Source organism: Meriones unguiculatus, chromosome 6 (genome assembly GCF_030254825.1).
Source record: "Meriones unguiculatus strain TT.TT164.6M chromosome 6, Bangor_MerUng_6.1, whole genome shotgun sequence".
In the NCBI taxonomy this organism is placed as follows: Eukaryota; Metazoa; Chordata; class Mammalia; order Rodentia; family Muridae; genus Meriones; species Meriones unguiculatus.
In genome coordinates, this window is record NC_083354.1 from 108,004,614 (window position 1) to 108,292,971 (window position 288,358).

Genomic DNA, 288,358 nt, shown 5'->3' on the forward strand with positions numbered 1-288,358 from the left:
GGAACAGGGGCGGGAGGCTTGTTTTTCTGGTGTGAAGGGCATGTAGTCATTGGGATCATCGAAAAATTGAAGGAGGCTTAAGTAGCTAGAAGTCATTAATCAAGAAGTGGTGCCCATTTAGGGAGAAATCCACAAATTTAAGAAAGCTAGTGGAAGTGCAAAGTGAGAAAGGAGCATGGGGAACGTGAAGAGATGGCCCACGTATAGCAGAAGACCTGCCACGTGCCAGGGTCTATTTAGAGAGCCTCACCGGTATTGTCCTTATACATCTATTATCACATTTTGTCTCTTTAAAAATTGTGAATCAGTGGATGAGGTAATGGACCCACAACGCTGCCTCATTTGTAGAATTGGTTTTAAAATATGACTGAAATCACAGGGTTCACAGATATTCCCCAAGCAGACAAGGGACACTAGAGAAGTAACCCCGAGAAATAATAATGCCAGTGGGTAACTCTGTCAGAACACATTAATAGTTCTATTTCTAGACTTCTATTCTCGTATTATTTTTGGTGCCATTTATTTAAAGTGCTGACTTCATTGGTCTTAACTGGGTTGATGTTATCTGGCCATACCTAACCCACATCAAAAACCAGGACGAATGAACAAGTAATTTGAGTTTTCTAGCACTGTTCAAAAAAACCAAGGATCTAGGACATCGTTTTTAAGACGACCCTCATTTCTGGCTCCAAGAATTTCTCCTTCTAATGGTCACACAATATTCATTATTTGTCTTTTCTGCTGGAGAATGATGCCTGGGCACCCCGCCAACGCCGAGGAGCAGGTGATGAGGGCTGGCTAGTGTTTTCAGGTGGAGACAGCCAGCCAGCCTCCTCCCCCTCCTCCAGTCTAGAAAGGTGCAGGATCCGCCGAAGCGTGCGTCGCACCGCAGCGGAACGGAAGCGGGATGGTCGCGCGTCCCCAGCTCGGCAGCTGCGGGGAGTCGGCGAGCCGGGGAAGGTAGGAGCGGACAGCCGAGGGCCAGCGGGTGCGGGCAGGGACCGGCGGGAGGACCGGTGCTGGAGCACCTCTGCAGCCGCTGGGCGGGCACCGTGCCCCGCCGGGCGCTCTCAGCGCGCTCCCGCAGCGGCTCCCGGGAGGGGAGCCCCCCGGCGCGGCCCGGAGACCGCGAGGCCGGGCCCTCGGACTCCGCGTCCCGCAGCGCCCCGGGGACTGCGGGGGGCCCGGGCGGCCAGCAGGGGGCGGGAGCGGCGCGGCGAACAATAGCCGTTCGGCGGCCCGCGGCGGGGAGGCGGGGCGGGGTGTCGGGGGCGCGCGGCGCGGGCGCGGGCGGGGGGCGCGCGGCGCGGGCCCGGGAGGGCGCGGCGGGAGCGCAGGGGCGGCGGGCGGAGGCGGGGGGCGGGAGCCGAGGTGGGAGCCGGCGGCGGCGGCGGCCTAGCGGGGTCAGTCCTCGGGAGCGCTCGCCAATGTGGAGCCGTCTGCCGGGCGTCCGCGGCCCGCAGGTAAAAAGCCCGGGGCGAGCGGCGCCGCCGCCAGGCCCGACTTCCGTCGGGAGCCGGCCGGGCCGCCCCTCGCGGCCTTGCTCCGGCGCCGCCCTCGGCCGCGGGGGGGGAGGGGGGGAAGGGAGCGAGCCGGGGCGCGGGGGGGCGGGGGAGGGCGTGTGCGGCGGCGGCGGCGGCGGCGGCGGCGGCACAGGTGTCCCGAGGGGCGGGGCGGGCGGGGCGGGGGCCCCCGGCGTGGTGGCGGCGGGGGACCCTGCAGGGGCGGCAGGGTGGCGAGGCCGGGTCGGCGGCGGCGGCTATTTCTGTATAATGGGCAAGTGGCGAAGACGTAACTCTCCGGAATGGGGCAGGGAGGTGGGGCCGATGGGGGGGGACAAAATATAGCCTATGACAGGCGAGTTCCGCCGAGCCTCCCGTGGACTGGGACCGTGACGGCTCGGCTTAAAGGGGTAGTTGGGGGTAGTGACCTTGCCGGGGCGTGGGGGAGTTGGGTGAGACACAAAGCTTGGCCGCAGGAGCCACCGTTGAGGGCAGGGACTCTGGGGGAGGGGGGTCTCTGTGGGGCTGGTGTGGGTTGTGGGGCAGGGCGAGGGGCCAGTTTCGCAGAGGCAATTTGGGGCGATTGAACTAGCAGACCTGGGTAGGGGGTGGGAAGGAGAGCCTGCCTGGGCGCCTGCGCCGAGGGGCGGGGATGGGGGTGGGGGCCAAGTCTGGAAGTCCTTGCATTATTTGGGTACAGAATCTTGCGTGGTGGGCGCTTTCCAGGATAGATCCCCTATGCCACCCACCCCTCAGAAGCTTAGAACTACTTGAGTGGAGACGGACCACCCAACTAGGGTGCACTAGGCAGCGATGCACTGTGCAATTTAGAAGGGGATGCAGCCTGCAGTAAGGATAGAGATGATTCTTTACGCGAATTCCGGTTACCTGAAAGTCTTCATTTTTGGGCGCTTGATCTCACAGTGCTGGGGAACTTCGTTGATCCCTACTTGGATTCTGATGTATTCTTGTATTTTCTGAGGGGTTAACGCTTTCTGTTGGGCAGGCAAGCAGCCACACAGTCAAATTCTTCAGTAGGGATATTTCTTCCCTATCCTTTCTAAATCGATTCAACTGTACTGTCGTGGATAGAGTCATAGTGGGAAAGTATAATTCAATAATAAAAAAAGAAAAACTAAATCTCTGCTAGATTGTTTTTTTAACGTAGTCTTTGTCTCTTTATTTTACCGAAACCTGAACTATCACTTGATTGTGGATTTGCCGCAGACCTGTGTTAAATGTGTACATCTGTTAATGCCAAGTTGAGTGCGTGGTGTGTGTGTGGCCTCGGTGTCAGTCCTGGGCACCTCTGTGTCATGGCATGACATGGCAGTGATATTTTAAACTTCTAAGTGATGTTTAGTTGTTTGTTATTAGTTGGTGAGATACAGTGTATTCTTCCTCACAAATTACTGTTTTGTTTTTTTTTTCCTTATGAAACAGTATTTTGTATTTGAAAATGTTGCCATACAACCAAGGAGGTAAATTTCAAGTATAGTTTCTAATTTTCAACTTCCTGATTGGAAACAGTTTCAGCTTTCAGGAAAGTTGTAAGAGCACCCTCCTAACTTCTCTCCAGATTTACCTGTTAGTTACCATTGTACCCATTTATCGTTTATTCTCTCCTCCCCTCACAGAAATGTTTCCTCTGCATTTTTCATGGGTGAGATAGGTATGATATAGCCCTTGGCTTCTAGGTCCTTCAGCATGGAAACAGTTGACTTTTTAATCTGACTCGGCTTGCCTGGGATGAATTTCTACAAAATTACAAAAATAGACCGATAGGACTGTCCTATGGCTCAGTGGGTAAAGCCTATACAAGCTTGTGGAGGTCAGAGGACAACTTGTGTGAGTTGGCTCTTGTCTTCTACCACGTGGGTCCTGGGGATCATCGCAGGTCGTCAGCGCGGTGGCACGTGACTGGGACCGTAAGGACAACTGAGGCTGTCCAGTAAGAGTCAGTTCTCTCCGTGCACTCTGTGGGGCTCTGGGATGAAAGTCTTGCAAGTTGTCCTCAGACCTCCACATACCCAGTTTAATGTCCCACTTATCTGTATATATGCACATGCAAATACATAATACATTAGAAAATAAAAAGGACAGTGACTGAAGTTTTAAATACAAAAATAACAGAAAGTACCCTAGAATGAGTAATTGGTGAAAATACTGGAATTATTTTTGTACTTAACTGCTTTAGTATTTTTTAAATTAAAAGTTATTTTATGTGTGTGTGTATATTTTCCTACGTGTATTTTGTGCACCATGTGCTCCTGTGTTCTCTTCTGCCTTGCATGTCTGCTCATGGAAGCCAGAAGAGAGTGTTGGATCCCCTGGAACTGGAGTTAGAGACAGCTGTGAGCTGCCATGTGAGTTCTGGAAATCAAACCTGAGGCCTTTGGAAGAGCACTTAGTCACTGAGCCATCTCTCCAGCCCCATCTTTAATATTTCTAATTCTTGTAGTGCTGGAAGACTGACGTTGGCCCAGAAAAAAATGAAAGAAGGCAAATCTTTCATAATTTAGTGTGTAGTGAGAAGAGGACTTTGAACCTGTCCAGCTGGGTGTTAATCAAAACAGCGTGCATGTGGCTGTTTGTAGATAACCCAACCTCCATCTCAAGCTGATGGGGATTAAATGAGTATAAAAATGGCAAGAATGTGGCGCATATTATAAACTTGCGTTTGGTAATTGTTTTCCCTTCTTTCTTGGTTGGTAGTGTGCCTCTGAATGGCGCAGTTGAGTAACTTGTGTGCTTTGAAACTCTCACTGGTTTTCTAGGAAGTACTGACATTTATAATTGGATTTTCCTTAACAGTTTTTTGAAGGTACCTACTTAAAAAATTAAAATGAAAAAGTGTTTTTAAAAACTTAAAAGTTTAAGAGATTTAGAAAATGTGTTTTGTCTGCATGTGTGTGTACCATGTTCATGGTGCCTGAGGAGACCAGCAGAAGGCATCCCCCCACACACACACACTGCCCCTAACTAGAGTTATGGGCAGGTCTGAGAAATCATGGGCATGCTGGGACCCAGGTCTTCTGCAAGAGCAAGTATTCTTAACCAGGGAACCATTGGTTAGGATGAATTCCACAAATTCTTTAGAGTAAGAAGCTTTGGGTTGGTCTTCGTTTTGTATTGTAGACGTTTTGGTGTATGATATGTAAACATGGTTTTGTTTTAATCCCAGGTTGTGGGGTGTGGGGCTGATTCAGATTGTGTACAGCAGTTTTGTGTAGTTTGTAGCCTGTCAGTGAGGATAGTCCATGTGGCTAGAGTGCCTGTCGTTTGTAGGATGGGTCCTGACGGAAACTGTTTATTAATATCTATGCCATTTCTTAAAACTGCACTTAGTGAGGGTTATATGCAATTAGCCTTACAGCTTTTAGTATACCATGGGCAAAATGTAATTCGTGATAAAAGTGGACTGTTAAGTCACAGGCAGAGTTTGGACCTTTCATTTCTCATGAGCTGCAAGTTTTCCCTCACCTGTATGCCACCGTCAGCTGCCTCGCCTGTTTTCCTTTGGTAGCCTGGCGTCTGGAACTTCATGCCCTCATGTGCCTGGATATCATTGCAATAATGATTTATTTTAAATCATTATTGTAGGACAGTAAACTGGGCATCCTTTAAAGAAGAAACAAAGTCTTGAAGATATATGCCACTTTGGAATTCTTAATTGCTCATGCTATAGTTACAAATTTTATATTGATGTAAATCTAATATGTATATACTTTGCTTGATGGAAAAATTAATAATTTTAGAATGGTATCCAGTTAACAGTTATTGTAGACACAGTAGCTACATTTCAGTTTTGTAGCTCACTATAATTGTAAAAGGCTTAATATAATCTATGATATTAAATCATTAGATGTTTTCAGTTTTGAAAAATCTATTTTTGTATTTATGTTTGTGGGTGTTTTGTTTGCAAGTGTATTTGTGTACCAGAAGAGGGCATTGGATCATTGAGACGAGTTATAGTTGGTTGTGAGCCACCATGTGACTGCTGGGAATTGAACGCAGGGTCTCTGGAAGAGCAGCCAGTGCTCCTAGCCACTGAGCCATCTCTTCACCCCACCTCCTAAATTTTTTTATTTTTTTACACTCACACACACAGACACATGTGATTTGATTATATCACCTCCAAATTCCTCTTCCCATTTCCTTGGCCCCTTCCCACTTTCATGGTGTTTTCCTTCTTCCTGTTTTTCTTTTGGTAACCCACAGAGTCCAATTATTGCTTCCTGCATGAGCATAGGCAGCCAGACTTCCAAAGAAAAAAAGACTCTTCCATCCCCAGCAGCCATCAGTTGTGCTAGCTCCTCAGGGAGAGGTGCCCCATGCACGCTGGAATTTTTGCTGGCTTGGCCTTGTGCAGGTAACCCTAGCTGCTCTTAGTCCAGGAGTGCAATGGCAGCGTCATCTCAGAAGGCAGCCCTTCATAGCACTCCTCCTCGACCTCCGGCTCTTACCTTCTTCCTGTCCTCTGCTCTGTGATGGTCCCTGAACCTGGTCAGAGTCCTGAGCGCCCCAGTGGTCAGTTCTTCTCAGAACTTTGATCAGTTATGAGTCTCTGTATTGGTACACTTTTAAATTAATTTTGGAATAAAAAATGTAAATTAGAATTTACAACTTTTGAGTCCTAATATTTTTCATTTTCTTATCCTGAACAGAGATTTTATTTTAGGTTGATGTCCAAAGCCCCAAAGCAGTGTTCAGTTGCAGGGATGTCTTATTTATTGTTGCATAATAAATTATCCCAGACCATAAGGGCTTAAAACAATACACATTATCTTGCAGTTTCTATGGCTAAGCTGCCTCTGATCTCTCTCTCTCTTTTTTTTCTGACACACAGTTTCTCTGTAGCCTTGACTGTCCCTGAACCAGCTTTGTAGACTAGACTAGTCTTGAACTCAGAGATGCCTCTGGCTCCCAGTGCTGAGGTTAAAGGTGCGCACCACCATCCCCTGCACCCTCGTCTCTTATGTATGACTTTGCTGGCAGGCTTTCCCGTGGGCATACTTTCCCATGTGACTCTTGGCCTTTGTGGATCGAAGGCCTCAGTCTTCGCTGCTGTTTGCCTTCCCCTCTATCATGTCATTGCTGCCTCATCTGAGACTTGTACCACCTCATCTGAGAAGTGGCACCTCATCATTTCACACTTGCTTCTTAAAGGTTAAGGGGTACTAGGCTTCAAGTAGTTTGACCAGGGCTCAGAAGGTTATCTGACTGGAACTAAAAATCACCAGTAGCCGGGTCCTCTGTGACATATCATTCCCTTACAAAGTTTGAAAAGCGCTTGGAAAAAAATACAGATGCTGAGAACACTGTGAGAAAGGTTTTCAAGTTTTGAAGTAATTGTGAGTGTTTGCTCCATGCGTATGTGTGCACGAGGGTCCGTGTGAAGTGTGGTGCCCACCCTCGGGTGGTGGCCAGAGAAGGACATCGGATAGCCTGCCGTATTACGTGCCCTCTGTCTTCCTGAGGCAGGGTCTCTCACTGCACCTGCTGGCTGGTGTGTCTGGCCAGGCTGGCTGTGAGAGCACCAGTCATCTTCTGTCTGTATCCTTTCCTCACGGGGCTTACAGGCTCGGAGGGCTGCACCCAGCTTTTTACCTGGGTGCTGAACTCAGATCACTGTGTGAGCACCCTTACCCACTGAGCCATGTCTCCAACTTAGCAGTCATTTTGGATTGACCTCAGTGTTCATCTGGAGAAAGGGGTAGACCAGTATGTGTGTATGTGTGAGTATATGCACCTCTACTTCTGAGGGGGAGGTCAACTTCACAATTTCAAAACAAAAATTTCTGCTTAAGTCATGGCATTTGACCCTTTTGCTGATTTGTTTGGTAATTTTTGTAATGGGAGGTACTGCTACATTATATATATATTTTTGCAAATTTTCTTAAAGAGCAATGCTTTATTTATTTATACATTTGTGTTTTCCTTCCTTCCTTCAGCATCTATTTAAAAATTAAATGTAGAGGAGATTTACCACATGAAAGGAATCAGAACTAAAGTGTTAGGCCCCAGAGGAGGGTAAATCCAGACTTAGCAATGGGATAGGCATAGCATACTGTAACCTAAGATATTATTTTTAATTATTCGATGGATATGTGCACACAGTGTAGGTGCCATTGGAGGCTATGGGGTCCCTCCGGAGCTGTTGTTAGAAATGTTTGTGAGCTGCCCTATGTGGGTGCTGATAACTTAACCCCAGTTTTTAACCCCAGTTTTAAACCCCAGCTTTTAACTGCTGTGCTCCCCGTCTCCTTGCCAGTGATTTTTTTTTTTCTTTTTGGTTAAAGCATACTTTATGTGCACACTCTCTTTATATTGGTAATAATAAAAGCAAATGCTCACCTAGGTAATTGTACATATTATTTTCATAACATTAAAGAGAATACTCGTGTGTGTTGCATCTTCCTGGAGGGGATGGGTTCAGAGTCGTTCCAAACCCGACTGGAGGAAGTGGGTTACATGTTAAGTGTTGACCTGACAACAAAAAGGAAGCGTTATAGACAGCTTCCCTTTTGCTTGGATTGCCTTACAACTTCAGAACAAGAAGGTACTCAAGGTCTAACAGTTACAGTTGGCGCTGCTAGTATAGGTGTCTACTGAAGGGAAGATTAACACTCGGAAACTTAAGCATTGTCTTTCTTTGTTGCATTTTATATACTCGCTAGCATACATGGCTAGTGGGTCTGGATCAGATTGTACAAATTGAGGACATTTTTATCATGATATGAGTTCTATAATAATCTGAATGACTCCACTTATTACTGATTCTGGTAAAGAGCACATGCTTAAAAATATTTAGTAGTCACTGAAATTAGTAAGCTGAACTTTATTTTTTCATTTTTCAGTTTTTTGGAGCCGTGAGGGATACAGAAGTTTGATCAATATTGTCTTAACATGCTTCAAATAAATCAGGTGAGTTTGTATTAAGGCATGTCTTATTTACATGGTGCCTTGGCCATAAACTGTGGGACGTTGTATCTCAGCTCTTCCCCGTAACCCCACTGCTGCTTTCTGGAGAATACATACTGGAGGATGGGAAGAGCAGGCTGCTTGAGGAAAACGGTCCTGAACGCTGCTAACTCCCGACAGTGGAGGACCAAGGTTGATCTGTTCTTCCTGACGTCACGTCCCTCCAGGATGTGTCGATATGTTCAGAACGTCCATCATCACGAGGAAGTACCACTTGCTGGCAGTTCTGTAGGCTTAAAGCATTTTCAGTGATGTATCTGTGAAGAGGTTATATCAGCGTATTTTAAAAAAAGGATTTCTTTTCTAGGGCATGTACATGGGCCGTAGGAAGCTTACTACTCAACAAACTGTAGTGTGTGATCTTGTCAACTCAGTGGAAGAAGCAGGTTTCCTTAGGCCTTTGCACCCCTCCAAGAACTGTGTACATTCAATTTTACCTTCCTTGAGCAAACAGTACAATATTGTAGCTGCAGTATCACAAAATATTTTCTAGCTGGTTTTCTAAGTTAAAATAGAAGTGATTACTGCTTTCTGTGACCCAAGAAGGTAATCCCAATGTTCCCCTCCCATAAGAGCTATGGTTCCTCTACCCTGAACACTAGATCTGGTGACTTCTAAGCCTATCTGTTCAGGCTTTCTGAGCTAGAGTCAAACTATAGTTGTCAGATTTCTCTCTTAACTTGGGTGTCTTTACACATCACAGACTGTATTTGCACTTGAGAAAGAATACGAATACCTCACCTCTGGGTTGGGCAAGCTCGCTCCAGCTTGTGGCATTTTTTCCACAGACTGTCATGGACTGTGCTGTCTACCACTGGCTTATTTGGGTTCACTTGATCCTAGTCTAGCTTATGTCACGGTGCTCTGCCTTTTTATTTATTTGCCTCATGGCATTTGCAGTTACCAAACTGACAAAAGTCTTACTTACGCATCTTTGGTAGCACAGCTGCAGTTTCAGTCAGCCACAGGTTGGAAATACTAAGAAGCAAATTCCCTTTATTAGACCTGTTTTCTAAGCAATGGTGTACAGCACCACACGAGGTATCATAAGTAACTTGTAGGTGATTTAAAGTATACTGGGTAATTTGTATAAATCTGTGCATATGCATTTAAGGGACTTGAGCATCAGGCTTTGGTATCTAAGGGATACAGAGGGATGAATGGATAATGTGACATTTTTCTTCGTCATGATAATGGTGGCTTTGCTTGTTTATTCTCCTAGTTCTAGATTTAAATAATTTATTTTCTTAAAAATATATTTATTATACGAGTGAAGAGTAGTGTTGTTACAAAGCAAACAGATCGCCATTCTTTTCCACAATATCTACAGAATTGTGTTCACTCAGGAATTTCATAATCTTGCATTATACAAGTGCCATTCATACAAAAGCATTGGTGTTATTCTTTGATCTCCCTCCTCCCCCTCTGCCACACACACACACTAGGAAATCTTCTTGTGAAACAAAATTGCTTTTATCAGAGACATTTAATGTGGAGGCTTAAAGAGCTCTTAGCGTGTCCTCTGCTTAGAAGCACTGGAAAATAGCAGCGGGACTTGTAGGAACTGTCTTAGGGCTGTTGTAGGTGCAAAGCTGTCATTCAGTGATTTTTCAGCCGCTCTTTGTTGCCACACTGGGTACAATTAGAACAATTTGTTTCTTTCTTTCTTTTTGCATAGACAGGTGAAAATGACTACTCATTTTTATGATCATATTTATTGAAAGTTAGTGAAAGGATCAATACTAATGAGTATTTCTCACTTCCTGCTTTGCACATTACTGAACTAGGCATTGTGTACAATTCCTTGGGATTTGCCTAGAAAATTTAATTAGTGATCTGAGATAGATGGAATTAGCTATTAAAGACATGGATTCCTAGGATCAATTAGGGATTCCTTATTATTATTGACTAAGTTTCATCCATCAAAATGTTCAAATCAGACAGGAATAGTTGCCGTAATTGAGAATAATAAAAGCTGTAAAGACTTTCTCATTAGCAAAGCTCAACTTGAATTACTAAACTTAGGAGAGACTTTTGTTTTTTAATATTTTCATGGTGATTGCTTTCTCCTGAGAACGAGTGTTTGCAAAACAAAAGAAGGATGAAAAAGGATTTAAGCTGACCCCCGTGAAGCAACATATATTTTAATATATTGGTTTTAAACATTCTCTCTAGGATTAGTTCTAATTATTTGGAAGAATTTTCCCCCCTTAATCACTCTTGAATAATTGCATTTTTCTCTTGTCCTAACAGATTCTTCTGTATTATCCACCAAAACTGACTAAAATTGAGCACATATACATACCTGCATTATGCCATATCACACAATAGTTTCATATTAGATATAACACTATTATTATTGTGAAATAAAGGAATGCTTTATGTTCTATTATAGTGGTGACATTTTCTTCCTTTAAATTGCCATCTTCATTTTCTCTTTTTCTTTTGCCTTTTAAGAAAGTGGTGGTGCAGGCTCTTAATCACAGTACTACAGAGCAAGTTCCAGGACAGCCAGGGCTACACAGAGAAACCGTGTCTTGACAAATCAAAAAAAGCATGTTATTCTAAAAAAAGACAAACCTTCTAGGAAGATGCTTTTTAAAAAGTAGTTTTATGGTATTAGAAAAACAAACAAAAAAGATGGTAGAATAGAGAGACTTGGGTTGTCCTCGCCCTCCCCCCTCCCCCTCCCCTGCCATCCATCCCCCCCATCAGCTAGGCTGTAGGGGCAGCATGGAGCTGCTCTGCTGTTATCTTGTTGTCTTCACCACTTATGTTCCTTGCCCTGCTGGGGGGATGTGCTGCAAGCTCAGAGGAGGGTTGATGAGGGTAGGGAGGTGTGCAGCAGCTGGGAGTATTTAAGGTGCTTCAGATATATTTGGTCCTTGTGGAGCTCCTGTCCTCTCCAGGTCATACTAGCTCCCCCTTTTTTCTTATGATTCCCTGCACTCTGCCAAAGGTTTGGTTATGAGTCTCAGCATCTGTTTTTGATACACTGCTAGGTAGAGTCTTTCAGAGGCCCTCTGTGGTCGGCTCCTGTCCTGTTACTTGTTTTCTCCTATTTCCAATGTCCATCCCCTTTGTCTTTCTAAGTGAGGATTGATCATCTTACCTTGGGTCCTCTTTCTTGTTTAGCTTCTTTAGGTGTACAGATTTTAGTATGCTTATCCTATTTTATAGGTCTAGTACCCACTTATAAGTGAGTATATACCATGTGTGTCTTTCTGCTTCTGGGATACCTCACTCAGGATCTTTTCTAGGTCCCACCATTTGCCTGCAAAGTTCATGATTTCCTTGTTTTTAATTGCTGAGGCCCAGGGGTCTTTTCTGAGACTGTTTGTCCAACCAAGGACCATGAATGGATATAACCTAGAACCCCTGCCCAGATATAGCCCATCGCAGCTCAGTATCCAAGTGGGTTCCCTAGTTAGGGGAACACGACATGAATTTGATGGCTGGCTCTTTGACCTCCCTCCATCTGAGGGAGGAGCAGCCTTGTTAGGCCACAGAGAAGGACATTGCATCCAGCCCTGAAGAGACCTGATAAGCTAGGATCAGATGGAAGGGGAGAAGGACCTCCCCCATCAGTGGACTTAGAGAGGGGCAGGAAGGAGATGAGGGAGGGAGGGAGGGTAGGGCTGGAAGGAAATGAGGGGAGGGGGCTACTGCTGGGATACAAAATAAATAAACTGTAATTAGTATTAAATAATAATAATAAAAAAAAACAAAAAAAAAAAAAAAAAAAGAAAAGTGCTTCAGATGAACCAGAACAATGACTTGTTGTAGTACGTATTTGCGTGTAAAGCTGTTTGGACAAAATAATATCCTGTGTGACAGAACACATTGCCAACACCACTTTAATAAATGAATACACGTTAGAGAGATGGGAAAGATACCAGATCAGTGGTGGAGCTGCAGACCTGGCGGTGGCTGTGGCAGTAGGCTTTTGGCTGCTGGGAGGCTCAGACCACCATGGGACCACCTTGCCCCATTGCCAACCTCTGGACCGGTGCTGGTGCTTGGCCTGCAGGCCTGGCGCACTGCTTGGAGCCCCAACTGCTGCCACCACTTGAACTGCCGTCTGTTGGGGGCTGGGGAGCACCAGGCCAGGGTGCTGACCGAAGGCTGTGAACACGATGGAGCTCTCGAAGGTCCTGCCCCTGGACACACTGCCCAGCTGCATGATAACCCTGGCTCTGAGCAGTAGCAGGATGTCAGAGATGAAGAACATTTCTAGATTGAATCTCCTTGAGGGACTACCACTAGCTGGAGGTGATGCTAATGTCTGTAATCTACTGCTGCCACAGGCCATGTTGATGTCTGTGGTCTGGGGTTGCCACTGGAAGCCGTGCTGATGTCTGTGGTCTGTGCTGCCGCCAGAGGCCGTGTTGATGTCCATGATCCTTGCTGCCTACAGAAACCACATTGATGTCAGTGATCCCTGTTAGCTGCTGGAAGCCATAGTTAAGTCCATTGTCCATGCTGCCACTGGAAGACATGTGGATGTCGGTGGTCTCTGCTGCTACTGAAAACCATGTTGACGTCCATGCTCTGGGCTGCTAATGGAGACTGTATTGATGACCGTGATCTGTGCTGCATCTGGAATACATGTGAAAGTCCATGTTCCATGCTGCCTCCTGCTGCTCTGGGCAAGAAAGCTTCTTTTACGGTGGTATTTATGACTACAGATTCATAACTGAGAATGAGAGACGTTGAAGACTTCCATGATACCCCACAAGCCTCATCCGCTCAAAAGAAATAGTCCAGACATGAAGCTATTGAAGCAAGTCCTTTAAAATGTGATATAAAGATGTGATATAAAGGTGTAGCTCTTCACAGTTGAAGGCTTGGGGAGATGGGGACAGGATGGGGATACACAAGTCTCAGTTCTCTTTAATAGGCTGGCCGCTTGGAGTTTGGCCATGTTTCAGTGAGTATATTGGGCAACATAAATTGGACTTGGTGGGTTTTCTTGGGGGGTGGCACAAGGATAGAAGGGTGGGCCTGAGAGGAATGGGAAGTGAGTGTGATCAGGGTGTATTGTTGAAATTCCCAAATAATAAAAATATGCTGGGGAAAAAGTATGTTATATATGTGCAACTTATACTATAGAGAAAGGGATGGTGTGAATAAGAAACAGCCATGGAAAGTTCCACATCCTGTCACAGAGATAATTATTGGGGCGTATACTTGAGAAGTTTCTTCTATGAAGGTATGTTTCCTTGTGAATATGTTGTTTTTACAGACTGGCATTATACCATATATAAAATTCTGGAGTATTTAATCATCATCTTTAGAAGTCCTAAGACTTATTTAACTGAGCCCTTATTGTTGGGCAGATTTTTATGACATTAGTGCCACAGTAAATTTTTTCATGTCTCTTTTTCTAGTTATTATAACTTACTAGAAATTAAGTGCTAGTCAAAGGTTATTAGAGATATTTGTTGAAGTATGAAAATACACAATTATATTTAATAATAGACTAGGGGATGCCCATTTCCTTCCTTGTCTGTCACATCTTCCACTTTCACCAGTCTGTCTGACCAAAGTGGCATTTACTTTGTGTTTCCATGATCTGCTCCCATTGACGCTTCCTTGTTGTGTTTTTGCCTTTTATGATTGCTTCTTTTTGTCTACTGTCATCGCTTCCTTTTTGTTTGTAAATGACAGCCCTTGAATTATAATCACTATTTTTAAAATGAATTGTTCAACAAGCAAGTAAAGAGAATTGACCAGCTTTCAGAATATAGCAGAGCAGGCATGGTATATTATGACATTTTCTTTCTGATTATAAGTTCATAGGGAAAGAAAGTTACTTTACATTGAGCTGTAGCACTGCAGATATCGAGGTGCCTGTCCTGAGTACTGTTAAAGGAGTGGCTGAAATAGCAACTTTTTTGGGGGTGATGATGGGTGGTTGGTAGGCCAGGGTATCCTGGGGTTAGAGAAGTCCGTCGTAGCCAGTTGTAGCACTCTGAGAGTTTGCAGGCATCTGTGCTTGGGAATAGATGCTGGAATGTGAAAGCGAAGAGGAAGCTCTAAGGCCTGCATAAAGGAGCGGGAAAATAGGTAGGGCAACGCAGAATTTGAGTGCACGTGAGTCCTGGAACTCTTCGGGCAAGAGCGAGCCAAGTTTTGTTACAATGATAGTTATTTCGTGTCTAGTACTAAGGTAGCATGTGACTACCAAGAAAGAAGAGGCCTGGAGTTGAAAGGATGATGACGCCTGTCTCAGAGACTTGCAGTGAGGGACTACTGTGTTAGTGGAACATACTGCGTGGCACTGGCCCTCTTGCGACTACTACCATTAATTTTACGAACAATATTGCTGTTGCTGCCAGACTCTGGACATTGGTAAAAGGAGAGTAGAGGACAAGTCTTCAGGTGAATCATTTAGTGTTTGGAGACGTGAGCCACTTTAGGCCAGACTGGCTTCAGGGGCCCTCATTTTCCATGTCTGAAACTCCAAGAAATTGTCTTTGTTTTCCCTTAAATAGTATTGCTACTTAAATAGTTTTTGTGGAAAGATTCAGCCTAACAGTGGGTGGCACTAGAGTGTATAAGATTATAGAAAAGAGCCAGCACTCGTGTTCTCATTTTCTTTTGCTCTCGACAGTGGATGTGAGGTGACCAACTACGTTTCTTCTGCCTTGGTTTCCTGCTGTACTGAACTGTAAACTGGAATTGTGATGCAAAATAAGTCTCTCCCCTGAGGGTTTTTTTTTTATCTTAGAATTTTTTATAACATCCACAGAAATGAAACTAGGACAGTGACTTATTAATAGTGAAAGTGATGATCAGAGGGTAGTTAATAGCAGTGAACACCACATTAAGAAGAGATCACAAATAAATATTTCCTCAATGTTCAGCATTTATGAAAGCCCAAAGCTGATATTCAGCTCTGTCTTGTTTACTGTTCCGTTGCTGGGAAGAGACTCCATGACCACGACAATCCTTACAAAGGAAAGCGGTTAAGCTTCCAGTTTCAGAGGTTGAGTTCATGATCATCATGGCAGGGAACACAGAAGCACACAGACAGACATGGAACTGGAGAGGTAGCTGAGAGTTCTACCCCTGGTTCCTCAGGCAGCAGAAAGAGCCACTGGGCCTGGCATGGGCTTCTGAGACATCAGAGGACCCTCCTGTGATACACTTCCTTCAGCAAGGCTACCTCCCATTACTTTTCAAGTAGTGCCATTCCCTAATGACTAAGCATTCCCATTGTGAGCCTCTATAGGATATTCTTATTCAAACCACCACAAGCTCTATAGGAGAGACTGAAACTCTTCAGTTGTTAAGAAGACAAAAGGATACCAATTTTTAGCACTCTCAGTCAGCTATAGGAGCGGTTACATAAGAAAAAGAGGCACAGGTGCACCTGGAAGAAATAAAACCATTTGCAGATGACAGTGATTCCCTGTTTAGAAAATCTCCATGAATCATGTACACAGAGCCCACAAAGTCAATAACAAAATTGGACATGCATTTAGGTACATAAAAACCATATAAAATAGTTGTGTTTCTGAATGCCACCAATAAACAGTCTCAATTAAAATTTTGTTTATGAGCCACTGAGATGGATTAGCTGGTAAAGGCACATGTTGCCACACCTGGGGACTTGAGTTCAATTTCTAGGGCCTACCTGGCAGAAAGAGATCTCCGTTTTCCCACATTTGCCATGGTGATTTGCCACGGGTGATTTTCCCCAACACAAATAAAAGTTTAAAAAATTATTTTCAGTAATACTTATAAAGGAGTAGACTTATTTATGAAGGTCTTGTACACTGAAAACTATAAAACATTGTTGAAGTTGAAACCTAGGTGGGTAGAAAAACATACCACATTTGTGAATAGCAAAGCTTGATATGAGTAAGGTGACACTACTATCTCTTACAGTTTATTGATTCAGGGTAAGCTTTATCAGCACTATAATGAAATGGAAAAGGTTATCTTGAAACACATGGTAAACAGGCTCAAATCCTAACAGTGTTGAAAGTTAACAAAGCCGAGGAGAACCCTTATTTTCTGTTTGAAATTTTACTACAATAATCCCACCAGGATGATATTGGCAGTATAGATGATTTATGGACAAATAGAATGAAATTGAGGGTATAGGGATAAACAATATGCATTTTTGTTAACAAGAATGCCAAGATTTAAGTAGGCAAAGAACAATTTCTTCAGGCTGGAGAGTTAGATGGCTCAGTGGTTAAGAGCACTGTCTGCTCTTCTTAGAGGTCCTGAGTTCAGTTCCCAGCATTGCATGGTGGCTCACAACTATCTATACTGGGATCTGATGCCCTCTTCTGGCATGCAGGTGTACATGCAGATAGAGCACTCATATACATAAAAATAAATAATTTTTTTAAAAGAATAATTTCTTCAGCAGGTTATTCTGGGACAGTTGAAAATAAACATGTAAAACAATGAAGTTAGACCCTTACTTATGCACTATACAAAGCTCAAAGTGAACGTGTGTTCTAAGTTTAAGAACTGGGTTCTAGGAGTGCCTGCCTGTCACTCCCTGCTCAGGGCGGTGATGTGGTTCTGCAGTAGAGGATATTTGAGGCTCAGTCTGGGTACCATAGCAAGGATGTATGTCTAAAGCCTTCTCCCCAAACTCCATAAACTAAAATTCACAACTCAACAAGTGAAAAGTGTGTGTGCATGGGGATCATGGACCTAAATACTAAATAGCACTATAGAGAAGGTATACAAGTCACGACGAAAAATTATGGTCTTCCTATGGCTGCCCTAGGTCTTAAGTGATGACACAGAGACTTTTTTTCTCTTTTTTTTAATAAAAAGCTTCAGGCACTATAGCTGGGCAGCTACTGAGGCATTTTAACCTGACTGTGCTGGCCTGGCCTTCTTTGCAGCCATGGGGCCTGTTCCCTGCCATCCTAGTTTCACTCTGGCACCTCCTTGTTCATCATGGCCTCATGGTGACTCCTCATAATGTCTCCTTTGTCTCTGGTCCCCAACCTGAGACCCTTTCTGTCTCAGGAAGTCTCACCTTAACCTCTCCTGCCTAGCTATTGGCTATTCACCTCTTTATTAACTAATCAGAGGGTGATGGAGAACAGGTTTTATACAGCAGTGAGACAGGAGATGCTTCATACAATGCCAGTGTCCCCGGATCTCTCCAGGTACAGAAATCAGCACTGTATACACAGTACACAAAACATCCTCCAGCACCGAGATGCCACCAAGAAAAATACTGAACTGTGTACATGACCAGACAAATCCAAATTCCCATGAGATACTACATGCATGTTTGGATAGCTAGAATCAAAACACCAACATACCAAGTTTGCCGGGACTGGAAAAATTTGAACTTTCACATACTGCTAGTGGGAGTTTTAAATGATGAATCCTCCGTGGAAAAGTTGGAGTATTCCTCCAACTGAAGCATAGAATTGCCACAATCCAGTGATTTTCATCTGAATACATGTCCCAGGGGGTTGAAAACAGGTACTCAAGTTTGTGTACATTTATAGTAGTCTTCAGGAAGTAGATGAGAAACAGACCAAATATCCATTGATGGAGGAGTGAGTAAGCAAATTGTGATAGTTATATTTCAGAAAATAGTTCCTAGATATAAAATTGTACTGGTACATGTCATACTGTGGGTGAGTCTTAAAAATGTTAAAGAATCAAGTACACAAAGTCACATATGCTATGATTCCATTTATTTGAAATGTCCAGAATACGTAATCTAGAGAAGCAGGATAAAGATCAGTAGTTGCCAGAGTCTAGAAGGTTCTCAACCTTCCTAATGTTTTAACCCTTTAATATAGTTCCTCTTGTTGTAGCATCTCCAACCACAACGTTATTTTTGTTTCTACTTTATAACTGTAATTTTGCTATTGTTGTGAATTGTAATGTAAAACATCCGATATGCAGGCTATCTGATACGAGACTGCCAAATGGGTTTTGACCCACAGGTTGAGAACCATTGTTGGGGAGAAAAAATATTTAGCAATTAGATACAGGTAGTGATTATAAAGTGCTGTGGATTAGTGTCAGTGTATTGCTTGCTTCTAGTAGATTAATTTGATATTAATGTCACTTTCACTTTAAAATGTCTGCAAAAAAAGAAAAAATACAATTCCTAGCCAAGATTTAAAAAGCCACTGACTAGAAAGATTGATTTTGTAGAATAAGGTATAAAAGTGTGGCAATCAGTGTGCTCTAATATTTAAGAAAGGAAAGGAAGATGATGTGAAAATAAGTGTAAAATATAAAATACATACCGATGAAACTCCTATAAACAAAGAGTATAATACCTGAAGTTAAAATACTGAGTAGGGTTGATTGTAGATAAGACAATAGAAGGAAAGAGAGAACTTGAATCTGTAGAAATTCTTGAGTGTTCAGAATGAAGCAGTGATTGGAAAGTCATCTCAGATACAGGTGGGTATAGGGTTCAGAGAAGGAAAGACAAAATATTAGCACTATGGATTTACTTTTTCAATAACATTTAGTCATTTAAGAAAAAATTCAGTGAACCCAAAGTGGTAGAAATGTTAAAGGAACCACATGTAATTAATAGCTGAGAACTAGTGATACTTACTGGAAATCTTAAAAACAGCTTGAGACAAATGGATGCATTCTGAAACACTTCCCCACTCTCCAATCCATTGTGACACTGGGAAAACCCTCTGCCATTAAGATCTATCTTCAGCCTTGAACAAACAATAAAAATATGAATAGATATGAGATGTTTATGGAAATTTCCAGCCAGAAGAGTGGAGCATTGTCTTTAATGAAAGACATCTATTAACTCAGCATTCTAGTCTAATTGAAAATTCTTTAAAAAAAAAAAGAAGTGACTTTTTAATCATGATTTTTAAAAAAATTATTGATTGAAATTTATCTAATAAAATTGATTCTTGACCTGTACAGTTTTGTGGCATTAGTCACATGCATATTGTTCCACATATATTGCTGTCATTCATCTGCAGAAATTTGTAGTTTTCCCAAACTGGAACTGTAATTAAATGCTAACTTCTCCCATTGCTCTTCCCTAAACCCCTGGCAATCACCATTTTACCTTCCGACTCTGCATTTGACTACTATTAAGTACCTTCATTTAAATATAATCGTATATGTTTGTCCTTTTGTTAGTGGGTTAATTTAGTACAGTGTTTTTAAAGTTTATGTTATAGTATATATCAGAATTTTCTTCTTTTTGAAAGTTGAATAGGAAATACTCCTTTGTGTGTGTATGTGTGTGTGTGTGTGTGTGTGCGTACATATTGTTTGTCCATTCGTCTACTGATAAATATTTGAGTTGTTTTCACCTGTTGACTAGTGTGAATCTGAGTGTATATGTTGTATGTATATACCATATTTTGTTTTTCATTCATCCTTTGGTGAACACTTGGGTTACTGGTCCTGTTTGGCTGTTGTGAATAATACTGCTATGAACATGATGTAGAAACATTGAGTCCATAATTTGAGTCCTTTTTGTATATGTCCAGAAGTGAAATTGTCATGCAGTAATTCTGTTGTTAATGCTTCCAAGAACTGCTACATTGTTTCCCATAGAGAATACACACAACAATGAACAGGAGTTCCAGTTTCCCCACATTTTCATGAATATAATTTTCTATTAAAAAAATACTATTAGCCACCCTAATGGACACAATAAGGTACTCATTGTTTTAGAAGGTAGTTTTTCCGCACTTCCCCAAGTTCCCAGCATAACAACAACTCAGGAGACTCAAATATATTTACAAATTCCTAGGCCATGGACCTAGGCTCTTCTTTGACTAGGTCATAATGTAAAATAACCCATTTATACTAATTTATATTCTGCTACATGGCTGGTTACCTGGGCTCAGGTGCCATGTGTCTATCCTCTTCACATTGCCTGCTGAATCTCCCCATCTGGTTCTCTCCCAGAATCCTCTCTGTCTACTCAATGTCTCAATGTTCCACCTACTATTTCCTGCCTAAGCTATAGGCCATCAGATTTATTATTGGCAGGTGCTCATCCAGACGATAGACAATAGACCACTACACATTGTGGTTTGGATTTTTATTTCTGATAGGAACATTAAAGCTTTGTTGTGTGCTGACCAGCTTGAGCGTCTCTGGAGGACTGCTCCAGTCCTTTGTCCATTTTATAATTTACCTAATGACTTTTTGTTAAGAGATAATTCTTTATTATATCCTGGCTACTAATTCCTTATCATGTATAGTATTAACAAAGATATATTATTATCAAAAACTACGTTCTTCATTTGTTTTTATTTTTTCCATTAATTTATTTGTTTAATCACTTTACAGCCTGATGAAAAATGTCTTAAAAAAAATAAAAAGTAGACTCTGAAGGAGTCCATTTTTAGTTGTCCAGCTCTATAAATAAAGTCATAAAGGAAGTTCTTAGGCTAAAGGGAAAATATTAACACGAGGAAATTTGGATCTTTGAAAGAAATGATTAAATAGTTGGTAAAGACAAGACATTTATTTTTTTTAAGCTTTGCAGACAATAATGGACTATGGCTTACAGTGTGGGTCAGTGGTGAAGTGTTAGCTTATGAGCAAGACCTGGATTTACTAGCATGTGGAAAGAAGAGATAATGGGTCAGACCTAAAATGTTAGTAATGTGTTAGGGTTTCTATCATACACAGAAAGAGATTGATATCAGTGGCATAAGAATTGAAGAAAGGGAAAGGCAACTGTAGAATTGTTAATACACATCAATGGTATAATGTTTATTTTAATGAAACCGTCAGATATGTTATAGCAGTTGCTATAAAACAAAATGAGCCAAATGTTGTGGATGAGGCTTGTGATCTCAGCACATGAAAGGAGAGGCAGTTAGAGGAAGGATTCTGTAAGTTCACAGCCAGCCTGGTCTATACACCCAAGTTCCAGACCATCATGGGTTACAAGTGAGACCTTGCCACAAAACCAAACCAAACTATGGTTGAGAAGATGTCTAAAGTAAGTGTTGGCCATGCAAACATGAGGAAGGACCTGAGCTTCCATTCCTCAAAACCTACATAAAAAGCTAGGCATGCCAGGCAGGAGCACAGACCCTGGTGCCACACAGCACGAGCAGGGCATAGAACTCTTGAGATTATCACAGATACCCAGAGGATCTGGGCGCCACTAAGGTGTGTAGTGGAGAGATGGGAGAGAAAGAGAAGCAGAAGGGTGTGTGCACAATGAAGTCAGGCAGAACTGGAGACTTGAGGGTCGTGAGGAACAGCTTGGTGTGAGTAGCTGGAGATGCCACCCGAGTCCATGATGAGGCCCTGGCCCATGCTGCCACTGAGGGCCGTGTCTGGTCCGTGATATGCAGCAGCAGAGTTTTGTTGCCACCTAAGGCCACATGGAAATCTGGGCTGCCACGTGGGGCCATGTTGATGTCTTGAGGACTGCACAGAGCTTGCTCCACCCCTCACTGGCTGCAGCATTCTGGAGAACTGGCTCTCCCCTCCTCGGAGCATCTCTGGAGAGCTGGTCCCACGCCTCGCTTGTTACAGTGAACCCCACACCTCTCCCAGGAAGACCTAACCCTGCTTGCTGGGTGGGGTTGGAGGGTAGGGGTGAAGGGGTTGAGCCGTGTTACAGGTGACCCTGCTCCAGGGGTGTGAGCTTGGGAGAGCTGGTCCCACCTCTTGCTGGCCATGCAGAGCAGTGGTATTGCACGAAAGGTCCTGGCCCCTCACACCCCTTGCTGCTTGTGGTAGGCTGGAGAGCTGGCCCCTAGCCTGGGCACCGTGGGAGAGCTGGCCTGGCCTCTCCCCTGCTGTAGCACTCAGGAAAGCAGGCTCTGCGTCTCCCCTAGGAAGCACAGTAGAGCTGTTCCTGGCAGCATGGGCACCAATGAGCTGGCCCCGAGGGCATGAGAGTGGGAGAGCTGGCCCTACTCATTGCCAGCTGCAGCAATGGGTGAATGAGCCAGGGTAGTGCTGGAGAGCTTGCTCTGTGATGTAGGTGCAGGGGAGCTGGCTGGCTGACCAGCACAGCTACCACCCAGGCCCAGATCCAGGGGCCTTTGAATTGGGCTACCCCAGCATCTACTCTATTGGTGGAGCTCAGGAAGGGGATAGTCCTGCAGATCCAAAGCTGCAGGATCTCCATGACACAGGGCAAGAACAGGATGTGTGAGAGGAGTTCTGGTGAGGATCCAGTGTTGCCAGTGTATCAGAAGTCAGAGGCTTCAAACTAGACCAATGACTCATAATGAACGTTTCAAGTAAAGATGTACGGACAAAAGCGTATACTTGGGGGACACACTGACACGACAACTCCCACAATGAGTTTTTGTTTTGTTTTGTTTTTTTCTTTTGTGGGGAAGGTTTGAAGGGCAGAGAGTGGATATGAAGGGATGGGGAGATGAGTGGGATTGGGTGGCGCATGATGTGAAATTCACAGAGAATCAGCACAAAGGTTTTTTGTTTTCTGTTTTGTTTTGGGTTTTTTGTTTGTTTGTTTGTTTGTTTTAGCTAGGCACAATGGTGTGCCTGGGTAATCTCTGTTCTGTGAGGGAAGAGGCAAGGTACTGGTGCTTGCTAGTCCAGTTCAATTGCTAAGTCCAGGTTCAGTGAGAGACCCTCTTCAAAAAAACCAAGGCGGAGAGTAACAGATAACCAACATTGTCATTTTGTCCCCAGTGCTCACGTGCATGCACGAGGAAGTGTGCCTTCACGTAGACACGCACACACATGCTTTAAGTATCACCCATAAAAATATAAAAAGATGTAGAAACATAGTGGAAGAGTGGATAGAGGCGGCAGCAGTGCTACTACATCTGGAGTAAACAGAAATGATCTGAACATGCCAGTGAAACTGTGAAAGGAGACTGGCGTGAGGAGCAAAGACGCATTACATTTACAAGAAACTTCAAATACAAAGGTAGCTAGAGTAAACCCACAGTGGACTTACAGGGACTTCTGCTTCTCCTCCATCTATGGTAATGGAATCATACCTTCTTACAACAGGCCTTATCACTCTAAAAGAAAGGATCCTACACAGTTCGTGAAAAAAATACTTCTTAGGACTTTGGACATCAGCTGATGAAGATCACTGGCTCCTGGGTGATGAGAAACAAATGAGGTGCTGTGGTCTGAATTTTCTCTCAGAATGAATGTTTTGGAAACATCAGCTCTTTGCAGCGGTGAAAAGAGTTGAGACCATTAGTGGGGATCTTCGATGGATTTATGAGTGGGTTTGATGTTAAAGACTGAATTTGGCTTGCTCTTGCTCTTTTCTTTGTTCTTGCCTCTCAGCCTTAGAATTCCTAGACGTAAGTATAAGGCATCAGTGTCTGGTTTTGGTGAATTAGCTAGCCTTGGTGCTCAGCTATAGCTGTGTAACATGAGTACTAGACAGTGTGAGCAATGTGATTGCCCTTCCGGCTCGAGAGACTTCCTAGATGTGGCATAAGGACTAAAAAGGGGAAGAGCCTATGTATTCCCCCACTCAAGGAGATGGTACTGTTCTGGAACCAGCCAACCAAAGGCACACTGGAACAGACTGCTTTGTGTGCTTAGCTGCAGCCTAGACCACAGTTGAGGAAGAGGTGGAGGCATGAAAAATATCCAACACAGCAGGGTAAAGTTCATAGTGTTTGTTGCTCAGTAAAAATTATGTATGTAAAGAAAATTGAAAATGTTACTTACCCATAAGGAAGTAAATAACCAAAGCATATTCTGAGCTGACATAAAGTGATATAATTGAATAGAGGACATTGTAAACAATTACATACTTATAAGGGTGGCTTATTTCTGTACTCATAACCACTCCAGTGGGCTAAGACACGAGGATAGTGAATTTGAGGTCAGCCAACACTACACAGTAGGACCCAGTCAATAAAATAAAATTGGTGTGGAGAGGTGGGTCGCTTAAGAGCACATACTGCTCTTCCAGAGGACCCGCGTTCTGTTCCCCCCACATGCATCAGCTTCTAACAATTGCCGTTAAAACTCCAGCTCCAGGGGAATCTGACACCTCCGGTTTCTGAGGGTACCTGCACTCACATACACAGACATGCACATGTGTGCATAATTAAAGTTGTCATAAAAATAAACGGGCTGGGAAATAGCTAAGTTGAGTGTTTGCCTAATGTAAGGTCTTGGATTCAGTCTCTAGTTCTGTAGAAAACAAAAGAAAAATCCACAAACCAACCAATCAAACAACTTCCACCCGAATCATGTCTGCCCCATAGATACAAACATAAAGGCAGTTCTTAATGGTAGTAACTGCACTGTGGGTCCCTGTGGAAAACAAAATGGCCTGGGATGATACAGCTTAGCTGTACCCTGTTTGTCTAGTGTGTGTCAGACTAGTGAGTTTAGTCCCTAGTACTGTAGAAAGTAAGCAAAATCTCCCCAAACCAACTAAACAACCAAACCCCAAACAGCCCAGACAACTCTCACAGAATTCTCTGTTCTCTGTAGGGAAAAATGTGAAGGCAGTTTGTAATGGTTGACCTACATTGTCAACTTCATAGGATTTAGGATCAACATGAAAATGAATCTCTAGGCAAGCCTGTGAGAGATTATTTTGATTAGGGCTTGATTAGATTTGTAATTTAATGTATAGTCTTGCTTATGTTTTCTGACTAATTGTCTACGTGTGTAATCAGTAAACATGAATAAAGTGAAATGTTCTGTTTCAGAACAAAAAGATGATTGGCTTGATTTCTTGATAAGAACCGTTAGCCAAGATTTAAAGTTTCGTCTGTTCAAATACCACGTGTAATAATATGCACATACATGGTTTAACTCAGGATCTTTTTTTGTTGAGATGGGGTCTCTCTATGTAGCTCAGGCACTTGTAGAGCTCACTGTGGGGTCCAGGCTAGTCTCAAACTCAGACCCATCTGCTTGTTTGCTCCTTCCTTCCATTGCATGTGCTATTATGACCAGCTTACCTCAGCATCTTAAGCATGAGTGTGGGTGCAGTTTCACCATTTAAATTGTAAATGGAATGTGCTTATTTTAATTTTGTTCCTATGATCAACAAGAGGAGCTAAATGTGATTTTTCTTGGTCTTCATTAAGACAGGGCCTTACTGTGTACAACCTGGCTGGCCTGGAACTCACAGTGTGTAGATCAGGTTGGCTTTGAACTTGCTGCTTGCCTCCTTGCTTAGTACTGAGCCATGGTTGTGTGCCATCAGGCCTGTCTGTGTGAGACTTAATAAGGCTGCATTAAGCTCTTGGGTGTTGATGGTGACTTAGCCTCTGCCATTGAAGTTGGTTATCTCTAAGACAGGAACACTGAAACATGACTTCTTTGCTTTTTACTCTGAAATAAAGAGCTCTTCATATGGAAAATATGTTTTTTTTTTCTAGTAGAAGGAGCCTTCTCTTTGGCTTTGAGGTACAGAATTAAAAAGTGACTCAGGTCTTTAGCAAAAGAGAGACAAAGATTTATATATATATATGTAAACAAAAAGTTTTCAATATATAATTTGATTATAAGTTAGGAGTTTTGCTGCGTGGGTGCCCTATGAAATATTTTTATTTTATGCTAATTATATTTAAGCATCTTGATAATGCATTACAATTTAATATTAAACTCAATTTAAACTGTAAAAACAAAATTATCTGTTCTTGATAACGGTCTTCAGCAAACTAGGAATAGAAGTGAACTTCCTTGATCTGATAATGAAGAGTTTATACTTAGGATTATATGCACACACACACTCACACACATACAAATGTGTACATGCAAAAATAGTGAAAAAAGATGCCAGATTGGAAGGAGAGCAGGGAGGGGTATAATGGATGGTTTGGAGTAAGGAAGGGAAAAAAGAAAATGGTATAAATGGTATGATTATACCATAATCTCAAAAATAAGATTGAAAAAAGGAAAAAGAAAAATGTTATTGGCGTAAATTATATTTACTGGTGGAAAATTGAACTCTTTAAAAATAAACCAAGAACAGGACAGAGATACTTACTTTTACCAGTCCTGTGTAGAATTTTATTTGCATAATGGTTCTAGCCAGTGCACTTAAGCAAGACAGGCACTCAGACTGGGAAAGAAGGAATACAATCGTCTTTATTCATAAGTGACCTAATTGTAGAAAATCTGGCAGGATGCGACAACAGCTAATGAGTGAGTGTATGGGGTTGAAGGATATGAGAGCAATAGAAAGCCAGTCATTTCTAAAGGGCTTCTAAAATGGAATAAAAAGAACACTTTCAGGATCACTAACATATGAAAGAGCTGGTTTTGGTGGTACACCTGCAATCCCAGAACTTGTGAGGCAGAGACAGGAGGATCAGTACAAGTTTGAGGCCAGCCTGGTCTATATAGCAAGTCTCAATTCAGAAAACCAAAACTAAAACAAAAACCAAACAAACCAAAAAAACCCTCAAACTTTTGTAGTGATGTTAGAATCTGGGAAAATATGTTAACACTGAAAAATATAAATTAAGCCTGAGAGAAATGAAAGAGCACCTGTATAAAATTGAGAAACTCGATCTTCACTGTTTACTATTTTTTTGAGTTGAATTTTTGTGAAATTACCCTAGTCACTAGAATTACTTGTAAGCTCCAAGTCAATGTTACTTTTATGCTTATTTGTAGACTTGTAGAATTTTGAAAATTCTGAGTCCCTCCATGTACATACCCCTACCTGAGATGGAACAAGACTACACTCTGCATTTTTTCACCTTTTACATTGTCAACAAATGGTTTTCTCATAGGTTTTCATGTTGTCACACTGGCTGCACGTCTGTGCAGTTAAAATAGAGCTGAGGTATAGTATTGAAGTCTGTGGAGTATTCCTACTTAAAAAGACTCTGATGTGCTTTATAGAAAAAAACAAAAAACAATCAATTAGATAAGCTCCGATTGGGCAGAATAACAGTGCTCTTGCCCCTGAGTTCAATGTTAGTGAGTCAACACTACGCTTATCTTTTAAAAAATTACATTTATTTAATGTGTGTGTCAGCATGCATATGCCATGATGCATGTATGGAGGTCAGAGGAAAACTTCCAGGAGTCAGTTCTTCCGTCATGTGGTCATCAGGCTCAGTGGCAAGCACCTTTGCCCACTGAACCATCTCCCCAGCCCAGAGTACATCGTTCAAGCAGTGTCTTTGAGCGGAAACATAGGAACAGATTGTGAGTTGATACATTGACAAACTGTGACTAGAGGCCTGCAGGAGCATAATCCTGTTCCTTCCCCTTCAGGCAGCGGCCCAGCGTTCACTAGTCTGGCAGGGGCTGTATAGATTAGATCTGTCAGTGACACACTGTCACAGTTAGCAATGAGCATGAACAATGTATCATTTTCACGAATTGCAAAGCACCTTTTCTCATTTTCACCAAATCTGTAGATCTGAGATAATCATGTTCCAGTTCTTCTATACTTTATTGTTGAAACGACAAAACACTAAAAGTTCATCCATCTCCTGTGCTATCCATGTATGTGTTACTGCCTTCTTAGAGAGAGGTACAATTGAGATTTTAATCAACACTGTACCCCTAAATACCAGTATTATCTGTTGGCACTCTGTCTCAGTTACTTTTCTCTTCCTTCCTTCTTCCCTGTCTTTTTTCTACCTCCTCCTTCCCTCCCTCCACCTCTCTCTCTCTCTTTCTTATTTCTCCACCCCCGTTTGGAGACAGGTTTCCTCTCTGTAGCCTTAGCTGTCCTGGGCTCACTTTGTAGACCAGGCTGGCTTCGAAGTCACAGAGATCTGCCTCTCTCTGCCTCTTTGAGTGCTGAGATTACAGGTGTGTGCCACCATGCCTGGCTCAGTTACTTTTTTATTCCTGTGAAGAGATGCCATGACCAAGGCAACTTATAAAAACGCAGCATGCGACATTTCATTGGGTTTTTTTATTACAGCTTCAGAGGGTTAGTCTATGACCATCATGGCAGGAAGCATGGAGGTAAACAGGTATGGTGCTGTAGCCTGTATCTTACTGGCAGCAAAGAGAAAGTGACCCAGGGCCTGGCTTGGGCTTTTGAAACCTTAAAGCCCACCCCCTTCAGTGACATACTTATTCCAATAAGGCCACACCTGCTCATCCTCCCCAGACAGTTCACTCCCTGGGGACTAAGCGTTCAAACATATTAGCCTATATGGCTGTTCTCATGCAAACCACCATACACCCATCTCTCCGTGTCCTTCCCTGGTACTTACATGTAATCAACAAATATCTTCACAGTGATAGGCATTTTAACAAGCTAGAAGTAAGGATTTTGGTAGTATTTTAACCATGAAGAAGTGATAAATTTTGAATAGATAGATATATTTATCATAGTTTAAGCATTGTACAGTGCATAGCTTACTCCCTTGCTATTGGCTTTAAACTGATATATATTTCTTCGTATTTTACTGAAGTGGCACATTTTTATGTTGTTAGATATCAGTTTTTGCTTGGTGGTCTCTAGATAAAAAAAAAAGTTTTGTGTTACAGGATTACAACAAATATTTAGTCAAAATGCCTTGTGCTTTTTTGTTATTTTTATCTTTTGTATTTCAATTATTTTAGAATTTATGTTTAAGTCATGAACTTACTGTTTTTCCTAGTAAGTAGATTAATGAAGTTCAGTACCTGAGCAGCCCAGTGGTCTTTGCTTGGGCAGCATTAAGTGTAAGGTCCACTTTGAGCTTTAAACTTCACTTTTGCAGCCCTGGACAAATAGCTATATTTTCCCTAGAAGATAAAACTCTGTGAGAGGCAAATTCCTTTGTTCTTTGATTTTATTCATTTATTTTCTTAATTTTTGTTTTTAAAAGTTTTATTTGCAAACTGTGATGAGTTCCCTCCAAAAGTAGCAAATGGGAAGAGGGGATTTGGGAGAGAGACAGAGACAGCCTGTGCCCTCTACGAAACAAAGGATGGAAGGGGACTGCAGCAGGGGTAGGTGCTCTACTACCTCATTAGCAAAGCTCTGACTGGCAGAGAGTCGGTAGGGCCTCTGCTACTCTGAGTTCCTACCTAGGAAATGTCTGGTGCTTTAGTGGCCTCTGGTTCCACCTCTTTCTTATTTCAAATCTCCCATTCATTCTTAAAGAAAAAAAAAATAAATTTTATTTCGTGTGTATGCCTGTTTTGCCTGTGTGCCATATGTGCGCAGTGCTGGGGAGGCCAGAAGAGGACGTTGGATTTCCAGGGACTGAATTTACAGCCAGTTGTGAGCCATCATGTGGGTGTTGGGCATTAACCCTGGTCCTCTGGAAGAGCAGCCAGTGCTTTAACCACCGAGTCGTCTCTCCAGCCCCATCCAGTCTTCCTTCTGCTCATGACTCACTCGATTTGTTTCATGTACTGGCATCGAACACAAGACCATATGCAAGTGATCTCCTACTGAACTGGATCTCCAGCCTTTTTGAGGCCAGGTCTCACTGTGTAGCTAAGCCTGGATGTGAACTTGTCACCCCTCAGCCTCATCTTCCCAAGTGCCGGATTACAGTGTCCAGCGTGAGCTGTGAGGTTTATATGTGCTTTCGTATGTCTCTTTGAAAAGCTTCAGCTGTCTTTTTCTTGTCTTCTGACCTTGATGAAACCTTGTTTTCTTTAACTAATGTAATTACAGTCTTTTAAAACCTATCTTTCCACATCCCCTGGGCCTCAGGAGTCCTTGTAACAGCCTTGCTATAGTACCCAGCACACTATAATTTGTAGAACTTGTTGATCGCTTACTTTATGAAAACATTTTTTATTTTTTTTAGTTTGAAGAGTAAAGATTCAAAAAGCTTAGCATTTTTGTGAAAATATAGTATATCTAAAAATAGAATAAATTTATATTTTTGTTTGCTATATATTTACTCTTGTAATAGTTTATACTTATATGTTATGAATATTTCAAGTATAATCTAGTTTTATCCAAGTTATTTGTAAACTAATTTCATATCAACTAAGGTAGAATATTCCCTTATGTAGATAGGAGAAACTCAGTAAGTATAATTTATATGGTATTTGGCGATTTTTCAGTGGAGAGGAATTTAAGGTGTTCCAGTGACCTAAGGGGGAAAATAGTAATGTGTATGAAGGGTTTAATGAGTATAAAAGGATACTAAATGAATGTATTTGTATGAGTAAAATCAGTCTGTCCTGACAGAACAGTTTGGTTTAGAATGCATGCATTTAGAAAGCCATGAAAAATTTTTACAAAACTATGATCAATAGTTTTCATAAATACTTACAAATAATTTATAATTATTGGTAATAGATTATTAATTATTGTTAATAGTGTCTTGTAACTTACGGGCAACCATCTAGTGAAAAAAAAAGTGTATTTTACTATATGGAAAGTAAGGCTTTATTACTTTCTCAAAGTGAGTGACTGCAGTGGCTCTCTCCAAATCACAGTCTTATATCATGTTGCTGATAACTTTATAAAAGGATTATTACTACTCTAGCCACCACCCTCTTTAAAAATATCTATGCTGCAGTGGGAAATAGTGGTGCACAGCTTTGATTGCAGCACTTGGGAGGCAGAGGCAGGAAATCTCTGTAAATTCAAGGCCAGCCTGGTGTATGTAATGCGTTCTAGGCCGGCTGTTTCCAGCAATGGGGTCTGACCTTCTTTTTCTGGGAAGTAACACAGGGCTACAGAAATAGCCTATGTTGCTTTGAGGGTGTCTTGGACTTCTTTGACCAACAACTCGAAAGGAAGTTTCCGTGCTGAGCATTGAGGTTTGTGTTAGGTAGTCTGTGGTTTTGGTGGGAGCCTGTCACCTCAAGTTATGTAACTTTAATTAAACTTTATGTGTATATCTTATACATATCATATATTATTTTAAGAAACATAAAGTAATATGAACTCCTGTGGCCCCCTCAAGCATTCTTAGTGTTACATATCCTTCCTCCTCTCGCTGTTCTGCTTGCCTCCTCCCTATTATTTAATGATGTGTCTTTAGTTCCTTGAAAATGTATAGCTATGTATCATTTATATATTTTGCAGTCTGTGCACAGTTAAGTTATACCTGCGTTTGTCTGTCTGCTTTCCCTGTCCGTTGCTGGGGATTAAACCCAGGGGGACTCGTGCCTGCTGTGCAAGCTGTACCTCTGAGTTACAGCCTAGCAAAAGCAAGGCTGTAATTCTTGACTTTTTATTAAGGTGCTTTGTTATATTTTGTAGCTATTTTATCAAAAAATTTGGTACTGTTTGAAAGTTATTATTTTAACTCTGAGCTATGTGAAGTAGTTAATAGTAGTAAGGTTTCTGATTTAATAGCAAAACAAGCCCAGTGTGGTGGAAGATGACTGGAATTTCAGTTCCTAGGAGGCTGAAGTGGGAGAGTTAGAAATTTAGGAGTAATTTGGGTTAAGTAACAAGTTCCAGGCCAGGCTGCTCTACATACTGAGACCCTGTCCTAAACCAAAAAAGATAAACTGTTTAAAGTTGTGAACAAAACCATTAACTGTAATTATTTTCTAATCTACCATAGTTAAACATTTTAATTTTAGTTACGAATATTTATCAAATAGGATCTTGGACCACACTTGTCATACATTAAGGTGCTTTATTGGATTCCTATTAATTTTATGAAGGAAAAGTCAAAATAAATGAAATAAAAGTTTTATACCACATTTTACTACCTAGTACTTCCTGGAAAGGATTTAAATCAAGTTTTATTACCAAACAAGATTTACATAAATATAAATTATATTTAAAAATTACAGAGCTAAACATTTTCATCTATAAAATGTTCATGTTATGCTAGGCATGCTTTTAATATTTTTTGCATTATAATGTAAGTCCATAGTATTACAAAATGAAAATTGCACATTTAATGTAAGTGCTACTTTGGATTAGGCAACATTTTACCAAACTAGTCCTTATTTATTTATTTGTTATCATTGCTTTATTTATTTATTTAGTTATTTTGAGATAGGGTATTCTACCTAGTCCAGGTTGGTCTTCAAATCATGACCCTCTGTTGCAGCCTCCTGAGTGCTGGGGTTTCAGACTTGCATCACCATATCTGTCTGCTTTTACTTTTTAAAAAATTCAGTAGCCTGGTCTGTTTCTTGTGGTTGGAATATTTTATGTCATGGTAATGAGAACTGTAATTGATCATAACATCAGATCATCGAATTTTCTATAGTGGGCTGAGTTGAAGATGTATTTTTAAAAGCGCTTCTTCACATGATACATAGTAAATTATGCAGAAGGCAGGTTTTCCTAAATCTATCAGGACTTTTATCTATTTTCACTCTCTTCCAAAATAATATTGGCTAGGTTTGTTTTAGTTTGCAAGACACTTAGGGTGACTTACTACTCATCAGACCCAGCCATTAGCTGTATCAGCTCTATAGTTTGTTTGCTTAGATTCATCTTATTGCTTGTGCTTTGCTGGATATTTATGTAGCTTTCTTAAGAAGCCATTTCTTAGTGTTCATGATCAAAGCACTGCACCATTATTGTCCTGTTGAAAGCTTTACAAATTTAAAAGAAACTCTTGTTTTCTATAGAAAAACCTTACTATCAGTTTGTCGATGAAGTTCCTAAGTTGGTTTCCTTCTTTATGTATTCTCCATACATTATTACTGCTTTAGCAGAACGTAACACACTTACATGTTTTATGCCCAGATCCTGAAGTGTTTTTGGGTGTGACTAATGGGAGATGAAATAAAAACTGAAAACATAGTGTAAAATCATTTACTTCCGCAGTGAGAAAACATTATAAAAGTGTAGCAATAGCTCATATGTGCACTGTAATAAAACATCACGTTTTAAAAACTAGACCTTACAATGTCTTATGAACTAAGTAGAGCTCTTCCTCTTTCATTCTTCTATTTATATTTTATTATTATTATTTTATTGTGACAGGGTCTTCTTGTGTTGCTCAGACTGTCTCTGAAGTTCTGGGCTCAAGAGATGCTTCTGCCTCATGTTTTCCAAGTAGCCAGGACTACAGGCACATGTTACCTAGCCTCAGGATAGAATTCAGGCTTTCATCTTATAGAAGGAACAGAGCATTCATGAGCTTAAGCCTTACGACCTTGAGGTTAGGAAAGAATTTATTTTTTTGGTTTTTCAAGCCAGGGTGTTGTAGGTGGTTATTAATATTTACTATTGGTTTATCTTCTAGTAAAGCTTGCTGTTAATCTTAAACAGCTGTATAACCAAATCACCACACAGAGACTGGGTTTTTAGTTAACCTAGAACACAATGCTGGGCAATATTTAATCCCTCTTAAATCTCCAAGCCCTCAGTTTCCTAACATTTAGATTTCCCACATTATTCTTGCTTTTTGTGAAATCTTAGGTCTGGTTGATGCTCCACGTCCTCCAAGATCACTCCTCCAGCTCTGCTCTCCTAGCTCTCCTCTTGTCCCTTCTCCTCCCACTCCTCTCCTGCCTTCTGGCTCCTCCCCTCTTTCCTGTCCTCTGGCTCCTCCCTTCTCAACATTGTGTCTAGTTGCTTTATTTTGTCCTGTTTACACAAGAGTTGAGACAGGATGCTTAGAATGAGTATCACAATGCAATATCCGGATTGAAACCAGAGAGTTGGGGGTGGGAGGGGTAGAAATCAGTATTTGAATGAACAAGGGTAAGGTGTATACATTAAAAAAAAAAGCACATTATACCAACACCAGGGTTTCTCTGTGTAGACTTGGCTGTTCTGGACTCACTTTGTAGGCCAGGCTGGCCTCGAACTCACATCCATCCACCTGCCTCTGCCTCCCAGAGTGCTGGGATTACAGGGTATGCACCATCATGCCTGGCTAGGAAAGAATTTCTTAAGACATAAAAATATAAACCATAAAGGAAAAGATTGACAGCTATAATATATAAAATAATCAATAAACACGAGCAGAGACCCTTCACAGTGAGCCATAATGTGAAATGGTTAACTCTACTAATAACTTAGGAATGTAGATAAATGTCCAAACACTAGTGGGCTATGACTAGGTAAATATCAAATTGTAAATAAAGATACATGGCTATCGTCCATGTTTTCACATTTGAAGCATGGGAAGGTTATTTGGCACAGTCATTCTGAGAGCCATCTGGCTCTTAAGAGAGTGAAGAATTAATCTACTGAATGTCTCAGTATCAGGGTAGATAAAAACCTAATACATCAGTACCAGGGAATTCTGTATTAGTTAAAAGATAACACAGAAATCAATGCCATTTAAAATTCCAACATACTGAAGAGAGACAGTATTGAGAAAACTAAAGTTATTATGATGCTGAAAATGTGAATTAAAAGCCAAATATATCAAGACTACTTCCTTATGACTACATATATATCTACAAATATATTTTACATTCTCCTGGAAGAGTACATTCTAAATTCATCTTAGTAATTTTTAGAGAAGATTAAAGGAACTTTATGAAAATGCAGCACTGTTTGTTTTTTTTTTAAAAATACTCAAAACTATAAAATAATGTTCAAAGCAAATGTAGAAAATGTTAGCAGCTTTAATGCTGGGTGTTAGATGTGAGCGTTCATTTTTTCTTCTTCTTTTACCTCTTTTGTTGTTTTTGAGACAGGATCTTATGATGTAGCCTCTCTGGCCTAGAACTTGAAATCCTACTTTTTCTACAAAAGTGGAAAAAGACAAAAAGACTGCTACTCTTTCTACTGGTTGCTTTTAAAATTTCCCTACAAAATTAGAAGAAAATGTTTAATTTGCTTGGGGTTAGAAATATTTTGAAGTCCTAATATTTACCCTTAGGTCTTGATCCCCAGGTTTGGAACGTTTCCTCCTCCAAATGAAAAAGTATTGTCTGTTTGGAAAGGTGGACAGAGTTGGGCTAGGGAGCTAGCTTAGCTGCCAGAGGGTTTGCCTGGCCTGCAGGAAGCCCTGAGTTCCATCACTACATGAGGCTAGGTGTGGTGCTCATACCTGTAATCCCAGCGCTGGTCATCCTTGTCTGCCTCATGAGCTTGAGTTTGGGGTTAGCCAGGGATACGTGAGAGCAGACCCTAAAAAGAAAAGAAAAGACAATTTACTTTTGTAGTAATAAGAATCAAACTTACCTGATGATGGTAAAAGTTGGTTGAGAGAAAATGAAAAGTTATAATATAAACTAAAAGCTATTTGATAATCTTCAACTATGGTGGTGGTGTTGTATGTATATAGAGAATAACTTAGGTAAGAAAAAAGGTAACTTTGTTTATTCAAGATTTGTTACATTTTTCTATTGCATGTGATGGAAGGCATTATATGATATAAAAATTTAAATACAAATTAATGAAAATAATTTAGCTGAACAATATGACTTTAGTATTAAAAAATCAAAACTAGTTTTTCTTCCATTTTTACAAGTCATTCTTGACAAAAACTTTACAGCCTTTTTATTTACAGCTTTTCTCCACGATAAAATGGCAAACCCCAAAGAGAAAACTCCAATGTGTCTGGTAAATGAGTTAGCCCGTTTCCATAGCATCCAACCCCAGTATAAACTCCTGAATGAAAGCGGGCCCGCTCATTCGAAGGTAAGGTTATAAAGAGAGGTGGTGAACGTGCTAATCAATCATGTCAGACTTAATTTGTTAGGTGTTAATTATGCTCTGTTTGGGGGGTGGTGGTGGATGGCCAGAGGACATTTAAGTCTTAAACATTTTGTAATGTGTTATATTTTGTAAAGCTTTCAGATATAGTACCTCATAAGAAAACCTTGAAGCCATTAGATTTTTAACATTTTGTAATTGGAGGATCTCAGTTATAGAAATGCTAAGTGCCTTACTTGGGAGCTCATACATGCCAGCACCAGCACATGCGTATGGAGGAGAGTGTTTTCCTGATAAATCAAAGCTGGCAAAAGTAGGATGGACAGAGCAGGTACTGCAGTGATTAAATACTGATAAATCTTTTCCAGTGTGATATTTAATATTAAGATTCATCATTTATAAAAGAAATTATAAGTTGTTTGTACCATGATTATCTGTGCATTTATTTATAATGTTCTTTTAAAAACCAAGGTAGTTTATATTAGCTACATATGCATATATTTTACATATACATTTCCTTGTAATATATCTACATACATATGGATATTAATCACAGGGAAATCTACAACTGGTACATCCATGTTTGAGCTCTGTTCATCTCTTGGAAAACATTTCAATTGTGCGTGGTTTTCCCTGACACATTTTAAATTGGGTTTTTGGTTTTGGTTTGGTTTGGTTTTGGTTTTTTGAGACAGATTTTCTCTGTGCAGCCTTGGCGGTCCTGGACTTGCTTTGTAGACCAGGCTGGCCTCAAACTAACAGTGATCCACGTGCTTTTGCCTCCTGAGTGCTGGGATTACAGGTGTGCGTCACCACACCTGGCTTTAAATTGGGTATTTTGACAGTCATGGACTTTTGCAGATAATATGGAAACAGTTGGTTCTGTAAGAGTTGGTTAGTCTATAAAGTGGGTGGCAGGTGGGTCATTTGGATGGTTTCTGTTTTCTACAAAGCAAGGAAAATACGTGTAACTGTAGTGTGTCAGGTTTATTTGCTCTTAGCTTTTCTGGAGGTGTTGTGGTCAGTATTGGAGTTCACATCACCTCTTTTCCCCGTGATAGCAGAGAAGGCAGCTGTGGTCTTGTTCTGTCTGCCTGACAGTATATCCAGCATCTTTCCTGCCTATTCTGCTCTTAATTGTGTCAGGCTTTACTTTCGCAATATTTCAAGGGGTTTTCACATCTCTTTGCTTCCTCCTAAATTACAGTCTTAACGTTTTTCACCTTGTTGCCCCCACCTCCCTAGTTCCTTTTTTCTTTTTATGGCTGTCCCCCCAGCTTCACTTTGCTTCTGCCCTTTCTCTGCCAACAATTTCTCCTTCCAGTAGATCATTCTCATGAGAGTATAGGCATGATATTAAGTTTTTCTATCTTAAAAATCATCAGACAGTCTGTCTTGCTGTGGTTACAGTGGTCGCCTCTGTCTTGTATAGCAGGACTCCAGGAGAGATCCATACTGGCTGTTGCTGTTCCTTCCTAATCAGTTTTGTTTCTACTACCCCCACTATTCAAAATCAGCCTCCAAAGGACACCAGCAGCTTCTGTGGTAAACACTGCCTTAGTCATCAGGCCTGTGTTCCCAGACCTGCCAGCTGTACTTGGGACAGGGGAAATGTGTTCACCTCCTTGTTGAAAAAGGTTTCCTTTGGCTTTCTCATTCTTTCTTTCTTCTTTGTTTCTTTGTGTCTTTCTTTCTTTCTTTTTTTTTTTTTTTTTTTCGAGACAAGGTTTCTCTTTGTAGCCTTGGCACACTCTCTGAGCTAGAGACACACATTTGACAATTGATACCATGCTTATGTCATTCACAGGCACAGGGCATGCCTGAAAAGGCAGGAAAGGAGACACCCACGTCTGAAAATGGGACCCTACAAACTGAAAAGCTCTAGGAGATCAGGACAAAATGAGATCAAAGAACACTTAAAATGTGGCCAGTGAGCTAGGCATGGTGGTATAAGCATGCCATTGTTGTGCCTGATTCACAATACCCCAAAAGAGTCAATACCCCATCAGGAGTCAAGTCTGTTGCAAAACACATGGGGAAAGTTTATTACAAGGTGCAGCTTGGGCTCACACACCCTCACCACAGAAATGGTGAGAGCCCTGTGCTCAGGTTAGTTGGGTGATTTAAAGAGTCTGGTCCCTCCCAGCATGCCCAAAGCAGGGGTATTCCTGCCCGGCAAGTGTCTGTTGGTCGAAACACAAAAGGGAATGTTGCATTTTGAATTGATTGGCTATAGGAAAGCCCCCAAACCATTAATTGTCTAGCTTCCCTTGTTTTGGCTGCCCTAGGGTAGAGGGGCTGGTTTCCTAGCAACTGTATATCTAGTGAGCAGGAAAGAATGCAGTAAGGCTAGTTCTTCCTGTCAGGGCATTAAGGCTAGTTCTTCCTGAAGGTGGCTGGACATATCTCCATTTGCTGACCCCTGTTCAGGCTTGTGCTTTAAACTTTAAAACAATACCCACTGATTTTTAATTCTTTGGTCTCTCACCATCCTGCCTCAGGAAGATGAGGCAGGAGGACAATGAGCCTGAAGCCAGCCTAGACTACAATATAGCAAGACATCTCAAAAACAAAATTTTAAGGTCGAAAAAACAACAACAAAAAACTAAGCTGGACACAGTGGCACACACCTTTAGTCCCAGCACTCAGGGAGGCAGAGGCAGGCAGATCTCTGTGAGTTCAAGGTCAGCATGGTCTACAGAGCAAGTTCCAGGACATCCATGGCTATATAGAAAAACCTTGTCTTCAAAAACAAGCAACAGGGCTGCTGGAGAGATGGTTCAGTGGTTAAGAGCACTGACTGACTGCTCTTCCAGAGGACCCAGGTTCAATTCCCAGCACCACATGGCAGCTCCCAACTGTCAGTGCTTGTTGAATGAGTGAATGCATGAGCAGTTTGTGAATGATTGGTTTAGTTCCGTGTGTAGACATAAGTGAGCTAGCTTTTCTCAGAGACAGAGATGGGATCATCATCATTTTTCTCTGTAAATTTGGAAGGAATGGATAAATGTTAAATATTGCCTATAAAACTGGAATCTAGCTTATTTTCTAACCAGACTTTAAAATAATGAGCAAATGGACTGGCCGTTTAGCTGACTAGCTTATGTGAGTCTGCATTCAGTGTTCAGTGCTACAGGAAGTAAAAACAAAACTAAAAATAATAAGGAAAAATTATTTAAGCAGTCTTGTTTGGATTTTTTCAAAGTCTAAGTCTAAGTCTATTTTTTTTTTTTTTAGATTTTTATTTATTTATTTATTTAATGCATATTAGGGCTCTAAGAAGGCAGTGGAGGGTATAGATGGTTGTGAGCCACCATGTGGTTGCTGGGAATTGAACTCAGGACCTCTGGAAGAGCAGACAGTGCTCTTAACCACTGAGCCATTTCTCCAGCCCCTGTTCTAAGTCTATTAATGGAAGACAAATTAAGGAAGAAAAATATTTGACAGTTTTATTATTAATCTTCTAACATTTAAAATTTTTTTCTAACATTTAAAAAATTTATTCATTTATTTGGGGTTATAAATTTACTAATTCTACTTTGTTAATAATTTACCTTGGGCACATTAAATCATATCTTCTTTTCCTTTAAAAAAATTAATTAATTAATTAATTAATTACAATATATTCACTTTGAAATTTGGGGTGGTGATATCTCCAGAAGTTCTGTTATTGTTCAGGATTGTTTTAGCTATCCTGGGTTTTTGTTTTTCCATATAAAATTGAGTATCATCTTTTCATGGTCTTTAATGAATTTGGTTGGAATTTTAATGGGGATTGCATTGAATCTGTAGATTACTTTTGGCATTTTTACTCTGTTAATCTTACCAATTTATGGACATGGGAGATCTTTCCATCTTCTGATATCTTCTTCCAATTTTTTTTCTTCAAATCCTTGAAGTTTTTGTCATATAAGTCTTTCACTTGCTTGGTTAGAATTACCCCAATATTTTATATATTATTTGTGGCTATCGTGAAGGATTTTGTGTTATAGTAATTTTCGAAGTATAGTCTAATAATGTTTATTGTTAGCCCTGTAATTATAACGGTGGTATTATCTAACCCACTATATAATCAATAAAGGACACAGTCACCTGCTTGATTTTGTAATTGCCTTGTATCACCTTCGGCTGGGCGGATAATTCCACCTCCTCTATCTCTCTCCCAGCCCCATCCCATTCCATCTGCTTTAATCCTTCCTAGTTGTGCTACTTCCCATCCATAATTGCAAATGCTTTGCTAATGTTCTTCATCTGGACCAATCCTTTCTACACCATTCTTGGAGTTCTTTCTCTCTGCCCACATAGTTCCTCTACACTAACCCACTGTTGCTTCCTCCTTCCTTTTCCTCTTCCTGTTTTATCTCCTTCCCAAGATCCTGTCGCCCAAAGCCCAGGAACTTTGGCTAAACCTCCCCATCCACCAGGCGTGTTGGCATTTTATTGGATAACAGAGAGGCAAAGTTTACAATGTCATTTGGGGTACATGAGTGTCTGCTTGTAGCAAGCAGGCCTCAGGGGGAAAGCTATTAAAATTAGGATACCACCAGACCAACCCCCAACAGTGTTGTTTCTCCAATTTCTTTCTCAGCCCATTTGTCGTTTGTATATGAGGAAGACTAACCCCCCCCTTTTATCTATCTATCTATCTATCTATCTATCTATCTATCTATCTATCTATTGTTAATCCTCTATCCATTCACTTTGCTGAAGGTGTTTATCAGCTGTAGAAGCTCCCTGATAGAATTTTTGGAATCACTTATATATGTATCTTATCGTTCGAAAGTAGTGATACTTTCACTTTTTTCTTTCTAATTTGAATCCCCTTGATCTCTTTCACCTGTCTTATTGCTCTAGCTAGAACTTCAGGTACTATTTTGAATAGATATGGAGAGAGTGCACAGCCTTGTTTTGTTCCTGGTTCTAGTGGAATTGCTTTAAGGTAATTTTTTTCCATTTAATTTGATGTTGACTCTTGGCTTGCTGTATATTGCCTTTATTGTGTTTAGGTATGTACTTTGTATCCCTAATCTCTAATAAAGGGGTGTTGGATTTTTGTCAGAGGCTTTTTCAGCATCTAATGAGATGGTCATATGGTTTTTTCTTTAGGTTTTTTTATATGGTAGATTACATTGGTTGATGTTTATATGTTGAACTATCCTTGCATTTATGGGATAAAGCCTACTTGATCATGGTGGATGATCTTTTTGATGTGTTCTTGGATTCAGTTTGCAAGTATTTTATTGAGAGTATTTTCACATCTGTGTTCATGAGGGAAGTTGCTCTGTAATTATCTTTTTTTGTTAAATCTTTGTGTGGTTTTGGGTATCAGGGTGACTATGGCCTCATAAAATGAATCTGATAATGTTTCTTCTGTTTCTATTTTGGTGAATAACCTCTGTATTGATATTAAGTTTTCATTGAAAGTCTGGTAAGAATCTGTTCTAAAACTGTCTGTCCTGGGCTTCTTTTGGCTGGGGGACTTTTAATGACTGCTTTTATTTCCTTAGGGATTATAAGTGTATTTAAATTGTTTATTTGAAATAAAACTTTCAAAGCTTTAAAAACATTTTGTCTATTATTCATTAAAAATTAACTTAAATTAAAAAATCAACACTTAACTTCGGTAAGTAGTATGTATTGAGAAAATTACATCTTTTAGACTTTCTAATTTTTTGGTATATAGGTTTTTAAAGTCTGCTGTCATATCCCTCTTTTTATTTTTAATTTTGTTAATTTGTATATTCTTTCTCTGCCTTTTAGTTAGACTGGATAAGGATTTGTTTATAGTTTTGATTTTTCTCAAAGAACTAGTTCATTGTTTCATTGATTCTTTGTATTGTTCTCTTTGTTTCTATTTGATTGATTTCAGCCTGGAGTTTGATTATTTCTTACTGTCTACTCCTCTTGGGTGTGCTTGCTTCTTTTTGTTCCAGGGCTTTCACATGTTGTTATGTAGCTGGTATAAAATCTGTTTAATTTTTTTAAACGTAAGCACTTAGTGCTATGAACTTTCCTCTTAGCACCACTTTCATTGTGCCCCATAAGTTTGAATATCTTGGTCTCAAATATAATTTTTTGTTTGTTCGTTTGTTTTAAGACAGGGTTTCTCTCTGTAGCCTTGGCTGTCCTAGACTCACTTTATAGAACAGGCTGACCTTGAACTCATAGAGATCTGCTTGCCTCTGCCTCCCCAAGTGCTGAGATTACAGGTGTGTGCAACCTTGCCCAGCTTTGAATATATTTTTTTTAATGAATAATAGACAAAATGTTTTTAAAACTTTAAAAGTTTTATTTCAAAATTTATTTTTATTTATAGAGAATGCAATATAATAATTCATGGTGGCTTTGTAATCCATTGCCACCTTAACTGAGATCTTTTCTTGTAAATAAATCCCCTACTTGCTGGGCAGAGTGGCACATGCCTGTAATCCCAGCACTCAGGAATGCAGAGGCAAGTGTATCTCTGTGAGTTCAAGGCCAGCCTGGTCAACAAAGTGAGTTCAGGACTGCCAAGGCTACACAGAGAAACCCTGTCTTGAAAAATCTAAAACAAACAAACGAAAATCCCCTTCTCTTCGCTCATTGGTATTTTCACTTTCCTTCCAACCCCAGAATAGCAAATGAATTAATCATCTATGATTACTAACTGGATCCCAATGCCCCTTAAGCTCTGGCCTCTTCCAGTTCCCTTATTTATCTCACAAACATTTGTGAGCACTTTTCCATGTCAACTCTCTTCAAGATAAAAATCAAAGTGGAAGCTCACCAGAAGCTTAGAGGCATAAATTAACACTACATGTATTTTGGAGATCATGGCCATAACAATATGCACAGGGCAGGGGAAGCAGACAAAAACGACAACAATACTTTGATATACTTGGTCACTGCAGGGATGGAATCCATAAAAAACATCTGAATGATGTCTGTTCTTCATGAAAGAAACACGTAGGATTTCTGAGCCCTCTTTATGCAAACAGGTGACACGTACTGCTTTCTCCTGTCTCCTGTTGATTCCATGCTCATTCACCTTGCCTTTAGGCAAAGCCTGCCCCAATGTATTAACTCTTTCCATAACCAGTTACTTAGCTTATGACAGAGAAACGTGGGGGTGGGAGCACCACGAGATTTGGAGAGGGCAGTCTACTTAGAGTTTTGGCAGCCAGCATGGCTTCTGGTAGAGCGGGGGCGTTCTGCTCGAGTTGGGGCTGAGACACAGTGAGAGGAGGAGAGGAGGTATTGGGTATCAGGTGGGGGGTCACTGAGAGAGTGGGGGAGTTTGGCAGGTGGGTGTTCTACTTTTTTGACTGTGGGTCTTTAAAGTTTATTAACTGCTCTGTAGGCTAAAAGTAAAAACACTGAAGTACAAAATACTTTTTATGTATTCATACACAATTGGAAATCTGTAAAGTAAGGCGTTTTGGAATAATTCAGCACATTTGTTAAACTACAGAATAAAGTTGATGCTATTTCTTATGTGATGGTTAGTTAACTGAGATCTCATCTTTCTTTTTCCTTGTTTTGTCTTTCCTTTCCTCCCTCCCTGTCTCCCTTTCTCCCTCTTTCTTCCTTTCCTCCCTCCCTCATTCATTCATTCATTCATTCATTCATTCGTTCGTTTTTTCCAAGACAGGGTTTCTCTCTATAGCATTGGCTCTCTTAGAACTCATTTTGTAGACCAGGTTGGCCTCAAACTCACAGAGATCTGCCTGCCTCTGGCTCCTGAGTACACTGGGATTAAAGGTGTGTATCACCATGCCTGACATTTCATTTTTCTTTTTAGATGAAAAAAAATCCTCGATTGTGTATGTGTGTGTGTGTGTGTGTGTGTGTGTGTGTATGCATATATATCACATTTTTATTATTCATTAGTCAATTGATGGACATCTAGGCTGCTTCTGTTTCTTGGATACTGTGACCAGAGCAGGAGTGTGGATGGGTGAGCAGTTAGCTCTGTAGCAGGATACAGAGTCCTTTGGGAGTACGCCTAGGACTGATGATGTAGTTGGAGCACATGCATGTCTATTTCTAGGTTGTTACAGAGTCTCCGCACTGGTTTCCATAGTGGCTGCACCAGTATGCACTCCCGCCAACTGTGACTATGTGGTTTATTCCCTTCTCCACAGTCCCATCAGTGTCTGTAGCCTTTCTTCGAGTTGGCTTTTTTAATCATTCTGACTGGGGAAGACAAAATCCTAAAGTAGTTTTAATTTGCATTTCCATGATGGCAAAGGATGTTGAACATTGAAAAAAGTTTTCAGCCACTTGTATTTCTTCTTTTGAGAGCCCTGGATGGTCCATGGCCCAGTTTTCGATTGAGTTGTTTCTTCTCTTGGTTTTAGCTTTTGAGTTCTTTGTGTGTTCTAGACACTAACGCTCTGTCAGCTCTATAGCTGGGAAAGTTTTTTCCATTCAGTAGACTGCCTCTTCACAGATGATGATGTCCCTTGCTGTACAGAAGCAGTTGTTTTAGTGAGGACCCACTTGTGAGTGGTTGGTCTTAATGCCTGCCCGGTGGAGGTCCTGTTTAGATGTTCTTTTCTGTGCCTGTCAGTTGAAGTGTGTATGTCTTACTTTCTCCTCTAAGAGATTTGTGGCATCAGGTATTTTTAATTTTTATTAAACATTTTAATAATTTATAAAATATTAAATAATTAATTTAATAAAAATTTATGTGTATGGGTGTTTTGCCTGCATGTACATCTGCATACCACTTATATACCTGGTTCCCATGGAAGCCAGAAAAGGACATTGGAATTGCCTGGAACTAGAGTGACAGAAAGTTGTGACACTCCTGCTCTGGTCACAGTATCCAAGAAACAGAAGCAGCCTAGATGTCCATCAATTGACTAATGAATAATAAAAATGTGATATATATGCATACACACACACACACACACACACACACACACACACACAATGGAGGATTTTTTCATCTAAAAAGAAAAATGAAATGTCAGGCATGGTGATACACACCTTTAATCCCAGTTGTGAGCTTCCTTGTAGCCATTGGAAATAAAACCTGGATCTTTTGGAAGAGCAGCCAGTGCGCTTAACTCCTGAGCCATCTCTTGATCCTTAGGATTGATCCTTAGGATATCGGGTCTTATATTGAAGTCCTTGATCAATGGTTTGTTCTTGAATGATGCATGTTTTTAATGGATTTAAGTTATATTAACTAATTGACTGTTTGGATTTCTTTATAGTCATTTACACATGTCTACAAGTCACTGTAAGACATAAAAAAATGTTTTAATAAAAATGACTATCTCTATTAAGAAACATTTAAACCCAGTCCCAACTCTTAGTTTTCTTGGGACATTAACTAATGATATGTCAATTCTCTTGCATATGTGTATGTTCCTATGCAAAATAGAATTTCTGGTTTAATTGGTCTTAGTTAGTACCATCCTCAGGGTTTTGTTTCCTAGGGCTTTGAAATGATCAGTTTTGTAGAGTGGAGGCACACTGTCTCTAACGAGATTTCTAGTCAAGATCCCCAGGGGCACGTGGTCGCTTTGTTCATTTTGATGAGACGTAGTGCCCTACCTGATTGCTTCATGCTTTCTCCTGTCCTCCGTTGAGTCTTATAGGATCTGAACAATTTAGTTTTTTGTCTGTGAGAGTATTTGGTTACGTGTATGTACCACATGTGTGCGTGGTGACCATGGAGATGAGAGGCCTGGCGCCGAAGCCTGGCTCTTGGGAAGAGCGTTAAGCACCCTTACCTGTTGAACCCCCATCTTAAGCCAACCTCTAATATATGACTGCTACGTAGAAGCTCCTCACGTTAGTGTTCACCTCATCCGCTCTCTGGGTTCCACTCCTTATGGTAGTTGAGCTGACATGATCTAGTGTGCCTTACCTGGGCTAAGTTGTTACTGCACTGTCAACCATCATTGTACCCGGCCAGCTCTCCAAGTTTCCGTGGTGTTCTCTCAAACCCGGGAAGAAAGCTATCTGCTGGAGCAGAGGCCTGTCGATTGTCAGAAGAGGGTATCTTCTTTCTCCTGTGTGCCCATCTTGGTAGTTGTTAGGGTGACAAGAGCTGCATTGCCTCTGCAAGGCATGAGCTCTGGAGTGGATGTCAGGGAGACAGCTCATCGGCAGCTTGGCCTCCCTGCCTGCCTCTCTTTCTATCTTTTAAAGAAGATTTATTTATTTTATATGCATGCCTGTTTGGTCTGGATGCATGTCTGCACCACCACATGCATTCATGGTGCCTAAACAGATCAGAAGAGTGTGTCATAGCCCCTGGAGCTGCTGTGGGGGAACTGGGACCTGAGCCCAGGTCCCCTGTCAGAGCATCTCATGCTTGTAACAGCCGAGCAACATGTCCAGCCCCCTCCGCCAGTGGCTTTAAAAATCTAGTCATCATCCTCATTTAAAAAATTTTGGTTACATTTGCCAGCATGATCCTAATCCTACATTGGCAGCATGTAGCATTGAATAATTAGGTAAAGTCTCCACTCTTAAATCTGTTAGCTGAGAAATATGTGGCATGTTGGACTGACCATAGTTACCTAATATGCATGGTGTGTGCATGTCTGCATGTGGTGGGCAGGTGTGTTCACAGTGCATGTGCTTACGGAGGCTAGAGCATGGCATCTTCCTTCAAGTTGTCTTCCTTGCTTGCTCTTCACCTAGTCTCAGGCTGGGTCTCTCACTGAAGCTGGAATTTGCTGTTTACTGTGAGCCAAGTTCATCTGTCTCTGCCCTTATCGCTGGGGCCGTGCTGCTGCACTTAGCTTTACATACTGTTCTGGGGCTCAGAGTGCAGGTCCTGATGCATGTGCAGCAAACATTTTGCACACCGATTCCTCACCCAACCCGAAATTCTTGAGGATTATGTTAATACTGAAGCCTCCAGGTAATTTTAGTTATTTGCTAGTGGTTTATAGCACTGAACAACTTTGGAAAAAGGTCCATTGAGAACCCATTATTAGTGAACGCTGTTAACCGCTATTAAAATAGAAATGAAATAAGATACATTTTATACCATTAGAAACTCAGTTTTATGGCATTATGAACCTTTTCTCAAGAATTTTATTATCTTATAATCTCAAAAAATAAAAGAAATAATAAGAAATTTAAATTATAAAACATTCAAGACAGATACATAGAAGCATGCCTACATTACCAATATTTTGCCCAGATTTCTTAACTCTTTCCAGTGAGGGTTTTAATTTTAATTTCATTTTTTAAAAATACTGAACCGGGAACTCATTGTATAGCATCGGCTGGCCTCAGACTCAAAGATCATTCTGCCCTTGGCTGTCCAGTGCTGGATTACAGGGAGTGCTCCACTGCCCCTGGCTCCATTAGGGATCAGTGCATAGCTGCTGATTAGTGCTTTGAAATCCATCTGGTAAAGAGCTAAAAAGATCATACTGTTACTGCACTCAGTGGATGAATAACATTAACGGATACTGTGTGATCCGTGTTTGCCTTTTCTCTATTGACTCGCGTATCTGTTAACATTTGGTCTGTTTAAATAGGATCCAATCAAGGATCCCATTAGATTTTGCCTAATATTAATTAATATTACCTTTCCTTTCTATTTATCCACTGATATTGGTTAGTTGAAGATAAAGGTATTTGTCTTGTAAAATATTGCATAGTTTGCGTAAGGTTTTTGTGTTTGCTTTTTGTTGTTTCAAATGGGGTCTCACAGACTGGCCTTGACCTTAGGATTCTCTTGCCTCAGCCCCCCACTAAGTGCTAGAGTCACAGACATGTAGCACTTCCCAGGCCTAGACTTGATACATAGGAGTTTTGTATTTCATCCTTTGGGAAAATACAGCTAGGATACACTGAGTAATTTGGACTGTAGACTGTGTCTTTCGAGTTCATATTCTCAGGTAAGGTTGAAATAATTATTTTGTATGGACAATTGATATGGAAATACAGGAGAAGGAATGAGGATAATGGTAGAGAGCTCTAGGGTAGAGAGACCAAAAAGAAGGGAGACACTTTGTTTTTCTGATTCAATGCAATCCTGATTTCTTTTGTAATTTAAACTAGGTCAGAAATATTCATGCTCAATATTATGCCTATGTTAAAAAACCAAACACTTCCAGTGACCCATAAAAGTTTCTCACACACCTTTATGGTTTATCTCTCCCTACACTCATGACCCTAGATAGCTAGTGATCTGTTTTCTGTAGCCAACAATAATAATTCCTTTTCTAGAATTTATATGCATACCTATTGTATTAATTACATTTTAGTAAGACTTGACAGGTATGCTGGCTCAGGCCTGCATCCTCGCACTCAAAGGACTGAAGCCAGGAGGATTGTCAACACTGTGAGGCCAGAGAGAGAAATTCTGTTTTAAAAGAAAAGAAAAACAATACGAGATTGGTCATTTATAGATGTAATCATTTATATATGCTTTACTTCTTCCACGTAGCATAGTTATTTTGAATTTATGTTTTATATATATCAATATTTCTTTTTAATTCCTTGTGTGGTTATAGCCCTCTTTAAAATTTACCAGTTGATGGATATTTTGGTTTCATCTTTTTGCTATTATAATGATACTTTGAACATTTGTATATAAGGCTTAGTAGGAATGTGTATGTGAAAGCAGGGACTTTCTGTGTCTGCGCATCCTCTGAATAATGGCCTGGAGACCTTTATGTTCATTAAAAGCTCCAGGCACGGTAGCTGGGCAGATGGCTATTCTAACCTGGCAACAGAGTGACCTGGCCTACTTCCCAGCTATGTGGCCTGTTACCTGCCATCTTAGCCTTGCCCTGGCACTTCCTTCTTCATCTGTGTTGCCATGGTGACTCCTCTCCTCTGGTCCCCACCTGAGACCCTCTCACTGGGATTGGAAGTCTGACCTCAACTCTCCAGCCCAGCTATTGCCCATTCAGCTCTTTATTTGACCAATCAAAAGGTGATGGAGAACAGTGTTTACAAGCTACTGAGACATAATAATGACAATGCCAAAGTCCCAGACTGTAATCAGATCTCTGCTGGACTAGAAGTCAGTAATTGACTAACACAAGGATAATCTTTACACAGTACACAAAAACATCCTCTAACATGTATGTTCTTCTCTCTTTATCTTTGGCAATAATTTGGGATTAGCGGGGTGTGCCTGATTTAAGTTTAACTTGCTAAGAAGCTTCTTTTGATGAGAGTTTGACATTTTACATCCCTGTCACATTTTATACAAGATTTTTTTTCCTTTTTTTTTTTTTTTTTTTCTCCCCGAGATAGGTTTCTCTGTGTAGCCATGGCTGTCCTGGAACTCACTTCGTAGACCAGGCTAGCCTAGAACTCAGATCTGTCTGCTTCTGCTTCCCAAGTACCGTACAATCTCGTATTATTTTTCTTTTCTTTTAAAACAGAATTTCTCTCTCTGGCCTCACAGCATTGGCAGTCCTCCCGGCTTCAGCCTTCTGAGTGCTGGGATGCAGGCCTGAGCCAGTGTACCTGGCAACTCTTACTAAACGTAATTAATACAGTAGGTATGCAGTCATACCTCTCTGTAGTTTCATTTTGTGTCTCTATAATTGCTGTTAATTTCGGTCACTTTTTGTGTGTTGTCATCAGTGTATTTTATTTTTATTTTTGAGACAGTCTCTCTATGTAGTGTTGGCTGTCCTGGAACTCTCTCTATAGACCAGGCTGGCCTTGAACTCACAGATATCCATTTGCCTCTGCCTCCTAAGGGCTGGGATTAAAAGCTTGCACCTGGTTATAATGTGAATGGATATTTTTAATCAGATGTCTTTTCAAATATTTCACTTGTTCTTATTAGGTTATTTAATTTGAAGGTTTGTTATTTCTTGGTGTGTTTATAATTTTAAGCAGTTGTGTATTGTATCATAGAAAAAGTGGAGTTACAAAGTAGCAGTACAGTACACTAGTTTTTATACTTATGTACTGTTTGCCTCATTAGAAATCATGTATTTCTTTGTATGCATTTGAGTTACCAAGTAGCGTTCTTTTATTCCAGCAATGAAGGACTTTCTTCATCTTGTCTTGTCAGCTACTAGCAACAGATTTCCTTGGCTTTCTGATTATTTTTAAAATTTCTTCTCCATTTTTGAAGTGTGGCTTGTTGGCTATAGAATTCCTGGTTGACGGTGTGTGTGTGTGTGTGTGTGTGTATGTTTAGCCTGCTAAACATCTCCTTCTTCCTTCCTTTCTAGTTGCCATATTGTCTGCTGAGACTCTGTCCATCTCACTGATGATCACTTCTGGAAGACCTCAGTTATCTGAGTAGTTGCTCCTTTTCCACACATGGGAAAGGATCTTGCTAAGCATGCCAGGCTGGCCTTGGAATCATGATCCCCCTGCCTGACCCTCCTGCATGCTAAGGTGTTACTTGTATGCCAACATGTCTTGTTTTGCTTCTTTCATGATGCTTCCATTGTTCTTAATTTGTCTTTCACTGCATTGCATATATTGTGTTTTAGTGTAGATCTTTGAATTTATTCCAGTTGGAATTTGTTGAGATTTTATATATATAGGTTCATAATTCATTCATCAAATTCAGAAACTTTTTATCCATAATAAGTTAGTGCTTTTTGTTCCCTTTTTCTTCTGTAATATTTTTTATGTGTATGTTGTTATAAGTTCCATAGATTCTGTCTACTTCTTTATTTCTGGTTCTTTTCCCCTTCCCACCCCCTGCCCCATACTTTTCTTCTTTGAAAAGACAGACTCTTAGGCCCTCACTGGCCTCTGAGCACACTCATTTCCCTGCATCTCTCCCTGGAAGGGTTGCAGATACATGCCACCATATCCAGCTTCATTTTTCTTCATTTTTTTTTTTTGCTTCTCAAACTATGTAATTTTAATTTTCTCATTTTTAAATTAACCCATTCTTCTTCCTATTCAAGTATGTTATTGAATTTTTCTAAGAAATTATTTCCTTATTGGTTTTTTTTTTTTGTATGTAATTTTCTTTATCTTTGGAGCATACATCAGATAGTAACTTTAAATCTTTCTTTGGTCTGTCCAGTATCTTCATTTTTTCAGGGGTGTTTTTGTTAATTGTCTTTCCTGTTAATTGGCTGTATGGCACACAAGTGTATGAGTACCTTGAAATTTTTGTTGAGAACTGGAGATTTTTAATATTGTAAGGTAATAATTCTGGAAATCAAGGTCTCCTCTGCAAGGTTGCCTGTCTGGTTGATGAGAGTTACAGTTCATTGTTTCGTGTTTTATACTGTGTATTTGTATGGGTTTCTTTTAGCTTCTCTTGTTTGGAATTTGTTGAGATCCTTAATATTTATTGTCTTAATTATTTTTTGTCACTGCAACAAAACACCATGACCTAAGCAACTTAGAAAAGAAGACATTTAATGGTGAGGAGGGGCTCAGGGTTCCGGAAGACTAGTCCTCCATCATCTTGGTAGGCGTCATGACCTCAGGCATATCCCTGGAGCAGCAGCTGAGAGCTCCCCAAGCAAGATGCAGAAAGAGCTAACTGGGGATTTAAATATATGAGTCTATAGAGGCCATTTCATTCAAGCCACCATATTTAATTCTTTGGCCTCCTAGGCTTATAGCCACATCATAATGCAAAATGCATTTGGTCGAAATTCAGAAGTCTCTATAGTGTTTCAAAGTCTTAAGTTTAAAAATCCAGAGTTTATGAAGTGTCCTTCTGAGATTCAAGGCAGTCTTACTTGTAACCCTCTGTAAAAGCAAAAAACAAATTACATGCTTACAGCATACATTGATACTGAATATATATTATCATTTCAAAAGGGAGGAATGAGGCCTGGTGAACTGGACAAACGCAAGACAGAAGCACAGCAGGACAGACTCTAAATCCCGAATCTCTGTGTGTGCTACTAAAGTGCTTAGGTAACTCTCTTGGGCTGCTTGCATTTGCTGTTAGCAGCTTTCCTCGGTGGCCCAAGGCTTTGATACCTCCCTCACCTTGGAGTTTCCTGTGTGCCAAGCTTCACACAATGGCCTCTGTAAGCCTCCCTGCAGGGACTCCCTGCCACCTCTGGCCTCTGTACCTTCTTTACCTCAGACTTTTACTCCTGAGTCCTTTTTAACTCTGAAGCCAGAACCACAGAGCTAAGGTCTGCTGCCACGCTCTGCTGCTTCCTTAGGGTGGAGATACCCCTCCTAGAATTACATTTGCATAAGTTTTGATTTGTTGTTGCTCTTTAGGAACAGATAACTCTGTCTGCCTTTTCACAGGTTGCAGAATTAGTTGGTTGGGGCTTCCTGGAGGGCACCGATTCCTTTATTACATTTTTCTTATTTCTTCCAGCATAAACCAAGAGGTCAACATTAAATTTCTTGATGCTCTTTTTCTTCTTAAATGGTACATTTTGTATTTCTATTCTTCCTGCTTGCTATTTCTTTTAATAGTAGATTTTCATGAGTGATTACTAATAACCATGCAACAGAATTGATATTACGCTGTCTTCAAATCTCCTCTATCAGTGAAATTAATTCAAAGCTCTTCAGTTTAGCTTCAGTCAGATTATTAGACAAGGTCAAAAACCAGACATGTTCTTTGGCAAAATATCACAAGAATGATTTCCAGCCCATTTGCTAATATTGTCCTCTGAAACCTCTTGAGCTTCCATAGTCCACCTTGCTCTCAGCACTGTTGTCTTTCGGGCTCCTTTTAGATTGGCCCATTAAGCCCCACTTAGAGTGTTTAACCTCTTTCTTTGTCTTCCACAAAACCCAGCATGGTCAGGATTTCACAGCTGTACCCCACTTCTGGTACCAGCTTTGTCTTAGTAACTTTTCTATTGTCGCAACAAAATACCAGGACCAAGGCAATTTATAAAAGGAAGCATTTAATTTGGGGGTTTGGGGTTACAGAGGGTTATAAGTCTAAGATCATAGTGGGGGCCTGGCAGCAGGCAGGCCCTGGAGCAGTAGCTGTAGTAGTTTACATGTGATCCACAGACAGGGGCCACAGAGAGAGTTAACTGGGAATGGCCTGAGCTTTTGAAACCTCAAAGCCCACCTCCAGTGACATACCTGCTCCAACAAGGCCACACCTCCCAATCCTTCCCAAACATTTCTACCAACCAGGACCAAGCATTCAAATATATGAGCTTATGGGGGTTTTCTCATTTAAAATACCACATATATTTTGTATCTTCCAGCAAAGTAATATTTCTAGTCATATTTCTTTAAGTGATTTTTGTTCTCTTTTCTGGCTCTGTTTAGTAAGTTTTCCAAACTGTTTTCACTTAGCCTGCCTTAACAGAGAACCAGTGACTACATAGGTTAAGTGAGAGTCCTATTTTTCATGGTTCTAGACTCTGGGAAGTAATTTGATTTGGGTGCCAGTAATTATTTTCCTGATCAGGGCCTATTTCTGGCTCAAAGATGTTGCCTTCTTGCCATATCCTCACACAGTTCAGGTTCTTTTATAAAACTAGTTCTGTAATGGAGACCACAACTCTATGGCTTTATTTATCTCCCAGAATCCTCCCTGGTACTATTTTGTCCAGTGTTAGGGTTTCAATATAGGAATGAGAGGAGGGAACATAAATATCCAGTCCGTAGAAGATATATTTTTGTATGTGCTTTTCAAAGTCTCTGTTTTATTTCCATAGATACCACTGACTTGGTAGATTTCTTCTTGAATAGCTGGATATATAAGGAAAGATAAAGAAGCTACTTAATTTTTGAACTGGAATTACTGGGAGAATAATGGAAGGGACATTCTAGAATATGAAATGGTGAGGGGGATAGAATGGAAAAAATAATGTTTTGTTTGATTCCTCTTCAGTTTGTGGAGATGCCCAGTGGGTCGTTGAATGATTATGGGTGTAGTCTGGAGAGTTCATGTTGGAGACAGAATTTCAGGGTCTGATATTCACCTGTGTACCTCTGTTTCTAAGCCTTTGAGACATGTATCTGAATATCATATGTAAATATATAATACATATGACATACATGTGGTACATAAACTTACTTTCATGTCACCATTTTTTGTTACATATCAAAATTTGGAAAAGAAGCAAATCATTGATGAATCTTATTTTAAAATCAGGCTGAACGTAATAAAGATAATGTTTTAAGTATAAATTTTAAATACAGATTTAGTTAATTACTTAATTTTGTTTTTCAAGACAGGGTTTCTGTATGTAGTCCTGGCTGTCCTGGAACTCACTCTGTATACCAGGCTGGTCTTGAAGAAATCAGAAATCTGCCTGCTTCTGCTTCTCAAGCGCTGGGACTAAAGGCGTGCGCAGCTGCTGCCACCACCCGGCTGAGATTTATTTTTAATTTATGCGCATCAGTGTTTGGCCTACATCAATGAAAATAAACTGTGTACATATGCTTGGTGCTCTCAGAGGTCAGAAGAGAATGTCAGATCTGCCGGAAGTGGAGTTAGAGACGGTTGAAAGCTGCCACATGGTTGCTGGGTACCAAACCTGAGTTCTCTGCAGGAGGCAAGAGGAGATAGCCTAACTGTTTGAAACATCTCTCCAGCCTCACAAACATTAAATTGAATCATAATGAAAGAAAGATAATCACTTTAAGCAAATATGTACACATATTTATTTATTTTAAACGGGGTCTCACTATGTATCCCTGGCTGTCCTGGAACTCAGTTTGTAGACCAGGATGGCCTCAAATTTACAGAGACTGCTTACCTCTTCCTCCCAGTGCTGGGATTAAAGGTTTGTGCATTTTCAATGACTGTGTTTTCAATTTCTATTTTTAAACATAGAAGCTACAGAATACCACAAAGAGCAGTAGGGTGACCCTCATGTATGTCTTATTACTTTATTTCTTGCTTCATGTGAATATACCTTTGCTTTTTCCTTAGAGAGTTTGAAAGTAAAGTTCAGTTATAACCTTGCATACCTGAACAGTTATGTGCATCTGTCTTTTAAGCTTAAATAACCTTTTATGTATAGCTGCAATGCTGCCGTGATTTAATCTATTTAATACAGTCTTTATTAGTCTGCTTGCTCAGCTACTATAACTGAAAGCCAGAGACTGGGTGATAAACAGATCAAGAGACTGTGTATTGAGAACCTTCTTTTCCATCACTCTGTGTTTAGAGCCAGGTGGACAAGAGAATGCAAAGAGCAGGAGGGGATAAGTTACTCTTATTACAAGTCCACTCTCCGTAAGGACTACTCTGGCAGAGGTAGTGCTTCTGTGAGATGGTCTAGACTCCTTATGACGTGATCCTCTTTAAGGCCTGATTTCCAAACTGCTGCTTTGGGCATTAAATTCTTGGCACATAAACTGTTGGGGATACATTTAAGCTATAGCACAGTCCGTGGGCAAATGTCTTCAATTGTTCTGTAAATGCTTTTTCTTTTAAAATTTCTAACAAGAATCTAACTAAGGATCACATTTCTTATGTCCCTATGCCTTTTAATATGTAATAATGTCCTTGCATTTTTTTTAAAGTGAAATTGACCTTTTTGAAATCTCAGCTAGTTGTCTTATTGCATGTCCTATAATTAAGACTTGGTTCTTTCTTGCAGGAGTGGATGCAGGTTAAAATATTTTGGCCAAGCGTAGAATACTGTTGATGTGTGTTTTTCAATGAGTTTTCCCTAGAGGCATATGATGTTGGGTGGTATTGATATTGATCACAGTAACTTTAATAACTTAGGGTATTTTCTAGGGCTGGAGAGATGGCTCAGTGGTTAAGAGCATTTGCTATTCTTGCAGAGGACCCAGGTTCAGTTCCTAGCCCCTAGTGGTGGCTCACACACGTTAGCTATCTTTACTTTGAGAGGATCTAACACTGTCTTCTGACCTCTGCAGGCATCTGTAAAATACCCGTATAAATAAAATACATTTTGGGGAAAAATATTTTTTCTAAGAGATCACCTTGCTACAGAGATACATTTTATGATTAATAAATAGTTTTCAATTAGTAGTACAAAGTAGTAAGTGGTCTGTGATTTTTTTGTGTAACTTGATACGGACATTTAAAGATAAAAAGATTTTGTACGCAATGGAAATATAATGTGGGTGCAATGTCAGATGCAGAAGGAGAAGATATATGTGAGCATATGTGTGAGCATGCAGAATGTTTGTCATGCTAAAATGGAGACAGTTGAAGGTTGAATAGGATGAGGTGCTTAGCTTTTTAATTTTAGAGAGTTTCCTTTTTATTTCCTTTTAAACTTATGTTTAGAAATTGTGTGTTGTGCATGCATGTGTGTGTGTGTATGTGTGTGTTGTGCGTGCATGTGTGTGTGTCTGTGTGTGTGTCTGTGTGTGCTTGTATATGTGTGTCATGTAAAGAGCAGAGGCTCACACTGGTTATCTCTCTCTATCGTCTTTCTCTATCCACTTTACTTTTTGAGACATGTTTTCTCTCTGCACCTGGAAGTCACTGGCCAGCAGCCCTGTGTCTGTCAGGCATGAGCCGCCACACCTAGCCCGTTATGTGGCTCCTGGGGATCTGACTCATGTGCTTACACTTGCCTGGAAAATCCTTTACAGAGTAAGCCATTTACCCTTGCCACCTCAGTTTTCTATTTTGAGGTAGTGTTTCACTGTGTCCCTCCGGCTGGACTTGAACTTTACATCCTCCTGTGTTAGCTCTCTGAGTGCTGGGATATACGTGTGTAACAGATCTCCTGGCAGAAAGGTCGTGTATTAGTTACTTTTCTATTGCTATGATGGAGTACTACAATCAATGCTATAATCAATATCACAATCAAGAAGAGCTTATGCTTCCAGAGAGACAATAGTCCATGGTGGTGGTGTAGAGTTAGCAGGCTGCAAGAAGCCGGAGCAGCAGCTGAGAACTCACATCTCAAACCAGAAACTGAAGGCAGAGATACTTTGGAAACCTCAGAGACTGTTCCCAGTGACATCGTTTTTGTAGCACAATCACATCTCCTAATCTTTCCCAAACAGTTCCCAAACAGTTTCACCAACTGGGGACCAGTTATTCACTGGAGGTCATTTTTTATTCAAACCATCACAGGTCGTTTTAGCAGCAGTGAGTTTAGGTGAAACAGTGAGTCTAAGTGAAGCATGAGGAGTGGGTGGGTCCAGTGCAGGGTCCTTGTCACAAAGATGAGGAAGATTTGAGAAATGTTTATGAAGCTAGCCTGGATAGATTTCATGCTGGCTGAATGTACATTGTGGGAACTGAGTGTTGATAGGACACCCGAGTCATTGATTACATTCAAGACACCAGGTTTATGAGAGTGTTAGGGCGTCATGGCCTTTTTGACTTCTCTTTAGTTTTTCTTATTTGTATTACTTTCTAAGGACTGTTTGAATGACATTCACAATGTGGTTCTATTTTGGAAAGAGTTCTGTGTTGGTCTTGTCAATTTAAAATATATATATAGAGAGAGCTGTTGTTACATCTTTGGATGAGATCAGATAGTTTGGTATAATCTGACATCCTTTCACTAGGTATAGAATATGATTTTTGTTGTTGTTATTGTTACCAACAATCTCTAATATACTTCTGCTCTGATTTTGGTTCTATGGAGAGAGAGAGAGAGATATTGAGAATGTATGTGTGTGTGCGCTTGTTCTTAGACCACCAGTTTTGGTACCTGAAAAAATTGATGTTTTTCTCTGTCTATCTGATTTTTCCAAGATGTTTTCGGTGCAGCTGAGTCTTGGTGAGCAGACATGGGAATCCGAAGGAAGCAGTATAAAGAAGGCCCAACAGGCTGTTGCAAATAAAGCTTTGACTGAATCTACGCTTCCCAAACCAGTTCAGAAACCACCCAAAAGTAATGTCAATAATAACCCAGGTATGGTGTTGATTTGTTTCCTTTCTGTTGTGAACTGATGTGTTACTCTTCTTTGCGTGTTACGTTTGTATAGCAGGAAAGTCATAGAGGCACAAAATTAATAGTATGTGCATACACACACACATGCATGCACACACATGACAGTGAAGATAGCAGCAAAAAAGAGAATTACAGTTGTTTTTAAAGTCCATCTAGTACATGCTGTAAAAATCCATTTTTTTGAATGTTGGCAAAAGCACATGTGGATGTAAGTGCAGGAAATATGTTTCTGCTGAAGTAAAGAAATTGTTTCTCTCTTGTTAAAAGTGTATGTAATGAATTTTAATAATTAAGTTACTTCTTTTTAGTTTAAAACAAAATATAAAGGCATTTAATTAAATATTTTGATTGTTTGTGTAAAAATTGAAAAACAGCTGGTAATTTAGAACATTCATATGAAGTGTATTAAGAACCCCCCAAATCTGTAAAGCCATCCATGTTCTTAAATCAATGACAGTTCTGAATTTGAGATTCTAATAGCAGTTTTGTAAGCTGTTTGATTGTATCACTACCAACAACACGACATGTCCAATTATCTTTTGGGAAGAGGCAAACCTGTTTTAGTCATAGTGCATTAATTGATTACATCAACTTAATAAAGTTCATATAAGTTCATTTCAGCCATGTGTCTATTTATTCATTCATTTTTTTTTTTTTTAGCCCATCAATATAAATTCTTACCTTAAAATTAGTGCTGGTAGTGTTTTAGGCCTTTTCATAATTAAATGGGGCCCACACACCAGCTAATGGAGACTCTGCTCTATTTAATTAGCCCAGGCTTGTTCTCATAGTCAGGTCACAGAGGCACTTCCTTCCTGACTGTGCTTGGTAGATAGTCTCCTATTTCAAGACTTTCTCCTGACTTCATGATTTTCTCATAGTGGACCCTTTGCCCCTGTTCAAGGATCTTTCCCAGATTTCATAGCTTTTCTATACTAGACCCTTTGCCTCTGTTAGCTCGTTGCAACATTCATTGAGAAAATTTGTGTAAGTCTACATGTTGCTACAACTGTGAAGAAGTCCAACCTGTTCAGGTTGAGGCTGGTAAAGACCTACTTTGGTGATTTGTAAAAACGTTGTGATTGTGTATAATAGATCAGCATGTTGTTACATATGTAAGAGGATCTTATAGTACTATTATACAGAAATACATAATTTAAGGGTAGACATTAAGTGACAAGTAAATAATAGCAGATATTCCTATTAAAAGTAATGATCATATTGACTGAAGTAAGATGTAGACTTTGGATGAAGACTAGCCAGGTGCAGGGAAAAGGAGAGAACATTCTAGACTGAAGGAATACTATTACAGAGAAGGGCTCAGGAGTAAGGATCAAGTTAATGGGTTTAGTAAAAACAGTTTGTATGTGTGGTGATGACTTTAGTTACTGCGGGCAAGTACTGAGGAGGAAGAGTAAAGATGGGAGTGGGAGTGGATGCAAACACCAGCGTGTAGGGCATTTATGTCTGTGGTGGTTTAAAAGAGCCTGTTAGCGTATTGCATTTGACATGTGAATTGGATGTGGAAAATAAGAAAGCAAGGTGAAAAGGAAGAAAGCAAGGTGGTCAGCTAGGCAGTCAGCACCATTAGTTTTGTTTGTTTGTTTGTTTTGAGAGAGGTTTCTCAGTGCAACCTTGGCTGTCCTTGAGCTTGCTCTGTAGACCAGGCTGGCCTCGAACTCAGAGATCTGCCTGCCTCAGCCTTCCAAGTGCTGGAATTAAAGTTGCATGTCACCAGTGCCCAGCCACCATAGTTTTGAGCAAACAGATTTTAAAAAGCCTGTTGAGTATTGAGTAATGTGTGTGCCACCCTACAAGGGCTTAGGGAGTGGGCCTTGGTCTGGAAGAGAAGGAGCTCTCCAGTGCTTCTAGTGTAGGGCAGATGGCTGTGGGTCAGCTGTTCCCTAAAGGACAGTGCTTTATAACACGGAGTACCTCAGTAAGACTCCAAGCAAGACAAAAAAAATCTCAGAGCGCAGTGGGCATGCCCTTCTATTGTGGAGTGTTGGAGTAAGCTGGAGAAAGGAAAAGAATATTTGCCCAAACTTTTAAATATGTGAAGACAAAAAAAAAAAAAAACAAACGTGCAGACATGTGCACAGAGCTGGATAAAGGTATTCTGTGTGATACTACCTCAGGCTCTGCCATTGCCTTAGCAACTTCCTTGTCTGGTGGATCAACTGTAGGAAACACCATCCTGAGTCTGTCTCATGAGTTGACTGCTTGTTGGAATCACACCTTACTCTTTGCTGATAGCTTCTTTTTACATTGGTATTTGTGAGAGTCATTCCTGTTGTGTTTAAAGTGATACTGTTTCATGGCTGTGTAACATTCCGTTGCATGAATAGACAGTAACTGCTATCTCAGATGGGATCCACAGCACCTGACTCCACGTGTATTTTCTAAGTGCATAGGCTGTCTCTCATCAAAAGTAAGATGGTAGTGTTATTTACTCCACAGACTGCTCATATTTTGACTACTGTCTTTTAAAGATCTAGTGTAACTGACATCATGTGCTTAGGGTACTTACCATCTTCCCTACCTCTGTTTTCATCTGGCACATCCAGTCTTCCCATCTTTTAGGACCTTGGCCTTTGTGGTAAGTGTGGGTACCACATATTTTGTATAGTGTTCCTTGGTAGAATGTGTCTGGTGTTTCCTCATGGTTTTTACATTTTTAACATGGATGTCTCCAAAGTAAAACCGGACTCAGTACTTACAGCTACTGATCTCTCTTGGTAATGATGACTTTGGCCACCTGGTGAAAGGCATGCCTGCTATATTTCTCTACTATGAAGCTAGTCAGCAATTGTATTTATAAATAGTAAGTAAATTAGCATTTGAAGTGATATTTTTGAGACTATATAGAAATATATGTAAATATCCTGTTCCTCATCAAAATTTCATTTGTCTACTGAATTTAGCATCCATTGTTAATTCTGTCTGAATCTATGATAACTCTTAAGTCTGGTAGAGTGGTTTATTTTGAATTTACATTCCTTTTAATTCATTAGCTGGCATTAGCTCCAAAAGAAGAAAATTTCTCTTCCCTCATTTCCTTGTTCATTTTTGTCATTGTAGACCCTTGTATTAAAACCTATGACTTCATCTGCTTTTTGTGCCTGGTATTGGACCCAGAGCCTCACACATGCTAAACGTGTTTTCTACCACCTGGCTACATAGGGATTTTATTGCTGTGATTGTTTTTAAAGAAATGGGTCTTACTATGTTGCTGGGATGGCACAAAACTGGGCTCAGGTGCTCTTCCCCCTCTTCTTCTCCACTCCTAGAGTAGTTAAGAGTGCAGATGTGTGCCAACACACCTGCCTTCTTATGTATTTTGATCCTAAACTTATCTCAGGTTTTGCCAGTGACAGTATGTCTCCTTCAGTTGACTCTTAGCTTCTGGTATTTTCTCATTCTTTGGGTGCTTCTGGCTTTCCAGTATAAAAAGGAGCTCCTAGTCCATCTTGTACTTTCCTTGTCCTGGCTGTGTGCCAGTCATTTCTGCAAGGAGCCTTGGTTGGTCAGTTAATCAGTTCATCTTCCAGCAAGTAATTGTTGGGTGAGTCTATTCAGAACTTTTCTAACTGTCTCTAAAGCTGCTCTAGTGTTAGTAGCTTGTTATTCCTTAAAAACTAGTAGTGGGAAGCACCTGCCCCTATAGCTGCTTGGCCCCTGTGGCTCCAGGAGACAGAAGAGAAATACCCAAGCACCTGGCACCACTATGAAGAAGTATATCTATGATGGAGAGAAGGGAATGAGGGAGTATATGGTGGAAAGATGGGAGCGAAAGCAAGCTGAGTGGTTTGTGTGCTATGGAGAAAAGTGGAACTTGGAGACACAATGGCAGTGAGGAACAGGTAGATATGAGGAGCCTGCACAAGCACCTGGGGCCATGCTGATGTCTGGGTTTGGGCTGCTGCCAAGGGCCATATTGGGTTTTGTGGTTCTGAAATATCTGAGGTCTGTGCTCATGTCTGTGGCCTTGAGGGAGCACTAAAGGTCATGTAGATGTCATTGGTCTGGGCTGCCACGTAAGACCATGTGAGTGTCTGAAGGTTTTTGCTGCTGCCAGGGTACATACTGATCTGAGTGGCCTGCACTGCCACAGACCTGAGGCCATGGTGAAGTCTTGGCCTGGGCTGCTGCTGAGAGCCATGCTTGGGTCTGTGGTCCTGCTGCAGCTGGGCTCTGTGTGACCACTAAAGGACATGGAGATGTCACTGGTCTGGGCTGCTGTCTGAGGCCATGTATGTCCAAGCACTGTGCCAAGCTGGCACCACTCCTCACCTGCAGCGAGAGAGCTGGGCCTGTCCCTCAGCAACCACCACATTCAGAAGTGCTGGTCCTCCCCCTCACCTAGGCAGCATGGGAGAGCTGGCTCTGGTGGCGTGGATGCCAGAGACCTGCCTTCGAGAAAGTAAGTGTGGAAGAGCTGTCCCCACCCTTCACCAGCTGCAGTATTCAGGAGAGCCCTCCTTGCACATCCCCTGGGCAGCACAGTTGAGCTGACCCTGATAGCAGGGGTGGTGGGAAAGCTGCTGAGCACATGAGAGCAGGAGAGCTGTCCCTTCCCCTCACCTGGGCAAAGTGGAAGAGCTGGTCCTGGTGGCACAGGCATGGGAGAGCTGGCAGGCTAACCAACTCAGCTTCTACCCAGGCCCAGATACAGGGCTCTGACTTGGTCCACCCCATCTATGAACTGCTGGAGTACATGAAGGGGCCAGTTCTGCAGATCCAAAGCTATGGGATCTCCATGACACAGGGCAACAACAGGATATCAAAGAGGAGTCCCAGTGAGGATCTACTATTGCTAGTGTAGCAGAAGCCAAAGGACTCAGCCAGACCAATGACGTGACTGATGTCAGTCAACATTTGCAAGTAAAGATATGTGGACAAAAGGGTACACTTGTGGGACACACTGCAGCTCCCACAATGAGGTTTCTTCTTCTCTTTTCTTTTGAGGGGGAGGCTGCAAGGGTGAATATGAAGGGATGGGGAAATGAGTGGAATTGTGTGGTGCGTGATGTGAAAATCACAGTCAATAAAAAAATTTTAATTAAAAAAAAAACTAGTAGTGGCCTTTTCTCTTTCACTTGCTATATATAGAAATTCAAAATTATTACGTATAACTGTGTACTTAGTTATACTTGAATTTTTTTATATTTAGCACTGATAATTAGAGTGTCCCTTTAATAGAGCTAAAAACAATATCAGAATATCACAAGATACCCCTAAGTAAGTATAATTTTGCATCAATTAAAATGTTTGAACACATCTGGGCCTGTGAGATGGTACGGTGGGTAAAAGGCACTTGTCACCAACCCTGACAACTTGAGTTAAATTCTTGGGATCCACCCGGAAGAAGGAGATAACTAGTCTGTGTGTGTTGTCCTCTGATCCCTGTGTGGTGCCATGGCTCTCACCCACCACTCACTCACCTACACACAGGATAAATAATGTAACGGATATCTTATAGTGACTAATTTGAAAAGTAATTTTAAAAAGTAAGTTAACCAACTCAGTTCACAGATTCAGTTTTCTTTGTATTTAAGTGGTTCCCCCCCCCATTTTGATGGAAAATTTTCTGTAATTATGTAAAAAAAATTTTAAGCTTTGCCTTTATCCTTAAAAAAGCAAATAAATATTTATATTACATTTTCTTAGATGAAAGGTAGGGTGGAATACAAACTGGCTTTGTTAAGTTAAAAAGCAAACAAGCAAACAAAGTAAAAGCAAGCTGTCCCACTTTCTGTTTTTGTTGTTATGGTTTGATTTTTTAGTATTTCCTGGGAATAGATGACATTTTAGGTTTTGAAAATATCACCCATGGATTATCACTTATATTTACTAAATTTCATTGAGTATAGAGAAAACAATGTGTTTTTTATCAGATAAGTCCAAGCATTACATTATTGCTAGTCCAGCCCTATATTATTGCTAATGTTCATTTGCTTGATTAACAAAGAATAAATAAAAAATATTAACAGGTGATATTTTTAGTGATTAAATACACATGTTTTCTGGGATAACTATTTATAAAAGTGATATACAAACTCGTTACCTAAAATCTTGTATTTATTTTGTTTTAAATAATATGACTACACAGTTGAATTTTTCATTTTAATGTACAGAAAATGCTGCAACTTACAAGGGATTCCATCATAAACTATTTCTTTTAACTTTGTTTATACTTCATTAGAGAATTATGTAGCGGGGCCTTCTACTCTTCTTCAGTGGTTACTAAATGAAATCTCTTGTACGATTTATTGTGGAAGTGTTTCACTTGTGTGCCTTTACTATTTTTTTTTTTTAAACAGGTAGTATAACCCCTACTGTGGAGCTGAATGGGCTGGCTATGAAAAGGGGAGAGCCTGCCATCTACAGGCCGTTAGATCCAAAGCCATTCCCAAATTATAGAGCCAATTACAACTTCCGGGGCATGTACAACCAGAGGTTTGTATGTCTTCTTTGGTTTGTTCTGACTGTTTTATGCGTGTGGTAGAAGCTTCTGACCTTCTAAGACTATTTTCATTGTGAACACAATTGCCCTTGGACATCCGGGGGAATTTAGAGAAACCAAATTCACCAAGCGTATTGGAAGTTAAAAACAGAACGAAAACGAAGCCCCCTAACTTCAGAAACCTGCCCTACCCATCCATGCCGGCCTCAGGGTTGTGCAGCAGGGCCCCTTCAAGTCTGCGCAGCTGACAGTGCTGGTTTGCCGTGTGACTTGCTCACTCCCCCACCTCACTCACACGAGTCTGTCCCCATTTGTTTGACGACATTAATGGCCTTGAGTGTTTGTGATTTCTAGCAGCTTTCTTGGAGAAAAGGATTCACTAAATCTTTGTTGCACGTAGCACAGTTGTGATAGTTCAAGTGTAACTGTGTAAGCATGGTAGAAATTTCAAAATAAAAATGAGGCCCCTGTTTCAGTTACGGTTTCTTTTGGTATGAAGAGACACCACTACCACAGCGACTGTTATAAAGGAAAACAGCTCACAGCTCAGAGGCTGAGTTCGTTACCGTCGTGGTGGGAAGCATGGCAGTGTGCAGGCAGGCGTGGCGCTGGAGAGGTGGCTGAGAGGTCTGCATGTTGGTCCACAGTCAGCAGGAAGAGACAGTGGCACGTCCACCACCACCACACCTACTCCAACAAAGACACACCTCCTAATAGTGCCTGTGAGCCCATAGGGACCATCTTTATTCAAAACATCATAAGGCCTATTGCAAAAGTTATGCAAAACCCCTTATAGGGAGTGTGGAAATGCCAAAAGGTAAAGAAATACAAGTGTCCTGCCATTCTGTAACTGACCACTGGAAATGTTTTGACTTACATTAAATCATTCTTTGTGTGTGAATGTATTTAGCTGAAATGGAGTTGTTCTGCAACACTTACACGTACAATGAATACACAGACCTTTATTGTATTCTCGATGACCTTATGGAGGTATGCATCTGTCCGCCTCACTGGCTTTTAACACCACTCAGATCAGAACACAGACATTTAATGTGTTTAATCTGTGAGTGTAGTATGGTGCTTTTTTTCACCCATTTTATTATATATATAATATATATATATATATTATAGTGACCATTTATTATATTATTAGTTTTTGACAAACATTTTTTTCTGGCTATAAGATGCCTCATATGGCCAAGGTATATTTTATAATTGTATCTCTCATGTTGATCATCAAAGCTCTTTTCTACCCTCCTCCCTTGGATTATGGATAAACACTGCAGGTAAACAGCATTATGAAATCTTTGTTACATTTATGTACAAATATTGTTTATATTTCTATTCATTTTCTGAATGTAGATTATCATAGGAGGAGCATTACAATTAAGAATAATACATTACTTAGCTACATAAAAAGTTTGTTCTAATTTTTTTTATTAAAAGCCAGGTCATAAAGATATTTACTAATTTTAATTGTTACCTCTGAAGAAAAAAAATATCTAGAAAGGTATTTTATTTGGATTTGGCAGTTTTCATTTTTTAAAGAAATGTTCTAAAATCATTCTGTAAATATAAATATTTTTGGATTGTTGCAGTGAGCATTTTTTAATATTCTGTGCACTTTTCTTCATGTTTGAAATGTCTAAGACATAAGTGAAAGCCAAGTAAAGAGGGCTAAAATATGAAATAAGGTTTGCTTTAAATTTTTTATAGCATATGAGAACATGGTTTCTGTTTTCACTGTTCTGCATCTGAAATACATTGCTCTGCGTGATAGTTAAAAGATGGAATTTAAAGCTTCTGAGGTGTTGACTGCTGTCAGATGTTCGCCAGTTATCTTTTTAGTTGTCAGTTTTAACTTGTTTATTTTTATTGCGTTTCCTGAATAGTTTTCAAATGTTTGTTTAACATTATTAACATTCAGTCTATTTTGTAATTTTTCTTCCTATAGTTTATCTTTTAATTTTGTCTTGCTATAGTTTTATTAGCTTTTGATGCTGATATTCAAAAAAGAAATTTTCTTTCTTTCTTTCTTTCTTTCTTTCTTTCTCTTTCTTTCTTTCTTTCTTTCTCTCTCTTTCTCTTTCTTTTGTTTAGCTTTTTGAGACATGGTTTCTCTGTGTAGTTGTGGCTCTCCTAGATCAAGCTGTCCTTGAATTCACAGAGATCTACCTGCTTCTGCCTCCTGAGTGCTAGAGTTAAAGGCCTGAGCCACCACCACCAACTGACCTACAAATTCATTATTGTGTGTAAGAAATTAATTTTGATATGTGATCAGGTATTTGCTAACGCTTTGTTAGGGTTTTACATATTCACTGATAGTCTGATTTATATGTGTAGAGAATATGAGTACTTAGTCTATATGTAACTTACTTTGTAGCATCTTGTTTGCTAGTAGAAAATGAATGGTTTCCACTTAAAACAGTCCTCTTCCAGTTCTGATTAGCTTTTACAGGATTGACTGTGCAGGGTGTTTGAGGTTCCCCCCGCTCGCCCCTCTCGTGTATCTTATTTTATACTAGGAAGGACATACTTCTGCATGGAAGGTTCCCTGCTGTCCTTTGATATCTGCTCCGTGTGGGCTCCTCACCCTCCTGAAGGCGGCCTGTATGGGATGGTTTCTAACTCAGTCCCTACTTGGACAATACTTCCCGAGCACTTCCCATCGCCCTTCCCTACTTGGCTTAAACCCTCAGCTCTTCTGCTTCCCTGTCATTTTCTCTCACTCTAGGCCTGGCCTTCTCTCAGCATCTCTGTTTCTCACTGCAACATCCCACGCAGGCTTCCTGGCTTTCAGCTCAGTGTGCAGTACAATTGCTCTATCTCCACCCTCTTTTTCATGATAGGTATCTGTTGATCTTTCTTTAGTCTGTGGTTCCCTTATATACTTAAAGCTTGTCTACTTCAGTACAGTAGAGATGAGCAAGGAACACTCAGTCCATTTTATATGGGTAATATATTTCATTTTTAATTTCCCCACTTTTTTATTTATCTAGATTTGGGGAGAAGGTTGAGACAGTTCTGCAATATTATATAATTTGACCTTGTACTCTGCATGTAGTGTAGGGTGGCTTTCTAATCTGCCAAGATTATAGGCATGTGACACCATGTGATGCTTATATTTTTCCCTTTTTATACACTATTTTAATAGTGAATGCTAATTGTACAAAATAGCAGATTTCATTGTGATATTTTTATAGCTGTATATAATTTAATTTAATCACTACTCTTTCTTATCCCTCTTGCACCTCCTACTGACCTCATTTCTTTTCCCAAAGAGTATCCTGCCTATGTTATGGCCTAAGAGATGACAGATTCTGCATGTGAGAGTAAACATGTCATATGTATTTCCAATTCTAGCTTATTTTGTATAGCACGATGATCTCCTGTTCCTTCCATTTTCCTGTGAGAGATGTAAATGTGTTCTTTTTTATAGACACATAAAACTCCATTGTGTATACACACCTCATTTTCTCATCAGGCTGGCTCAGTAGCTTGGTTATTGTGCATCATGGATGTGCAGGAGTGTGCTTTGTTGACTTACATGTCTTTGGGTATATATGCAGGAATGGTATTGACAATTGTGTGTTTGTCTTTTGAAGAACTTCTGTGCATGTTTCCATAGTGGCCAGCCTAAGACATTTTCTTTTTATTGAAATGTAATGAGTAGGTTCATGATCGTCTTGTCTTGTTTTAACTTTTTTTTTTTTTTTTTTTTGGTATTTTGATATCTTTGGTTATTTACTAAGATTTTGACTAGTGAATTTTTTTATTTTCAAATGAAGCAGCCTGGCACCAAAGCTAAATTATCATGATAATCCTGGTGCTTGGCAGTCAGAAAGAGGGGTCTAGTCCCTGAGGAGGTGCCACTTGACAAAGATCTAAAGAAGCGGGCTGGGGATGGGTTGGGGAGACAGGGACAAACACACGACCATGTGAATGGAAGCAGGGAGGCAGATGCCTGGCTTGTGGCTACCTTGACCAGCAGAGTGTCTGTAGCAGAGGAGGTGAGGAGGAGGGGCAGGAGGTGCCAGGAGGGGCAAGGGTCATATGACATGGTTTCGTTTACTTTCTTTTCTAGATGTTAGCATTCTCCCTTTTTAATTCTGAGATCTGATTTGTGTAAGCCAGAGGGCACAGGAATTGTACCTACATATTCTCTGAAGGGCTCCTTGTGTCCGGAGTCCTTTCCTTCAGATGTCTGCAGTCTTCATGGTTTTCTGCTTACAACAAAGATCATAGCCGAGAGCCCAAGCTGCCAAGCCATTTTCAGCTGGAACGCTTCCTCAAAAAGGCATCATTGCTCAATACGCTCTGAAAACTGATTTCACAGGTGACCTTAATTTGCTGAGGACAACTAAAGCTGGAAGCTGCTCTGGGAAGTGTGGAGCACAAAGTGAGAGGCAGCTCAGTGTTGGCAGATGCCGGACTAACTGGTAGCTGTTTAAAACAGGGACTGTGGTTAACCAAGAAACAGATCCTTTAGGGGCACATTTGAAAACTTTTCTCAGTTACTACTTAAGGTAACATTAATAATGATTAGCTGTTGGCCATACTATGATTTTCTTTGTTCTTTGCTCATGAACTTTCTCCACTTGAGTCTAGAGATGTGAGCAGAATGTTATTTCATCTGTTTACTCCTGTACTACTCTGTGATTCAGGCTGGGTTCTGGAACGCCTGTCTCCTGTAAACACCCAAGATGCTTGGCAGTGGCTGTGTCTTGTGTTGTGCTTTTGCTTGTCTGAGGCCCTAATTGCTATGCTACAACTAGAAAGCATTTAACATATAAGTGACAAACTGAGTAGGGATGCCCAGCCTCCACCCCATATGTGTGTGTGTCCTGGGATAGTGATGAATTTGGCTCAACATGTTTGTAGATAAAAACGTCCTATTGTAGTGTCAAAAGACTGTACACCTAAGGGAAGGTTAAAGAACAGCACAGACATTCTCTCTCTCTCTCTCTCTCTTTCTCTCGTGTGTGTGTGTGTGTAGTGCAGTTATGCCATCATGCATGTGTGGAGGTCAAAGGACGACAACAACAGGAGTCAGTGCTTTTTTCCTTTTATCATGTGGATGTTTGGAATCAGGCTTGTTTGGCAGTAGGCACCTTTACTTGCTGATCAGTCTACCTGGCTCTGTTGCCATCTTTTTATCAATAGATTATGTGGAAAGAATAGAATGACTTAAATTAGATGTCCTGTCAATAGTTGATGGTATTGTCTGTTTACACATGAACAGGTATTATTGTTTGGCAGATGGCCTCTCAGCCCCCTTGCTCCTCTGTCACAGATTTTGAAAGGGCCACTACTCAGACTGAATGAGGATCAAATGTTTGCCCTATGTAACTGGGACATTTATTGGGCAGGCTTCAGGCAAGTTGGATACAGGGCTTGACTTTTGATTGTTTTTATTTCTCTTTTCTTGCTCTTGTGTTTTTTCTTTGCCTGAATTTTTTTTTTTTTTTTTTTTTTTTTTAAAAAGCTCATCCTTGCTGTGCTTCCTAAGTGACGTAAAGTCTGTAGAGCAGAACAGTTGTGGTTTCAGCCACTAGGTGGTGCTTGTGTACTGCTAACACGTGGAGACTAGTGTTCTCTTTAGTCACTATTCCAAGGTCAGTGGCTGACTTATGAATGAAAGGTTGAACTATATGAAACTACCAGCGTTCAAACAGTTTTGGCTTATTGATATGTTGGTTTCGTATGATTTAATCTTATAGAAAAATTCAAGTAAACAGCTTTAAACTCTTTGGATAAATGGAATAAGCATTTTCAGAATACCTGAAAAGCAGGCAGTGTTCTAATGGTTAAGGATGACTGCATTTGCTGTACTGTAGCCCTTGGTTTGGGGAACATATTCCCTTTATATAGCATGTCTTACACATAACACTCATGACCACTATCAAAGTCATGTTTCTTCATAAGGACCGCACCCAATAGGATGTATCTAGAAGTGAGAGGAAACTGAAAAGTGCATTAAGAAGCATTTTTCTCACGCCTTTATGTAGGTCTGCAGTGTTCAACTCTTAGTGAGGAGAAATAAATCTAAATAACCGAGACCCATTAAAATATGGAAAAATATTGGTAAGCCAGAGAAGAGAATCATTGCCAAAGCAAGAATGAAGAAGAATGACTTTAATAACCTATATGGCCAAAGATATTAAAAAGGTCTTTAAGAAATATTAGCAAGGTAAATTTAGCTAAAATTTAATGCAATATACCGCAATTAAGTGAAGCTCGTTCCAGGAAAACAAGATTAGTTTAGTATAGTAATAAGAATAATCAGCCGTATTAATTAAATGGAGGAAAACTATATGAGCATTTCATTAGATGAGGGAAAAGCACTTGAGAAGGCAGCACTTATCCATGGTATAGATGTAGCAGACTGGGAATAGAAGGTAGGGGCTTCTCTACACTGTCTCTAGCTGCCATTGTGCTTTATGCCAGTAGACTAGAGCAGTGGGTCTCAACCTTCCTGATGATAGGACCCTTTAGTACAGTTCCTTATGTTGTGGTGACCCCCAACCACAAACTTGGTACTTCATATCTATAATTTTGCTACTGTTATGAATCATAATGTAAATATCTATGTTTTCTGATGGTCTTGAGGTGGCTCCTATGAAAGGGTCCTTTGACCCCCAAAGGGGTCATGACCCACAGATTGAAAAGTACTGGACGAGATACATTCTTTGTGTGATCAGGACCAAGATGGTGTTGTATGCTGTTAATCACTTCAATTTCTTTTACACTTGAACTCTTGAACATACAATAAGAAATAAGAGGGGAGAAAAATTAGGGGAAAAGAAGAAAGCTGTTTTTATATGTAAACACTGATTCTGTGTGTAGAAAGTTCTAAGACATTAAAACCAAGAGCTATTAGAATGAGGGAGTTTAGTAAGGTCAGAGGATATAAGAGCAGGACACCAAAACCCTCAATGGTAGCTCTGTTTAGTAGTCATGAGCAAAAGGGCAGTTCCAAGCATGTAAAGCGTTTATTTAGACGTAAAACTAACGAAATATGTGCATAACCTGTGCATTGAAAGCTGTAACGTAATTGCTCCTACTAAAAAAGAGCGTAAAGAGTACATATTATAGTCTCTAAGGAAAAAAGAGGATCATTTGCAATATCTGTTTTGAACCATAACTTGTGTCCAGAATGTATAAAGAAATGTTGAACTCTATGACAGGAAATTAGCAAAAATGGACAAATACTGGATTAGATTGTCTTGAAGGAAAAGACAGGAATGACTGATAAGAACAAGGAAACATGTTCAAAATTATTAGTTATCAGAGGAATTTAGATGGCCGTTCCCATTTATCAGACATCATTGCCCGCAGCTACGCCCCCTGCTCTAGGCGTCTGCCTCTGTGCTCCTCAGCTCTAACGCACTGTTGGAGAAGTATCATCCAAGTCACTCCGTGCAGAGCTAAAAGTGTTTGCTTCTGGGTCTTCTCAGGAGCTTTGATGACCCTGGTTGGTCAGTTGGTAAAAGGCTTTTTTGGTGTGCATGAGGAGTTGGATCCCCACTACAGAAGTTGCAGCCAGGCTTGGTGGGTGTATCTAACCCAGCGCTGGCAAGGTGGAGAGACAGGTGGATTCCAGCTTGGGGCTCAATGAGACACCCTACCTCAATTACTGAGGTGGAGAAGGATCCGCAAAGACACCCACTGTCAGCCCAGATGGCCTTTGCCTCCTTCCACACACATGCACATCTGCATATCCGTGTGTGCACACACAACGCATACCGTACATACACAACATGGAAAAGAACGTGTGTGGTTTTCTAAAGTCTTGATGTAGCCTGAACATCTGAGTTTGAGTGCTGTTGCCAAACATTTAGTTGGACAGATGAGTTGGAAAAGCTGCCGCAACCTACACAGCCATGTTGTGTACTTTTGTGTTGAGTTAAGCGCTCATGGACACATGTGGTTGGAAGTCTGCCATAAAAAAGAACCTTGACACGGAGAGAGCAGTCAGAGCTAATCTTGTGAGCTTTTCTCTGGCGTTTAATACGGCGTTTCTATTTACCACCTTCCGGGAACGGTTCAGATGCAACTATTTGCCCTGAGCCATTAGAGGGCAGCATGACTTTATCTTTGGACTCGGCTTCCACAGTGTTTGCATGCTTTGAGTTACTGGCTTAATATTCGTGTCATTTAGGTAAATTGAATGTTTTTAGGTAAAATTAAACCTTTCATTAGAAAGTTTTCAGTAAAAGCTGGGCAGCATTATTATGGCCCTTTTGCTTTCTTCTGCCAGCTCACCTCCAGACACAGTAGGGCTTGGTAAAGCTGGGGAAGGTTCATTCCAGGTCTGTACTGTAAGTTGTTTACTGGCATAACGAATTAGAAGACAAATTTAGAGAATGTTACAAAGCTTTTCCTTCCTACAGATATCTGTAAGAGCACACAGTAGGTAAGCTTCATCAAAAAGCTCATCTTATGGGTTAGGAAAAGAAAGACAGAAAATTGTTATTTCACTGTATATTCATGTCATAAGTCTTACACAGAATTAAACTCACTCTCTGCAGCTTTACTTATCGAAGTTATTTTGTTACTTTTATGCCAAACTTAGAACTCCCTTAACCTTCAGTGTGAAATCCCACTGAATGTTAGTGGAGAGATGGAATAGTAGTTAAAACCACATACTATACCTGAGGGATGTTGCATGTCAGTCAGCTCACAATTGTCAGTAAGTCCAGCTCCAGGGGACTTTGACAGCTCTGAGCTCTCTGGGCACCTGCATCCATATGTACACACCTACATACACACACACACACACACCTACATACACACACATGCATAACTAAAACATGAATATTTTAAAACTTTATATTGTGAAAACAAAATCTCAAGCCCAACCCTATTTAGAGACTTAGAATATAACCAATTACATGTAAGAAAACATAAATGTAAAGAAATATGATAATCTTAAAAGCACAGGTAAAAAGCTCAAAGAAAATTGTATATTGGGTATTTATTGAATACATCAACCATGCTGAGAACAAAGATGAAGAAAGGTATTAATTTCCTTTCCTCTCACTTATATAGTCTAGTTGTAATCATCTCTCAGCTCTCTGAGTACCATATCATTTTTCCCTCTTGACTCCTTGTTTTCTCTGCTTTGGGGACAGGCTGATATGAACTTTTGGATTAAGTAATTATCTACAGTCTTACCTACTAAAGGAGCAGATACTGAAATATCTATCTATCTATCTATCTATCTATCTATCTATAATTATCTACAGTCTTACCTACTAAAGGAGCAGATACTGAAATATCTATCTATCTATCTATCTATCCATCCATCCATCCATCCATCCATCCATGTATCTTGAGATACTGTTTCTCTGTATAGCTGTCCAGGAACTTACTCTGTAGAACAGGCTTGTCTGGAACTTGGAGACCCTCCTGCCTTTGTCTCCTGAGTGCTGGACTAAAGGCATGCACCAACATGCCTGGCTCTATCTACATACTCAGTGTGTGAGTATGTAGATATGTGAAACTCATATAATTTCCTTTTCAATTCAAAATGTATTATAATAATTTCCATGTCAGTAATACACATTCCTTTGATAAATTTATATGATACTCCACTGTGGTGATATACTGTAATTTTTGTTATTTTTATTATGGATTTTGTTGTTAGTCATTAGTCATGAAATAAATATTAGCACAGATATCAAACCTATGGAAGATTTCAAACACAAAAAAGTTCACAGAACATAAAAATAAAGCTATTTGGGAATTGGTCCTGCTTGGTAGGATTCCGTGGTTCCCCTGCTTCAATCAGTACATACTGCTGGAGACTACATAGACTTTTTTTTTTTTAAAATCTGTACCTGCTGTCTCTTAGGTACTGTTTTCTTTCCATGACAAAATACCATGGCCAAGGCAACTTACAGGAAGAAGGCATTTAATTTGGTGGCTCGTGGTCCCAGGGGATTAGAGTCCATGACCAGCATGGCAAGGAGCATGGCAGCAGGCAGGAGGGCATGGCTCTGGAGCAGTCGCTGAGAAACTGAGGCAGGAGGCAGAGACTCAGGGAGGCTAACTGGGAACAGCATGAGCTATTCAAACCTCACCATCTACCCGCAGTGTGCGGGGTTGGCCTCGTGGGAGAGTGATTAGGTGGAATCGCACAGCTTTCAGGTCTCTAGCTTTTGGTAGTGGGTAGAGGATGCCATTTGCTGGGGTGGAAAATCTAGCTTGTAAAACGTCCGGGAGGAAATGTCAAGTGTGTGTTTGACATAAGGGACTACCCCAGGGCTGATACAGCGTATGGAGGTAAGGATGGGAGCTGACTACATGAACAGTATCCTACAAGGCTGTCTACCCCTCCAGATCTCGTTCTCTATCTAACCCACCATTTCACCGTAGCAGATGTCAGGGTGATCTGTCACCCCACTGACTGCCAGCACCTATTTGGCTTATCCAGCACTAGGCTGGTATACCCTTACTGGTTCACTGCAGTTCTTGGGTCAAGGCTATAGCAGCTGGATTCAACCTTTCCAAGGTTGTTTCACTCTAGCTACATCATGGCATTTTCCAAAAAAGTCAGTGGCACTCCCATTTTAGTAGTATTTTTTTTTTGTCTGACCTAATGTAACCATTTCAGACTTGCTTTTCATGATAACCTCTTTCAAATGGCATTCCACTATCTCCTACCCTGACATCGTCCCTCCCCCATACCGCCTAGTGTCACCTCTGCTTACCCCTGTTGCTGAAGTAGGTAAACAAAGAGGAGCAGGAGTGTCAGAAGATTGCTGGAGAGGGGGTGCACGCCGTGGCTAGATCCTGCAGGCCTGTCCTACAGAAGTTAGTTACTCTCTTCAGAGCATGGGGAGGGGAGAGGAGAAATCAATGTTTTTATGTGGGAGGAGACTTGGCCACATTCACATAGGGAAGCAATAGAAGTGTCATAGTGATTATGGCTGCATCAGTGCATGCCTGTAATCCCAGCACTTGGGAGGCAGAGGCAGGCAGAGCTCTTTGAGTTCGAGGCCAGCCTGGTCTACAGAGCAAGTCCAGGCCAGTCAGGGCTACACAGAGAAACCCTGTCTCAAAAATGAAACCAAAACAAAACATAATGAGATTTTTGTGAGAGATTAGAAGCAAAATTAAAAACAACAACAACAATATATTGGTTTAGGTGCTGTGGTAGGTATCTGATTCTGTCTCTCTGGAGGAGTGTTTATCTGAAAGTTTATTAGAAGTTCCCTATGTTCCTGAAGAGATGTTTATCTAACCTGTATTAGAGATAAGAAGAAATTTCAGATTGTGTTTCAAAGATTTTGAGCTTTTTTGAATGTTATTAAGTGTTGTACCAGAGAAAGTAACTGCGTAATTCTGATCAGTGGTAAAGTAAACCAGTGGGCATAGCTTGGTGATGGAATGAGCACAGATGATGGATGATGAGGAGCAGGCTTGGGGATGCTTGAGCCTGTAATTTGCTTAACACCTGCTTGAAGGCAAGAGTCAGGATGGCTTTTTTGCCTGTATAGAAGTTCTTGAGATGTACAGGCTTTGGGTCTGGTTTATTTTGGGCTATAACATATTTTTATTTGCAAGGTATTTTTCATAATAAATTTTGCTTAAAAAGCAGAAAAAATAAGCTACAACTAATGAAAGGTAAGATATAACTAAACACAGTTTTCTGATTCTGCCCTTCGGCAGTCTTGATGTTTTGGTATTACCATATGGAGCATGATTAACTGCGAAAAAGCCAGTACTCCTGTGGCCACATTTTAATATTAAATCACACTGAAGGTTAATGGAGTTCTGAGTTTGGCATAAAAGTAACTAATAACTTCAATTAGCAAAGTTACATAGAGTGAGTTTAATTCTGTGTAAGATTTATGACATCGAAATGTATAATGAAATAAGTTTTCTGTCTTTCTGTTGCCTCCCATTTTCTAATTACTAAGGATATACCACCTTAGAATTCATAGCTTCGGTTCAGTTGTTATTTTGCAGATGACAGTGTCTTAAGAGTTTATTATGTAGGAAATAGTGGCACCGTGAAAAGAAGAATCGCTTCAGTTATGGCATGAACCGACTCCTGGGCGAGGGTTTCCAGTAACCACATTTTTAAGTTGGGTTTTGGCAAACTGCTGCTCAAAAGACAACCAAGCACTGCTCCTTTCCCTGTCACCCCATAATTTAAGTTTCCACATCTTAAAATAATACAAAAAACAGAATCATATTTTGTGATGTGTGGCAATTATACGACATTTAGATGGCAGTTTCCATTCATCAGACGTCATGGTCCATAGCCACACCCACTGGTCTAGGCAAGGTTCGTCCGAGTCGTTTGGCTTGCAGAGCTGAAATACTGGCTCTCTGGGTCTAGTCAGGAAGTTTGATGACCTTGGCTTATCTTAGTGAGTGGTCTAACTTAGAGTTTTTTCATGCTTCTATGAAAGGGAGGGAGCTGTTTTATGTAGAACCAAGACTTCCCGTCAGTGTCCTGTCATAATTTTCACCTTGCATTTATCCAGGACAATTGTGTGTTTTGTTGTTTTCTGGTAGATGGTAAGTGTTTATCTTAACTTTAATTTTCTCCCTTTCTTCCTGTAGACTGGTAAGCAGTGTGTGATGTTGCATTTAAGAGACATTTGTGTTTGAGAAATATTTCTATGAAGAAAAAACAACACTTGAATACTTTTGTAGATTCCCCATATATTTGGTTTATAGGGAAATTATTTGATACCGATTTAAATATAGTGAAAATACATTTTAACTATTTTAAAATAGAGTTAAAACACATTGTAGCATTTTCTTAGGGAATTGGTTGTACAACAACCAATTTTTTTTTTTTTTAGAAATACTCTCCTTCAGTTTGGTCAGCAATGTCAGAAGTTTACTTTTGAGATTAGGTTTATTTATGTGTAAAGGTGTGGTGCACACACAGCACAGCACACAGGTAGAGGTAAGAGGACCCTTCGTGGGAGTTGGTTCTCTCCTCCTATGCTATGGTTCTTGGGGGTTGGGTTCAGGTCACTGGGCTGGGTGTTAAGTGCCTCGACCCTCTGAACCGTCTTTCTGCCCTCTAGAGAGTTTCGAAAAAGAACTAAACTGGGGTGAGATACTGGTACTCCAAGAACACCTAGGAAAATATGAAGTCTAGAACTTTATTGTACAGTTCTATCCAAGTGTCGGTGAAGTGAGGTTACTCTGGTCGTCCATGTCTCCAGAAGAGCGTTTCCAATGACCCAAGTAGTATGCTTGATAGCTTTAGTTGGTCCAGTTAGTTAGAAAGTGTGCTCTAAGATCGCAAGCATTTCTTCTCCTTAAAAAAGCACTCTTATTTATTTGTTTACTATTTTCTGGGCATGTGCATGAGTGTGCAACAGAGTGTACGTGGAGGTCAGAGGACAAATTGTGGGACAACTGGTTCTCTCTGTCCACTACGTAGTTTCTAGGGATTGAATTCAGGCCTCAGCTTACACATAAAGAGCCTGTACCTGCTGGGCGATTTCTCCAGCCTGCAGGAGTACAGCCCTTCATTCTAAGACAGAGGTAACATCCTTAGCCCAAAAGCAGGAAGTAGGAAGTGCTCCAGATTTTGAAACTTTTGAAAGGCCTCTTAAAAACCATCCAAGCAGGCCATTCGTTTGTCCACAGCCTAATAGCAAAGCTCGTTTTCTTCTCCTTGGACAGCAGCTCACACCTCAGTGTCTCTACTGAGTTGTCCCTCTACCCTGTGCGTGTGTAGTTCATGGGTCAGCCAGAGACTGGGCAGAGTTTCTTACGTAGAATGTGGGGCTCTCCTACGACTCCCCCCTCCATGTCTTATCAGGTTTCTAGAAGTTAATTCTGCCCCCAGACTTTTTTTTTTTTTCACTCTTTAGGGATTTGAAGCAAGTTTGTTTTTTTGCATTCTGTTCAGAGTTTATAGTGTCCTGTAGGAGAATTTATCCAATGAGAACTTAACTTGGTCAGACTAGAAAGAATTTTTGCTTCATTTACTTAAGAGCTGTTTAGTATCCCACTGTGTGATTACTCCATAATTTATTTAACCCAGCTTGTAGTTTGGACATTCATTGTTTCATGTTTGCTGTAACAATGTGTGTGTGTGTGTGTGTGTGTGTGTGTGTGTGTGTACACTTGGAAGCTCACATGCACAGTTGGGAGCCAGAGACACACACCATTGTGTGGTTTCCACAGGCATCATCTACCTTTTCTTTTTTTGAAACAGTCCCTCACTGGGCTAGAGCTTGCCAAATAAAATAGTTTGGCTGGTCAGGAAACCCCAGGGATGTCTGTCTCCCATTTCCCAACCCCTGGGGTAGAAGCATGTGTGCCACACTCGATTTGTCTTCCCTTTCAGTACAGGGTTTCTGTGTGCAGCCCTGGATGTCCTGGAACTCACTCTGTAGACAGGCTGCCTCTGACCTCAAAGATCCACCTGCATTTGCCTCACAAGTGCTGGGATTAAAGGCGTGCTCCACCATTGCCTGATGGTTTTTTTTAATGTGGGTTTTGGAGATCCAGTTTAGGTTCTTTTGCTGTTTGACCCATGCCCTGGCCTCAGTCTGTAGGTTGGTTGTTTATTTTTTGGCAAATTCACATGTGTTTATTTATAGTGCATATTGATTGCTGTCACCTCCCACCTTTTCGCATCTCCCTACTCTTCCTACCTATCCCCACTTTTTCCGCAAATCTTTCTCACATTCATGTCCAGTTGTTTCCCTTTGTTACCGGCTGAGTTTTAGCAGGGCAGAGTGTGCGACCTTGAGTTTGGAGCTGTCTGTTGGGGACTAGTGGGCTCAACAGTGAGTAGTCCACTTAAGACAGTGTTTCCCAGTCTCCCAGAATCCATCAGTTACAATAGTTCACCACGGAGGCTAGGGGCCTGTGCTCTCCCTCCATGTCAGCCACCGTGTTTAGATCTCATGTGCCTCCTGAGTTCAAGTACTGTTGCAGGCGTGTTTCAGAGATTACACTCAGAGTTTACGAGGTGCATGTTGATTCCATCCTCCTCTACAAGGTCCCTCGTGGTTCTCTTTCTCTGAGTGGGCCGTTCTCTAAGACCTGATTTGCATCACTCTAGCTGAGAACATGGCTGTTTACGAGCCTGCTTTTTCCTTCTTGCTATCATCCATCCACTTCTCTCAAGAGGAAGGCAGTAGTGTAAAGTGATTAGTCAAGGCTATGGAACCATTGCGCCTTCAGCTGAAAGCTAGCTCCAGATTATGCCAAGATACTCAGAGCCTGCTTTAGTGACTGTGACTGAAAATGGAAACAGCACTAGCGTTTACCGCTGAGGGCTTTTGGAAGTGTTAAGTGGGTTACTAAATGTCCAGTGCTGACATCTCATACGCCACTTAGCATTAGCTATTACCCCTCTCCCCCATTTAACATATCCTGGGCTTCTCCTGAGTGCTAGACACCACACTAGATGCCAGACCCTGGGGCTGCAGTGAATGAGGCCCCCACTTCCCTTGTGTGACCAGAGATTGCCCCCCCCACATCTGTCTCCCTTGGAATAGCATGTGAGACATTCACGCTAGACTTTTCCCTTGGGTGAAGAGTCACATGGTGTCATACAAGGTTTTCGGGTATTCGCAAGAGTACTGGGCTGCCTAAATTTGAGACGTAAAAGGGAATGCTGATTTGATTTTTACTAGCATTACATTTTGATAAATCAAGAGAGCAGTGACAAATAAGATTAAGAGTACAGCCCGTCACCCACTTGACATTATCACGAGTTCATCAGCTCTGAAGTGTTCGGTTTCTGCCTGGAATTCCTTGCACATAACTGGGGTGATTGTGCTTCCTGAGTGAGAGCTGTGGCCGTGCTCCTGTCAGTCCTGATCACCGTCCTGGAGGGTGTTCTCAGAGGCCTGATGCTCAGGTTGTGAGCAGAGGTTCCTCCAACGGTCTCACAGGATGTTTCATCTGTTGTAAGCACTGTTATTTACAAATCTTCCTTTTGTTCTGTTGAGGGACTTTCTTAAAGGATAATGACAAAAACAATCAGTAAAACTGGTTGAAGACTCATTCTGCATTCCCACATATGTCTCGGGTTTCCCAAACGCTATATGCTTTCTCCTATAGTGAAGGAACTGTATATTCCCTGGTTCTGAATGACTTATTGGTTTTGCTTAGCACCCTATTTTTTTAAAGACCATATGGAAGGCTTTCTCCAAATCAATACAGACATCTTGATAGTGTTGGACTCATTAGTCGTTTATACAGTCCACTTTAAAACAAAAATAAGTTATTTTGTCTTCTAATCCTGCCAAAGTCCAAATCAGCAGGTCTTGTTGGTTTCCCAGAGTCTGTGTTTCTAAAGCAGTCGAGAAGCGATCTTCCCACCATACCTGTTACTGACAGCTTGCTTTGTCCTTTTCCTTGCATGCTTTTTCTCTTCACCTCTTTTGCTGCAGTGAAAATGAGCAGCTTCGGCATCCAGCTTTCCCTTCACTTCAGCTAAGATTTAGGTTCTTAGGAAGTAATGCGAGTGCCATGTATTTAATCATCTTAGGTATTATTCTCATCAGGACTTGCTGGTTTTTGCTCAGTTTGAGTTTCTTGAGAGCTTATTACCCATCAGTTTCCCAGGCCTTTTCTTGACTTCAGTTACCAAAAACCTCGACTTATTTACCTCAATACGATTTACTGACATTCTCACATTCTCTGTTCAAGATGCACCTCTGCAAAGATAAATGAGTTGATTGACTGCTACAGTGTGGAGGACAGGCCACCGCATAACCCATACAGAACATAACTCCAAACATGTAAATAAATGCTCTTATGACACAGAACAAAGAATTCCAAACTTTTTAGTTGCATTCATTGGAAGTGTCTGGAGACATGTTTGGTCATATCTGTGTTTAGTAACAGTACTGTCCGAGCTTCTGTGGGCATCTGCTCACTGACTGCTACTTTAAAGTGTGCTGACATGGTTGACCAACCCTTGTTTCCTGCAGTGTTCTGAAACTGTGTTTTCCTTGCTGTGGGAGCACACTGCTGGCGGTAGTCAGCAGACAAGCTCAAGGCTTTACATAAGTCTGACTCAGTCACATCTCGGACTTCATTAACAGCATTTATCACTTCATTGACTCCACTCCAACCACACTTCCTGTTCCTCAGACTCACTAGGCATTTTGTCCTGTGTGTGGCATGGAAGGTTGGAGTTTTTGCCTCCAGGATTGCCCTCTTTCCTGGATTTCTTCCAAGTAGATAGTGTGGTATTAGTACCTTGGTCCCTTGGTTCTTCTTGGAGCTGGTGGCTAATCACAGAAAACACAGGAGGGGCTGAAGCACCATGGAAACACTGTGCCGTATCTCAGAGGGCTAATGAGTTGTCCAGAAGGACTGAGTGAGAGCCTTTGACGTCTGAGCCTTTGCTGTTGTGGGACCGTGTGTCACCTGCTGCTAGAGACCTGAACGGGCTCTCCGCTGTCCTCTGCTCACTCCTGTAAATAGCTGTCTTGGATATTAAGATAGTTTGAGAGACTTGTTCAGAATATCCTAAAAGCTGTTATCTGTGTAGGTGAGAATGTAACACACTCAGTTTTATCCCTATTCTAAGATTCAACTGTGGTAATCAAAGGCATGAGCCATTAGCCTTTCAAGACTCTAAGTGGTCCTTCAGCCTCTTCTGCGCAGGAGGCCCCTGCCAGACTGGAAGTATCCTGACCAGAGGTGTTTCTCTTACCTGGTGCTGTGTTTTACTCCAGGGCATGTGACCAAAATCAAGAGGACTTGGTGTTTTTTTAGCTCAGCGTTTGTTTTGATATAAAAGACCCGCTTCACATCTACTTGTTAGAAAAGCATACCGTGATTACCTGTGTAATACAGAAAAGGAGAATTGATGACTGTAGCCCCTGTGACACTCTGCAGAGGATTTGTATAGAAACAATTCCAGTTTATGATGCTTGAAAATTATAAGTTAGAACATTAACCCTGAGTCCTAATTAAAAATAGGACTGTATAGGAGAGTATTGAAAGGTTCCAGTTCATCATCTGTTACAGCAAAATTTTCCTTTTATGTTTTTCAATACAGGATCCAGGTAGCTATGAACATCTTTGCATTAGTTTAAAAACAGATCTTTGAATCAGAAAATGCATTAGCTCTGAAGGAGACCTGTGATTCTAGTAAACAAGTATGGATGTTAGAGCCCTAAAATGTATTACCAGTAGCAGAAGAAATTCAGAAGGTCTGAGGGTGATTACTGTCATTGATCTGATAATACTGTACTACTTCAATTTGACAGCCAGACTCTGTGATAGAATTCAGTTTATAAATTGTTGTTGTTGTTGCTGCTGCTGCTGTTGTTTTCTTCGTCTCCTTCTGCCTCTCCCTCTCCCTCTCCTCTTCTTTTTGAGACAGGGTTTCTTTGTGTAGTCTTGGCTGTCCTGGACTTGCCTTGTAGACCAGGGTGTCCTCAAACTCACAGAGATCCACCTGCCCCTGCCTCCATGAGTACTGGGATTACGGGTGTGTGCCACCATGTCCAGCTGCTGTACTTCTATATTTACTTTAGTTTTGTTTGTTTTGATTTTTGAGACAGAGCTTCACTTGTAGACCAGGATGGCTTGAACTCACTGTCCCCCTTCCTCTGCCTCTCTAGTGCTGGGATTAAAGGCACGCTCCACTAGGCCTGGCTCTGTAAAAGCTACTCTAAAAGCCCTACAGTTGCTTTTTAAAGTACACATTTCCTTCTAGTGCTTGTAAGAATATGAAACAAAATAAGTATCCATTAGGCTAATTTTATTGCAGGTGAAAAGATAAAATGTTTTATAAAATAATTGATTAAATATACCTGTTCCTGGGCATATGCATTTTAATTATAATTTTTATGATGTGTTAGAGCCAACATTTTCTTACAGAAATATAACTCAAGATTAAATATTGGGCAACAGTGGGAAAATGGAATTTAGTATGAAAATATTTGCTTCATGTTAACTTTTTTATGAATGCAGCTAATGCATAAAGTGAACTCAAGCTGTAAAAACAATTAGCTGGGAAAATGCCAAGTAAATTTTTTATATTCCAGTGAATATCTACTGACTTACAAGTTATTGTTATCATTAAACTATATGCAGATGTACAACCAGATTCACTTAGATTTCAGTGAAAGAAAAAAATAGTACAAGTGTGCAGTAAGTCTAATTACTGTTCACATCTCCACTAAAGCACATTGATCTTGCTGTAACACCGCTGATGTAATGTCTCTGTGTTTCTTTTGGGAGTATTTGCCATGGGCAAACATCCAAAGTTGATAGTTAATTTTGATCAGCAAAAACATTGGAGGAGATGTCTGGGTCGGACATTGTAGCAAAGCAATTTCTGAAGCTCGTGTAAGCTTTAGAGGAGGCGGTCCACTTTCCTACTGTGCATTGGAGTCTTGTATTCTAGCCATCCTGAGGTAATTTATCCATGAAAAGATTAAAAGAACCTTTAAAATATTGTCTGATCATATTTTTACATTTCTCTGCTGAATAAATTTTTTTAAAACTCAAAATAATTATTTATGGGTTTAACATTGTGGGGAAAACAGTTTTTCAATTATTTTCTAGAAATAGTTTCATTAATCATTTTGTTAGTGGAGAGGACTTGAAAGATTTTCTACACATGTAGTGCACAGAAAACATTTTCAGAGAAGCCTTAACCAAAGGTGAAATTGAGTTATGGAAGAATTCATGTCATGCATGAGTCATATCTTAGTGCATTTCTTTCTCATAGGAATATTTTATATTTTTGAGCATGTCATATTTAGTAAATATATGGCAAAATTTTAAGATTGTATTTCTCTGAAACGTTTTACAAAAGATTTTAAAGTGTATAGTATGTGTATGTACATTTATTTATTTATTTATATGAGAAGTTGTCCTGAAATAAATGTACAGCTATGCTATTACATGAAAAATGAAATAATTTCTACCTAGATTGCCTCTTGCATAAAGCTGAAAAAGTTGATGCAAGCAAAGTTCTCTGAAAGGGGCTTCATCACAGACATTTAGAGAACACTGTAGTTAGTATGTTTCTTTTTTAGTACATTATAGCTTGAGCAACAGAAGGTATTTAGGCAGACACGTTCATTAGGCTTATGCTTTTGTTATAAATGATACCATGTAGGTAAATTGAGTACCCAACACAAGAACTTAGAAAAGAAATAACAAATGAGAAAGGAAAAATATAAAATGGCTACATAAAAAGAAGAAAAAGATAGAAAAGATACTTGAAGCACAACATTTTGTTTTTAGTAAGACTTATTAGCATGTGTAAATATGTAACACAGTAAGGTGAGAAAATATGGACTTTAAGTACACATAGGCAAAGCATGGATTGCTGGTGAGATGTGGACACAATAGCTATAAAGAAGTAAAATGTTCATTAGGACCACATTAACTCATAGCGAAGATAACCACGGAACCTGGATGAATGGGATGATTTTCACAGGGAAATAGAAATTTGCCAGACCTACTTTGTAAGATGATATGATTTGGATTTTTGTCAAGTTTCCAGAATAACCAGTTAGACAAGTAGCCACTCTGTATCACCCACAATCCTGTAGAAAAGCAGTTGGCCTAGATGGTTCCACATCTTTGTAAAACAAGAAACATTTTTTTTTTAAGACACTGAAAATAATCTTGGCAGCTGATCATGCAGCGCTAGTTTAAAAGGCTGAAGTATATGACTTTAGATGATTATTATTTATGGAATATTAGTGGAAAATCCTAATTATAATATTGTTAAACAGAAACCTTGATTTCTTCTAGGAATGTGAACTTGTTTGCTGCTGGAAACTAGGCAGCAAAGCTTACCTGATTGCACGTGGAGAATAAAGGCAGTGTGGCAGGCACTGCGAATAAAGGCATTGCCTACACAGACAATGGGACTTCTCTGAGTTCATTCTTGGCTTTGAAAGCATAACACTCTAGAAGTAACCGGATAGTCTCTTGCTATTTTAAAATATATACGCAATAGATGTACATTTGTACAAACTCTCTTGCATGTTCTCTCTTCCCTCCCTTCTTCCCCTTCATCTAGCCAGTGCTATACTTACTGGAGACACAGCAGCTGTGTTTCAGTTAGTGAGAAACAAGTCAAGCATGCCCTCTGCCTACTGCTATTAGTATTCTTTTGGAGGTAGAGGCCAGTACAACTAAACTGTAGAAATGGAACAAGTTACAGTTTATAAGCTCAGACTTCAGAAAGATGGACCAAGAGAGATGAGGAAGGAATGGTGTGCGTGTGTGGGCGGGGGGTAGGGAAGTGGGGGGAGCCATCGCAGTCAACTTTCCACTTAGAATCTCCTCAGCATTCCCTTTGGTGAAGGGTGTCTTGCATATGATAGTAGCTCAGAGAGATATTCTGAATCTTCCAGATCTCCTAAGTCTAGGTAGATTTGAGTGGTCTTGACATTCACATGTAACAGGATTTCAGAGTTTATGGCTCATGCTTGTGCAGTTAATTCTGGAGCAGCACACAGTCCAGAGGTTGATCGTGGGCTCCCAATGAGACTGGCTGGGCGTAAATGCCAACTCACATTAGGTGGTATTGGGAAGGTTAGTTGCCATCTCTGTTCCTTGTTTTCCTCATCATCTGTAAATGGGATTGAGGTTGTGGGGTGCATGATCTAAATGCTAATGTCTCCTTGTGCCATATTTGTGAAAAATGATGTGGCAGTGATGGTTTATGCAGGTACAGTTTAGGGAAGGAGCAAGAACAGGTTCATGGAGGTATCCGTGATTGTGAGGGTGGCTGTAGTGTGCTTTCAACAGCTGGCCTCTGAGAACATCCATCCTCTGCCCTCCACAGTCCTGAGTGTGGAGGCTTCTCAGTGACACAGGCTGAATGCTGATGTCCCCCCCATCCTAAATTCATGCTCTTCTATTAATTTACTGGATTTAATTTGAACACAGGTTTACCTTTGTTGAGTTGATTCTGCTGAACATGTTCTTCTGTTTAACATCAGTGCAGCTAAGAGCTCAAAACTGATTGCTGTCATGCTGTTTTAACTCTGCTTTGAAACACCCTATTGCAGAATTCCTGTGCACGCCCTTTCTGTATTTTCTCCTAGGCGTCTAAGACATAATTAGAGGAGTTCCACAAACAGCAGAATCACTGTCCTTACACCTCTTCTAAAACTTCTTTTCAGCTTGTTTGTGGGCCTTTTCAGATCAGTCCTAATATTTGAAATTCCTTAAGAATTAAAACTCAGAACCCATAAAAGACATATTTTCAAATTTTATAGATGTGAAGAAAGAACTATCTAGACGTTTTATATATGTACAAGTTTGAAAATGTGCCAACACTACTTTACAGCTTTATGATAAAACTTGTTATTTTTCTGTTGTAAGAAAAAGAATTTGGGTTAGTGCTGCCAAAGTGTACAAAGAGTAAAAATAATCACATGTCATTTGGATTCTTAGTTTGGCTTATAGAATTTTTAATTATAGATTCTACAAATATTTTACAGATAAGTAAACTGAGATAGAAAGCTTAAGTGACATTCTGTTTTCAGTCTGAATTAGAAATAAACAGAACCGAAGCCTCTTCCCATTAGATCAGAAGATAGCATTTTCATGTGCTTTGGACATAAACCTGTAGAGGAGATATGAATGTCTAAGCGGTATTGAAATTTATGAGTAACACCATCAAATGAAATGAGGTAATTATTTTTCGATTTTTTTTTTAAGTCCTAATGTTGTTTGGAATGTGTCTTTCTCACCTTGTAAAAGTGATATTTAGGAAAGTGAGATGCTGGAAAATAGAGCAATGGCTGGATGATAGGGAGGACATATGGGCCTTAGTTGTTTAGAAAGAGAACAGTTGAGAAAGGAGGCTTTGAATAAAGTCACTTTAGGCGGACAGTAAGATAGTGTGGGTTAGAAGATTGTCATAGCAATGAAGGTAGTTTTCCTTTGCTTAAAAACTCCATTAGGCATGTTAAGTACTAACTCAAAAGACTCACCTATCTTTTCTTGACTTGTATTGTCTCATATGTCTTGAAGATGGGCATATCTGAAAACTTCTTGTGCATCTGAGGAAAAGGAACCTTTTTTATTTAGTGTTTTGTGTTTGTTCTCCCCACCCCACAACACACACACCAATTAGGGAGCAAGAAAGCATGGGAAGAAGCCTTGTAAGTGGCTTTTGTCCAGCCCAGGTTGTTAGCAGTCGGCTCTGGCTGCCAGCGTTGTGGCCTCCCGTGTTGCACCACTTGATCATCCAGTTGAACTTCTTGCTGTGGAGGCACAGGGCGTCACTGTGGAGTGTTATTTGCTGCAGCATTAACTTCTCTGGTCACTAATAAGATGGTTGAATAAACACAAATGGTCAGAGCTAGAAGATAATAAGGCAGAATTTTAGGCACTGTTTGTTTGTTTGGTGTGTGTGCATGCATGTGTGCTCACAGGAGCTCATATCACAACACACGTGAAGCCAAAAGTTTTTCCTCTTTCAGCATTCAGGTCCTGAGGAATGACCTAAGTCCTTAAGGCTTGGTGGCAAGCACCTTTACTCATCGGGCCATCTTGCTGGCCATAGGAAATGCTTTAAGCCTTTCTTGAACCTCTCAAGTTGGACTTGAATTTGACTCGCAACAACGCTCTCCAAGTGAGCTTCAGGAGTCTTCCTGTCACACTCGGCTTCTGTAAGGACTAGGCTGATACAAAGGACATAGGTAGTATGCACTAAGGAGTGGTCATGTCGCCTCATTGGATGCCGCAGTGGCCCTGAGACAGTAGGCAGACTGACCAAGGCCACCTAGGAGTCCACTGCAGAGGCTGATTCGGAAAAGTAGTGTTGAAGCGTGGACTGCAACTGGGGCAGGAAACGGACGAAAGTGGAGCCGCCCTCTGGAGGCTGTGGGCTCAGGGCGCCCACTCAGTTGTTTAATTGCACGGTAGGGGTTTTCACGGCTCTTAACAACAGTAACAACATGGGAGTATAAGCTTTGAACACAAAATTCTAGCTGCTTAGTTAAATATACTCTTAATTTGTAGAAAGGAGTGTTTCATGTGTTGAATGTTCTTTATCAAAACTGAGCTTGTTATTTGAAAAATACAGACAGGAAAAGGAACTTCATTAACTCGAATGTTCCACCTTTGAAAGTTAATAAACTTTGAGTGTTTCTTCACCGAAGGGAGTAGGTATCTGGAGGCAAGGGCCTCGGCACACAGTGTTGTGTTGGCTGAAGCGTTCTGCGTCAGCTGCCCCTAGTGCAGTCTGGATGCCATTAATCAGAGTGCTCTGGCTAGTCTTAATTGTCATGGTGCTCTGAGGAGATGTGATGTGTAAGATATTCAAACCATGTGGGGTATATTACTGAGAATCATTGTTAAACCAGAGGATGAAGTGCAACTGGAATGAAACAAGTCAGGCATCAGGTCTTGGTATTTCCTGTTGTTACTACTAGAATATTTTGCTTTTTATGTAAAAATGCAATATACTTAATTTTTCCTCTGATATTTATATGATATGATTTATATATGCATATATATCAAATGCATACCTATATGCATACATAAAGCCATATTTGATGGCCCAAAAGGAAGAGGCCCCAAGGGCTCTTTAGTGTGCAATTAATATTTTGGTCAGAAAAATCAGCAGATTGTTTCAGTATGGTTATGTGTTATGACATCATATTCCAGTAAAGTTATAATGAACAGAAATTTTGTTTGTCTCTGTGGCAAACCAAAATGAGATTTGTAATTGTCAGCAGACCTTAGTGATTATAGTGGCGCCCACTCCCTCTACTGTAGTTAAAGGTCTCAGCATTCCAGTGTGGACCTCTATTTTCAGGAGTTTATAATTAATTGTAAGCATTTGCTCTACAGGGAAAGCTTGCCATGTAAGATCAGCTCAGGAGTCGGTTTCTGACTTCAAGTAGTGTATCTTGAAGTTTTTATAGAAGGAATTAAAATATGTATAGTCTGTGAAGGTGGGAAAGTAAACTCTGTGGGTGACAAAGTATATACATTATCTATACTAGTCTGTGATAAGTAGTAAGTTGTAGGGAATTGTCATGTCAGAACACTTTTTAGTTATTGTAATCAGTGGACCAAAAGGTCGCATTTTGAAATTAATTTTAGTCTTTGGATGTTAAAAATAGTATTTTACTGTCATTTTTTTTCTTTAACTTTTTAATGTTTCCTATTTAAAAATAAGGATACTTACTCACTTTATATTCATTTAAAACACCTTAAAAACTTAATAGAAAATTATGAGCCATCAAAATTGATGTTTAGAGTTTAAAACAGTGACGGTTTCTGCTGCCACGCTCCAGCTTTCTCCAGTCCCTTAGACACTGCGATCCCTCTCCCTGACATGATGTTGTCATTTCTTCTCTGGCCCTGACCCTCGTTTATCCCGTCCTCTGCCATCCGTTGTTTCCCCTGCACTTTGATCATAGGCATTAATCAGATTCCAGCCTTAGGCTCTCCCTCTGTACCGTTTTCACGTGTTTACCCACGCACATGGTCTTCATTGTTGCCTCACTAATCTGTGTCTTCAGTACTGATCTTCATCTTTAGGAAGCCTTCATTGATTCAGTCCCATTTGCCCAGTAGCATTTGACATTGTGGGCTCTCTCCAGTTTATCTCAGGTTGTCTGAAGAATGCTACTAGTTGGCTGTTTAATAACCATTTAAAGCACATTGTAACCTCAAGTTGGCGTGTAACTTGGTGGTAGAGTACTTGTCTACCGTATGCAAGCCCTTTCAGTCCCTAGCATGGCAAATTAAAAAACGCAGGACCTCAGTTGGACTTTGGTTTGGAAACATTTTCAGCACAGGAATAATTTTTTAATCTAATTTCTAGCATTACAATTAAAAATCCTTCATTCCGTCAAAATTGGTCCTCTTCAGATAGCACTGAGTTACTCAGCTCAGTGGTCACATTGCTCAGTCCTAGTTTTCCTTTATGATCTGTCCCTTGGTTAATGCACCCTTTCCTCATTATGGACCTATGCTTACTGCTCTGTCTGTTATCTCTGAATCCCGCAGGGTGTTCTTATTTTTCTTATATGTTTAAATATAATCTCTATATTGATTATCCCCCAAATTTATCTTTGCCTTAGACCTTTTTCTTAGAACCCAGATTCATAAATATGATTGCCCTTGATGCGTCTGCTTGGAGGTTTGATCTAATAGTTTTGCATTTCTCAAGCAAAGCTGCTGATGTCCACGCCAGCACATGTTCCTTGTGTAGTCTGTATTCTTCTAAAGCTTTAAGGTGATTCTTGAGCCATGCCTGAGTGTTGCTAGACAGTGCTTAGGTAATCCCATCTCTGTTTTCAAAAATTTAGGGGCTTTTGTTTCTTTTACTGTTACTAATGCTACCCAGGTCAGTCCCGTTCTAAGGCTTATCTTATAGTTGCTGTTAGAGCTACCTGGCTTCTACCAACCTTCCCCTTCAGTCTGTCCTCAGCATAGGAGATAGTGTTCCAAAATATGGTTTAGATGATGTTCTTTCCTGCTCAGAATGGCTGTCTGTTTCTCTTAGGCTGGAAATGAGATCCTTAAAATGATTTTTAAGGAAGGCCTACAGAATCTGGTTACCTCTTAACCCTGGACTTTCCTCTCTCATCCCCACAGCTCTACACAGATGGGCCTCCTTAGTTACTTGAGCATGTCTCTGGGCCTCTGTACTCAGTATTCTGGGTACCTCAAGTGCACTGTCCCAGATTCCTGCCTGGTTTGGTTCCTCACTTATTTAAGATCTTTACAAAGTTGTCATTTTCTGTGAAACCTTCTTGACATTTTCTTGACCACCTTTTCTAGACAGCTGCACAATACTTCTAATTCCTTCCCTCTCTTTTTTTTTTAACAGATATTTCTAATACACTACATATTCTACATTATTGGTTTTTTTCTTTTTTAAAATATTATTTATTCACTTTACATCCTGATTTCAGCCTCCCTCTTCTTCTCCCAGTCTCCCCCTCCCAAACACATTGATATCCGCACTCACCCCTCTCCTTCTCCTCAGATAAGGAGAAGGTCTCCCGTAGGTACCAACCCTCCCTGGCACATCAAGTTCAGTAGGACTAGGTGCATCCTCTCCTACTGAGCCCAGACAGGCCCCAGTTAGGGGAACAGTATCCAAAGGCAGGCATCAGAGTCAGAGAGGTCCCCCACAACTGTGTGACCTGAGTGGGCCTTGAACTTGTTGAGTCAGTCCATCATCGAGGTCCTGGTGGGAGACAAAAGCCTACAGAGCCTTTGTTTTCAAAGCCAGGCTTTTGTCTCAAGTCAAGATGTTGAGGAAAAAGTTGGTCATCTTGAAAATTAGCCACCTTTATTACCTAGCCATTGCCCCCTCCCTAGCTGCCAGTCTAACTCCCAGTCTCTAACTTCCCACGCAAGAAGTTACTTAAATACTGCTCAGTACATCAGAGAAATGTGCATCAAAATGCAGTGAGAAACAAGGATACAAGGAGGAGAACAGGGAGCACTCATCCCGTTATTGAGAATGTAGGTTAGTACATTCATCATGGAAAATAGCCTAGAGATTTCTCAAAAGCAGCAATGTGAAAACCAGCAAAGCATGCCAAACCTGTAAACAGAACTACTAGTATGATCTAGCAATCTCCCCTGTGGAACTGATTTTGAAGAGATGTCTACAGTCACATGCTCATGGCAATATTGATGGTAGCCAAGATTTGGAATCAACCTAGGTATCATCAATGGAAGAATAGCTAAAGAAAGTATGAATAACAATGGAATATTACTCAGCCATAGAAAGAATGAAATTGTTTCACATGCAGCAACAGGGATGGAGCTGAAAGACAGTGTGTTAAGTGAAATGAATCAGGCACAGAAAGAAAAGCACTGCACATTCTTACATATATTTGGAAGTTACCAGATTCTGAAAAGGGTGTTGGGGATGAGAAAAGGGGGAGAATATATCTAATGGGGCTCAGCTGGGTTGAAGGAATGATGTATATATTTTATGTAGTATAGCAGAATAAGTGTGTAACAAAAGTCAAGTCAGTGTTTCAAACGGAGCATTTTGAATGTTCCTAGCACAAAGAAATGGAACATCTCTGAGGTAATCTACATGTCAGTTATCCTAATCTGGTCACTGTGCCTTGTGTACATGATAAAATGTCACTGTCTTCTGTAATATGCACAGCAGCTGTGGACAGCTTAAAGTCTGAAGATAATTGGCATAGAGTCTTTAGTTTTTGTTAATGTCAATGTGATGTCCTTATTATTTTATCTCATACTGAGATGTCTGTCTGCCCTTAGCTCTAGTAGAGCCATTTTTTACTACAAGCCCAGTGCTGTGCATGCAACCACCTAAATGGGTTTACCTAGCTCCAGCTTCGCCAGTGGCTCCCTGTTGTCAGTAGCAAACTGTTCAGTTCTCATCTATCAAAACTGACTAAAACTTCATTAGAAAAACTTCTATGATATAGTTAGATAATCTGTACTGTATTACTTTTTGTTTAATGTTATATTTTTTCATGGAAGTCAGTGTACACTATTATGTATAGATATATTGACTCAAATTTTACCTTAAAATATATTCATGAGGTTAAAATTTATTGGAGTTGGTAAGAGACTATGCAGTCCACCACACAGTTGCTAACATTTTAAGTGAAATACTCTTACGGTTATAGGTGGTTGTAGACTAATTCTGAGTTACCACTGATGCTTGTGTTTTCTTTTTATAGGTATCATTGCCCAATGCCCAAGATTTTTTATGTCCAGTTGACTGTAGGAAATAATGAATTCTTTGGCGAAGGGAAGACGCGACAAGCTGCCAGACACAATGCTGCGATGAAAGCCCTCCAAGCACTGCAGAATGAGCCGATTCCAGAAAAGTCTCCTCAGGTGTGGTACCGCTGAGTGTGACAGGCTTTCCTGGGCTACTCCAGGGAGGTTACTGAGCAGACAAATAAACTAGTTGTGTAATTAAAAAAATGATCTGTTCAGCTAGGGGAGGATCCTGACAGTCTGCGCTCAGGTCCCTTTTACTATACTAGACTCATACATTCCTGCTGGGAAGACCTCGGTTCACCTGTGGGAGTCACTTGGCAAGCAACATGGAATGTAGGAACGTGTCTATAAAGATGCTTCCATTTACTGCACCTGGTATTGGGTATAGATTACACTGAGTTAATCTGAGATCAAGGGATATAGTCAGACACCACAACAGAGTCCAGCAGTGCAGCAAGTTGAATCTAGAGCCTTGTGCTTTGAAGACACTCTGCCAGCCTGAGGTCAAGGAATGTAAGGAGGAGGCTGATGGTTTGAGAATTCGGAGTCCTATTTTAGTTTGCAAATGAAAATCTAAAGGTTATTGGGTAATTTTACTCATTCTTATGATTTCATCTGCTTTCTCCATAGAACTTCAGTGATATCTCTAGTTCAGGTGTTTCTTGTAGGATAGCCAGTTATTCACACCTTACAGTTCAGCCTTCTAAATTATCCTTTCTCCAAACATGGGAGTCTTTCATCCTTTGAAGTTTATTATAATGGTGGACGTATGTGTTTTTCTGCTGATGCATTTTTCATTGCTACTATTAAATTATAAGCTTCTTGGTAGCAAGAATTGCCCCTTTCTTTTCCTATCTCAAACATGCTTTGTTCAGCACAGATGAGATCCTCCAGAAGTATGTATTAAAGAAGCGAGTAAGCAAATGATGCTAGTCCAAACACACTTCCAGTTTATTGGCTTTCTGTCTGTTATGTAAGCCCATGGGTCATATTAGAGCACCAGTTGGGGAGTGAGGCAGGTGCACAACTCTATAGTAAAAGAATTGGGTCTGAAGAATGTGTGCTTGAGTAGAATGTTTTCAAACTCAGCGTTAGCGGCTTCTACTTCAGGTAAAACAAAACAAAATCCAAAATCCTGACAGCACAGCCCTTGACTCTAATACTTCCATGAGGCTCCACCGTGAATGTCCATGTCTGCTGTTCAGACTTTTTAGCTAGACCCACTTGCTAGCAGAAGAATGTGAAAGCTGTTGTGATGTCTAGCCTCAACACTGCCCTGTTTTCTGTGACAGAATGGTGAATCAGGAAAAGAAATGGATGATGACAAAGATGCAAATAAATCTGAAATAAGCTTAGTTTTTGAAATTGCTCTGAAGAGAAATATGCCTGTCAGTTTTGAGGTAAGTGTTCATGTGCTTGTCTTTGATTATTTGAACAAGTTCTATGGTTGGTGTACTAGATTCTTGCAGGAGTGCCTATGTTTCCTGTGTAGAGATCCATTATCATGAAATGATTTATGCCTCGGAGAGATAGAAATTACTGTAATGTTGTGAGCATTGTGGAGCTCCTTGTCTTTTCTGTATTAGGGCTGCTTTGTACATGACATTTCAGTTTTGTCTGAAGGTTTCTGTTAACATAGGATTTGGTGTTCTATCTATCTATTTATTGTTAATTTGTTCCTATTTAATTCAAGTTATGAGTCAACCTAGTATTTAGTGATGCTATGCTAATATTCAATTCATTTTAATTGTATGGAGGTCAAAACATGTTTGGCCTGTTTTGGGGTAGATGCTGGAAATCATACCAGGGACTTTGCTACATGCTAATAAGTATATACTCCAGGACTGAGCCACTCCTGCTGCACAGGTTATGTTTTAACGTCAACTTCAAATCACTAAAGGGGAATGAAATAGCTTTTGACAACTGAGTATGCATGAAGCAAATATTTATAGAAGTGTATGAAGTTTTTAAAAAGAGAAAACCTTAAAAATAATTATATATATATATATATATATATATATATATATATATATATATATACACACACAGAGCACAGCTCTGGCAGGTCAGATGACCTGGCTTCTTTCCCTTAGCAGGTTGAAAGGAGCCAGACGAGGAAGGCAGGGAGCGAGATTCCTACAGAACTCACTGGGGAAACTTGTGAAGCCTGTCACACACTCGAAACTCATAGATGTGGGGTCTTTAGAGACTAAATGAATAGAAAGGGAATTTTAGAAGTCAGAGAGGGACTTTGCATACCTATATGTTATGTTAGAGAATTTCACGTTCACACTGTTGATCTGATGTGAGCTACAAGGTTAAACATCTAGTGTTTCCTGTTGAGTCAATAAATCACTTTTTGTATGTGTGCATGAATGCACACGTGTTCTCAGCCTAGAGGTTGGCGTAGGGTAGATCAGTGTATTCCTTTTCAAGTGCTGTGGGGGCAGGGGTGCCAAAACTTAGAAATGAGCCAGGAGCCTTTTTCTACCTTGTTTTTTTGAGAAAAGGCCTCTCACTGAACCCAGAGCTAGGCTAGGCTGGCTGGCCAGTCTCCATCTCACCCAGGGTGGGGTTTACAGATGTGAGCCTCAGTGCCTGACTTTTACATGGATGCTGGAAATCTGAGCTCAGGTCCACATGCCTGCAGAACAGGCACCCTACTAACTAGGCCATCTCCTTAGCCAGTAAATTACCTTTTCAATTGATAAGCATATGCATCAGAGTGATGAAAATGAACAGTTGATAAATTTAAGTTACATGGAAAGTATACTTAAACTAATTCCTTATTCCATTATTGTTGAGTTATTGGGATACTGTGCACTTTTTAAAATTATTTTTCCTAATTGGAGTTTAATGTTAGAAGATAAAATTCCAATATAGTATTAAGTGGTAAACCAAATACTGTATATTCCTTAGGTCAGAATTTTAAAGGAAACTAGTAGTTTGAGTATTTAGAACTTGGCATCCCTCTTTCCTCTACAAGCTGACATAGTTTAAATGTAAGAAGAGATTGAATGGTTTGGGAATATTTCTGGTTTAAAGTTCCATAATTCTTTATACTGAAAACCTACACATCTTTATGGTCTATCAGTGTACCATAAAAGATCACACACATCACCAAAATTTCTAAGAGTTTGAATCCCCTTGTGAAAACAGCTATTCAGGTCTTTAATGGGAGGTTAATTTTCATCCTTTTTCTGTTTTTGAAAATCTGCCATGGGAAGATGCTTCATAACTCAATGATGTTTGAAATATTTAAATGTATGTAAACATAGACTAAAAATACTACATATTTTCTGCTCTGTTATGATCGTATAGAATCTTAATCATACACATTGTCCTATAAGATTGATCATCGTATGATAAGACTTCATCTTTGAAATGATAAATTATCTTTGAATTCCGGTGTCATTGCCCTTATAAAGGACATCAGGTATATGTCACAAGGTTATTTTCACTCCACATGACTTATCTAGCATGGGATCATAGCTAATATGGCATGTTCTGTGCTCTTAGCTTTGTGTTCTGTAAGACATGGGGAACTCTGACTGTAAATTACGTGTTTGTCAAGATTCCTTTCACCTTTGGTTAATTTAGAATTAGAAATGTTTACATGAACATTGCTGATCTCATACCTTCAGAATAGCTATCTTAAAGAGATACTGGAATTTTGGCATGGTACTCCAGATTAGTTGGAGAGACTATTAAAAAGGATTCATGCTGTTAAACACAAATGCTGCTGTGTTGATTGATATTTTGCTTGCATTTAATAGGTTATTAAAGAAAGCGGACCACCACACATGAAGAGTTTTGTGACCCGGGTATCAGTGGGAGAATTTTCTGCAGAAGGAGAGGGAAATAGCAAAAAACTCTCCAAGAAGCGAGCAGCAACCACTGTCTTACAGGAGCTGAAAAAGCTCCCACCTCTTCCTGTGGTAGAGAAGCCAAAACTATTTTTTAAAAAGCGCCCTAAAACCATAGTAAAGGTAAGCATATACTTGTGAATATCCACTTATTTTACTTAATTAATGTAGTGACAGGCCACAGCATGATATTTTTGGTCAGTATAGACCACATACGTGGTTGTTGCCCTATAAGATCATAAGAGAGCAGAAAAATTATATAACATTTTAATACACTTGTCCACATATATTTATATAGTTTAACTATTGCAAACTCTACTCAGAGTTTTCTCAGGTTCCTAGTAAGTGATGTGCCATAAAGCTTTGCAGCTTAGGAACAGTTGTGCACCACATAGCTTAAGTGAGTAGCAGACTCTGTCATCTAGGTTTGTTTGAGCCCTGGGATGTTTCCACAGAAACAAAAATTATGTAACGGCATTTTCTCAGAGTGTCTCCATTATTAAGCAACATGTGATTGTGATATACTGGCTACAGGCTGCTGTACAGGTTTCTTAAGGTAGATCTCTGAACAAGTGGGAAAAATAACCTCAATCTTTCTTTTCTCTCCTTTCCGTCCCCCTTTTTATCTCTGACTCCCATTCCCCCCACTGCCTTTCATCCCTGCTTGCTATTTTAAATCAAGATGTAGATCATGTGATGATAACTTAATGACAATTTTATTCCTTTATATATTTGTGCTTCTTAGCATTCATTTGTGTCTCCTTTAGTATAATTCTCATCATGAGCGTGTAAAGTAGCTGATGTTATCCCTCACTTTATTTTATTTCGTGTGTGCACACGTGTGTATGTGTTTGCGTGTGTATGCATATGTGTGTCTGTGTTCAGGCCTGAGGTTAACATTAGGTATCTTTCTTGATTGTTTTCCATCTATTTGAATCCAGAGTTCACCAATTCAGCTAGTCATACCGCTCTGGGAATACCCAGTCTCTGTGCATCACATACTAGAATTGTTGGCAAGCCACCATGCCACTAGGTATTTTTGTGGGTGCCAGGGACCTGAACTGTGGGCCTCATACATGGGCAACAAGCATTTTACCCTCTGAGCTATCTCCCGGTCCCTCTTCCTTATTTTCGAAATCAGGCTCTACAGAGCATCCTCAGGTAAATTTGCTCATTTTTCCTTGGCCTGATCGGCTCTGGTCCAGTGTTTCACAGTAGCAGCGGCAATGCTGCACCAGAACTTCTTAGGGAACCGTGGACTTTGACAGGACACTGGGTGATAGTCCCACTGTAATACTAGCGGATGTCGACAGCATCGAGTGCAGATTGGAAAGCACCCTGTGTGCCTGACTTTGTCCCATGCTGTGTGTGCTCTGTCAGGCGTAATCTTCAGGACAGACCTCTGAGATCAATGTATTTTTACTTATCTTGTTTCCATTCATTTTCTCAATCTTGCCAAGAAAGAATGCAGAACATACAGCTTTTCAAGGTGTTGTAACCATTTCTTTTATTGTGTCACATTTTATTTATGTTAAAAAGGTTTTTTTAAAAAGGCCAAGTTGGGAGTGGATGACTTAGAATTTCATACAGTGTGAGATGCTCAGCGTAGACAACACGAATAGAACTGGAGTTTTGTAAACCAGAGAATACCTCAAATTGCTAGCATTTTAGTTCCTGACTCAGCTCATTTGTCACACACAGGCACATGGCTCCTATGAATCGAGGACTGCACAAAAGAGCTAATAATCACTGATGAGTTTCTGTTGTTTAAATTGTGCAGCGGTAAACTTTTGTATATTTTTACAGATTTTTCTCCGTTGCACCTCTGCTTCACTTGAAAATACACACATGTATACAGAAAGGAATAACTACTTGTTCTTTTTAATGAAAACTGACTTTGTTTTACTTAGAATAAAATGTAAATTGTTCATTCCCTGAAATAGCATTCCATGTTGTATGTAACGTAGACATAGATGGTAGGAATAAAAGGACATGGCTCCTCTGATCATGTGCTTCATTCAGTGCTTCTAAAGAAGAGTGGTTCTCATGTGCTGTAAGCACCTGGCTAGAGAGCTGATATGGGTGTAGTCAGTTTTGTGTGTTTTCCAAGCCTAAGCAAGGTGCATAGTGTTTCTAGCCAAGTGTGGATAATACTTGTACATGCTTTATCAGATTAAGTCTTTACTGAAGCATGCACAGAATGTATGAGTAACTACAAAATATTTTAAAATTGTCCATGTGTTAATTATTCAAAATTAAGATGTTGTATTACCTTGTACTGTCTAGGACATGAATGTACCCATGATCCATCAAAAATCCTCTAATAAATAATGTCACTAGCTTTTCTGTGGTAGAAGAGCAGTGCTTTATGTCAAAATGGTCACATAAGATTGATTACAATAACTACTAATAATCTTAAACTTAATCTTAATAGACAGAATATTAAGTTGTTAACTAGATAAAGATATGTACAGCTCTAAAATAGTATATAAATCTAATTCCTATGTTAGCTATAGCCACTGAAAAACAGTTGTTAAAATATTATCTTCTAGACCTAGGGATAGGGGAAGCTTTAAGTATTTAAGTATGTTATTCTGGAATGTTCTATCCTTCATTCACATCTCTATTTAAACTTGACTTCTTCAGAAAAGCCTTCTTCGAGCCTCTCCTACTCCTGAGCTGGGTAACTACCCCTGCATTTTTTCTTGCATATGTCACACTTGGAATTACTTTTGCTATGTCTATCTTATGTAAAATAAAACTTGGAGATTTTCTGAAATGTAGGCTATTTTGAGAAAAAAACGTTCATATAATGAGCTGGACTCTAGATGGTTTTAAATATAATTATATTGTAGGTCAATAAGTAGAGTTGTTTAGAATATATATTATCTTGAGTTTTTATTATTTTCCTCATGTGTTTATACATCTTACTCATCTGGGCATGTATGATTCCTTATGCTCAATGGAAGTAAAGATGATGTCGGTGATGAGCTGCCTTCATTTTACTTAAAATAATAAAACCCATCACTTTGTCTCATTACCCCTAGCGTTTCTGTGTTGAGTTGTTCTGTTTGTCATACAGGAAAGGCCACTTGTATTCAAGGAACACACGTTTCCACCCCACAGTTGGGTTTCAGATCCAGTTATTTCTGCCTGTAGTACTCACTGGAAAGTGGTTACCTGTGAGCTCCTGTTGAAGATGACTTATGGAGTAGGCCTCTTAAGAGATGGCTTTGGGCTGTATCTCTTCTTTAATATAGTAGTCTTCTATAAAGTGAGATTTCAAAGGAGGCTCTCTCCGGTGTTGTAGGTAAACTTGTCTGGACACAGCTCTTTATAAGACCGTCCTTACTGGCTTTTAGGATAATCTGAGACTTGACATCAAGAAAAACTTAACTGGCAAGGCCATTGTTGTTAATTTCAATCAAGGAATGAAATCAAGCCACTAATAGTGTTCTCAGATTTCTAGTTCTTTGGAACATAGAGACGTTCTTAAAAGAGATTCAACAGAAATAACGATTACAGACAGCTCCATTGACAATACAGATTTATTTGAGCATCTTCACGTGTATAGTGGCAACTTCTAAGTGCTGGGTTTATCCATAGCTTCTTATTGATCTTTTTATCAGAATCCCACTCAGGCTTTTTAGGTATAGTCTGCACTTGGCATTTTCATCATCTCTTTTTCATAGTGACCTTTTTTTCAAAATTTTTCTTTTATTTTGAGTTTATAATATACCATTTCTGTCTTTCCTTTTGTCCCTCTATACCCTCCCTTTTTTCTTGCTCTCTTTCAAGGTCACGGTCTCTTTTTTTCATTAATTGTTGTCACGTGCATGCATGTGTCCATGTATACATGTATGTGTACATATATATTCCTTAGTATAACTCACTCAGTCTATATAATATTACCTTCATGTATATGGTTTCAGGACTGGCCACTTGGTATTGGATATCCAGTCAGTGTGCTCTTCTCTGGGTAGGACTGTGTCCCCCACTCTCAGCATTCCCTAGTTGCCGGTAGTTCTTTGTGTAGGCTTGAGGCCTTGTGGTCTTTCTCCCACCCACTTTGGCCTGTCTATTGTTGTCCTTGTTCAGCTCATGTTTAGGCGGGGCTGGGCTCCACAACTCTGCATTTTGTTTGGTTGTGGTTTTCTGTAATGGTCTACATCTGTTGCAAAGAGATGTTTCCTGGATGAAGGGTGAGAACCACCCTTTATTTATCTGTGAGTATAAGGACAAATATTTAGAATGCAGTCAGAGATTATGCTGATTTATTAAAGCTATGGTTATAGTTTGTCCTGCAAGATCCATGATCCCCTAACCGTGGGTAGCTGGTTGGCTGTCCAGTAACAGGCATGATTTCCCTCTTGTTGAGCAGGCGTTGAGTCCAGCTACAGAGCTGTTGGTTACCTCCAAGCTACCAACGTACCCTTCGGGTTACCGTGCTGTTCTGGTATTTGATGTCTCTCATAGGTTTTAAAGCTGGGTAGGACTGCTTGTTGACACCCTCCTTTGGAAGTCTGCGTGGTTGGTCCCTCTGGTACCATGGGAACTAGTCCTTAGGGAGGAGGCATTCAGCTCAGTTCCAGTTCAGGGGCCCCTAACCCCTGTGTCTGCAAAGCAAGGTGGGGTCTTCAGCAAGAGACTTCCTGTCCACCTCTGGTTGGCAGCCAAGGGCAAGAGCAAGAGTCTGTAACATTTTGGGAGTCTCTTCGAGAACCCTAACTAACAAGTCAAAAAAGGACCCCTCGTGGCTGATAGTGCGGGTTTTGTTAGGAAGGAACATCGTCAGCCCACATGTGAAAATTTCATTTCATATGTATATTTATACAGATTTAATGGTATGATTCCTTATGACTTTTTAAGAATTCTGTTATTTTACCCTTCCCTCTTTCTTTTGTATTTAACTCCCTCCACACTTACCATTTCTCCAATCTGGTCACTTGTCCTTTGCAAGTGACCCTTCATAATTAATTTGCACTGTAGTTTTCTTCATGGTAGTACTTTAGCAAGGCCTAACCATCTCCATTGCTCTCTCATGTCCAGCCTAACCTTATTGCAGCTGTGAGGTTTACAGTCTTTTTGAAAAACGTATTTTGTATTTGTGTGTGTACACCATGGCATATATGTGGAGGTCAGAGGAGAACTTGAAGGATTTGGTGTCATTCCCCACCCCCCCCGCCCCCGCCTCTGGCCCATGTGTTTTGGTGATTCAACTCAGGGCATCTGGCTTGTTTAGTAAGTGCAGTACCACTGAGCCATCTCACTAGCTCCAAGGTTTGCGGTCTTTTACTTTTTTCCCAGTTTGTCCTTTACACCTAGTGGTTCAGTTTAGTCTTCAGAGAAAAGACAAATGGTTCCCAAGTGTGCGTCTGTATTCTGCCTCATGTGTTCCACATTACTGCTTAATAATTCACAGGCACCTCCAATTCAGGATCCAAAGTTTGTCATGTTCTACGGTAAATCTTTCCTAGCGCTCTTCATCTAGTGCCTGGCAGGACCAGCTATCTAATGCTGAGATTCCTTTTTATCATGAAAGTCATCAAATCCTCTTGATATCTCACCTAAATATTTCTCTAGTTATCTCCATTCCTTCTGCTGTGCTTCTTGCTGGTTCAGTGAAATGTGCTTTATAGTTTGGCCTGTTTTCAGTTCAGGAGTTCAAGGCCAGCCTGGGCAACATAGTGAGCTACCCGCTTAAGCCCTCCTCCTGTCTCAAACAAGCTTCTGTTATTCCCCTTCTGTCTTAGTTGGGGTTTCTATTGCTGTGATGAAACACTATGATCAAAAGTAGCTTGGGGAAGAAAGGGTTTATTTGGCTCACACTTCCACATCACAGTTCATCATCAAACGAAGTCAGGACAGGAACTCAAGCAGGTCAGGAGCCTGGCGTCAGGAGTTGATACAGAGCCATGGAGGGGTGCTGCTTACTGGCTTGCTCATCATGGCTTGCTCAGCCTGCTTTCTTACAGAACCTAGGACCACCAGCCCATTGGATGGCATCACCACAATGGGCTGGGCCTCCCACATCAATCACTAATGAAGAAAATGCCCTACAGGCTTGCCTACAGCCAGATTTTATGGAGGCATTTTCTTTATTGAGGTTCCCTCCTCTCAGATGACTTTGACTTGTGTCAGTTGACATAAAACTACCCAGCACACCTTCTTACCTGTTGGGGCTGTTGGACTTCTCAAATTTCCCAAGCTGGTGGGTGTATAATCATACATCAGCATGGTTTTACTATGCATTTGCCAAGTTCTTTTTTTTTTTTAACAGTAAGTTAGACTTTATTAAAAAGTTCTCCAAAAATGACACTATCAAGAGAATGAGGAGACAAGCCCCAGATTTAAGAGAAAATACTTGCATGCCAAGTTCTAATGAAGCTGATTCGTCTTTTTTTCACTTTCTTGTGGTACATCTATCCATCACTTTTTATCTATCTTCTTTTTCTTAGTATTTTTTAGGAGTTTCTAAAAGTATGTTTTGGAGACTGGATCCATCTTTTTAAAATATGTTGCAAGTATCTGCTCACAGTTCATGTCTTACCCGGCCTGTTCTTTTTTTCTGTTGTTGTTTGTGAACAGAGGTTGTGGAGCAACCCTCCCACACTGAAGGGATCACCCAGTTCTTAAAGCATAAGCTATCCACGTTATCTCTACTGTCTCTGAACCCCAATCCAATGAAGCCTAAATATCTGGTCCATTTTACAAATTTCTCTTATCAATCTTTCTAATGACTCTGATTTATCTTTTTTGGTGGGCTGGGGATGCAGCAGAGAACCACTGCTTTTTTCCAGCATCTAATAAGTTTTGCAATCAAGATTCTGAGATTGTTCTTATTTTTTAGGCTGGACCCGAGTATGGTCAAGGAATGAACCCTATCAGCCGCCTGGCTCAGATCCAACAGGCCAGAAAGGAAAAGGAGCCTGATTATGTTTTACTTTCAGAACGAGGAATGCCTCGGCGTCGAGAGTTTGTGATGCAGGTATTCTTAACCTTCATAGTAAGTTTTCTGAAATCAGTGAAAAGACCGAGGAATTCCCAGGGTAATAAAGTGATGGAGTGAAAACGGGCAGGAACTTGGAAAGTAGTGTAACTGTTTACACTGTAAAGTATTCATTCCTTTTAGACTCACCTATCTACTCGCTGGAAACATGCTGGTGTCAAGGACGAGTTAGATAGACAACATAAGATTTGAAAGGGCCTGTGAGTTCACATGGGTTATTTACCCCAGAGTTTATCATTTAATGTCTGTCTCTTAACTTTTCATGTTGCATTTTACAGCCAGGGTAATTAACTATTATGATCAGAGACAAAGGGAATTAGACACAAAATAAGAAGGATGGATATAGGGATGGAAATGGGCCAAGGGCATAAGGTTATGGGCTCTCTGGAAAATCAGAGTGTCTGGCATGGCCAACTGACCCTGGTGGGGACTGAGGGAATGACCTCATTCTGTTCTGCAGCCAAGAAACTTGAAGACTGGTTGCTCTGTATGAGCTAGGAGTGAGATGAAGTACCCACCTTGGCTTGTTCTTTGCAGCCTGGCTGGACCCATCTATGTTTGTCAGTTCAATAATTAGTCTTGGGGCAACCTTGGTTCTAATTTTTTATTAAGGAACATATCCAGGGCTGGTGAAATAACTTAAGTGATTAAGAGAGTATACTTTTCTTGCAGAGGACTTAAGTTTAGTTCTTAATACTTCACCAAGTAGTTCATAACATTGCAACAGGCTGTTCATATTTGCCTGTAACTCCAACTCTGGAGGGAGGGGGTCAGATACCACTTGTCTCTTTGGGTACCTACACTTGTAGACACATACATATACAGAGACACAAAATATAGACTGAGGAATGGATACAGAAATTGTGGTACATCTACATAATGGAATACTACTCAGCAATAAAAAACAAGGAAATTTGCAGGTAAATGGTGAGAACTGGAAAAGATCATCCCGAGTGAGGTATCCCAGAAGCAGAAAGACACACAGGGTATATACTTACTCATAAGTGGATATTAGACATATAATATAGGATAAACCTGCTAAAATCTGTACACCTAAAGAAACTAATCAAGAAGGAGGACTCTGGCTAAAATGCTCAATCCCCATACAGAAAGGCAAAGAGGATGGACATCAGAAGTATGAGTAAACAGGGAACAGGACAGGAGCCTGCCACAGAGGGCCACTAAAAGGCTCTACCTTGCAGGGTATCAAAGTTGATGCTGAGACTTATGGGCAACCTTTGTGCAGAGTGCAGGGAATCTTATGAAAGAAGTGGGAAACAGTAAGACCTGGAGAGGACAGGAGCTCTATAAGGAGAGCAACAGAACCAAAAAATCTGGGCACAGGGTTTTTTTCTGAGACTGATACTCCAACCAAGGACCATTCATAGATGTAACCTAGAACCCCTGCACAGATGTAGCCCATGGCAGTTCAGTGTCCAAGTGGGTTCCATAGTAATGGGAACAGGGACTGTCTCTGACATGAACTGATTGGCCTGCTCTTTGATCACCTTCTCCTGAAGGGGGAGCAGCCTTACCAGGCCACAGAGGAAGACAATGCAGCCACTCCTGATGAGACCTGAAAGACTAGCACCAGAAGGAAGGAGAGGAAGACCTCCCCTATCAGTGGACATGGGGAGGGGCATGCGTGGAGAAGGGAGAGGGAGGGAACTACAGGGGGATACAAAGTGAATAAAGTATAATTAATAAAAATTAAAATTTAAAAATATTTAAAAAAAGACAGTACAGCCTAAAACTTGGGAGATGTAAATGCAAAAGATACTTCTGATAATGGACTATTATTCAAAAATATAACAAATATTGGAAAAAATATATGAAGCAGATTTCATCAATTTCAGTGAAAGACTGAATTTTCAGTGAAAGACAATGAATTTTTCGATGCTATTTCAGACCGTTTTTTAATTTCTTAGTTATTGTTGAGGGTTCAGCTCATGTAAATGGTTTGTTACAAACAAAAAATCTGACTATACGACCATCCACAGCATAGTAGAGAGCTGCTTTGCTCAGACATTAATATTTTCATGTAAAGATCTTATTTGTAATGTTTTCCTGTCTGTGAGCGCTGTAGAAGGATGACCCGTGTATGTATTTGACTTTTATACTCCAGTGATTCTTTGAATGGACTTTGTGTTTGTTAGCAAGGAATGAGGATCATTCAGTGGTGTCGCCTTTCAGCACTAGGTTACAACTCAAAAGACAATGGAATTAACACTTGGAAAAGACAAGTTGTATGAGGTGTAGAGGGAAAATGAATCTGGGAAACACCTGTAGGAAGGAAAGAAGTCTTTAGAAAGGATTAGAATAGGTCAAGGAAATCTAGCAGACACAGATGAACAGTTGGTGCCAGGATAGGAACAACGTTGCAGCCAAGTCCAAGGGCAGGAGCCTGGGTCTCCAGGGCATCGTGCCTGAGGAGGTAATGAGATGTGAGGATATAGTGGTAAGAAACTGGAAGGTGATCCGGCGAGGTGTGTGTGTGGCATGTGAAAGCAGATGAAAGTTTTTCAGCAGCTCTTTCTCAGTGATCTTTGGCTTCTGTTTACTTTGGTGAGCCTTTTGACCCCCTTAAAGAAGTGGAGGAGGCTTTTGACGCAGCTGGTCTAATCTTTTCACCAACAATCGTTCCAGGACAGTATAAGGGCTGGTGAATCTGGGAAACAAGCCAACCCCTGCAAAAATAGCAGGTATTGGAAAGGCTTAGCTGAGGATGGGAGCGCATTTTCCTTAGGCTTGTTTTGAGGTCAGGGTCAGGCCAACACCGATAGGGCAGGGACCGTGGGTTCATGCTTCTGCAAGAGCCTGCCATGAGTGTCTGTGCAGTCAGTGCTCCTCAGCATGGTCCAGGGAAGGCCAGATCAGGTGGACTTTCTCCCTTGGAAGAAGAGCAGTGACATGTTTGAGAACATTTTATAGATCTGTGATAGTTTTACAGCAGTTCTGCAATGCATGTGCTTGTAGTTTCATATACTACAACAGCTGTTATTTAGGCTATCTACTAAAACATGGGAGTACATTCCTTCACTATATCATTGCGGATTTATGTTTAAATTTTTATTTTGTTGCCTCTGTGTTGTAGATCCTGTTTCTTAAAAGTGATTGATTTACTAAAGATTAAAAGTAGTAATGGAAATAGTAGCTCAAATAAAAGTGAAAATACTAAATAGTTAGATATATTCAACTGTAGATTCCAGACAGGAATCTGTGTCCTAGAACAGGAACAACAAACGCCATTAGGGTTCTGCCTTATTCAGTAAGTCAGGGTCTTCCAGTCAAACCCCGAATTTGCCACGATGGCTATTTGCTACCCAGCTTGCTCTGGAAACACCTTCTTGTCCTTCTGCTTTCACGGCCCGAGTTCTCAGAGAGTCACCACACCCTGCATACACACCCTGTGTAGGTTCTTTGGGATCCAGAAGCAAATCCTCACCTGTGTAGCTGTGCTTAGCTAACACGGAGCCCCAACCTTTCTTCATTGTTATCTTTTTAAAGCAAAAGTAGTTCAATACATGCAATTTTACCTGTCCTTTTATTATGGTAGCTATATGAAAGTTCAGATAAGTAAAGAAATACTGTGCCTTACTCTTCTTCCTCAGAATCATGCCTGTTCTTAGCACTTTGCCCTACTCATAAACTTTTCTAGTCAGCTTGTCAAATAGTGTAAAATACACATGAGATTTTGATAGGAATTTGGTGAATTTATAGATCAGTTGACACAAATCTTTATATCAGTATTACCTGTAACCTATAGACATGCCACATTGTTCTGTTTATTAGTATTTCCTTTTTTTTGTATTTTGTATATATAATGTGTTTTGCTTGCATGTATGTTCACTATGTACATGCTTGCAGAGGCCAAAAGAGGGCACCACATCCCTGGGAACTATAGTTACAGCTGTGAGCTGTCACCGTGGTGTTGGAGAATTAATCTGAGTCCTCTGCAAGAACAGCAATATTTTAATGTCATATTTTGTAGATTTCTTCTTCTTGTTCTACTTTTTACCTTAATTTTTATAATTTTATTTCTCTTAGAACATACCTCTCTAAAACAACTCAGAAAATGCGTGTATATAAGATGGCTCACATATATTTAAATGATTGCATGTATAAGTATTGTGTGTACTGATTATGTTTAAATTCCTTACAAAAGGTTATGGGAAGTTTACTGTCCACTAAGTAGTTACGATTGGTTAAGCACTATAGTTGACACAGGTTTTCCTTAATTTCCCAAGCGACACCAAGACACAGTTGTTATTCCTACTGTATTGATGAGGAGTTTGAAGCTCAGGGAGTTGTTAAGTCATGTGCAGCATCTTCTGCAGAGGGGAGCCAGAGAGTCGGGTTTCCTAAGTCCTAGACTCACTTGGAAGCCTTTCTCTTCACCAAAGTATTATGCTCAGCCTTATATATTAATTCTCTTTAGGAACTACTTAATATAATATTTTCCATACTGAATATCGATCCTAGGGCCTTGTATATGTTAGGCTAACACTCTACCACTGAGCAGTGTTCCCAGCCTCCATACAAACTCATATAAACTTTGGACATTCTTTTAAACAATACCAACATGACTTTATACTTTTTCAGGTTATTACTGGAAATTAAGAGTACTAAATGGAGTTAAAACAAACCCTGTGCTGATATAAACTTTATTTTTTTATTTGTTTAAATGAATGAGGTTTTAAAAATGAAATACTACAAACATGTATAAGGAGGTAAAAGTCTTAGAAGAGGGCTGCCTGAGGTAACTCCCACAGTCTGAGGACCGTTTCCCCATATTGGTATATTTTCACTTGTATATAAAAAATTTACGTGAGTGAGATTTTATCTTTCTGTTTTATTTCAGACCAACCTTCATTTTTTTTTTTTTTTTTTTTTTTTTGGTGCTTTGCATTGCTTTATAATGTAAGGACTTCCTGTTTGCTAATGAAACTATCAATATTTTCTTTAACCTCACCAGGTCAAGGTAGGCAATGAAGTTGCTACTGGAACAGGACCTAATAAAAAGATAGCCAAAAAAAATGCTGCAGAAGCGATGCTGTTACAGCTTGGCTATAAAGCGTCCACCGGCCTTCAGGATCAGCTGGACAAGGTAAGAGGGAGCATTGATGTCAGTGAGCCTCCTGTCTGAACATGAGGCTGATTAACGTTTTCTGATCTGCTAGCAAAGTTGACTTGGATTTTAATTTCTATGCGACAGTACTCTCTGTTAGATATTGCTGGTTCAAAATACCATCTTCTTAAGGGGAAGTTGAAGTTGTTAGTAAGTAATGATAATTTTAGGATTAGCAAATACTAAAATATTTCCATGATGTTTATACCAACATAGTATTGACTGTTTTGCTAGTCACTTTTGTCTGTATTTGTGCCTTTAAGCACAGGAGCTATTAGTCTTTATTTTTGGAATACAGCTGGAAACACTAGAAATAAAAATTTTTGCCTTAGCCCTTTAGGGCATTAATTATATTACACAGACTCTTTATAAACCAACTTTTCTGTTTATTTTAAATTTAAAGGTGAACTAAGTGAGTGTTTATTTTTTCTCCCAAGACTATGTTCATGTCCTGCATTTCTTCTGCAGCAGTGATATCATTAGCACCAACCTCTGTTGTAAAGAGGCCTGAATTGAGGGCTTGGCAGGTAAAGTGGAGAGAATTGAATTAATTTGATTTTTTTATTACCATTTTGTTATCTACAATTATGTAGAACTTACTTCTATTAATCATTCTGTATACATAAAAATTTGCAATAAAACAGGTATAATGATTACCTTATAAGAGTAATCTGCCTTGGAGCAGGCCTTTCTCACAGGACTCTGTTGTGAGGCAGCCTTAGTTTCTGCAGGGATGCATTCTCTAATGTCTCTAACGAGACTTCATCTCCTGCCGAAGTCTTGCTTTGCTTAAGGCTGCTGTGATTTTTTTCAATTCTTAAAAATTAACGTGTCTATGTGGTAGGTATTTCAGTTCTTTCTTTTCTTTTATATCCAGGGTAGTCAATGCTGTTTCTCTTTTAAAATGTATTTGTAACACAAAATATAAAATGTTTGCATTTTGGTAGATCATAGATTGCGTATATGTTGTTTTAACCTAGCACATTTATGTTGACTTAAAATCGATGTTTAAGCAAGTGTTCTCCAGAGAAACAGAACAAGCAGGATGTGTGCACATGGACTTTTTTTGTGCATGCACTTGTGCATTTGTAAATACACACAGATTTGTGCTAACGAACGGCCTTCGTCATTGAGGAGGCTTGGGTAGTCCGAAGTCTGTGGGAGGCTAGCAGGCTGAAGACTCAGGAAGCGGTTCCACTCCAACCCATACGCAGTCTGCTGAAGAATCCCTTCCGTAGGGAGACCAACCTTTTGTTTTATTGACATTGTTAACTGATTGCATGTGTTCCCTCCACATGCTTTACCGAAAGTCCACCAATTTAAAGAGCCTCTCATCCCCTTTCCTCAGAAACACCCCGGCTGATATTTTACCAAATACCCAGACTCTGGCTCACACAACTTGACATATGAAACTAACCATCACATTCACACCCACTAAATACCAGACAGTTACAACTGAAGATAACAAGTCGACTGAAACCTGGTCTTTACTCTCATTAAATGTTGGGAGTGAGGGTTTCTGATCACATTACAGAGAGGGAGGTTGGTCGGTCACTGTCTTAATGCAAAGTAAAGGGCTTAAAGAATTGTTCATTTAAGACTTAAACTTAATCTAGTTATGTTCATCGAAAGCAATTCAGAAGTATGGAGAATGCATTTGACCTGAGAGGCTGCAAGTAGGGAGGGCAGTCAGGAAGCAGGTGGGGTTGTTCAGAAGTGGAGCATCTAGACAAAGAAACCAGTGTTAGGCATAGGAGAGGAAGGCCCCAGGGACATCTTGTGTGTGTCCTTGGCAAGATCCACGTACAGATAAAACGTAGGTGGTCACAGAGGAAAGAACACAGCACAGCGAGCCGGAGACTGACTTCTGCGACCACTGTGTCCAGTCACGTAGAAGGGAGGGCAGGTGAGGGCCGCAGTGGATCGGTGCAGTCCGCGTTCTGACCCATGGATGATGAGTCTCCTGGGAGAGCCGCAGGTGCCTCTAGCTGTTGAGCCAGTTCTCCAGCCCAGGTCATTTCTGTTCTAAACTGTTCATGCTGGTGCTTCTTTCCCTTCTTATACTTATTCATCACATTATTCGTACAACTTATACTTATTCATCACATGTATAGTCTTTTATCTTGGGTTCTAATTCCTCTCTCTATAAAAAGCGATTAGCGGACCATTGGTGTAACACAGTGGTTAGAATGCTTGCCCAGCTTGTACTTAAGGCCCTAGATTCAAGGGTTCAATACCTGGTACATCAACTAAAATAAGATAAAACAAACTAAGAAAAAAGAAAAAGACAGAAACCCCCTTAAAGTACAGTTACTGTCTGTTTCCTGACTTAGGAAAACTGCCCATTGAGTGTGTGACCTCAGACAGCTCTGGTCTGCATCTCTGGATGCAGTAGTAGTAGCACCGCCTTAGATTTTGTGAGGGCGAATGAGATAATCTGTATTCACACAAAACAGCCCATTACCAAAAATATCTTGTCTTAAATGTTAAGACTGTTAGTGGTTAATGCTGTTGGGCTACTTTATTGTACAGTAATTTCTGTTTTGTAAAGAATGTCTTTATTAGAATTTTGTAGTCAAGGATTACAGTAGTGATCTCTTGGGGGCAGTAAATGTGAAGAAGACAGGAAATTGTGTCCCACAGGGATAAAAGAGACAGGAAGACTGATCTGCTTCCTGGTCATGTGAAACTGCTAGTTTTGGTGTAAACCCATTTTTCATTATTCTTCATTTTGTGTTTTACTTTCCTTCTGCCAATATTTATCTCTTTGTCACTTTGAGATGTATTATGAAAGAGATAAAAAATTTCTTTAAAAATGACATTGGCAATTATTTGGTAGAATTATATTTTGGTGATAAGCTAGCAAAGATTTTTCCAGAATGGACACAGTAACATTTCTCTTCTTGTTTTGATTTTACAAAGGATGAAGATATTTACTTTTTTGGGTGAAAATTACTGACCATTTTCTATGTAATACATATTCCATATGGCGGTTTTCTTGATGCCACGTAAACCTACAAACTTGTGACTAACAACGGCAGCAATCAGAGTAGAAAGCTAACAGAAGGAGGCCGAGTGTAGAACTGGGACAGTATGCCCACAGTGGCTACTTCTGTAACCGTCACGGGGGCAAGAGTGGGAGACGAAACACTCAGTAGCCGTGGGGGATTACTGCCGTTGCTACAGTGCCAGACAGCACTGTCTTAACATGCCTGATTCTGTACATTTCAACAATTGATTTAACTTTTCAGACAGGGGAAAACAAAAACTGGAGTGGTCCGAAGGCTGGGTTTCCTGAACCAACAAATAACAGTAAGTTCCTGTTTTTTGTGTTCTGTGCAATTGGTCATCGTCACTGGTCATGACTGATTCTGTCTAGGCCACAGAGGCAGTGCGAAGCATTATGGAAGGAATAAGGGAGGCACAATTTTGGCTTTTCTGAAACTGGTGAGTAGCTGGAAAATTAAGACATAAACACTTGAATCCTTAAGCCACTACAGTCTGAATAGCATTCATCTATGTGGTGATAACATTTTAAAATTTGTCACTTTTATTTAAATAGCATTCTTATAAATAATAAAAAATAAGTCAAAATTAGTTATCTCAATCAGTTTTAAAACAACTTTTACATAGTTACAATATGAACTATTTTTCTTTTTAAACCCAGATCTTTGTGCATGATAGGCAAGCATTCTGTCACTGAGCTATAGCCCAGACCTTGTTTATACTATTTATACTATTACATATGGTCAATGTAATATATATATACATAAATATAATTATATACCATATTTATACTAATTATAGTATAAATATTTGCATTGTAACACATATTTTGTTCCGTTCTTATAATTTAATGTTAACTTAATAGCCTTCAGAAAATACTAAAAATTCTAAGTATGAAATTTCACAATTTTGTTCTCCCTGATAGACACTTGAAAATCAATATAATTCCTTTCAAATATATATGACTCAGATAAATTTTCATTGTATGTACAGATTTTTTTAAAAGGAGATTTTAAATATTTATTTTCATTTCATGTGTATGAGTTTTGCCTGCTTGTATGTCTGCATACCATGTACATTCTTGGTGTTGACAGAGGCGAGGCGAGGGTATTGAATCCTGGAACTGGAGTTACAGACAGTTGTGAGCTCCCGTGTGGTTGTTGAGAATCAAGCCTGGTCCTCTGAAGAGCAGCCAGTGCTCTTAACCACTGAGCCATCGTTCCAGCCCTTAGACATTTTTATCCAGTATCCCGTGATGAGAATACTGCCCAGGGGAAGAGAGCTTGCCTGGCATGCACCATGCTGGCTAGATTACCAACATCTCAAAAACCAAACCCACCCGAAAGGCATCCATTTTTTTTTTGTTTTTCACTGTAAATCAGCGAATCCAAGAATTGCCCAGTCTTGCCTCCTTTCCAGCCCTCTTTCACTTGAGCACTAGCAAAGCTTAAATGTGCACCCTGACATACCAAAGGGTCTGTCCTCTTTGATACCGGCAGTTCATTGTTTGATGTAAGTACCCCAACATCAGAAATGATTCTTAGGACACCGTGCGCATTGAATTGAATTCTTAGACAATCAAAAATAATCTCCTTCAAACAGTATTTTAGTGAGATAGTAGTAGTTGCGTTTCTCGGAACAGCTTATGCCAATGCGCAGGTGGACCCTTGGACTGTGTACACAGGAGTGATCCATGTACTGAGCGTGTAGCCTGGGAGAAGTGGGCTCAGTTCAAGGGCTCCTAGAGTTTCTGCCTCCTTTTTTGGTGTTTGAACATACGTGTTTGCAGTTATTGGTAAGGGAACGTAGGGAACGTTAAATTGATCATAGTTTTAGGTGAAGCGTTCAGCACGTCGTATCTATTAGTAAGCTTCTAATGAATGCTGGTTGCTATACCTTTCTCCTTTTGCAAAGAGGATAAATGCTGTTTACATTGGCTGGAAATTATGTTCTTATACGATTATCATATATATTTTGCATGTATATTCTAGCCAAAAAAATGTATATAGTTTATTCTTGAATAGTTACATTTGGCACTGGTTAGTTTTTAAAGAATACGATCACAACGTACATGAATATGGAAGACGTACAGTTACTACTCTGACACCGTAAACATGAGAGCACACTGAAGATGACCTGCAAGCTGCAGTCACTAAGTTGATACTTTGGCCCTTAAAGTTGTGTATTTGTTGGGTTTATTTATTTTTAAAGATTATCTTTTAATTTGTGTGTATGTGTGCATCACTGTGAGTAAATGCGTGTATGGGTGCCTGTGAGAGCCAGAACAGGACGTCAGACCCCGTGAGAGTAGAGCTACGGTGGCCGGGACGGACTGATGAGGTTGCTGGGAACCTAACTTGGTCTGCAAGAACAGCATGCACTCTTAGCCGCTGAGCCATCCCCTCAGCTCCTGATTTAGTTATTTTTAATTTGCTGGGGTTACTGTATGTTCTTTGCAAGTACAGGAGGAGCTTCCACAAGGAGGCCAGTGAGTTTTAAGTGGTCAGAAATGTGTAAGGATGCATATCAGTTTTGCTTTAGACATAAAACTAGAAATGATGAAAGTATTTGGAACCTTCCTAAGGCTAAACTATTGAGTCTTTAATTTCTTTAGTCTTTAGTTTCTTCACCTACTTCCAGTTGTACGAGGCAAGGAGGCTGCCCTAAAGACTCTTTAACACTGATGACTAGGTTATTAGAGTGACTGAGACAGCTCTGCACAGGGTTGCTTCTCACCTCTGATTGGCCTAGAACCACGTGATAGCTACCTAAACATAAAAGGAAGAAGTTAGTCTCTGCTCAGGAATTGATTACCCAGGTGGGAAAAAAAAAAAAAAAAAAAAAACAGTTCCTAAAAATTAATTTAAGTTATTATGGTAATGTTTCGATTAACTTCCAATTAAGTTCTTGCTCCAAGTGACTTTCAGCCATGACAGCATTCTTGAGGAAAAGGTACGAGCAGGATCTCTGGAAGGTCATGAGAAGACAGAGGCTGCCAGTGCTGACCGTCTCACTGACCTACCATCTGGCCTTAAGCAACTCTGCCTGCCTCTTACTACGGAATGTGTTTGCGAGGTGTTATGCGTGCCACCATGTAAAGCTGGGCATTTCAATTCTGTGACGGTGCAGTGAGCGTCAGCACTGAATAGCATCTATCCAAATAGTGCTGCTGTGCAAAACACTAAGTAAGTGGCTCTCTGCACCATTTCTCAGACTCCTCATTACTTCAGTTTCTACTGAGCCATTATTTGGAAAAACAATACAAAATTAACTGGGAACCAAATGTACCAGAATTAATAGAGAGTGCAGAATTGGAAAGAAGAAAATTTATCCTGTCATACTAGCACCCAACTATAAGTAGACAAAAATGTTAAAGTACATGTGCATTTGATTTTTGTGGTAGAAGGTTTTTTTTTTAAGATTACAGTCATAAGAAACTGCTAACAGTTACAACTAAGAAATAGTTTAAATGATTTTACAAGTGATTGTGATTACATAGCCTGGTTCCTCAATTTATTTTCTTGGCTTGATTGCCTGCAGCTTTAAAATATGGACCTAATTTTTGTATGCTGTTCGCTTCCTTCATTTACTAAACTTTATCAGAAGGTAGACTGTTCTAAGTGTGTTTTTACCTTTTGAATCGCTGTCATAATTATGTTGAAGAACAAGAACACATTACTCTGTAATGTGAAATTTGTGTTAAATTTAGCATAGGGCAATTTTATGCTTGGCAGACACATAAAAAGCTGGGTTTTACAGATGAATGACTAACAAAGCCTTAAAAAGCTCATGCATTTTAAAGATCTACTGATGGCTCATGGAAAACTTTGTAAAATATTTAGATATAGTTCAGTTGATAATATCTGTTTTGTACTCACATTCCATGTTTCTGATTAATACAGGGTTTTACTTAAAAACAGGTTCATTGTTTCTTAAAGGTGAACTCTGGCTTAATTCAAAACTGGGCTAAGCTCAAATTCACCCAGCTAAAAGATTATTTGGAGGCATTTTTGTTTTCACATTTTCTGTTAACCTTTTTAAAAGTTTTCTGTGAAGTATGTGGGTTTTCTTAGCTTGTTAGAGATGACCCAGGATGGTCCTTTGGTATAGCGCCAAGTTCTTACTGGCCTTTCAGTGACTTAACTGAACTATCGACGTTTTTATCACTTGTTTCATACGCATGTCACATTAAACCGTGTATATTCTGAAGCCAGTCGGCCACACCATCCCAGAGATTGCGTGTTGGATAGACTGCCAGCTTCCCAGTGCTCTGCCCTGTATTTAGTACCTCTGCTTTTCTCTCTTCTTTTTCATAGTTTTTACATTTTTGTTTTTGTTTTTAATGTAAAGGTTTACTATTTGGAAATCCAGCCCTTTATATCTTCCTTTCTATTTTCATTACTGACTAATCTGACTAGGACTTCTAGTACTATTTTTAAGTTTATTGTTTGATTTCATACATGGGGTATTAAAATAATTTGATCAAATATCCCCTCATTCCCTTCCTTCAAATTTCTCACCTATCCCCATGCCATAGTTTGATATATATACATACACACACACACATAGATAGATAGATAGATAGATAGATAGATAGATAGATAGATAGATAGATAGATAGATAGATAAAACACTGAAAAAATGAACTTGAGGAAGAAAGGGTTTATTTAACTTACTGGTTATAGTCCATCATTGAAGAAAGCCAAGAGAGGAGCTCAAGGCGGGAACAGAAGCTTACTGGCTTGCTTTTCTAGGCCTGCTCAGTTAGTTTCCTTATGGAATCCAGAACCACCTGCGCAGGGCACAGTTATCATCAGATCAAAGGAAAACCAAACCGTAACAGCACGAAAAGCCCAGTTCCGAAGTCTGAAACTCACTCATGATCTTCTGGGCTCCGGGTGGCGTGGGTAGCTTCACCTCTCCAACTCGGACACACTCAGTTTGCCTCACAGGCTCAAATTAGCTCTATTCGATACCTGCTGCTGTTCCTTCCAAAGTCCTGGTATCTCCAACATGCTGGGGTCTCCACAGCAGCTGAGGCTACTTCTCCACTCAGGCCTTCTCCTGGCTTCTCACAGGCCAGGCCTCAGCTGCTCTCCATCTCTCTCGCAAACCTTCAAACCCAGTTCAACCTGGGGAGGGTCTTACACATTCCCAAGTTCTGCTTCCAGCTTGAGATGCGCCCTTGGTCCTCTGCTGGTCCTTAGATCTCCATAGGGAAATAATTCACAAAGATTTTGCCTCAGTAATGTTAGTCTCCTGTTAATCACAACTTATATTTTCAGCCCCAGCTAACCCTAAACCACAGATTCTTAAATCAGATACATAGGTGAGTGGCCCTGACTGTTACGTCTTTGCTACCCTCTGAAACTTTATAAGCCAGGCGTCCATCTCTGCGTTTCTCTCAACACTTTCATTTTCCAAGCTCCCACGAAACGGCCTGTAAGTTTTGAGCGTGCAATAGCTTTTCCAGCCCATAGTACCAGACACTTTCACATTTTCCCCGCAGACAACATTGTCAGATCCATCACAGCAATAATTAGGGACCAAACCTGACTGCAAAGGTTTACATGTTTTGATCACAGTCAATCGTAGAGGGAAGTCAGAGCAGGAACTCAAGTGGAAGCGGAGGAAGGAACCACAGAAGAAAGCCCAGGCTCTCACAAAGCTACCTTCCTTAGAATTCCCAGGACCGCTGCTCCAGGGATGGGCCCACCCACAGTAATTACTAGTTAAGGAAAGGGCGCACTGCACAGGCATGCCTTCAGGTGAATCTTACTGAGGCAGTTTCTTAGTGGAGATTCCCGATTCCCAAATGTGTTTGTGTCAAGTGACAAAAACAGATATGCACAGATTTTAAATAAGGAAAATTTAAAATTCAAGAAACACAGGGTGGGGTGAGTTTGCCCCTGCTTTTTACCTCATTACCAAACCTCAAAGATGAGCCTGAGCAGCAGAAGATGGACATAGCAGTCAGCAGAATTAAGAGAGTTATAGGAGCCTGTCTGTCCCTACCAGTGATAGTATTTAATATATACAAAGCAACCCCCTCAAGAGGAATAAACTAGCTGAATGGACAACATAAAAGCAGAACAAAAGCTAGACCTAAAAATATGTTGCCTGAGCCGGTGGGTGGTGCATGCCTGTAATTCCAGAGGCAGAGGCAGTCGGATCACTGTGAGTTCAAGGCCAGTGTGGTCTACAAAGTGAGTCCAGGACGGCCAAGACTACACAGAGAAACCCTGTCTTGGAAAACCAAAATAAATAAAATAAACTACTGCCTATAAAGAACCCAATTCACCAGTAAAGGGACAATCTGAAAGGAAAAGAATGCCAGGATAGACCAGCACATGGGCGTGAGATCTAAGTGTGAGTAGCTCTGCTAATATCAAGTATAGTAGATTTCAAATTAACACTTTGTAAAAGACACAGCTTTATCAAAAACTCAAATGGAACACATGCTGGAGAGGTTGTGGAGAATTGGGAACCCTCCTCCACTGCTGGTGGGAATGTAAACTGGTACAACCACTTTGGAAATCAATCTGGCACTTTCTCAGACAATTAGGAATAGTGCTTCCTCAAGACCACTCCTAGGCATATACCCAAAATTTGCTCAAGTACACAACAAGGACATTTGCTCAACCATGTTTGTAGCAGCTTTATTTGTAATAGCCAGAACCTGGAAACAACCCAGATGCCCATCAGCAGAGGAATGGATACAGAAATTGTGGTATTTTTACTCAATGGAATACTACTCAGCAATCAAAAATGAGGAAATCATGAAATTTGCAGGCAAATGGTGGGATCTAGAAAAGATCATTCTGAGTGAGGTATCCCAGAAGGAGAAAGACACACATGCTATATACTCACTTATATAGACCTATAAGATATGATAAACATAATGAAATTTATACACCTAAAGAAGATAAACAAGAAAGAAGACCCTGGGTAAGATGATCAATCCTCACTTAGAAAGACAAATGGGATGGACATTGGATGTAGGAAAAAACAAGTAACAGGTCAGGAGCCTACCGCAGAGGGCCTCTGAAAGACTCTACCAAGTAGTGTATCAAAGCAGATACTGAGACTCCTAACCAAAACTTGGGCAGAGTGCAGGGAATCATATGAAAGAAGGGGGAGTTAGTAGGACATGGAGAGGACAGGAGCTCCACAAGGACCAAATATATCTGGGCACAGGGGTCTTTTCTGAGACTGACACTCCACCAAGGACCATGTATGGATATAATCTAGAACCTCTGCTTGGATGTAGCCCGTGGTAGCTCAGTAACCAAGTGGGTTTTCCTAATAAGGGGAACAGGGACTATTTCTGACAGGAACTCAATGGCTGGCTCTTTGGTCTCCCCACCCCCCAAGGAAGAAGCAGTCCTGCTAGGCCACAGAGGAGGACTTTGCAGCCTGAAGATACCTGATAAAACAGGGTCAGATGAAAGGGGGGGAGGTCCTCCCCAATCAGTGGACTTGGAAAGGGGCAGGGAGGAGATGAGGGAGGGAGGATGGGATTGGTAGAAAATGAGGGAATGGGATACAGCTGGGATACAGAGTTAATAAAATGTATTAATAAAAAAAGACACAGCTTCACAATATCGTGATAAAAGTTGCAGTCAACAAGAGGATGTAACAGTTGTAAATGTATACAATCCAAGAGCTGGTGTGAGCCAATTTTAAAGCAAAAGTTATTATATCTAAAAGAAGAGCTGTACCTTAACATAGCAGTGGTTGGTGACCCCACTCTTATTAATGGACAGATTATCCAGATAAAAAAGCCAACAAAGAAACACCAGAGTTAAAATATATGATATAGACCAGATGGGTATAATGTCCATTTATAGAACATTTTACCCAGCAGCTGTAGACACACGTTCTTCTCATCTGCCCTTGGAACTTTATCCAGAATCAACCCTGTGTCAGACTATAAAACAAGTCTCATCAAATGAAAACAACTAACATGTATCTTTTCTGATCACAGTGAAATAAAGCTAGATATCAACAAAATCCATGTTTAGCAATTGTGTAAATGCATGACAATTAGAACAACCACTGTTCAGTGGAAACATCAAAAAAAAAACATTTAAATATCAGTTGAAATAGATGATAGTGAAAACGCAACTAACAAAATCAGAGTATTAAGGAGGCTTATTAGTGATAATTGCTTATATTAAGAAACAACAACAGTAACAAAAAGAAACAAAACAACAACAAACGAAAGATCATAGCAGAAAGAAATGAAGTACTTAAAGAAAATGCAAACGGCAAATGAAATTAAATTTTTTTAAAGATAATATCGATAGGCTTTTAGCTAGACTCTGCAAGAAACAAGAGAAAATTAATGAGAGGTGATAAAACCACAGGAATGCAGAGGATCATTAGAGAGACTATTATGGCCAGCTGTGCACCAAGAAAATAGAAAACTTGGAAGAGAGATGGGTAATTCTAGATAGAAAACCTTCAAAATTGAACCTCACAAGTTGCACTATGTGAATAGATCAATAATAAGTAAAGACACATCAGTGGTCACAACTCTGCCAAGAAGTCTGGTGGGTTGTGCAGGGGCGGAGTGCTTCCCTCGCCTTACAGGCCCCAGCACTACCAACACCGAAAAGAAAAGAACAAACTGCTTTTAACCAAAGCCCCCAAACAAAATGAATTCACTGCTGAATGTTACCAAAGACTTAAAGGAAAACCAGCACCAAATTTTTCTCAGGCTTCCACAGAATACTGACGCAGCGGAGATAGCCTTTCAAACTGGTTCCATGAGTCTAGCGTTACCTTAGTAACAAACTCAGGAACACAACAAACAAAAACAATAGACCAACATCCCAGTTAAACATATATGCAGAAGTTATCAACATGTTAGTTGAATGAATTCAAGAGCACATGAAAAAGAAGATAAGCCCTGATCAAGTAGGATTCAGCCAAAGATGGAAGAATGGTTCAATGTATGCAAGTCAATAAATATCTGAATAGTATGACTGAAAGATGTGTAATAATCTTCAGAAAATATAATAAAAATGAACATTATGATAAAAACTTTTAAAAATTAAGTAAAGAAGGGGAATCTCAGCATAATAAGAGCTAGCTGGTTCGTCCACGGCCTGTATCATACCGAATGGGGAGAAACTACAGTAGTTAATACAGTAAGAGGAAGGCAAGATTTCTATTTTCACTCTTACCCAATGACACATTGGAAGTCCTTTTCTGTTTTTCAATACAGGGTTTCTCTGTGTATCCCTGGCTGTCTTGGACTTGCTTTGTAGACAAGGCTGGCCTCGAACTCACAGAGATCTGCCTGCCTCAGCCTCTCTGAGTGCCGGGATTACAGGTGTGCTCCACCATGCCCAGCTTACACCCAGAGCAAAAACATAACAGACCTCCAGGGCTTGTAGAGCAGGCCACATTGTCCTTGCTTGCAAATGGCATGGTTTGTATATAGAAAGCCTCATTTTGTTTTCTGCTCCAGTGGGTAGCACCTAGGTTGATTCCATAACTTGGCTATTGTGAACAGTGCTCTAATGAACCTTTATGTGCGAAATACCTCTTCAACACACTGATTTCCTTCCAGCATATATCCCTTAATGGGATTGCTAACACGAGGCATTTTGTCACATGAAGCTAAGTAGGGCGAACTGGGGAGCACTTTTTGTGTGCTGTAAGACAGGCACAGAAAGGCAAGTATAGCACACTCACACTTACATTTGGAAGTTTAAAAGGCGATTTAATTGGTAATATGACCACAGTTCTCTAGTTTTCTCTCATTTCCCTTGTCCTTACTGAATTTTATCTTGATCCTTAACATATGCAAAACAGAGAATTGACAGTGTTAACTTGAGATTTTGTATTTAAGATTTCTGGTTTAGCCAGGTGAAGATGGTACACAACCTTAATCCTAACACTTGGGGGTCCGGAGACAGGACCCCCTTGAGTTCAAAGCTAACCTGGTCTATAGAGAGAATTCCAGGACAGGCAACACTACACAGAGAATCCTGTCTCAAAAGGGGGATAGGGGCTTAATTTTTTTTTTCTGTCTTAAAGTATTCAGTAGAACAGACTTTGCAATTTGTAAGGTTAAATATACCATCTTAAAATAATTTGTGTAACTTAGAAATAAAAACCAAGAAAAGATTTTTAATTGATTTGAAAGAAATAGTGGAATGGTAGTTTTCAGAGCCTGGGGAGGTTGGAGGGATAGACTGGGTGATTCATGCCTGTGTTGGACTAATTCCTGGTGTTCTCTAGCACAGTAAAATCACAGCTTGATAGGTTTCAAAGTAGCTGGAGAGAGATTTTGAATGCTTGCAGCACAAATGACGTATCTGAGGTGGCATATCAGCCACGCTGATCTCATCTTACACACTGTATACATTCATGGAAATGCTGCACTATGCCTCAATAATGCGTACAGTGATAGTGTTTCCAGTGAAATGAAATTATCTGTATATACTTCTAATTTTGATAAATGTAATTACTACAAATAGATACCCCCACCAACTGTATCCAATTTCTTGTTTCCTGAAGCCTCCCTGTGCTTATCTAACTTCTGACTTTTTTTTGTGAATTTTATAGCTTGAAATAGTATGTTTCATGGTGTTTACCTTGATTTCTTCTTTTGGAAAATAAGACCATCAGACTTCCCAACCTGAGTAATAAATGGTGGGAAAACTCTTTTTAAAAATGGAATGTGTTACTTGAAAGTAAAATGCAATCCTTTAGTCTTAAAAATTATATTTTACGGTCCCTGTTGCTGGTGCTCAGAACGTGAACAAATGAAAGAAACACAAGGTGCTTTCACCTTCCCTGGTGTGCTGATGATCTGTACGTGGTTTATAATGTGTAAAAACGTCTTCCTCCAAACACGTTTGAAATAAAGTCTTAGGAATTTAGATAGGATCTGGACCTGTGAGTCTCAGCTTGATATTGCTAGCGTTGGCAGAGTGGTGGATGGGCTATTAGTGTCTCCTAGAAACAATTCATTTCTGTGTATCAGGTGTTCTGATTCACAGGGTGGCAGTCTCTGGAAGGTGGGCTTGTTTTTTGTTGGTGATGGTTTTTTGTTTTTGTTTATTTGATTCAAGGTCTTCCTGGAATTCACTCTGTAGCCCAGGCTGGCCTTAAACTCATGGGATTCCTCCTGCCTTAGTCTTAGAGGCATAAGCCATCATTTCTTACTATATGCTATATCTCTGAAAAACATTCTTGCAATGTGGAATGCACACAAAGAGAACAGCACCAGAAGTCCGAGCGTGAAAGGTTGACAAATGTGAAGCTTCTCACCGTACAAACAGGAAACTGAGGCTTGGGCAACTTTATAATTCAGCCAGAGACAGTAGTGAGTACTTGAAGTCAAGACTTTTCATCTGCCAGACGACATACTTATTTCTAGATATACTACATGCTGATAACGGAGCAAAACCAGTAAAGTTTTTAAGGAATTCCACTGACGTTAGGTATTCATGTTTTGAAAGAATGTTTTATATATCATGTACCAGAATCTCTTTTTAAACCACTTAGGATGTTTTATAACATGGAAAATGTCCAAACTATTGTTTCAGATGGCTCATTTATATTTGGGTGGATCGTGTAAAAATACTAACTGGCTGAGAAACTACATGAAGTGTTTTTTAACTATTATTACATCAGTAGGACAGATATCTGCATTCCTTGGTTTTTCTAAGATTAAAAAAAAATCAGTAATAGTCCTCTTTCAGAAACACTCAGCGGAATTTTAGGGGAATGCTGTTCAAGTCTATTTTTTATTCCAAGCTTTCTGGTTTGTGTTAAGATGATTCATAGGCTATTAGAGCTGAAATACATTCAAGTTTCTCTAGCCTAGTTCATTTCACAAATGAACAAATCAGGAGTAAAGAGAGTATATGTTGCCCAACTCGGATCATTGGCTGCCGTCTAGCGCATACACCTAAAATATTGTGTGTTCTTATTGTGGTAAAACACATGTGAATCTACCACTTTAATAATCTTTTAATGGACACTGCATTATTGTTACAAGCACACTATGGTCCAGCAGACTCTTAAAAGCTTTTCTCTGTGTAGCTGGAGCCCCTTCCCACTCCACAGCTCCTAGCAAGCACTGCTCTGTTGTGTTTCTGTGAATTTATCTGATTTAGGCAACTCCTGTGGTGCTATCATGTAGTATTTATGCTTCTGTGATAGACTTACTAACAATATGACGTCCTCACTCATAGTTTGTGACAGTGTTTTCTTAAAGGCATGCTGAGTGCTGTTCTGTGTGTATACATACCAGTTTCTATATCCTTTCATCCAGCAAGGGAAATGTAAGTTGTGTCTGTTTCTTGGCTGTTAGAAAGAGTACTTCACATCAAGCCTGGACAAGGCAACCCAGTAACAAGAAGAGAGTCCCACAAGCAGTCAAAAGAGTCTAAGACACGCCCCCCACCCCCACCCCTACTTCCACCACTAGGCGATAACATACAAAGGCCCTAGGTCAGACCCCTGCAAGCCCCCAAGTCCTGGTCAGTTGATTCTGTGGCTCATGTTCTCCAGGTTGTCCCCGACTCCTCCGGTTACTCCTTCACTCCCAGAACTCCACCTAAAGTTTGGCTGTGGGATTCTGTATCTGCTCCCACCCATTGCTGGATGAGGCCTCTCTGGTCACTTTGATGAAGATTCTGCTTATAGGTGGAAAATTTGTGGCTGGGTTGGTGTCTCAATTCCTTTACTTGAGGCCTTGCAGAAGATGGCCTGTTCAGGTTTCCTGTCCCCCATTACTAAGAGTCCTTGCTAGGGTTGCTCTCATAGATTCCATGGAGTTTCCATTGCACCAGCTTCTGCCTCACCCCTGAGATGCTCCCCAACTTCAGTCCTTTCTTCCACTATTTTCTCCCTTCCGCCCTTTTCCACCATTGCATCTGATCCCTCCTGTTCCCACCCCTACCTGCCCCAGTCCACCTTTGAAATCTATTCTATTTCCCCTTCCCAAGGAGAGCCTGAATGTAAAGGTATGTGCCTGGTCTTATTGGAGCTTGTTATGCAGTGTTTGTTGATGTGCCTGGGATGCCTGCTTTTTTTCTGAGGGGAAGCAGGGTAGGAGTGAATCTGGGGAAGAAGGGAGGTAGGAGGGAAGATTGGAGGATGGGGGAAGGAGAAAGTGTAATCAGGATGCAATATATGAAAGATGAATAAGAAAAAAGGAAAAAAAGTACTTCAGATGAATATAGCACTAAAACTACCTCTCTCCTAGATTTTATTTTCAGTATTTTTGGGCACATATTCAAGAGTGGGAATTATAGATACATTTTTCATTTGAGAAGCCTCCACAATGTGTTCCATAGCCAGTGTGTCTTTGCATTGTCACCAATAGTACACACTTGTTGAAATGACTGCATGTGCTTGACAGCAGTTGGTATATCTGGCATCATTGACATTGTTGGGTTAGGGCATTTGCCGTTAAATTGTTCTGCTTTGTAATAGCTGTCTCTGCATGCCTGTCTCCTTCTCGTTGTGGTTTCAAGTCATACTTTGCTAATGCTTACAGGTGATTATCATCTCCTCGTGTATCTTCTGCTTGTCCTATGTGCAGAAATGTCTATCCAAGTCTGCTGTTAGTTTTAAATGAGGGTTATTTATTTTTGTTTGTATTTTATAATACCTTTTCTGAGTTATCTTTTTGATATTGTTTTGTGTGTATGGGTGTTTTACTTGCATGTGTGTCTGTCCACCTCATGAATGCAGTAGCCATGAGGGCCAGAAGAGGAAGTCAGATCTTCTGGAGCTGGAGTTACAAACTGTTGTTAGCTGCTATGTGGGTGCTGGTAACTAAACCCAGAGTCTCTGGAAGAGCAGGCAATGCTCTTAACCACTGAGCCCATCTCTCCAGTCCCCTTGTAGGAGTTCTTGATATATTACAGAGGTTGATCATATATCAGATACTTGGTTTGCAAATATTTTCTCTCATTTTTACAGCTTCATTTTTATTGATTTTTTTCCTTTGTTGTATAGAGAAATAAATTTATGGGTTTCATGATATGGCTCAAGGAGTTGAAAGTGCTTGCTTCCAAGGTTGGTGACCTGAGTTTAGTCCTCAGAACATACTTCGTAGAAGAGAATAGACTTAAAAGACTTACCAAAGTAATCCTCTAACCTTTACATACATGCCACAATTGAACACACACACACAGAGTAAATAAATGAACATAATACATTTAGAAGTTATTTATCTATTCTGTGTTCTCTTATCTGCACTCTTAGCTTCACCCCCAATAAATCATTGCCAAGATCACTGTCACAAACCTTTACCACTGTGTTTCTTCTATGAGTTTTATAGTCTCTGAAGCTATAATTTTTTAGTACATTTAAGTTGGTTTTTGTATGTGGCATATGTCCAGTTTTTTCAACATCATTTGTTGAGAGAAAATCCTTTTTTCTTCTCCATTATTGTCACACATGTCAAAGACCACATGTCTCCATTTGGATCAGTTCCTGAAGGGTTTCTTTATCTGAGCCTGGTTCCTTGTTCTTTCATTGTTTCTTACCCTGTGTTGAAGCCGTGAGGAACCAGTCACCCTCACAAAGTGGACTGACTTTGCATGGGTTCCATCTCCTACAGCCCTGTTACCCTGTTATGACCAGATCATGCTGCCTCATCTCTGTGTCCATCATTTTGCCATTCCAAGAATGTTTAAAAATGGGGGAATAAGAACATAGCTTACTGATAGCGTGGTAGCCATGTAAGGTCCCAGATTTAATTCCGAGCACTACAAAAACCAAAACCAAACAAAAGCCACGAAGACAAATATAAAAACGTTCAAAGTAAAAGCAAAATCAGGAGAGTGAGTTGTAACTGGCTTTAGGGAATAAAACTTCAGCATGTAACTTTTTTTTTCCATTTAATAATTCTCTGGAGAGTCCATTTATATTTCTGTGCATGTCAGTACAGATCTATAGGATAGTCTGGGCATATTTGGCCATTGGAGAATAGCAGGTTGATTTCAGTTTTCAGCTATTACTAATAAAAATTGCTTTGCTGATCTTCATGTGCAAATATGTGTGTAAAGTAAGCTTTTGTTTGTGTGTGCTGGATACCTAGGAATACAGTCTCCAGGCTGTATGGGAGACACGTGTTTGATTTCATAAAAATTGTCAGCCTGTTTTCTAGAGAGCCGTTTTTCATGCTTACCAGTATGAGTGGTCCAGTTTCTGCATGCTCCCCAGCATTCAGTGTTAGTTTAGCCATTGTGTTCCCCTATTGTTTCAGTAGCTGTATACAGTGGCATCTCATTGTTTTTTGGGTTGCATTTTTGTAATGACTGGTGATGCAGACATATTATGATATTAAGAATCTTCCCGTGTGCTCGTGTGCCAGCCATATATTCTCTTTGTTGAAATGTGTTCTCTGCTCATTTTTTTTAAATTGGATTCCTTTCCCTTCACTGCCAAGACATTGGGGTTCCTTATTTATACGCCACTAATATATTAACTTTTTGGCTGAATATATGGTCTGCATATATTGTCTACTGATCTACAGTTTATATTTTCATTCTCTTTCTGTGTAGGTCTTCTCCATAGGAAAACAAGTTTTACTAGTTTTTGTTCTTATGTTTGAAGTAGCAAACTTCATACCAAACTTCCTTAGCCATAGGCCTAAGGAGTCTAATGGCACCCACCTAGTTTTACATTAACTTTGAAGTTCATTTTGAGATAATTTTTGCGTAAAATGAGAGGTTTAGATTGAGGTTCCTTGCCCTGCATTTACCTGTGGTGGTCGATCTGTGTCTTTCCTGTGCTGACTTCGGTATGCACTTCATGGCTTTAGTACGGGTTCTCTGTTACTGACCCGTGTTTTTATCGATTTGCCAATACCAATTTTGGTCAGTATGGTAATAAGTTGAGTCTTTCAGTTGGGTCAGCTGTCTTCCCACTTTTTTTTTTTTTTTTTACAAATTATTTAAGACATTCTGCTTCCTTTGCTTTCCCAAGTAAGTGTCAAAATCACCTATTTTTTTTTCCTGTCTACAAATAAATACTACTGAGAATTATCTCAGCAGTGCATTAAACCTGTGCACTAATTTGGGGCCTAGCAACATCTGGCTTATTGGCTGTTTTTCCTCTCTAGGCAGCATTTGATGCAGTTTTGTGTTTCTTTGCATGTTCCAAAATGCGATGTTGAAAACTGGATATTTTAGGTAATATAAGCTGTCTGGCTAGATCCTTTCTCTCCCCTGGGCTCATTTTTGTTGCTGTTTGTTTGTCCATTTAATTAATGACTTGGCTGGCCTCTTCCTGTGAAACCTGTTTCTCTTAGAGCATGAAGCCTGCACCGTGATTCCTCAGAGGACACATTCCTGAGTGTGTGCGTGGTCACCTGGGATGACAGTGGATTTATTAGGACTCTTTAGCTGTGTCTCTTTCTGTGTTTTGTTAGACTTTCTGCCTCTGCTGTTGTCTAACACAGCTGTTCAGCTCTGCAAGTTGCTGATGAACTAGAGGAGTGTGTGTGTTTAATTTTTCTTGATATGATCCAATTAAATTTGAGACCATTTATGACAGTTTTTTAGGCCAATCTTTTAAGGTTTGTTCTCACCTAAAGAGACTCTGTTTTTGTTTTATATTGTTTTTCTTTTAAATTATTTTTCGACAATACATTTCAGTCTCATTTTCCCCTCTTCCAATTTCTCCCAGATTACCCTCCATCTCCTTACCTTGCTGACTTTTATGTTCTTTCCTAAAAATCAAAAACAAACAATCCCCCTAAATCCACACAACCCCCACACAAAAATAGAAACCAAAGTATATAAGCAAAAGAACTAATAACACACACACAAATTCTAAACAACAAAATGAGACAAAAAAATCTACAGGAATATCATTTAGTTCATTTTATGTTGGCATGGCATGTGAAGTGTAGTTAATATACCCAGGGAAAGTCGTCTGAAGAAAGCCAGTATTGCCTTTGCCGGTAGGTATCAATTGCAGATGGCTTCTTAATTAGAAGTGAGAGCCTGTGTCCACTTCCCCTGCTTTGTATTAGAACCCTGTCCGCCTTAGCCCTGTGAGGGTCCTGCGTGTGCTGCCCCCATCCCTGTGAGCTCATCTGTGCACCAGTCCAGTTGTTCTGGGGACACTGTTTCCTTGGAGTCCCCCTCTTAGAAATTCTCTGCCACCTCTTCTGCATGGCTCCCTGAGCCTTGAGGGGAGTTATGAAGACATCCCATTCAGGACTGAGTGCCCTCGCTCTCTGTACATTGTCTAGTTGTGTGTCTCTGTCCCAAAGGGACCCTGCTTAATTCCGTCTTTTTCTGGCTCTTTCTGACAAGCTGGGAGATGGTACGTTAGCTTTCAGAAACCCCATACTTCCATGAACTTTCTACAACCAAAATTGTCAGTTTTTTCAAGAGTACCTATTGGCTTGAATTTTCCCACGTCCTGCGGTGCATAAAGTCACTGTGTTTGGGAGACCTTTGGGAATCTTTCCTCTCCTTGGGCACAGTTATGGAGCCACTGCCACATGGTGAAAATCTGATGTGGTGGCCCACTTCTCTTAGGATGGCGCTTCTGCCGTGTGTTCAGGTTGCCAGGTACAGAAGGTAGTTCCTGATACTCGTGGTTCCTGTTTCCTGATGTGGGACTTTCCTTCTATGAGAAGAAAGTGTTGGTACACAAGTATTCTCAGCCTGCCCTGCCTGTGTAGACTGCCACTTTATGGGATACAGCTGTGTGGAAAGAATCTTCCAGCCTCTTGGCTTGGAGTCAGGTTGGATGAGAAATTCTGGAAGTCTGCTCCTTCTAGAGGATATTGTGTTATGCTCCTAGCTGAGGCTGAGGAGCAAGAGAACTGCATCATCTAAGCTATCTTGGGGTCAGGAAAGGAGAGCACTTGTGGTTCAAATGCAAAACACTGGCTATGGTTTGGAAGGGCTGCAGGTGAATCTTCTGGTGTTCTCATCGTGGAATTGACGCGTCTGTAGCTGAGTACATAGGAAGCATCAACCAGAGAACAAATCCCACCCAAACTTCCAGGGTTGCCCGCAGTTTACTGGGGCTTCGTTGTGTTGGCATGATTGAGTGAGTCTCATTGGCTGTGAAATTGAGAGGTGAAGGCTACTCTTGTAGTTCAAAACCCCAACTTCCTAATCATGCGCCAGGGCTTTCTGACACCCCCCAACCCCACCCCCGCTCCCTGCCGCTATTATTCTCTTCTCCCACTCTCCTTCACCCTCCACCAAGCAGAGACCCAACTAGGCCCAATTAGTTATCTAACTAGCATACACTCTTGTGAGCTCCGTCACACCCACCAGGAAGAGCAAAGACACTCTTTTCACTTAGGAAGTTTGAGGGGGCTTTAGAAGTCAATTCCCAGGAACTGAGAGCAAAGGCCATCCAGATTCTTTATTTCAGAGGGAAATTGTTTCTGTTTGCCAGGTTTCCTTAGACAGTTTCCAGACTGTTAAGTGTGTACTTGTTATAGTTGTACAGGAGGAATGGAGCCATGCAAGAGGCAAGATTTTCCTACTTTGTTTTAATCAATGCTTATATGGTTCATCTGTTTTACACATTCTATTCTATCCTATTTGTTGTTGTTTTGGTTTGGTTGTTTGTTTATTTGTTAGTTTTGAGACAGTTTCTTTGTATAACAGCCCTGGCTGTCCTAGAACTTTCTTTGTAAATCAGACTGGCCTCAAATTCACAGAAATTTACCTGCCTCGGCCTTCCCAGTGCTGGAATTTAAGATGTGTAACCATACCTAGCTTGTATTCTTTTATTTTTAACTTACCTATATCATTATATTTGACGTGAGCTGTGGATAGCATATAATTACTGTGCCATAGTTTCAAATTTAAAATGTCAATCTCCTTTTAATTGGTATATTTAAATAATCTTTATTTAATGTCATTAGTATACACTAAAGCTGAAGCATGCCATTTCTTTGTTGTTGTTTTAATTTTTCTTTCATGTGGGTTTCTTGACTACTATTTAGAATTCTACTTAGAAACTTCAGGTTACCCAGAGTGTCTCTTTGATGTCATTTGTGTGGTGTTTGCAGTGGATACATTGAGTTTTGTATCATATAATAGTATCCTCTTATACTTAACCCATGGTAGCACTAAACCTTTTATATACAGTTTTTTCTCATATGAACTGCAGCGTTGCCACAGAGTATCAGAGCTAGTCTGTTTTGTTGTTGTTGTTGTTGTTTTTTATGCCCAGATGTTTCTTTTTGTTCAAATTAAAATATAATTACACCATTACCCACTTCTCTTTCCTTCTTGTAATCCCTCCCATGTCTCCTCCAATCATAGCCTCTTCAATTGTTTTATATTAAGTGCATGCACAAATATATAAAGACAAGGAACTGAGTCCAGTGCTGCTTGTATGTACATGTTTTCAGGGATGATCACTTGGTGCTGAACACCAACTGATTCACCAAGTGAACACCAACCATCATTAACTCAGCCAAGGGATTTTATTCCCAGGGAAGGCTTAATTCTCCTGCTCTCAGCCTTCCCCCTTCACGTATAGTTTTTTTGTCTGAGGATGGGTCCCCATGAAATCTAACTCCTTCCACATTAGCATATCTATTGGGATTGTTTTTGTTCAAGTCTTGTTTAGACAGCCACATTGTTGAGGTATCATGGGTAAAGCTTCCCTGTGATTCTAGAAGATATAATCTCATTGTAGACCGCCTAGTCCCCTGGCTCTTAAAATCTTTAAGCTTCTTATACAATGGTCCTTGAGTCTAAAGTGTAGGAGTTGTGCTGTAGATATATGTTAAAGTAACTTTTATTCGCCTAAGGTAATTGTCTCTGTTGTGTACTGCCTCCATCCACTAACCTAGGCCTAGTCCTGGAAGCTTTTAGCCTCTGTACAATTTATCTAGGCCTAGAATGTTTTCAGCCTCTGAGACTTACTGCTGAAAAAGTTCACCCTTTCTTTTTCTTTCCTAACTCTGGCTGGCTGGTTCAACTCAACTGTTTTGGTTCAAACTCCTCTCCAAGCTGATTTATTCAATCTGGCTTCTCTCAGTTTCTCCCTGAATAACTCTGCTTGGCTTCAAACTAACTCTAGCAATCTGTTCTAATCTTCTGGATCCTTCTCATTCTCTGGCTTGTCTAGCTTGCTCTCTTTTCAACCTCTCTCTGTAAAACTGCCTCTGAATTCCAGGAACTCAACTCCACTGCACTGCCTCTCAACTCATTAACTCAGCCGAACTGCCTGAATAGAACTGACTAGAACTCAAGAGATCTGTGTGCTTCTGTCTCCTGAGTTCTGGGATTACAGGAGTGTACCACCTAAACTTTTCTCTACTTGGAACTTGCTCTGTCCAAGGCTGGCCTTGAACTTGGAAATCTGTTTGCTTCTGTCTCCTGGGATTAAAGGTATGTCTGTTAGTTTTGATTTTAGCCAGATCACACAGAAGGTCTTTGGAAGTGATCTCTTGCCAGAGCAGCCATGTTCTGAATTAAAATTCTTCTACAGACATATTCATTGGGCATGATCATTTGCTCTCTGCATTTTGAACAGTTGTAGTTTTCTGTAATAGTCTCCATCTGTTACAAACACAAGGTTCTTTGCATCGAAGTGAGTGCTATACCTGTCTGTTAGGTATAAGGATGTGTTTTAGAATGCAGTTAGGAATTAGGGTGTAGTGAAGTAGCAGGTTCTCCTCTAAGATCCATGACCTAACTAGCTCCAGGTAGTTGTCTAGTTTCCATTAGTAGGCATGGTTTCCCTTCTGTCGAGTGACACTTAGGTCCAATTAGAGAGCTATTGGTTACCACCAAAGTATGTGTGCCTTGAGGGATATCTTGTCATGCTGATCACTGTTGTGGTTCAAAGGGCTGCTGCTGGGTAGGACTGCTGGTTGCTTCCATCCCTTGGAATCCCGAATGGCCCCGTGGTCCATGTTAGTCTACATGTTAGTGCATGTTAGTCCACAGGGAGGGGACTTTCAGATCAGACTTAACTCGTATTTTCTGAGTCCTCTGTCCAAAATGCATGATGTCGTCAGCTTCTAGGAGGCAACCTAGGACAACAGTAGTAACCTAGGAAACTTTGAGAAAATTTTGGACTTCCCTGACCAACTGCTAGAAAGGGGTTTCTCATGCCTGGTACTGAGGTTTCTGTTAGACTGTGGCTTTCTTAGTGGGGAGCATTGCCTGCCCAAGCGACATACCCTTATTATATTCGTACATATGTATGTATGTACGTACACTGTATGTATACTTATGTATTATGTAATTTTATAAATAAATAAAAAGTAATGTTCTTTACGACTTTTCAAACATCCTTAGTGTTAATTTTTCCTTTCCTTCTTCCCTCCCTCCCATTCCTCTGTATTGACCCCCAATTAAAGCTCCCTCTGTTTTTCCCATTTCCTTCTTCATATCACTTTGGCCCCATTAGTAAGGAAATGAAGGCTTCTTGAATATAAGTGATACTGTGACAGTCTAGAAGTAGGGGTGGCTAATGAATAAAAGGTGAGTAGCATATATACTCTAGGTGAAGAAGTGATGGTCCATGTCCCTGTGAGCTGGCACGAGATGTGTTCTTTTCTTTCCTCCACTGGGCTAGTGAATTATCTATTGTTGTTCTTATTGTAAATTTAAATGTAAATTTAAATCTCTATTTGGTCCTTTTAGTCTGTGTGTCTATCTTCTGTTTGTCTGTCTGTCTGTCTTTCTCTCTCTGCCTGACTCTCCCCTCTTCTTCCTTTCTTGCTTTCTCTCAGGCTGGCCTTGAACTTGATGGGTTCCCTCTGCCTCTGCCTCACAAGTGTAGGCCTGTGCCGCTGGCCTGCCTGTCTTTTTCCCTTTGTTCAGATCATTCTGTTTGCTGACGCTCTGTTTCTCATCTGTGCTGCACATTGTATTTGCTCATTGAAGCATTTTATTATGGCTGTTTTAAAGTTTCTGTTAGATTAGTCTATAAATCTCTCTCATATTTTTGGCTTCTTTAGTTTTACTTTTTGGTATTTACTTTATTTTTAGTATTTACTTTTTGGTATTACTTAATTTGGCATTGTCATAACTGTTCTTTTGTAATCTAGGTAAATTCTTACTATAAATCTTAACATTGCTGCTTATTACTCAGTATTGTAGTTACTCTTTTTATTGCTATGAAGAGACACCATGACTAAGGCAACTTGTAGAAGGGAGAGTTTCAGAGGGGGAGCCCAGGACCAACGTGATGGGGAGCATGGCTGCAGGCGGGCAGGCATGGCACAGGAGCAGTGCCAGGAGAGCTCAGATCTGATCCACAAACATGAGGCAAAGAGAGAGAGAACTCATCTGGGAATGGCACGTGCTCCCCTCAAACCCCACTCCCAATAACACGCCTCCCCCAAGAAGGCCATGCCTTCCAGTCCTTTCCAAACAGTCCTACCAACTGGAAATGAAGCATTCACATATCAGAGAGGGCATTCTCATTCAAGGCACCACATCCAGGTAGCCTTAAAAGGGTTTGTCGGACATCAGTTTTTTCCATCTTTAAGAAAATGATAAGCTCTGTCTCATAGCGGGTGTAGGAGTTAAGTAATGCTTGTGAAATATTAGAAAAATGTCAGCATTGTCTCTTTGCACAGTGGCCACATTCTGAAAGTCCTACAGTGGGAGGATCAAAGGCAAAATTAGGAACAAAAGATAGCTTGGGAGAATGGGCTCACGACCTCTTAAAATAAAGGGCAAACATAATGGAATATACAGCAAGCCCCAGCAGGTAAATGTGATGTTTAGTTGAAGTCTACAAGGAAAACTGAGTCAAAGAAGGAACAGGCCTAGGGTAGTTACATGAAAAAAGGCTTATCCAAAACAGTGACGAAAAGGTGAATACTGTTCACTGACAATGACTGTTTAAAATTACTGGACTGTATTTTGGCAGAAGTGTGTTCAGTTTATCTCAGTGGAACTATAAATACAGTTTTCTGGGAAAGCTAAATGATAAGATAAAGATTCTTAAATGTACATATCTTAATTTGTTATTTGATTATATTTTAGGCCATTGTATTATTGAAAAGCAACTCAATTTTATAGCATGAAAAACTGAATTTTGACTGGTCTAGATAGTTCCCAGTGTTTGAGTTGAAAATCACTCAGAAACTGACCACCAGTTACATAAATTCACATGTCTGTGACTGTCCTTCTAGGTGGAATCTAGAAAATCTTTACTCACAAAGGAAACTCAGCTTAGACCGTGCTGTGTGGAAGGAGACCACAGCCTGCACCTGTCATCCCAGTGTTCAAGGGGCAGAGGCAGGAGGTGTGCACCCAGGGGGACAGAGGAATCCTATCTAAAATCAAAATTAAGACGTCTTCAATATGAAGTAATGATGTTAACTTTCTTCATTGCTTCTTTCTCTTTGAATTTATTTTACTTAGCTCTTTGAGAAGTTGTGCAGTGTGTGCTGATTGTGTTCACCCTCCCTCCGTGATTCCTCCAAAATACACTCCCCTGTTCCCTGCCTTCCTTGTTTCTTGAGTTACTGAATTGAGTACATAATTTACAGTTATAGAATTTAAACTATTTAAATAAGAGTTATAAATAGTGTGCATGTAGATAGAAAAAAAGATGGAGGGATAATAACATTTCACTTATCAAGTTGGAAAACATTTTCATAACTCTCACTGAAGTATAATAAGCTATCCATGGCATTTACTCTTTGATCCCTTTGATATGGTCATAAGCCTGTAAAGTGAACACTTGTACGCTCCCTCAAAATTTCCTCTTGCCTGCTCCATTCCCAGGCAACCACTGACCTGCTCTCTGTCGCTGTTAATAAATGGCAACATTCTTCAAGCATAGCATCCAATGCCAGAATAGGAAATAAGACACTTTCCAATATTTCTGTGGGAATGTGAAATTGGTACAGTTTTTTGAGGACACTTGAGTAATGTAAATAAAATAATAAAGTACAGATCCTTTCAATTAGAATTCTATTTGCACTTAAAGGAAACAGGTTCCTGTGAACAAAGATTTAATTACAAGAATGCTCATGACTGTGTTTATAGCTGTCAAAATTAGAAACAAATTCAGTGTGTACCAATGTAGGCTTTAGTTTTTGTCTTAATGTGGTACTCAAGGTTGAACACAGACTCTGTACATACGAGGAATGACTCTACCATTAAGGTGTTTCCCTAACTTAATCCTGGAAATGCTTAAAACAAACAAACAAACCCATACAGTTCATATAACCAAAATGCCATGCTCTTAAAATTAGTAGAGAAGTGTTATTTTTTTAAACACAGAATTCATATAATAGTCTTGGATTTTGATTTCTCTTGAAGTTATAATAAGTGAAAAGTATGCAGATGAAAAGGACTAAAAACGTCTTTACAGTATCAGGTTTGTTTCCTGCTGTCTATGGAGATTTTGCTGTATTTTCTCCAGTGTGTTTTTTTCTTCACATTTTTAAAATCAAAATGTCTTTGGAATAAAAAAAAATACTAACACTTATTAATTTTTGAACTTGGAAACTAACACAAAGGTATTAAAGAGCATTGTAAAATTGAATAGATATAGTACTTTAAGCTGGTTTAGTTGTGTGAAAGTACAAAACTTCATTGTGATTTTTGAGTTAGGATTCAGAACCCTGCCTTTGCTTTGCAGCTCCCACACTCTCCTTGCATTCTGGTGGTGAGAAGGCTCTGGAGGTTCCCTGCAGCACACACTCTGCAGGACTCCCGTGCCCATGCTGCCCATCCGCCTTAGCTCCTCGGCTGCATCTCCTCTCTCTTGTACTTAGTGAGGCACTTTCATTTCTATGATCTGTTTTCCTTTTCCTACCCTGACATGCTGGCTATGACTTCAAGTCAGGCAGTATCAAGGGCACAATGTCTGGAACATACCAATTAGAATAGAAGTTAGAAGCGGTAAGGGAGTAGAGGAGCGAGGGAGAGAGACAGACACAGAAAGAGAGCACGCACAGCTGAGCGACAATAGGAGAAAAGATGTGTTAGTATCACACTAGACAATCAGGAATTGTGTCTGGGGCATAGTTTCTTCACAAAGAATGTGGCAGACAAGAATAGAGTGATAAGGAGTAGGAAGGGCCTCCTGCCATCTGAAGGAGTTCACATGCTGTAGTCTAAGTTATGGGGAACCAGTGGGGGCTGGAAGTAAGAGAGTCATCTAGCTTTGGGGAAAATGGTAGATTATGAAGCCCTGGACCCTTCTTATCTCCATAAACATGCCAGCTTTACAGTAGCACATGGGTGTATCCTCTTGATGAAAAGTCTGGAGACTAGTCAGCTGAGGCTCCTGAACCCAGGCAAACATGAAAAGAGTCATGTGGCATTAGTTATACCAAAAGTGGTAGAAAAAAACCCAGAAATACTTTTGTGCTATATTTCTAGCCCATGACATTGTTTTAAAGTCAAGGTAACCCTCCTACCAGCTTCCAGATTCTCTCTCTCTAAGAAGGAAGAAAGATACACTGTATGCCCAGTACCTCGTATGCCCAGTACCTCAGCTCTTCTGAGGACTATTCAGATGATTGAGTTCTCTTTAGGCTATCGGGAAATGCTAATTCATGTGGCACACCCAGCCACCCAGGCCCATTGAGGAAGGTGACGGTTGTAATAGCCACTTCTAACTTAACCCAGCACTGTCAGCTGAAAAGCTTTAGTGTCTGAGAGGAGAGAGGCATTTAATGCTCTTATGGAAGACTGAGTTAGGATTCCAGCACCCTCTTCTGGCCTCCTTACACACACACACACACACACACACACACACACACACACACACACACAAATCCATATAACTTAAAGGAATTCACAATTCAAGATGGCTGTGGCCACCAGCACCCTTAGGACCTGGGTTCCTGAGAGACCCCTGGAGGCTTCAAGGAAAGACACTCTGGCAGAGGGGAAGTCTACAGAGCCCAGAGTATCTCTGGAACAACTAAATGAAGGCAGGTTTTTTGTTTGTTTGTTTAAGATTTACTTTTTTATGTATACAGAGTTCTGCCTGCATGCCAGAAAAGGGCACCAGATCTCATTATAGGTGGTTGTGAGCCACCATGTGGTTGCTTGGAATTGAACTCAGGACCTCTGGAAAAGCAGCCAGTGCTCTTAACCACTGAGCCATCTCTCCAACCCGGGAAGATGCTTTTAAGAAGCTGTCTCATGACATTGGAAAGAAAGATGGCAGAGCAGCGCAGCATGTATGGGGAAAAGTAGTGAAGCTAGAGACAGGAAGGCAATGGGTGTGGGAGTGGCGTGGGAGTGCAGCTGCCATGGACAAAGGAGCATGTTGTTGCTGAGTAGGGTGGTCCTCGTTCCTCATTCAGGGTCCCCAGCCTGGAGCTGCAGCCCTCCAGTGCTCACCCTGCTTTGGGGTGGGGCTGAGGAGCTTCCTGTGGGCCACAAGCATAATGGTCATACCTGGTGAGCAAGTAGATTGGCTGGCACCAAGAGCAGAGGTGTGCAGTGGCCTGGAGCTCTGGAGGATCCTGCCCCACCCCATGCCCTGCCCAGCCACAAGATGACCCTAAGTCTGGGCAACCACAGGATATCCAAGATGAGTCTCAACAATGGTCCAGTATTAATGGTGCTTCAGAAACCAGAAACCTTGAATCAGACCAACAACCTGTTACAATAGTATTTGCCTGTGAGCTGTTTGGGCAAAAGCATACTGTGTGATATACTGCCATTTGCAATGCCACTTTGATGAATAAATGTGTAATGAAGAGGTGGCAGAAAGGAGAGAGGTGGAACTAGAGTCACAGTGACAGGTGTGGGCGCGTGGCTGCAGTGGACAGGGGACCAGCTGGATGGTGTGCAGTAGCCTGGGCCTTGCGCAGGCTCAACCCCAAATATGCCGCCCAGCCACATGATCACCCTGGTTCTGACCAACCACAGGAGGTCTGAGAGGAAGAGTGAATGGTTCATTTTCTGGATTAGACCTCCTCAACAGACCAATATAGCCTGAGCTGCCCCTGGAGGCCATGTGGATGTATGTCATGGTCTGTGTTGCCACCTGAGGCTAGGTTGAGGTCTGTGGTCCATGCTACCACCAAGGACCACGTGAAAGTCCATGATCCATGCTGCCACTGGCTGTTATGGGCAAAGAAGCTTCTTTTGCGGTGGTATTGATGACTGCAGAGTGATAATTGAGAATGAGAGACATTGTAGACTTCTGTGATACCCCACCCCCAAAAAAGGAAATAGTCTCGACAGGAAGCCTTTGAAGAGAGTCCTTAAAAACTGTGATAAAGATGCAGAAGTGTAGCTCTTCACAGCTGCTGGCTTCCGGCAGAGGTGTGGTGGGGAAGGACTCAGTTATCTTTAAGGGGCTGGCCACTGGGAGTTAGACCATGCTCCAATGAGCATATAAGGGCAATACAAATTGTACTTGCTTTATTTTTTAGTTTTTCTTTTATTGGGGGGCACAAGGGTGGATGAGTGGCCCTGAGAGGAATGGGAAGCGAGTGTGATTAGGGCGCATTATGTGAAATTCCCAGTAACCTGTCAAAATCTTATGTTGGAAAGAAAAGTAAATCTTGAAAAGCATAAGAAACAAAGAACTTCAGTGTCCAGAGTTGTCATCGGATGGCCATGATTCAGAAGAGTAGAGCACCAGTGGGCCAGTGGATATTTAGGTTTATGTGTCTGAAGATGATATTTAGACTGACGTTGCCTTCATTTTGTCTTCTGGGCCTCAGTTGATGCATATTTAGTATTGGACTTGAAAGTGAAGATGTTGCAGATTCCCAGCCTTCTCCCCATTGACCTTTGACACCTAGTATCCACCTCTGGGCAGATGCTGCAGCTTCCCCTGCATGCACGAGGGGGAGGCTTGATGGGCAGTTTCTCATTCCGTTTTCACTACAGTAAGGGAAGCCACCGACTCCGTAATGCTATAATGTTTCTTTATTAATTATTTTAAGTGTATTAACAGTGTGTCTTTACTTTATTCATAGCTCCAAAAGGAATTCTTCATCTTTCTCCTGATGTTTATCAAGAGATGGAAGCCAGCCGCCACAGAGTGACCTCTGGCACAACTCTAGGCTACTTATCACCCAAAGATATGAACCAACCTTCAAGCTCTTTCTTCAGTCTGTCTCCCTCATCGACTAGTTCAGCCACAGTTGCCAGGGAACTCCTTATGAATGGAACATCTCCTGCAGCTGAAGCCGTAGGTTTAAAAGGAAGCTCTCCTACTCCCCCTTGTTCTCCAGTACAGCCTTCAAAACAACTGGAATATTTAGCAAGGATTCAAGGCTTTCAGGTATGACTTAAAAGAAAAAGCAAACAAAGAAAGTAAAACTCACTAGTCCCACATGCTTTCTTTCTGTCCATCAGAAGGCTCATTCTTGCCTGCTAATATGGCCTCCATGCCACGTACATTGTAAATTATTTAGGAACACAAAAGACAGAAAAAAGAGAGCCATAGCACATGCCTTGTTTTCTCTCACCTCTGTCCGGTAATTCTGTTGCTGCCTGGCTCTCTTCCATATTCATACTCACATTTATTCTCTCTCTCTCTTTCTCTCTTTTTCCTTCCCTCTCTCCCTTTTTCTTTCTCTCCCTCTCCTCATTTTCCCCTCCCCCACTTCCTCTCCCCCTCTCCCTCTTCTTCCCCCTCCTTTCCCTTCCTTTCTCTGCTCTCCCTCTAGCCCTTCATCCCTACCTTCCTCCTATGTCCTATCTTCCAGTTGGTCTTGATTGGGTGCATTCATCTTCTCACTTTTTTTTTTTTTCCACAAACAAGATTCTGCCTGGAAACATTTGGTGTTAGTGTTTACATCACTTCCCCTCCTCTTACAGTTGAGTCTTTCTGCTGCTGATTTGCGTTACTAGCAGTCTTGAATTTGCTGTCCTGCAGTTAGTAATGATGCAGGTACATTCATAAGGTTCAGCATCCATGGAGTCTGTTACCTCAGGATGCATCAACTATGGCACTGAGCAGTAACGCAAGCTTTCTGGCTGGTGGAGGTATAATGATGAGTATCTGTTGTACTGGATCATGTGCTGAGCTAGGGAGGGAGGCGGAGGAGCATCTGCCTCTGGTGATACCGCAGCTGTCTCCTGGGGATCTCAAACCAGCACAAGCCTGAGTTGTGTGTACACATTTGGGGATGTAGCTCCTCCCCTATTTATTCTTTGTTCCCTTTTGGAGGAAAATACTCTATGAAGCCACCACTCCCTCATAGACACGAGAGCTTGTAAAAGAATTGTTAACTGTGGGAAGGGACGTTCATCTGTGCTGACGCTTAGTTGCCTTGGAAGCTGTGTACTGAAATGTACCTGCCAGCTGACTGGATGGAACTGCAGCTTGCGTGTGCATAGGATGAGATGGCTCCCCACATTTCATTGTTTCACCCCTCCATCTCAGTCTTCCTTCTCAAGACCAAACTGTACTTTCTTGTAGAAATGTTCTAGAATGTACTATGTAGGATGATCATGTGTGAATAATGTTTCACAGTGTCAGTTATACAATGAGAAAGAAGATCATGTGTTGGGAGTATTTTGCATGTTTGGTTTGGTTTTCTTACTTCGCAGATCTCTTCTGATTCTTTCAATTCTATCGCCAGGTAGTTACTAGTGTTTTTAATCACACTATTAATACGAAGTTGAAGAAACTGTTACCAATTATTGACTGTCATCTGAAATTTAAATGATTAATTTCAAGTTATAATTTTAGAATTTGTTAATTTACCTTAAGAATTACAATAAATTACTGTTTAAACAAAAGACTTTGATTCATATAGTGAAAGCACTAGACTAATATTTAGTTCTACCAATAATCTGCATAGGGTAAATTAAAATAAACTGTGATTTAAAGAAACCCACTGCTCATTTATAATGCAGTCCTCTAGCAATGTCTGTGAGTGATGCCTCATTTATGTGCACACAGCACAAGTTACATCCAGGCTCTGAGCTCAGTTTTCCTTGGTTATGTAACAACCCGTAGAATTCTGCCACCAGAAGAACTGAAGTTTCTAAGCTTTCTGCATTAGTTCCTGAATTGCAGTCTGCTGCCCCTCTTTCTGGGCTCGCTGCTTAGACCGCTCTCAGGAGCTTGTGCTGAGGGGAATACACTCTTACTATGGGTAAGTGAAACATTTCCAGGTCTGGGTACCACGGTTTTTACATGTTAATGACTAGATGCAGATGGTTTTTAAACACTACGGTGCTTCCTCACTTGGGTGAGCTGGTGCTGATGGGAAATGGGCTGCCTATGGACCACAGCCTGCAGCCACACAGCAGACAGTCTCTGGGAACTGGTCTCCAGTTGTCATGTGTATACCCACCATCATGCTCTAGAAGGTTCTTTGTAATTAATAGTTTTAAAGCATTTTTCTGGGTAATGGAATTTTTGTTTCTTACATGACTGAATTAGACTGTAGCTAGAAATTATATGACCAGCTTGTTAGAGATCATATCCCCTCTGTCACTTTTATTTCTGGAATTTGAAAACAATAAATTATTTTTCTTTGTTTGTAGGTCAGTAACTTTTCATTTCATTCCACATTGCACAGTTGCCATTCTTACTTAAGGTTGTATAGACTTGGCCTTCTTCTGCCTATTGTGATTTGATTTAAGCCTAGCTAAGCTACTGTATGAGTTAGCTGTATTGCCAAGTGAAATATGTTGGCCTATGGAAAAGAAGTTGTTTTAACATAATTTTATTTTCATTTCCCAGTCTTTAATTGAAATTTGCAAATGACAAAAAGCTAATTTCTCAGGAAAATGTAGGTATTGTGTTCACATTCTTCTTTTTAAACGTATAAAATAACTGAAACTATTACATAGTGAATGCGCTCAACAAAACTGAGTTCACAAAGCAGAGCATGACTGACTCATACAATCCTAATCAGCATTTTGTTCTGAATAATTCCCATTGAAGACTTTTAAATTTTATTTTGACGTGTGTGTGTTGTATGTTTGTGTGTGTGTGTGTGTGTGTGTGCGCATGCATGTACATGTGCTGGGAACTGGACTCAGGTCATTTCTTTACAAGAGCAATCTGTGATCTTAACTGCTGAGTCATCTTTTAGACTTCTACCACCAAAAGATTTTTAGTATTTAAGAAACAATGTCTTTCAAACCCTTTCATAAATGAATATTTTTTTCACTTAAGTTTTATTGAGTGTATCTTAATTATTTTTTAAAACTTGGGCATTCTTACTAATTTATAATTTTTAGAAAAATACTTATGTCAGTGGTTTGTGAACTCACAACATAGTCTACCACAACCAGCCTGCATCTATAACACATGCACATTTGGGAAGAGAAAAAAGTCAAAGTTCTAGTTAAGTCAAAATGTCTCAGAGTTTCCTGTTGTAACCTTTGCTGCTTTACTTACAAAGCCACACTGTTTCTAAGCTACTCAGGTTGTAAGGCAACTGGCAAAGATAGTGGGGATACTGGGCGTTTGAGCTGAAGTAGAAGATTTTTGGCCTATATTATACTTTGCATTCTTCTAAAAATTTTTACCTTTACTACACTTCTCTATACTGACATTATGAGCAAATTGTAAGTACGATCAATTGCTTGTTTAAAGGCGTCACTAGGAAAATTCCATTTGAATTGAAAATGAATAAGTTTAGCAAGTTATCTTTCTTAGATGTACTTAGTTTCAGTTTGTTCTTCTCTGTTGTATGATCACCATTCACTCAATGGTATCATTTGTGAGCCTCTTAGAATAAAATATATTGTTTTATTCCTCACATAAAAGGATGCACTTAATTGGTGTTAGTTTCTTTTCGAAAATGTGAGTTTCAGATAATGATGCCATTTCTAGCAAAAAGAGACTATCTACTTAGACAGGAAGCTTTCTTTTCAGTTAAAACTCACACTTAGTACATTTCAGCTGCCTTCTTTTGCAGATAGTTACTTTTGCAGGAGTTCACTGTGATGGAACAGGCTTTGTTGTAGGTCCAGGTTTTTTGGTGTTTACTTGTAACCGTGTGACGTTAATGTAGACTGCATTGTGATGGGTCACAGATAGGAGGCAGAGGCTCGGCTCCATCAGAAACATCTTCCCTCGTACTCTCCACACAGGATACTTCACAAATCACTTTTTTAATCTTCAGAGTGGATGTTTACAGTAGACTACTTTTGTTGGTGTAGTGTTGTTATTTTAAGAATAGAGTACGTAGCTTTTAAGTGGCCAATGAAAGTACAATTTTGCAAATAGGATATGGAAAAAGAAGCCATTTACATATAGTCCATATTGAAATCTAGCCCCATTTTATATTCTCCTTGCGGCATAACCTTTGCTGTGTTACCTCCCAGTTCAGATTCTCATCTAAGCTATGGTCCAGGTCACAGTTGGAGTGGCACTGGTCTGGGCTTAGCATATGCTGTGTGGTTTCTAGTTACTCCTCGAAAAAAACACCTTTTGGGAGTAACCTCAAGCTGCTTTCTAAAGACTCAAAAAATTAGGTTTGTATTTGCTCTTTCTGTAATGACCCTAACGCTTAGACATGGTCTTTGAATAGGCAACTTAATTTATGCAACTTGACTTACTGTGTCAGCCATTGTCAGCTTTACGCTGTCTAAACCCCTAGAAGTTTACAACTAAAAAAAAAAAAAAGAGTTACAGATGACCTCCATTACAGAATTCTGGATCACCTCATTTTACTGACACGTAAAACCTGTACAGGAAAACCTCATGTTTGAAGAAAGAAATCTTGGTGTCCATTTTGAAATAAGAATGAATAATTTTAGCAAATTACCGTTCCTTGATGTATATAATTTTTTTTACTTTGATGAGTAGCAGTCATACAGGTAAGGAGCAAGGTCTTGAGTAAAACAGTCTGGAGTGTTGCACCAAATTGTTCAAAACTGACCTGTTGTAAATAGCTGTAGTCTATCCATTAACTGGTGTCGTTCGCATAAACTTTGAGAGTAAAGTATGCTATGCTACATTTCCCACATGAAAACCTAAAGAAGCACATGATGTTCTAGAAAAGACACTCATGCTGAGCCTTCTGCGCCAACACACACATAGTAAGGTGAGTAAGAAGACATTTCAAAGGAAAAAGTAGTCCATAAGTGAGGAAGAATCATTTCCCTTACGGGAACTTCAGTGTCCACCTGTGACCATAGTGCAGGAGAGAAATGGCTGTCACTTCACATTCTCCCTAGGCAGAACGATCTGTTTTTGTTTGTTAGAAGCTGTTTCAACTCACCATGAAGATTTTGCTATTTGGAACGATTTGAAGATCAACTATTTGAAGGAAATTATTGTTTTTTATTTTAATGTGGATTATATCTCCTTTTGGTAGGAAGCTTGGCAGTGATGTGGATTTTTTTTTTAACTCGGGGATTTAATTACATTAATTATTGTAGCATCCATGGAGGCTTTCTGCCATGTCATGTTGAATAATTCCAGTGTTGTCCTTTTCCCAACATGCAGTGCTGTCTAAAGATGCCTAAATTTTCATATAGGTTGTTCTCTCTTACCCAAGGCAGCTCTTTAAATCTTGTTACACTGGTTGGTTGGTTATTTGGTTGAGGGTGGGGTTATGTGTGTATTTTTGTGTGTGCATGTGGACGTCAGAAGAATCTTAGTAAATTCTAAAGATTGAACTCAGGTGGTTGAGCTTGGCTGCAGGTGCCTTGACCATCTTGCCAGCCTCCACAAAAGAAAGACAGCGCTGCTAAAAACCATCTACCTTGACACTGGGGGGGTATATGCCTATTTAGAAGACACAAGGATAAACAAGGGAAGGAACCTGATACTTATGGACTGCTCATAGCATGCACTGATAAAGGCATTATGTATATTATATCAGAAGTTCCTGGCACATTTGTGCTCGGAAATCTTTTGTTGTGTTGTTCACTTTTTTGTTGTTGTTGTTGTTGTTTGTTTTAAATGAGACAGGGTCTTATGTAACCCAAGCTGATCTTGAATTCACTATGCAGCTTGGCCTTGAACTCCTGTGATCCTCCAGCTGCTATGTCCTGGATGCTAGGGTTATAGGTAGGTGACTCCTGGCAAATCTTTATTTTAAACCATGCTTGTCGTATGGTGTTCGAAGGTTGCTCCTGGTCCCCTTGAGTAGGGCTAGTGTGTCTTTTAGGTACTAGTTTATTTTAACAAGATCAGTGATGAATAGCTTTGTTTCTGGCCTTACCTTTGCACAACTAGTCTAAGCCATCTAAAACTTCTGAGTGTTTTGAGCTAAAAGGGAATTTGGGTTTTTTCCTAAAGTAAAATGTCATATATAAGTGCTCATTTAAGGTTCCATAGATCAAATACAGTATTAGTAACACAAAAAAAATTATTTTTCTAGTTGTGATTATGTTTTAAATCTTAGCATGTTTTAGGTTCTAGAAAGTTTTACCACTGTAATATGGTCACACCAACAAAAGGTTTAGGAGTGATGAGATGGCTCATTGGGTGGAGAGACCTGCCCCCAAGACTGACAGCCTGAGCTCAGTCCTCAGGACCCACGTGGTGGAAGGAGACAGCCAACTGTTGCAGCTCGTCCTCTGCCCTCCACACCTTGCCATAGTACACACGCACCCCCCCACACACAAATGAAATTAATTAATTAATTTAAAAAATACTTAACTGTCAGATATTGGGAAAAAAAAAAACCCAAAACTATTATATGATAGCCTTTTTTAAGAATAAGCAAAATTTTGAGCCAAGTTTTGTGGTTTTTTTTTTTTTTTTTTTTTTTGGAATATTTGGGAAGACAGAGTCCTTCTGGAAAATGATGTTAAGCTCACAGTTTGAACTTTCACTGTGGGGAAAGAAGTAGTAAATGGTATGTTCCTTTAGCTTATGTGTGAAGACCACACCCTCCAGCACTACTCCCCTTCTGGTGGGACGGTGAAATGACGTGTGTGTTTGATTAGGAGTTCACCATAGGCAGACCTTAGAGGCGCAACTATGATTGACTTTCAGTAAGATCACTCTATACACAGTGTAAGCGAAGACCCAACTGTCAGAAAGGCAGGAACGAATCTGAAAGAAAAAGCAAAGTTTGAGTCATTATAGAGCCAGTAGGCACAAAAGAAGGAGGTTATGATACAGTGGTCCCAGATAGAGGCGAGAACACTCAAGTCTCTTGTACACGTGTTGACATGTAAGTTGTGGCCATTTGGTGGTATTGTAAGTGTGAAGTGTGGTAGGCACTGTGGATAAGATGAATCAGCTCAGAGGACGTAGAGGCCTGATACTTACAGCTGTGGAGTTTTTGTTGCTTGTGGGACTTGTCTAGTAGTGTGTCAGGGGACGGGTGATAGAAGATGGAGCACACAGGTCTGATTGTCACTACAGATGGAATTGGGTCCACGGAAGCAAGTAGAGTTGGCTGTGGAGAGTGGCCAAGTCCTGGCAGATTGCTGAGGCTTCCTAACATGTAAGAGATTTATTTGGTCATTGCTATAACCAGTGTGCTTTGAGGTCCCCCCCCCCCCCCGCCCTGGCAAGCCAGCACAGCCTGTGACAATGAGCACGTGGCAGGAACATGACAGTCAAAACCCCTGCCCTGTAGTGAATGGGAGTGTGTGGAGGGCGGACCGAGGTGGAGAGGAAGGAAGTCGCATTGGAACGTGAGCTGAAGCCAGCATTAAGCTGCTGAGCCGCATGGAAATGTGACAGATATGAATAATGACTAGACTCCAACTATAATGGCCATAGCGCACCTTTTAAATGTTTTAGTCAACACTGCTGGGAAATAGTTTACATACAGAAAACTGTTCTTCTTCGTCGTACAGTCTGGTTCCATTTTAAAATGTCCACAGCCATGTAACTGCTGCTGCCGCCACTGTGGAAAATGTGCTTCTGTCTCTTTGCAGCAGGCCCTCCTGCCCTCCCCAGCTTTGGGCTCGCTCCCACCCAGTATAATGCTCTCGAGATTCACCCATGTCTTGTGAGTTGGCACTTTGGTCCTTTTCGTTTCTGAGTACTAGTCTATTGTATGGCTATATGCCAAAAATTGCTTTTTGGTTTACATGTTGATGGACATTTGGGTTGTTACAGGTTTGGCACTATTATGAATAATGAGATTTATGAACATTTATATGCAAGGGTTTATACAGAAAGTTTCCATGACCCTTGGGAAAACATTAGAGTGAATTGCTGGATCTTGTGGTAAGTGTACGCATACTTTTTAATAAGGACACTGGTCCTTTTCCGGTGTTGCAGCCCTGTCCAGTGTGTGCTTTCATGCTGCCGTGGGTAGTCTTTCTAACCATGACTGTTGTATTGAGGGTATGGTGGTGTGCCACCGGCATCCTAGTGTGTAATGCACTGTCCCTTAACTAATTCTTTTCTTTAAAATGTGTTCTTCGAGAGTCTCGTGGGGTTTACAATGAAATGTGATCACACCCTCGCCATGTCCCCCTTCTATCTGGATCCCCACACATCCTCCTACAAACCTTGTGTCCTCACCTCCTCATTCTCATCCTCCTCCACTTCTTCCTCCTTCTCTTTCTCCTTATTCCTCTTCCTCATTGTCCTCCTCCTCCTTCTTTCTTCTGATATCTCCTTCCTTTTTTCTTCCTTCTTCTTGTTCTTCTTCCTCCTCCTCCTCTTCTTTCTTCCTCATAACCCACTAAGTCCAAGTGATGTGTATGTGAGTGTGGGGCCGTCAGAGCACAGGGAAAGGCGCAGTGGCCACACCCCCAGTGGTTCATTGGCCGTTTGTGAAGTGCCTGTTAGTCACTGTTTCTAATTGTGTTTTTGTTATCACTAAGTTGTAAGAGTTCTTCAGACTAAATGCAGTCACATTTGCGTTAGTGCTATGCAAATATGCCTGATACAAATGTGCCTGCCTCTGACCTGTTCTTTCAGTCATGTGGCTTTTGAAAAAGTTTTCTGTTTTGATGAAGTCTGTCAATATTTACCCTCGGCTATGGATTTTGCCTTTTTGGTCTCAAAAATCCTTGGCTACCTAAAGTCTCAAAGACTTTCTTTTCTTTGTATCTATCTGAAAGTATGTGTGTGTGTATGGCTTTGTTTTGTTTTCCATTAGCATACCAAGGCAGGATATAGCACCAGGATGCCTCTAAGAAAGTGTGACAGTAGTTTCTCCTCCCCTTTCTTACCTGTTCCCAAATGTGTTTAAATTGCAGAAGTGAACTGTGGTTCATCTTTTGTAGATGAGTCTTTGCTTTTTGGTCTAGTGACCTGTTAAGCCTCTCGGACTAAACTGTAGACTGTCTTCCTCATGCTGATGCCCTGGGTGACACCCCACCCAGTTCTTTGATTCAGTGTCTGTGGCTTTTCCTCATGGCCCCTCTGTGCTGTGTGATACAGTTACAAGCCAGTACTTTGGGGTTCCACTCTCTTTTGCCTCTCCTAGTGTTCTGGGTTTACACTCTAAATTTCAAGCTTATCTGCTAGTCTCAGGCCCCCTCATACTTCAAGATAGTAAACCTTTACTTAGGTTCCTGTCATCTGAGCTGCACAAATTTGGAGACTCGCCAGTCCCAGCCAGCATTCATTATCTTCTTTTGCATTGAGCTCTCTAAGGTCCCTCTGAATACTGAAGTTAGCCTTCACCTGGGATTTGGGTAGTTTGTATTCTGAGAGGCTGCATCTCTTGTACAGCTCTGTTGCTTCTAGAATTTCTTCCTTAAATACATAGCTCTTCTGCTAGCCCTGAACCTTTTTTCTGTGTCTTCCAGCTGCTAAGGCTTCATTTTACATCTGTAGACTATGGGAAATAGACCGTCCTCAGCCACCACGACCCACAAACACCATAAAATTATACCTTTTCCCACGTAAGAGTTTTGGCCTTTCAAGATGAAACTCCAACTTGGTTATTTCTGACCAAGTTTGATCATATTCTAGCCTTTACATATTTTTAAAATCTTACATTGATACCTGAAAGAGGCTTAATGAATTCATCTTTCCATTATCAAAAGTTAGAATTCTACCAATAAATCTTTTTTAATTTCACTGAATTGACCATTTAATAACTAACTTGTGCTTTTGGCATTAACTAAAGGAAATAATGAAAAATATGGGGGGGAAATCTATATATCCAAAGATGTTCAGTATCTGCTCTGTTAAGATAATGCCTTAAATGTATTCTCTCTGAGACTTCTGACTTCGGCTCTCCGTTTTGGCAGGAATGGCTGCTTCTCATTCTCAGGAGTAATCTGCCCTAGACCTCTTTTCTGGCTTCTGTGCCTGTGGGTCATAAGCTCCTTCTGTATAACGTCACCGTTCCTGTGTCTGCCTTCGTACAGCCTTCTCTGCGCCTCTGTATCTGTGTGTCTTCTTTGTTCTTTTAAGAAGGTCAACCCCAACCTCCAGATGATCTCATCTTGAAATAATTAACTTAGTAACACTTGGCAGAGGTCCTCTTTTCAAGTTAACGTCCCATTCAGAAGCAGGACGAGGAAGCAGCTGCTTGTCTTTGGGAGCCTCTGTTTATCTGGCTGTGTGAGCAAGTACCTCTTGTGTTCTGAAATGCGGACGTTTATTTCTTTAGCACATTTAGAGGATTCTAGCTGTATTTTCTCTGAATACACTTTCTATCCCATTTTCCTCTGCCCTCTTTTGGAACTTTACTTACATGTGTCTCAGGTATTGCTCCGAGGTTCCCAACTATGCTTTTTTTCCTCCCATTCTGGACTAGATTATGTAATTTCTGGTGATAAAGAAGTTTGTTATTTCTCTTGTATCCTCCAGGATTTTTTTTTGTTGTTTGCTTTGTTTTGTGCTTCAGACAGTGCGCTCTTCTGGAATGATTTGCAGTTTCTGCTCTTCTAAAGAGACTTTCCATCTAGTCGTCTTGACAGTGTTTCCCTTCACATCGTGCATGTGGTCAGTATGTGGTCACTTCTGGTCTCCAGTCTCTTAAGTATGAACTACCTTTCTCCCATTTCTTCTAAAACCAATTCCAGATTACATCCTTGCACATGGGCTCAGATGACACCCTCATGGGAGGAGGGTTTGGATGCCTCTGGGTGCTGGTCAAGGCTTGACCCTCCATGGTGCCTTTCTTGAAATGCCACCTGGCAAGGAGAGATAAGGGACCTTGTTGTCACCAACAAGGATGAAAGTCTTGACTGTCCACTTGCCTTGCAATTTCATATTTGGGGCATTGGCCCTCCATGGTATAGTATCACAAGTGTGAAATTATGCACTCCCCAAATGGCTTCTGCTGTTGGGATAGGATTGAGTTTGTCTTTTTTCCCCACACCTAGTTGAGAATGTTTAATGCAAAAAGAAAAGCCAGGAGTTTATTGCTGTGCTATTCCTTGAGTCCTTGGGTCCCTGCTTGTTCTGTGATCTTCTCTCCAAAGTCCTAAGTCCTCTTGTTTCACATATAACACCTGGAGCTCTACTTGTACATAGCAGGAAGAAAAGGTGGGGGGAGAAAAATCTCTTCACCTGGTGTGGAAGGAGAAATTCGTAAATGTTCTTTTTAGGATGGTTTTAAGGAATAAATGTAATTATATTTTAAATACAAGTATACTTCTGTGTATGTTTTAAAATACCAATTCCTAGGTAGAAAGTAGCATATTCTTCTGTTGCTACAGAATGAAAAGGTATAATATCAACAAACAATGGAAAGATACACTATCAATGTGCAGTGGAAAGGTTTCTAAGATTCTGTCTCTGAGACCCATATGTTTAAAGCGGTACTCAATACAACAGACATCTAAACTGGCTGCGCTGAGTGAAGAGCTGGCATGAGCTACACTCCAAAGCTTAGAGAGCTTTGGATGACAGTTTTCTTTTGACCTGGAAAATCATTTCTCTTATGAAACAGTTAATTTTGTACAAAGCTCTGTAGATTTTAGTATGGCTTAGTGCATGTATGCATGTGTCTGTGTGTGTGCGTGTGTGTGTGTGTGTGTAACCATGAGCACTTCCTACAAGAGAAGAAAGCTCCCTTTCTGGCAGCTAAATAATTGGTGTGAAGTCGCTGGTTGCTGACAGCACATCTATTGTTGCGGTACCAGATAATTTTTATGTCTTTGTACATCACTGACAGTTTTCAAACACCAAACACAAACATGGAATTTTCCAAGCTCACCCAAACGTATGCTTTCTGTCTCTGTTTTTGTGATATGATTTAATCCACTCATTTATCCCTCTCCCTTGAGAGGTAGTAGTGTGATAAACAGACTCTGTGCGGAATGAAACAGACTGCTCATCACCTCCAGCACTGCTGTGCACCTCCGCGTGTTCAGTGCCTACAGCTTTGTTACAAATGAGTGGAGATGGTGTTAAGTTCTTAGTTGTGGAAGAAATTGAGGACAGAAACTTCAGGAAAAGGCAATAAGAGACATTGTCCTAATTAATTTTGTTCTTAAAATTATATATTTTGTCATATCTTTTATTTTATTGTATGAGAAGATGTGCTATAATAACAATAAAATACATATTTATTTTATTAAAAACTATGACTAGTCATAGTAACAAATGAGTTTCATAAACAAATTTTATTCACTTTAAGCTAATTAATTGCATATATATTTATGTGATATGTATTTATATATACAAAGAAATAAAGTAACATAGATGTGAGCTAGTGACAAGTTGGTTCATGTGATAATTTACATATTATTAAGGGATCATTTACATATCATTAAACTCACTACTGTTTGATGAAAATCTACAAAAGTATAGAGGGAAGGTCATCTGTTTATTTAGTTCAGGGTTTATGAAGCGAATCTGTTCCATACTTGCTAAGAACATGCTTAATCCAAGTTAATTAAGAGTTAGCCTTTAAACCTTAATACATTACACCTAGATCAATCATGGATCCAGCATGATTTAGCAGAGGTAAAACTCAAGCATGTTTTAAGTATCCTGAGCTCCATCACTAAGTTCTGCCTTGTGAGCCTCCTACTGTCTGCCACTGCAGGTTTGGGCTCCCATGCAGTAGCTACATTGCCATCTCTGCAGGCTGCTGGGAAGGGAACCCGAGGCGGGCTAAGCACCCTGACTTTCCTGACACACAGTCATGTTATGTCTAACGCACAGAGGAGCAGCCCCTCCCCTCTACTTAGGAAGAGGAGTTTGCTTTAACCTGAGTCTTGGCCACACCTCCCTGCTGCCTTCAGAAGTCAATAGGCAGACAGTCCAATGGCCAGCTCCCTGCTGGGGTTGTGGTTTGTGAATCAAGGAGAACAGCCCTATGGGAAACAGTTTGACTCAACTCTTTGGGCAGAGGGCAGAAGAAGGAGTAATTCTCATTTGGACAGCCCTCATATAGGGCATGAAAAAATTCACATAATTTTATGTAAATCATTCCAAGACAAAGTGTTTCTCTTTTTAATAGTTGCCAGCACTCAGGGAGGCAGAGGCAGATGAGATTCTCTGTGAGTTCAAGGCCACCCTGGTCTGCAAAGCAAGTCCAGGACAGCCAAGGATATACAGATAAACCCTGTCTTGGAAAAAAAAATTTTTTTTAAAGAATAGTTTAAATGTTTTTCTCTTTAGGAAAAGAAAATCTTTACACTGCTACAATAACTGTCAGAACATAAAAGTGTAAAATCTTACATAGACAAATTGGATTGTAAGTCAAACTAGGCAAAGCACTTGATGATAACAGTTACTTCAGTTGCTCTGTATGTTTGCACATTTCCAAGGAAGCCCTTGAATTTATTGATGGGGTAAAAGAAAAGGCGTCATCATGACTGAGTTCCTCCTTTGAGTGATTTTAAGTACCGGAGCATTGCAGTCTAGGGCTGTTGTGGCACTGGTGTGAAGCTTCTTCTGACTTAACACGCTACTGCATCCAGGTTTCCTTATGGCCAGAAAAGTCAGCATGTGCATGCTAACTAGCAAGGTGACAGGCTAAAGAAGGGCATGAGACACACTCCTGAAAACCTTTTTAAAGTTCCTGGAAGCTTCCGTTTGTGTTCTTCTTAGCCGTCTGAGCAGTCAAGACCACAGGGAGGTTGAGAAACATTTCTAACTGTCATCACCAAGTGCAGCTAAGTGTCACCATGGGATCGGCAGCTCACAGCAGTGCTGTGGCACAGCACACTGAGGTCTGGCCGCTGAGTGGGGCCTTAACAAGCTTTTGGTCCGTGTGAATCACATGTGCACACTGACATCGGATGTTCACAGGCTGTATTGTAGTTTGCCGGGGACTGTTCCAGGAAGGGTCTCTGGACAGTGATAGCTAGGCTGCCGATGAAACAGTAGTTAAAGCCCATCCTTCCAGCTGGAATCATCTTGTGTTTTTGTCCTAGAAAAGCTTCCATCTCTCTAGGAGAAAGAACATCAGTGCAGTAATCCTGCCATCATATAACGGTTCACCGCAACTGCATTGGAGAGACTACCATGCCGTTCTTACACCAGGCCAGCGGGGAATGGTGTGCTGTCTGAATTCAGAATGTGCGTGTCATGTGATAGCACAGTATCAGACTCTACCATACATGCTCTCAGACCAAGCCGTCACAGTGTCACCCTTGATTGCCGTCAGTTCACGTTCCACTTTCCCACCATTTCCACCAGTTCACAGAGAGCAGCACTTGGGCATTGTGAGCTCATATGACTGGGACCCCATCTACTCGGGAGGACAGGACAGTGACTTAGAACTGCTCTTACATCTCCGTCCCCAATGGGGACTAGGGAAAAGTATTTGTATAGCAAAATCATTACTGTCTTTTGGAAACAGGACATTTACATTGACTTGTGTTGAGCTCTAAACTTTTACAAACTCCCACAGGAAATTCCTTTACCTCCAGGGGAATGGTGCCCATTAAAAGGCCCTACTGGAAGGCTAGGATTCTTATCACTGTGATTTTCAGCCAGATTATTGACATATTAAATTATTGTGGCCCATATTCCATATTAAAAATACATAGTCTTTATGCCGCAATAAGAATAAAACCTCAGAGAAGGAAGTACTGATACATATTTTAGCTTTCTTCTTCACAAATCCAAAAGGATCTTTAAGCATTTAACAAACTTAAGCAAGTTATAGCTAATGTGTCCTCCTTAGAATTAATAGGACTCTCATTCTATTCTATGTTTGTATTTTCATTAATTTATCACACAACTAATGCTCTTACTGGCTTGTGAGGTTAACCCTTGAAATGACAGTGACAATGGCTGAAGAAATGGTGCAGTAGGTAAGAGCATGTAAACTCCAGCTGTAGCTTCATGCGCCTATAACCCTGGTGCAGGGTTTAGGAATGGAGGCGGCAGAAGGAACATGGGCTTGCCGGCTGCCCCATCCTAGTGAAAAAATGGCAAGCTCAGATTCAGGGAGAGACCTTGTCTGAAGGGAATAAGAGAACGATAAAGCAGGACCACCTGATGTCCTCTTCCCATCTTCGGGTATATACACAGATGTGTGTGCTCACACACACACATGTGCACACAAAAACCTGCATTCCCCAGAACACACACAAGAGATACTGACAACATTTCTGAGAGTGGATAAACGATGCAAATTTCCGTGCGAAATGAAGCGTCAGTCTCCCACCCCTGATGCTCCCTCTCAGACCTGCGGTGTCATACATGTGGTTTTAATACGTTACCTTCACAACATTCCGATCACTTTATTTAGGGCTGAGCTTTGCAAATCATTTCAATTTAATTCAGTGTAGTTATAATGTCAGAATTTTAAACAAAACATGACACAGTGACATCTATTCAGCTGTGAGTCTGTAGGGTCTGTAATATAGAAACAGGAGACTGTCACTACCAATTAGAAATCACATAAACAAAGTTGAAGATGAGAAAATACAAACGTTGGCAAAATTTTATTAGCACCAAATGAACTCTGACCTGTGCTTGTGCTTGAGTTTTGTGTGTGCATTTGGAAAAAAAAAAAAAAAACAGAGCTTAATGTGAACGTGACTTTTAGCTTTTCTATTTTCTCTGGTTATAATAAAAGCATTTTCTAGGCTGTAAAACCCAAGAAGAATCAAAATGGAACTAAAAGACTTAAAAGACTTTCCTTTTGTTTGCTAGCACTTCCTGAGCTGAGAAGAGGAAGGAACAAGGGCACAATAGTGCATCATCTCACACTGTAACTGGGACAAGATTAGGGTGTCTCCTCCCAGGCCACAGAGCCTCTGATTTGGTGTCTTTCGAGTCATCATTTGAGGCTGGTAAAGCGACTCTGCAGAGTTTAGGGAAAGGCAAACCATCAGTCAGGTCTGAGTTTCAGGAAATAACTGTGACGTAAATAAGTTACGGATCCCTGAATGGGTTCTCCCGCTTCCTTGTGACTCGGTTACCTGGAATGTCAAGTGGAAGAGTTGAGATGTGACTTGCCCGTATCCCAGGGCTCTCATTTCATGATTCTGTAACTGACCGTACTGGTCCTTGGATGAACCCAGAGAAACGTAAACAGGTGTAGTACGCTGATCTAGAAAATGTCTAGCATTGCCTCCTGCAGAAGGCCACAACAGTAGGTGTCTGAGGCCTGCAGAAAGCAATGTTTTCTTGTGTCCAGCTATGTGCTAAGGCTGCACACTGCTTCCAGCTCTTAAGGGCTGTGACAGCTAGCAATACCTCTCTACCTATCTCTGTCCCCACTCCTGGCAGGACCAATTGCAGGAGCAGTGTGATTATTGGTGATCATCAACCATGCTTATCCGTTCTCCCAAAAAATCATGCTTCAGGTGGCTAGGGTGAACTTGTCCCTTGTCACTCCTCAACCTCCCAAGCAAGCCAGAGCCCTTTCTTCCCATTCTTGGCTTTTCATGGCATCCTCGGTAACTGCTCTCCATGTCAAGTGTCCACTGGCAACAGGTACTCATACCTGTGCCATATCTCAGCATGTACTTGACCTATAAAGTTAATTTGGGATACCTGATTGGCTACTGAAGCAAGACTAATTACCATCACCTTAAAAATATTTCTTGCTTCAATCCACTTGTGTCAATGCCATTGAGAAAATAAAATTACAATTCCTTTTTATTTAAAAATACTTTATTTGCTTTATGTGTTTTGCCTGCATGGCTGTGCACCACGTGTCTGCTCGGCGTCTGAGGTGGCCCCCTCAGGAGAGGGGGTGAGATCCTTAGGAAGGATTTGTAACTCCGGTTAGAGCCACGATGTGGGTTCTGGGAAGGGAACTGAGGTCCTCTGGAGAGCAGCTGGTGCTCTTAACCATGGGGCCAACTCTCTAGCCCTGAGTTAGGATTCTAAGACAAAAGGATACATAAGGCATGGTGAGAACTCAAACTGCTCTGATGTGTGGAGAAAAGAAAGGTGGAAGTGTGAGAGCAGGTGAGTCTTCGATTTCAGTAATTATCTTCCTGTTTGTGGAGCTCAAGGGGAGAGGGCCGAGTGGAGTGACAGTCAGGTGTGTGCTCACCACCACTTTAGAGCTGCAGAGCAGGTGCCCCTGAGATTTCTCTGTCACAGGGTGGGGCAAACATACAGGGGAAGGCTGCATACCCTGGCCCAGCCTCCCAGCTCCTCTCCTCTTGCGGAGCTGATCACCTTTTTTTCTAATTATTAATTACAGTTTGTTCACTTTGCATCCCACCTGTAGCTCCCTCCCTGTTCCTCTTCCTCCTACTTCTCCACCCATGCCCCTCCCCCAGTACACTAATAGGAGAGGTCCTCCTCCCCTTCCATCTGACCCTAGCCTATCAGGTCTCATCAGGACTGGCTGCATTGTCTTCCTCTGTGGCCTGGTAAGGCTGCTCCCCCATTCAGGGGGAGGTGATCAAAGAGCCAGCCACTGAGTTCATGTCAGAGACAGCCCCTGTTCCCATTACTAGGGAGCCCACTTGGATACTGAGCTTCCAGGGGCTGTGTCTAAAGCTGAGCACTCTTTCCCTCCCACTGCTGTTGGCATTCTCATTTAAATCAGCTTGGGTTTTAACCCTGGAGCCTAAAGTAGCCTTCCTAAACTAGCTTGTTTCCTTTGTTGCTGTTGGCTTTTAGGCAGTTTCTTACTTTCAACCCTTGTTATAAAAAACCGGATGCTGCCTTGAGCCCACCTCTCTCCTGAGGTTTGGGATTATAGGCACCATACCTGGCCTGAAACTTCCTTCTTTCTGCTTTTGATTCAGTGTGATCTGTCTCTTTCTTTTTCCCCCTTTGTAATATTTTTTATTACATTTGTGGGGATGGAGCACATGCCATGGAGGTCAGGTGTTTGGAAGTCGGTGCATAACTTGAAGGAGTCAGCTTTCTCCCTCTACCATGTAGGTCCTAGAGATTGAATCAGGTAATCAGCAAGCGCCTTCCCTGTTCAGCCATCTCATCCACTCTCACAAGCTAGCTAAGTAGATGTTTCCAGTTAACAATTTCACATTGCTGGTCTACTCAGAGCCCTGCATCACACTCTCCACTCTGCATTTGGAGCCTCGCATGGCTTCCCATCTTCCGCTCTCCACTCTGCATTTGGAGCCTTGCATGGCCTCCCATTCCACACTCTTCACTCTGCATTTGAGGCCTTGCGTGCCTTCCCATCACACTTTGCGCCCACACATTAGCCCCTGGCCGACCTGCTCCTCTGCCCCAGCAGCCTAAGCCCCCCTTGTCTTTCTTCTATTAACTGACTGACTGAGGTTCACAGGCCTTTTGTTCAACAGCACTACAGTAGGTAAAAGTAGCAGGCAGAAGGCTTCCTGCTACAGATTCCCCTTAGGTAGCATTCTGGAAAAAGGAAAACTAGGGGTAGGAAACACTGTGGTCGCTAGGAGCCGGTGTCTGGAGATGGAGTGATGGAGCACGGTGAGGGAATGTGCTGTGTTAAGATTGGCAGAACCCGGATTGTGTGCCTCTGTCACGCTTAGTACTCTGCTGTGAAAGGGAAAATGTTAGAAGCCTTACGTGATACCTGAGTAGACCCAATTTTTTGTTTCGTTTTGGTTTTCCAGACAAGGTTTCTCTGTGCAGCCTTGGCTGTCCTGGACTCATTGTGGACCAGACTGGCCTTGAATTCACAGTGATGGCCTGCCTCTGCTTCCCTGAGTGCTGGGATATAAGGGGTGTGCCACCACACCGGGCTAGACCCAATCTTAAAAGAAGGAAGTGCTTTGTCAGTTACACAGCACTGGCCTGTGGGAAGTGCAGAAGAATGCCTCTCCTTGCCCTCCTGCTCACTGGGTCTGCTGGACATAGCATGAATGCAGCAGCTTTAGCCAAGTTCCTCACTGCCAGAATCAAGGAAGGCCCATTCCAGAGTTCCTGGAATACTAGTCTCCAAAAAGCGGTCTGGGCTCCTCTCTGTCTCACTGGGGCATTCTTCCCGCAGGGGTAGTCATTCAGGCCAGAGAGGCCAGTGGTCACTGAGAGGATGTTCTAAGTGTATTCATCCTATTGTCATAATAAATGTGACAGTACATTCACATCACATCAATCTAGAATGTGTAATTTTCCAGAGTAAAAAGCCTGCTATAAAAGTCCAGAAACTCATTGCTTCAGCTAGCTCGTGTAACCGAAGCTGTGTTGGAGAACTGTATTCCACAGAGCTCAGAGAGGCCTTGCAGGCTTTGTCCTCCATGTGGGAAATTTAAAAGTTATGGGACATGACAGGTCCAAGGACACGTGTATCTGTACAGGCTAGTAAAGAAGGCAGGAAGTGGTTCCTCTGCAGGTATGCTCGGGAGTTTTGGCATATCACATCTGGGATTAGTCTTACAGACTGATGCATGTTACTGGTGAGGGTCTCGGTGTCCATGTGGAAAGGTTTGGGGGTCTTGGCATTGCCCTCTGCTTTTGACCTGGTGTCTTAATCAGTGTTCTAGTGCTGTGAAGACACACAGTAACTACGGCAACTCTTATAAAGGAAAGCTTTTAATTGAGGCTTGCTTATAGTTTCAGAGGTTTCGTTCATGGTCATCATGGCAGGGAGCACGCAGCACACCGGCAGACATGGTGCTGGAGAAGTAGCTGAGAGTTCTACAACCTGTCTGCCAGCAGCAGGAAGAAGGACAGCCGCAGGGCCTGGCGTGGGCTTCTGAAACCTCAAACCCTATGCCACACTTCCTCCAAAAAGGCCCAACCACCCCAACAAGGCCATTACTCAGAAACATGAGCCTCTGGGGCCTTTCTTACTCAAACCTCCACAGCTGGTAAACCTCCCCTCATGACCATTAGGAGAAATGGTTTTCTTGTCATCTCTAGTTCTGAGCCCACAGTCAGGAGCTGTGTCCCTGCTTTATGATTTCCCTTAACCTGGTTTCGTTCAGATTGCATGCCAATCTCTAGTTTCCCACAGGTGGAGTAAGTAGACCTAGGCTGGCAGCTGTCATTCAGCTTAGTTTCTAGTTTTGCTGTCTACCTTTGTGTGCTCAGGTCAGCTCTGGAATTTACTCACGTCAGTAAGCAATGGAGACCCCGTTGCCCAGGCAGCGCTTGTATGTTCATCATGCACCTTCTCTTACTTGTGGTGACCAGGACAGAGGTCACTTCCTGAAGACGTGCCAGGGCGTAGTTAACACATGACTTGCAGCGAAAAGCCCGTTCTCCAAGGGAAAATAAAAGGAAACGCAGTTAAATACTGTGTGGAGTTTGCTGCAGCGAGCTGGGCTCCGCGTGGGGCTCTCCAGACTTCATTCTGCTTGCCTCTTGAATTCCGTTAAGTAGTGCGAAACCTGCTGCAGCAGCTTTGCCTCATTTACTATTGTGGCTCTCTGGGTATGAATCCTGACGATCGAGGCCATGCTGAGTGGGTTTTGAGGAAAGTCTGGCCAGGGCTCTGGCTGAAAGGACAACCAGGGAGTGTAGCAATCTGTAAATCAGCTGGGAATTTGGTGCTTCAGCCCCGACAGTCTCAGTAAGCAGCCCCGGCTGGCCTCAAATTGTCAATCCTCCTGTCTCAGCTTCCCAAATGCTGGGATGATAGGGTGTAGGCCAGCACACCTGGCTTCCACTGTGCTACTTTTCATTAAGTCCTGCCCAGACACTATTTCCTTTGGCCTGAGTAATTAAGCCATAGATTCTTATTAAGCCGTGATACTTTAAAATTAAAAGAGAGGCTTTCCCACCTCCCAGCAATGCTGTGTCAATGGATGGTGCCTGGTGGTGCTGAAAATCTGAAGACTAACGTCTTCATTCCCTTGCTCCGAGATCACCATTGTCTAAGTGTACCTGTCAGGATGGCTGTGAGCGTGACTAACAGAAATCATGACTAACAGCTGTTCTAGGCACACGCAACCTCATTCTCTCCCAGACGAGAAGCTCTCAGAAGAGTGACCCCTAGGCTTGGTGGTAGAGCAGTTCCATGACATTAGGGAGAACTCTGGTTATTCCTACGCCTTAGCTCGCCACCCTGTACTTCATTCGAAGCCTGGGCAGACTAGGTCTCTGGTCCCAGCAAGGATGAGTTCAGGCTCACAGTCTGAAGGAACAGCCCCTTGTGGTGGGAATGAGTCTAGCTGTGGCAACGAGTGTACCACAGCTGGTCACTTTGTATCCATGGTCAGGGAGCAAAGAGAGGCCAAGGCTATACACAGCAGCTTTCCCCTGGTCCAGGGGATGGGGGCTCCTCCCACAGTCAGGTCAGGGTTGCTCTTCCCTCCTCAGCCTCTCTGACACGTTTGCCTGGGCCGGGGCTCCTACAGGACTGCAGACTGAACTGTGAAGGTTAACCAGCACCCAGTCCATCAGAATGCCAGTTACCGTGGGTCCAGCATTTAAGATGGTCTTCCTTAGACACCTGAAGTGCGGTGTGTATTTTACAGCTGCCTCCAGCTGTACGTGTTCACGTTTTTACACCAAGATTGGGCTCCTGTCTATCTCCAGTTTCACCTTTCACTGTCCAGCCTACACTTACCTGAATCAGCGCTCTTGCCTCAGCGTCTTCCCTTTGCTCTTTCTTTTCCTTGGCCTGTTCTCTGCTTGCTCCTAGAGGAACTTTAGTTTTAATATTATTATATTCATCACACCCAGCCAAGTTGTTACTCCAGGCAATAGGCTTCCTCAAACCTGCAAGGAGAGGCAAAAAAACTCTTCTGTGCTTTTTTTTTAAGCCAAAATTTTATGTTTTAATTTTTTAGAGTTATTCATTTATTATTGTATGTGCATAGCAATTGTTTTAGCCCCGTGTATGTATGGGCGCCATGGCTTCGGAGGACAAAAAGAGACGTTGGCTGACCTGGAACTGGAGTTAATGAATAGTTGTAAGTGACCGTGCCTTCTGGAAACCAAGGCCAGACCCTCTGGCACCCCTGAGCCAGCTCTCCAGCGCGCTTCCGTACCTTGTGTGTTATCCCATGGTCTCAGTTGTCAAAGCGTGTGCCATTTGTTCTCACATGATGTTCTTCTTGAGGTTCAGAGAAGGGTCTTATGCCTAGGCACTTTGGAGGCATTCAGTTCATGTTTGTAGGAAGGAAGGAAATTAGATTCCTAAGAAAACTAGGGGAACTTGGATTTTGCAGAATATCTGAAATAAAATTGATGAGAGAACGTTCAAGCGTAAGCATTCTCTGCTGTTGCCTCTATATAGACATTTATAGTTTTTAAAAGTATTTTTTTTTTTATTTTTATGTATGCTGATGTTTTGCCTGCACGTGAATCTGTGTGTCAGAATTCCTGGAGGCTGGAGTTACAGGCAGTGGTGAGCTGCCATGTGGGTGCTGGGATTTGAACCCTGTGTCTTCTGGAAGAACAGCCAGTACTCTGAACTACTGAGCCTTCTCTCCAACCCTGACATTTATGTTTTCACGTAAGGATTTTCAGAATTCCACATGTAGAAGTGACTCTCTTCAGGAAGTACATCGTCTATCGGTGGCTTTACTGGGCTATTGGGGACTTCAGTTTTTTTAGCCTGTCACTCATATGCATCTGTCCTCCTTGGTGTTCTGAATGACCAGAGCCATGTCCTGATTCTCGCATCTGCCCCATAGGACACTGAGCAGTGTGGCTATGACTGTGTGCCGAGGATCTTAAAGAGGCTAGGCATCTCAGGTGTCAGCACCCGTGGATCAAGACAAATGCAGCTCTTTATTAATATGAAATATAGTTCAGTGGCATCGCAGCATAAGCTATCTCAGTAGTCATTAAAGGGGGCCCCAGTGGATTCTGCAGTTCTGACATCACAAATGCAGTGTAAGCTTTAACCGTTGGCTTATCTGCCAGGTCTGTGTTGATCAGCCGGTTCTGTATGTTACTGGGTGGGAACAGCCATGCTTGAGTTGTTTCTGCCCTTGTCAGTTTGTGGGAGCTACCAGAACTCCAAAGATAACTTAGGCTTGGGAGTATAATTAGCTTAAGTTTTTCTTAGTTTTCAATGAACTAGGACATGAGAGGAGATGCATTTAAAAGGCAAATGAGATATAATGTTTATTTTGAAAAAAAAATGCTTCAATAGGTGTTGATTCTTATATTTTCCCCATCTGATAGGTAACTCACTGTAGAAATAACATTTCTTTTGTTTGGTGTTTAATATATGAAATTTTGATTTTTCACAAAACTAACAGTTACGGAATTCAGTCGCTTAAGAAATATATGGCTTTAGGGTATGGCACCAGAAACTACTAGATCAGGACCCAAGGCCAAGTTCAATCTACTACCCAAACTACGAATGGCTTTAACATTTTGAAGTGGTTGGAAATAAAATTTCATGATGTGAAAATTATGTGGAACGCAAGCTCCCATAAATACGTTTAGGGGGACACACCCAGCACTGTTTAGGTTGCTTTTGCCTGTGGCCACTTCCCTACTCCAAGGCAGAGATAAGGAAGTCCAAGAGGCCCTGAATCCTGACGAACCAATGGTGTTTACTACCTGCGCCTTCATAGGAAAAGTAAGTTCAACCGAAGGCAGAGACGTTAAGCATTCGGCTTTGGAACCTTGTGTCAAATGTTATGTTAAACATAGCCAGAGTTCATTCTTTCAGAATGAGCCAGTGTCCTGGAACATACTGCCTGTGTGTCAGCACAGTAGACTGGACTGTGGGCTTTGGATTTATTTACTCACAGAGGAAACAAATTTTATTCTCTAAAGGAATAATAAACAAGTCTGTCTTCATCAGTATTCATCAGAGCATTGAAGGAAAGTTTGCCTGTAGCAAAGGTTACTTTTGTCTCCCTGCTGAAATCCTATTTAGAAATGCTTCATAGCTGAACTTTTTGTTGTTGTTGTTGTTGTTTTTAAGAAATAAGAGATATTCAGCTGTTTCTGTAGTGACCTCTCATTTCAGATGCATAAGCGATTTCCAGACCCAACAGTGAGCTATAAGAAAGGCAGTGGAAGAGTGAATATTACGTACTTTATAACTGACTCCTAATTTCACGTTGCATGGTACAGCATGACCCCATTTCTAAGAGGCTGCATGCGTCCTGCAGCAGGATGCACACCAGTGGCTTATAAATTTGAGCTGTAAAATTATTTTGGACTGTAGTCAGAATCCATGAACTGACTCCTTGCTTTCTTCTCCCACTATTTTTTTTTCTACTGAGGATGAAAAAGAAGAAAAACAACAAAATGAGAAAACCCACCAATTTTTATCAGCAAAACGTATAAAATTTTAGGTATAAAGACTTATTTTTCTCAACTACATTGTAAAAAAGACCGAGCATGGCTATGTCATTTGTAGCTCCGGGTGCCTGTGGCCTCATGTTTACTGGAGCTTATGCCTGTAAAGACAGTTTGTACTTATGACTTCATATCAGAAGTTTTCTAGATTTTCTAATAAGTTTTGTCAGTGTAGGGGCTATATCCATACCCTATTTCTCTAATTCCTTAGTTTATAATTAAGCATTTTACTTATTAATGTCCCCTCAAAATTAAAAAAACAAAAATCTAAGTAAGCACTTGGGATTCCTAACCATTCCATATTTCTGTCTGTATGTTAGATTTATGTAAAAAATCACTGGAGAAGTATTTTAAAAAAACCTTTTTTGTTAATAGCTCACATCGGTACATTATTAAACAGCAAATACCATATATGTGTAATTGGCTAAATGGATGTGAAAGTTAGAGTGGAGAACTGTTGCCTGTATAGTCCTTTTAAAAGTGACGATCAATGGGATATAGCTCCCTAGGCCATAGGTTTGGGAGCATTACTGCTCACTGGAGGGCACATTTACAACATAAAGAGTCTTGCCTTCCTAGTAAATTTGGATTATGATGGTGTGCATGATTTATTCCACTATTTTAAAGTTGAAAACCAGAAACCTTCTCTCCCTTAGCAATACCCGCTCAGTTAAATCATGCCTCTTCATCCCCTGTCCAAAATTTCTCTTTGAACAAACCTTATTTGTATATACTGCTTATGTTTCAGAACCTGAGCACTGTCCTTCCATTGCTGATTGCTGTTTGGCTGACTCTCTTTCTGTGCGGGAAGCTACTGCCTTTTCAAATTACACATTTTAAAATACGCTTTAGCTAAATGGAGTTTCTTTTGAGTCCTCTGATGAAAGGAATTGTATGAATTTTAAATCTCCAAATATCTAACAGTGGTAAATTAAATTACAAGAGCAAGATAGTGATGAAAGATGTCTTCCTCATATGTAGGACAGGAATATGCTGCCAGCAAACCTAGGCCATTTTACTACTGTTTGGTAAGCAGTGTCACCATTCTACCAAAACTTGAGATCAAACGGTAGCGGCTGGGGGGCTGAGTTCACTGGAATAGTGTGTGCCTAGCATGCATGAGGTCCTGTGTTCAATACCTAGCACTGAACCAACAAAAGGACTCACCGCAAGTTTCTTGCTTTAGAAGACTCAGCTGATAACTGACTTTCTTTCCCCTGAAAAGAACGCATGCTTTTATGTGGATCACTGCCCATGAGATGCCTACAGGAAGCAGATAGGAGGAGGTTGCCTGGCCCTCAGTGTCCATTTGTTGGAAGATTTGTTTCCTAGATGATAACTTGCTGGGATTCTGGGATTCCATTCTGTCTGTCTGGGTAGTACCCTGACTGACTCCCCCTTACTTCTCCAGGGCCCGCCCTTGTTGGCTTGGCTTATCCTGTAGGCTGTTGGTGCTCATTGCTCTTGTACTCCTCACCTGCCAGTGGCCTCTGGTCCTTTGCTGTTTTGTCCACATTTGACTTTCCAGAGATCATCCCCATACTGGTCATCCAAACCAAAACCTTCAGAGTTGGCAGGCTTGTATTTGACAGGTCCTACACTCTCCATCCGTTATAAAGTCCTGAGGACGTCAGTCTCTTTGCAGACAGAGCTGATGCTCTGTGTTCCCGATCACTGTTAGACTGGCTGTTAAACATGTCACTGCTCTCCTACCCCTCAGCAGATTGCTGCTGTCTCAGTTTTCACTCCCTGCTGTCAGTCCTGAGGGTGTCCCCGGCCTCTTGGACCTCAAACTGCCTGGGAACTGTTGAGCCATTAGCTGGCCCAGCAGTTTTCAGGACTGTATATTAACATTCAGTTTCCTTAGTTGATTTTTATGTCATACTAACTATTTTTGAGACCAATTATGCTTTCAAAGATAAATTCAAGAGTTAAATTCTCATGGGATTAAAGTTCCAGAGTGACTTTGGTAATATTTTAGTTTGGTCATTTAGCAGTGGTGTACCGTTAAGCACCTGCTCACCATGCACTGCTATTCTAAATGCTGTGAAATATTTTCAATTTTGTAAAAATAAAGCTCCCCAAGTAATTATAAAGTTAACTGTGGGTTATGTGGGAGCCCTGCTCAACTTTACTATGACCCTAAAATTGCTCTCAAAAATCTTTAAAAAGGGAGAAAATGGGAGGAATAGCAAAGTGCATATATAAAATCATTGAGAGCCAGTTTCAAGGCAATACAGTTTTTTTCTCAGAAACTGTTTAAAATACATAAATGTTGAAGGGCTGCGCATTATAGGACGGTAAAGAGTAGAGGAATTCACCCAGTTAGTAGTGCTTCTTTTAGGAGTGGACAGACTCGACATATCATAAGGCACGGATGAGACCAATATGAGAGAAGGCAGGAGCTTGGAAATTGACAAAAACAAAACCATGTGGAGTCGGAGCCCTTGTTTGGTGGGAGCTCTCGGGTCGCTTGATGTTTGAGGCTGCTGAGTGCATTCTTGAAAGCAGGACTGAACACTATGGACATTTTGTTCTTTGAGGCAGACACATTCCTCCTCTAGGAGCAAGGGATATGTCTGTGATGGTGGCCACAACTCAGCCTGGAGGAGGAAGGCTTCTTCCTGGAAATCCCACAATAGGTGCTGATTTCCTTGATGACTAGAAAGAAGGAAGACAGTGAATTTCCCAGACCACCGTGGCAGGGAGTGCTGGAAGGCTCTGGTGAGTGGCCGAATAATGAAAGGATGAAAAAGCAACCAGAATGGGCTGTAAAGGCCCAAAAAGGGAGAATAAGATTTTGGGCAGATCCTTCAGGAAAGCAACAATAAGACAGAAAAGAAAAAATAAATAAATAAAAATTTAAAATATAAAAGCAATAATAAAATTGAACAAAGTGGTCAAAACAGCAATTTTAAGATTTTGGAAATAGTAGGGTAGGCATTCAGCAAATTAAAAAACATTCCATTCGTACAAATGGGTAAGAAAAGTTGGATTCTGTGGTATCCCAGAGTAGGGATGTGTTACCTCCCTAGTTTGTGAAGGTTAAGAAAAGGTGTGAAAACCGTAGTTTCTCTAAAGAAGTGGATGTGAAACCCGTCATGCCCACTAAAACTTTAGTGATAGACATCCTGACGCAAACAAGGGCCTGCATTTGTAGTTCTGGTTGGGACCAGCAATCGACCAACAGATTGGGTGGTGATTTATGGGAGAGATTTGAGAATTAGCATAGTGATTTGGGCCTTGGTAAACTCTCGACATGTTCCTAATTGGCTAACTGGCTTCATATGCATGCAGGGAAGAGCAAAGAAGGCTCAAGCTAGTAGCGTACCTTGTGACTGGCAAATGCTATACAAATGTAGAAAAGAGGCAAGAAGTTCTGGCGGAACTTTAGTACCAGGAAAGAGCTGAAGACAACTTAATCATGTAATGTGCTCCCCAAACAGAACACAGCTCATTGCATTGGCAGAGGGTGAAGCTTCTCTGGCCTGGGTGTTTAAGCACAGCGAGAAAGCAGTCTTTTGCCTTCTTTAGACATGTAAACATAGAGGTGTCCTGGTGACTGACGACAGATCCAAGCAGCCTTGTACTATGAAGAAAGTGGTCCTGGAAGATTTAGTATAGGAAAATTAGTAAATATCATAACTGTAGCAGAACAGCAGCAGTGAGGGGATAACATTAAAATACAGATTTTTTTTTACCCAGTATTATATTAAAATTAAAATTTCAGTAAAAATATATCTATCTTTAATGAATAATGTTAAAATATAAATCTAAAATATAATGTTATATATATTGTACACACACACATATGGGTAGGACTAATATTCAGAAGAAAAAAAAAGTAGTCAGTGAGATGGCTCAGAGGATAAGAACATTTGCTGCTTATGTCCCCCCACCCTTGTAGGAAGCCAGGCATGGCTATGCCTGCCTGTCGCCCCAGCATGAAGTATAGAGGTAAGGGCCAGAGAAAAGAGGATTTCTGGAGAAATACTGGATCCATTCCTAGCTCCAGGTTCAGTGAGAGACCTAGGCTCAAAGAAATAAGGTGGAAGGTGATAGAGCAGGACATCTAATAACCTCTGACTTCCGTGAGGATTAGGAGTCTCTCTCTCTCTCTCTCTCACACACACACACACACACACACACTCACATATACACACTATACATACACTCATATACAGACACACTCACACACACAAAGAAAAAGCAGTCAGTAGAAACATTTGTGGGTAGGCTCAGATGTTGGTCTTGGCATATAAAGACTTCAAAGCAGTTACAACAAAACAGTTACAATACAAAATGTTCAAGGAATTAAAGGAAGCCGTATTTAGAGAATTAAAATGTGGCTCAAACTAATGACTCAGTAAACAGAGAATCTCGATACAGTGAATTTGTTTAGAGTATTAAATGGAAAGAAAAATCTAGAGTTAAAAAGTATAATAACCGAAATAAAAATTCACTACAGTTAAATCAAGAACAGACTCAAGATGGCAGAAGGAAGAACCAGTAGGCAACACAGAGGAAGGGAGCATAGAAAGCAAACAGTCTCAGCCAGGGGTGGTGGTACAAGCCTGTAATTCTAGCACTCACAAGGATGAGGCAGGGGATCACAAGGTTAAGGTCTACTTTGGATGCATATGCCAAAAAGCCCTGTCTCAAACAAGTACGTAGAGTCCCAGAGGCCTTGATGCAGCACCAGGTAACGTGAGAAGAATTAGGCACCATTGTCCAGGTTGGGTTAACATCAGAAAACCAACCATTATGCTTATAAAGGAGATTAACTCCATGGTAAATGTGGACTGAACCCAACACTGATTCCTTATTAAGAACTAAACACTATTAATATTTTTAAAGAACTGAATATCTCATAACATGAAAGGATTCCTTTAACTTGATAAAGAACATCTACCAAAAAAAAAAAAAAAAAACCCACAGCTAATGTTGACTTCCTAGTGAACAGCTAATGCTTTCCTTCTAAGGGAACAAAACAGGAGCTCTCCTCCCACTGTTCTGTAACATTGTATTTGAGTTTATAGCCAATACGGTACATCAAAGAATGGGGAAATGAGAAAGAAGAGAAATAAAAAGAAGAAACAAATCTCTTATTTGCAGGTGACAGGATCCTATATTAAAAGACACTATTAGGACTAGAGAGTACTCTGAATTACAGCCATGATAAATTGATATGTAAACCCTCAAAAGCATACAGCACATAGGAATCAGTGTAAACAAAAAGGCACAGGACTTCTCTATGGAAAACAAAGCCATCGCTGAGTAGAACTAAAGATCTAAATAAACGCAGTCATTTAATAGCCATAGGCTAGAAAGTTTCTTATTGATGCGTTGGCACTTTTCCCCAAATTGACACTTTCCATGCAGACCCTAGCAAAATCCCAGATGGCTTTATTGGGTACAGCCTGTCAAGCTGATCCTGAAGCAAGGGCTCAATGGGTAAAACAATTTTGAAGAGGAATAAAATTAGGAGAGTTATACTACTCAGTTTCAAATCTCCCTAACCCTATAGCCATCTAGTTGATGCTTAAACACAGGCATGCAGATCAGTGGGGCAGAAAGAAGTGAGGCCTGAAAACAAACCTTTATGTGAGCTCAGTCTTCAGAAGTGGGGGGAGGGGGGATTCAATGGAGGGAGAGTTGTGTTTTCAAGAAGTTGGACTAGAAAAATCCATTACCCATTTGAAAAATAGGAATTTAGACTATTGCCTAGTGCCGTGTGCAAAAATAACTTAAAATAGGTAGTAGTAAGTGTAAGACCTAAAACTGTCCAGATCAGTAATTGCCTTGGGCTACGAATGGGCATAGAGGAGCCTTTTGTACTGACTGAGATGTTCTCAGAATAGATTGTGGTAATTGCACAGCTTTACTAAAACTGGCATAGAGAGAGAACTTTATCGTATACAACAGTCCCACAAGGCTGTTTAAAAATGGTTTCCATTGTGAGGCCCTCATGATCACATGCTGGTGAGTGGTCATTTATTTGTCCTACAAACTTTAAGAGCCTGCCCAGCAGACGGATGTTAAATAAAGAGCAGACATCATTGCGGGTTTGTTGGGGAGTCTTGGACCTCTCAGCTGTGGTGTGGACCTCAGGCCCTGGGCCCCTCGCTCACCTCTTCCAGTTCTCTTAGCCTTGTTTGACCTGCCTCAATTGCCCACGGTCCTGACCTCAGTTTCTATGGTTACTGCTCTACCCAGCTCTAGGGCATTGATTCCTCCTGCACTGCCCATCCCGACTGCTGGGCCCTCCCTTGTTGTCCTTAGTATTCGCACATTTAATCAAAACAAATCCACTTTTGCCATTTTTAGCCTCAAGCTGCACTCTGTCTCTGACACGGCTGGCACGCTGGCTTGGGAGGACAGCCACTTGTTTATTTTGAATGGTTACATTACTTTCTGTCACATGAAGTGTGGTAGCTCAGTAGGTACCTGGAGATTTGACATGAGATCATGGTAAGAAACTAGGGATCATGATAGAGATTTGAACTCTGCCTCTTTGGAGTTGGAAATAGGAGTAAGCGAGCCCCTCAGTCTTTGAGGCATACTAGCTAAGGAGATGGAGAATAAAAACAGCAAAGTATAATTTCTCTTTACAAATAACAACAATAGACATGGGACAGGGCAGTTTAGAGAAATCATTTAAGGTATTATTAAAAAAAAAAAAAGGAAAATTTTCTTATCTGAAGTCAATCTCACACAGAACACAAAACCCAACCCTGAAACTGCCTCCCCCACTAGGTGGCAAAAGTAAGCTGCAGAGAGACCAGAGCAGCCTGGCTTGCCCAATGAGACCACTGCATCCTCACTGCCACCGCTTTGTAAAAGGCAAACACTGGACATCCGGAATACAGCGTCCATGTCCCTAGGTTCTGTAAGATGCGGGAGGAGAAGGACACCGGCAGAGCCCAGGCATCCTTTGGTTCACACGTGTGTGTGTGTGTGTGTGTGTGTGTGTGTGTGTGTGTGTGTGTCGGGGGGGGGGGTTGTGCAGAGAAACCTGCTTTACCAGGAAGGCATTGGGGGTCCACGGGGATGTGAAACATGAACAAATACAGTTCATTCCTAAGATATTAAATGAAAACACACAATTCTAAAATAACACACTTTGCTACTGAGCATTGTTTTTACAGGAAAGAAAACTGTTTTTTCCAAGGAAAAATTACTGCCATCATTGGCACTTTTGTCCCAGGGTCCATAGAAGATGCTGTGAAAGATCCCATTTTAACAGTGAGTCTCTTGACAGTGACGGGGTGACTCTCAGAAGTCATTTCTAACCTAGTTCTGACACCTGCCAATCCACCTGGGCTTTTATGAATAGAAAAAGTTTCTGTAAGCTTTATTAGTTTCATGGGTCTTAGAAAAAAAAAGAAATAGCCAGTAACAAATTGAAACTTTCAAAATGTACTGGTCAGAGGCATTGGGGCCCAACCAGTAATGCTTTTATTTTCACATTAGCACCACCAGCATTTTACCGTTCTTTCTCTGCATATGTCCTTTGCATTGTTCTTTTGTTTCTCACTCTCTCTGAAGGGCAGCAGGGTACGCTTTTGTTCTGATGTAAACTCTGTTTACATCTGTCTCTGTTGCTGAGGTTTGCAACGGGGCCCCAGGGCCCTAGGTAGTGACAGTTTCCCTCCAGGCATCGCCCTACAGAGCACAGCAGTTCAAAATTGATGGAAATGTCTCAAATCCCAGCCAGCACAAAAGTGTTTAGTTTCTTCCATGAAGTACAAGCTCAATACTTGAGTTGTTTCAGCTTAACGTTTTAATTTAAAAAGCAGCTAGTCATTATACATCATCCAGTTACTATTTATTCATTGTCCCTGTATGCAAGAAAAAAAAATTTTTTTAGGAACACTTGTTGCTTTTCAAACAAGAGGCAGTATGTTTGAGTCTTCTGTGATTGAGTAATTTAAAAATTGTTAGTCATTGTTTGGGTCAGTTTTGTGAAAAGAATCCCTAAGCTCCTCTGTTTATGTAGATGATGGAATTCACTCATGTGAATTCAGGAGACTCATGAGTCATCCAGGAACTGAGCCTTGCTGTTAATCATTGACTTGGAGGATTTAAAGTTTGATCACTTCAACAGGGTGATAAGGATATACTCAGCAAAACTCCATTAGCACTTTCACGTGTGAGGATAGTTTACACCAAGTGATGCTCCCCTGTTGTGATGCCAAGTGATGCATTCGCTGTGTGCTGTGTCTCCCTACAGTTAAGAAGCTTCTGAATCAAGGCCCTTGCTCAGAGCCTCAGACTATGTTACAAATCCAGTCAGATTTGTAACTGGGAGATTAATCACTTTTGTTGTTTCATTTTTAAGTTTTTTAAAATTTTATTTATTTTTATTTCATTATTGATGTTTTGGCTGTGTATATGTCCGTGTGAGGGTGTGGAAGCCCTGGAGCTGGAGTTACAGACAGTTGTGAGCTGCCATGTGGGTGCTAGGAATTGAACCCAGATTCTTTGGAAGACTAGCCAGTGCTCTTAACCGCTGAGCCATCTCTCCAGGCCCTGTTGTTTTGTTTTAAAAGGTTACACAGTAGCAGTTTTTTTCTACTCCAGTAACTCTTCAAATAAGATTAATCCAGAGTAAAAGATAACCCCAAATTTAATTCATGCAATAACCCTTAATTAACTGCCTCATGAGTATATGGCATGTGATAACATATGTATATATGGATTTGAAGCATCTATTTGTCATAAGCCAGTACAGTTCATTGGTGTTGCAGATTTTCTTCTAATTACAATGACTGATCTTAGAGCTAGCTTTCTGCCTCTGAATCACTAGCCACAGTTTCCAATTCTAAGAAAATATTTACAAATTAGTTAATTTAGGCTGTCTTTGAATACCACTGGAAGAAGACCCAAGGATGGTCTCCAGAGCCTTGCTTTTGGACAAATCCCCATCAGTGGCCAGCAGAAAAAGAAGCATCCTTGTTCCTTTGTGGGATAATAGGTGCTTTCCCAGTGTTAGTTACTCCTAGAGATGAACAACAAATAATTAAAAATATCTTAATCTGCATTTGTATTTTGGGTGATACATGTAGGCCAAACAGCAATGACATATGGTCTTGGTCACAGAACAATAATCTCATTAAATAGACTTTCAGAAATACTAATCTTTATATGCTCCACCCCCCACCCGTGAGGAAGGCCAAAACTTGTGAATTCTGTGATAGTCAAATAAAGCCAAAGAGAAGTCTGCAATTCTTTCTTAAAGAGCATGGAAGCTCACTGTAGAGAGCTCAGGGAGGGCAGACCTAAGCTTTTCCCTTTAAAGTTTGGAGTCCAAGAATCATTTGATTTACACATGTCAGGGAACAGTGTACAGAGTCTATGTATAAGGAAGTGCTGCTGGGGCATGAAACATGCTAACAAATACTGTCGATTTTTAAACTTTTAAGACATCGAGTATAAATGTACAATTCTGAAATAGATCACATTTTGCCATTAATAGTCATTTTCTTTGTATTTTCATTTAAAAGCATAATATTACTTAATGCGCAATTTGCATACCTAACATACTATGTTCTTTGTTTTAGTAAATAAAACCTTAATGAGGATTCAGTGCTCTTATTTGGTAACTATCTCACTAAGGGACTTTTGGCAATTCTTAAGTAGGAAAGTTTACACAAAAGAAGCCTTTTCTTATTACCAAATTTGTTCCTTTGAAGTATATGACAGATGACATCTGTCTGAGTGAGTATTGCAAAGACATCTATTGTATATCATTAGTGGTGCAGTAAATTGGTTATTTATGTTTTAAAGTCCAGGCGTACTGGAATCTTTTGTGTTTGCTTTTGAAGATTGCTGTTACAATAAAACATTTGTGAGCTGAGTAAAGTTGTCCTTTTGGCTTAGTTAATGCTTCATTGGAACTTAAAGATTTCCTCCCCCCCCTTATTAGAATGGGAGAAATGTGTAAATTACTTCAAAAATTATGAAAAAAAATCACACAATATTTTGTCATTGCTTTAATAGTTAGAAGTAAGAGATTAACAAAAGAGGAAATGTACAGAGTAATCCTGGTGTCAAGTTCAGTCTAGAAACATTTGAATGCACAGCAATTATACTGTGCTACTTATAAAAAAGTCATATATTATAAAAAGTCATATATTAGAATATTGGTCTGTTGTTGCTACAGTTGAAACCATAACCAGACTGTGTACTAGCAACCTCATTTTAGCCAGGTGGTGGTGGCGCATGCCTTTAGTCCCAGTGCTTGGGAGGCAGAGGCAGGTGGATCTCTGTGAGTTCAAGGCCAGCCTGGTCTACAGATCAAATTCCAGGAGAGCGAGGGCTACACAGAAAAAGTGTCTCAAAAAACCAAAACAAACAAAAAACAACCACCACTAACCAAAATAAAACAAAAACTCTTCATTTTAGTACTGATTTATAATTTATATAAGTTTTTAAAAATAAATGACTACAAATTTTTTTTTATTTCTGGAGAAAGTAATATTTTTTTAAAAATTTATATTACATACTGTTGCCTAATATGAATATTTTTTTTACTTGTTGAAATAGATAAAATGTTCTCTTTAGCAACTAAACATCTTCCATATTACCTGAATAGGTGGGCTGATGGAGAGCTCATGATTTTTTTTCTTTAATATCATTTTTACTACACACACACGCCCACATATACACATTTTTGCCCACATACACACACACATACCCACACATATACACATGCGTGTGAGTGCTCATGCTTACGCCCACATACACAAGTACATGGTGCAATGAGGACTGAGTTCCCCGAGAAAAATGAAGGATAGCTAAGATAAAGAAAGGTAAGGAGCTCGCTTGCACACAGGTCAAACAAGAGTCTCTCTGCTGTCTAGATGAAGGTGTTCTTGTTCTAATTGGAGCTGCTCTCTACCCTGTGCTCAGAGCCCATCTCCTGGGAAATTCATTTTACTGCTGGGATTTGGTTTCCCAGAAGTCACTTCTCCTTTGTCTTCTTCAGTGGCTCCTTTCCTTCAAGTGTTCCTCTCATCCCAACCTTGTCACCCTGCCCGTGCCTCTGCCTACAGAGACAGTCCTGTTTTCTTCTCCTCAGCTCCCCAAATTTATCTCACCTCCTCTTCTTACTCACTGGTAGATGGAGCAGTGTGGTTTGCTGCCTGACCCCCATGGTAACTGTCTTTTGACTTGAATGACCCTCTTTGGCTCTTTGTCTTCTCGTGACTCTTTCAGAGCTATGTGATAGCCAAGGTTTTATCCTGGGTATTTTGGTTCCTTTTGTCTATTAACCACCTTTGTGTGCCACACTTCCCGTCACATTTTGATGTCTGTCCTCACATCTTTATTTGTATCAGTAAAAATCTGTTTGCTCTAAAGAGGAGAGACAATTGGTCGGTGCACATGATTCTGATAAGTCAGAAATCTATGATGCAGGTTGGTGTCTTGGAGCAGGTGGAGCCTTGAGGGCAGGCCTAGATTAGCATGGCATAGGGTTAAGGTAGGACTGCTTCATCTCCAGGGATCCTCAACTTTTCCTCTTAAAGCCGGAGTGATGGGATGAAGGTGCTGCCTTTATGGAGGCTGATCCGACATCTATGAAATGCTTTCACAGCCAGCCAAGTTGACACAGAAACTAACTGCCACACTCTCTTGGCAGCTCCACCGTTACTTTTTATGGGACAACATGGAGGTGGAGACGTAAGACTTTATTCTTACATTTAACAGGATGATTTGGTTTGGGCATTTTTTTTAACTTTTATAGATTTTAAAAATGTTTTTAATCAATAGACTTATATTACTTCTCCCTTGCCTTTCCTCCTTCCCACTCACGCTCCCCTGCACCCCTCCCCGTGCCCCATTACTCTCATTGATACCTTCCCTTTGATTATAGTTGTGCATACACAGACAGATATATAAATAGAACCTTCTGTCGTAGTTACTTTTCTATTGCTGTGAAGAGGCACCACGATGAAGGCAATTTATAAAAGAAAACATTTCATTGAAAGCGTGTTTACAGTTTCAGAGAATGGCCCTATAGCCATCATGGTGAGAAAGCATGGTGTGTAGCAGGCAGGTAATGGTGCTGGAAAAATAGCTGGGAGCTCACCCCTGATCCATAGGCAAGAGGCAGGAGGGCAGGGAACACAGAGAGTGATACTGATACTGACTAGAAATGTTATGGGCTTTTGAAACCTCAAAGCCCACCCCTAGTGACACACCTCTTCTGACAAGGCCACACCTCCTAATCCTTCCCAGACAGTTCTGCCAACTCTGAACAGGCTTTCAAATATATGAGTCCATTCTCATTCAAAGCACCACTTGCTGAGTTCTTTTTTGTTGTTTGTGTGTGTAGGTTTTAGGGGCTGAGAACACTGCATTGAACAACCAATAAGGGAACTCAGCCTGGGGACAGGCCAATTCTACTCCCAATATTTAATAGTTGTCTGTAGTTTTTTGTCTAGTGATTGGACCTCATGAATTTCCCCCTTTCGTGTCAACATGCCCATCGATGTTGCTATTTTTCTGGGCTTGTTTATGTAGCCATTTCTGGGAGAGACTGTCTCACAGCAGACTTCCTGGTATTCTGGCTCTTACAGTCTTTCCACATGCTCTTCTTAGGTGTTGCCTTAGCCATAGACACAGTTGCTTGTGTTGTAGATGTATCAGTGGGGACTAAGCTCCCTATAATCTGTTGATCTCTATGTTCTCTCCAGTTGTGGTTTTCTGTGATGCTGTCTCTCCCTTTGCCGTTCAGGGAGAAACCCTTATTGTTATTATTTCTTTGTTGAGGGATGGTAGTTTTATTTATCTGTGGATATAAGCATAAGATTTAGAATGTAGTAGTTATTTTCTAAGAGCTAGCACGGTTCTCAGTACCAGGCATGATTTCCTTCCTGTTGAGTGGGCCTTCAGTCCAATTAGATAGCTGTTGGCTGCCACTGACATGTGAGAGCCACTTCTTGCAACTTTGTACATATTTTGCTCTGCTGGTAATTGTCATGGTTCATAGGTGCTGCAGCTGGATAGGTTACTTTTCTGTTGCCAAGACAACACCATAACCAAGGCAACTTATTAAGCAAACAAACAAAGCAACCCGTAATTTGGGGGGTCATCCCCATGGTGTTTCAGTCCATGGCCATCATGGTGGTGAACATGGCAACAGGTAGACAGGCTGCTAGAGCAGTAGCTGAGCGCTTGTGTCTGAACCCACAAGCATGAATTAGGGAGGGAGCTAACTGGGAATGGCACGGGTTTTGAAACCTGAAGTCAACCCCCAGTGACACACCTCCCCCAAGGACACACCTCCTAGTCTTTTCCAAATTGTTTTACTAACTAGGAACCAAGTATTCAAATATATGAGCCTGTAGGGGCCACTCTCATTGAAACCATCACAGTAAAACTATTAGCTTTCCTTGCTTGGCAGCTTGCATATTTTCTGGAACCATGAATACCAGACCTTAGGAAGGAGGCTTTCGGGGCAGATTCAGCTCCAGTCATCCAAGTCGTGTGTCCTAAGTGTACGTGCAGTGTTTTAGCAGCAGGGGCCCATTCTCAATGTCTGAGAGGTAACCAAGGACTACCTTGATAATCTGTATTGTTTTGGGGGTCACTTGGACCACCCTGACTAACTGTTCAAAAGGAAGTTTCTGATGTCTGGTACTGTAGCATTAGCAGTTGGGCATATTTCTCAATCTCTCCACAGGGCAGTTCTCTTGCTCATAAAATTCCTGTAAATATGAGTCTGTGATCTTCCTGGTTACCATAGTGCCAGCTACACAAATTCTTGAGGAATAAAGGCAGATGGCAGATGAAAGCAGGAAAAGGACACATCAAGAAGCAGTGTCTTTCCTTAACCCTTAATGACTTGATGCTGCATTGCCATTTTTAGGTATACATTGGTGCCAGCAGGGTTCACTGTGTTTGTTGAACCAGATTTTAGAGATTTGAAAGAATACCTTTTGTATTTTTGTAAAGCATTTAGAATGTTTCCTCACTTGTTTTTCGATCTATCATATAACTATATGATAAATACTCAAGTGTTCTGTGTTGCTGTTCTATTTCAGACTTGAGAGATAAGAGGATTATAGCAGTATTAGTGAGGGCACTTGTGTAACTTCGGTTTAATATACTTATTGCTGATTGAGATGATGCCTATTTGTGCTTGTATAGTCGATAGTTGAAAACTTAAGGAGCCTCTGGCTCCTAGTACTCAGAAGGATCAGGAAATTTAGACCATCCTTGGCCCTGTAACAAGTTCAAGACTAAGGTGTTGTGCATGAGACACCATCTTAAGAGCGACGCAAACAGCTTAAGAAACCTGCTTGTGGCTGCAAGTAACAATCTTCTCATAGTCATTAGGGTTGTTCAAAACTAGTAGATGCAAGTAACGATCCTGTTACAGTCATTAGGGGACTACAATAGCTAGAGGATACAATGCTGTTACAGTCATTAGGGGTGAGCATAGCTACTGGATACAAGTAACAATCCTGTTTCAGTCATTAAGAGTAATGCAGAACTAGTAGATACAAGTAACAGTCCTGTTCCTGTGACTAGGTGTGTGCATAGCTAGAGGATACAATCCTGTTACAGTCATGGGGGTGTACGTGGGGGTCGAAACAAGGAATAACTGAATTACGGTCATGAAGGGGTGATACACAGCTAGTGGCTTCTACAGTATGCTCCTCCACTGGAAGTTGTCACCTTTGCATCATCATTGCTAATGAAGATGGTCTTTTCAAAGCATCAGTTGCCAATAATTGTTAACATTGTTTATTGAATATTAATTTATATTTGTTGTGATTTAGTAATATGAAATCACTTACTTAGTAAGGGTTTTTCTATGTAACCTTGGCTGTCCGGGACTCACTTTGTAGACCAGGCTGGCTCAAACTCCCAGAGATCCGCCTGCCTCTGCCTCTCTGTGTGCTGGGATTAAAGCCATGCATGACCATGCCCAGCTCCCATAAGTTAATTTTTTTTATATTTATGATTTTATGTATTTGGGAGTTTTGCCTGCATGGATGTAAGTACCACATGAATGCCTGGTGCCCATGGAAATCAGAACAATTCATTGGATACCCTCAGACTGAAATTACAGGTGGTTGTGAACTGCTATGTAGGTGCTAGAACTCTGACACTGGGTCTCCTGCAAGAGCAATAAGTGCTCTTAAAAACTGAGCCAGCTCTGCAGCCCGGGTTAGGTTTTAAACTCTGAACCTACGATGGACTCTGAAGCGGAGTTCTGGTTACACATGGCTTGTAAGCTTTGAAAGAGCTTGTGATCTGTGTTCGTACACTCCCTCAACACAACACAGTTAGAAACTGTTGTATTTTCTCCACGTATATAAGTTAGTGATCAGTGAATTTTTAAATACCGTTTGTTAACAAGACCTGTGTTACATCCTAATAATTCTAATTTTTCTAGTTACAGTTCAAGTGCCTTAGATTTTATTATTATTCTAGATAATTCTTAAAATCCCACTCTGAGCAATAACTTAGTTTTTTGTTTTGTTTTGGTTTTTTTTTTTTTTTTTGATAGAATGTCAAACTGGTATCATTTTATCAACAAATATGGAAAACTTTGGTAATCACCCAGTGAAACTTAACTAATTTTAGGATAGCCTTTGACATTTGTCATAGTCAGATGAATTATTTTAATGTTCTGTTTCCTATAAACAATTACCCAAGCCCGGGTGTGGTGGTGCATGCCTTTCATCCCAGCACTTGGGGAGGCAGAGGCAGGTAGATCTCTGTGAGTTCAAGGACAGCCTGATCTACTATACAGAGAAAGTAACAGAAATTCATATGCATGACCTTGTGTAGTATGTGTGCTTTAATGACCATCACTGTACTTAGCAGAGTGTTTGGGTGTTTCCCTACTGAGTGTAGCCATAGTTTATTTCTGTTACTGAGTAGTGCTGTGTTTCATAAGCTCAGTTTGCTTGTCCATGTCCTTTTCACAGACAGTGGAGCTGTTTCTCCTTTAACTATTGTGAATACAAATGCTATGAGCATTCTTACACAAATCCTCTTCCAAGTTGTTTTCATTTCTCTTGGGTCAGTCTCTAGGAGTGAAATTGCTGAGCCATATAATAGTTGTATATTTACATAAGGCACTATTTGACACTCCCACCAAGGAGGAGGCAGGTTCTAGTCACTGCGCATCCTTGGTAACATTTGGTAGCAATCTTTTAATTTGGTACTCTGATGAATATCTAATAGTACTGTACTATGGGTTTCAATTTGTTGTTTCTGAGTAGCCATTGATGCTGCATACTTTCATATGGGCTTACTGATCATGTGTATCTTTTCTTTTTTATAACGTCTACTCCAATTTTTATCTAAATAAGGTTTCTTGTCCATTTTATGAAGTTGTAAGAGTGCCTAGGTAACAATCTAGGTCATGTATTTTAAATGGCAAATACAATTTGTGGCTTCCTTATTCTTTTTCGTACTGGTCTATTTTCGTAAGCAGAAGTTTTTATGTATTGTGATTTATCCTTTTTTGTCTTATGATTATGAATCACTTTTGAAAACTCTTTGCCCTTTCCAAGGTGTGCGAGTTTTTAGCTTGTGCATTTCTGTGTTAGCCCTCAGTTTGTATGTGTGGTGTGGAGAAGAGATGGAGCTTTGCATCCCTAAATAAGTATGGGTCTGTTGGTGGCCTCTCTGTTGGTGGGTTCTTATGCTGGTATCACTGTGGCTTTATGGAGAATAAGTGGTGGCGTTGGGCAGCTGCGTGCATGCCACTATATCTATATACCTTGATTTTCTTATGACTGTGATTTCCAGCTTTTTACTGCTATAACTAATGCTGCCAGGAGACTCTTTGTCACATATATCTTTCGCCACTTGTTGAATTATCTCCCCACGGCTAATTTCTCTCTATAAGAATGCTGGGTCAAAGGCTGAACACATTTCTCTTTTTGATATATAAGCCTAATTTGTCTTGTACACTCCTGTCAAGCTTTCCAGTACCTGTCTCTTTGCACCACTCAAAGACTTAAATCTCTAAAAAGTAAATTTTAGTAAACAAGAATTAGAGCCGGAACAAAAGGAGAAGTGACCTTGGGCCTTGGAAGGTTTGCGTGTGCTTATGGGGTTAGAATTTACTCTTCTTCCTGGTTTTTACTTCTGAATTCTGGAGAAAGCATTTTCAACAGGGTTCTTAGGTGGACAGCATCTTGCCAGTTGAAGGTGATTTGCTAAGCCTCAGCTTCCAGCCCCCGTAGTCAGCATCCGCTACCTGGCATTGTTGGAGCAGTAGGTGAGTGTGGCCGCAGGCGTGGGCTGTTGGGCCTGGACTCACCTCTGAGAACTTTCACTGAACTCTGTGCTTAGACTTCCAAAACACATGAAAAGCCCTTCGACAATAGAGAACAGGCTAGGCTAATTTAATGGCTACCTGGTAATTTTCTGACATAATAGTAGCCTGTGTGGCCTGGTTCTCAATGCCGACCGAGCCAGTCACGATGAGATGCTTCATTATTTTGTACTCTGTATTTGTACTAAACTTTTAAATGGTAAAGTTGAAAACAAAGCTCGATACTGGGCCTTCCCCCCCTCCCCAACAGAGACCATAATTTTTTGGTGGTAGGTGGAAGGAATTTTCCATTAATTCTATCTCTGTGGTCAGTTTAAAGACAAAGAAAAAAGAAAAAAAAAACATGCCTAATTTAACAGCAGCCAGAGGTGGGGAGAGAGGGAGGGAGAGAGAGAGATTTGACATCTACTCTTGGGTGCTTTCACATTTGTAAAGATAGAATAATGGGAGAAAAGAAAACATGTGTTTATGTGACCTTTGGCAAATGACCTAAGTCACTGTTGGCCTCAGTTTCCTCATCTAGAGCTCTGGAAGTCTGACCATTGTTTTTTTTTTGAAGGGTCTGTGCTCCTAATTCTTTCATGGACGCTGCTCCAGACTCCAACTTTGGATCAGGCTGTTTGAAAAAAATCAACAGATTTAAAATATAACCCAGCTAGTTTTTGTTTTTGTTTTTTTAACCAGCGAAAAGCAGAGGTACAAATTTTTCACATGTAGCTAAACCTCGTGAACTGCCATTTCCCAGGCCTGCACACTGTGCCTTCCTTCACGGCGATAGAGCCGGAGCCCACACACAGCAATGTGAGGGGCTGGATGGGGCCTGTCTGAGTCACCTGTTGAGAAAATAGGCAACTATTGACAAACCTGATTCATGGCTGAGTGACTGCTCTGCTAGCCTTCACATGATCCCCACTGAGCGAAATCTTTGACCGCCTGCTAAACAAGGTCTGTTTGAAGTTCCTTTTTAACATTTCCAAAACGTTAATTCAGCAGGATGTCTCCTCCGGGGTCCTCCGTCACCACATCAGCAGCTGTTGAGGTCCATTCACTTCAGCATGCGATGTTTTCATACGTGCTTTTTTTTATTTGTGACAACAGCAAAGTAAATATAAAACTAAAGTCCTACCTCATTCAACATTTGCACATGTTAGGGCCGCGTCTGATGGTGGCTTACCTCGGCATGGCTGTTTGGAAGCGTTCTTAACCAGCAGGCACTGTGGAGGTCAGCCCTGCCTAAAGAGCATGCTGGCCCGTGAGTTTTTTTTCTAAACGGTTGTTTTGAACACCGTACTCGGAATAAGAGTTTATGCTATGCTTTAAGGCAGGAACTTTCGTATATCTCAAGCCCTGATTTTTCTTTTTGTTTCATAGATGCTTTGGATCATAGATGTGTTTATAACTCCAAATGAGAAATTGTTAACTCAGCAGTTAACAATCTTTAAATTCTTTAAATTTCCCCGCTTTAAAAAGAAAAGACTCGGTTTCCTGGGAAATCTTTTAATAGAATAAAGATACAGAATTCTTTGGTATAGAGCTGATGCCTAGCAAAATCTGAATGCAGCGGTAAGGCTCAGCAGGCTCAGAGAGCCTCCTTCGAGCTGGACTGGTAAGGAAAAGCCATATATCTTTGATGTGAGAACTGCTACATCTCAACATGGCCGAGCTGTCCCTCTCTGTGTTTATTCAGGTTTTAAGAGACCTAAGTGTAGTTTTATAAGTTCATTAGCTCCCTTCATTCTCTGTGGTGTATTTCACAGCCATGTTATCAGGTTTCATTACACGAAGAGAATTATCAGATCAACCCATTATACAGCCTAGCAGCATGAAGTCTTCTCCATATATAGGGAGAAGATTGTATAAATCAGGCTCTCGGGTTTCAGTGGGAGGCAGAGGGTTGCACGGTATCCATTTGTCAAGTTGATGGCACCGCAGTGAGGTTACATTAGCTTGTCTTTGAACAGAAGTGAAATCTTATGCGAAGCTCCCCTTGCTGTCATTTACACTAACATCCACCCTCTTAAAACCAGGCCTCTGAGAAAAACAAAGTGATGGCACAATGTAATCAGTCACTCAAGTTGTCTGTCATCTGTTTTCTTAAGGAAATGACTTTCAAGTTACTGGAGCAGAGAACTGTAGAAAATTAACAAAGGTTGTAGTAGTAAGAGTAGGTGGAACTTTTTTTTTAAATACCCCGGTCTTCTTTTGAGAAGATTTTATATGCAGAATGCCAAAAAGGGTCCCCACTCTCACAATGAATCACACCAATTTATTTCTTCTCGAACAATAGACCCACTGCTGTTAACAACTGGAGTCTTTCTGGCTTAATGTGAGCGCATGTTAATTCTCCCAAAAACTTTCTGTAAAGCCCCAGGACTCCATGGGTCCTCTGATTGTCAGCCCGCTGTCTTTCAGCGGGGCTGTGTGCACTTCAGCTCCGTAATCTTGCTTGTTGTCAGCAGAGTAAATGGTACCCGCAATGTAAATTACTTAGATTTCATGACTTAACTAATTATGCATTAAAACCCAAACTGCATCGCCCATGATGGCCAAGCTAAGGCCGGTGACCAGATTTGCAGGTCCCTAAGCCTGTTTTATGGGCTGAAACACGCAGGTCATTTGCACCATCTCATCCATCATGAAGTAGTTAAGCCCAGACTGTTAAACCGGGGGAGATGAGCTGACAGTGGTGACACCATGCATGAAGTCAATGGCTAACCATCCACTTGTGTGGCTTTTATACTAAACTATGTTTTGGGGTGCAATTTAGAAGAAGCAGGAAAAGCACTTTAAAATGAGAGGAAATTGCACAACTAGTGTATTTTGTCTTTTTTTTTTCTCATTTTCTCAAAAATAATATCAAAGCTCTTAAGTCACTGGCTGGCGTGCTTAAATAGGAAGGAAGGGTCCTTTATGCTTGTTTTGTGGCCTTGCTAATTATGATGTTGGGGTTTTTTCTAATAATATTTTTTTTAAATCAGTTCTTTCTTTTACAGAAAGAGTAATATGCCCAGTCTTTTCTTAAAAGCTGTTCTGAAATCACTGGCGTATTGATGGATAAAACTGGCCTGGAATTCTTAGTGTCTGGGAAAGATAAACTTAGATTTCTTTTCTTAAAGGAAAGAAATAAATTAGCATCCATTTTTAATAATATTTAAAAGTATTTTACAAAACATGCTGTCACTAACCCCCGTGCACCCACGGTGAATTATTAGGGACTGGATTCTAAGGAAATGCTGCTGCTTTCTTCCCTTTTGAAACTTATTTGAACATTTGGAACTGGTGAACTCCTGAGAGACCCAGGAGATCAATCTTGATTAGTTTATTTTTCTAGGAAAAGATTTTGATAGGCTGGTATAAGCTTTTTCTTCCCTTCTTCTTTTAAAGGGTCCCTTATTTCCTCTGTTGAGGGATGAGATATTATTAAAAGCAGCCCACAAATGAAATCGTGAAAGAGAGTTTAAGGAACTAAGTCTTTCATGGTTGGCCAGGGGCCTCCAGGTCGAGAAGATCACTCTTTAACTGCCCTTGCCTCATATTTCTTCTCAGTTTAACCTCAAGGTGGTTTTTAAAGTTATAGCTTAATTGGATGGTCATTCTACCTTTGCTGTGGAACAATTTATTATGGCTTTATTTCCTTTATTACAACTTTATTTCCTTGAGGCCTTTATGATCAAAGGCTACATTATGATGAATGTAGTTTTCTAAACAGGAAACCCGAATCCATTTTTGCCTTTGAACATTTGCAACTAGATATATGGTCAAAAGGACTATAAAGATACAAGAATACTTACATTGATTTTTTGATTTGAATCCTGTAATTTTATTTGGAATTTGAAATTATATATGTATATATTAAAGTAACTTTAAAATTTGCTTTATAAGAAATTATGATTATCTCATTTTGCCAAGAGGTAAAAAAATGTTTGTGGTAAAATTTATATTCATTCACATATTTATTGAGTACAACTGGTTTGCTGAGAATCTGACATTAGTTGGCTTGGATTAAATATTTTGCCACCATTTTTTCTTGTTGTTTATGGTAAACTGATATTTTCTAGGCAAATCGTATAATAAAGCATACATTTCTGAATTACTGATTTCTCTGAAATATTTCATCATAATCAGTTAATATAGACTATGATTTATTACAAAACACTAACTGATTTTTATGCTATGTATTCTGTTATACTTTGTGCCTAGTGAAAGCTTACACCTTACTTTTAAAGAGAACTTTAATTCCTGCTTCCTTGGTTCCCATATTTCAGGGTTTCTTTTATTTTATTTGCGTTATCAAATGTTAACCTATAGCAAGCTAATTTTTTTTCTAGGATTATCAGTCCTGGTTCAGCATCATCGGCAATGCTCAATATTGCCTTATACAGATGTGTGTACAGTTCTTAGGATGTGCCAAGATGCCTTCTGTGGGCAATTTACAGGAAACACATTCCTGTCTGCGGAGCAGCAGAATCAGGCGAGGCCAGGGCATGAAACAAATAAACCAGAAACTCTTTGTCACTCTCTTTATCAAATAAGACACTTCAGAATGTTATTGTGAAAAGGGGAGAAAGACAGCACTCTTCGCTATCGAGGCTGCTGACATCTCCGCAGATAGAAAAGCGCACCAGGTGCCCCTCACTCTCTTCCGTATCCCAGTGGTTATTGATTTTTGCCATGGCAGAGAGAACACCCCATTACCTCTCTTTCACACCAATCAAGGCTCGTTTACAGAACTCCCCTCCACCCACCCACCAGAGTCCATTACGGGCCTTGAGGTCCCAAGGTCTTTCCCAGGGCTAATTTCTGCAGCATTCTTTTCAGAGCAAGCTGTTTGCATTATTTCCACACCCCTACAGAGAGCTCTGGAAACCTAAGGGACACAGGTGTTCTTGGGAAGGAGGCAAAACCTTCCTGCCTTCACCACTAAGTCAGACGAGGAAGGGACAGTGGAAACTTTCAGATACAGTTCTCTGTGGCCATTTTTAGAGTTTCTTGTATTTCTACCTTCAAATATCCTTTTGGAGAGGTGGGTGTTTATGTCCCCGAGTGTCTGGCAATACCCAAATTTGAATCTATGGCTTTGTATGTGCTAAGCCCATGCATGCATGTATACATGTATACATCTCAGCCTAAGATAATCCTTTTAAAAGCACATACTGATCACAGATATTTTCATATAGTTTTCTAACACTAGGTGTCATGTTTGATGAGATGGCTTTTACTTTCATATAAATAGCCAGCTGCTAGTGGATAATGCACAAAGCCAGTCTCTACTACTTTTCATGTTTGTGACATCATCCCCTTGCGTGTAGTTTGTTGATAGTTCTCTAATTCTATGATGTTTTGAGTAATAATGATGGAAGGGTTGCACTGGGTTATTTGAGTGTTTGTTTATTTGAGACACACACAGCACTTGCTTTTCTCATAGATCTACTAATACCAAAGTTTCAATTTTCCTATTTACCTCTAGTGAATCCATTTAACTCTATATTTTCATACAAACAAAAAATGTGTTTGCTGTGTCAGGCCCTGGAGACAAATTAGTAAGAAAACGTGATTCTTGTGTTCTTTGAGTTCACAAGGCTGCAAGAAGAAAGGAAATTGCAGTGTATGCATTGTCGGCAGTTTAGGTTACTGACTTACAGAAAGTGGTTTGGATTCTGTTATTTTTTACACAGAGACACACACATACACCATATAGACTCTTTTAAAAGAGCCTACAGTTCTGAGCAGTGCATCCCAAATTTCACCAACCTTTCTCATTGTTTCTACACACGTTGTCTTTGGCCAAAGCACCTAGTTTCCCCTTGGCTTTTCCAATTGCTTCTTCTGGTCTTGTTTTTCATATTTGGACAGGGCTCTCCTGTCATCTCCTAGCACAGTCACACTGCTTTCTGAAATACTGTCCCACTGGCCATTTTTGTTCCCATTCTCCTGCTGAGTCAGATCTCTTCCATTGTTGACCCTCCAAGCCTTTGCACTTGACTCACGGTGCCACTTGGTAATGGGGTTATAAACTCCGTGAGGTCAGAATGTCATCATTTTTGTTGCTGTTGTTTTCTGAGCGTCTTATTGATAGAGTCTATATGGAACAGGGAGCCCTCCAACCCCAGAGCCCCCTGCCTCAGCCTCCTGCTTGCTAGAGTCAGCTGCTTGCCATCACACCTGACACAGCGTTATCATCAGTTAAGTACACAGAATTTTCTATGTCCTAGGCTAGAGTCTGGCTTTCTGTGCTGTCTTAAATTTAATAATTTTAGAACAAATAATTGACCTTAAAATTGCAGAAATACAGTCCTTGAAAAGGAGTAAGGCTATAGTCTCAGATCTGAAGAGGCTGAGGCAAAGGAGTACCTAAGACTTCTGTGCTGTCCTAGGCTACATGGTAAAGTACCAGGCCATCCAGAAAGCACTACATGGCAAGACACACACACACACATACAAAGACATAGACACACACACACAAAGACACAGACACAGACTCAAGTGTGTGTGCACAAGGGTAATCATCTAAATCATGTAAAACATTGTCTTTTATTCCAGTTGTACGGTTGAGGAGCTCTTGGTGGAATCCAGCTGTTGGGTACTTCTGGTACTCTCGATGCTGTGTGCCACTCTTTTGCCTCTAAGACTAGAATGTGTATGTCTAAATTTGGTCTTGAACAAAGCTCAAGTAGTTATGGTATGGAAAAACTGAATTCTGTAAAGCTGTTTCTCCCAACATTTGTCATGATCAGTTGTTAATCCTTGTTTTTGTTTTGCGTTGTGTGGGGGTGTGTTTTATCTGCATGTATGTCGGTAATGACATACATGCCTAGTGCCCAGGGAGGCCAGAAGAGGTTATCAGATCCCTGGAACTAGAGCTGCAGAAATTGTGAGCTGCCGTGTGGGTGGTGGGAATCAAACCCAAGTCATCTGCAAGAGCAGCGAATGGACTTAACTGCTGAGCCGTGTTTCCAGCCCCGACAATTCCTATGTTATTATTGGGTACTTTAAAGAAACATCCAGTGTGCTTAGTGTCTATGTTTCTAATTGCCATCAAGCACTGAGTGACTTTCCAAGCCATTCAGTAAGCCCACTGTGGCCCAGAACAATCAACAGGGAAATGGGACTGGGTATTAGCAATGGCACTATTGCCACTTCAGAAACCAAAGATACTGTACATATTTTTATTGTAATGGATTTGGTAGGACATTACTTAACCCTCAGCATGTTGACATTAATCTATTAAAAAGACATTTGTTGCTGGGTGGAGTAGCATGTGCCTGTTATCCAAGTGCCAAGGCGGCTGAAACAGAAGGCTAAAGCAGGAGGCTGAAGTTAAGATTAAGACAAAAAAAAAAAAAAAAGAATTATTACCTAAGTCCTAAAGCCTACTCTGCAAGATTTCCAGGGTTTTGTTTCTATAAAAGACTGTTTTAAAGAATAAGACTACCCCACCTACCTGTCTGACCTCTACCCTTAATCTAATCCCTCACAAAAGAAATACAGTGAGGCTGAGAACCAACAGGACAGCCCTTCAGAGGTGCTCACGTGAGCTGCAGTCTGTTCCCTGCAGCAGCTCCTGCTGTGGCTTCAGAGCATCCTCCATATTCATAAATACCGAAATCTGGAAGTTGCTTTTATACCGTGTCATCGTGCTGCCCTCTAAAATGGTTTCGTTGGTTAGAAATATCCAAAGGCACCTACCAGTGTGAGCTTGGGGAGCCAATGAGCGTGTGATCATTATCTTGGTCTGAAATGTCACTCGCTCAGTTGTTGACGCTAGAAGTGAGCGCTGACTGCTTCTTAAATGGAGACTAACTCTAGACAGGACTGTTTTTCTTCACCTCAAGAGAGTACTCCCTTGCTGACAATGGGGCAGTGGCATAGTCCTTAGTATGGACTAAGGAAAGAGCTCATCAGAGCACAGACCCTCTAAACAGCCTTTCAGTCCACCTGGAGGACAAATATAGCACTCTGAGACCATGTGAGCAGAGCCCCAGTATCCCACGCAGCCCTAATCTCCAAGCCCTGAATGTCAGTCACACCTCCTGGCATACCTGGCCTGTAGCCTTGCCGGAATGCCTCCTCATTATTCCAGCAACAGCTTACTTTCCCTGCCTCTCCAATCAGCCCCTCCTGTGCCAGCTTCTCCAAGGCACATTTTCTTACCTAAGCAACGCTGTAATGTTCTAATACATGCTGACAGTTCGTTTATACAGCTCTTCTTGTTCCAAGTGTTTTTTATGTTCAATTACTGAAACTTAATCATCACAAGTGATTGAATTTTCTCTAGATCATGCAGCTTTGCCTGAATGCTAATAGTACACGGCTGAAGTATAAGATTTCAAAGGTGTAAAAATTCAATATCAAGAAAAGTCATTAAGCTTTGAGCCGATCACCTTTGAAAGCATAGAAAAGAGCCGAATAAGTGGTCACATATAAATTAGATTTTAAGGGAAGTTGATTTGACGTGTGACAAACCAAGTCAGTGATTGCTCACGGTTGTCTAAAGCCGCTTTGTGAGGCTTTTGTGTTGTCGTAGTAATTACTTGATTTTATTTTCAGCCTCTTCTTAGTGTTATGTTAAAAAATTTTCAAGCCAAGTGAATCTTTTGAACATGTCATTCTCACTGATGAAAATATATTCTCTACGACTCTGTCTTCTCTCTGCTGGAAAAGGAGACCAGGCGAGGAAGTGCAACTGCTCTGTGCTCCAGGGTGTCTCCTGCTTTTAGCTTTCACGTTCTTTCCCTGGCCACTGGTTACGCCGTGCATGGGGCTTAAGCAAAATTCCTCTGGAAGGTATAAAGCAAACATTAAATATTGCCTTTGGTTCTGATACAAGGAACTTTCAAGAACTGTCAGAGTTCTGCTTAGGTTTCTTGGTGAAGAAAGCCACCCAATTAAGCCACCTCACTTGGTTAAGTAGCAGCACGCCTCTCACCTACCTGCGTACAAACACAAAGTAGTAGAGCTGGATCCAAGGTGACCCTGCACATGAGGCTGTCAACTTTGACTTTTGGATAGTTCCAGTCAGCTAATGGACTAAAAATTAAATATTGGATTCCCCAGTTGTCTTTATTTAATAAAACATCTATGTCATAATGGGGCATTCTTAATCTTTCTGTCTGGGAAAATGATTTTTTCATAGCATATTTATCTCAAATAAAAGATCCCTAGTAAAAAAAGATAAAGCCTAAGGAGATTGAAGGTGTGGCACCGTGGAAGAGTCCATGTCTAGCATGTTTAAGACCCTTGGTTCAATCCCCGGCACAATCAGTTACTCAATAAATAAATAAAACTCAAGGGACTGGAGGCAGAGCTCAGTGTTTAAGCATTTGCTAATACATGTGAGGCCCTGGGTTCTGTCCCTAGCACCACAAAATCAAGTAAAACAATAACCGTATGGCCATTTTAGCACAAGTAGTCTGAATGAGATAAAGTTTGGTTGGCTAAGTGACTTTGGTTACTGTACCTGGGAAGGGTATCCTTGTTGACATATGTGTGTGGAAGAGAATGTTTGCATGAAGTCAGTTTACAGAGTATCAAGGCTTGATAAACTAATTTCATGCAAACTTCTGTCTTTCCATGGCTTCTTGTCACGCCTAGAAATGTGGCCTATGTATTCAGTTTCAACTAAAAGGGAGCTCTCTCCATCATGCCTCTCTTCTTTATGCTTAATAAGCTTTAGGTTATAACCAGCGGCTAGAGGTACAGGCATTAGGGTTCGCAGTGCTAATCTGCCAGCTCCAGCAGAATCCCTGCAGAATGGACACAGCCCTGCGACTCTCCCTGCCTGTAATGAGGGATATGACAGCCACCTCTCAGGGTGTAGGGGAGATGGGATGACATGCAGAACAAGTGGGGAGCCGGCACAGCCCCCTCTGAGGGGCACGAAACAGACCAGAGAGCCTAGAGACAGCAAAAGCATCTTTTCGGATATAAAACTCCACTCGAGTAAGGAAGAAAATATCCTAACTACCTGGGTAGCCTCCACACAGACTGGCAGCACAGTACTGCTGTGCAAGTGGCCACCTACGGTGCTAGACTCTAAGGAAAACAAAGGGTCTGCCCTACCGAGTCGTTCTCAGAGGAGGGAATTTTTGACTGAGGCCCAACTCTGATTTATCCTCAGGACTCACTCGTCACATGCGGTGAAAATTCATTATGGTGTTTCCACAGCAGTATTTCCTACCTTTAAAAAAATCACAGCTGAAAACTCAAACCATCAGAGGTTGCCCCCTATCCCTGAACTACAGCTCTGCTTCAAACAAACTTTAGTTCTTTTGTGTGAGGGTGGAATCTGCTGGTCAGCAAGGCGAGTGTGCAACTGACCCAGAGGCTGGCCTTCAGTTGAGGGTGACATTATTTTAATACAGGGCTGCAGAAATAACTTCCTAGCTGGAGAGAGTGTTCATGCACCCTCCAAAGAAGATTTTATATATATATATGTAATTCATTTTCATTTTATGTGCATTGGTGTTTTGCCTGTATGTCTGTGTGAGGGTGTCAGATTCCCGGGAACTGGAGTTGTAAACAGCTGTGGGCTGCCGTGCAGGTGCTGGGAATTGAACTCCGGTCCTCTGGAAGAGCATCCAGTGCTCTTAACCACTGAGCCATCTCACCAGTGTCCCAGCCAGAGAAGTAAGCATTATTTTGGCTCATTTTGAGACAAATACTTATTGTAGAACCAGAGGTTGGGACTCCAGGCAGTGGCTCTGGTTTGGGGCCCTCCAGCTTCTCAGGTATGCGTGTGGGTTGCTGGGGACTGAATGAAGATGCATGTCTCTAAGAGACTCTTAGGGAAGGCTGAGGCTTTTGGTCCAGGGAAGCTCCGCACAGCCCCAGAAGGCATCTTTTCAGCCACCTAAAGGCCTTTTGTACAGTGCGGGAGAACGAGCCCAGGGTTTCATGCGCAGTGTGCAAATGTTCTACTGCTGAGGTCGATTCCTGGCCCCACGCAGGACCATCTTAGTTTGTTTTTGAGACAGAAGGGTCACATGTCTTCCAGGCTAGCCTTAACTCTTTGATTCTCCTACCTGCACCTCCTGAATTCTGGATTACGGGTGTGCCCCATGACACCTGGCTTATGTGGTGCTAGGACTCAAAACCAGGGCTCCATGCATGCCAGACAAGAACTGTATCAACTGAGCTAATTCCCACCCATACTGAAAACCTCTTAGTACCTCAACTCTATGATTCTTGTTGGTGTTTTCGCTGAAATGATTCTCTATCCTATGCACATCATTTGTACTCAAAGATACTCATGGAAAAACAAAAGAAAGTGGGCTACTAATGAGACAGTAGATTTCAGAGCAAAAAAAAAAAAAAATTCTCAGAGCTAAAATCATTTCCTAAGAAAGGGGCTGATTTCTCAAGAGTGTACAGTCCTAAACCTTTATGTAACTGATAACAGCTTCAAAACACAGAAGGCAAAACAGATCAGAACAGCAAAGGAAAAAACAACAACAACAACAACAACAAATTTGCTGTTATAGTCAGGGATTTCAACAGTTCTTATTGGATATAACATGTGGACAGAAAGTCAGTAGTCAAAAATGAATAACACTTGTCTAGCGTGACACAAGCGTGCCTGCGGAAGGCTGCACGGAACAGCATTACGCATAGTATTCACACACATGCAGTATTCCACACAGACCACGCTCCAGGCCATAATACAAGCTTCACAAAGTTCAGGTTCAGTCATACACGGAATGCTCTCTGCCACATGATAATGAAATTAAAAAATCATTAACGGATAAAGAGACTTCCCCTAAAACCGAAACCATAACCTTGATCCGGTGGTTCCATTTCAGTGTGCACTGTACCTAGGAGAACTAAAAATTGCAACTTGAGTAGGTGTCTGTACGCCGTGGCCTAGCAGTAATGGTCACAGTAGCAGAGACATAGGAGTTTAGTCACTCCCTGTGTCCATGAGTACGTGAATAACAAAACATGTTTCATACATACAATGAAATAGTCAGCGTGAAAAAAGAAAATCCTGCCACACTGTATGATATGGATGAGCTTTGAGGACATTTAGCTATGTGGAGAAAGTCAGTCATGAAAACAGCAGGGCAGGTCCCTCAAGGAGTCAGATCCATCCAGGCAGAAGGCAGCAAGGGAATTAGTGCTCACTGCATGTACAGCTTTGGTTCTGAGAAATGAGCAAGGTGCTGGGGTGGGTGGTGGGTAGCTGGCTCTGTGAATGTGCTTAAGACTGAACTGTGCATTTACAGTGCTTATAGTGGGAAATTTCACATGATCGGTGCCTTACCACAGTAAAAACTAGAGCGGAAGATTCAGAACAGCCCACACCTTACTTCCCACAGCCCTTTGGGATATGGGCTTCTGTGGTTCATACCGCAGACCTAATGCTGGCCCCCACACTGGGAGGTCTATTGCAAATCCACAGAGAACCCGACCCTGGCGGGTTCTTCCCTCCATCCATTGATGGCACCGCTGCAAAACTGTTCTTTCCTTCAGCTGCAAGCTCAGGCTGGCAGTAGTTCCCAAAGCTAAAATGCATGGGGCAAAACTATGAAGAAAAGCAAGGGGACAGTTAAAGCAAAAAGCAGTTGGTTTTTTACCACTTTTAGGGAGTGGAGGGCAGTAACCAGGAAAGGGGGTTCTTGGAACCTACTAAGCAGTTATGTTTATTTCTTAACCTATGAGCTATGCGTGTGTGTGTGTGTGTGTGTGTGTGTGTGTGTGTGTGTGTGCGAGTGTGTGTATCTAGGGTCTTAAATAATATTATGAATATACCCACTGTTACACAGTATCCTTTGTAATAAGGAGAATTTGAAACTATGTTCAGGTGCGGGTGAGCACCTTGCTCTCAATGTCTGGCCGCGGCTTCCTGCTCCGAGCTCACACATTTCAGTGCTCTCTGCCCGAGGGAGTGGCTGCTGGCTTCATTTTCTTGCTGTATGAGTCCCATCATTCATTCTCCCCTTGCTGGCCAGCACTTCCGACTGGTTCCACAGACGTTGTGCTGATTTGGTAACAAAGGCTGCTGGCGGCAAACTGGTTGTGTTTGAGTTTGCGGTTACAGCCTCTCCTGGCCATTACCAAGCACGAGCCACAGATGCTTCCCAGCTGATCTCTCTGCCGTGTACCCCCCCACAGCTGGGTGTCAGTTCTGCATATGTCATTTGGGGGTTTTAAAGGCATAGATTGGGCTCTGCTGTCTCCATACATTTATGCTCATTGTATTTTCAAATTCTGACTAACAGTCTCACATCCACAACAAAATCCCTCTGAGCCATCACAAAGCCTGATACACAATACCGTGTCTGCGCTTACCAGACCCATCTACAATTCAGCAGTGAGCACCCCCAAAACAAACAACCACGCCTTATTCCTTCATGTTCTATCTTCATGGCAAGTTGCCATGTATAATATATTAGATAAATTTAAAAAAAAAACATCGTACTTCGGGCAATGTGAACAGAATCACAGAGGCATGAGGGCAACACGCTCACACAGTGAGACTGTGCCAGCACACACAGAACAGATATTTAAAGTGTCATTAAAGACGTTGGGGCAGAGGAGCCGTGGGCGTGAGGCTGCGGAAGAGGCACCTGAGGGAGCGGATGTGATGGAGGACGGAGGGGTCAGAGCCAAGGAGGCCGTGAGAAGGTGACTGGGGCAAAAGCAAGGATACAGTGATGGCTCAGGTGGTTTTGTGCCGTTCATTTTCGTATTGAAACAGATGTAGCGAACATAAAATGTCAGGACCTGGGGCTGGGCAGATCGCTCCATGGTTAAGCCCCGGCTGCTCTTCCAGAGGGCCTGTAGTTCTGTAACCAGCACCTACACGGCAGCTCACAAGCGTCTCTAAGTCCAGTCTGGGGGCTCCAGTGCCCTCTTCTTGCCTCCTCGGGCACACACACACTGGTGTACCCACCCACTCACGTTTCTTTAAATGTCAGAACCTGTGGAGTATGACACATTCTAAATGTTCACAGTAAAGCGTTGGGTTAGGGCTCCGCTGCAGATCTTAAGTAGTGCTTAAGCACACCTTTATTGGAAGACACCGTGCTCAAAGTTTCAAGACTTGCCATTGATCATTTTTAAGACTAGTCTTAAGTGCTGACTTAATCCAGCTCTGCTGCATTGAAGGTTCTGCTTTTATGTCAAATATTGATTCTCACACAACCCGGGACAGGCCAGCCGCAGGAATCCCAGCTTCAAGCTGAGAACCTGGAGTCTCTTTGGTAAATCCCCACCCCCACCCCCATCTGCCTTGAGTTTAATTTTTAAGCTGACCCGAAAATGTGTCCAAAAAAATTACAGACAGACAAATTAAAAACCTGGTTGGAAATTTTTATAACATGTTTTTAATATTTTTAACATTTAATTTTTTAACATGTGTTATCACAGCACTCAGGAGGCAGAGGCAGGAGGAGAGCTGCAAGTGTGAAGCCAGCCAGGACTAAGTAACAAGTTCAAAGCTAGCTAGGGAGAGATACATAGAGACCCTGTTTCAACAATAGATAGTTGGGGCCATTTGAGTGAACTGATGTTCAGAGGCATTAAGGAACTTTTGTTAACTTTTCTTAGGTATGGCAATGCGGTATGTGCTGATGCTTTTAGTTTTTAAATCTCTCTCTCTCTACCCATTCACGTGGGTGTAGAACTCAGGTCCATAGGCTTGCACCGTACCCTTTCCTACTGTCTTGCTATCCCTGCTTCTGTTTTTTGATAGTTTCCTTCAGAGAGAAATACAACGAAATTGCATGGTTGTTGGGGTTTGCTCTAAGTTAACGAAGGAGTTGAAAGTGTGGGGAAGATTGGCCAGGAGTTGTCAGTTGTTGAAGATGGGCCCGAGTGCCTATGGCTTCTTTATCCCATCCTCTCAACAACCGTGGATTCGAAATTTTTCTCATTTGTAATACACACTTTAAGTAAAGGAAGGAAATAAGGTTCAAAGAATTGATTCAGCTGAACTCTGTGGTCAATAGGACTAGCACTATAGCATCTGTCAGTTCCAGCCCCCTGCCCATCACCGTATGACATGCTCACCCGGAATCACCCACATCACCGCTGGAGCTCCTGTATGAGCTCTTCTATGTAGCCATCCATCCACCCCCCGGTAGGATTGGACTTTTGTAAAAAGAGATATTTAAAGTGTCATAAAAAAAAATGTAATTTGTTTTAGGTGAAGGAATTGAAAGGAAAGCTTTAAAATGAGGCAGGTGAGACACACAGCAGGGGCCTGGTCGGTTTTATGAATCATGTCATCGTTTATCAAATTTACGATCCCCTGACTTGAAGTAAACAGTTACCTTGAAATCTACTGAGAAGCTATAAGGAAGCAGAGGGAAGGAAAGGGTAGCTGACTTAGAGCAGCTAGCGCGTGTTGGATAGGGGCAGTGCTCCTGTTCTGCTAACAATGATGCTCCTTGTCATTTGCCTTCGTCTGTTTGAACTCTGAGCGCTTGCACATCTCTGTGGGCACTTGTACGTCCCTGGCTTCTTTTGTCCCCCGGGCTTCTGGCCAGCAGATCAGCCATGCGTGTGAGTGTCATGAGAGAGGCAACCATTTCTTCAGTTTGAAAGGAAAGTACAGTCTAGATCCAGTCACCCCAGAAGCTTAGGATGAGAACGAATTTGATACCATTGTCTCCCTCCATTTTCACAGATGGCTGCTTTTAAGGCCTGAGTGTAATCTTTCATTTCCTATTACTAGAAATATATTAAATCAGATCATAAATGCTCTGCCACCATGATCAAGGAAATGTGTTTCTTACTCTGAATAAGGCCATTGCACAAGACTGGAGTAGTTGAAAACTCTGAACTGCTTTGTCCTAGCAAGAAAGAGAAAGCCAAATGGCTTCTGAGAAACAGCAGACATGAGTAAATACAGTTTCAATTTTAGGTGATTATTTATATTTGCAAATAGAAATGACCCACAGCAAGTAAATAGTCCTTGGAAGACTATTAAGTGGTGAAGAAAGGCCAGGTGTTCTCAAGGTGAATACTACAGCAGAACCAAATGTGTCTCAGGTCCGTGTGAGGCCTAAGATCTCAGCTGGCTGCCCTGAGAGCTTTCTGTGCTGATGTGTGTTGTCTATTATTGGCGCAGTTTTTCTAAGATGATTCTGGGACTCAAGGTTCCCTTGACTCCACTTTTGCCTCCCAAGGGCTAGGGCTGTAGGTCTGCACCACCCAGCACCAGTGTGTGTTTCTGAATAATAATAAAAACAAACGAAGTAATCTCCAAAGCTCCATTAGGAACAGTAAACCTAATTTCCAGTGTGAGAGAACCAGTGCTTTTCAATGATGCCCCGGGACATGTGAGATCCTGAGCCATTAGCCAGTTTCTAAAACTCAGCAAGCGGTTAGGAACTCATAACTCGTCGGCCCTGTTCATTGGACTATATGAATATCACAGTGGCTTAAAATTTCAGTTTTACATCACTCAATTTCATACCATCCTGTCATTGTTTGTAAGTTTATGAATCACCACTGTGGCCCATACACATTACTTAACCTCTTTGGGTATCCCAAGGCATATCTATAAGATGGAATTAAAATCATACCAGAATCATTTCAAAGGAGTCTTCCATGGTTCCAGGTTAGTATTCAATCAGAGCCAAACACATATCAGGGAAAATTCTTTGTCAACTTAAATAATAATTGTTATTATCATTATTATTTATGTGATTTGTACACATACACCATGATCTGTGCTTTGTGTGGAGGTCAGAGGACAACTTTTGGGCTCTTACCTTCCATAACCTGGGTTCCAGAGGTCAAACTCAGGCTTGTGCAGCAAGCGTCTTCCCTAGATGGGGCCATCCTGCTGGCCCCGAATAATACATTTAATGGGTGGTTCTAAACCTCCATGAAGTTTTTAAAAGATTTCAAAAGATGAACAAAGTCCAAAATTTGAAGCTATCGTCCAGTTCCCATGGCCCTGTAAACCCACTTGATTTCCAGACATGTTCAGTGAGCCAAGTTACAGGAAGGGAGACACACTTCCATTCTCAGAGTTGCATCTCAGCTCCTCAGAAGCTGAGGCAAATGGAGTTTCTTTCTCCTCATTGGTGCATCCTGACCTCAGGGAACAAAATCTGAAAGCCAGGTGGTATGAGAAAGCCAGCAAAGGAGACCTAACTGAATCCTGATACAAGGAGGCTGGACCAACTTCTAAAACTGCCACTGAGAGGCGGGAGGCAGTGGCACACGCCTGTAATCCCAGCACTCTGGGAGGCAGAGGCAGGCGGATCTGTGAGTTCCAGGTCAGCCTGGTTTCCAAAGTGAGTCCAGAACAGCCCAGGCTACACAGAGAAGCCCTGTCTCGGGGAAAACAAACAAACAAACAAACAAACCTTCCTCTGAGACAGACTGTGACGCAGAAAAACAGATGTGCATATGCTGTATGCCCCACCCTGGAATCAGTGTGGGCACACGAGCATCCCAGGATGCCCTCCCCAAGGGAGTGGCATCATTTAGCTGTGCTTTACACTGCTCTGCCTTTTTTCTCTTGATATTCTTTCTGTAGATCTTGTGAGTGTCATCAAGGTCATCCTTGTTGCTGTATTTATTCTTTGTCTGATTGCCTCATAACTTACTTATCTTTTCTGCTTGTTAGCTTGTGAGTAGTGTTGTCCTGTGGCTTCTCACTCATAGTTTGTCAAGTCTCCGCACTCTTATCTATTTGGGAGACTCACAGCATGACATAGCATTTCCAACATGTACATTACTTACCTCCTGGAAGAGCAAGTGGAATTTAGCTTTATGGATTTCAAAAAGCATGGATTAACTTAGGTGTGACCCATGCTATTTCTCTCTTTCTCCCCATACCAAACACACCCATAACTGAACAGCACCACAAGTGAGTTGCAGAGCGCCTACCCACCCTTGCCAGCTTTGGCTCTTTTGTTTTTCGTAGAGAGACTATGGGTAGGAGCCATTGGCAGTATTTTCCGTTTTTCAGGTAAGATAAGTTTCCAAGGCTCCAGAAATCTCCCTCGTGCCCTTCCTTGGGTCTCATGGCACGTTGACAGTAATTAGATCGGGATATAACGTAGTCCCCAAATGTGGTCATTCTTTAACTGCTCCAGTTCTGACAAAGATGAGCAGTTGTGGGTGGGCATTTTAAGAGCAAATGCCTGCAGCCCCCAGGCACCGGATAAGGAACTGCCTTAGGTGTTGCCTCCTCTTCAAGCTTCTCAGGTGGCTATTTTTTTTTTTTAATATTTAAACTACATGCCACAATAAATGATTAAAAGATAGAGTTCATAAATTATTGTTGCAGACAATATTTCACTTGCTCAGGTTAGCAGCTCTCCAGCACGGGCGAAGAAGGCTGTATGGATTACAGCGTGTGGCAACACCCCTTCCAGTTTGTAGCTGCTCTTACTTCTTGTCTTAGTAAATTCTCTTCTTCACTGAGTCCCCTTTCTGCCTGATGTCCCTATGGGGGGGAGGGTGTGAGAAGATGTTCTAAGATTTCAAAGCCACCTTGTAATTTTATTTTTCAGATAGCACCACTTAATCCTTTTGATTGTGTTACATTAAGGTGTTAGACCAGGCAGTGGCAAGATCACTGTCAAATCCAAGGCCAGGGCTGCACTGTGGTCCAGGCATAGTTGAGATCTCAAGCCCGCACTGAACTGATGCTCCTCCCCCAAGCCAGGTCCCATTCTGGGCTGGTTCCTGCCAGAGTTCCCCTATAGCCAAGGGGATGCTCATTACCTGCCCTTGAGGCATCTGGATATTGGCCTCATGTTCAAATCAGGCAGCTAAGCCCGCATGACCTTGGATAGGGTGATTCCTGTGAGAAGCCATCTTCCATAGCCCCGCTGCTGCGCTTTGCAGTGTGCATGTCATGTGACTAATGTATCCATCCTCCCCCCCCCCACACACACACGCATGCACACACACAGTATCATTTGATCCGGGACTCTGCAAGTCTTCTATGTATTTTCTCTAGTAAGTAGCTTTATGACTTTGGCGGCATGTGTGTCTTGTCTCTGTGTGTGTGAGGGGTGTCAAATATTCTCATCATCTAGACTGTGGTATGAGGCAGTGTTGATGAAAATCACCTCCAGGCATCTGCAGCATGTCAGTCGGAGTCGTGGGCTTTCTCGCTGTCCTCTCCAACAGCCGCCGGGGCCGCCAGCCTGGTAGACATCATGAGTCGCCGTTATTGGACGAATGGCGGTTTTATGCAGGCGCCTCCTCCTGCATCATGCTGCCATCCACCTCTGCGATCACAAATTACGCAGCACACTGTGCCCCCCTCCCGCCCTGTGGACCCAGCTTAAAACTGAGAGAAGATTCTGTTTTATATGGTTTCATTTCTTAAGGTTGCTGCTGAGTCACTTCCCTTTCATAACGGGCTGGTTTTCACCAATACCTTTAATTACGCCAGTTCTTTTTAATAAAGCTCATTTTTATTGACTTGCTCTGTACTTAATGAATTCTCCCTGGTGAAACAGGAGCCCACAGCACGGCATGCACAGTGACCCTGGATTGGAGCTGGTGGTGGGCGGTATTTTTCTATCTCCTTTGTCTGTTTGCAATATATGCCTCTTGCTCTCTCTCTCTCTCTCTCTCTTTCTCTCTCTCTCTCTCTCAGTTAATGCTGAATGAACTTGAATGAAAACTTTATCTATTAAATGGATTTCCTTTACCACAAGGCAGAGAATTCATAAAAGTTTGTATTATACATTTTTTAAAATAGCACATTGAATCATACCTTAAATGGCTTTTAAAGAAACTTTCAGTAAAGAAAGAATTTTATAATTCTTTAAAGAAAGAATTCAGTAAAGAGAGAATTTTTTACATTATGAATAAAGATTCTCTACTTCATACACACACACATACGTACACACACACACATATGCTTTTGTTGATAGTTTTATACTAGTGTTTTCATAGCTAAATACATGGGATCAAAGAAAGCATATATTTCACTGAAAAATAAACAAAGACTTTTTTTTTTTTTTGCCTGGTTTATGCTTAGGCCAATGTTATGTGAGGTCGGTGTTTCATTTACCTTTGGTTAGTCCTGTTCACCTCCGCCCCTCCTTCCTCAGGTATGGTACTCATCTTGCAGTTCTGTCTTCATGCTGGTCCATCAGCAACACTGTCCCCATTGGGTGTTGCCCGACCACATGGCTCTCTGTGGCACTTTATTTTAAACCCAGCGACACCTCTTCTCAGCACGTCAGTTTTCATAGTTTTCTTCAGTGTTTTGACAGGTTTGTTCTTCCCCACCCAGTTGGGGTACATCACCACCGCGTCCTCCTCAACACACTCTGATAACAACCAGCTCCCCCCCCGCTCCTGCCACCACATCCCCCACTGCACCTCCATCCCTCAGTCCACTACAGGGGTCAGCCCGCAGGTGAAACAGGGCAGACATGTGACGCGCACAGGTTTGGGTTGAGGCTTCTCTCCTGCAGTCCCCACACAGTCAGGGCACTCAGCATTCTGGCAAACAGAGTACCACTAACTCACTTACATCACAGCTTGAATTTCTTGCTCCCGTTTTCCTTTCTTCTCAACCCCAGAGCCTTGTGCATACTAGGCAATGCTGAGTTACAACCACAGAATCTTATTTAATCACAGAAGTAGTAACCCCTCGTTGGAATCTGAGAAAATGAAACATAACAGATTTGAGCTGTTGGGGGAAAGAGAAATAAAAGGAACCCATGGATGAAGACGGCCTCTCCACTAAACTAGCACCCTCCAGGGAGCAATGAGAGAAGCTGGAAGCCCATTAGCATTTGGGGATGGATGGTAGAAAAGTCAAAAGCCAAGAGTGACACCAGGTAATAGGAAAGTAAGACTCTCAAAGTAACTCGGCCTCTAGCTCTGCTGAAAGCCAGCCTGTGTGTTTCTGCGCCCGGCTGAAAGCCAGCCTGTGTGTTTCTGCGCCCGGGAAAGCGGGTGGAGTACTACCTCAGCTAGATCTGCCTGGGATGGTGGTGGGCAGTGACTCCACTCTGTCTGCCGCTCTCATTCCGCCGGGTTAGATCTGCCACCCGAGCTCATTGCTCTGTCAATCTGCTAAGCAATGCTCCCTTCCATCTGGCTAGGCTTGCGCAGCTGCTAACAGCTGTGATGTGGCTGGCACAGAGCGGAGAATCGAGAACTTTCCTAACTCCCTTCTGCCTTCAGTTCTTCCTTTTATAGACGAAAGAAAAACCAAGACAGGCGTGATAGCTTACGTCCATGATCTGAGCCCTCGGTAGGCTGACACAGGACTGTGAGTTCAAGCCCAGCTTAGCAAGAGCCGCTCTTGAAAAAGAGCTGAACAAAAGTGGTAGCTATTTCCCAGACTCCCTTGCAGCCACAGCAGCCACTATGACCTGGTTTTGCCATGGAGACATAAAGTAATACCTGCTGCCCAACAATTTGACCTAATCCTGAATGCACTCATTTGTAAAACAAATATGAATTCATTAGTAACAAGGAGAGGCAACATTCTCATAAAAAAGCATCAGATCTACTTTTACAGGGGAAAGTGATGTTCTAAGCCACTTGACAAAGAACCTAAGTCACTTGTCAAAACTCACAGAGTCTGTGCATTTCAAGACTGAGAACAAGGCTCTGACTTCAGATGGCCAGTTAGACTCCTGCTTGCTGCTACTGGTCAACCTTACATAAAAATAGAAGTACATCCTAACAATCAGTATCTCGTGCCTAAGTCTGCCTAGCTGGCTCACAGTTCCCTGGGTGATAGCTCTTTCATTCCAGCTTTCGTCTGGCCCTTTGTGGAGCCTCCTTTAAAATGTTTCTCGGTGTGAGTTCTGCATCGTGGAATCCATAACTTGCTGGTCTGTTTCCCCCCATGTTGTCCTCAGCCCCGTTCTCTATCCTTTTTCTTCTTAGCCTGACTGTAGACAGAATCCATGCAGCTGCAGCAGCTTCCACCTTCTTGAATCCTTTCCTTCTTGCACCCCTGACCCGGCCCCTCCCTTACCTTCCAGTTCTTCACCTCTGTCAAACACTGTCCTTAAGAGAATTCAGAGGAAGTGACAGCCTTTCCCTTTATCTCTGCAGGGAGGGGTGGTGACAATGCAGGCCCAGGCGGGGAGCACTTCCCATTGAGCTATGTCCCCACGTGTCCCCAGCTCATCCACCCTTTTTCTGACTCTTAAGCCAAGTCTGTGGTCTTCAGGACAGAGCAGAAGTGGCTTCTTCCCTGCTGCTCTGCCATCATTCAAACCTGGGTGCAGGTCATCGCTCCCCTCTGCCCTTTGCATTCCTTCCTGTAAGAAAGGTAAATGCTATCTTTCCTACCACACTACAGTGAGACATTGTGAGGGGAACTAGATTTCCTAGTTTTCGACTAACTTGGGTTTGTACTGTGCAATAGGCACAGCTTTTGAGCTTGGGGAAACAAAGAGTAGAAGGCAAGGTTTCTCCCTCCTAATCTACTGGCAGATATACATGCAATGTGTATATGTGTGTGTATATTTATATGTAGACATGTATGTGCATATATGTCTATAACTCGTTATATAATATACATATTATATATTGTATATGAAATATATGTAAATATACACACACACACACACATATATATATATGAAAGGTTTCAGTTAATGCTAAATCCTAGAAATGTGCATGTCCCATAGGAGCTCACGTATGACACTTCAGAAAAGGCTTGACCCCCTAACAGTAACCTCTCCTTTGCGCTATGCCTGAGGCTTGAAAGACAAATGAAAGAAAGGGGAGGGAGGAGGTTTGACGCTGGGGGATCACGAAAACACAAAGATGTGAACACGACAGGAGCCCCAGCGCTGGGCTAAGCAGGGGTTACTGTGTGCAGGCCATGGATAGTCGTCCTGTGTCGCCAGCATCTAGCAGGGTGCCTGGCACCGGGGAGGTGCTGAGACATTCCATGCTGAGTGGATGGTGACCTGACGGGAGACCACAGCAAGACCCATAACCCAGAGAAGAAATGGCGGGGCCAGAAGTGAGGCCGAATTGACACCGGGAGAGGGTGGGAACGGCCCAACGGTTCAGTGGCACCAACAACTTGGCAAGGACGGATGGTTCGAGTTGCCAGGGTGGCTTCTCTTCTCCCTCTCCTGTGTCACATCCTTCCATTCACCAACCTCTTGACACTGGCTTACATTCCCTCCCACCCCCTTTTCTCCTGGCTTCCATCCTGGATTATTTCTTTCATCCTGCCCCGAGCCTTCATCCACTCTAGTAAGCCAGAGGGAGGAAGGCGTTGCTCAGGCCCTTTCACCTTGCCTCTACAGGAATTTTATTACAAAGACCAGAGATATAATAGCTGGAAAATCATCTATTTAAGGAACCAGAACCCAGCAAGACGGAGGCTGAGTACATATTCTGTAGCTGTGTACAAATGGACAGAACATGAAATTAATAAAAGCAAGGGAATAGCTCACGAGTCTGGACCTTGGGAACTGAGTGAGGAGGCTGAAGTTTGAGATTGTTGTTCAAAGCAATCCTGCGTGGAGTGCCAGTCGGGTTGTGAGGTCGTGGAGTGTGCTCAGGGCTGGATGTTATTCTCTGCTGGATGATGAATGCTATTCTCTGGTGCCTCTAGCATGTGATGGTTTGGTCAAGAGATGAAGGTGAGAGCCTTGGTGATGGTTAGATGGTTCGGTGGTTAAGAGCACAGGCAGGGCATTGGGGCTCTTACAGAGGACTGGCCACTTCCCAGCATCATCACAACCACCTGGGATTCTAGCCCTGGGGGATGTGACACCCTCTTCTGGCCTCTGTGGGCACTTTCACTTGTGAGTACTCTCACAACAACAGGCACACTCACATAGTTTAAAGTATACACACACACACACACACATATATTTATGTATGATTTTTTGAGGCAAGAGCTTTTGGGCATAGCCCTAATAGCATTAGCTGCCTTCAAGAAAGTCTGAAAGGTAGGCAGGAACAAAGTGACGACGCTGCTGAGTGATGACAGTAGACTGTGTGCCTGCAGCGGTACACCTAAGAGGGTCACGGGCAGAGCTGTGGCGTTTAGAGCATTTTCAGAGCGGTCACCCTGGGAAGGTTCGGTGATGATCTGTGCAAGCAGAAAGGGACATGATGTGCAGCCGTTCAGACTTGGGCTAAGAAACAAGCAAGGAGCAGAGCATGGGGCACCCGATTTAAACCCAAGCCATGGTGTGTGTGTGTGTGTGTGTGTGTATGTGTGTGTGTGTGTGTGTGAAAATCAGAGCAGAGGCTACAGATTCCAGGCCAGCCAGGGCTACATGGTGAGACACTGTCTCAAAAATTAATTAGTTAAACTACAGACTAAAGATGTGCTTCTCTAGCCAAAATATTTTTACTAAGTGTAGAAATTAAGTAAGGAGAATGAGCTATTTGCTGAGCTATCATTTAAAACAAACAAAAAAAAAACATTTTTTTCATTAAAAAATCAAAGGCACATTACAGCCAGAAATGATGGTATACACCTATGATGTCAGCACTCAGGAGACAGGGCAGGAGGCTTGACACTTTCCTGGCTACATATGAGATCCTTATCTCAAAGGACAAAGTATACAAAAATTTAGAAGACTGTTAAATAATTATTAAGTTGTTATCACATGTCATGCATATGCAAACTCAGTAAGGACTGAGTTTGTAGCTCAGTGGTAGAACACTTGACTAGCATATTCAAAGTCCAATGGGTGATGGAGGGTCGGGCCCATGCAGTCTGTGGGTGTGGGCTCATCTCTTAGAGAGGAGTCAGGTCTGCTCAGGTCTGTGCCCTTTGGTGAACGATACTACACAAAAAAAGTCCAAAGGACAGAAACAGTTTTATCAGCAAGAGTAGAAGGCATCATGTTGATAAGTGCTCTGCATTGATTTTTGTCTCATTCATAAATGACACCAAGAAAATGGAAGTATCCAAATAGAAGAAGCATCCTCTAATATCATGTTAGCTGAATCTCTATAACATCACACATACACACACACACACACACACACACACACACACACACACTACACAGCTCCTTCAGTACTCATGAGGAGCCTGTCTTTTATCATTGTGAAAGAGATCCTTCTTACCTAAGAACTGTAGGTTTCAACTAACTTCCCAACTTCCTTTCTGTTAAGACTATTGTTGTAAACAAAGCTCAACTTACAGTTCCCTCTAAATGGTGTCTGTGGTTCTCCTGTTCCCGTATAGTTTCCTTGCATCTCCTGAAGTTCATAGAATGCTTTAAGATAAACTATTTTGGCAATAGTCTGTGAGAGAGAGAGAGGGTCCACAGTGAACAAATGTTGCATTGTATATTATATGGAGCTGCTGCCTTCCTTCTTGAACAGAGCACCTGGTGTTACTGGTTTCAAAGAATATTTCCAGATTGGCAGTTGGAGTCTCTTCATAGACTCTTCATAGAGTCTCCCAGAAAGCTTGAAAAACGATATGCAATGAGAAGGAAAATAGAGAGTAGGTGTCGCCCTCTGAAAGCAGTGAGCAGCCGCAAGGTTCGCCATTCAGAGCAGATTCCAGGAGAAATGGAGACGTCTGAGAACCAGGCTGGGTGGTAGTGCAGGACACTGAGGAGCCCCTCAAAACACCATTCTGCCAACCTGGGCTCATGCTACAGGCAGAATCCTGCAAAGCTTTATTCCAAAGCTAGAAATGATTACACGTTTTCTGACAGCTGGCTAAGTGTCTCAAAAACACCATCCTTCTGTCAAAAGGAAAGAAAGCAGGTGGACTAAAGACGTTTCCAAATCTGGCCCTCACTGGGAAAAACCACGGTGCTTCAGTTTGAAGTCTGGGTTGCACATAGTCATCAGCTCCTACTTCCTGACCTTTGCATACACGAGGTTAATAAACCTGCTCAGAAGATGACAATGAAAAATGCTCGGAGCCAATCCCCAGAGACATGGGGTACGCCCCTTATCTTACCCTGAATCCTATGGCTATGGAGGCCCCAGCAGCTGCTCACTGAGCAGAGATCATTTTGCAGAAGCCAAACTCTTATTCACCCCGATTTGGGATAAATCAGCACTAAAGGAAATGTCCTTTTCAAAAGTTTCTTTCACAAATGGAGTAGGCGTCTCAGCTCCTCCTTCTAAGCTTGCTGTCCATAAAAGTAGCAGCCCCAAATTTTGGATTACATATCTATAAATAAATGTTTAGCGAGGTCATGGGAAGAGCATAAACTAAGAAAAACCTAGAAACCTGATGTGTGAGTGATTTATGTATGTGTGTCCTCAGCCTACACAATAATTACAGTGACTAGATTTTCTATAGTCCTTCTTAAGAAGCAATGTTGTTTACAAATTCAATTGTGAACCTTATTTACTCTTCAGGACAGGCACCCGTGAGAGGAAATAAGCACAAAAAAAAAATCTGATTTTTTTTTTCCTAAACAACAGTGTGCTGAAACCAATTTTTGTTTGTATTTCTCTGGTTTGAGGATGGTCAGAAGAGAGTGAAAATGGGCCAGTATAAGTCCAGTTTATACAAGTGGCTATACATAAAGTCCTGTGGCCATTCTCTTTTTCAAAGACCAGCATATGCTTTGGTAAGGTCCAAAATAACACCAAACTAAGCAGTATTCGCTTTGTGGCATTGTTCAATGTCGTATGGCTACATCACCTGTCCAAGATCACATGGCTGGAAGTCAAACCAATCAGACTAGCAACTGTCCATTCTCCCCCACCCCCAACAAATGCTGGTAGTTGAGGAGGTGGACAGACCAACACCCAGATGGAAAACAAACTTCCTGTGCGTCTTGGTTTGATTGCTTTCAAAGTCAAGATTTATTCTACCAAAATTTTGAGAGAAAGTTCCTCCACAGTTACTGTCTTCACGCTCTGGAACCCATGGTGTCTGAGGTGCTCAAATAAGTTGTCCATTTCCGTATTAATATTAGGACTTTCCTAGCAAATCTGGCCTTGTACTTTTGTGGTGGTTTTAATAAGAATGGCCCCCATCGGCTCATATATGTAAATGCTTGATCACCAGGGAGTGCTGCTATTTGAGAAACATTAGAAGGAAGGTATGGCCTTGTTGGAGTGGGTGTGGCCTTTTCAGAGGAAGTATGCCACTGAGGTTGGGCTCTGAGGTTTCAAAGTGTACACCAGGCCCGGTGTCTCTCTCAGCGTTCAAGTCAGGATATAGCTCTCAGCTACTGCTCCAGCACCAGCACGCCAGCATGCTTCCTGCCCTGAAGATAACAGACTAAACCTCTGACCCTGTAAGGAAGCCCCCGCCTAATTGCTTTCTGTTATAAGAGATGCCTTGGTCTTGGTGTCTCTTCACAGCAATAGATCAGTTACTAAAACAACGATAGACACTGACCATAGATGTCACCACATAAGGGAGGTCAGAGAGGCAGCCCTGGTAAAAGACTTGTAAAAGATAAGTCGTTTACCTATTCTCTAAGTTTAAAATTGCACCACTTATTAGTTGATGTGAGCAGAAAGCTTAATGTGAACGGTGATCGATGGGAAAAGATGAGGGAGGAAGTGAGGATGGGACAGACATTATCAAGGGCAGAGCTGCAGCAGAATGACGGGGGCAGTGGAGCTGGGATCCTCCTTGGTGAAATCTCAAGGCTGGGTGCAGCCCTGAACACATGTTCTAGAGCATGGTCCAAAGCCCTCCTCAGGATGCTGAGGCTGAGTCCCCTGCTTGCTGCAGGTGATGAAAGCCCAGAGCCACACCCCTGCTAGATATCGCCCCGCCCTTCTTCTATTGCTGCCTCCCACATGCTCTGTCAGTGCTGTCAGCCGGCTTCTTTGACCACCAGCAAAATGTAAGCAGACTCTTTTCCTTAGCACATTGGTAAGTCTGCACACCAGCCACGTTATTTTCTAAACCAAGGAGACAGGCTGTCTTCCACCACTTCCTTATGCAATCGGTATGATTAGGTATTCAATCCTGGCCTCCTCCTCTGAGGCACATCTTCCACCTAACTGCCTACTACTGCATAGGTATTTAAAAACCAGCCCTTACCAGGAAATGATGAGACGGTCTGTGTCATGTCTCCCTTCCCACCAGCGCAGGAGGGGTTTGTGCTCTGCCACGCACGTCTGTATGTGGTATCTCATGTGGGGAGCACACTGGGACTCAGAGAAGTAAGGCAACTTCCTCACAGCTCCCCAGCCAGGTTCTGACACCATAACCCAACTAAATCACTCCCTCCCCAATATGTACTGAAGAACCCGGCCCACAGTCGCAACAGACGTGTTTGTCCAACTCATCCGAAAGGAGGAAAAGAGTTGGTGGGTAATGGGGGCAGCAGGCACACCCAGACTGACCCTGAGAGCTGTGAACTAAGATGATCCTAAGATGAAAGGAGCCTTTCTCGGGAGCATGTTGGAAGTGGCAGGTGATCTGCATGTCCTTGGAACATGCTAGGGCAATATCACTCCTTGTAACCTTGCTTTGGAAAAAACAAAAATGAAGCTAGTGTTGTCGTATTGGGGAGTCAGTGATTTAGTTGGGTTATGGGGTCAGAATCTTACTGTTCTGAGTCCCAGCAAGCTCCCCACATGAGACACCAGAAGAGCCCTCCAGAAAAGCTGCAGAATCCACAGGCCTTTAATCCCAGCACTCAGGAGGCAGAGGCAGGCAGATCTCTATGAGTTTGAAGCCTGGTCTACAGAGTAAGTTCCATGACAGCCAACACTATATAGAGAGACACTGTCTCAGAAAAGGAGAGGAGGGGGAAGAGGAGGAGGAGAAGGAGGAGGAGGAGGAGGAGGTGGAGGAGGAGGAGGTGGAGGAGGAGGAGGAGGAGGAGGAGGAGGAGGAGGAGGAGGAGGAGGAGGAGGAGGAGGAGGAGGAAGAAGAAATAATTATCACTCCCTACTCCCTGCTGGAACATTCTCCTCAAAAACCCTGTCTGTGTACTTGCTATTTGGCCAGCCTCACCTGCAATGATTACATATGTCATCCTGGAGCAGGGGAAGCATTGTCAAGCTAGCAGTGAACAAATGATGCCTCTCTTTAATGGGAGAACAGCGGCCTTCCCAAATCACCTTCATCACAAGAACAGTTGTGCTGGCCAGTTTCATGTCAACTTGACAGAAGCTAAAGTCATCTGGGAGGAGGGAACTTCAATTAAGAAAATGCCTCCATAAGGTTGGGCTGTAGGCAAGCCTGTTGGGCATTTCTTTGGCCATCAGTGAGGGAGGGCCCAGGTCATGGTGGGTGGGGCTATCCCTAGGCTGGTGGTACGGGGTTCTATAAGAAAGCAGGCTGAGCAAGCCAGTAAGCAGCACCCCATTCGTGACCTCTGCATCCAGGTTCCTGCCCTGTTTGAGTTCCTGTCCTGACTTCCTTTGATGATACACAGCAATGTGAAAGGACAAGCTGAATAAACCCTTTCTTCCCCAACTTGCTCTTCGGTCATGCTGTTTTGTCACAGCACTTCCTTCTTGTTCTCATTTGGTTAAATATAGGGACAACAAATATTCCAAACACCAAAGAGGACAGGGGAGTATTTTCCAGACACACAACTCTTCAAGGACCTTTGACAAAGTCACTGAGAACCCTTGAGGGTGTAAAATGGACTTGGGAGGAACCTGGGTTGACAGTGCTTCTGAGAAGAGGTCCAAAGTGGTGTGTACCACACTGGCCTGTGTGAATGATCTCATAGGTGAAAAGTCCCATCAGGGACTGTAGATTCTTGCGGCAAGTCTGTGTTCTCCTTCATATACTCAGGCTGGGGCCAGGACGGGAGCCTCACAAAGGAGCTGCTTGCTGGAAGCTGCTCCTCTCAGAGACACAGCCCACACTGAGCAGCACAGATGCCAAGCCAAGGAAGAGGAGTCCCCAGTTGTGTTTTGGAAATTCCTACTGAAGGCATAGATTCGGTAGCATACCAGGGCCCTTAGTAACAAGCCGCTGGGTGTTGTGACAGCGGTGTAGGTGAGATGGTAGAAGCCTGTGTGGGATGCAGCAGTGTGTGGGGATGGAGGTGCATGAGTTTGAGATTCAGTTTAGATTTCAGTGGGAGCCGTGAACATGGTGAGGCTGCTGTCTGAGGTTCTAGCTCAGGGTATCATCCTATCTAGAGATGACTTGCTAGGGTTCGCCCTGCTTCCTGGCAGAGGGGAGGGCAGAGGTGCAGCTCCGGAAACCACTTCTCAGCTGCTCAGAGTCCCTTTGAAAAAGCTTGGACATTCAAGGTGGCTTTTGGGATCAGTGCCAGAGTTTTGGATTTCGATATGGAAAACATCTTCTCTAAAATGATTCCTGTAGGCTGGAAGGCATGCCTTTGGTACAAATATAATAAGAATTTCAAAAAGCGTATCAGAGCCAGCTCCCATTCCCTGTGTTGGCTGTGAGTTAAAACTTTCAGCACAGATGAGAATTTCTACTTGCCAAGTAAAAGCATGGGGCGTGCATGAGTTACTTCCATCAGATCTTATCTCCAACTCTACCTCCGCAATTAATAACCTTTCTGGGTTGACATTAAGTCAGCTGTCATTGGAGGTTAGAGGAAAATTAATTTTGGAAATTTCCTTAAAATTTAAAAACGCTCAAAGTTTGACTGTTTTCCACAGAAGCTGGCTTCCATTTACTCGGGTCCTTCGGTTGGCTATGCTGTCGTTGCAGGGAGCTTGGGTGACCAGCACTCTTTTAGGTCACAGTGTTGTTTTCCATGAAACTCTAGTGTGGCCCTGTTCCCTGGCCACAGGAATGTAAGAACTTGGCAAATGCCCTGAGTGGGATCGGGTGGGATGATGTATAATTAATGTCGAGCGAGCATTGTTGCCCTTCTCCCATCCACCCACTGGCCAGCACCAGCCGCTTCCTGCTCTCTCTGTGTGCGGAGAGTGCCACTCCACACCACCTTGCTTCCGAACCTATCTGGATCAAGTTCTGCTTCCCCCCTTGGATAACACCCAAGAACCAGATTCCCGCATCAAGGAACAACCTCCTTATGCCTTTGTCTGGGAAGTCCGGAACATGCCGGTGTTTCAGTAACTCAGTGGGCAAGTTAGTGTGTTTTAGAGAACACGGTAAAGCTGCTGTGCTTACTCCTGTTCTCATTTTGTTGTTGTTTTGTTTTTGGTTTTGTTTCTCTCTCTCTCTCTCTCTCTCTCTCTCTCTCTCTCTCTCTTTCTCCTTGGGATGAGTAGGCCACCACCGTTTCCACAAACTTAACAGATAGGACCAAGCCAAGGAACTGAGAAAGTGAAAGGTATTTGCATATTGAGAAGAAAGAAGTAAAATTACTGTTTCTGAGTATTACAGGATAATATTGAGCTGGAGTCAGAATGGAAACCTTGAGAGTTGTCAGGTCCATTAGTATGAAGCTGGATGGCCCAGTTGTGAAAACGAAATCCATAAGTCACTCTGAGGGCCAATGTTGGTGGATGGAAATAAAGCTGAGACTATGAGGGCCCCAGGAATTTATAAAGCAAATTTAGAAATGAAATGCAAAGGGCAGCTGTGAATGGCTGTGGTACCCACAGACTCGCATCCATGTTCCCTGCTGTGCCTGCTGCCTCCCCAAATATGAGAAACTTAGTTCATTTGGTCAGTAGTACTGAATGCTACCTCTGTTAACCCCCAGCTACCCTTCCCATTCTCTTTAGAACCAGCCATGGTCAGGGCCGAGCTCTGTCTATCCGGACGGAAATGATATTAACAGAAACCAGCCACTTCCATAGAGAAGACAGTCAAACAGATACAAACATTACGTTCGTGAGAAAACAAAGAGAAATCTTTAAAACCCAGGTTGAAGCAATTGAGAGTTGAAGCCTGAGAGTCATGGGCCGACGGCTGAGTGGAAACTACTATAGTGTTTCCTGGCCTGTTTCTTTGATGATTTGCTTAAGTCTCCATGATTGCTATTCCTGCCCGCCCTCTCGCTTGGGCTGTACATCCTCTTCACAGCGAATCACTTAGGCTGGAAAGTATAAATGACATTCCTCAGTGGTAAGATGAGGGTGCCCCAGTAGAAGTAAGGGTGCCTGGACTTGAATGACTCACTTGAGAGAAGACTACTGTTCTCTGTGGGAGCCGTGGTGACAGCAATACAGCAGTGCCTGGGGCACACTCAGCCCCAGCACAGGACCCGCTGCACGGGGATGTGACCTCAGCTTCTTGTGCTGCTGGCTGGTATTTGGAGGGAGATTTCTTTCTGTGTGTTTATCGGTTTGATCTCTGAACACTCTTGCCTTTTCCATTGGAAAACGAGAATCAGACCACATAGTGATCGAGTTTATGCCTGTCAGTGTCCTTGGTGAGCAAGACAAGGGCAGAGTTATTCTTGAAGTACCTTAGTCCATGGATATAATGTAGCCAGAGGAAAAACTGAAGAATTCTGAAGAGTCCCCCAATGCACATTGAAAGAAGGATGTCAGGGCTGAAAGAGTTCCATTCTGTGTTTTCTTTACATCAGAGAACTGGGATTTGGGAGTAGTGAGGTTTGGTTTCATTGGGCAGGTGTATACAGCACACCTCAGGATCCATTATTAAATATAGTTTCTGTATTTTAATTTTAAGTCAGCAGCCCTCCACAGATTCCATCTAAAAAGAGATGCTAAGCCTGTGTTCATGTCTCTTCCTTTCTTCCTGTCTATCTTTCCTTTTGTTTTTTTAATTAATTTATTTATTATATATACATATTCTGCCTGTACCAGATCTCCTTACAGATGGTTGTGAGCCACCGTGTAGTAGCTGGGAATTGAACTCAGGACCTTTGGAGGAACAGCCAGTGCACTTAACCTCTGAGCCATCTCTCCAGACCTTTCTTTTTGTTTTGTTTTGTTTTTCTTACTTAAAAACACAAGGGTGCCAGGCATAGTAGCTGAAACCCTGAGTCCCAGCACTTGTGAGGTCAAGGTAGAAGGACTGCCCTGAGTTCAAGTCCAGCCTTAACTATATAGTAAGCTCCAGACAAGCCTGGGCAACAAAGTAAGATTCTGCCTCCGAAAAGCCAAGCAAAATGTGCGTGTGTGCGAGTGTGTGTGTGTGTGTGTGTGTGTGTGTGTGTGTGACTAATCATAGGAAAAATAAGTGCTACTTTCTCTAAAAATGTAGAATTTTAAATAGATGTACTAGCTTACATGCCTATGCCTGCAGCATTTAGGAAGCTGAGGCAGGAAGATTGCTGTAAGTTCAAAGCCAGCCTGGATTACATGGTAAGACCCAGCCTCAAAAGCACACAAAAAAACCTAAAAACCCCAAATACAGAATTTTATCAATCAGGGTAATTCACATAGGAGTAATAGGATAATGAGAAAAGAAAGCTCCAAGCTCCCCCAGTCCTGTGTGCTTGTAGGTAATGGCCTGGTATTCATCCCTGCCTCCTCACGAGGGCTGCTCAAGCCCCTCCCCTTCCTGCTGGGAAGAGCGCTGCCCTCTCCCTCCTCCCACCCACACACCCTCCCCCCTTTCTTTTTCATTGGTTTTGAAGCAGAGACTATACTGTGCAATCAGTAGATCCCTGACTGAATAGATGATTGATAACTCTGGAAGATGTTAGTGATTTTTTTTTTTTCTCAACAGAATGCAAGATGAGAGCCTCCATTTCTTATCCTGGGTTAATTTAGGTTCACCTAAGTAAAGTAGGTCCTATTTAAAGTCCTGTGCATCACCGACTGGGGCCTTTTTTAAATAGATCATACAGTATTTCATATTTTCCTTTGTGTGGAATCTCACGTAGCGTATATTTTTTAAAGATTTATTTATTTTATGTATATGAGTGTTCTATCTGCATTTACACCTGCCAGGAGAGGGAATCGGTTCACATTATAGATGGTTGTGAGCCACCATGTGGGTGCTGGGAATTGAACTCATGAACTTTGGAAGAGCAGACAGTGCTCTTAACCCCTGAGCCATCTCTCCAGCCCCACGTAGCGTGTTTATATATATTCCATTCAACTTTGGGATTTTAAGTGAGCCATAGCGTAGGAGGGACATCCGCACTGTCCACACTATTGGAAGAACAGCGCTCATCTTACTGTGGAACCATAGCCCAGACTCCTTTCTGAATTGGGCCTGGATATTGAACCCATATATATCTAGATCTTTGTAGATCTAGATGACAGATAATTGAACCTACATATATACATATATTGTTGAACACATACATTGAACATACACGTATTTGTATCTAGGAAACCTTGAGTTGCTAACACTCAGGCACTGAGTCCTGGGTTCTCATCTACCCATCCATCCACCGAGTACTGAACTTGGGACCGTGTTGAAGTTGGGGGGTATGATAACTCCTTTTATTCCATCAGCCAGGTGACATACAGGCACACGTGTCCTTGCATTAAAAAGCTGTAACAGAAGCAAGGGTGATGATTTCTGAAAGGGCAGAGGGCAGAATGACTCACCTGGGGAACTGAGGAGCATTTTGGGGAGGAAATGACAGCTTAGCTGAATCTTAGATCACACAAGTGCTCTTTCTTTTTGGGCAAAGACTGGAGAAAAGCCATCTAGGTGAGGGAATAGCTACGGAAAAAGCCACAGAGCACCTTGGTCTGAGGGGTGACTGTGAGAAGAGCTCCCATTCCTGGTTTGGTTTCCTATTCCTCTCTCTCTCTCTCTCTCTCTCTCTCTCTCTCTCTCTCTCTTTCTCCAAAGCTGGTTGCAAATGTTGGACTCAGTTGTCACTGAGGTAAGCCCACCGGACAGAATGGCCATTGACACCTGCACACCTGGCTCCTGGCACCTTCTTCCCTTACCACATACCCCTAAGAGAGTCACAGTGTGAGCAGAGCCCAGAGCTGCTCAGTTGCCTAAACTGATGCCACAACTCTGCTTCCTGCAGCTTTCCAAGAGCTGATGTCGCTACACTAGGTAGCAGCAGATCGCAGTGGAGTGTAGCGCTGGCCCAAGTGGATTCGGTAGTAAATTGTGACCTGTCGCCGCGTAGAAAAGTGGGAGCCATTTCTTTATAGTAGGCATGCATGCTAAGGGGTTTTGTGTGGTAGAATTCCACAGGGTCAAACTCTAAGTGCTGTGTGGCTGTCTCCATCTTCAGCTACAGCTGAATCCTTCGTGTGTGAGCTGGCCTGTGGGTTCTACTACCCCTCCCTCCTCTACCCTGAGGATACCACCCTTCACCTTCCACAGCCACCCACTTCTCACTACCATGAACAGACCTGTATAGTCAGCAACTCTTTCTAGGTGTCATTACCCGTTGGGGGCCACAGTCCCACTGCTGGCTTTATAATCATATAAGAAACACACACAGGTGGGTGTCAAGACATAGGCCACAGTTCTGTAACCCACAGTGCAGTGAGGCTCAGTAACCTTGAATCACCTTCAGAAGAATGTATTTGCTAGTCTCCCTTGCTTTCTGCTTTTGCTCTTCTCCATTTAAAAACTTGATTTTGTGCTAAGTGCTCTTCAAACTTAAGGCCACAACATGGCTCTTATGGCTGTTGCTATGTGAAAGAGTGAGAGTGGACAGTTCAGTGAATGATCGGCATTATTGTCGGGCAAAGTGCCCTAAGACTCCTTGCCGGGATTTGGGAGTAAAAGAATCCTCAATATGGGAAGGAAACCATCCTACTTAGCTTTCACTGTCAACTTGACAACTGAAGTGATCTGAGGAGGGAGTCTTAATAGAGAGATTGCCCAGATCAGGTTGGCCTGTGAGCATGTTTGTGGAGGTGGTCTTGATTGTTAATTTTCAGGAGGTTCCAGCCCACTGTGGGCGGCTCTATTCTCTAGGCAAATGGTCCTGGGCTGTTATAGGAAAGCTAGCCTTAAATCATGGGCCTGTGAGCAAGTCAGCAAGCAGTATTCCTCCATGGTTTCTGCTTTAAGTTCCTGTCCTCACATTCCTCAATTGTAAACTCAAACCTTGCTCTCTCCTAAGTTGCTTTTAGACAAACGTGTTTTTATTACAGCGACAGGAAGAAAAAAAAAAAAACTAGAACAGAAACCATTTCAAATTCATTTTATGATTTCATCTAGAAACCAAAGCAAATTCTAAGTTGAAGGTAAAGCCACTGAATAATTTTTAAAATTATGTTCTATCTGAAAATGAAATTGGCAAACAATCCACACGCACAAAAAAATGTCTTTGATGATCTTGGAGACAGAAGACAGAGCCTCAGTGTGCTAGTCAAGCACCATATTACTGAGCTGTACCACCACCCAGAAATCCTGTTCTTCAGAGCTCTGCAAAGTTTAAGTTCTTCTGATGGCTGTTATATCGCAGTCAACTGTTTAAAGTTTTGGCATGTGTAATAAAATGAACGTTATGCATGTGCAGTATTTTAAGAGCTAACCAGCATAAGTGTTAAAGGGCAGCTGGGAAAAGTGTTGGATCTGTAGCTGCTAACATACTGCTGGAGAGAATTCCTGTTTCGATCTTTATGGAGAAACAATCTTCTGTTCCCTTTATTTTTTAAAAGAGATTTTTAAAAAAGTGTTATTTCAGGTAAGTGTGAGGCAGAGGGCGTTGGGTTCTCTGGAGCTGGGGTTACAAGCTGACATGGGACCTGGAAACCAAACTCAGGGTATCCGGATGGGTAGCACATGTTCTTAATCGCTGGGCCATCTCTCCAGCCTGAGACACAATTTTAATAATCCTTATTTGATAGCTAACATGACTTACTTATTTTGGATACCCTATTATTTTTATTTTTTGACAGATTCTTCTGTAGGTTAGGCTGGCACCAAACTCATTATGTAGCTAAGGGTGATCTTGAACTTCTGACCTTCTTGTCTCCATTTTCCAGGGATTACAGACCTGTGCCCTCAGAACCTTATGGGTGTGTTTTTCTGGATATATATACCAAGCAAGAACATGGGAATGCATAGTGCTGCAGTGAACACACAGTCACAGGAGAACATGCAATGAGAGGGCTATGCTCTGACATGTTCATGTTTAGGGACTGCCACCAATAGTTCATGGATATTGTATTTCATCCTGTGTCACTGGTGACATTTTCCTGTGGAGAGGTGGCTTCCCTTTCCCTTCTGATAATAATTGCTAGCCTCTCAAAAAAGAAAAAAAAAAAAGGAAAGAAAGAAAGAAAAAGAAAAAAGAGAGAAAGAAAAAAGGAAGGAAGGAAGAAGGAAGAACCTTTGAACTTTTCTGCTTCCTGATCCCACTTTAAAGACAGGTATTACATTTTTAGCACAGAGGCCTGCCCCTGTGATTCTTACCTTGGTGAATTAGTCCTGTTCTTCTGCAGCTTTCTTTTAAAGACTACCAGAGAGAGCCACTTCCTAACCACAAGTACAGAATGCATTACATTTTAACGGCAAATCTAAATTAAAAACTCAGTAACGTGGAACAAATGAACCCCTCAGCTCATTTCCCAACTAAAACCCTGGTTACATTTTACTGTTTCTAAACCTTTCTTACTGCAAGCCATCAATCCACTGACTTCCTCCCGCTCCTCTGAGCTTTGAACTGCACCTTTACGGAGCTATAAATTAGCATTTCACTGAACTGCACTGTAATTTGCATTAATTTCTTTAGAGTCAAAGTTGTCTATCTGTGAAGACATCTTTATAGTCCTTAGAATTTGCTCAGAAAAGTCATGCTCAACTGAAAGATATAAAACATAAATTTAAAAAACATACTTGGCTTTTATCTCCCTCCCTCTGCCTCTCTCTCCTTCTCTCTCTCCAGGGTTTCTCTGTGTAGCCTTGGCTGTCCTGTACTCGCTTTGTAGACCAGGCTGGCCTGGAATTCACAGAGATCCGCCTGTTGGGATTACGGGTATGCATCACCATGCCTGGCAGGCTGTTATCTCAAGATGGGAAAATAAAAGTGTGTGTGTGTGTGTGTGTGTGTGTGTCTGTGTCTGTGTATCTGTCCCTCTCTGTGATCCTAGATTTCATTTGCTGCCTTTTGGGGCCTGGTAGAGTAGGTGGACTCCACTCAGAGGAGCAGCAAAGTACTGCTATCACCCACCCAAGACAGACAGGATCGGGTGGGGGCTGGGGCCCAGGGCATGTGACTCCCCCTGAAATGCATTCTCACCAGTCTTTGGGGGGACCCATGTTGGAGGAGTGGTCTGAGCCCAGATAGGACAGAGCTGCCGATTCTGGGATGGCCCAGTTGCCAATGGCCCGTATTAAGTGCCTCAGACCAGACCCCCTGACCTCTGTCACACAGCCAGATGCTGACATGGGGCAAAAGAGGGGTTAGAGAAGAGACTATGCGTCAGTCCGGGATGCCGTCAAAGGAAGAGTGCCCCCGTCGCTCTGCGTGAATGCAGAGCCACCAGAGTGCAAGCTTTCTGCATGCACCGGAGCTGCCTGTCCACCATGGCACCTGTCTGGTCATGGCGCTTCCGCCCAGGCTCACCCCACCCGCTCTTTACTTTCACTGCCCACCCTGCCCTTCTCCACACTGCATCCTGCAGAAGCTGATCCTCCGGTGCAATTTGTTTTCCAAGCTTTAAAAGCAAAATTACTGGGAGGGTAAAAGAAAACCAAAGCTCTCAGTCTTTGGGCCTCGTGCCACCAAAGTCCTTTAACTCTAGCCCGGTTTTTTTTTTTTTTTTCGTTTTGTTTTGTTTTTTTGTTTTGTTTTTGTATGTGTGTCCCTTTGAAATAGACACGGTTTTGGTTGAACCTGCACTTCCTAGCATCTGGAGACGAGGAGGAAGAATATACTATTTTTAAAAGGAACTTTCTGGAAAGTGTACAAGACCAGATAATTAAAAAAATAAAGGCCAAGCCCTCAGCTGCACAAACAGCCCTTGTTCTCCTCCAGCAAAGGTCTGTCAGGAGTGCCCACCTTCCTCTCCCTGAGAAGGGCAATTAAGGAGCCAGGAAGCATCGGCTGTGGTCTGTTTTCTAGCAGCCTGCTCAGTCACTCCTTTGATCTAGCTGCGAGCAGGAGCCCCAGCCAGGCTCTCGGCTGCAGAAGGTTTGTAGGCACAGTGTTAGCGGGGGCGCGCTCCCGCTCTCGGAACGTGTTTTTTTGAATCAGAGTGTACACATCTGTCTTTATAACCAGCCGCTTTTCTGGCCCCAAACAAGTTCTCTGTGAGTTTCCCCAACCGAGCTCAGTGGGATCTCTGTCAGCTGCAAGATTTATGTCATCTTGTCCAGTCCTGAGAACGGTTCCCTCGGCTGCTCACATCTGGATCTAATTGGAAAGACATTAAGTGCACTGAAAGAGCAGATTTGGGGCTGTTCTTTATAGACACCCCCGTTAGAGGAGCTGACGGCCGTAGTTTTGTGTAGGATGAGCCAAGACGAAGTCTCAAAGAGTGAAAAGCACAAAATTCTGAACGGAGAAAGCCCCGGGGCCAGGGTGACATCTCTTCAGTTGCTTCAGGAGGGATCCCAGGCGCAGGGTTGCCAAGGGCAGCCTTTGTCCTGCAGTGTGTGGGACCCATACAGGATGAGTGGGGCCTTTGGTGTTTGGATGGCTTGGTGTCTTCTGTGCTGGCATTTGGGTGTGTTTACACAACCATTTTAGAGAAGGAGGGGGGCGGCTGCTAACTACAAATGCCGTCACCTTCTTGCCTCACTGTCCCTTTTAGGGCCACCACACCCTGCGGTGTCTGGATACATAACAATAGAAGCATCTAGTCAGCTTGGAGCAAAGACTGAACGCTCTGTGTGACCAGAGCCAAAGCTCTCTCTCCTTCACCTTCTGGTTGAGCAAATTATGAGAGTTCAGAGAGGCCTTTCCAGGTAGTAGGCAGAGGGTCCTGACATGATCTGCCTGTGCCAGGGCTCAAAAAAAATATCTAAAAGCAGCGGTTGGAGCTTGGGAAAGTGCTTGCTCTGTTGGGTCCTTGTGAGGACCTGACAGTTCGAATCCCCAGCAGGCTTGTAAAAGCTGTATAGGGGCACTCACCAGTAATCTCCATGCTGACGAGGCCAGGGCAGGAAACGATGAAGACATCTAATTCCCTGGGCTAGCTGGCCAGGAATATAGCCAAAATGGCAGTCAGTGAGAGAACCTGTATCAAAACAACCCAGAAGATGGAGAGCTATAGAGAAAGACAATCAAAACTTTCCCGTGTGGACACACAGGCGAGTACAGCTATCCAAGCACACACACACACACACACACACACACACACAAACACACACACTCCTAGCTGTTACTATACTACATTTCAAAGCCTGACTTCTCTAGTCCCTCAGGAGCAGCCTGTTGTCCCTGTCCTTGCCCCTAAGGTCTTACTAGAGGGTGGAGAGGCTATTCTCATCTGCATCCCACAACATCTCACTGACAGTCTTGATAGAGTTGTTCTGGCCTTTCGTGAGCTATATGGGCCCTTTAGGCACACTGGTAAAGCCTACACTCCTCTCCTCAGAATGCTTTAAAATACTAAAGATCAAGCAGGGGTGGGGGAGAAGTGGGGTAGGGGTGGCTCAGGCCTTTAATCCTAGCACTCAGGAGGCAGAGGCAGGCGGAGCTCTTGAGTTCGAAGCCAGCCTGGTCTACCGAGCGAGTTCCAGGACAGCCAGGAATATACAGAGAAACCTTGTCTCGGAAAAAAACAAATAAGCAAACATAACAAGAACAACAACAAAAACCAACCAAAGACTTCATAAAATTATGTTAACAGACAGTTGTCAGGACACTGTGAGCATACACTAGCATGGTCACTGTGTTTAAGGCCTTGACTAAGGTCTAGCAGTTGGTGTAGGCACCGTATTCTCTGTGCGGTCCAGAGGTTCTACTGATTTGCCTCAAGAGGTGCTAAGTTCCTGTTGCTTGTTACTATGTCCTGCTCCCTAATCTCGAAATCTGAAATCTGAAAAACTTCAGAACTCAAAACATTGAAGTTTCAGATTTGGGAGCATTTCTGATTTGGGCCTTGGGGAGGTCCTGATGCTCAAATCCATGTCCAAATCAAAGCCTCCGAGATCTGAAGCACTCCAGACAAGGAATTCTCAACCTATGTGTGTAAACTCTTTACTCCTCTCCATCACTCATGGGACCCTCAACTCTGGCATCTCCACTGGGCCCCCTGGGGGAGAGGCTGCTGTTTGTCCTGTTCCTGCACCTGGCCTGTGGGAGGCTTGTTTAGGTCGATGAAAGGCCCTCCCAGCAGGCTGCAGGAAGGTGTGATGCTTTCTGTGTGCAGGGTCATCCCATGGGTACAGTGGGCATTGAGGGAAGCCTGAGACACCCTGAAGCAAGCTGCTTCTTCCACTCATCTGGCCTCAAGTATCTAGCGAGATGGAACACAGCAAAAGTGGCTGGTGTGTGAGAGCAACAGAGGAGGCTGGAAGCCAGGAAAAGACGCCGGTCTATCTTCCGGTCTATCTTCCGGCCTCCTGATTGGCTTCCCTGCTACCCCTGCGGCTTTCACCCTGGCGCAGGGACAGGGTGAAAAGATTATATCTGAGGATATAATCTTCTCTTAAAATTCACATGTGACTAGTCTGTACTCTTTGACCTGTTACACGGGTCCTTCCATGGGCTGAAGAACGGTGCCTGCAGGAAGGCCATCTATTGAACCCCTGAAACCCAGTGCCTTAGAGTGTGACTGGACTACGCAGAGGTGCCCATCCCTGTGCCATATGGGCTGTGGGCAGCACAGCATCTGTGCTATGGGCAGTACAGCATCTGTACTGTACATCCTTCCTCTCCAGGCCCCAGTGATGGGGCCATCTTCTTCCCTCTAAACGTTATCCATCTCATGTACACCGTGTGTGTGAAATGCTTTATTAGAATGCCCACTGCAGCAGCATTTATAAGTTAAGAGCGACCTAATTATCTATCAGTCCGGGGGAACATTGCAGATTGTGGTATAGCTACACAGTAGAAAGTACTTAAAGAAAGCAGAATAGATGTGTTTGTCTGGCAAGAAATCGTCTAAGGTATAGCATTACTTGGAAAAATAAAATTGTTTCAAAAAAAGAAACCAACTAGCTTTTTTTTTCACTCAGCTTCATGCCCTTCTGGTACTTTCAGGCCACCGTGTATATCATTTGTTTCCCCATGGTATGAATGTAGCACATCAGTTTAATAGTTCACCTACCGTGGAATAGTTTCCTCATTTCCAGATTTTGACTAGTACAAATGAAGCTACTGCGAACATCTGCATGGACATAAATTTTCATTTGTCTGAGGTAAATGCCCAGGTGTGTAATTCCTGTTAACATGTGTGTTCAGGTTTTTTTGCGGTTTTTGTTGTTGTTGTTTTAAACAGAGTAGCCAAGCCATTTTATGTTCTGGTCACAAATGCAAGAGTGAGTCCATTTCTCTGGGTTGTCTACAGCCTTTGGATCTCAGCTGTGTGGCATGTACCGCACAGCCTCAGCGGCATGATGCTGAACATCTTTTCACGTTTCCTGGCCACCCCTGTGGGCCTTCATGAGTGCCAGCTTCATGCCCTTTCCCGTTTTTGGATTGGACAGTTTGGTTTTTGCTGTCGAGTCTAAGTTCCTCATGTATTGTTCACACTGTTCTCCTGTCCTATAAGTGGTGTGTGGACATATCCGTCCAGTTGTAGCTTGGTGTTTGTTTGTTTGTTTTGCTTTTTCAGTCTTTTCCTGGGGTCTTTCACAGAGTAAAAGTTGCTAAAGTCCAATTTATCACTTTTTTTTTTTAATATTAATAAAGCTGCTTGCTGTCACCATCTGTTCTAAAGGATTTCTTTTGCCCTGGCTTGCTGCCAAATGAGATGCAAACCTTGGGGCGTGGCCTTTCTTTGCTGGCCCTAGGCATTCACACTTGAACTGCCAGTGTTCTTGGTACACACCAAAAGGAGACACAACAAGGCTTTGGATCTTTCCAAGGTTCTGTGGTTCTGTTGACTCACCTGGAACTTCCCACTTTCTCAGTTGACAGGGAAGTCAGGCTTCTTTTTAGTTTCTAGGTTGGTGTTCACCAGAAAACCCCACCACCTTTGTCTTCCGGGAAAGCCCTCTTATCTCTTCCATGGGTCTCCTCCTAAAGGTGGAGGGGTGAAGATTTTTTTTCCTTAGACAGCAGCGCAGAACTGATGCTGTAAGCAATGGCTCTCAGCATGCAGTTTCTGTCTCCTCTAGAGATGCCTTCACAGAGAAGCCATGTTGAGGACAGGAGGGTGCGCCAACTGTTTCTTGGGAATATTAGAACACAGGACAGCCATCTTAACGGCCCTGGGCTTTGTTAGCTATGCAGCCACTTCTACCAAGAATGAGGGGGCATTAGCTCCAGGCCGCTGTTAATGCTGCACATACCAAGACAAGGAAGTGCCAAGTCCGCCCTAACTGAGGGACATAACTCTTAACCAGGGAGATGCGTGCAGACTGGTCAGCAAGAATGAATGATCCTGCTCACGCCTTCCCCACCTGCTGGCTTGGAATTCTCCCTTTGGGAACTCACAGCTAGGCTACTGTACCCAACCTTCCATGGCATTCAGTGTTGTCTGGACAGTGGATATCAGGTCTTTTGTCCCCACTCATAATCCTCTCCTATTCACCACCTTCCACCTCAGTTTTCCTTCCAGTGCCTGACGAGAGTAGACCATATGCCAGACAAAAGGGCAGAGACACAGCGTGCTAAGGAACTGGGTTCCACCCCCAGGAGCACTCTTCTGGACCTCAGGCAGTTAGGTTGCTTTGGCAGTTGCACGGGGCATGGAGTTTACAAGTTAGCCTTCTCTTTCTGCACAGAAAGGCTTTCTAGAGTGGTGCCCAGTTTCCTTTGGGTCACGTCCCAGATTGCATCTGATACCATAAGTACCACTTACTTTTGGAGTCAAGGTATCGCCTGTGCCTTTCATGTTTGTACACATTCGCTGATTTTCCTCCTTTGAAATATCATCCTGTCCTTATTTGGCTTATAATGCTAGCTATGCAAAGAACTAAGCCCCACACTGTCAAATTCCAAATAACTTCTTGCTTTTAGAAACCACCCCCTTTTCAGCAAATTCTTCTAGCCTTCTGATAACTTAATTCATATCCTTTCCGCATATTTATCCAAAGAGGCAGGTTTTAATTCTGGCGGTGGTCATGGTTTCCCTCCTGGCCTTTGATGCTACCAGATGCTACAGGCAAAACATTTGCAATATTCCTACAATTCATTTCAACATACAATTCCATCCAACTGAATGTCAGGCATTTGTTGGTTGTTACAATGGCCTTTGCCTGAGTTAAAGTTTTGATTTTTACATGTTGGAATGTCCTGCGTTAACATTTTGCCCCTAAACTTCTATGTCTGCCACAGATACCCTCTTCTAAGCTATCTCGTTTCCTTAAACAATTAACCATCAAAAGTGGAATTTGACACAGTATCTTTAGAAAAAGTCTACTTTGGAAAGGGAATGTATCCTTTCGGGGAGGAGTGGCCTGTCAGTAGACATTAGGAGACTGCCAGTTGTCATGCATGCAGTTTAAAGTAGGTAGATTAGGAGACGACCACCAAGGGAGCTGAAATCCTGACCCTTGCAGGCTTACATCTTTGTTTTGCAGACAAGCAATTAGAGAGCAGCGTGTTTGGGTGCCTTAGCCCATGTCTGTTCTAGTGGAGTCCTAGCTGTTTCTATAGATACCAGGGGAAATTTTACAAATGTATTTAGCAGACTTAAGCTGTGTTCCTCAAAGTAGTCTCACTTTCTTCTCATTTAGTAGAAATGAGAGAGAGTATTGCCATGACATTGTTCCAGTACAAAGTAAATCCCTTTGTTTGATTATATTGTCTTAACAAAGGTGTCTTAAGGAGACTGAGGTAGCAGCCTTCCTTTGACATGGCCTTCGATTAGAAACTGCTTTTGGTAGAAAGTCTACACTTATCAAACCAAATGTTGCATCCTGGCGATGTGCTTTTTTTCCAGTTGTAATTAAAAACAAAAACAGGACATTCTATTTCTTGACTTTTACAGTTACTTTGCATTGGTGTGGATGATAAAAGCCAGAAGGAATGAAAGATAAGAAGTGCTTCTAGGAAAAAAAAAATAAGTTAATTACGATAAAAATTTCTTCCAAATTTGCAATAATATAAATGTCATAAAATGAGTTGGGAAACAGCCACATGGGCAGCTTACCCTGATTTTGCTACCACCTAACTCCGGCTGACTAACCAGCATTTCACCCACCGTTGAGGGAATTGTTTCTTTTATGTTTCAATGAATCAAGGAGATACTCAGCTCTCCACTTTCCTTATTGAGTCTGAGAATTAGTAAGAGTGTATAACACAGGCAGTGAGAAGCTGGCTAGACATTCTTGAATGTAGGTACGGTTTTTACCCACTCATTCCTCTCTGTCATTCAACCAGTAGCTGTTAAATGTCTCCTAGTCTGTGTGTCGAGTGCTCAGCAGTGAGAACAGCACATGGCGTTCTTCCAGAGGGACACACAGGAAATAAGGAAGCAAGGAAATGGTTAAATAAATGATAAAATTTTAGGGAAAATGTTTTGCTGAAATTGAGGCAGTTTGAGGAGAAGAAAGGACATAGGTTGGGGTGGGGTGGGGTGGGGTGCTGTGGGGTGACTCCTTTGGAACCAGAGGGCAGGGGATAGCACCGGAAAGAGAACTGCGGAAGGAGGGAGGTGGAAGTGGGCCTGAGGAAAAGTGCATGAGAATCCACGAGGCAGGAGTGAACTGAGGAGTTCCAAGAAGGAGGGGCTGCCATGCTGGAGCCCGTGGTGGATGCTCAAGTATGATAAGACCAGAGCGGCAGATGGGACACGCTCATACTTGGGGCCATCGTGAGGAACTGGGCGCTGTTCTTAGAGAAATGAGGAGTCCCTAGAATGCTCTTAGCCAGGTAGTGACCAGGCCCCTTGTTTACAGTTTAGCAGATGAACCAAGGCTAAGCTTTAGATGTGCCATCAGTCCCTAGAAGATTACAGTGCTGTGGGCTGACAGTAGCAGGACACAGAACTGGATTCTGGAGGGACTTCAGAAAAGAACCAACTGAGTTGGTTAATGGGTCGGTATAGAAGGTGGCAGAGAAGCAATGACGAGGCTCAATCCTGGGGGCTTTGTCTGAGCAGCCGGTGGAGTGGGGTGCCATTTCCAGAAGAAGAGTGGTGTGGGGTTGGGAATGACCACTTCAGTCTGTGGCAGGATTGACATGCCATGTATTACAGAAATCTACCAGGCATGTGAATTCTGAGGTCAGAGGCCAGGCTAACGATAGGAATGTGAGCTATCTGTATTTGTAAGAGACTGAAGCTACCAGGCTCAAAGAAATCATCTTGAGAGAGTAAATCATCTTGGTGAAGATGATAAGAGAGCCAAGAAGACATTTCTAAAGTCAGGAAGAAGGAAAAACCAACTCTACAGGAGACAGACAGGGGTGAAAAAGAGGAAAAGCAAGAATACAGGAAGTCCCAGAAGCTGAGTAAAGAAAAAGTAAGAAGTTACCAATTAACATATTCATTTATAGCTCACCCAGTGAGTGTCTGGTCACCCTTTACTTGGGTTCTCAGTATACAGTAGCTCCAAAATGAGCCAAGCTGCAAATCTCTACCTCATGCAAAAGGCTCCACTGTTTCGCTCAGCTCTGCCTAACCCAAGAATGCCTGCCTAGACAAGTCTAGTGGCCTTTGCTACCACTCTGAACCTTTTCAAGTAATACCCCAAGTGATCACTGCTCAGGAGACCGTAAGCACAGAAGGGGAGTCTGCCAGAGAGAACCGTGGCTTTGGCTCCCACACCCAGACCTTCGTTCTCATAGTGCTCTGTGTTTTGGTCGGTGAGCGCTCAGATGAAAGTCTCCTACTGCCAGAGCCAGTCTGTTTAGGTTCCAGCCTTACCTGGAACAAGCCACATGACCTTGTGATTATTTCATCTATGTGTCCGTGACCACATCTTTACTAGGGTGGAAATCAAGTTATTAAGGCTGTGGGCGAAGATGTCATGAATTTGGACGTGAGGAGTGTTTGGTCAGCCTCACAAACCCTATCATCCAGTAGTTGAGGTTTTTTTTACTTGCCCAAGATCGTGGCTAATAGGAAGGGGAGCCAGCTGTTCAGCCCAAGTTTGTGCAGCTGTAAATCCTAGGTGTCTACCCCATTTTGCTTGAGGGTTCAGGGAGCTGGCTTGAATGCAGGATATTTATATGCAGTGGGTTGGGTGCTGGACTAGATCCTGTTGGTTTGCAGCTGCCACTTAGGCACACATCTGAGTTGACAGGAGTCTCTTGGAAGTCATTGGCTCTGATGGGGATCTCAATAGTTGCTGCAGTCAGCATGCTCTCTCTCTCTCCCTCCCTCCCTCCCTTTCACACACAAACATACCACTTATTTGTGTGTAATATCTGTATGTGCGGGGGTCAAAGGACAACTTGCAGGAGTCAGTTCTCTCCTCCCACCATATGGGTTATGGAGAACGAACTCGGGTCATCAGGCTTGGCGCAAGCGCCTTTATCTGCCGAGCCACCTTGCTGACCCAGCATCTTCTTAAACTTGGAGAACCGGTTTAACACTGCCTATATATGGCAGAACCCTCCAAAGACTCTACACCTCCCATCAGTGACTCCCTATACCAAATGGTTTCGCTGATCTCGCTTCCTCAGCGGTGATGATGAGGAAGGCATGGGATAGATGCTTTCTCACATGGCCGTGGGGAGCAGAGCCACATTTGCCCCTCTCCGTGAGACCCCAACACACTATTTATAACTCAGACTAGCGTCACCTTTCCAAGAACCCTTCTCCATCTGCACGAGTACGTGGGATCTCCACGTGTGAGGCCTTGTCTTTGTGAGCAGCCCTGACTGAGTAGCAGGGAACTTTAAAACAGGCCTCCACAGCCACCTGCCCTCAGGCTGACCGTGTGCACAAGCTACTGGGCCTCACTGGGTCTTCCTGCAGGGGCCTCCTGCCCTCCCTGGACACAAAGCTCTTTTCTTTTTGGAGTCTACATTATTTGTTTGTGACTTCTGTCCCTGGAGCTTGGCCTGATCTCTCCCACCATAAGGCTTCTCCCTGTACTCTACCTTCAACACTGCCCCCAGCACACACCTTACTCCCAAACCCTGCTTATGCTCCCAGCCATGCCCAAGGGCTTTGGGCTGAAGAGTTCTCTCTCTCTTTCTCTTTCTCATCCCCTGTGTGGCCTTGTTTGACTTTTGCTCTTTGTTGCTGTTACCCTTGCCTAACCTTCATTGCTCCACTCGTCATATCACGGGGCCACTGTTTGCATGCCTTACTCCTGACTGAAGAGGCTCGCATCCTGGTGTGGGTTTTCCTAGTGCTGAGCACAGCACCGGGCTCTCAACTGATATTTGTTCCAATGAATGGTCACACCTAGAGGTGAGTCATACACACCAGGGCCTTTCCTCAAGGGAATAATGATGGACTGTGACAAGTGAGGGACATAAACAAGGGTATGTGACAGGCACGGGGGTATGGGGGGCATCAGAGGAGGCCTCCCCATACTAAGACCTAAGGGCTGGCAAGCAGCTGGTTGCCAGAAGAATGACTAGAGGTACCTGCTGGGGGTAAAGGAGGGAACTTGTCCCCGGAGGAACAGAGTAGAGCTGAGTATAAGGATGAGTGAGGAGAGAGGCCCATAGCTCCATAGGAAAAGGTTGGATTCTGTTCTGGCTTGTCGGGAGCATTGTCACCCTCTTCTCTTTCAGGCCTCACCTCCCTCTGGGCAGGCATCTCTAGCTCTCATGGTCTCCTTTCAGAACCAGCATCCACCTTGTTCCAGGAAAGAATCCAGCATCAGTGTGACCTACGGCCCCCTTGAAAGGCTCTTGTTTGTCTTCTGTGACTGCTGTAACAGTTACAAATGTGGTGGCTTCCGGCTTATGTACACTACCATCTATGCACTTCCTTCTGTAGGCTAGAGTCAATCTATTTCCTTGCCTTCCCAGTTCCTAGACGCTTGCCTGCATATTTTTTTTCTGGTTTATGGTCTTCCCGTTATATTTAGAGTGGATGATGTCACCTCCGCCAACCTCCACCCCCATCTTACCACAGCTGGGAATGGTTCTCCAATTTGAAGAGCTCATGTGACTAGATTGGGCCCACCTGCATAATTCAAAGCTAAGCATATGGTTTCAAGGTTCTTAACTAATCCCACCTGCAAGGCCCTTTTCTCCTTGCAAAGTTAAATACAGGTACCATGAGGTCATGGGCAGCAATGGTTCTATAGCCAGAGGAGCCCTAGGGCTTAGGAGACTAACCAGCTAAATACTACATAAAATCTGCAGGTTCAAGCAGATATCTTTGAGACTATCAAGGAAACTTTAACATGGAATTATGTGACATAAATGTTTATTTTTAGTGTTGTTAAGCGTGAGGTCACAGAATACTACTCTAGGACTTCCGCACAAACAACAATAAGAAGCCAGTAAACTTGAAAACCTAGGAGAAACATGAAAGGAATGTGGAGACAGAGACTGAGACTGTCTTAGTTCATATTTTATTTCAGTGAAGAGAAACCGTGACCAAGGTACCTCTTCTAAAAGGTAAGGCTTGCTGACAGTTTCAGAGTTAGTCCGTGATCGTCATGGTGGCGGGCATGTGGGCATCGTGTTGGAGCAGTAGCTGAAAGCTTTACATCTGGATCCACAGGCAGTAGGCAGAGAAAGACAGACAGACAGACAGATAGGCAGACAGACAGACTGGGCCTGGCCTGGGCTTTTGAAACCTCAGAGCCCATTGCCCAGTGACATACCGACAAGGCCATATTTCCCACGTCTTCCCAAATAGTTCCACTAACTGGGCACCAAACTTTTGAAAATATGAACCTATGGGAGCCATCCCCATTCAAGCCACCATTCTAATGTCCAAACCAAAAGAGTATAGGTGATGGTGAAGTCTCTGCTTTAAAGGCTTAGCTTTAAAGTAAGTCCCCAAATTCTAGAGTCTAAACACCTGTTTAGGAAGACTACTGGGAATCTTGTAGCCTCAGATCACCTACCCTTCAATTATTTTTTTCCGTAACAAGTAATTTTCACCTTAGCAAGCATACATTCCTTTTCTTCAAGGGCAAGCCATCTTATAAAGTGGCAATTTTATGAAAATTACCTGAACTAATAAGTTTGGGGAAGCACGAATGAAAAGCACAGGCTAGAATGAAATTGTTGGCAGGCTGGGAAGCAAGTGCGTTAATTGAAGCTCAGCATAATCCTCTTTAATGTAACTTGCCGCCTCTGAAATGGAGGCGACCGAAGGACCTGCCTCGGTGTGACAGGTCAGAAACACAAGAATGTTTGGGTTCCTCTTGTTTTACATGAGAAAGGCTCGGTCTGAAGCTCAGACCTTTCCAAGTAAGGAGTGCTGCTGTGTAACCTCCCTGTTTAGTGAAGGAAGGTCTGGTTTATTTGTTTATTTGTTTGTTTGTTCCAGTTATTTAGATGAGAGGTTAGGAGAGTCTCTTCCTGAGGATGTTTGTCTTTGAAAAGCTATCATTTCCTTCTGACGGGATTCTGGTTTGATTAACTGTGGCCTCTCTGAGCAGAATCCAGCAGTTAGCTCTGCCCCCCATCCCCCAACCACCACCACCAGGAGTGGGTACTTTGGGGGAGAAAGGCAAAACAAAACAAACCCTGAATGCTTATTTGACTGTGAAGGCCACATTCGGGAGTGTGGTTACTGGTGACTTTGATAGGAGCAGCCTGTTTCTGGGAACCGGGATATGAGTTGGTGGGAAAAATGTGACAGAAGCAAAGGAAATGAAAAGATCCGTTGCGCGTCTTGTTCAAAGCCGCATGAACAACTGCCGTGCAGAAGGGGTGAGTTGAAATTCACATTTTGCTTGTAAAGGCCATTGTCATCTCTCAGAAAGTGACCTAGTACTGGCACTTTGTCATTACTTGCTAATCCCTTAGACAAGAAAGCAGGAAGAATAACTGCTGGTGTCAACAGTATCTGTTAATTGCTAATCGACAAGAGGAGAGATAAAGATAGCAAAAATGACTGGAAAGAAGCCTCTCTATTCTGGGTTTGTGTGTTTGTGCTCCTGTGTGCACGCACACACACACACAAGCCCGGCAAGTAGGCATGGAAAATAATCTCATTGGCATCGTGTTTCTGCCATTGCTATAACAACATCCAAAACAAGGGACACATGAAATGGTAGCGACAGCTATCAAGGGCTGTGGGGCTTTACTCGCAAAACAGTTATAAAACCTTTGGGGACTAAAAATATTTTTGTGTATCTACGCAGATGCTTTCCTCTAAAGGAAACACACACACACATCTATGCACCCCACACATACCACTCACAACCTTTCCCCACTTACACCCCACTCTACTTCCTCCTTCACCTCTCACTGCCACCCCTGACACACACACACACACACACACACACACACACACACACACACACACACACAGAGAGAGAGAGAGAGAGAGAGAGAGAGTGCTGAGAATACAAGAATGAAAACAGTAAAGCTGCAGTAAATCCTTGGCTGTTTCTCTCCTTTCCTTTTCTTCTGTTGTCTAAGCAGGTTCGCTGACACAATGCTGGGTTTTGAGAGTATAGCTGGTAGGTTGTGGTCACACCCATTAGATGCTCAGTGTGTTTGTTTTGATTTGCTGGGAAAACATTTTCTGACCTTGGAAATGAAGTCACTGAGTTGTCTGTTTGTTTACGGCCAAAGACTTATGGAGGGCTCTGGTCCTTATGTTAGTGTATCTTTGAAATTCTGGAATCCACAGTAAGTGGGAAGTTACCCAACTTGGGTTAGCATCATTCAGGATGTGCCTCATTAAGGACCCAGAGTGGATTCTTCCCATGACTCCCCAAGATTAGTTTACTTGTATCACAGAGCAAATCATTCATGCTGAGAGGGTGGACTGTAGACAGTGGGGCCAGAACGTCTTGTTATCTCTTAACTCTCAGTGAGGAGACTGTTTAGAGCTTGCCTCTTCATCAGGCTTGATGATGAAGCCCAAATAAGGGTAGTCTTATTCTCCCCCATTTCAAAGTATCCTTCAGCATTATGTATCAAGCTTATAGGGTATTTGGAAATTTTAAAAGCAGCTACCTCCAATAAGTTAACAATATATTCAGTTGAAGTTGTTCAAACATGAGAATTCTGTTGATTTTATCATCCTCTGGACAGATTCTGGAAGTGTTTAAACACATTTGTGGACTGCTCAGTTTTACGCTTTGCTCATAAAAACCACATCATTATCCATTATTCTCCGCAGTAACTGATCTGATAGCAAACCCTCATTTTGCATGTTGAGCTCAGCATGAAGCTGAGGCTTGCTTCGAGCACTGTGGTTTTTCAGGTATTGTTCATGATCTGACTCCTGAGGCCTTTGACTGTACAAACAGAAGCTCACCTGTCTCCTTCCGTGGATTTCTTTAAGCTGTGAATGTCCTTACTTGGAAAAGAGTGGGTGATGGATTGGGTGGGAGGTGGGGCGGGGTGGGGTAAGACCTTGTGTGATGACTGAGCACTGGAGATACCTCAGGGACAAGACAGCTATGAGGGTGAGACCGATCTGGGGCTGGATTGCAAGTCTCAGGCTATCGTGGGCTATACGGTGAGACCCTATCTCCAAAGTCAACAAACAAAGAAAACAAAGATGAGGATGGTGATGGGAAAGGCCTGCTCTGGTTACACAATGAGTGTCACACACGTGAGGGAAGCAGCAGCTTTGGGAGTGTTCTCTGAGTGCCTGTCAGAAGAGGCACCCCCACTCTTCACCCCCAAGCAGAATGAGTGCCCAGCTGTCTGAACATCACAGTCTGTCCATTCCCCTTTGTAACCCTGGCCTCTTATCACTGCAGCATTCTACATCCCTCAAGTCCAGCAAAACCCAAACGCTGCTTTCTCCTTCTTGCAGGCAGTCACAGGTAAGAAATGAAAAGGTTGGTTTGTTTGTTTGTTTTTCTGAAAAATGAAGAAAGGAGCGCAGTGAAGGAGCAAGATTTGTTACCTTCACAATGTTCAGAAATGGAGAATTAGGTCATCTCAGTTGTGGTCCCTGGGTAATTCTAAGTGACCAAATGAGGACTGTAGGCATGTGGTGTTAGCCCATAGAGTGAATGATGCAGAAACATCCTGTGCGGTTTTGGAAAGGAACCTAGGGACTGCAAGAGGACAGTCCATTCCTTTTCTATGGCCTGGAAACAAGTATGTGCTCAGCTTAGGCCAACACTGTGAGCAGCAACGGAGAAGATGAACACAGAGGAGGAATTCGAAGGATGCTGGAATAATGGTGCTGAGAGAAGCAATGCTGACTGTGGGCTGCTGAACAGGAACAGTTCAAAGTTCAGAGCGAATACAGTGATGTGGTGAAGAACTCGATTTGGGTTCACATCTCTACCCTAGACTTACTGGCTGAGTGACCTGAAATGGGTTACTTAATTCTTTGGGCCTCTGTTTGCTCCTAGGTAAAACCAACTTTGTGGCTATGATAAGACCTGAGGTCATGCAGGTAAAGGGCTCCATCCCATGACTGTAGCCTAATGATGTTCACCAAATGGTAGCTATTACTGTTTACACAGGCTGAGATAAATTGTCACCTTTGCCCTTAGTAAATCAGAAAAAAAAATCCTCTCATACTTATAAGCTATTGTCTTCCGGGTTATCAGTAAGCTGTGGGCTGAATGAGCTCATCGATGAGATAAGAAATGTTACTTGGAAGCCATGGAGCATACCTGTGGAGGCAAGGAGTCACGCAAGAGCTCTGTGAAAGACCATTCATGGCATGGATCGAAAGAGCATGCCGCCATTCCGGCCTGCTGGACATCCTTGAGGTAGTGACAGGGTGCAGAAGACCTAAATGGCATGAGGAAAACATCATCTAGAAGATGTTGCAAGTGATAAGACACTGAAACTGCTCCCCCAAGCCCTGGCCTTCATCTCCTCTGCATCTCTGTTCTGATGAGAGAGGCAGATGCTTTGGTCCTGGGCTTGGAGAAGCAGGTCAGGCGGTTCCTGAGTCCAGACAACACTACATCAAGTGTTTCCAGAACAAACAATGAAAACGGGCTATAGCTAACCTGCACGTGAGTCTTTTCATGACAGTAGGGTAGAACATGTGGCTAATGTGGTGAGGCCCAGGGTTCATTCCCAACACTGACCAAAAGGAAAGTATGGAGAGCTGAATTTGCATGTTGTGCTGGTCTTGTGAGTAGAGCAGGGCCAAGGTGCTCTTAGGACTTCCGTTCAGCAAGATCACATCACACATTAAAGTGCCCTGGCATGCCATAGATTTTCTGTCATCCATTTGGAGGAAATGATGAATGTGAGTGTTCCTGACACTAATGTTCCTAATTGACGGATCTGAGCAAAGCAGCTGATCATTTGCTCAAAATCCTCACATCTACAAAGAGCTCTATGATCATCAGACCAATCCACAAAGTTGCAGTGTTTTAAATTTGGCATGAATTTTTCTTTAGAGGGTGGCAGTGTGGGCCTGGTTCTCCGTGCCCCTTGTGCATGCAGAAGGAAGGCATAAAGAAGCTCGGAGTACTGGAACAAGCCAAGGGGAGGGCACACACCCACAGGATGGTACTTAGCCTAGCCACCCAGCACATCGGGACTACATGGCATCTCCAAGGGCTTCTAGACCAATCGAAGTGACAGTCACAGTCCTCTGTGGATCTTTCCATCCCAGAGGCTGGAAGAGAACTGTCTAAATATGAGTCTCCAGAGTGTGAGTTTGCATACTGAAAGCATATGTGCCTAGCTCCAAGTGCAATAAGGAAAGTAAATGATGAAGATGAACCAATTCTAGACCCCATGTCAAACAAAGAAAAACAGAACACAACAATAACAAAACCCACATCATCTTAGGCCTAAAATGGTCTAAGAATTTATAGTAAAGAAATTATTGAAATGATGCCCAGTTATTTTACTAGAAGGAAGCCTGGTACAGACATAATAGTGCTGAAACCATATATACACAAACAACAAAAACTCAGCAGTAATGGATTTTTCTCTGCTGAAGAAATGAGCCAATTCAAGTCAGATTAAAGCATAAAATTAGGTTTTATTGGGTGCAACTCTTGGGCAGGTTCACTGGTCCCAAGGAACAAGGCCAGGGAAGTTATCACTGGGAGGGAGACAGAGAAAAAGGGGAAGAGAAAGAGAAAAAGAGCATGTTCATGCAGGGAGAGAGAAAATGCAGAAGGAGGGAGGAAACCAAAATGTCTGGATTACATAGGGCAGCCCAGCCCCTGGGCTGAAAAGTTCAGGGTAGAGGGTAGGATGTCAGCCATGCCCTCTAACAGGTAGGGACTGAGGGATACTGGGAGAACCTGGAGGCCAGGTCCATTTGGGACCTGGGAGGCTTGTCCCAGGTTGGAAACCCAACAAGCTGGCTGAATGTATCTATTTATACACATTTATATATATATATATATATATAAAACAATAATAGTCAAAGAAAAAGAGGCTATCAATTTGAGAGGTGGGACACAAAAAGAGTTGGAGGGAGGGGATTTGGGAGGGCCTGGAGAGAGGAAAGAAAGAGGAAAGTGATGTAATTGTGTTTTAGTTCAAAATGCATTAAAAACTTTTTATAGGGAAAAAAAAATGGGAAGTGGCCTCCTTGCCCTGAAGAGACATTGGCCTATACAGAATGGCTTACTGAAGCACTTGGAATGGAAAACTGCCTGTTTTGCTTACATATTGAAACTGTGACTTACAAAACAAAAGAGAAGGCCTAAAAAGAAAAGAGACAACTATTTAAGCTCTCTAACTATTCAATTAAAATTAAGTTTCTAAGGTTAAAACATTCACAGACTCTAGGGCAGTTTCATTCACAATCTCCCCGAACTAGAAACAATCAAGGTGACTTTGAGAAGTGACGGGGTAAAAATAAACTGTGGTACGTGCATGCTGTGGAATATACTCCAGCTATAAAAAAAGAAATGAACACTGAAAAGACATACAAGAGCCGGAGACAGTTTGCAGAGCAGAGCATTTCAACCTCACGACATTCTGAAAAGTTACTGAGGACTGGGAGGGAGACAGAGATGAATGGGCAGGTCTTGGGATTTTTAGAGCAGTGTAACCTCTCAATATAATACTGGAATGCTGAATATGTGCCTTTATGCATTTGTCAGAACTCACAGAAAACCAGTCAGTGGTGCATGCACACCTGCAATGTTAGCATCACTGAATATAGGCACGAAAACCAGAAGTTCAGGGTCACCCTTGGCTACACAGGGAGTTTGAGTTTAGCCTAGTCTACCTGAGGCCCACCCCACCCAACCCCCATCTCAGCCTCTCAAAAAAAACAAAAGAAAGAGGAATCCTTGTGTGGATTTCCTGATGTGAACTTTAAGTGATACGTTGATATTTGCTGGTCATGTGCAGCAGACACCCCACAGTAATGCAAGCCGTCGTAGGGGAGAGGGATGGAGGGAGGATTTCGGGAGCTGTGTAGGTTCCCTGCCCAGTTCCTGTGAACTGTGCTGCGCTCCAAAAAACCCAGCCCATTAATTAAAAATTAACCCGTCCCAAGTAATTCCTACATAAAGAAATTTCAAAGAGCTCACGTGCCTAGTCAGCTATTTGGGAAACCGCACGAGTGAGCAGCTAGCTCCCTTTTCAAAGGCAGCTGAGAAAACCCAGATGCCCCAAGCGTGAAGCAGCAGGCCTCGCCAAGGTTCAGACATCCCCGGACCGCTGACACCTATCTCAGACTCAACAAAGCCCCGCTAATGGAGTTTGGGAGGCGGGGTTGGGGGGAGGCGAGAGGACCCAAATTTTTACTCAGGGAATTAACAATTTGGAACACGCACGAGAGTGTCAACAAGTTATGTAGATCTTATCGGCGTTGCATTTTTGGTGCCTCCCAGCTATCCAGCCAGGCTCCACCAGCCTGTCAACACCAACAGCATCCCACAGCCCCGTGCTGGCCTCTCAACACCACCTCTGCAGGCTCTGCCAGGCCAGCCCTACCTCCCCAGAGCCCACAGGAGCTAGGAGCCTGATTTTTTCCCTCTCCTCACAGGGTACCCTGAGCTCCTTACGTGAATCCTCCTCCCTACCACATGGCTTGGTTGGCACTCCATGGCTGTTCATTTTGAAAGGAGAACTGAAGGCAGAAAATCCGTTGTCCTTGCATTTCAAGGAAGAGGGTGTGCACAGTTTCAGCCATGGGAGGAGAAATTGGGCGGTCATCGCGGGGGAAGAGTTTTAAGTTTCTGTATTTGCAGGTGGAACCTCATGATCTTGTACAGTTGTGACTAAAGAGAAAGGGGGAGTCCTTTTCCCCCTGCACTGACCATGGTCAGGGGGCACCTGTAGTTCTGGGTACAGGAGCACGAGAGCTTGTCCATGGATATGCACACTCACACAAGGACAGACATACGCGTCCAGTGTGTTGATGCCTTGCCCCACAATAATGCCAACTCCCAAACACAATTTTGCTCGAGAGCATATAAAAGCTCCGATGAAAATGACAGCCTTTGTATCTTGGTTTTCTTTTACGCTCACCTGTTCATTCTGTGAAAATCAGCGAATGGTTCTCCTTGTTTGTTTTCACTTTTAGGCAGCGTTAAGTGCCTTGAAACAGTTTTCCGAACAAGGACTAGAAACAATTGATGGGGCAGTGAATGTTGAAAAAGGCTCCCTTGAAAAGTGAGTATATCCTTGCTCAGTATTTTCAGCTTTGTGTCTGTACGAACGATGAGACATGATCATTGTATGGTTGAATAGAAAGATCCAGACAAGATGTCTGAATCTTACAAAATTCTTTATACCTCAACCAAATGCAGATGAATGAAAACCATATAAATAGTCATAATCAACTTTTCTAAAATGTCCGTGGATCTCTCACCTTCAGCTGGCCATTGTCTCTGCATTTTAATGCCGTTCAGGGAATCCTGACAATCTTTCCGACTGCAGATAGCTGCAGAGCGCACAGGACTGTGTTCACCGCATACTGTCAAGCATTCTCTCACCGACTCGGTTTTTGAGAAAAAAAAAAAATGCACTCACATTTCTTCTAAGTACAACTGAAAGAAGACAAATCGAGACTGAAAGTGCCCCCATGCCTCTTTTTTTTTTTTTTTTTTTTTTTTTTTTGCATTTGGTTTTTTTGTTTGTATTGTTTGTTTTCATGGAACATTAGCACATCCTGCGACAGAACCCGGACTACTAGGGACGCCAGCCAACATGCAGAGCGTAAGCATTATAAGCATAGATAAACATGCACATGTAAGCATTATTCCTGAGAGCCAGCTTATAGGTTTTTACGAGATTTTTAACATAAGGTGCTATGGCAGGGGCTGAGTTTTGGGTTTCTCTAGAGACCCAGTTTACATTGACAGAGTGGAAAGTCAGTTCTATTGACAGTACAGAGTCCAAGTGCTTTCAAAACAATAGAACTAGCTTGTGCGGCCTCAGCTACATCACACAGAAGAGATCATTGGAATTAAAATTAAAACACAGAACCTGGGAAGTGAAAAGCAGAGCTGCTGAATCTTCCAGTTAAATGAACATAGGAAAGAGCACAAAAACAAAACAAAAGAGCATGTGGTCATTTACATTAAAAGGTAAGATGATCATGGGAGGAAAACATTTGGTAAACAGACATGGCATTTTAGGCCGTCTATAGATTGGCAACCATTTATAAGCTAATTTAATCAAAACCATTTCCACATGATCTCATCAGCAGACTATCTGAGCATAAATATTGTTGTTTCACTTTAAAATGTCACTTTTGTGGTGACCTTTGAGTCCTGTGTGCCATCTGCTAATAAACATGTCTGAAGATGTGCAGCCCAGACCTCAGCCCTTGTTAATGTATTAATCTTTCAGACAAGCCAAGCATCTGCGAGAGAAAGCGGACAATAACCAGGCGAACCCCGGCTCCATCACTCAGGACTGCAAGAAATCAAAGTCGGCCATCTAGCAGCTCCCAGAACCACGGCTGCCACCGCGTCCTTATAAACCTGTCAGCACGCATGAGGGTGTCTGTGTTCAAGGAAATGAATGGCTAATGCCATTATCTGAGTCTTATGTGAAGACAACACTATTCTAACACAAGAGATAATGTACATGGTACTGTTTATTCAACTGGGGGAAAATAAAACTTGGAGCATTTCCCTTGGAACTTGAGATCAGATCATAACTCATTTGCCCAGAGGCAACAGAAATCTGATCCCACTACTGGAGCTTAAAAACAACAATTAACGAAAAGTGTTAGAAACCAAGCTAAAGTTTTAAAATGATTCCTAGAGGAGTTTGGTTCTGTCCTTAACGATTGTTTTGTCGTGGCGATTGTGTTGTTATACTCTCTCTTGTTTGAAATAATGCTTGACAATTCAGAAATTAACCAATGCTGTGCTGTGGAATGTGACTGTTGTCTTCATATAGTCTCACAGTTTCTCTTTTTATGCAGATATTTGTAACCTTCATCTTGCAAACACACACACACACACACATACGCATACACACACGTACACACACATACACACATGCACACACTTGAATTACTTTAAGGTAATTCACGAAGATGTATGCAAATAACTATGTTTTCCATCAGGTCAGATAATTGATTTACAATATAAATAATCCTAGGAACATGTAGTTTCCATGTACTTCTGGACTTTGAAAACGACAGAATGAAACTAAACCGAGCAGTTGTAGGTTTTGCGCTACGTGATGCCATTCGCCATCCAGGGGGCGCCTTGCCTCCGCACATCCGGGAATCTACCCCGTCGTGGAAATTGTGCCCACCGCCATCCGTGTGTTGTTACCACTCACTGTTAGCATCGGGTGTCTTCAGTGACTGCCTCTGGACAGTGAGTAGGATCAAAATAAATACTGTACATGGTGGGGACGGGAAAGCCTGTTGGGAGGAGCTTCTAGCCAACCGCGCGCTGGACCAGCATGTTGGAATCCAGTGTGGGGCAAATGCAGTAAAGAGTTGGTCGGTTTCTGTATGAACTGTTTTTCTTTCATTCCCCTCCTCCCGCCTTTTAAATGCCAGTGCTGTGAAACCTGTGGGGAAGGTCACCACCCAGCCTGGCCGTCCTGCCCAGCCGTGGAATTAAAAGGGGCTGTATCTGTGAAACCGCAGGCGGCCTCCTGGGTGACTGGGGACTGACTAGGGTCTGGTCTAGCCAGCCACTGTCATCTCATTGTTCAGGCTTTCTCCTTATTGATTTGCAAACATTGTGCAACGGGAAAACACTATATGGTCTAACTGCTCGGCCCAACCTGACAATAAGAAGAGAATTATGTAAGATTTCACAAGCAAAACCACTACACATCATGAGCTGGCTGACTCACACGCGACTGGAGGATAAACAAACGGCACCATAAGGAAATAACTCCGGGGTTGTCGTTAATGATTCCCATGTGGGGAAGTCCGCCGGTACTGGGAGGGCTGGGTGCCCTTGGAGGAAACAGGCTTGGTTACATAAGGCTTGGGCCCAGTGAAAAGAACAACACTTTTGTAAACTTGGGGTTCTCATGGGTGTTCTCGTGGGCACAGTCCTGCTGCCTAATCAGGGACAAGGGGGGCCCCTAACTCATCCCCTTACTTCTGCTAGGACTCTGCCACCCACGGCTTCTGCGCCTGGATGAGGTGAGGTCCCGCTTCCTGCAGGGAGCCCGAAGCAATGCTGTCATTCTCCCAGCACAGCAAACACCACAGCCTTCTGCAGCAACAGCGAGCTGGGCGGGTCTGTGGGAAGATGTCAAGCTCGAGGGACACAAAAGCCTCAGTTCTCAGGACCCAGGTAGCCGAAGCATTCAGCCAGGACTGTCTGGCGAGCTGAACCATTTCCAAACCCACAGAGCATACATTTTGATTCCTCATCCAAAATCCTGCACCTTCTAGAACTGCCCAGGAAGGCACTGGAGTGTGTTCCTGAACAGCAATCCTTCTACACATCTTCTGGGTTTTTCTTTTTCTTTTTTTTTTTTTCCCCTGTTGAATTGCCAATGCAAATGATGGGTGGCCTGCATCCCCGGCAAGGCCCACTCGCTGCAGTGCTCAGCTCCACAGCCCAACGTTATATATCATTAGAGGGGAAACCATTAAGTAGATTTATTGAAAGAATGTTTCTTCAGCACAAGGAGATCTTTTTGATGAAAAATGGAACTCATTGTTCTTTAAAGGACGCAGATTGACTTATCTCCTCTATCAATTACAGTGTCCGCTTTCAGCTTGCCTCAATCAGCGCAGAGCTTTGTAGTCACTTCCTAGGGCTGAGGCCAGTGTGCTTCATGAAAAAGGTTTGTTTCGCATTTTAATTGGAAATATAATAGTGCACTCTGGAACTCTGACTATCTTTTCCACTACCACTTGCCAAAGATCAATGGTGAGACACCACCCATCACGCCATGACAGACATTCCTCCCCTTTCCCGAGGTGACCCTAAGAAGCTGTCTGGCATCCTTCTCTCCAGTACACATTCTCAGTTATGATCTTTTCCCCCTTGAAGTTGCAACCAATTTTGTGCAGCACAGAGAGAAAGGAGACGGCTGAAAAATTTTAACCTTGGGGCTAGGGGGTTGTCTCATCTGGTAAAATGGCTGCTGCACACTTGTGAAGACCTGAGTTCTGATCCCCAGCACTCAGGGGAAAGTTGGGTGGGATGACATGCTCCTGTCACCCCCGATCTGGGAGGCAGAGACAGACAGATGAAAAAAAGCGCTCAGCAGGATGGTCTAGCTAAATTGCTGACCTCCCAGATCCAGTGAGAGGCTTTGTCTCAAAAAAAAAAAAAATGGAGAGCAACTGAAGATGACACAGCAACCTCTGGCCTCCATGTGCAAATACCCACATGCAGAGAGAGAGAGAGAGAGAGAGAGAGAGAGAGAGAATTACTTAGAGGCTGTCAGGATGCCTTGGTGACGTTGGAAATGTGTCCAGACCTACATTCTGGTGTATAAATCCCACTGGGTGTGAGTGAGGACAGTAACTGCCCAGAGCTTGTTCTGTATCTTTCATTTTCAAGGTTGGCCCAGAGTTCATGATCTTCCTCCTTGAGCCTTGCGCATGCTGGAACCGTAGGCTTGTGCCACCACAACTGGATTTCGAGAAGCGCATTTTACCTCACATACATGGCTCCGGTTGTCCCCCAAGCACATTTACTGGAGTGAAAGCTCTTTAACCTTCTCAATATTCAAAGGCCAGTGTCCTGTGCCTGAAACAATACTTAACCAGTAAGCACTCTATATGGAAAGTTGGATACTTAATACAATAAGTAGTCAATAAATGTTGGCTGGATGGATATCATGGAAACCTCTGCCTCAATAGGATTCCTGTCTTGGACAGAGAAGCCTGGCCTACTTGGATAGAGCCTCTTGCCTAAGAGAATAAACTTCAGTTGTCTTAACACGTAACCTGTTGAAGTCATTTAACAACTTCAACTGTCAGCTTTTCATCTAAAACCTGGGGATAAGAATACGTAGGAGTATGTAGAGTTGTGAGCATGTGCACGTGGGGCCTGTGTGCCTAATGTCGGAGGTAAAGGCACTTGCCACAGAGTCCATCCTCAGAACCCACATGGTAGGAGAGATCCGACTCCCAAAAGTTATCCTCTCTGACTTCTGCTCATGCACCGTGACAAATATATACACAAACACACTACAAATAAACACACTAAAAAAATAAATTAGCATAAATGTGCACATGTAAAAAAGCAAACATAGTATTTCAGCCCGTTAATGGATAAGAGGAAGAACAATAGTTTATTGACCTACTCTAGAGATCTAGTTTCAGACATTGAATATCTCATTCTATATCTCATTTTTACATGCATAAAATGATGACCCCCCCCCAAGAAAACTGCAGCTCTAAACTTATCTTCCACAGTCACTCAAAATCTGTCTCTATTAGTTATGAAACTTTTATTAAGCATTTGAAAGGAAAATGGATCTCTTGTGTCAGGATTCTTCCCATTGAAGTTAGGAAACGCAAGTAAAACCAGCAATGGGAGGTTTGTTGCAAAGCCAGAGGGTGTTTTACAGAACCTAAGGACAGAAATCCAGATGCCAACTGGAGCCAGGAAGTAGAAGGCTAGGTGGAAACTAGGAAGCTCTCAATTCCCCTGTCTATCTCCCTAAATGAGCTCCAGCTTCCTACACGCACACATGGGAAATCATAGCCAGCAACAGAATCCAAGTGTACAGACACCTGAAGAAACAGCAGCTTTCTCTTTTGACTTCTTTCCAGCATCTTAGGAAGCTGCTACCCCGGCTGGCCCAACCTGGACCAGAAGCTTACCCTTGGTTTACATTGTACAACTCTGACTGTCTGCCTAGGTGGTACAGTCATCTGAGAAGACACAGCCCAGCAGATAGCTGCCTCAGGGAGGTGAGGCTCATTATAATCACGTGCTGGTCCTTACTCTCAAGGTACTCAACAGTGAAGCTTAAATAACTGAGTAACATTCTTCCAAATGTCACCCACAGCTTTTAAGTTTGTCAAGGCTGCAGTGTTTTGCTTGGTTGTGTTAAATCCTTTCAGTCTTTAGTTTCAAGGCTCTTGTGAACCAGAAAAGTATCCTAAATGAGTCATAAAACTACCTGGGGGGGAGGGGGGAAGAAAAAGAAAACATTTCCAGTGATCTTAAATTAACATATTTTAAATAAGCCTCCTTTCCTTCAGCTAGAACAAAAATGGGGGGGGGGGGTGGACAGTAGTGTGGTTATCCAGCCTGGTGAAGGCAAGACCTTTCTTATCCTGAGAGCTTTTGACTGGAAGAGTAGGGGATACACAGAGGCAATCTGGGTTTTTTTTTTTTTTCAAACTTTGCACAGAGGTGTTCCCAGAAGGAAAGAGACTTGGCTGCCCAAGTGAGTAGGAGACAAACAGTGGAAAGAATCAGAAATTTGGTTTGCAAACTAAAGTGCCCGCCTTGGAGAGGAAGAGGGGAAATTCGATGTTTTGGAGGAGAGCCCTGATGAGGATAGAGGAGTTTGTCTCCTCCTCAGCTTCAGGAATGAACAGTTAGAACAAAAACAAAAACAAAACAACAAACAAACAAACAAACAAACAAAAAACTCCCTTCTCCTCTTATGCTTCCCCCAAAACGCCTACATGGAGTCATTTTCCAGAAGGATCCTTAGCCACTGGTCCTACCTCATTCTCTGAGCACAGAGCAAAAAATAAGGTCTGCCTTCGTCAACTCAATGTGATTTAGGAGCACCCAACCTTGGCAAAGACCCAGACTGGATGTAAGCTCCAAAGAGAACCTTGTCTCTGAGGCTCTGAGTAGGAAACTCAGAGGTCATTCGCTTCTACACTTGATCCAATCTAATGCAGAGCAGCTCTTAATTAGCTCCACCACAGCTACTCTCTGTCTCAGATTGAGGGCCAGAACCTGGAATATACCTCACCCTCTATTTTATTTCCAGCCATTGCTAAATCCTGTTCATCGGCCAACAAATGTAGAGTAAGCTTAAATCCTTGATGCAGCAGCAACCCAAATGAAGTCTAAAATCCCTACCCCAAGTGATTCCAACTGGGAAGACAAAATAGAAGCAAGATAAAGGGAGAAAATGCAAGAGGCTAGAAGGAGACCCTGTGTGTTTCAGGTTCTGTTGTTACAATGTTTGTGGGAGAAGAGGTGGGGAGACTCAGCACAGATTTAGCACTTAAAAGACGTTCTACCTTCTCTGCCTGCTTTTCCTAATGTAGTTCTTGGTTTGGCCAACTGAAACCAAGGTGCTGTAGGAATCCATTTTTTCTCCCCTGGAAGTAAATCCCTGTGAACACTGAGGTTTTCTCAGCATCAGCCTCTCCATTACCACAACCTCCAATCTGCCTAATTGTTGACATGCTTCTTCTTTCCCATCACCAAAGAAACAGTTCCGGGTGTTGATAAGAGTTGGTGGTCTGGAGTACAATTCCTAGCACGCATACCAGGCAGCTCAGCTGCCTGTAACTTCAACTTTTCTGGACTCTACTGGCACCTGTACTCACATGCACAAACCTACATGCTCACATACACACAATAAAAAAAAAAAAAAAAAGATACAGTTGTTGAATGGGAGTCTGGAGTCAGAGTGCTGGTGTATTTTGTTCTTGTTCCTGCTCAGTCCCCAGATGTGTAAAGTAAGCTTAACTTCTCTAGGCCTCGCTTTCCTCAGCTATAAAATCAGGGTGGCAGTGTGCTTATACAGATTAGATAAATTAATTCTGTGAGTCAATGCATCTAAAGTGTTTTGAGCTCTATGTGGCACAGAGGAAGCACTCATAAACATGACTTATGATTGACCAAAAGACATCAATGAATTAATCAATAAGTATTGATCAACTATTATGTGCCAGAAATTATAATTACGTGCTTAGACAAGAAAGGACAGGGATGAATAAGATCTGGCTGTATTTTGTAACATGGAATTTTGGTCCCTTAAAGATAATCATAGGATACTCACACAAATAGACATTACAATAAATTGATTGTTCTCAAAGACCCAGGACAGGGAGAGTTTTCAGAACATTCCATTGGGCCTCTCACACTTGAAAGAGCATCTTCCTGTGTTTTCTCCACCTAGTCAAATGCCTGTGGCTCCCCAGGGCCTCTCAGGCTGGTGTGAGAACAGCCCTTGGAAGAGATGACTTTTCTCACAATTAGATCCCACATTTCCCACACACCTGACTTACCTCTTTGGCCCCTGGAGGAGGTAAGGGAAGATGGTAAAAACTAACAGAGACCTAGGACTGTATGCATAGTCCCCAGAGGCCTGGAACATGCCTCTGAAATGTCAGGTCTAACCTGGCCATGGTGCCTTCTTCGAAGGCAGAGGTGAAGAAGCCTTAATGCTACATATCCACACAGGGTAAGGTGGGCAATCCAGGCTCTTGATTTGGAGAGCTGGGCAAGCAGCAATGGGTTTAGTTCCAAGCTTACTGAGACTGACCAAAGTGTGGGACGCTCAATAAAAGGTCTTCAGCTTGGTAACAGAGGCTGGAGTATCAATGCCCAGGATAGAGGGTAGTGTCAGCAGTGGGCACTTAAATGACGGTCAGTGATACCGCCTTACTAAGCACCCTGTAGATCAGCAGTTCTCAACATGTGGGTCACAACCCCTTTGGGAGGAGTCACCTATCAGATATCTTTCACAACAGATATTTACATCATGATCCATAACAGTAGCAAAATTACAGTTATATTGAAGGGTCACAGCATTAGGGAGGTTGAATTGAGAACCATTGCTCTAGATGATTTAAGACTCAAGAAGAGCAAAAGACTAAAGGGAAAAGCCTTGGGAATCACCAGAATTTAACGGGTGGGCTGAAGAGCGGTGCTCATGAAGGAACGTGAGAAGGAATTGGAGTAGTAGGGAGAGGATGCCAGGATGGGATGACCAAAAATGAAGTGACTGGCTGGAGGAGGTAGGAAGACAGCCCATCAGGACCAGCATCAGAGGCCATAGATCGTGGTTTGTTTGTTTTGTTTTTTTTTTCAAAGATTTATTTATTTATTACTTATGCAATGTGTGTTAGCATGTACACCTGCATGCCAGAAGAGGGAACCAGATTTCATGTTTAGATGGTTGTGAGCCACCATGTGGTTGCTGGGAATTGAACTCAGGACCTTTGGGAAGAGCAATCAGTGCTCTTATCCTCTGAGCCATCTCTCCAGCCCAGATCGTGGTTTTTATTGTTCCTTTTTGTTCAGTTATCATACAAGTATTATGACATCCCATACTCAAATATTATTGCACATTGATCATAGCCACCATCGCCACCAAACATGTTCGCATTACTGTCCTTTGATCTGCAGGTCCTCTTTCTTCTCTCTTAATGAAAGTGGAAATGGAGATTCAAGGATGGGGATCTGATTCTCCTTTTTGAAGAACTAGACAGTCCCAGTTCCATTATCTTCTAAACACTGGATACAATGGTGAAGCAGATACAGAGACTACTGCTATGTAGCTATCTCGTCCAGATTGGACCTTTCTCTCTTGGAAGTAGCAGAGTGCCTCAGAAAGCTTAGGAAACTAAGAGAAGGTTGGGGACATGGCTCAGTTGGTAAAGTGTCTGCTGCACAAACATGACTATTTGAGTTCTAATTCTCAAGACACATGTAAAAAGCTAGGAATGGTGGTACATGCCTGTCATGGCAGCCTTGGCAAGGATGGGCAACAGGAAGATACTGGAAATTCACTGACCAGTTTCAATGAGTGACCCTACATTTAAAAAAAAAGGCAAAGAGTGATGAAGAAAGACATTTGACATTTGACATCAATCTTGCTGCCCCACAAACACAAATATATATATACACAATACATACAAAGACACACAGTTACGTGGTTCAGGAAGTTCATAGTAGTTATAAAACACCTCAGGCTTCCCTTTCGGGTTATTTAAACAGTAAACAACTACTAGGGAAGGGGTGTAGTGATGGCAGTGATGGCACTCTTTGTTGAAACTGTCTGTGACTTGGGCAGGAATCCTCAAGGATGGAGCTTTCATCCAAGCAAGATGGGCTTTTAGTCAATGCAGGTGCCAGAATCACTCACGCTCCCTAACCCAAGATCCTGTAGGTAGCACCAATAATTTAATTGGTTCTCCAGGCTGGAGGTGGGTAAAATTGTCCCTTTGGTGTGTCATCAATGCCCTTTCTGGGGTGAGGAAATGTTCACACTGCCCTAGGAAAAGTTCTATAACCTTCAGGTATACCAGTTCACTAAACGTCCGTACCATAAGCAGGTAAAGCTTTTCCAGAGCACATGGCGGCAATGTGCATCGAATTGTTTAGTATGGCAATTGCACTCCCCGTCAGTAAGTCTGCCCCTTTCCACCCAGAGACAGTGCCTGCTCCAGCATTATCAGTGAGGCAGACAATGTGCACAGGAACCCAACAACTCGAAACTCTCATAGCATCTTCCCCAAGGCCCTCCGGAGGTGGCAACTGCTGCTGAGCACTGGGATGTGCAGGCTGGAGGTGATGTCCATGGAGGTGCTCGGAGGTGGACAGCCTTTCACCTTGACACTAAGCTACACTTTGCCCTGGATGGGCTCCTGGTTTTAGCTGTCTTAGTTGCCTGGGATAGTTTCTGCTATCCCCAGTCATGAGCAGAGAGTAGAAATTTCCACTGGAAGCAAGCTTACCTAGGGAAGCCTGGCAAGAGCTATGGGGGCCATGTGTCAGGTTTCGTGTGGGCTATGCTGTCTAATAAGGGAGTCCCCCATTATGTTATTGTGGTGTGAAGGATCACTCTCCCATTAAGAACTCTTTAGTTTTCCTTCCTTTTTAGTCTGGGCAGGTCCTGTAATTACTAAATTAGTAGAGTCCTGTGGGAGGCACATCCCCATCCCAGGTCTTCTGAGTCTAGCATCTTCTTCTCTATGGGGCTGTTTCCTGTTGAGTCAGTCTCTCAGCACCCAAACACCATTCAGGAAGGAGCCTGAGCCACACATGCAGGCGCTTTGTTCAATGCAGGCACTGTGGTCCAAACTCACAGTCAACATCAATGGCTGGTGGTGTAAGGGGGTCATCCTGGGTGTTCCAGCCCCAAAACTCCCTTAACGATCTCAGACCCAGCAGCAGGAGCACCGCCCTGCTGAGCTCAGTTGACCCACGGACTGTGCGGAATATTACAACCATTGCTGCTCCTGCCACAGCAGCTCTGGGTGGCTTGTTACATAACAGTGGGTAACCAGAACTGTTTTTCATTCATGTTTTCCACACAACTTTAACCTAACTGCCGGAGTAACCAACACATACAAACCTTAAGTTACCCACCAACTTCTTCTCAGTGTCAGGGACTTCTTCCCATGACCCCTTTCAGTTCCGTTTTGAAGTTCCGTTTGCCTTGGCCCCCTTACAAGTGCATGCAGGGCCGACCTCAGGTGTGAGGCAGAGGCAGCAGGGAACTGAGGAAATTCCCCAGGGGAGAACACCTTTGCCAAGTGAGCTGTGAGAACCTCTTGGCCCAGATCCATTTTTACACAGACAGTTGAACACCCAAGTCATTTCTTCTCCAATCTTCATAAAAGAAGGCCAAAAGCCAAGGCAGCTCAGATGGCTGTGTGCCACTCTTTCTTATATTGAGGGCTGATTTTAGTGACGTGGTGTGATGCTTGACCGTAGCAGCTAGGCTTTTATGACTTTGTGTGTGTTTGTGTGTGCATGTAGTGTGTGCTCATTCACGTGTGTGTTTGTGTGAATTTGGGGACACAGGACATGGAATGTGTTTGTAGGTCAGGGGGCCACTTTGCTTGTCAGTCTTCATCTTTCATCCTGTTTAAGACAGGACCTCAGACCTCATTATCTTTTCCACTGGAAACACCAGGCTAGCTCTGCCCTGAACTTCTGGGCAGTCTCCTGTTTCTTCCTTTTATCTCCTGTTTGTGCCTGAGATTACAGATGCTGGTACCATCCACTTGGCTTTTTAAAAAACAGTATATTTTATTTTTAATCATGTGTACCTGTGTGTCTGTGTGAGTGCAGGTGTGCGTGAGGCCAGATCTTCAGATCTTCTGGAGCTGCAGTCCCAGGCAGTTGTGAGCTGCCTGAAGTGTGCTGGGAACTGAACCTCGTTCCTCTAAAAAGCTTTTATGTGGGCCCAGAAGTCAGAACTCATCTTATTGCCTTCACAGATAGTGCTTTTACCCACAGACCCATCTCAGCACGTGGCTAGAGCTTTCAGTCTCTGTACCTTCCTGTCACTGTGAGTCCTGCTCAGCCTGTTACCTGTTTCATATATCCTCAAGCTCTCAGAGGTTTGCTTCTCCAGGGAAGAACCATCAATTCCAGACCCTCCTTCATAGATCAGGAAAGCCTGAAGAACCTTCCTCCTTGTCTCATGGGAGTTAAAAAAAAAAAAAAAAAAAAAAAAAGGGTAGTCCTAGAAGAAGTTTGAGCTACAAAGAGTGAGTGCTTCAGAAAATTGTGGCTTACTTACTCTGGCTCAAATTCTACCTTTCCTTCTGTATTGTAATAAGAGTTACTAAAGAAGCTTACACTCTCAATAGAGTAAATTAACTCATGATAAGAATAATTTGGGAAAAAAAAAAGAATAATTTGGATAGTGCTCATACACCATTGTTATAACTCTGCATTTCAGACACAAAAGGAATTTCTAACATAATGCTTACGTTGTTTTGTTTTGTTTTTGTCTGGATCATTAATGATGGCAGGAAGACCCCACTACTAGGAAAAAAGAAAATTAAACAAGGTGATCTGTGCTGAGTTATTGTATTATGGAATTCATTCTATATCCAGGCTCAGATGATCTCATAAATTGTTCTTTGGGTTGGCAATGTCACCCTAGCCTGCTAGATTGAATTATTTCCTTGTAACTCAGACCCCCTGACTAGTCAGTAATGAAGAACACCTTGTATGTCTTGGCTGGCATTGGTGGTAGAGTCAGATACCCACAATTGTCTGAGTTGTGGGCACTGAGCTCAGCCATATGTCTCAAAGGGACAATCATTGATATTGTTCATAGTTCATTGTCACAGTATCAGGTAAAGCAAGACAGATGGGAAAGTGTCCAGAATACTGCATCTGGCATAGGGGTGTTTAGAATATGAGATGTGATTCAGACTTTAAAGCTATTATACTAACTGGTGTATAATGGGATCCCATCCCCACCCCCACCCCTAAGTGCCAGTTCTAGGCAACTCAAAAAGACAGTGGCCCAAGACCCTATCATGCAAACCCCCACCTGTGATAGCTTCTGGAAATTCTTTCAGAGGAGCAGCCTCACATATTTGGAGGGTAAAAACAGCTTCCTTGGAGGAAAGAACCTCAGATCCTTCGGAGGTGACAAACAGGCTGACAAGAGAATGGCCATCAGGAAAGGAAAGCTGCTTCTCTGAAGGCGGCTCCTTTTGACCCTGCGGGGTACAACAAATCACTCTCAAAGCCATGTCCTCTTTCTTCTAAGTGGGAGAGGGGACGAATTTCCCTACTTGACACAGAGCCAAACCCTCCAAAGGCTTGCAATGACCTGACCTCCAACCTCCAGGTCACAGCCAGGCTTGCTGACTGTATATCATTTGCTCTCTCTGAAATCCTCAAACAAAACAGCTGTGGAAGATCTATTGCCTCATTACAGACCATGGAAACTGATCCAGAAATGAAGTTTTATGCTACAACCTGTAGGCTTAGCTTTTTCACCAAACCTACTTTATTTAGGGTTCTTAAGCACCTTTACTTCCCTTCTAACTCCCCCCCGCTGCCCCCACAACCTTAGGTTAGGGAGGAGATTAATAGGGAAAAGGGCTGTAGACCATGTCTATCTACTTCCTGCTGATTAGGGTCAGTGGATCGTTAGGGGAGTAGCAGACGAAGTCATCAGGATCCCAGCAGTCCAGTCCAAAGGCCAACAGGAAGCAGCGGAAGCCATGTAGTGACGTTGATGCAAAAAGCAATGTCTCGCTCTTCCTGGGCCTCTAAATATGTCCTCTCCTCAAAGTCCACCCCTGGATGTTCTCAGCTGGCCAAAGTCACACCCCTCGCATGAGGAAGCTAAACATCACATGCCCGTCTCACAGCAAAACATCACATGACTAAACTGAGTCCAGAAACTTCCACTTCAAAAACCAATGGCCTTAATCTGACCATAACTGGAAGAACTACAGGAAACCTATCACTAAGAGCCTCACTGAAAAGGGTATTTTTGGTTTTTGGTTGGTTTTGTTTTTGTTTCAGCACTCAACTTGGCTACTCATGCTGACTGGCAAGGTGGCTCAGAATTTTTGCTGATGCCTTTCAACACTTCCAACACGTATATCTGTTGAGAGTGGCCGGCCTCTGAGCCAAGCAACTGCCATCTTGGGGCATTCAACCGTGCCCCCATGCAAAAAAAATTATCCCAACGGGATTTGTTGATGGTTTATACCGAAGTACCCAGGCACTCCTTACCACCTATAGCATACAACTCTGCTTTAATCACACGTGGCCTTGGAGAAGGGTTAGAGTATCTAAGTTGGGGAAGACTTGAGTCGAGGCTCCATCTAAATGGCTATGGGGGCGCCGTTTTCCCTACTAAGTAAAACACTTTCAGGTGCAGCCCATTATAGGGGAGGCACACCCACACTCCTGAAAGCAACTCCTCACCTAAGCTCTGTAAGGAAGTCCAATAAGCTCAGTGGTTCCCCAGAATGAACTTTGGATGCACTGTGCCTCTGTTTGTCATTGGGGCATTAGGAGAAGAGGTGGGTGTTGTTTATGTCTCCTCCAGGGAAGGAATTTTAGCAACAACCTCTAAAATTTCTTCTTTTGACTTTAGAAAACCAAATTTTATGTAGAGAAATGCTCCCCAGGTAACTGCTATTGATAGGGAGCCCAGCCATCTCTGTTTGCCTAGGGCTGAGAAGGATTCTGGGACACATGACTTTCAGCACTCAAACTGGAAAACCAAGCGTAATGAGACAGCAGATATGGGACAGCTACATTCCCATAATTCCACACAGGCTGCAACTATGGACTGGCCAGCTAACTTGGGAAATGTAAGCAATTCCTTTCTCACTATCCAGCACGAGTAACTGGGCCCACAGACTTATCCAAAAACGTCTTGTAAGCTAATGAAAAACTGACCACGTCAAAAGGTTCATAAGGGCGTAGCTTATCCACACCGAGAGCCTCCATTTCTTTTCAGAGTGTGTTCTGAGTTATATGACCTGGAAAATCACATCAAAGGGCTAATTCAGGAATTTGGCAATCCAAATGTGTTGCAAGAATGGTTGACAGATTTTTCTCTTCCCTGAGGCCATCTGAGTATCTTTATAGGATTCTGAGTCAGAGACCAGAATCCTTTAGTGGAGGGAGTTCCTTCTCTAAGTCTGGAAAAGATACATATTATAAAGAGTAAAGAACAGAGACACTTGCCTCTACTCAGAAATAATTTGTCTTACCAAGAAAAAAAAAAAAAGTCAGAAAGCATGAGGGGAAAAATCTCACTATTATCACACGGAAGCCCCATGGTGATGCCAGCCCCATGGAGCAGTCTGTTGCTTGGACTAAGTTGCTCAAGATGAAATTCGATTATCAAGTTGTTACAATTTAACCACCTTGATCAAACGCTGCTTTTCTAAGTTTGAGAAGTCTAAGAGCATAGAGCAGGCAGAAAGATGGTAAGTCTTAAATGTTGAGAGGATCACAAGGTAGTTAAAATAGCCATTTTTCCCTAAGACATCCCCCACTCCACACAGTTCTGTGACACAGCCACTTAACTGAGGAACTAGGCCATAAAGATGACATGTCCCTAGAGCAATATGAAAACGGCAGTTTCAGTTTTCTGCAGCTAGAAATTTAAAGGCACTTTAAAATTCTGTAGCCATGTCTGAGAGTTTTGGAGTTTTGTCTGGGGATCAAAATTACTGTGCCTGAGAAGACGAAAGAGGAGAGCCTGTGAAAATGAAGAGCTTGGGCCCAGTACACCCAAAGTGGGGCTCAGAGCACCCAGCAGTCCGACTGTATCTTTGTCTTTCCTGGGCCATTCTGGGCTAGGCCTATCTTTAGTCTTCTAGGCTGTGTCTGGTCTCTAGTCCTATCCTGTGTTTGCATGTCCATCTAAACCTAATGTATTTTCTCACTATCCCATCAGGTTTTCAGGTGAGCTTCAAGGCTTGCTTCCAGCAAGAAGGCCTTCCCAGTGCTCAGATGACCCCAAGCTTAGAGCACAGGGTCCTCCACTCATTGTCTGCTTAGCGGATGACAGTTTCATGCCCAGGTGTTCTCACTTTTATGGTCACTACCTCAATAGGTTGCAAACTCCTGGATGGAAGTACTTGTCTTCCATTTTCTGGATTGATCTCTCCATCCAGGTCCATCCAAGCAGAACTCAGTCGTGACTGTAAATATCTTATTTGAGACAGAGTCTCACTCTGTAGCCCAGGCTGGCTTTGAAGTCATGATCCTCCAGCCTTAGGCTACCAAGTGATGGTGTTAGAAGCAATAAGCCACTACACTGATATCATTCCATATAACAAACGTTCAATGACACAGACATCTACTTATCCAGTGACTTTGTAATTTCATACCTAAGTGTTCCCTGAGGAGTAAGGAAAATAAAATAACTATACAAGAATGTTCAGTTTATACCCACACACACACACACACACACACACACACACACCCATCTGCCACAAACAAGCAAACAACCCCCCCAAAAAAAAACAGCCAATGTGCCCCCAAGTAGAAGAATAGAAATATTCAAGGGACTATCTCTTGGCACCAAAAGAATTCAACACGGAGATGCATACAGCGTGTGAAGCCTCTCTCCGAGCAGCAGGTCTACAGGATTTTATCTGGATGAGGTTTTGGAACAGGTAAAACACAGAATTGCTCTGGCTTTTCTGGATGTGGTGGAGACACTGACTGGGAAGGATCTTCAGAGAACTCTTGCAGATGATGGCAATGTTCTATAGTTCGACAGGCAGGCGTGCAGTCCCCCAAACTCTGCAGCTGTTTACCTAAATTCGCCTATTTCACTGAAGACAAATTTTATCTTAAACGGAAAAAAAAATACCAGTAATAGGTCTCAAACGTTAATGATGTACATATTAAAGAAAACTGGTCTTTACAGCATACTTTGAAATGCATTAGGAAAAAAAGTTCATTCAGTGGGATGAGCAGGTAAGTAAGTGGTGAAGGATCGCAGAAAACAAGCAAGCAAGCAAGCAAGCAAGCAAGCAAGCAAGCAAACAAAAAGTAGCTGGTATAGACAGTACCCTGGCCACTGGGCTGACCTTTAGGGCTGCTATGGGTGGGGGATGGAAGGGGGTTGATGAAAAGCCCCTCTGACAAGACTATTCCAGAAAGGGTGGTGTCTTTGGTGTCCTTGGGGTGGTTGGATTTCCAGGAAGCCAGGTGTAGAAAGGGCTATGAGGTGTGCTGCCAGTGGGATGGACAGAATCCAGGTTAAGGCTGGGCACCGAGGGGGCTGGGTCGGAGGCAGGGCCTGGCTGGGAGACTTGGGGTGGGTGGGAGGCAGCACAGGGTAAGCCTTTGATCTCTAGCCACTGCCCAGAGGGCTGCCCTATTCTTGGCACTGCCAGGTACAAAGGAATGTTCAACTGGATGACAGGCTAGCTGAGTTTCCTCCGTCCTGGGGCTAGCCTTGAAGTCCAGCATCAAATTCGGGTTCAAAGGACCATCTTTTCTTAGGAAACACTGATAATCCAAACCACATCTAACCCCGTTCCTCCTTTGATAGGGTAAGTGGGCTGGTAGATCAGAGGACAGCCTCAGATTCCATCCATCTGGATCTCGGCAGAGGTTGCAAACTGGCAGCCCTCAGGCTGGATCCAGCACACAGATGTGTTATGTGTTTTGTTTGGCCTCTCAAAGGGCTGTTTTTAAAAGTTTAGTTCAGTTGCCAGAATTTTAAATCACATAAAATCTAGATGGCCTGCATTTTTTTAAACATGGGCCTGTGACGGGGGCAGTTGGCAGCTGCCCCCTAGGGGCCTGGCCCTCATTCACTCCAGTCTTGCAGCTCCCTGTGGCTGTGGGTGCTCCATTCTTCCATGACATTGTCCTTTGTGCGATGAGAAGAGCAGTCAGGGGTTTAGCTATCGTCATGCTGAAGGAACCTCATGCAGCAAATACTAAACGCAGTGTTCAGTTCTACAAACATAACAGAGAACAAAATGGCTTGGTTTCCCCCCCCTCCCATAGGAATTTGTGGAGTGGAAGTCAGAAGAAAAGGAAAATCTTGATCGTAAACTTGATGGGATTTAAAATTACGGAAGAGGCACACCTTAGGATGTATCTGTAAAGTTGTTTCCAGAGAGCTTTAACAGAGCAGGGAGGTACCATTCTGAACTTGGGTTAGGGTCCAAGACTTCATAAAAGGAGAAAGCTGGTAGAGCAGCAGCATTCACCTGCCTCTGCTCCCTGACTGAAGATGGGGAAGAGGGACTGCTACCCCCATATTTGGGCTGCTCTCACTGCCCCATTGTGAAGGACTATACCCTAAAGCTGCAATCCACAGTTCACCCTTCCTTCTTAAGTCACTTCTTTGGGTTTTTGGTCACAGAGAGAAGAAAAATTTAGCAACAAATATGAAAGGAAGAAAGGCAGGGAACAGGAAGAGAGGGAGGGATGAAAGAGAGAAGGGAGAGAAAAAATGAATGAAAGAAAGAAGGAAGGAAGGAAGGAAGGAAGGAGGGAAGGAAGGAGGAAAGAAGGGGAGGAGAGAGTCAAACATGGGAAACTGATGTTTGTCATAAGAGATAAGAAAAGGTGTGACAATGTGACCAGGTGTGTTATTTACCACAGACAAGAAGGTAGGAAGGTTTATGGGGTGACAGTTTTAGTGTTAGGCTGAGAGGATTGGGGAGAGAATCAGATGTGGGGGAAGCCTTGGATGGGGAACTGCTTGGGTGCTTTCAGAAGCAGGCACAGCGGTGGGAGTAGACCAGAACCAGGTGGAGGAGGCAGGCAGGAGGGGCTTCTTACAGCTTCCCGGCCATGTAGAGTCTGGATCTCATTGTGGGTAGAGTAGGGAGACACTGAGGGTTGGGGATGAAGAGACATGTCAACTACATAGCTCCGCAACACTGTACTTGTCGTTGATGTAGATCAGCTGACAGCCTCATCAGATCTAGTGTAAATCACAGGTGAAGGGGATGGAGAAAGAGGACGGAGCAGAGAAATAGCAGCAAGTACAATTTAGAGAAGTGCTTCTCAACCCTCGTAATGCCGGGGAAGTTTAATACAGAGCCTCATGTTGCCGTGACCCCAAAACATTGAGTTATTTTCATTCCTACTTCATAACTGTAATTTTGCTACTGTTATGAATTGTAACGCAAACATCATTGTTTTTCCGGTAGTCTTAGGAGACCCCTGTGAAGGGGTCATTCTACTCCCAAAGGGGTCACGCAGGTCTCCTCACAGGTGGAGAATCACAGTAAAGTCTTTGTTGGATGTAAGAGAAGAAACCCTGAAAATCTTGAAACTGGCTTCATAGGGTGTTGAAGTGATCATTTTTCTCACAACTGTGACAAAATACCCAACCACCTAGAAGAGGAAGGCTTTATCTTTGGCTCACAGTTTGAGGGTGCTGTCTGTCATGGAGGGGAAGAGGCTACAGCACAAACAGCTCCACCTTTGGCAGTAGGCACTCGAGGCAACTGGTCCCACTGTGTCCTCAGTCAGGATGCAGAGAGAGACAAGCTACCTTTAGCTTTCTCCTTTTCCCTTTTTATTCAGCCAGCCAATGGAGTAGAGTGATTCACAATTAGCATTGGGGTGGAAATAAGCATGGACACACCCACAGGTTTGCCTCCTATTGATTCCAGATCCAGTCAAGTTGATAATGAAAAGTAACCATTTCAGAAGTAAATTTGTAGCAGGAAGAAGACAAAGAGTGTTCAGAAGTATCCTTTGCTCTCAGACACTTCTAAAACACAACCTGTTTTCATGCAAAAGGGCCCCTGTTTTTAGTCACCAGGTGAAACCGAAAACCATTTAGCACAAACAGAAAATGCTGCAAACCTCTCAGATCTTGTACTCTTTTCCACAAGAACGCTAGATCCTATCTAAGTTTTCAGCAGAGTAAACAGCAGAGTATCGAACAAGAAAAAGAGCCAGATGCTCCTCCCACTTCCCTGGCTAGGACACTCTCCTTTTTAACCTCTGCTGTGTGCTTTAGTCACTCTGGAGGCCTCATCCCTCCCAGAGGTTCCCATTTCACTGCTCTGCACTCTGACCTGGGTGCTGAGGGTTTTAAAGCTGCCCTGAGGCTCTTAGGTGAGGCCTTGGTAGAGAACCACTTCCCACAGCAGAAATTCTCAAAGTTGGCAAAGTCCCAACAGCAGTGGCCACACAATAGGAACTCTCAAAAATTGTCATTTTTCACTCAGCAGCTGTGGAACACACATTTCCAGGAGGGATGCCCAGCTTTCTGCTTCTGGTGGTTCCAAGCGGTGTGGATGATGACTGAAACTATTCTGCCCCAGATTCTGCTTTTCAGTTGGAGAAGCTCAAACCAGATCCTTACCAGGTGAGCAGAGATTGTCTTTTGGGCAAGCGAAGCAGAGAGCAATTCTGTGATGGGCCAGTGAGAGGCTCAGCACACATTCAAAACCAGATCAGGTGAAAGTATAAGTAACAGCATGAAATTGTAGCTCCCACCCCACGCCATTTCTCCAGTCTTGTCAACGGACAGTTCTGATGATGCTAGTCCCCCCACCCCAGAAATCTAAAGAGAGGTCCAGGGGGTTAACAAGCTGAGCCTTTAAAGGCCAGATGGGAAATGGCTTTGCACCATTGCAACAGGAATGTAGCCACAGGCAATGCATGAATGAACAAGCATGTCTGTGCTCTAACAAAGCCTGATTTACAAAAATAGGCAAAGGGGCAGTGTAGACCGCTCACTTTGTTAGGTGCTGGCCCTGCCAGCCTGAGGCCCCGAGTTCAATCTTCATCATCTCTGAGCCCAGTGCCAGGAGGTGGAGACAGAGCGATCTCCAGAGCTTGCTGGGCAGCTGGTCTTGCCCAACCTGTGAACTGTGACAGGTTTTCTGAGAGAACCTGTCTCAAATAAACAAATACAGGGCTAACTAAATAAAAATAAACATTGAAAGTGACAGAGAAAGACTTGAAAGAACCTGACATTGACCTCTGGCCTTCACACTCACACTCATACAATGTGCATGCTTGTACAGGAACATGTACACACATGGGAGTTCTCCCTCACACGCACACAAACGGTGAGGGGTTGTTTTGGGAGTGGGACAAGAGTCCTGCGCTGGAGTAAGACTCAGGCTAGGATTCAGTGTGGGCCAAGCCTCCGCTCTTCCAACCCATTCCCTCTTCATAGGAATCGTGTGAGGACTCTAGAAAGCCCAGCTGCATAGCTGTTCATTAAGATTCGGGTTTTCATTGTGCCCGGGAAGCTGTGTGCTAACAGCCAATAGGTCACTGGCCTGTCCGGTGGAGAGACAGAGGAACCTTTAGTTGGTAGGCTCTAGCGGAAGGAATCCAGGTCATCGCGGGCATGCTCTTGAAAGGGATACTCGGCCTTGGCCCCATCCTTTCTCCTCTGCTTCTCAGCCACCATGAGGTGAGAAAGTTCCCTCTGTAACATGCTTCCTCCATGATAAGGGATAACCTTAGCCCTCAAAACAGTAAGGCCAAGCAACTGTCAGCTTAAGCCTCTGAAACAGTGAGGGGAAGAAACCTTTTAAAGTGATTTGCTAAGATGTTTTCTCACAGTGGCAGGAAGGTACCACACTGCCCCAGTCATTTAAAGAGAGGGCTGAGACCACTTAAGCTCTTACTAGTTGGAGGAAGTGGAACAGGCTTGCCAGCCAAACCTAGTTCCCAGAGCTTCTGGGAACTACTTTCATGGAAAAGTATGGAACACCATTAAGAAGTCATGTGAATACAGAAAGAAAAAAAAAACAAAAAACAACTAAGTGAGATTAGAAGCAAGGAAGAGCCAGCAGAGATCCTGAAGGCAAGCGCTTGACTGGGGAAGGAAAAACACTCTCTATTTCAAACCCACAGAATAATTGCAGGATTCAAAATCCTGTGAGCATTTACGGGAGGATGCTAGGAAATGAAGCTAGCTCAACATCGAGTGAGAGAAATAGGCACAGCGGGAAGTCATAGCCCTGTAGAACTTTGTCTTACTTTAAAATTTATCATAAGGGCTGGGGAGATGGCCCAGCGGTTCAGGGTGCTTCCTGATCAGTCATGGGGACCAGAGTTCAGATCCCAGCACCCACACGAGGTCATTCACAAATGTAACTCCACTTCTAAGTGATGGCTCTGCTGGGTACCCGAGCGTGTGCGTGTGCTTGTATGCACGTGCATCCAGACACGCCCACACATATGCACATAAAATCATATAATTCTAAATTCCTATTAGCAGTATATGGAAATAGCGATCTCTCCACACACTAACAAATGCATCTCTAGAATGGCCAATCATGTTCAGCTTCTTTTTCCAGTACCTGTTAGTCAATCCTCTGTATACCTCTATGGCTATCTTCCTAAATGTCTGACAATTGTAAAATTGGGTTACTCGTTCTCATATTGTTTTTTTTTTTCTGCTTGTTTTTTCAATTTTAAAACAACACACAATATCTACAATATAAGACTTCCCATTTGGCCATTTCTATACTGACTGTTCTGCGTCATTAAATACACCCACATTATGGCACAACCATTACTGCCATCCATCGCAAGAAGTTTCCCATCATCGCCGAATGAAATCCTGCACCTATTACGTATCAATTATTTCTTCCCTATCACACAAGTGTCAGGACATTTAACTAGACATTCCCCGGAGGTATACCAGCAGGTACTGGAAAAGAGACTGGACTTGGGACCGAAGAGACGGCTCAGTGACTAAGAGCACTGGCTGCTCTTGCAGAGGACCTGAATTTGGTTCTTAGCACTCACATGGCACCTGTAAACCTATTTCAGAGGATCTGGTGCCATGTTTCAGCCTCCACCAGCTGCAGGGACTCACATGGTGCACACACACACACACACACACACACACACACACACACACACACACAGTCAATTACTCATACACATAAGATAAAAGAAATAAGCCTTTAAAAAAAGATTGGTCTGTACTGCTTTTTCTTACGATGTCTTTTTTTGATGCCAGGTTAGTACTGTCATCAACGAATTAACTGGAACCTGATCCTACTATATTTTTGGAAGATTTTGTGTAGGATTGGTACTTTTTAAAGTATAAAATGGACCAATAAAACCATCTAGGCTTTTGCAAGGTTTTTTTTTTTTTTAAATTGTTGGTTTTGTTTTGTTTTGGGGATTTTTTAAATAGCTAATCCAATGTCTTTAATTTTAATTTTACTAAGGTTGATTTTTTTAAGTTTGTTTTAGTAATGTGTTGGTTTAGACATTTAACCATTTCCTATTCTAAATCATCTCATTGCTCACATGAAATTGTCTATTTTTTCCACAGACCTTTTGCTTTTAACTGGCTCTCAGTTTTACTATTTTGAATCTTCTATTTTCCCCCTTTGTCGTTTGCTTAAAGTTTATATATATAATATTTATATATATAAATATTAAAACAAGTTTATTTATTTATTCACTTTACATCCCAAACATAGCCCCCTCCCTTCTCTCTTCATGGTCCTCCCTCCTACCCTCTCCTTATTCCTCCTCCTCTTCTCCCCAGAAAAAGGGGATCCCCCTTCCACCAACTCACCCCAGCTCAACAAATCACATTAGGACCGAGCTCATCCTCATCCACTGAGGCCAGGCAATGCAGCCCCACCAGGGGTAAGCAATCAAAAAATAGGCAAGAGAGTCTATGCCAGAGACAGCACCCACTCCACTTACTAAGGACCCACATGAGTATCAAGCTGCCTATTGGTTACATACATGTAGAGGGGGCCTAGGTCCAGTCCATGCATCCTCTTTGGTTGGTGCTTCAGTCTCTGTAAGAGCCCCAGAGCCTAGATTAGTTGACTCCCTTGGTCATCTTAATGAGTTTCCGTCCCCTCTGAATCCTTCTATTCTTCCCTTCCTCCCGACTCTTCCACAAGACTTCCTGAGAACTCCACCTAATGTTTGGTTGTATCAGCATCTCTTTTGACCCCCTAGTGGGTGGAGCCTCTCAGAGGGCAGATGCTGTTAATAGAGCCAGGAGTTGGCTCTCTCTCATGGGGTGGGTCTCAGGTTGTGCCTGGCAATAACCAGTCTCTCAGTCTCTGTTCTATTTTTATCTCTGCACATTTTGTAGGCAGGGTAAATTTTGGTTCTAACGTTTTGCAGGTGGTATTTCCCTCCTACCCCTGTAAGTCCTGCCTGGCTAGAAGGTAGCCTCCTCAGTCTCCATGTCCCCTGCTGCTAGGAAGCTCAGTTAGAGTCATCCCCATACCCTCCCCGGAGCCTACTCTGTCGAAGGTCTCCAGCTTGTCTCAGAGATGCCCCCACCCTCAGTTTCCCTTTACTCTCCAAGCCTTCTCCCCTCCCCTCCATACTTTCTCCACATCTAATACTCCCCCTCATTTCCCTCCCCACGCCCTCTCTTACCCAGTTCTCTCTCTTCACCCACTTCAGCTGTCTATTGTATTTCACCATCTGAGTGAGTTTCAAGTAACTTCCCTTGGGCCCTCCTTGTTACTTAGCTTCTGTGGGTCTGTGAATTGTCTTATGGTTATCTTGTACTATATGGCTAATATCCGCTTTTAAGAGAGAATCTCCTCCCCCCCCTTTGTCATTTGCTTAAAGTTTTATATATTTTGTAGCTCTTTTTGAAAAGCCAAATTTTTTATTTTATTGATTTCTCCTGTTATTTTTCTGTTTTTGTTAGTGTCTACTCCATCTTTATTATTTGCTACTTTCTATTTATTTTTATGTTTGAATTGGTCTTTTTTTTTTTCCTTCTCCATTTAAGGTAAAAATTATACTGCTGGTTTTAGATTTAGTGTTCAAGACTATAAATTATCCTTTCTACCGACTTGAGCTGTAACCAAAACTTTAATGTTGTTTGTTGCCATTTGGCTCAATCAAGATATTTTCCGACATCGTCATGTTTTCTTTTTCAGTTCACAGGATAGGTTTACTTTACAAACACTAGAGAGCTATCTCTATTTTTTTTCTATTTTCAATTTCTAATTTAACCTCTCTTTAATCATCAATACCTCTTACGGCTTACAATGTTTTAAATGTATTGGGATGTATTTTGGGGGGTATAATAGAATGGGAAATATTACATGTACATTAGAAGCTCATGTTCATCCTCTGCTGTTGGTTGACTGTATATAGACCAGGTTGTCATTATCCATGTCTTCTGGATCCTTGCTGATTGATTCTCTGTATAGTTAGTCAGCTAGTGGAAGGATAGTCTGAAAACTTGCAATTATAATGGATAAAGTCTGTTTTTCTTTCCAATTCTGTGAGGTCTTGTCAATGCATTTGGAAATTCGTTTTAGTTGTATCTAATTCATAACTGTGTCTTCCTAATCTGTTACAATGCTATCAGTAGCATTCTCCTTTTGTCATCTAACTTTGTTGCCTTGAATTTTATTATGTCTCTTGCTATAAAACCACTACAATTCTGTCACTCTTTAGACAGTTATATGTATTTCCTTCTCTTTATTGCCAATGTATTTATACTTTTGTATCTATAGTTTGTCCTTTTCAGACATCACAAAGGTAGATCTTCCTTTTCCAGCCTGTTCTGATGACCATCTTTCTTTGCTTTGCATTCTCATAACTTCTTTTCACATGCCCTCCATTTTATAAATCATTTCTGCAGCTATGTCTAACTTGATACCTAACCCTCCATTACACTTTATATTTCAACTTTCATGCTTTTACTTCCAGTAGTTCAATATTCACCTTAAAATCTTTCTGTTTGTTCTTGATAGCTATTTTTCCATACTCATTTTTGTGACTGCACTCTTTAGTTTTAAAAACATTTTATACGTTGTTCTGGTTAGTTTTTTTTTTGTTCGTTTGTTTTTTGTTTTTTTTTTTTTCACTATCAATTTAACACAATCTAAGAGTCATCCGGGTAGAGAGAATCTCACTTGGGTCATCATCCCAATCAAACTGGCCTGTAGCCACATCCGCCAGAACTTGCCTTGATGGTGGATATGGGAGGCTCCAGCCCACTGCATCAGTCCTAACTGTAGAGCAGGCCTTGTGCCTGTGAAGGGGCTCTGTCAGGGCACCACACCCCAGACTGCACATCTTCTTAAATCCATCCAGATATCATGTTGGCTTTACAACACTGAGCTTTTCAATCCTCTGTCCTCCAGTGTCCTACCGTGCGCTAGAGGACTGCTGCCGGAATAACACGCATACATACATATGTCATGGTAGTGGACGCATTCTTCCTCTGCTGTGCTAGCTTGTTGAGAACTGCATTGAAAGAGTTGTCCCTTAGCTGCAAACACTGGCCAGTGGAGCTGGATGGAAAGCTCTCAGGACCAGGAAACAATGAGGCTGAGTTATAAGACTCACAGAAAAGAAAGAGCAGACACCAGCATTTCACTTTGTTTGCAAATCACCAAAAAATGCATATAGAACTTTTTTTTTTTCTTAAATGTCTTAGATTAAGAAAGTAAATCCCAACACTTGGAAGTCTGAGGCAAGAGAATGTTTCCAGAGTTCGAGAACAGTCTGGGAGGAACGATGAGATCCACCGTGGAAAACACACACATGCACACACACACACACACACACACACACACACACACAGACATTCACACACGTGCACACATGCATGCATGAACACACAGAGTGGGGTGGGAACAATGTCATTTCAGGCACATACACATGCAGAGCACACACATGCATACACATACAGAATACACAAATCCATGGCCCTCACAGGCACACACAAACACATAGCATGCACAGATACCTACACATGCACTATCCTGCCCATATTTTATAACATGATTAATATAATGAAAATCCAAAGCACTGAGTCAGTTGCGATTTCCCTTTATGATGTCACCTGGCATTTAAGCATCCCTTCTTCCTGACTCTCACCATTAACAATATTTACTCTAATTGTCCATGTGTCTGTCTTATCACCCGGCTGTAAATTATTTAAGAGCAGAGACTACATCTTTTCATCGGCACCTGCGAGACTGTATATACTCAATAAAGATTTGTTAAATTAATACGCGGATGTAAATGAGTCAAACCCCAAGGGCAACCATGTTCCTTCAGGCCTGTGTTTTCTTTCTCCCTGTTTCTTGGAGCAGTCAGTGGAGGAGATGTTTACTTGCCTAAGGTGGAAGTGGTCGGTGCTGATTTAGGGGATGAGGAACCCATATGTGAGCCTTTGAGATGCAAGGAACCGTACTGTGGTATCTGGAAGAAAAACTACTTTTCAGAGCAAGCTCCCATTATAAGTAAAGGATCCAGAATGGCTGGCTACCCAAGTCTGTTTGACCACAGCTGATTTGTCTAAGCATCTTAGCCTAACTCCACTGAGTTGTTCCACACTCACTGCCAATGCTATGCAGATACTTGGAAGAGGCCAGGGGCCTGCAGGCTTCCAGGGACGCCACCTCTCCAGTCAAGAGAGCTAGGTGACAGTGATACAATGTTCTGGTGCACCCTGTCTCATCGAGGTGGACACTCCTGCCTGCTGTAGCTGCACGGGCAGCTTCAGGAGAAGCCACGTGAGCAGAAGGAACGAAAAAAAAGCATCTGCCTTGCTGATGGCACAGCCTTGTAAGCAGAGATCACACCATCCCCCTCTGCCCAGCTTTCTTCTGTGAGATCATGCATTTCCTGAGCTAGATGTCCTAAGTGCTTGGAGGGCTAGGGCAGGCGGAATGTTTGAGTCCATGACTCCCAAGACCAGCCTGAGAAACAGAGTGAGCCTGTTCAGAAAAACAAACAAACAACAAAATCCAATTGTTTAAACTAGTTCAAACTGAGGACTTTGTGTACTTTAGACAAACAAAAACAAAATTAAAAAAAAAAACAGCAGCAACAACAACAAAAACCTATACAATCACAGATTTGTTACTAGAGGAGAATCGGGAATAATCCTGTTTTAATTTCTCATTTCACAGTGAGAAAACACAGATGGGCCAAGAGAGGTAGAGTGGTTTGTACAAAACTGTGTAGATCGGACAAACTGAACAGGGTCCAGTTCACTTTCTTTGATACTTGACCTGTCATTTCAAGGGAAGAGGTGACTAGGAAACAGACGTGTTGTGAGCACATTTACCTGTAACTGCATCACAGAGGCTTCTGCAACACTTTCCCTTTGCTTCTGTCTTTAATTTTCAATCCACTTCCCTCCTGGAAAGAAGTCATGATGTCAGAAAGTGCTGCAGCCATCTTGCACATCCATAAGACACAAAGCCAATCTATTGAAAAAACAAAACAAAACAGTGTATTGAAAAGAATTTTCTCCTTAGCTCCAGACTGGATGTAAAACTATATTTGAACATGATGATGGGTATGAAAATCAAATTCAAAAGCATTCCTAGTAGATGCTGGTTGAAGCATTTCTTTCATATCACCTCTCTCTCTCTCTCTCTTTTTCTCTCCCTCTCTCTGTCTCTCTCTCTCTTTGAGAGGCTGCCTGACTGCAACAATAGGAATCCATGCAGAGCTTCTTCTGTTTCAAAGATAGTAAATATTTTTTTTCTTTCTGCATTTACTATTGTTAAAATACAATGAGGTTTTTTTTGTTGTTGTTGATTTTTTTTTTGTTTGTTTTTTTGTTTTTGCTTAGTTTTGCTACTTTTTATTTTGAAAAAGTTTGGAACCTACACAGAAGCTCTAACAACAGTGCAATTAATTCCTGTGCACTTTCCATCTGATCTCACAAACAGTTCATATTTTGCTGAGTTCTCATCCTCTTTGTGTGTGATGGTTAATGTCCACTGTCAGCTCAACTGAGTCAACTAGCTCCTGAGAGATTTTTAAAGCACACCTCTGAGGGTGTCTGTGGGGCTGTTTCCAGAGCGAATCAACTCTCCTGAATTCCAGCAGCTATATACCATTAGCTGGGGCCTTGGATGGAGTAATAGGCTAAAAGGAGGAAACCTGCAGGACAGACATTATCACTGTCTGCTTCCTGGCAGCTGTGATGGGGGCTTTCCCCCTGAGTGTCTTCCTCAGTAATACTCCATCTCATCAAACATGGACCATACCAACTGGCTAGAACAGTTGGCTAGGAAGCACCCAGGGTCCTCCTGTCTCCACCTCCCACCACAGGGTCTACAGGCATATACCACTCCTTGTGTTATACATGAGTGTTGGTGATCACAGAACACGTCTGTAGGCTTGTACAACAGGCACTTTACCCACTGGGCTATCTCCTTCACCCATGAATGTTTTAGTTCTCAGTTGTAGACACCATCAGTGTTAACCTCCAAAATTCCCATGCCTATTGTGTTTTCCATACAGACAAGAATAGTGTTTTATGGGCTGGGTTTGTAGCACGATAGTAGAGGCTTCTCAAACAAGTATGAGGCCCTAGTTCAATTCCCAGAACAACAAACAAACAACAACAACAATCCACATGCAAAAAAGGAACTCTCTTACATAGCTTCTTTACAGTTAGTAAATTTAATATTAAGGAATATTAATATTTAATATTAAGGATTCTCACTATTCCTTAGCTCAGGCTGGAGAGATGGCTCAGAGGTTAAGAACACTGGCTGTTCTTCCAAAGGTCCTGAGTTCAATTCCCAGCAACCACATGGTGGCTCACAACCATCTATATTGAGATCTGATGCCCTCTTCTGGTGTACAGGCACTCATGCAGTCAGAATGCTGTATAAAAAATTTAATTAATTAATTAAAAATATATTCTTTGGCTCATGAGGCTGGTGCATGTGTCCCAGTTGTGTCTGCCTTCATCATGGCAGTACTTTCAGCCAAGCTAGGTTGTCACATCATTTTGGGCTTTCATAATCCAAAATGGTCCTTCAGCCCCTGTATTATATATGATTAGCATTTTTTTTTCCTTTTTCAAAAAGGAAGCCTGTTGCTTCATAGACTGCATCTCTGGTTATCTGGAAGTTTCTTCATGATAGGTTGCGAGTCGTGAAGTTTAAACGTGGGCTGTGACTTGGAAATCACTGTAGAGTAAATACGGTCATTTACAAAGGGCAGCTCATCTCTGCCCCATCCTGGCCTGACTGCTTTCCACTGTGAGGAATGGAGAAGTGTCTTTCTTACATGGCCTGAAGGGCTGAGGACAGTTCTTGTCATGGTGGAGACTGGCTCGCAGGTAAGTGATAGGTTCAGAATGGACTCTGCACGCTACATTTGGAGTAAGCAGGGACCACTGCCTTCCAGACATAATGGGCTAGCTGCCAGTCATCCTGGAAGCCACCGGGAAAGGGTTAATACAGACACAGGACCTCTGATTTTCTTCAAGGATTGCTCAGCCTCTCTAAATACACCTGAAAAACTTGAGGTCCAACTCCCATGGAATCCACAACCATACAGCCCTGACCTGTGATTTATATAAAAAGTAGCCATTGCTTAATTTCCCCACAATGGCTTCATTCTTACCTTATGAACCTGTTGTGTCAGCATGCCCTTTGATTTGTGGAGGAATTCCAACCCCTGAATAACTATCCCTTTTCTTTTCATTAAAGTTAATCCCCACAAAGACACTTTCATCCGCTGATTAGTCATGCCCCAGTACGCCCCGCTAACCAGGAGCTAAGTTATTGATGTGTTAAAGATGTAATCTCTAAGTCTTGGGACCACTGGAGAAACCCTAACATGTTATTTGACAGTCAGCCCTGCACAACGTAAGGCCTCTTTTGAGCAGCCTTGGTCCCACACGTTCCTTGGGGCTCATAAATTTCTGTGGCCTGACTGCCCGTGAAGGCTGAGTTTACTGTGGAGCCGAGATTCAGCTGCCAGCACAGATCGCCCGGCACCCCAGGATACGATGGTGCTTTCTTCAGGCTAGGGTTTCCATTCCCAAGAGTCCGCGCCCAGCACAAATCTATTATGCCAGCAGCTGCGGCCCAGGGGCTTGGTTGGGCCCTGTCTGCAGCCTCTGTCACAAAGTCTCACCAGCCCACAAATCAACAAGACTAGGATCTGGGTGTGCTGTGGGCCATCGGAGGCACTGTCCTTTTCTGATTCCGGGCATGTGTGAGCTGGGTTCAGTCATTAAGAGACTCCATCAGGCAGTGATTGATCTATTCTGCGCACAGAGAACCCTTCATGGAAATGTGTGCTCGTCTGTCACCAACCAAGTCCAGACTTGTAGGTTTTTTAAAGAATATTATATATTTTTTAAAAAATTGTTGTTTTTTATAATATTTTTAATTTTTTTAATTTATTGATTTAATGTGTATGGGCGTTTGCTTGAGTGTATGCCTTTGCACCACAGGTATGACTGGTGTTTGCAGAGATGAGGAGAAGGCAATATCAGATCCCCTGGGATTGGAGTTACAAACATATTTTTTAATGATTTATTCATTTTTATTTTATGTACACTGGTGTTCTGCCCGTGTGTGTGTGTGTGTGTGTGTGTGTGTGTGTGTGTGTGTGTGTGTAGGGTGTTAGGGTGTCACGTCCGTTAGAACTGGAGTTACAGATAGTTGGTAGCTGCCATGTGGGTGCTGGGATTTGAACCTAGGTCCTTTGGAAGAACAGTAAGTGCTCTTAACTAGTAAGCCAACTCTCCTGCCCCCAGTTTTGTATTTTTGTTTTTTATTTTTTATTTATTTTTAAGGGATGAGCTGGAGAGATAGTTCAGTGAGTAAAATGTTTGCCACACATAACGTGAGCCATCTCATCGAGCCTCAAACCCTAACTACCCAAATCCTAACCACTAGACAACCAGGGAAACTACCAGGATGGGAATCCCATCACCCAAACCCACGTACTAACAAGCCAGCATGTTTGCGATCCCAGCTCTGGGGAAGTGGAAACAGACAGGTCCTGGGAGCTAACTGACTAGCCAGACTAGTGATGGGCCTACATGGTGAGCCCCAAGTCTCAGTGAGAAACCCTGTCTGAAAAAGCAAGGCGTGTTGTGTTCTGAGTGACACATGAGATTCACACACGCTATGTGAGGTCTCTTTGGGTCTGTGAAAGTGTTTCTCAGTGGCAGACAATCCACGGACAGCACACTCCATGAATTGTATGGCACCCAGAGTTTGCCATCTTCAGTGCTCACATTTAATGGCAGGGGACGTGTCTGGCCGTTGTGGCGCTCTCAGATGCCAGCATCTGGTTGCCGTGCAGATGTTTGTAAATGCGCCCTGAGAAGGCAGCAGCCATCTGCCCACATGCAGTGGAAAACCATAATAAAAAGTCACAGAGAGTAAGGGCGGGTCCCCACGGCCTAAAATACGGCCTCCTAGGAAGCACACAGCCTTGTCCCATGGCATTTTACCCCAGTTTTGTGATTTTGTTGTTTAGATGATATGCATTTACCAGCGTACAGTCCTATGGCTCCAGTGACCAGGTGGCCCACAGAGGGTGTTGTAGGTAAAAATAAAGACCGTACCCGGGCCTGTCCTGAGCTCAGAGAAGGACATCTTCCCACTCCAGCAATCTGCTGGGAAAATTCAGCAGCTTGCAATTACAGGACTGAAGCCACAGGGACCTCCTCAGCATGAAAAGGCTGTTCACCTTCTTCCCCCTGTGGACGTTTGCAGCGCATGGGCTCTCTCTTATTTGGGATAATTTCTCTGCCTTTCTATTCTGCTCCTAGTTAGATAAAATGCTCACCAACCTGAGCAACTAACAGGCTCACAGTCTCTCGTGATGAGCCCACTGACCACGAGCCTGGATGCCGGGGCGGTAACAGATCGCTATACAATCAAGCAGCTTCCTTCCAATTTCTGTGTCTAATTGAATGAGTCCAGTGTCTTACGTGACAATTATTTTAAAATTTAATGTATGTTGCTTTTGTGCAGGTGTGAGTGTGAATGTGGGTTTGGGTTGCCATGGCACACGTGGTCTGGGGACAAATTTGGGTGTTGGGTCTCACCATACACCTTGCTGAGGCTGCATCTTTCTTGTTTCTCCTGCACGATGTATTCCAGTCTAGCTGGCTTTGGAGCCCCGGACTGACCTCCCGTCTCTCTGTAGCAGTGCTGTGGTTTTTTACAGAGCGTACCCCACATTTTGGCTTTTCACATGCATTCTGGGATTAAATTTAGGTCTTCAGGTTTGGTTGGCAATCACTTTTATGAACTGAGCCATCTTCCTAGCCCCCAAATTATTATTTTACTGACACCAGAGATAGATTACACACTTTCAAATATGTCAGGCACTACAGATATCTAATACCCCTTCAGCCTCCTGCCACAACCTTTGAACGATTCTTTATTCCCCAGAAGGAACCATGGTTAGGAATGGGTGGGTAAATAGCCAGCCTGTGTTTTATATACATGAGATAGACAGACAGATGACAGATAGATAGATAGATAGATAGATAGATAGATAGATAGATAGATAGATAGATGGTAGATAATGTTGAGAAGTGCAATTGCTGAGTCATAGCTAGAAGCTCTAGAATTATAACAGATGTAGTTAAGCTGCTTTTCCTCAAGAATCAGGCTCTACTAATCTGTCACAGTGTGAACCATGACCTTATTCTTTTTTGTTTGTTTGCTCTAAGGGGGAGGAATAGGTTTATTTCGGCTTACAGTTGTAGTTCATTATGAGGGAAGTCAGGGCAAAAACCCAAAGTGAGAATCTGAAGGCAGGAATTCAAGCAGAGGCCGTAGAGGAATGCTGTAACTGGCTTGCTCCTAGATTGCCTATCCTGCTTTCTTATTCAACCCAGGCCCATGGGTAGTACTGCTCACAGGAGGCCTCTCACATTAGGCGTTAATTAAGAAAATGCCTGACAAGTGTGCCTATGGGCCAAGTTGATGGAGGCTCCCTTTTCACAGATGACCCTGGCTTGTGTCAAGTTGACAAAAATCTAACCTGCACAGGTTCCATGCCTACCACTGTGAGAAGGAGAAAGTAATTTATTGGTAGGCACTGGCAATAGTATTTTAGACTTATACTACTTTCCTATTCTTTTTTCTTTTGGTTTGCTTGTTTCTCTTTCCTTCCTCAAAAACCTTACCAAATACCCCTCCCCACTTGCTTTCAAATTCATGGCCTCTTTTTTCAGTAATTATTATTGCATGTATGTATGTATATACGTATATTCCTAAATATAACTGTTCCGTCCATATAATGTTACTTGTGTGTATGTTTCCAGGGCCGAGCATTTGGCACCACCAATTGCTGTGCTCTTCCTTGATGAGATGGGAATATCTTCCAACGTTACTAGCGAATCTCATGGCAAACTCCCTGATCCTTCAGCTTTTACAGTATTTCTACTCTCTTTTCTGAAATGTTCCCTGAGCCTTAGAGGTGGGAGTGTTTTGTAGATGTATCCTTTGGGACTGGGCTCTACAACAGTGGATTCTGATTTGTTGTAGTTTTCTGTAATGGTCTCCGTTTATTGCACAAAAAGTTTTCTTGATGAGGGGCGAAGACCACATTGATGTGTGAGTGAAAAGACATGTTTATAGATTGTTGTTAGGATCATGCTGCTTTAGTAAATTAGAGGTTGTAGGTTCTCCTCCAATAACCACCATGACTTCACTAGCACTGAGTAATTAGCTAGGTTTCCAGGACCAGGAATGCTTTCCCTCAGGCTGAGCGGGCCTTAAATTCAATTAGAGAGATGCTGGGTGCCACTACTGCATCTTTAGGGTTATCATACCGTGTTGGTCATTGATGTGGTCCATGGAGGTCATAGCTGGGTAGTACTGTTGGCTGGCTCCCTCTTTGGAAGCTCCCATGGTGCCTTGATGCTTCCGGTACCCTGAAAGCTAGTCCTCAGGGAGGCATTCAGGCCCATTGCAGCTCAGGGAGGTCCAGGCCCTATTTCTGAAGTGCATGGTGTCTTCAGCCATAGGGATTTACCTTCCATCTCTGTAAGGCAACCAAAAATAGAAGTAATAGCTGCTGTGATTTGAGAGCCCTTTGGACAGCCCCAGTCAACAACTCAAAAGAGGGCTTCTTGTGTCTAGTTGGGATCTTTGTTAGGTGTCTTTGGCTTTTGAGGGAGCACTGTCAGCCTGACCTTGTTCTTTGCATTTTCCTCTTAACTAATGAAATTGGGTAATTGTATTCTATTTTTTTGAGGTAGGCCATGTAGCCCAGGCTGGTCTTAAATTTGTGATCCTGTTGTCTCAGCCTCCTTACTTCAAGGATTAACTCCATGCCTAGCTGGGGTATAACTTCTCATGTTTATTATTCATTTAAAGGTTCTCTTAGAAAACAAGCTAGGTATATGGCTTGACCATTTTTAAATTGGAATGCTTAACTCTTACTAACATATAAGCATTTCTTCTTAGTGTCTTAACTAATCTTTGCTACATAAAATATAAAATTTTTCTTACTTTTCCATATTGCTAAAAGTTTAACATTGATAGTTTCTTATTGTAGAGACTTTATTTTTATGTCAGTATCATTTTTTTCTTCTACAGCTACTTATTTATGTATTTGTTTTTAGGTTTATAAGCCTTCTATACCTTGAATTAGTACGATAATTTCTACATTTTCTTCCAATTTTTGTGACTTTTTTTTTTTACATTTGTGTGATAAGCTATCTGGTGTTTGTGTTTCTGTTTGTCTTTCTGATGCAAGACCACAGATTGTGACATCACGTCATCTCACATTTCTCAGTTTCATTTATTTAATAATCTGCCTTTTCCCCATGGATTTGAAGTACCAGCTCTACTTTGTCCTGAAATTCCATGCCTATACACCAAGCTATTATTTTTTTTCAATCTGTCCCTGAGTCAATACCATGCCCTCTTAATTACCTTAGGTTTCTGATACAGCCCTTCCCAGGTGGGAGAAATCTTGCCTGCTCCATCTCCCTTTGGGACAATTATCTTGGTTATTCTTAAACATGCTCTTTGTGAATTTTACAATCAGCTTGTCAAGTGCCAAGGAAAATCATGTTAAGATTTTGGTTGAAATTATTTTAAACTCACCGATTACTTTTGGGAACTTCACACAGCCACTGTCAAAGATTTGTAAAAATGGGATAAAAGCAAACGTACGTGAAAAAAAGGTCACAGAGTGATTTTCACCTAGAACCAGACCATGTTTATCCAGAACCAGGGCTGGAGTTTTCCATTTCCGGGCTTTATCTTTCTTCATATTGTCTCAACTGTTCCAGTTTCACCGCAATCTTGCATTTCTGGTTCATTAGGGGGGAAAAAAAGGTCTCTCACATTATTTTTTTTTTCAAAGTAGGAAGGGTTGATTTTAAAAGCTTTTTTTTAAAAAATGGCAAGATGGCTCAGCCACAAGCAAAGGGACTCGTAGCCAAGCCTGGCAGTGTGAGTTTGATCCCAGGAACCCAAGTGGTAGAAGGAAAGAAGCTACTTCACTCATTGTCCTCAGATCTCCATCTTGCCTCTGCAAACCTACATACATAAACAACGGATGAACCAATGTAATTTAAACAACTTACATGTGAAAAAGAAGCAGAGGCTATCTAACATGAGACAGAGGGAAACACTCGCTATTTATATTTTTTTCAATAGGTTGTTTTTTAAAAGATTTTCTTCTGATTTTGTGTGTGTGTCTGTGTGTGGCTATATTCGCATATGTGTTGGTGCTCATGGAGATGCCTTGGAGCCGGAGTTACAGGTGGTTGTGAGCCGCCTGATGTGGGTGCTGGGAACTGAACTCCTGCCCTTTGCAGGAGCCGCAAGTGCTCTTGACTGGTGCTATCTCTCCAGCCCCTCAAGCGATAATTTTTGGTGCCTCTTATGACTAAAATACTTTAAAAAAAATCTTTAGATTCCTTACAATACCCTATACCATGTAAACTTTGTGCACATTGTTATTAAAGGATATTTATTGATAAGGAATAACAACCTAAAAATCTCTACAGGTGCCACCAGACGCAGGTAGTTCTGTTTCGTTTCGTTTTCCTAAATATTTTAAATCTGCAACTGGTAGAGCCTGTGGGAAGTGGAACTCACGGATAAGAGGATCCGTTAGCTGTGCTGGAGATGAGGACGCTGGATGGATGGAAGTCAAGGCCATTCCTGGACAGCCTCTTTGGAGGTGAAACTGGAGCCACCACCTGACCTGGACCAAAGACCTGAGGGCTATGGTCTGAGGTAGAAAGGATGTGGCCTTGAGGCTCCCATGGAAGACAATGAGCAGACCTTTGGGACCACAGACAGCATTCTGGGCACATAGAATCCTACTCATCATGAGAAGCTAGGCAGGGAGGAGCTGAGGGGAGAGCTCGGCACTGGAGATGGGCTGAGACCAACATATTTAGAAGTGGCTTTCTTTTAGCATTAGCATTTACTATGTTTAAGAAATATTTTACTATTTTTCCCTCCTTCATTGGTTTCTTTTTATGTGGAAGTTGATGTATATTTATAGATATAAGTTTAGACAATCGTTTTAATGCAGAACCCATACAGGTTAGACACCCCTTGATCAGTCAATCCACCTGGAAATGAACGTCATACTGAACGTTTCATCACTCCTTGCCTTCCTTTATACATTTATCACTGTTGTAGCTGTGACACTTTTAAAAAAATCTCAATCACTGCAAGAAAATAATCTCAGACTATGAAAATACCACACTTTCTTGCCTTTCTTGAAATAGTCAAAAAAACAAAAATCTCAAACAAACAAACAAACAAAAATTCAAAAAACAAACAAGCTCTCAAACAACCCCAAACAGTTCTCACTTCTGTCTAGAAGCATTTTTGTTGTTGTTATTGTTTTGTTTTTGTTTTTGAGACAGGGTTTCTCTGTGTGGTCCCGGCTGGCCTGAAACTCACCCTGTAGACCAGGCTGGCCTCGAACTCAGAGATCCTCCTGCCTCTGCCTCTAGAGGGGTGTGTGCCACCACTGTCAGCTAGAAGTGTTTTGTAATGCTGCAATATCGTGCAGCTGAGGGGGGGGGAAGGGGGGAGGGTCTGGTTCTTTCTCCTCCTCTTCGCTGTGAAATACACTCAACCTTGATCTGATGACAGTGGCGTCTGCTAAAGCTCAGAGCGGCCATTGCAGCCTTGGAGAGGATTTAGTCTCCTCTCAAAAGCATTTGCTCTCAGACCGTGAAGGAAAGCTGTGACCTAGGCTTTGACTGGAAAGCGTTCACTTACTCTTAAGCCTAGGTCTCCTCCTCAGGCTCTGGACAGTATCTTTTAGTTTGAATAAATTCCCAGCAGAATCAGTTTATTTCACTTAGCTTATCAAAAGCCTTGGCCGGGCGCCAGAGCAACTGACAATGAAAAGTATTCGGTTACCACAGATGGGATTAAGTGCAATGTTTTGTTATGGATTAGGAACTGACTCTGAAACAGGAAGCAAAGGAGAAATAGAAACCGGTAGAAACAAGGGGCATTCCATTACCTGTAGCTTGGGAGCGGCTCTTGAAGAGCCCCAGTGCAAGCCAGGCAAAGAACATTGAGGACTTCACATCTGTAAAAGCCCTGGGTGAACTGCTGAGCGCCATTTCTCTGATCTGTAAAATGGAAGCCATTGTGCCTTCTCAAGGGGTGCTGAGGATAAATGAGAGAGTGCCTTTTAGTTTCGTGTCTGGGGTTTCTCTACTATCTGTAACTGACTATTAGTCACGTTCCTCAGTGCTGTGACAGAACCCCTCCCTGAGAAGAGCAACTCCAGGGATGAAGGCTTTATTTTGGCTCACACTGCAAGACCACAGAGTCCATGGTGGCAGCGAAGCCCTGACAATGTGAGTCTGAAACTCCTTGGTATCTTGGCTGAACAGAAAGCAGAGATGAGGCAGCAAACAGGAATGAACTATAAAGTTCAAGGCCCACGCCCCCCTCCAGAATCCCACTTCCCCAGCAAGACCTTATAACAACCTCTCATAACAAACTGTTAGTCTCAGAGGAAATACCAACCCACAGACGACAGAATCCCTCGGCGGGGCTGTCTATGCGGCCTGGAGAATGTGTAGAATCCTCATCCCAGATACTTACCAGCCTTGCGGGACTGCCCACCCTACACTTCTTCCAGCATGGGGCTCAGCTCCCCTCCCCCACCCCATCTTACCCCATGCACACTTTAATATTGTCTCTGTCCCCCCCCCCCCCCTTTTTTTTTTTTGTCCCTGCCTTGTGGCCCTTGGTTTGTACCAGAGGCCGGGAAACTTTCTCTTAAAGCATACATGGGTGTGTGTGACTCTGTGCATGTGTGTGTGTGTGTGTGTGTGTGTGGTGGTGCTGTTTTTTCTGCTACACAGTTTCTGTCCCAAGCGTTATGACTGTTTAAGTCTGGAAGAAGAGATTGGTTCCTGCATCCCTATACAAGGTGTTTTGGTGCTGCACGGAACCTCACTTATCCAGCTATATCCTTTAAACTATCTCTAGGCTAATCTGTAATGCCAGAGCAATTGCAAATGCTGTGTAAATGGTTGTTATGCTGTACTGTTTAGGGAAAAGAAGCCCGGTCACGCCCAGTACAGATGTCCACATTTTAACTGGGGTTAGATCAGTCTGTGAATGTACACCTTGCAGACACATAAAGCTGGCTGCCCTTAATAACGGAATGAGGCTGGGCCTGGGGTGCAGCTCAACCTGGGGTGCCTGTCTAACACAGGTTCTAGCAAGCAGCACTCAAAGGGTGGAAGTGGGAGGGGTGTGGCCATATTCCAAGAAGACTTTTATTCTCAGAACCTGGTGGAGATATAATTTCACTCTCCAGATGTAATTAGCTGGCCTCTGACTTAGCCCGTATGCTCTCTGGTGTTGGGCTGTGAACGCTTGCTGTAGTTGGAACCCATATAAGGCAAGTCATCCACCACTGAGCTGTACCTCCGGCCCTGAACTCTGTCACTTTTAATTTAAAGTATCTCAATAGCTTCTTCTCATTTTCTCACATGGTGACTTTGGACCATATCATTAGGAAGCCGGAGCTGCCTTCCTAAACCCACAATTCTGGGCTCCTTTTCAGGATCAGAATCATGAAAACAGCATTGCTGCTGGAGTTTTAGGGCAAATGGCTGGGTTCTGCCAACAGCTCCAAGAAACTAGGCTTCAACACTCACCCTGCTGTGCTGATTAGAGACAAAAGATGACAAAGAGCAGAGAAAGGAAGTTTAATTGATGTGCCATCGGGAAGAAGAACCGATAAAGGGGCCCAGTGACTCCAAATCCAATTTTGGGTGAGCCTTAGCTATGTGAGTGTTAGCTTTGGGTAGAGGAAGAGCCGAGGCACTGTGGTGTGCATGTTCAAGCACGTCCCGGTCAAGGCTCTCATTCTCCTCTCAGTTAGCTCAAGAGCCCACGTGAGGAGTCCTCCCTTTAAATCAACCTCTTTTGCGGTGGGCTGTGGAGTCGGGGCTTCGTGAGCTCCCAGGAAGTTCTAGTGCGGTAGATTTCAAAGTGGGGTACATAGACCTGTGAGGAACCCCTACATTTGTCTTAGTGGAGGTTTGCAAAGCAGGAAAGGATAATAGAGTGTGCCGTGTCGGGAGTGCGGTGGGAGCAATGCCTCACAAAGAGGTGATAGTCAAGGGAAGCCCGGGAGGCAGCTGAGCAGATGCCTGGGGGAAGGGTGCAGACGCTGCACGGTCAAGCCCCAAACCCCAGGCTGGTGTGACTGGCAGCAGACAGACAGGGAGGCTGATGTGAGGAAGGGAGGGAGCTCATCAGTGGGGGTGGGGGTGGGGTGGTTGAGAGAGTGAGGTGGAAGAGGACAGGAGCCAGCAGATGGAGGAGGGCCTCCAGGGCCTCTGAGGACTTTAGCTTTTCCTCAGAACAAGAGTGGTGTCTTGACGTGTTTGAGCAGGTTGAAGTATGGAAGCTATTCTGAGAATCTAGCCCTGTCTTCCTTCTGAATGTGTGTCTTCTTCAAGGGATTTAGTCCTCCCATAAGCCCTGGAAGCCCCTTCTGTGCCCCGTTATCCTCAGCACATCCTCAAAACATACCATGGTCAGGTGCACACGGGAATTCAGCAAATGCTGATGAGGAAAAGGAAGAGCATCAGTATCTTCTTTGGAGCATGGCTCTGGCTTGAGCTGGGAAATATTCAAAATATGTTTAAAAAAAAAACTAGAAAAAAAATCCTATGAATAACAATCGATGATGCATTGTCTTAAAAGAATCCATCGTCAAAACCCAGCACTTCTGCAGAAAACCAGACATCAGCAAGCTGTTCCTTCGAAATCCTAAATAAAGCTGAGTAAAAGAAAAGAATTATCTGAATCCAGTTCTGAGGCGCTGGGAAAGCAAAAGCCTCTCTTCTGTTTAGGGTCTATGGAGAGTTTCACACTTCTCTCTTCCCTTCTTTTCAGAACAGGGCTGGCTTACACTAATATGGCTACCCTTCCCTTACAGACCCCCCAAGGACAGAACCCAGGTGCTATGGAACGTGGCTTCCTCTCATCTTTGCACTTCAGCCTTATCCTACACCCTGGGTTGACCCGTCACCCTCCTGGCTGCCCAAAGGAATGGAAATCTGGAAACACTGAAGCTGGTGAGAGGCCTCTGGTCCCCTGTCCTTGTCCCCAAGTTTGAGTCGGGCATAGGGGAAGTCAGTGCCGGAATTCCTTTGGAGTGCTTGGAGTGCTGGGAAATTCGCTGAGGAGGTATTGGCTAGTCCATGCTGTGTTGATAAAGCAGATACCACAGGCTGGTAATAGAGAAAGTTCACCTGGTACTCGAATCTGAAAACTGAGAAGTGGCACATCAAGATGCCTCATCTGGTGAGGCCAGTCCTGCTGTGACATCAGGTGGAGAAACAGCAGGAGTGGGAGTGGGGGACTTCATGCACAGCCTCACAGCCTCTCCTGAGGATGCTAATCCACTCACCAGGTTGGACCCCTCTCGGCCTCAGTGTCTCCCATCAGGCCCTAGCTCCCTACTCCTCCTCTGTGAGGATGGAGTTTCTAACACACTCAAGTCACAGAAGGGACTTAAGATACTATCACTGCTTAGGGAAATGGGCGTGTGTCTTGAGTCACAGGCGAAGCCTCCATGGTGCTTGCATTCTCTGCAGGATGTGTCTTTTTTTTATTTATCTATTTTCCTTTTATGAAGCAAAGGTGTGTGGGGGCTATTAAGAAAAGATTTTTAATATAGATTTAAGCAGAGGGGAGGAGGAGAGAAAAGCTTGTACACCCAAGCACAACTTTTTTATTTTTATTTCTTCGTTTTTATTTTGAGACAGGGTCTCACCATGCAGACCTGGCTGGCCTGAAGCTTGCTATGTAGACTAGGCTGGCCTCAGACTCACAGAGATCTGCCTGCCTCTGCACCAACATGCCCAGCAGGTCTGGACTTCTCAAGAAAGACTCACCTGGATGCCCATCTGTTCAGTCCAGTGTCCTGTCCCTCATGCGTCTGCTCAGGCCTCAGGATTTCCAGTGATGTGGGGATGGCCGCTGCTTCCTCCAGCCCGCAAGCTCTGCCCTAAGTCCTCAGCTCCACAGAGCAGCAATTCTTAACTATTTTGTTACTGGGGTTCATCAGGTAGCTGTACGGTGACTGTCACAGCAAGACAGGCTCGGTTTATATTTATTATTAAACAGATGAGATGTATAATTTAAAAACATTAATCCCTGCTTCCCACCAGCCTTTCCTCGTACCCCACACCCATTGCTCCAGCTGGCAGCCATGGAGAGGAGTTCACTGTGTGTGGAGTGAGTGACTGGGAAGATGGGGCTTGTGAAAGAACTCAGGGAAAGAACTATCAACTTCAGTGTCTGACAGAGTTGTAAGCAGTAAAGGAAGAATGAGCAGAGAATGAGGAAAGAATGAAGAAGTCCCTAATTCATTCTCCTTGTCCTAATGCCACATCTCAGGTGGCGATAACAGCAGAGCCCCACACATGTCTGAGTAGAGAGATGGAACCTGTGTTCCAGCTCTGGTTGAGCTTGAGAGAAAGCTGGTGCCAAAACTCCATGCTCAGTCTCCAAGTGGGTTCCCTAGTAAGGGGAACAGGGACTATCTCTGATATAAACTCAGTGGCTGGCCCTTTGATCACCAGGCCACAGAGGAAGACAATGCAGCCAGTCCTGATGAGACCTGATAAGCTAGGGTCAGATAGATGGGGAAGAGGTTCTCCCCTATCAGTGGATTGGGGGAGGGGCAAGGGAGGAAAAGAGAGAGGGAGGGCAGGATTGGGAGGGGATAAGGGAAGGGGCTACAGCTGGGATACAAAGTGAAATAAATTGTGATAAATTTAAAAAGGGCTGGGGAAGTAATACATGGGAAGAGTTGGAGGGAGGGAATAACAGAGAAGGGCAATGATGACCTTATAACTTCAAAATCACAATAATTATTAAAATAAAATGCAAATTTATTTAAAAAAACTGCAAAGTATATAAGGAAGTGGTGCTGCCCTCCGCTGAGCTGTGGAATGCTCCCATGCAAGGCCAAGGGTGGTAACCAATGGTGATAGGCTGCCTCTGTGGGCCTAGCCACAGCCCCTTGCCACAGCTGTATGTGGCTTCCAAAAAGCACAGAGCCAACAAATACCTTGCTGGCCTTGAGATCGAAAACGAGGAAGGTGAGGTTGGAAAGTAGGGGCATTCAACCGTCACAGGAGTGAACAGCAGCCATGGAGACCCAGAATGTTTTAGGAAGGTCCTACGGAGGTTCAGTGACACCCCTGGTTGCCATCTCCATCCCCAGCCCTCAAGCTATGGGAGCTGTCAGATATGAGCTCCAGCTTTGGAAAATGGAGGGCAAACCTGGGCCTAGGGAGGCTTCAGGTTGAAATCCTGATGAGCTATGGGAAAATGAATGTATTTTCTCTCATGAGTGAGCTTACAGAGAAACAGTCATTATCACTACAAATGAACGAATAAGCGAGTCCTGGGAAGACCAGCCTTCCACACCCTTTGTTTCATCTTTTTTTTCCAGCCTGAGTCTGAAAAAACACACAAAAGTAGAACAGTATTAAGTTAAGAGGGTCCCTACCCTTGAAACCTGTTCCTCCCTGAAGAGGTGGCAGAGGTGCTACAGGCTCAGGCCCTGAGCTGTGTGGCATGCTCAGAGGGAGTGGAGTGAATAGGATGGGAGTAGAAATTAAAGTCAGGAGGCTTAGTTTTAGGAGGAGTAGGATGGCTGTTTGGGGAGATGATACAGTGATTTATATTGGTTGTTTTTAACCCCTGATGTGACACATGTGATCAACCTTGGAATTCACTAGGTGTCTTAGTTAGGGTTCCCATTGCTGTGAAGAGACACCATGACTACGGCAACTCTTATAAAGGAAAGAATTTAATTGGCACTTGCTTACAGTTTCAGAGGTTTATACCATTATCGTCATGGTGGGAAGCATGGCGAGATGCAGACAGACATGGTGCTGGAGAAGGACCTGAGAGTTTTATATCATGATCCACAGGCAGCAAGAATAGAGAGTGAGCCACACTGGGAGTAGCTTGAGCATATGAGACCTCCAAGCCCTGCCCCTAGTGACACACTTCCTCCAACAAAGCCACACCTACTCCAACAAGGCCATATTTTTTAATAGTGCCACTCCCTATGAGCCAAGCATTCAAGTAGTCTATGGAGACCATACCTATTTAAACCACCACCACTAGGCATTAAAAAATATTAGTTCATCTCACCCCGAAAACGCTTCTGTGAGGTAAACATATCCCTGTTTTTTATTGTGCCAAATTATATATATATAACATATATAGTTTTCACTATTGTAGGCCTGTGATTTAAGGCTACCTTAGGTACCTCATATAAATAGAATCATACAATATTTCCTTTTTACTACTGGCTTATTTCACTTAGCGCGGGTTTCATCTACGTTGTAGCAGGTATCCAAAGTTCATTACTTTTTTTTTAAAACTAATAGTCCACTGCATGTATATGCTACATTTTGTCCACCCATTCATACACTGGTGAACATTTGAGTTGCTTCCACTTTGGAACTACTTTGGATTTATACTGCTATTCATGTATCTGTTCAAACATCTTGAGTTCCTGCTTTCATCCCTCCAAGATGAGATTTCTAGAAAGTATAGTAATTCTGTAATTGCTATGTTTCACAGGGGTGACACCATTCTGTATTGCCACTAGTAAAATACAACAACAATTCTCCTATCCTGGCACCCTCGCCGTTATATTTTCCCTAAAGTAATCTCTATCCAAATGACTGTGAAGTAATATTTCATTGTGGTTTTCATTCCACCTACCCTAATGACTACTTAGGTTGACCACCTATTCATGGGCCTGTTGGTCACTTACGCATCTTCCCTAAAGATCTGTCTGTTCAAATTTTTTGTCTGCCCCATAAAGATCAAACTCGGGGCCTACCACGTGCTGTACTGGCACTTCCCTTCTGAGCTATCGTTCTAGCCTTCACTGCCGAATTTTGCACTGAGCTGTTTGGGTTTTGTTGCTGAGTTCAAGGAGTTAATTTATATTTTGGATGTTAATCCTCTACCACGTTTGAAAAATCTATATTTATGCGGTTTGCAAATATTTTCTCCCACACTGAGGAATGTTTCCTTTAAAACAGTTAATCGTACCCTTTGCTGGACAAAATTTATTTTGATTTTGATGAAGTGTAAGTTCTTCCACTGTCTGAGCTTTCGGAGTCTTTTCCATGTCTTTACCCCCATTCTTCATGTGGACAAGCCATAGCAGAGAGGGGTTACGTGGCTTGTGTGTGACTGAGGTTGAAGCTGTAACTGTGAGCTGAGGTGCTGTGGCTGTAGGCCACTCGCTGGTGAGGTCCTCACTCTACTCATTGCCTCTCCTTTGCTTAGAGCACTTGGCACAAAGCGGGTACTTGCTAAGTATTGAGTTAATAGACAGGCACCCAATGATGATCTCCGGCTTTCTACACTTCACCTGAGTCAGTTTTCATGCAACGATGCCTGTTATCCATCTGCGAAAGCGGAGACGTCGCAACACTCCCACTAGAGACAGCAAGGGAAATAGCTGACCTGTTGGTTATCAACCCTGCGTCTGGCAAGGCAGTGCAGCGATGATTCTGACACATGAGCTATGGCCCAAACCCAGATATTTACTGATTGGGAGGACAAGACTCAGGTAGTAAAAGGAGGTTTATTAGAAAAATAAACATATAAAAGCCAGATGAGGTTGACATCATTGCCAAGGGAATAGAGTGTAGAGAGAGATCCTGGAGGATGAGGACAATGAAATATGAACTGGACAGAAGGGAGAGGTAGGGGGGAGGCATGCTTTATATGGGGAGTCGCCAGCCTCAGTGTTGCTGAATGGTGGATGAGTTCAGGGCCTCAGAAGCGTTGAGCTGGCAGGTGATGATGAAGAAGAAAGTTCAGAGCTGGGAGTAGGGTACATGGGGTAACCCTAATACTCAAGAGGCTGAAACAGGATGATTCTACGTTTGAGGTCAGCCTGCACTATCCAGCCTGGGCTATATGGCAAGACACTGTCTCAAAAGAGAAAAGGGGGGCCAGAAGGGGAGGTGGAAAGGGAGGAGGCGAGGGGGGAGGAGAGGGAACAGTAGAGGAAGGAGAAGGAAGAAGAGAAGAGGAGGAGGAAGAGGAGGAAGAAAGCTGTTGTGCAGAATAACAGACCTGTCCCCACCGTTCCCTGCTAATACTCGGTTTTGGAAAAGAAATGTCAGCGTATTGGTAACAACGTATCAGCACTCACTGTCAAAAGGCTCTTCTAGCAGGTTCCTGAGCCCCTTGCCCCCCCCACCTTGTCCCTCACTTTTTAATGATCCATTTATTTTTCAGGCAATTCTTGCAGGAATTTGAAAGTTTAAGCAGGGGTTACAGGGAGAACTAACAGGAAATGTCTCATCTTTCCAAGTTTATTGTTGAGAGTGGCCAGATGTCATTTGTTTGTGAGTGGGAAATGGGAAGTTAGATCACAGAATGTGAAATTTAAAACTGTAATTTTTTTTTTTTTTAAGAAAGGGGGAGTGGAGCAGAGAAAAGCACACAGGGAAGCCACTTGGACTTTTCAGACGGTGTCACCTTCAGTGGGGCAGTGCTCAGGAGAAAGGCACCAACCCGAGGACATGTCTACTGCCTGGGACTTTGCCCTGGCCATGCTCTGTGGTGAAAAGCTGGTCTCTGCCTGGCCAGGGCAGGCTGTCAGGGTCTCTCCCTGGATCTGTGGTAGTTATAAGCCCTACAGAGGGCCAGCAACGGGTGACAATGCTCTTAGTGGTCATCATGCCTCAGAATAAAGAATCAGAGCATTAACTTATGAAGGGCCCTTTGACATTTATTAAGAGATGTTACAAAAGCAACACTATCGATTTTTTAAAAATTGTGTTTTCTTCCTTGTGGTTTAAACTCTGGGTCAAATACTTCCAAGCTGCTAGGGCCTGCTGGCTAAGATCTCACCCTTGTCTCTAAATTACTCTGCTGACAGGCCAGGAAATACCCTCTCCATCCTTCACTGTTGCTATAGTGGGCTTTTGGCATGATCCCGCTTGGCCAGGTGTTGTCCCCAGTCGTCACCATGACAACAATATACAACAAAGACTCCAAGGGGGCTTGGAATTGACAGGCAGTGGTGGGGCCTGGATTCCTGTCTCTAGCCCATGGTTAGCTGATCCATCTGTCTTCATCAGAGAAGAGGAAAGGGGGAGGGAGGGAGGGGGAAAGAGGGAGAGGCAGAGGGAGAGAAAGAGGTGGTGTGGATCTGGCTTCTTTGGAAGACATGGGCACCAGGCCAAACAAACATGAAATCTTGGCCTTTGTTAGTGGACCTCTGGGCCAACCCTGGGACACTTAGCTGAATGCAAGGACCAGAGCAAAGTGAATGAGGAGCAGCTACAAGGCTCAGTAGTTCTGTCCAGCTTTGCAAAGGAAAAGGAAAAAGAAAGCTTCCATCTGCCTGCTGGATGTCCAGGGGTAAAGGGAAGATTTTTTCCAAGACCATTTTCTCCTCTATTCGTTTTTTTAAAAGCAGCTCTATGTTCCCTGAGTCCTGCCTAAAATCCCCAAATCCCCATCCCCATCTCTCCTTGGACTTAAATTCCCATGGCTTCATTTGCACAAGCATTGAGCTAAGTAAGCTGACCCTTTACCAAGCTTTTATGTCATACCGTCTTTTCTATTTTCTGGCAGCATGCATAAACAGACCTAGGTTGTTTGCTTGTTTGTTTGAGATAGTGTCTCACTATACAGCCCATGCTGTCTTCAAAAACCCTAGCTTTCCCTGCCTCAGATGCTTGAGTTCTTAGGTTAGTTTGAACCATCATTGACAATTGTAAGCATTTTCAAGAGGGCAGGCCAGCTTATTAAATCACTGTGCTACGTAGCCATCACCACCATTTTCAGAGCATTTCCATTTTCCCGAACAAAAGCTCCATCTGTTAAACAGCAATTCTTTAATACTCCCTCCCCATCCATTGGTTTCCTCCATTCTTCATCTTATCTACATGAACTTTGCCTCATTTGAGTATCAGCAGATATGTTATAATAATAACCATTACCTTTTGAAAACAATGCAGACACATATATATTGAAGCCATCTAGAGAAACCTTAAAAAAAAATGAGCTCTTTCCAAACATGGACTTTTTAAGTTAAGACTTTTGTTGGGGAAATTTAACAGGAAAAAAGTGATTAAGGCATTGGCAAGCTATTGCCAAGTGAGTGATCCCTTTGCAATAAAAATATTAGCTGTAGAAAACTTCCTCTTTGCTAGTGAAACAACGCTTGACTCCTTTATTCGTTGTTGATGATTTTAACTTGGCTGCAGCCGATGCATCAATGATGTTCAAGCACTCGGTGCAGGAGGCCTGGTGGCTCCAAAGCCCCTGGCCCTCCTCAGAGACTTCATTTAAAAAGCTAGACATTCGGCCAAGGGAGGCATTCCCAATAGGCCATGCAGGATGCTAACTCACCATCTTCCACACGTTAAGTTCCTTCATCCTTGTTATCAACTGTGGTCAGTGCTTCTGACTAGAGGGCCTGATTTTCACTATATGAGTAAAGGCTCAGCAAAGATACATGTCCAAGGTTCCAAAGCTGTAGGGCATGGAGTCCAGGCAGGCTGCCTGCTGAGCTCATGGTACCTACCAGAATGAGCTGCCATTAGCCCTCCGAAGTCAACAGGGCTTTTCCCTAGCAGGGTTCACTAGGCTGAGAGGGGTGGTGTGGGTCAGGCAAGGACCACCACAAACAGACAAATGCCAAAGAAGGGTTAGTGACGTAGCTCAGGGCACAGAGTCCTTGCCTAGCATGCGTAAGGTTAGGTTTAATTGCCAACACTGTGCTGACGGCTGACATCTGTCATCTTAGATCCTGGCACTCAAGAGGTGGAACTGGGGGGATTGGAAAGCCAACATCACCCTAAACTACCTAGTGAGTTTGAGACTAGCCTGGACTACAGGAAACCTTATCTTTTAAGGGGGGAGGGGCAGCAGATAACCTCTTGACCCCTTTACATTTTAAATCATAATTTAAATTACGTACTCACCTGTGTTTGAGTATGTGCTTGTCAGTAAAGATGCAGCGGAGACAAGGAGAGGGCTTCTAGTTACAGGCAGTTGCGAGCCACCCCGAGTGGGTGCTAGGAACTGAATGTCTTTGCAAGAACAGAATGCACAGGGTACACTCTGAACTCTGCTTAAGAGCGCCGGGCTCTTAAACTGCTCCGCATTATAAGCATGAGGCTCGCTTTCTTCTGCCTCCATCCTTACATCCTCTTAACAACTCAAATACCAGGTGAGGCCACAAGGTCAGGGCGTCTACAGTTTAGGAGACCCTTAGGACGGGAGCAAGCTCAAAGCTGGTAGGTTTCGTTAGCTACACCGATGAAAACAAAAGCTGGTGATCACAAAAGAAGAAACTGAGTAGATCCCTGGGCTTTTCCTGATTAGCAGTCTTCAAA

The 288,358-nt window shown here is 42.3% G+C and overlaps 1 protein-coding gene across 11 annotated transcripts; it reads left to right on the forward strand.

Annotated features, from left to right (window-relative positions):
• Nucleotides 1–813: 813 nt before the first annotated feature.
• On the forward strand, nt 814–241,077 carry Stau2 (staufen double-stranded RNA binding protein 2). Of its 11 annotated transcripts, none has more exons than XM_060385818.1 (15): nt 937–960; nt 8,363–8,429; nt 35,750–35,880; nt 57,449–57,608; nt 63,971–64,106; nt 92,757–92,916; nt 94,095–94,202; nt 96,579–96,791; nt 103,519–103,656; nt 108,653–108,784; nt 112,057–112,117; nt 139,716–140,023; nt 233,959–234,024; nt 238,680–238,768; nt 239,951–241,077. In XM_060385818.1, the coding sequence occupies exons 3-15, from the start codon at nt 35,767–35,769 to the stop codon at nt 240,042–240,044; spliced, it is 1,779 nt and encodes a 592-aa protein (XP_060241801.1). In that variant the 5' UTR covers nt 937–960; nt 8,363–8,429; nt 35,750–35,766; the 3' UTR covers nt 240,045–241,077. The 11 variants fall into 11 exon arrangements, with proteins under 11 accessions (XP_060241808.1, XP_060241801.1, XP_060241805.1 ...); XM_021652118.2 differs by lacking the exon at nt 937–960 and adding an exon at nt 1,392–1,463; XM_060385819.1 differs by lacking the exon at nt 937–960 and adding an exon at nt 23,451–23,565 and having other exon boundaries at nt 8,357–8,429.
• The last annotated feature ends 47,281 nt before the right edge of the window (nt 241,078–288,358 follow it).

Bases quoted from the DNA above. Each gene is read 5' to 3' on its own strand.
- Stau2 (XM_060385817.1), top strand. From the start codon at position 56,192: ATGTTTTCTCTCTGCACCTGGAAGTCACTGGCCAGCAGCCCTGTGTCT. The intron at 64,107-92,756 runs GTTTGTATGTCT...TTCTTTTTATAG, and splicing joins CGGGGCATGTACAACCAGAG to GTATCATTGCCCAATGCCCA. The intron at 234,025-238,679 runs GTAAGAAATGAA...TTTCACTTTTAG, and splicing joins CTTCTTGCAGGCAGTCACAG to GCAGCGTTAAGTGCCTTGAA.